The sequence below is a fragment of the Podarcis pityusensis genome, assembly GCF_964106645.2.
Source record: "Podarcis pityusensis genome assembly, chromosome: 12".
NCBI classification, from domain to species: domain Eukaryota; kingdom Metazoa; phylum Chordata; class Lepidosauria; order Squamata; family Lacertidae; genus Podarcis; species Podarcis pityusensis.
This window is the reverse complement of record NC_138037.1, coordinates 56,738,542-56,974,510: the sequence shown is the minus strand read 5'-3', so window position 1 is coordinate 56,974,510 and position 235,969 is coordinate 56,738,542. Positions and strand designations below refer to the sequence as shown.

The 235,969-nt window shown below is 42.6% G+C and overlaps 3 protein-coding genes across 8 annotated transcripts; 2 read left to right on the top strand and 1 right to left on the bottom strand.

The window, feature by feature from the left end:
- Positions 1–5,628: 5,628 nt before the first annotated feature.
- On the bottom strand, positions 5,629–24,747 carry LOC308460008 (uncharacterized protein). 5 transcript variants are annotated; one of them, XR_013978380.1, is made up of 3 exons: positions 23,959–24,747; positions 13,767–14,031; positions 5,629–10,814 (listed from the first exon to the last, which is right to left on the bottom strand). XR_013978380.1 is itself a non-coding variant. In XM_080976027.1 (2 exons), the coding sequence occupies exons 1-2, from the start codon at positions 24,677–24,679 to the stop codon at positions 8,756–8,758; spliced, it is 774 nt and encodes a 257-aa protein (XP_080832153.1). In that variant the 5' UTR covers positions 24,680–24,747; the 3' UTR covers positions 5,629–8,755. The 5 variants fall into 5 exon arrangements, 1 of the variants encoding a protein (XP_080832153.1); XR_013978382.1 differs by lacking the exon at positions 23,959–24,747 and having other exon boundaries at positions 5,629–8,808; positions 10,703–10,814; positions 13,767–15,612; XR_013978381.1 differs by lacking the exons at positions 13,767–14,031; positions 23,959–24,747 and adding an exon at positions 19,617–22,849.
- On the top strand, positions 24,732–171,779 carry EGFR (epidermal growth factor receptor). Of its 2 annotated transcripts, none has more exons than XM_080975747.1 (28): positions 24,732–24,879; positions 118,924–119,075; positions 121,668–121,845; positions 122,609–122,770; positions 125,109–125,177; positions 126,662–126,780; positions 128,467–128,608; positions 129,891–130,007; positions 130,874–131,000; positions 131,092–131,165; positions 133,942–134,032; positions 134,513–134,712; positions 135,639–135,771; positions 139,526–139,625; positions 141,135–141,292; positions 146,483–146,518; positions 147,255–147,396; positions 148,036–148,158; positions 149,247–149,345; positions 152,346–152,531; positions 155,020–155,175; positions 156,250–156,325; positions 159,105–159,251; positions 161,863–161,960; positions 162,845–163,012; positions 163,298–163,348; positions 163,540–163,642; positions 164,892–171,779. In XM_080975747.1, exons 1-28 carry the CDS (start codon positions 24,747–24,749, stop codon positions 165,266–165,268), a joined length of 3,717 nt encoding a protein of 1,238 aa, XP_080831873.1. In that variant the 5' UTR covers positions 24,732–24,746; the 3' UTR covers positions 165,269–171,779. The 2 variants fall into 2 exon arrangements, with proteins under 2 accessions (XP_080831873.1, XP_080831872.1); XM_080975746.1 differs by having other exon boundaries at positions 163,537–163,642.
- Positions 171,780–186,156: 14,377 nt separating this feature from the next.
- LANCL2 (LanC like glutathione S-transferase 2) lies at positions 186,157–210,037 on the top strand. The gene is made up of 9 exons (XM_080975932.1): positions 186,157–186,422; positions 193,174–193,291; positions 197,463–197,670; positions 201,804–201,951; positions 202,973–203,119; positions 204,232–204,414; positions 206,155–206,331; positions 207,619–207,691; positions 209,324–210,037. Exons 1-9 carry the CDS (start codon positions 186,192–186,194, stop codon positions 209,437–209,439), a joined length of 1,401 nt encoding a protein of 466 aa, XP_080832058.1. The 5' UTR covers positions 186,157–186,191; the 3' UTR covers positions 209,440–210,037.
- Positions 210,038–235,969: the final 25,932 nt, after the last annotated feature.

Here is a 235,969-nt window from a genome sequence, read left to right as displayed (position 1 = left end):
AGGCACACTTTGTGGGGATGCGGGAAAGGGCCTTCTCAGTGGTAGCCGCTCTCTATGGAACTCCCTCCCTGGAGAAGCCAGACTGGCTCCCTCCCTGCTGTCCTTCTGGCAACAGGTTCCAACAGGTTCCTTCTTGTTGGGATGTTGGGAACTGACTGCTTTTAATGAAAGGGCTGGTGCTGTGCAGTTTTTATTGTAATTAATTATATGGTTTTAATAACGGTTACAGATAGGTAGCCGTGTTGGTCTGCCATAGTCAAAACAAAAAAATTCCTTCCAGTAGCACCTTAAAGACCAACTAAGTTAGTTCTTGGTATGAGCTTTCGTGTGCAAGCACACTTCTTCAGATGGTTTTAATAGTGTGTGTGTGTTCTAATTCTTTCAGTGTTGAATTGCTTTTTAATTATTTTCCTCCTACATTTTTAGCTGTTTTTGTTTTTGTCTGTAAGCCACCTTGAGACTCTGTGCGTTCTGCCAATCTTCACGGTGTCCTGTTGCACCAGAAGCAGTTTAGTCATGCTGGCCACATGACGTGGAAAGCTGTTCATGGACAAACGCCGGCTCCCTTGGCCTGAAAGCGAGATGAGCGCCACAACCCCATAGTTGTCTTTGACTGGACTGAACCATCCAGGGGTCCTTTTACCTTTTTGTTTTTTACATTTTACAATAACATCCACCACCACCTTGGAGAGTTGCTGGCAGGCAGAGTAGACAGTGCTGGGCTATATTAACTAGTGATCTGATTCAGTGTAAGGCAACCTCCTAAGTACATCAAGCAAATGAGGTGTAAATGATAAAGGTATAAGACATTCCCCTGCTGGGAATGTATAAGTCATAACAGGCAGTAGTTCCTTTTCTCCTGAGTAGGCATATCAAAGGGCTGTTCCCCTTTGTACACCAACACCTATGTTTGTACCAAGTACAGGCAAGCACATGCAGAGTGCTTCTGTGGAAAGTCAAGAGGATGGTTGGCCCCTTAGGCCAAGAAAACAGTGTACCAGGGAGCCTGTGTTCATTGCAGTTTCTGGGAAATTACCAGTCCCTAGCATATAATTTCTGTGTCAAATAAGATGCCATTTAATCTTATATATGTATCCTATTATTTGACTGGTAGTTGGTTCAACTTTAGGTGGAACTTTTAAGAAGTCTTGCACAGCTGTAAAGCAAAACTATTTCTATAGGAATAAATGTTTAAAAGGAGAAAAGTTGTTCCCACTTGTCCTACAGGCATGCCTCTTATAAAATGCCTGCTATTCACCACCTGCTGAATAAAGTGCATCAATAAGGTATAGGAAGGGGGGGGCATTCCTGCTGGTGGGCTGGGAAACAGTTTCCATTGTGCTATCAAACTTTTGTTGCTAAATGGCTACATCTTTAGCTTGCCTTTTCTGAGGCCCATGGCTTGTCATCTTGATGACAACATGAGCTGGATTCCCCATAACTGCTGGAATCTCCTTTGTTTTGTGCAGTATCTCCAGATGTTATGGTTCTGTCTCAACAGAGAAGGGCCCCCACAGGGGCAAATGTACCAGCTCTGTCTTCCTGTTGCTTTTATTTCCATGATGAATTGGAGGGCAAAGGTCTGAAGTGGGGAGGACTTCCTGTGTTCATATATTCTCCTCACGCATATTAGAACCCTGATTTTCCCCTTATAGGGTAAGTGGGCTGCCCATTGTGAAAAGCAAGAAAGGAAAATTAGGTGAGCCCAAGCCCAAGAATAAAGCACATTGAGGCCAAACTAGACCACAATCTGAAGCTAGAATACAAAAACTATGATGGTGTGACTTTGCGTAAACAAGGTAGAAGCCATTAATTCCAGGTCAAGGCTTGTATGTCTGGGAAAGTTCTATACCAGAGAAATTAATAAACACAAAATGGAAGGGCGCTGTCAAAGTATCTTCATTTTTCTGATATTTGGCTTACATTCTTTGCATATTCATAAGAGAGTCACTGGAGTCTCAGCCCTCTTGTGTCTCATTTGACTTTTGGGAGAGACCTTCTCCTGGTTATAACCATTCAAATGCTTCACAAGAACTTTGCTGACAAAGCCAACAGAGGCAGTTAAGCCTTGTTTTTACTTTATTGTGCACTACTTGTCATTTCACTGTTACAGGGTTTTTAGTAATTGAAAACAATAAAATCATATTTTAAAAAGATAAAGAATGGAGGCAGAAGAAATAGCAACAAGAATAGGAAGGACAGAGATCAACCTTCGTTTTAATGTTACTAGGTAAGACCTGTATTATATTTAGAGTTCTGGATTGAACGCATGAGGAAGCATTGTAGATAAGTGGGAAATTGTGCTCGCATCATGAAGTCAGTGGAGCTAGTAATTGCAAACATTTGCTTATCTCTGACAGATATATTGATGACTATTCAAGTTCATGTAAGCTACTGACTTTATTTCACCAGAGGCTAGAGAGAATAACTTAATGGACACATTGTGAACAATGCAATGTCAAAGGGCAAAAGCATTTTGTGTGTGCATGGCTGTGATGAAAACTGAAATCACGCACGCAGAGTGTCAAGGTTACAGATGTGTGTGTGTGTAAATGGATATTCCCCATGGTTTCAACCTGTGTGTCTATGAATCCTGGGATTCCTTGGAGCCTTATAATAGTTTCATCAGTGAGATGTTTTCTAATAGCCTACAAGCTAGTACTCCCCTGAAAAGCACAGCCAGTGGGTAGCACTGTACATATTTTAACAGGACCCAATTCTCACAAGATGACAGCATAGCGAAACAAGCCTAACTAGTACTCTGTATAACCTAAGATCACCCCTAGAATGAGCCCTGGAGCTTTAATTTTTCCCCTGCAACACAATGGATCAGACATAGTCAAACTCGGCCCTCCAGATGTTTTGGGACTACAACTCCCATCATCCCTAGCTAACAGGACCAGTTGTCAGGGATGATGGGAGTTGTAGTCCCAAAACATTTGGAGGGCTGAGTTTGTCTATGCCTGCAATGGATTCTTAATCAGATGTGTGTGAACTTGACAGAAAAAAATGTGCAGGAAGAGTTACTTGAAGAGAGAATGAGGTGGTTACCTTTGATAGGAGTTGTAGTCCTACAGTGCCTGCAAGGCATCATGTTTAGGGTTGCCATATGTCCTCTTTTTCATGGGTAGAGTCATCATAGCAATCCATAGGTAAATGTAGGCAAATGTGTCCTCTTTTTTGGCCTTCAAATGTTGGCTATTCCTGCTGTAAATAACATCTACATCAATCTACATAGTTCTTCCCAGTTGAGTCTTTGGAGGCACTGCATACATATTGGGCAAAAAAATATCTGTGTAACTGACAAACATATATATGTGGAGCTGACATTTTCTAAGTTTCTGATCCCTTGTTATTTCTTTGCTCTGAATATAAACTATCCCCAATACACAAAGTGCTATGAATCTCTCTCTCTCCAGTATGTAGCATATACCGTATACTGTGTGTGTGTATACAGTGGCAATTGAAATTATTCAACCCCCATTGCAAACCAGGTTTATTATCAAAATTTACAGCCTTCAGCTGTTTGCAATGAGCAAATCAAAGAAAAGCAAATCAAATAGCTCAACACAGTGGATGCTTCAAGTGGTCTACTCAAATTGAGCTGAAATTGCAACTTATACTGGCTTCTCCAGTCTCACTATTATCCGACACCTTCATGGCAAGCATATTTAGTACTTAGTAGAGCAGCCTTTTGCTGCTATGACCTGCTGCAAACGAGATGCATAGCCGGACAGCAGCTTCTGGCAGCGTGTTCCTGAAAACTCTTAATCCATTCCTCATGAGCAATGGCCTCCAGTTCAGTAATATTATTGGGTTTGCATGCTGCAACTGCCTTTTTCAAATCCCACCAGAGATTTTTCATGGGGTTCAAGTCAGGTGACCCTGATGGCCACTGTAGAACCTTCCAGAACTACTTCAATCAAGTATTGCTGGAATTTGGGATCATTATGCTGTTGGAAGGTTCAATGACCCCCAATCTTCAGCTTCCTCACAGATGGCGTGACGTTTCCTCCTAGGCTTTCCTGATACTTCAATGAATCCAGCCTGCCTCCCACATCACCAAGCCACCACCATTCTTCGCTGTAGGCCAGAGGTGCCCAAACCTTTTCAAAGAGGGCCAGATTTGATGAAGTGGAGTTTACCCCAGAGTTGTTGAGCTCTTTTAAGGATTTAACCCCAAAGTTGTTGGGCTTTTTCTTGGATTTGGCATCCCAGAGACAGTTGGCTCACCACCGCGGGAAATAGGATCCTGGACTAGATAACACCTTTTGTCTGATCCAGATAATACCTTCTGTCCGTCTTATGAGTTAACGCAGTCTTGAACATATAAGCTCATACTGTCTAGCTGGGAACTGTAATACTATTCTATGCTACAAAATTATATTGCACCAGCTGCCTCTCCTTACATGAATCAAAGGGCAAGGAACAAAGATCAACTCCTTAGTTAATTTTTTTATTATTATTAACATATATTTTACGGGAGAAACATTGTACTGGATCACATACCACTTTTCATCTCCTTCTCTAGCATGCATAAAATTATTTATTTAACTCATGAGGTGTCCAAGGCAGTTAGCATGAAAACCCAAAACATAAAAGTTATAAAAATAAAATGTTTAATAATAATCGTATAAAGCAGAGGAGGCACAAGCTGAAAAGCAACACCAAACTCTGAACTTATTAAAAATCAAGCAAATGTTTAAAGTGAAGATGGAATAATAACCATACTTGCTGTTATTGGAGATTATCTCCAAAACACTCGATTTTTTGCTGTATGCAGGGATGTAAAGGGGCAGCGGATAGATAAAAATTTTGGTAAATACTGAAGGATGTTAACTATAGATATTTGTTGGATGTCAAACTCAGCCAAGAGCATAAGGTCAAACAGATACAGTGGCACTATTACTTCCCTTGATCTAGATGCTATACTCCTATTGATGCAGCCCAGAATTGCATTGGCTTTTTTAGCTGCCGCGTCACACTGTTGGCTCATGTCAAGTTTGTGGTCAACCAAGACTCCTAGATCCTTTTCACATGTACTGCTCTCAAGCCAGGTGTCCCCCATCTTGTATTTGTGCCTCTCATTTTTTTTGCCCAAGTGCAATACTTTACATTTCTCCCTGTTAAAATTCATCTTGTTTGTTTTGGCCCAGTTCTCTAATCTGTCAAGGTCGTTTTGAAGTGTGATCCTGTCCTCTGGGGTGTTAGCCACCCCTCCCAATATGGTGTCATCTGCAAATTTGATCAGGATGCCCTTGAGTCCATCATCCAAGTCATTGATAAAGATGTTGAATAAGACCGGGCCCAAGACAGAACCCTGTGGCACCCCACTAGTCACTCTTCTCCAGGATGAAGAGGAACCATTGATGAGCACCCTTTGGGTTTGGTCAGTCAGCCAGTTACAAATCCACTGAGTGGTAGCATAGTCAAGACCGCATTTTACCAGCTTCTTTACAAGAATATCATGGGGCACCTTGTCAAATGCCTTGCTGAAATCAAGGTAGGCTACATCCACTGCGTTCCCTTCATCTACCAGGCTTGTAATTCTGTCAAAAAATGAGATCAGGTTAGTCTGACATGACTTATTTTTCAGAAATCCATGCTGACTATTGGTGATCACAGCATTCCTTTCCAGGTGCTCACAGACTGTTTGCTTAATGATCTGCTCCAGAATCTTCCCTGGTATTGATGTCAGACTGACTGGGCGGTAATTATTTGGGTCCTCTCTTTTCCCCTTTTTGAAAATAGGGACAACATTTGCCCTCCTCCAGTCTGCCGGGACTTCGCCTGTTCTCCAGGAATTCTCAAAGATGACTGCCAGTGGTTCTGAGATCACATCTGCCAGTTCTTTTAATACTCTTGGATGCAGTTCATCTGGCCCTGGAGACTTGAATACATCTAAACTAGCCAAGTATTCTTGTACTATCTCCTTAGTTATTCTGGGCTGTGTTTCCTCTGCTGAATCATTTGCTCCAAATTCTTCAGGTCGGGCATTGTTTTCTTTATCGGAGAAGACTGAGGCAAAGAAGGCATTGAGGAGTTCAGCCCTTTCTGTGTCCCCTGTTTGCATTTCACCATCTTCTCCTCTGAGTGACCCCACTGTTTCTTTGTTCTTCCTTTTGCTACGAACATACCCATAAAAGCCCTTTTGTTGCTTTTAACCTCTCTAGCAAGCCTGAGTTCATTATGTGCTTTAGCTTTTCTGACTTTGTGTCTACACGTGCTGGCTATTTGTTTGAATTCCTCTTTGGTGGTTTCCCCCCTTTTCCATTTTTTGTACACATCCTTTTTTAATCTTAACTCAGTTAAAAGTTCTTTAGATAGCCACCCTGGCTTCTTTAGGCACCTTCCATTGGTATTGCCTGAAGTTGTGCTTTTACTATCTCCCTCTTAACAAACTCCCAGCCATCATGAACTCCCTTTCCTTTTAGTATTACTGTCCATGGGATCTCACCCAGCACTTCCCTAAGTTTTATGAAGTCGGCTTTCTTAAAGTCAAGAAATTGAGTCCTAGTATGCTTGGCTGCTCCTTTCCGCTGTATAGTAAACTTCAGAAGAGCATGATCACTCGCGCCTAATGATCCTTCCACTTCTGCCCCACTAACCAGGTCATCAACATTGGTTAGGACCAGATCTAAAATGGCTGTTCCTCTTGTTGCTTCTCCCACTTTCTGGACAATGAAGTTGTCTGCAAGGCCAGTGAGGAATCTGTTTGACCTTATGCTCTTGGCTGAGTTTGACATCCAACAAATATCCGGGTAATTGAAGTCCCCCATTACTACTATCTCCCTTCCTTTTGCATGCTTGGCCATCTGTTCCAGGAAGGCATCATCTATGTCCTCCGTTTGGCTTGGGGATCTATAGTAAACTCCCACAATGAGGTCACTGTTATTCTTCTCTCCCTTAATTTTGACCCAAATGCTCTCACTTTGGCTTTGAGGTTCTAAATCTTGGATCTCTTCACAGGTATACACATCCCTGACATATAATGCCACTCCTCCTCCTTTCTTGTCTGGTCTGTTTCTCTGAAATAGATTGTATCCCTCCATTATTACATTCCAATCGTGGGACTTATCCCACCAGGTTTCAGTGATGCCTATTATGTCATATTTAGTTTGCTGTACCAAGAGCTCAAGCTCATCTTGTTTATTTCCCATGCTTTGCGCATTAGTGTACAGACATTGAAGTCCATTAATCATTCCCCCGTGTCTCTTATTTAAGGATTTTTTCCTCCCACCACTAGGTCTGCGTGCTGTTTGCTCCATTTGGTCTATGACATTTGCTGTGTTCACCACCCTCTGTAGAGACTTTCTGTCCGTGGCTGTCAAGCCAATGCACCCCACTGTGATATAATATGAGAGGAAAGAATATGAGAAGGAAGTCATCAACTGTTGTTTAACATTGTTCTTTCGCAAGACCTTGAAGAAATGGAGTCTCTGTTGGGCCTTCCTAACCACCTGAGTTATATTGTTTTTCCAAGTGAGGTCTTCACTAAGGTAAACTCCCAAGGAATTTAAAGGAAGAGACTCTCTCCACACAACATGCCCCCCCCCCAATATACAACAGGGCTAGTTCCCCGCACTTCCTCCGAAAATCCAACACCGTCTCCTTTGTCTTGCTAATATTTAGGTGCAAGTTATTCTCTATGTAGATACTTTTTCAACCTCCCCCCTGTACGCTGATTCATCTCCACCTGTAATTAGACCCATTATGGTAGTATCATCTGCAAACTGAATAATTGCAGTAGATGGATCAGATGAAATGCAGTCAGATGTATACAACTGAGTACAGGTAGGGACTCAGCACACATCCCTGTGGGGTGCCAGTGCTGAGCTTCAGGGAGGTAGATGTAACAGGCCCAATCCTCACTGTTTGTGGGGTTATTAACTCTTTAGGTTATTCTAGTGCTGCAAATCTCTCATGCCTGTCAGGGGCTGGTCTGGGGCTTAATGTTGCAAATGGATTGGTAACAGGTTTTTTAAAATATTTACGTAATTTTTCATGGAAAGGCAAAATCTGTCTTCAAATGAGAAAAGATACTGGCTGGTCTTTTCATATAATTGATGCCATGTGGACTTTGCAACAAAAGGGGGGGGCATGTATGAGGAGTGCCCATACTAGAATAAATACTAGTATTGAAGCACCTACAATTATTAGGCCACTCTTACTGATTTGCGGCCAGTGCTGCAATAGCATCAAGGAATGCTTATATCTAAAGCTGGAGCCCCAGCCTAGTTGAGTGTTTTATTTTGTAGGATATTTAGCTTGCTACACTAGCCCTGAATGTCAGACTAACAGCCCTGCAATATGTCCTGTTTTGAGTTATTTATTTCCTATCATATGTGTTCATTTGATAATGATGTAGTAAATGAATGCTTTAAATTCTTTTTGAGTGAAGACTTTGCAAAAGGATTGATATATAGATTTTATTTTACTGGAGACTGAACACTGATATACTAATAAGCATGAATCCAATAACATTGTAACTTCTTAGGAAGTCCTAATTTGGAAATACATTCAACTTAGCTTGCTCAGTTACATTCTTTAATATTGGCTAAATAGTCAGGAAAAGCCATTGCTATGATTCTTGCAACATGGGACTTTAGTCTATGTTGAGTTGTATTAGAGATTCAATCCCAATTACTTGGTTTCGTCTAGGAGCCTGTGGCTTGGTCTGTGGCTCATGTTCACTGTTGGTGGTCTTGCTGTAAAAGCACATTTTTTGTGGAAACAGATTGCTAACTGCCGACTTTCAGTTTTTTCTTGTGCTGAAGGCAGGTTTGTTTTGAGGGCTGATACAGATCCCTTTGAAGCAAAAAAGGGAAAAAATAGTCTTTTTCCCCCTTTTGTATTTACTTTAATATACATTTGATTGACTCCTTGCTGATACTGTCAGTAAGACTCTCTGTATACAGTTGAAATCAAAATTATTCAATCCCCATTGCAAATGTTTATTATCAATATTTACAGACTTGTTATTTATTATTATTTGAATTTATATACCACCATAGACGCGGGTGGCGCTGTGGGTTAAACCACAGAGCCTAGGACTTGCCGATCAGAAGGTTGGCGGTTCGAATCCCCACGACGGGGTGAGCTCCCGTTTCTTGGTCCCTGCTCCTGCCAACCTAGCAGTTCGAAAGCACATTAAAGTGCAAGTAGATAAATAGGTACCGCTCCAGCGGGAAGGTAAACGGCGTTTCCATGCGCTGCTCTGGTTCGCCAGAAGCGGCTTGGTCATGCTGGCCACATGACCCAGAAGCTGTACGCCGGCTCCCTCGGCCAATAAAGCGAGATGAGCGCCGCAACCCCAGAGTTGGTCATGACTGGACCTAATGGTCAGGGGTCCCTTTACCGTTACCTATATACCCACAGGTCTCAGCTATTTACAATGAGCAAATCAAGCAAAATCACTTGAAATACCTCAATATTTCAAGTGGTTTCACCCAAATTCAGCTGACAATGCAACTTATACTGGCTTCTCCAGTCTCACTATTATCCAACCCCCTGAATAGAATCCCTCACAACAGCACAAATACAACAGGTGTTGTCTCAAGAACACCTGGTGCAAGTAATCAAGGGCTTCATTAGTTGCACCAGGTGTGCTTGAGCTGGAACACATGAAATACCTGAACTGACTAGGGGTTTGCTGAGTGTCAAATTTGGCTGCATGTTAGAAATATGGCTACGTCAAGAGAACGGTCTAAGAAGGTAAGAGAAGAGATCATTGCCCTTCACAAAGAAGGAGCAGGATACAAGAAGATAGTGAAGGCACTGGATGTTCCTAGAGACACTGTTGGAAGCATAGTTCACAAGTACAAAGTTAAAAGAACAGTGATTACACTACCTGAATGGGGCAGAAAAAGGAAGCTATCTGCATGTCAGGGACTGGGCAGAGGAGGAATGGTGGAGACCACCTCCCCAACCTGACCCTTCCAGAGAAGAGGAAGACAGTTTAGAATTACAGCAGGGGTTTGGGTTGAGGGAGGTCACAGCTCAGAGGCAGATGAAGGGAAAAGTTGGGAAATAATGGGAGAGGAGGAGGAAGAGGAAGCACCAGGGTGGCGACAGCTGACGGACACAGTGTCTTCAGAAAGCACTCCAGTCCCCCCCGCCAAATCCTGGCAAGCCTTGAAAGTGGGAGAGCAAAGATCTCAAAGACAGAGGGCACTTGTCAGCACCCATAGAAAGGATGACAAATGAGGAAGTGGGAGAAACAGGGGTGGAGATTCACTTGGGACAATGCCATTATCCAAGAAGCCTCTCTCTGTAAATACTGTGGATGGTAAGAACATTCCTTGTCTTTGTACGTTCCAGGGCAACCAGCCAGGGGAGTTGCTGGCAGCAGCCTGACACTTGAGGCAGAGACCTGATTTCAGAGAAGACAGGCTGGGAAAACCCCTCAAGTGGCTCCAAAAGAGCTGCAGCAAGACTTGGTGGCAGCAGACACTGAGGTTTCAGTGAGCGCAGTAAGGCGCATACTAAATGCAGAAGGTTTCCATGCAAGAACTCCAAGATGTACTGACCCCAAAGTACAAGAAAAGTTGGCTCCAATATGCTCAAATAAATAAGCCACAGAAGTTTGGGATTCTGTTCTGTGGAGCAATGATACAAAATTGGAATTTTTTGGTCTCATGGATCAGCACTATGTCTGCAGGAAGAAGAATGAAGCATATGCTGAAGAGAACACTCCACCTACAGTGAAGCATGGTGGTGGCTCGGTGATGCTCTGGGGCTGCTTTGCATCCTCTGGTACTGGAAACTTGCAGCATGAGGAAGGCAGGCAGGATTCATTGAAGAATCGGAAAAGCCTAGGAGGAAACATCACACCATCTGTGAGAAAGCTGAAGACTGGAGTCATTGGACCTTCCAACAGGACAATGATCCCAAGCATACCTCAAATACCACCAAGACTTGATTGAAGTAGTTCTGGAAGGTTCTACAGTGGCCAATGATAATACAGTCGTACCTTGGAAGTCAAATGGAATACGTTCTAGAAGTCCGTTTGACTTCCAAAATGTTCGGAAACAAAAGTGCAGCTTCTGATTGGCTGCAGGAAGCTCCTGCAGCCAATTGGAAGCCCCGGAAGCCCTGTTGGACGTTTGGCTTCCAAAAATAATTTCAATTTCAACTCTGTGTGTGTAACTATATAATAATAACTACTTTCATATAATTTGTCTACCTTTAAAATCCATTTAAATTAAAGCTATCTAGCTAAAGCTGGCTGGGTGCACATTGCCAGCTTGAGACACAGATGGGTTGCTCTTTTTCTCAGGTTGGATCAATTTTGTGGCACCAGGTTGAAACAGATGAGGTTCTGCTGGCTTCATATTTCAATGTGTGTGCTGTATAAGTCCACCAAAGAACAAATATTGTTTGCTAACAAGAGGCTTCAAAAGCCTTGATGAACTGCACGATAGCCTTGTGTGCGTCACTCTAGAGACCCCGTGCCCCTAGTTTTGCAACAATTCCATGAATCCTTGACCTGTGCTGCTGAAGACCCTAATAAATCTGTTATGATTGGCCTGAGCAGACTAAAGAAAGAAAGAGTTATGTCCATGCAGTGCTGCTCCCTTTCACTGTACATTTTGGAGGTGTTTTATTGTGGAAGACAAATTGCATTTTCCTTATGGAAGGACAACAATTTCTATGGATAATTGTCTTAGACTTGCAACAGAGAAAAATTAAGAATGCCATCCAGTCTAGTTACATATCTATCCTAGAAAGAAGACTGCTGTTGAAATGAAATGCTTCCCCTTGGAATAATAATGAATATTGCAAATAAAATCACTTTAAACCAGCATGTTTAGGTGTAACAAGGAGATGAAATCTATTGGATGATTGGAAGCGTCTCTTGGACAGGATTTACAGCTTAGAGATTACACGGTTAGTCACTCTTTAGAATGGATTCAGATTGCCATTTACCAAATGGTAGCTTACTGTGATGTGCAAGTAGCCACTTGGTAGACCAGGATATCTCTATTTATTCTGCCCAGCAGTAAGGTGTGATAAAATCATTTCCTGGATCTACTCTTAGTCTTCCCATTTCGTATCTGACATTTGGAAATATCATTATTTCCAGTTGCTATATAGTTGCTATATACACCTTAAGAAGAACTAATTGTGCCCTTACAAATGCAACAGCTTGCCATTATAGCCCCAATCAAAATAAATGTAGTTATGATTAACCCAGGACCCATGGTTTTCAACTGGATTCAGTCACAACGTATTTTGTTGCATTCCTGAAGAAAATGAAATATTGATTCTCTCAAAAGAGGTCTTTTCCATTTCTGTAGATTACAGTTGGGATTTTAATTCACAGATTTCAGGATTGTGCGGCTGTTATATATTAGCCATTCAGTATACACTAATTTTATTGAAACACAAAAATGATCTGGTTTTCATTTATGTTTGTTTTGGTAATTTTTGTTCTGGTATCATTTCAACTATGCACAATCAACAAAACAACAGCTCACACTCATAAATCATTTTCAACATTATCTCACTTCTTTGGGCAGGCACAGAGTAGGTTCAGCATAAGGCATAACTAATTTAAAATATATCTAGTTTAAAAATATTAAATTCAGTTTTTGAACTTATAAGGCCACATGCATCCCCTTAAAGGTTAAATATCACCTTTTTGGGAGGAGGATATTTAAACTGGGGACATGGTGCAGATTCAAAATATAAATGCACACACACTGGCACAATTTTCTGTTTTATTTGGGGACTCTGAAACTGCTTTGAAATAACAATAAAAAAAGAAAGTGATGCCACCAAAATGGCCTCTGGGTCTTAGTCAAATTTGCCTATTTGGGAAAATTGATTTGATCAACAGTTTCCAAACAGGTCCACCCTGCTCAGGCCATTTCAGTGAGTACACACAGGAACTCAAATGCTAGAAAAGAACATATTCTTCCAGTCAGGACCAAACTGTTCATTACATTGCTCAAGAGTTTTAAATCACATGCTTAGGACTGGGCACGTTGCTTTCTTAACTGGGAGATTTTTCAGCAGGAAAATGGCACAAAAAGAAGGAGTTAATTCTTCTCTCATCATACAGCAGTCCTGGTCCAGATTAAGGTACCCTGCAACTACTTTTTGTTAATAAGGAGACATGCCCAATCCTAAGCAAGTGTTTAAACATCCTCCTAATGTAACATAATTTGGCCCCCGTTCTAGCTGTTCAAGCACCCAAAGTGAGAATCTCAGACAGACAAATAACTGGACATACCATGAGCAATGGGGCAGACTATTGGTTTGAATAGAGCTGAGCAGAACAACAGTTAATGGTGTGAGATGTGAGCAGGGAAGTCCTGGATCAAATGTCACCTCAGCTGTGAACACATCTGGTGTAGGCACACAGTTCTCTCTGAACCTCAGACCCACCCCACAAAAGAGGGGAAATAATACATGACCCCTCCCCTTGACAAGGTGGTTGGGGATAATAAAGTGCTCAGAAGCACTCCATAAATGCTACATATCACTGTGTGACTTCTGTGGAAAGAGCCCACATCTCATCACTCCAATTGAATGAGATTGTCCCAAGCATATTAGCATCCAACTGGTGTTGGGGGGTGGGGGGTAGGATCTTTTTCTTTTGCCTTCTCAGGCTCCAGCCATCTGCTGTCTCAACTATTGCTCAATACTTAAACTGCCAGAACCATTCTGAATAGTTGTCATTCTGGCCAATATCACTCTAGGAGGCTGTGTGTTGCAATAATTCCTATTCCCACCTAATGACTGAAAAACAAACATCCTACCCCTTCACTGAGTGTGCTGCTTTGAACAGGGTGGCGGTCCTACTGTATCTCCCCATCCCAGGCAGAGTCCAAAACATTTAGAGCCTCTTCACCGGAAGCAAAGTTTAAAAGTTCAGTATGGAGGTCTGAGAGGCTGTAAAGGAAGTGGGTAAGAACAGTGCTGGCTCCTCATTGCGTACCCTCAAACTGGATGATCAGAAGGAAACCTTTCTGATTCCCCCTGTGATCTTTCTGAGTGCTTCATGCAGCCATGCGTCTCTCTCCCCTGTGTAGGAAAAAGGAAGCAAAGAGAATGTGGCTGGCTCAGGAGATCTATGCAGAAGCACACATGGAGCCGACATTGTCCACACTCCCTTAAATGAACATAGCAAGTTAACATTTAACGTTAACTCAAATTCTAAGGAACTAGTCAGTCATAAATCTTTGGATGATTTATCTTTTCCAGGCTTTGCTCGTTGTAGCCACTGCTGGCACACATAATGCAAACTCTAAATCAGTCATTTTAATTGACTCCTTATAGGAGTGGAATAAAAAGACAGAAAACAGGTTTAAAGAGAATTGAAATTGGTTTCAGAAAGGTTTTGCTTCTCATCCATTGTTCTTTTGTTACTCAAGTCAAAAAAGTTATTGAAAAAGAATAAAAACATGTAAAGCCTGTTTACTAAAGGTACAGTATATGGAACAAATGGCCAGACTGTGAGTAGCAAATCCTTTTAAACTGCATTAAAAAATTCTGTGTAAGAAACTGAGAATGCTTCCAGACAGTCACTATTTTGGGGTGAGATCCAATCACATCCTGGCAAATGCAGGTCACACAATTAATGCTGATTCAGTGCTCTTGTGCAACAAACCTGCTCCTCCCTCCCGGCCTTTTGTGATAAGGAAACTGATGAGAAAATATACTGGAAAGCATAGGAGAGCAATTAAATATTCCAAGACAGTCTCAAACCAACAATGAAGGAATTTTAAGTTTACAGAGAAAGTCCATGATGCAGCAAAGTAGATGTATTTATTTTTATCCCTATAAAAAAAATGTAAGGCACCCAAATATAAACAAAACATGTTAAATTGTTTGTGGGTACCATGCATAAGAAATGGAAACAATGCCTTTTTAAAATTGATAAAACATTAGCTTTGATAGTAGGAAAAGCAAGTGCTCTGTCATAAAATGATCTGTCACTTTAGAAGGCAATTACTAGACATACAATATTACTTATAGCTGTTTCTTCATTGATTTCTTCTCCATTGTTCATGTAGAATATATGCGTATCTCATATTGCATGGAGGATTTAAGTACTTAGGTATTAACCTCAACACCACAGACACAAGACAACATATAGGGGCTGTATAAAGGCATTCAACAAGAACTTAGGAAACAGAAGCATCTCAGTCTTAGCTGGCTTGAACGAATAGCCATGGTCAAAATGTCAGTGTTACCTAAGTTCTTTTTTTCTCCTTCAAGTTTTGCCTATCCTTTCAGCTAAAGAGATGGCAAAACAAACTCAATGCATTTGTGTCAGGAGGCAACAAATCTAGGAGAAGCAACAAAACTCTCTACATAGAACAAAAGGAGGAATGGGAATGCCTAACTTAACATTTAAAAAGATGTTAAAATATAGCATTCTTGCTCAGGTTGATGGGAGAAGAGATTACTAAAGTAGACCAAATATTATTTATGTATGCCACCAATGCGGCAAGAATTTTGTTAGCCCAAAGATGGAAATTACAAGAATTACCAATGGTTGAGGAGTGGCAGATGAAGATGATTGAATATGCGGAGTTGGCCAAATTGACTGTGAGGATCCAGAACCAAGGTGACCAGAAATTCCAGAGAGATTGGAATAAATTTACTTTAGCTGAAAGGATAGGATCTTAAAGAGGCTACAGTAGTAAAAAGTTGAAGACACTAGCAGGACTGACATAAATCCTGCAGCACAGTGTAATAATAATATCTGACCATAGAAGGATTTGATACGTATCAAAGGACAGAAACTGACAATAGAAAGGTGTGTACAATTTATGAGGAAGCAGGAAACCAGTTGAAGGGAGGGAGGGAAGTCACGAGCTCAGGGGAGCAAATGCATTTGATTGATTATTGTAATGTTATTATATTTTATTAATGAAAATAATAAAAATTATATTAAAAAAAAATAAACTATGCTGCTTTTCAAATTAAATCCTTGAACCGATTGCTTAGGGGGAGCCCTGGGGTTCAACTCAAGATGGTCTCTTCCACACCTTAATGGGAGCCCGCCCTTTCTTACCTTTGTCCTTGAAGGCGGTAAAGGAAAACAGACAATCCATTTAGTACTGTAGATCAGTACTGTACTTATGTGTGGAGAACATGGAGCAGAACACTGGCCCCAGACCCTGAACCACTGATCCTGGATCATTCAGCTTTCAGACACACAGATAAATATTAACAGTTCAAGGATTTGAAGGACATAAGCATTTCTACAATCCGTGACCTGCTTCCCAGAGGGAAAGCAATTTCCAAAGAGGAACTGCAAGGAAAATTAAAAGGCACTCATATTACCTGGTTTCAGGTAGCCCAGGCTCATTCTTTTGCACCCTCTTTGGAGTGCAGGGGAGACAGCCTAGCATACTTGCTTTGTATGAATCCTTATGAAGTAGGATGACCTGAAGGGTGCTGTTTCCCAAATATTAGATCACAAAGTGGGGGATGCTAGAGGCCTTCAAATTGTATGGGAATCAGACTTAGGTCACCCAGTTGAAGATCACAAATGGGAGGGTATCAGGACCACTATCCCACTCAAAACCATCTCTGCTCGCTTACAGGAGGCCTTGCTCAAGGTCGTTCTCTGATGGCACTGGATGCCAGTTAGGATGGCAAAAATTAATCCCTCCCTTTCCCCTTTATATTGGAAGGGCTGTGGAAAGCTTGGCTAATTTATTCATGTTTGGTGGGAATGTCCTCATATTAACAACTTTTGGAATAGTGTATTCTCCGTTATATCTGCAATTACAGGCCAATCCCTTTTCTCCAAATCCTGTCTTAGTCCTACTGTCTTTGGACTTAGACTTAGGCTCCACCCTGCACCACAGCCAATTAGTAGAGCTCTTACTGACTGCACCATGATTAGCAATAGCTCAGCAATGGAAGAACCAGAACGTAACCCCCCTGAACATATGAGAAAATAATATAAGGGATATAGCAATGTCTGAGTGTCTCACCAGACACAGAAGGGCAATTAAAGGCATAACAAATAGTGACACCTTCCAATAAATGTGGACCCCTTTCTTTAACTATGTTAATGACCAAAATCAAGACCTTCTTATACCAGCTCAATATTCTCAGTGGAGAGATATAATTGCATTTGAATTTGCATCCCCAAATTATGCATCTATAAAGTTGTTAGACTTTAAGTTGCTGCACAGGACTCTATTGGTTTTGCTGCAACATGGCTACTGCTTTGGAAGAATATATAACCAAGGCGTTCTCTCCCCTTTCAAGCAGCACAATTAACAAGGAACTCCAAAAGGCTGGATTTTTGCCTCTACAATAAGGATAAGAATGTTTTTGATTTTGCTGCTTCTTTTACCTGTGCTAAGCAAGTGCACATCAATAAATGTGGATTGAAACATGTTCTCGTCTGCCTTTTATGATGCACTGATTGCTATGTATTGAGTTTATGATGCTTTGTTATGACTTTTGTTCTTGACAAATACATTCATTCAGCCAGTTAAAAGTAAACAACAACCTTTTTTGATGCACGAGGAACTGGGGCAGAATGCAACTGCAGGTAAAGACCTGGGTGAAACTTTACTTGTTATTCCTCAAGTTTCATTGAACTAAAAACCAGTAAAACTAACAACCTACAATGATGTAATGATTGCAAAGCTAGGTAATCATTAACAGCATCAGCAATGTTTGATCATTACATTGCTAACAGCAGTGTGTCTACCACACTGCTGCAGCTGAGGTGGTGGGAGGTGGGGGCATCAAGGCCCTGTGGATAATGTTAATAACTTGTTTGTACCATTTCCATGAACAGGCATAAGAATTCCCCTTTAAGGGTTGTTTCCACACCAGCTGTTTAGTCTGGAATTGAGAAGAGCAATTCACTCATTTATCAAGGAGACAAACTACTGCATTCCAGTGTTTTCTACAGTGTCATCCTGTCCTTTTTTAAAAAAAACACCCAAGTTGTTGCAATTTTTCTGACTTTGAATAGATTTTCAGCAGCAATCTGTTCCATGCAGGATTTACATAGCGTGCATATCCACTGTATACGAGCCCTGCTGGATCAGACCAAAGGCCTTTCTCACCCTGCATATTGCTTCCCACAATAGCCAATCAGATGCCTGCTACTGTATTCAGGGACACTGCCTATGATCTTGGAAACAGCATAGAGCTATTATGACTCATTATTATAAATCAGAGTTGGAATGAATCTAGTCCAACGAATGCTATTTTTCTAGAAAAAGAGGTGCTGGAATTCACCATGAACACCTTTCTTTTTCTCTTAAAATTGCAATGGTGCTGAGCTGAGAGATGCTGGAAATGAGTTCTGGCAAGTTCCTGGCTGAATAAAAGCCTTGAACCCCCTTCAATGCAGGAATATGCAGGTGGCTCATATGGGAACCAAACCCACAACCATGGCATTTTATCAGCACCATGCTCTAACCAAATGAGCTAACAGATGCTATTGATAGCATTATCTTCCATGAATTTAATCCCCTTTTAAAGCCATGAAAGTTATGGTAGTAAATCCCCCCCCCCCCCGTTTACCTTGGTGCTATATGAGGAAGTACTTCCTTTTGCCTTTCCTGAGTCTTCCACCATCCAGCGCCACAGAATTATAGAATTGTAGATTTAGAAGAGACACCAAGGGTCATCCGGTCCAACCCCCTGGATGACTCCAGGTTCCGGTAAGACAAGTGGAAAATTCATTCTCTCTCCACTCCCCCACCCCCACATATGTATAATTGTATACACCTCTATCATGTGCCCCCATCCCTCTCTACTCATCACTTTCCTTAACAAAAAGCATCAAGCATTGCAACCCTTCCTTGTAGACTACTTGCTCCAGTTCCCTGATCGTTACTGCATCTTTTCCACATCTGCAAAGTCATTTTTCAGATGTGATAGCCAGAATTGTACACAGTATTTGAAGAGCAATCATAGAATCATAGTGATAGTAGATTTTGTAGGGTCCACATTTAAAGCAAACTAACACAACACTTCCAGGTCAAATACATGGATGAAATGAGTGTTATGCTTTCATTTCTACACTTCTTCAAAGTTTGCAATAAAACTATTGATTAAAAAATTGAGGAATGGGGGAATTTACCCTCGAATTAGCAGCCACTCCCTGCCCCTTCTGTTTAAGAGACAGCATGCATGGGCTTCTCTTTGCAAACAGTCCTTTCCCCCATTTGAGCAGAAGATGAGCAGGAAAATGCATTGTGATTGAAGAAGAGCTTCCAGAACACACTTTGCAGCCGCTGTGTAGATACAAGAACAGGAACTACAGCTATTGCTAAACTGGCAAAACTAGGCTGCTCCCTGTCTGTTGTTTTCTAATAAATTTTCCTTTTAAAAAGAAAATACCCTTTTGCCTGCTTCCTGACAGAATCTTTGCACTGAGGGAAACTGCATGACATTTGTGAACATTAAGATTGTGGTAGACAACACAAGAGATACAAGAATTCTCTGCCTAGAATTGTCTCCCACAGCTTGTCACAAAGCAAACAGAATGGAGCTTCCCCAATATCTGAGGCACTGATAAAGCTATAGTTGTAGCCTCCAATCCCGTCCCATTTCCAAATGAAGCACTGGGAATGAGACAGCCCCGCAACATGTTCCCCTTCTCATGTTATACTCACAAGGAGAGAGCAGGCGTGAAGCTCAGTTGGACCTAATCCTCTTCCCGATGGGTTTCCAAGAGGATTGGGCATCTGAAAGCAACTCCTCTCTGTTCCTGTTCCAACTTCTATGAGAGACTATGCGCCAAAGGTGCACATTTGCGGAAATACTCATAATATGAAATGTAATACCAGCAGTACATAGGCCTTTTTATTCAGAGCAAGTTCTTGAAACCAGGCAGCATAAACCTGTTTTGTTTCACTCAGCATCTAGAATCAAATGTTGAATTAACACTGAATTTAACTCAGGAAGTATATGTGCATGTGTTTGCTGTCTGCGGTTGTTACAGCTTCTTTCCTTTGCTGGGTTTTTAGTTGGGGGGGGGGAGTTGTGGTATGACTTGATAGATGTTTCTAAAATTGTGATGGATTCCCCTGGGGAAAAATACATTCCTTTACACCAGTAGTGAGGAGGTTTTGGCCTATGTGCTGCTCATAAATTTTGGTCTAATTTCATGCAGTCTGTCAGACACTCTAGCCCACTCTTGCTCTGGACCACTCCTCTGTGAATTGCTTCCTTTTCTACAAATGCATCTTGGGTTTGTGTTGAGTATGTGTGTGTAAGAGAGAGGGAGGAAGACAGTGGGGAGGAGATTGGGATGCTACAGAGAGGGAGAGAGATACAGATACAGAGTGGCATAGGAAGGGTGAGAAAGGTTACCTTTAAGTGACTGTGCTACGCTACACAAAGGATGATCAGAAGGCATAACATGATCTACTGAAAGATCTCTTGAGTGATTTATAGTAGATGGGCAAAGGTTTTTAACTTCCAATTGTGTAATAGCAGCAGCTGCAACAAAAAGGCTTTCCTCCCTAAATCAGACTGATTGTTAATATGGTATAGGGATATTTAAAAGCACTACCACAGCTGGGCGGCAATGCTCACTCCACCACTGCCTTGCTTTTTAATCAGATTGTTTCCTATTCCAGAATTTTATTCAGAAATTTTCTTTAAAGAGATGGCAAATTACGGTAATTTGACCTGAAGGTGCTGCTGTGCAATGCCAGGTCAATGACTGATAAGATCACTGCTATCCACGACCTGATTGTGGATGGAGGATTTGACCTGGCATGTGTGACAGAGACCTGGTTGGATGAAGCAGATGGGCCTGTCCTTGCCGCTGCTTGCCCACCAGGTTTCTCTTACGCACAGCAACCCAGGTCATGTGGACGGGGAGGGGGTTTACAGTGATTTTTAGGAAGTCATTAGCTTGCACCAGGCATCCTATTGGGAAGCCCCCATTTTCTGAGTGCATGTTCTGGAAGTTGGGCAATAGGGGAAGTACAGGATTCCTTTTGGTGTACCGACCTCCCCGCTGCACCAAGGATTCTCTGCCCGAGCTGCTTCAGGTGTGGCGGATGTTCTCCTGGTGACACCTAGTTTGGTTGTCCTGGGGGATTTTAACATCCATGCCGACATGACCTTACAAGGGGCCGCTTGGGACTTCGTGGAAAGCATGGCCTCCATGGGGCTGTCCCTGAATATGTCTGGCCCAACCCATAGCCGCGGACATGCCTTGGACCTGGTGTTTACCTCTACGGATGTAGATCTAACACTAACTAAAAGCGAAACAAAAGAAGTGCCATGGTCAGATCACTTCCTGGTGCAACTGGACTTCTCTGCAACCCTTCCCCTCTGCAGGGAGGTGGGACCAATTCAAATGGTCCGCATCTGCCACTTAATGGTTCCAGAGAGTGGTAGGGGATGTTTTATCCCATGCTGATGGCCTTTCAGCGGATTTCTTGGTGGCCTGCTGGAATGCGGAGTTAACCAGGGCTATCAACAGTCTGGCTCTTAAACGCCCTCTCTGACTCCATGGACTGGACATGGGTTAGAGCTCAGTGTCGAGCCTACCAAGTGGCAACAGTGACGGCGAAGAGGACCTTCTTCACCCCCTCTATTGCACCTGCTGGAAACAGCAGCAGGAGGCGCTTTCAGGTGGTTTGCAATCTAACAGAACAACCTTCACCATTGGGGCCTGGCAAGGACTCCAAGATCTCCTGCAATTATTTTGCAAAGTTTTTTGCAGATAAAGTCGCTGAGATTCGGAAAGAGGAAGACTCCACTGTGCGGGCAGGGCCAGGGCAGAAGAGTGCTAGAGTCCTGTCTAGTCAAGTTGCATGGGATCAATTCCAATCTGTTACCTCCGAGGATGTGGACAGGCTGCTTGGACAATCCTTGCCCATCCTGGCTCATAAAAGCGAGCTGGGAAGGGCTGGGAGATGGGCTCCATGGGGTGGTGAATGCCTCCCTTTGTGAGGGAGCCTTCCCAGACCCACTGAAAGAGGCGGTCATTAAACCGCTTCTTAAAAAAACATCTTGGGATCTGGCCGATATGGCCAACTATCACCCAGTCTCAAATCTTCCATTATTGGGCAAGGTAATTGAGTGGGTGGTTGCTGAACAACTCCAGGCACGCCTGGAGGATGCGGACCATTTGGATCCCTTCCAATCGGGATTCAGGTCTCATCATGGGAGTAAAACTGCTTTGGTCGCGCTGGTTGATGATCTCCCGTGGGCTAGGGACAAAGGTGAAAGCTGTTTCCAAGTTCTAATTGATCTCTCAGTGGCCTTTGATACCATCAGCCACGACAGCCTTCTGGACCATATAGAGGAGCTGGGAGACCATTATACAGTGCTTCCGCTCCTTCCTCCTGGGCTGTGTCCAGAAAGTGGTGTTGGGGGATGAGTGTTCAGACCTCACTTGTGGGGTGCCTCAGGGTTCCATCCTCTCCCCCATGCTTTTTAACATCTATATGAAACTGCTGGGAGAGATCTTCAGGGGTTTGGGCTGGGTGTTCATCAGTATGCAGATGATACCCAGCTCTACTTCTCTTTTAAATCAAAACGATTTCGGTCCCGTATACCTGAAGGAGTGTCTCCACCCCTATTATTCTGCCCGGACACTGAGGTCCAGTGCCGAGGGCCTTCTGGCAGTTCCTCCACTGCAAGAAGCCAAGTTACAGGGAACCAGGCAGAGGGCCTTCTCAGTAGTGGCACCTGCCCTGTGGAATGCCCTCCCACCAGATGTCAAAGAGAAAAACAACTACCAGACTTTTAGAAGACATCTGAAGGCAGCCCTGTTTAGGGAAGTTTTTAATATTTGACAGACTATTGTATTTTGATATTTTGTTGGAAGCCGTCCAGAGTGGCTGGGGAAGCCCAGCCAGATGGTCGGGGTATAAATAATAAATTATTATTATTATTATTATTATTATTATTATTAAACCATTATTATTATTAAACCATTATTATTATTAAAGGCGATGAAGGTCCTGTGTGAGTGCCTGGAGGCGGTTGGAGGATGGAAGGCGGCTAACAGATTGAGGTTGAAGCCTGACAAGACAGAAGGACTGTTTTTGGGGGACAGGGGGCGGGCAGGTGTGGAGGACTCCCTGGTCCTGAAGGGGTCACTGTGCCTCTGAAGGACCAGGTGTGCAGCCTGGGAGTCATTTTGGACTCACAGTTGTTCATGGAAGCACAGGTCAATTCTGTGTCCAGGGCAGCTGTCTACCAGCTCCATCTGGTATGCAAGCTGAGACCCTATCTGCCCACGGACTGCCTCGCCAGAGTTTGCATGCTCTAGTTATCTCCCTCTTGGACTACTGCGCTCTACATGAGGCTACCTTTGAAGATGACCTGGAAACTACAATTAACCCAGAATGCGGCAGCTAGACTGGTGATTGGGAGTGGCTGCCAAGACCACATAACACCAGTCCTGAAAGACCTACATTGGCTCCCAGTACGTTTCTGAGCACAATTCAAAGTGTTGGTGTTAACCTTGAAAGCCCTAAATGGCCTCAGCCTTGTATACCTGAAGGAGTGTCTCCACCCCCATGGTTCAGCCCGGACACTGAGGTCCAGCTCCGAGGGCCTTCTGGTGGTTCCCTCACTGCGAGGTGAGGTTACAGGGAACCAGGCAGAGGGCCTTCTCAGTGGTGGCACCCGCCCTGTGGAACGCCCTCCCACCAGATGTCAAGGAAATGAACAACTACCAGACTTTTAGAAGACATCTGAAGGCAGCCCTGTTTAGGGAAGTTTTAAATGTTTGATGTTTTATTGTGTTTTCAATGTTTTGTTGGAAGCCGCCCAGAGTGGCTGGGGAGGCTTGGCCAGATAAGTAAGTAAGTAAGTAAGTAAGTAATATTATTAATTATTATTATTATAACTGCCCTGTGATCTTTGGATGGTGGTACATAAATTTAATAATAATGATAATGAAAGCATAAATTCTGCTTTCCGGGATGACCATGCCCAGAATGTTTCGGGAGGGAGGGGACAGGACGGTTAGGCCAAACTCACTTCGGGTGGCTTGAAAAGAAGCGGGCCGAAATGCGCCAAGTAGGGGGGCGGGACTGGCCCGCTGCCTTGGCGGCGCCCCCTCGCCTCCCCGCTCTCTGCCTGCGGAGCCCTCGCCGCCTTCGCGTTCCCGGCCCGGCTTCCCACCCGCTTTCCTCCTCTCCCCCATCTCCGGGGCTTGGGCAGTTGCAGCTGCAGGTCGGCGAGGCGGGCGGCAGTTGCAGCGCCCGCAGATAAGGAGGACCACAAGGGGCGGCGGCAGTGCGCGTGCGCGACGCTCAGCCCGGCTCAGCCCGCCCGACGGGAATTTCTCGCCCTTCCCACCAGCGGCTGCGCTGGGCAGGTACGAAGCTCCACCTGAAGGCAGCGCGGAGCGAACCTCCCGGGCCGCCGCCGCCGCCGCCGCCAGCCGCGCTTCGCGTTCTCCCCGAGTCTCCCCCTCCGCCGGAATCCTCCGAGGGAGCCGCTGGAGCGCTGGGAAAGGCGGCGTCGACGGATCCGGGGAAAAGTTTGGCCGGCGAGTTCGGCGCAGAGAAGGGAGGCAGCCAAGCAGGCGCGTCTTCCTCGTCGTCTTCGCCGCGCGCAAAGCCCGGCGCCTCCCGCGCACCTGGAGAAGCGCCCAGTCCGGCGGCCCCAGAGCCCCTTCTCGCTGCTCCTCCTCCTCCTCCTCCTCCTCTCGGCTGCCGGAGAGCAGCGAGCGCGGCAGGCGGCGCTCCCCTGGCATGGTCCTGGGCGGCGCCGGAGAGGCAGCCCGGCGCGCGAGGCTTCGCTGAGGAGCCGCCCGGCGGGAGATGGGGGTCTGCGGGGCTGGCTCGGCTTCGCTCGCCGGCGGAGGAAACTTCGGGGCGAGGCGCGCGGCCGCCGCCCTCCTGGTGGGGCTGCTGGCCGGCAGCTTGTGCGGCGCCGCCGCCGACGAGAAGAAAGGTGAGCGCGGAGCGGGCGAGGCTGGCGGGGAAGGGTCGGCGCTCGGCGCTGGATTCGGGAGGCGCCTTGGCTTGGTCGGGAGGGCGCTTTGCACATGCTCCTTGGCAGCCAGCGCCCCTGATTTTGCCGGCCCTCTGAGTTAGTGCTTATTTTCCCGCGGTGCTGGCCCAGACTTGGATCATTCCACTGTTTTCACCTGTGCTAAAATACTGACTTTTTGGGTTGTGGAATTGTCTTCTGGGGTTGGCCCTTGGTCTGGGCTCTCTACTCCAGACTGGCTCTGTGTGGTGGCGGCTTTGCATCAGATGCCTCCCAGGTTATCATAGAACATTTGCCATAATTGTTTGACAGTAGTAATAATATTTGCTAATAGTAATCCTTTTGTGGGGAGCTGAGACTGTGATGGCGATCAGTTGTTAGGTCTTGGAGGGAAAGCTCAATATGGTGAAAACTAGAGGAGGTACAAGTGCCACAATTTCTTCCAGACTTCCTGGGTAACTTGCTGACGACTTCAGACTTTTCTTAAATAACAGGACAGAGGCAACAGGAACAAGTTAGGCACACATTCCCACTATACCCAGTGACCTCTTTGGAATGACCTGCTAAGAATGAGAGCCAACTTCGTCTGCCATTGAGGTGACACCCACCTTTCATGGTATGCCCCAATACAGAACTTGTCCCAGAATATTTCCCAGTTATTTTTCTTATTTTGTTCATATTCTAAAGTGCTGCCTAGCTTCTGAAAGATTATGTCATAATAAAGTTATTTGCTTTTAAGGTACCACATGATTCTCTGGGGTTTTACAGGAAGAGACTTGGCCAAGACGAGCAAATTGATAGTGGAGAGAAATCTGTTGTTTATGTGTGGACTTTGTCATTTTCACAAGGACCCAAATACCCTGCGAAGTGGTTCCTGCCCAGAGTTCATTATCCTTTTCCTGTAACGTGGGGAAAACCACCAGTGATTCATAGGAATGCCCAAGCCTAGCAACTAGCATTCCAGCCAGACTTGAGGTTTGCAAGTTCAGTGTGTTTGTATGCTTGGTTCCCTGTCCCAACCTTTTAAAATGACCTCTTAACTATCTGGAATAGTTAAGGAATAGCAGAAGGAATAGTTGAGACCAGTGCCTTTTCAACTCTGCTTTTCCTAAAAAGAAAAAGGGTTAGCCGTTATTAATGTAAGTGGTTCCCAATCTATGATTGAAAGCCTTGTCAACCTCATAGGAACTTGCCTGGAGTTTCATCCACTCTCTTCGTCTCCCTTCACTTGGCTTAAGTTTAAGAGCTGTAAAGAAAGTGTTCTGTTGCTGCTGAAAAACCAGTTTGAAAGCTGCAGCAGGGATGGTGGGAGAGAGTTTTGTGGTGGTTGTTTTGATCTGTAAGTGGTTTCCCCTTTCTTCTTCTTCCCTTCACTTTTGTGAAGTTTTTAGAGCAAGGAGCCAGCTTTATTTCCAGGCAAATTTACTTATTTTGGAAATCTGTCAAAAGGGGGGAAATGAAGATTTTCTTCTTTCTTTCCCCTTTTACTGCCTCTTTCCCGAGGGAAAAACCAGCAGCTAAAAAAATCTGATACATGAGCTGAGCAAAAGTAGTTTAAGCATTTCATGACGCTGGACAATAAAACTAACTTTGAAAAGGAGAAACGCCTCTCAGAGGAGCTTATTGCACAATCTTAACATCAAGAAGTTTTTCTCTCTGCTCCAAACAGCAAGTTCATACCTGTTGGTGGTGATGTAATTGGGGCAGGGCTGCCTTTTTCTTTTCAGTAAACTCCCATCTACCTTTGTGTAGTTGTGGCTAGTCTGAGTTGGGTCCTTGTGGAATAAAACTGCAAAAAATGTATACTGAAAACAAAGCATTTAGCATTATATACATATTTGATATAATGCTATTAAGGGATAACTGCAGACAGGTTCTGCTATGGTCTATGGACTAACACATATTTTAATTTTAAAAAACTGGTGGCAGGAATAACTTTCTTGGGTCACCAGTGTAACTGAATTTGGGCTGCCGCTTCAGTTTTTAATGTTATGGTGGGGACGCAAATTGTGTTTGTTTCACCCTCAGTGTTGTATACTGTCAAGGACAAGAGCGGATGTATCTGTTTTGACTTCATCTTGTTCCCATAGTTTGTCTGAAGATTTACAAAGCAATAGTTAGAGGTATTTCACATTGTATTTTTCCAGGGTATCATAAGGGGAAAAGACAAATCCCCGCCCTTAGGAGCTTACAATCTAAATGTCAACAGTGAAGGAATCTGGTGCAGTTACATCTTCAGTTCTGGGGGATTAAGTGATAAACTGGCTTAATAGTGTTATGTTGCTATCATGGTTCCAAATACATTCCACTGAGCACGGTCACTGCTTTCTATTGGCAAATGCTAATAAGGGGGCATGATCTAATATTCATTTGCTGTAGATAACAATAAGTCTGCTTCTATAAGTTTATTGGCTCCCAGTACATTTCCGGGCGCTGGTGGCGCTGTGGGTAAAACCTCAGCGCCTAGGACTTGCCGATTGCATGGTCGGCGGTTCGAATCCCCGCGGCGGGGTGCGCTCCCGTCGTTCGGTCCCAGCGCCTGCCAACCTAGCAGTTCGAAAGCACCCCTAAGTGCAAGTAGATAAATAGGTACCGCTTACCAGCGGGAAGGTAAACGGCGTTCCGTGTGCTGCGCTGGCTCGCCAGATGCAGCTTGTCACGCTGGCCACGTGACCCGGAAGTGTCTGCGGACAGCGCTGGCTCCCGGCCTATAGAGTGAGATGAGCGCACAACCCTAGAGTCTGTCAAGACTGGCCCGTACGGGCAGGGGTACCTTTACCTTTTACATTTCCGGGCACAATTCAAAGTGTTGGTGCTGACCTTTAAACCCCTAAACGACCTCGACCCTGAACACCTTGGCCCCTGTCATTCAGCCCAGACACTACAGACCAGCTCTGAGGGCCTCTGCCAGCTCCCTCACTGCGAGAAAAGCTGTTACAGGGAACCAGGCGGAGGGCTTTCTTGTTAGTGGTGCCCACCCTCTGGAACACCCTTCCCTCAGATGTCAAGGAGTTAAGTAACTATACAACCTTTAGAAGACACCTGAAGGCAGCCCTGCAATAGGGAGGTTTTTAATGTTTGATGTTTTATTATGTTTCTGTATATGCTGGAAGCTGCCCAGAGTGGCTGGGGTATTATTATTATTTTATTTTCTGCTATAAGAGTTGGAAGCATCCGTTGTACCAGGAAAGGCTGTAAGTGCTTGTGTCTTTTAGATTAGAAAACATAATGGAGTTTAATAAGAGTAATCAAAGATGTGTGGCTTCCAGTGGCGTATGGAGCCCTGGTGACACCCAGGGAAGGTGGGCACCAGCATGTGCACATTGTTCTATAGGGTGGGGCATGTGGGGCGGGGCGCACTGCCGGAGCTGAGGGGGACATGGCATGCATGTATGCTGGCAGCAAAAGCAGTTTGGGGCTGAGCCACTTGTCCCTGTTGAAGGGTGGCTGAGGGAGAGGTGACTGGTGGGCGCCAGCCCTGCCCTTTCTTTTCAGGGTGGCTGAGGGGGAGGTAGCAGGCATGGGGCTGGAGGGTGCTGCCCTTTGGGGTCCAGTGTGCCGTCCCCAAGGTAGGTGCTGCCTGGTGTACCCTGCCCCTTCCACCACCCCATTCCTCCACTACTGGTGGTTTCCACTATATAGAGCACATCACCAAAACCTATCAAAATACCATAAAACCAGGAGTCTTTAGTGTGATCCAGTGAATTATTTATGAACGGCAAATTTTCTTATATGCTGGGAAAAGGCACATTAACTGACAATGTCCCATTTAGCAAGAATGCATGCTATACTGGATTCTGTTATCTCTCCCGTTATTCAGGTGTTTTTTTGTATTGTCCTGTTTGAAGTCACTGGTTCCCAGTATCAATATTTTAAAGAACACTAGGTCAAACTCTAGTAAAAGTCAGAAGTAAATGTGCGTCTTTTTAATATAAAATATATATATTTTTTATTAAGTTTTTACATAGTACATCTTTAAAAAATCATGTTACCATTCTTATTTTTCTCTGACTTCCCATATCACCTGATAAGACATTATATCTCCACACTCTGAACTGCCCATTTGTTTCTAATATCACACAAACTGTAAAATATAAACCTAAAAATAACATATTCTTCTTCTGTTGCTCAAGATATAAATCCATCTCATACTGAAAAAGAATTAAAGTATTTTCTTAAGTAATGTGAAAAGGGTTTCCATTCTTCTACAAACACCTCATCATTAGAGTCTCTTAGCCTAGTGGTTAGTTTTGCCATTTTGGCATAACTTGTTAATCCATTCTTCTCTTGTGGGTATTGCCGTTTCTTTTCCACTTCTGCACATATATAATCCTTGCTGCAATTGTTGCATACATAAACAGTTTTATCATTATTTTTGGTATCTCTGGCCTAAGCAAACCTAGCAAAAAAGCTTCTGGTTTTCCCCCTATTGTTGTTTTAAACATCTTACTTAATTTATCATTTCGCAGTAGGCTTTTGCTTTCTTACAAAACCACTATATATGAATAAAAGCACAATCAGCTTGTTTACATTTCTAACATTGTTTATTAGCATTCTTACACATTTTAGCCATTTTCAGGGGTGTTATATACAATCTATATATCATTTTCATATAGTTTTCTTTCAGCCCACTACAGGCAGTAAAATTAAGATCAGTTTTCCACAACTTTTCACACTTAACCATTTCCATATTATGCCCTGGGCCAAGAGCCCAGTGAATCATTGTTGATTTTACCAACTCGTTTCCCATTCAGGCAACACTTTGTACATCTTGTAGATCAATTTCTCGTTGCCACTCAGTAATTCCTTTTCAAAGTCTGACCCTCCACCTCCAAAACCTTTTAATGAGTCTTTTTAAAAATATTCACATGTTTGACGATATTGAATCCAATATGATATCCATTCTTTTGTCTCTTCTTGACTTTTCATTTTACATTCCACCACCTTAAAATGTAATAAATCTCTATATGTGCCCCATTTCTCCCTCATATTATTTTTTCCCCAAGAGCTAGCTTCAATTGGGGACAGTAACAGGTTTTTCCCCTTTTCTAATAGGTCTTTATATTTATCCATACCACATACAGACGACTTCTTATTGGGTGGTTCAGAAAATATTTATTTACTTTCACCTTTTCATACCATAAGTAAGCATGCCAGCTAAAAATGTTACCAAAGTCTAACATTTTTCCATAATAAACAGTCTTTAAACTAAGCCAAACAGGTTGCTTCATAGTATAGTTTTAAGTCCGACAGGGCAAAAACCACTCTTGCCTTCATATCCATTAATATTTTAAATTTTATCCTAGGTTTCCCCCCCTTCCAGATAAATTTGGAAATTTCTATTTTCCATTGTTTGAAGCAGCCCATATTGCTAAGAATTGGTAGTGTCTGCAATAAGAATGAGAGCTTTGGCTCTATATATATTTAATATAAAACACCATTTTAAACATATTAAACAGTAAAATTCAGATTCATTTATAAGAAAATGAAAAACACAATTGTATAGAAAAGAGAAAGGGGAAAAAGAATAGAGAAAGAACAACTAAAAAGACCCTTTATCACATTTATAATGTGCATATCTCATCATTTATCCACACATAGAAAGGCAGATTCTGTCAGCTTTCACCTCTTCTCCTGGTCTCCCACCCTGAGAGATTCTTCCTGCCCTGCTTTTCTCCTGCAAGAGCCTCTCTTGAACCCTGGCACCCGGAGCTGCCTTCAGGCGGACAGTTATTCCTGGCTGCAAATATTCCAGTGCCAGAAACACAGCCTTGCTGCTACTGTGGCTCCCATCCCAGAGAACCACGTGCGCTCTGGTGGCTGCTGTTGCACTTCAGTCCTGGTCTTCAGGGAGCTGGCTGCAACTGGGTGCTGCTGCCCCGTCTGGAGAGAACTTGTTGATCTGGTACACCAACCCTTCAAGGTTGCACGTCACTCTGGATGAGGAGCAAAATGTTCATTTTAACCGTTGAGATCTGTTCCCAGTAGGGATAGATTCATTCTATTCCAGCTTTCCATATCTCATTTTAGACCATCCCATAATTATTTTGAAACAGTTTCATATTATTATTATTTGTAATCCAAATTCCCAGATATTTAACTTTAAAAAAATACTTTGATATGTGTTATTTCTTGCAGTATTTTACTTGTTTGTTCAACTATTTTTTGGGGTCAATATTTTAGTTTTAATTTTGTTCATATAGACCCTGCCAAATCCCCAAATTTTTAAAATCATCTCCAGTATTGTTATCACATTTTTGGTTGCATCTTCTAAAAAAACAAAAACCACATAATCCGCAAATGCCCTCAACTTATAACTTTGAAAGCCTAGTTGTATTCCTTGTATGGCAGAATTTTCTCTTATCTCAATACATAAAATTTCTACAATCAAAATAAACAGTAATGGCGAAAGGGGAAAACTTTGCCTTGTACCTTTCATAACTTGTAACTTTCATAACCTTTCATAACTGCACATTTCTCTGTAGGTATTCCATTTACTATTAAATTTGCAAATTAGCAGTAATGACTCTTAGCAGCCCAGTGATTTTGAACTTTGTTAAATAGTTCATGTAATTATAACATATCAAGCATGTGCAATCAAATTTCACTCCTGATATCAAACGCTTATGAAAATTATTGCAGTATGTTGGGAAAACTGACGTTCAAATCATGCAGTTCTGTTTTCCTCAGACCTTGGTGTTCTATATAATTTCTTTTTAAATGGATGCAACTGCCTACAATCCTTTAATCTACCTGTATAATAGCCAGTTAGTACTCTTATGGTATAACCTTTTAGTGTCTTAAAATATATCCATATATGCATACTGATGTATATCACATATACAGTATTTAGTTCTTTCTCATAAGCAGCTTCCTAAGAGTAAACTAATTTAAAATAGCTTTCCTTCTCAACGTCATTGGCTATGCAGTGTTTCTTCCTAGCAATAGTGCTTTATCACATTCCAGAGGGAGTCAAGGAAAGTTTGCAATTACAAATTTGCACTGGGGACATATGTTAAGAGTAATTGCCTTGCAGGACTTCTGTTGATTCCAATAGGAATTTTATGATGAAGCATCTCTCACTTGTATTATGAAACGCTTGCCCTTCTTGTTACTTTATACACTGCTTTGAATGCTTGAAATGAGAGCGGCTTATAAATGCTATATATAAAAGTTTTAGTCAACAGTACGGGTGATGTTAATTAAAGCTTGGGTTTCAAAACTTTCATTGCCTTTTAAGACTTATTTCTCAGGCATGAGAAGGAGAAGCAGCACTGGAGTGAGAAGCATTGCACAGGATTTTATGATTTTCTTCAGTTCTCTTTACTGTTCCATTCAAGTGTTAGAATCAAAATGAGCCTCCCAGTGGTCTTCAGCCAGTGTGCCATGGCGCCCTGGGGTGCCTTGAAGGATGGTCAGGGGTGCCACGGGCAACACTGGCCTCTGTCCCTCTTTCCTTTCCTCCCTCCTCTGATGCCCTCTTGTGTCTCTGCCTCCCAAAGGCTTCCACAGCTGTTTGTTGCAGCAGCTCTGCAGGCGAATGGTGCCTCTGGGGGTGCTGGTTGCCAGGAGCTGAGGTGGCCTCGGAGTAAGCAAGCAAGCGGGTGAGGGTGCCCAGCCAGTCCACCAGCCCTTGCTGTTGGGAATGGACAGACTAGTGGGAGCCTGGGCGGGCAGGCAGGCAGGCAGGCAGGCGCTGCTCTGGCCTTTCTTGTGCTTGCTGTGTGCAAGGCCTGCCTGGGAGCTGAGGGCCCACTGCTGCCACTGCTGCCTCCCAAGGTAAGGTGCTGGCCATTCTCCATTTGGCCACTAAGGCTGCAGGTATCCTCTTCCCAGGCCCCTGTGGGGAAGTGTGAGGAGGCACCTCTATTTGGAGCAAGGGGAGAGGGCAGCTCAGAGACCAGGGGCAGCAGCAGCGGCTGCCTGGAGGACTCCCAAGTAGAGGGGAGAGGAGAGGAGGCTGAGGCAACACTCCACAATCTGGCAGTCTGAGAATTGGCAGCCACAATTGCCTGGTGCAGAACTGTTGCACGACAGAAAAATTGTGCTGAGATGTATTGTGCAGATGGACATCAGAGACAAACTACTGATGTCTCTTCCAGAGCCCTTTAGCCACTAGCTACATTGGTACAATTAAGTGCTTTTTATATTTGGTAGGAAGCCATAACCTCATAAATTGAGATTACTACAAGCAGGCAACATGGTAGAGAAGGCTTTGTACCATTTACGAAGCTGAGAAGATTGTTATGTTACATTGGCATAAGCTACTTTGTCGTAGCTCCTCTCTATAGATCTTGGGGTGCCAATTATTTATATGTATAGTTGAGCTCTAAAGAGAGGACGTAGAGGAATCCAGAATAATCCAGGTATTTACTAATCTCATTAGAGTGTTTAGAGCTTTAGAAACATCAGAAAACAGGATCCCTGCCTGCCCTGGAGACTTTGCCATATGAGAGAACTTGTTTGGTTCAGGGAGAGTCCTTTAAGGAGTATTGCCTTGCATATACCTGTGATGTCCTGAAATCTGTACCAGTTTAGTCAAGAGTACATCACTCTTATTCAGATTAATCTGCTTCAAAATTTACATTTGTTCTCCTTTTGGTCAAACTGGCTTGAATATCGTACAGAGTTTTTTGATGGTCAGTTAAGAAAGTATTTTAAATAAAGTTGCATTTATTACATTACTTATAATACATTTTTTCAAGACCTAGTAATTTTAACAAGACATTTTAAAGCTATCTAGTCAAGTCTAATTCCAGGGTAATATAGGCTAATAAAGGCTTGGACATTCAGGTTGGGCTAATGAGGTTTAAAGCAGGAAAAGCACAGTGGAGGAATTCTGCATTGAAGTAGAGGATTCTCTAGGGTTCATTAAAATGCTTCAAAATGTGCATGTACTTTTGGCCAAAGTATAGTGCTCCATATTTACATGTCAGCAGCACTTGGAGGAGGTGGTTGGATAAAAGCCTCTGTGGGCTCTCTTGTTAATGTGGTCTTCTCAGAGCCTGTGGTAGAACTGCTTGTATGGAATTTTCTCGTGCCATAACACAGCTATTAAAGGAACGAGGTAGCAAGGCCTCTTGGTAGCAGGCATTGTGTTGATGAATGATTTACCTTCATAACACCTTAAGCAACATCTTTCATTCTTATCTCTTGAGCGTGGTAACACAAAGTGGCTCAAATCAGATGTATGGTTTGTGATTGTGAGAATGAGCTGCACCAAGCTTTGGACTTCCATCCACTGCCTCTGAGGACAGAGTTAAGCAAATTTAAACCCATATGTGCTTTTAATGTCTCCTAATTCTGTGCTGGCCTTCATATACCATGTCCCAATGTATGTATTATAAGTGTTAGATACTCATTCTCCACCCCACCCCCTAGGTAAATGCAAATGTAAAAAGTGTACTAAAATAAAAGGGTGGAGGCAGAGTAATGGTAAATGACTTGTTCTAGCAGTTTGGCCAGATATTTCAACATTGCCTTCAGGAAAGAAATAAGGGATTGCCTAAGTTAGTAACTAGTTTCTTTTAGTCAAGCCGAGGCATATTCCAGTTCATTTTAAATGAAATAATGACTAGTGATAAAGAACATCTAGAAATTTAATGTGACAAACTGCACAACATTTTCTGTTCTGCGACCTTTGTGTGCTTAGGCGTGTCTTTTTGACTGAAACATTGTCTGGCATTTTGAACTTGGATAATGCCAGACAAAGATTTCATTTCAGATAATATTAAGAATAGTAGGAAAACAGTGTTGCATACTGGGTTCGAGTCAAGGCTGGCCCAAGACATTTTGGCACCTAAGGCAAACTGCAAGATGGCGCCTTCCTCCCCACAAGGGAAGACGGGGTGAGTGAAGATCTACATCAGGCACAAGGCCATAAAAATAAAGATCTACATCGGGATCTGCTGTCCCTGTGAATCCTGCTGCCTAAGGCATTCGCCCCACCTTAGGGGCTTCATAAACGTAATCCAGCAATTTAGAAATCCTTAAGCCATTGTGAGTGGAGTGCCCCCACACACCACAAATTCCACCTTTGCTCATAATAGCTCTTTATCAGCGCTCTCATCTGCATTTTCCTTTGTCTAACTCTTTCAGAAACTTGGAAAGAAGGAAAACGGCAACTGAGAATATGTCAAGGGTTGGTACTAAAACTGTTTCTCAGGACTCTGGGAAATATTTTTTATTCTTCTTCATTGACCAGAAAAGAAATCTATAGTTCCCAGAGTTAAGCCAAAGACTGTTTTTAACTAGTTCTTCACATTGTAGCAAAGAAAACTGAGGATAGTTAAATTCTACACTGCCTATTCACGGAGTTGTGTTGTTTAGTTTCCTCAGTCTCCTCTGCAAGGAAGAACAACAAAAGTACAATTCCCAGAATTTTTCAGCGCAATATAAGATTTATTATGAAACTTTGTTGCAGTGAGGTGGAAGCCTAGGCACTGAAGCCCACACACAGTATTAGTTGTCTTTGCGAACAAGTGTGTAAATCATGGTGTTAATTGGTTCCAAATTATGCGTTGGTTCACACATGCATGTTCACTTGATTTATCTGCTCCATGTATGACTTGAATCCATTTGAGTCTGAGCTGATAATTGTATTTTTAAAATGCTGTAGTTCACATAGGGACATAAAATACAAAGTTATCTATCTCTATGTTGTTGCATAAGCAAATAGACCACCATAGATTTACACCTTCACTTGATATTATTGCCAAGGGATGAATGTGCATGGGACAAAGCCTTATTCCACACTCACTAGATCAGTAGCCAGAATTGTTTGATGTAGCAAATCCCACCGCTAAGCACCAATTACTAAAGTAGCGGATTCACCCAGCTAACTGCCCCCAATTAAATATATCAGACCCACCTCATGGTACGCCAATTAAATGAATGTCTACAATATACTACTGGCTAGTGGGGGGTCTTGTGTGAGGGAAAACTTGGCAGGAGCTGGACAAACAAGAAAAGTTTTATTTACAAAAAGAATTGTGAAACAAAGTTGAGTCAGGGGGTGTGTTCTTTCAGGTAGAAGTTAAACTAAATACAAGGATGTCACAGGCTTAAGCACAGTAGTGTATGCACAATGTTTCTTAAAATTCAGTTACTCAGTAATCAGTTGTTACACTTCAAATAGATGTTCAGGTTTCTAGAATAGGTGATAAAATGCTTAACTCAAGTTTCTGTAACTTCACTCTTCTTGACCTAGTTATGACAGGTGTTAAATACTTTGGACACAGCACCACTTCCTTCACAGCTTAATGAGGGAGGGGCACTTTTGATCATTTACCCTCTCACTTAGCAGTATAACAGACCCAGGGGGTCTCCTTTACCTAGAAGAACTCTCCCCTCCTGGCTAGGATGAGGCCCAGGGAGTCCTTCTCCCTCTCCCGCCTCAGACTCCAGGCAACTCCTGTCTCTATACCTTCCTCAGACCCTCAACCCCCTCTTCCTGTCAAAGCTGCAGGGCTCTTGCCTCTTGTTATAGAGAGAGTCTCCTCAGTGCGGATGTTCTACTCAAATCAGAACCAGTTCTCCCTATTTCCCAGTAATCCATAATCCCTATCTCCCAGCTAGTAATCCCTATCTTCCAATCAAATCAAGCCCTATCCCTCAACCTGAAGCCTATCTCTCCGCTCAAATCAGGCCCTATCTAACACTCTCCCTCAGAAACGGCTCTTTTTATTCTCTTGGTAGCCAATCAGAGAGAGGCTCCAGTCCTCTGGTGGAATTTCTGAAGGACTGCTTCACCGGACTCTGCTCTGGCTCTGCTGTCTGTCACATTAAACAATTGATGATGCGTCATAGTAGTACAGTGGCACCTCGGGTTACATACGCTTCAGGTTACAGACTCCGCTAACCCAGAAAGAGTACCTCGGGTTAAGAACTTTGCTTCAGGATGAGAACAGAAATAGTTCTCCAGCGGCGCGGCGGCAGCGGGAGGCCCCATTAGCTAAAGTGGTGCTTCAGGTTAAGAACAGTTTCAGGTTAAGAACGGACCTCCGGGACGAATTAAGTACTTAACCCGATGTACCACTGTAGTATATATTCTTCACACTAACTAATATTGTTATGAATGATTTGTACTGTACTTTCAAGAAACCTGATGCACTCCATCCATAAGCTCACCTCTTCCATTTCCTGTTTCCATTGCCACCTGTCAATTTCCAATTTTAAATGAGCAGAAGGAGCAAAACATGGCCTTACTTTCCCAATTGCTTCTTGTCCTTGCACTAAAACACTGCTGGCTTGCTTGAGGCATCAGAAATTGCCTTATGAACTCTTTCCATGCCTTCTAATACTTCTGGAATGGGTTGCACATGCATTACTCTTGCGTTCTATGTGTAGCACACCATAATCTGAATTATCACAGGTTGTGGTCTTCTGTTATGTGGGTTTATCTGTTTGGAACTTTTGCTTTTAGAGAAAAATGTTGCAATGCAGAGTGTTGCTCTAATTGACATTTGAGCTCCTCCCTGAGATTCTCTGAATTGCTCTGTATAATAAATAAAAATCTGGTGTCTTTCAAAACCAGGTTTGTGAGAAGGGGACTTTTTGCAATAAATGGACATTTTGACATTTTGTCAAAATGGACTAAGACATTTTGAACACATACTCTGTGTTTAAAAGCTATTGATTTAAAACTAGAGGGATTGAGAGAGATTTTGTGACCGAGAATGTACGCAGGGCCAAAACAGACAAGACACAGGAGATCTGTGATTGGTTATCCTAATAATTATGTTTTTCACCTTTACAAAATTGTTATTTTACTTCACCATATCTTAATCTATTACAGTACTTGTAAAAATAGATTCCAAATATCATTGAATTTGTCCATAGCAAGTCTGCGTTTATATGCAAGTTGTTCATATGTTGCGAGTTTGTATAAGTCTTCAATCCAATTGTAGAAGGGATTTTTATTTTTATTTTTCCAATTCATAAGTATCAGTCTTTTTGCTGTGGTAAGGCCACGGAGAAACTACTCAGTTTCTTGGTCTTTTAGCTGTGTTATAATATTTCTAATCCAAACTAATTGCACTGTGATCAGATACGCAACATACATCAATATCACATTCTTGAATTTGATGGTACAAGGACGCTGTTATTAAGAAAAAATCCAACCTAAAACAATTTTTATGTACTTGACTATAGAACGTAAGCTTCCTTTCGGTTGGGTGCCTTAAGCCCCATGGGTCAACCACATTCAACTCTTGCATGTACTTTCTGAGTACTTTTTCTCTAACTAATGAATCTTTTTTTCATGAAGACGTTTTTCTATCAAGGTTAGGATCAATTATTTCATTGAAATTACCTCCTATTATAAGTTTATCATATGTACTTTGACTCAGATGACTAAAACATTGATAAAACATATCTGGGGAATCTACATTTGGTCAATATATATTAATCAACATTATTACCATTTCGGCAATTTTCACACACAAAATTAAATAGTGTCCATTTTCTCCATAATAACTTGTTGCATATCTACCCTCAGTCCTTTTCGTATTAAGATAGTGAGACCTCTAGCATTAGAAGTAGTATATACCTTTTCTACCCAATCCTTCATTAACACATTTTTGTCTTGTTCCAACAAATGTGTATCTTGTAAATAAGCGATACCAGTTTTCAAAGATTTTAAGTATTTCCGAATTACTTGCTGTTTTTTGGAATCTCTCAGCCGTTTTATAATAAAACCAACTAACTTCATATTGTATTATTAATTTCCTTTTGGCCCCTGTTATCTTGGTCATAAATCCAAAATTCATTGTTACAAGGTTTATTGTGTACACACACACACACACACACACACACACATACTGCCATTCATACAGCTCAAATATCTTACACATGTCTCTGTATAATTTGGCTTTGTTTACATGATAATAGCCATAACCAAGCAATTCCTTATTATTAATGTTGGGGGGGGGGAGAATAAAAAATGAAGTAAAAGAAAAAACACAAAAAATTAAGAAGAGACAGAGAAAAATCCCCTACCACATTAGTGTTACGTAACAAAAACAACGAACAGATTATCCAACTTAACCAGTTTTGAAAATACAGTGGTACCTCAGGTTACATACGCTTCAGGTTACAGACTCTGCTAACCCAGAAATATTACCTCAGGTCAAGAATTTTGCTTCAGGATGAGAACAGAAATTGCATGGCGGCAGCCGGAGGCCCCATTAGCTAAAGTGATACCTCAGGTTAAGAACAGACCTCCAGAACGAATTAAGTTCTTAACCCGAGGTACCACTGTATAAGAAAAATAAAAACAGAAAAAAATAATCCAAATGGAAAAATAAAAATCATGACTTGGGTGGAGTGGAGCTTGCAGCTTCCTCCTCCTCCTCCTCTCCTATAAGCTTGCCTCTGACTTGCTCATATTTTTATTCAAAAAGCAGTGGTAACTTTTGCTGCTTCACTGGTCGATAAGCAGGTGATAAGTTCTCTTGTTGATTTTCACCACTGACTGTTTACACTCCAATCTATTGGCGCAACGCCCAGACTGGCAGAACAATATCTTCAGCAGTGTATCCTCTTATTTGTTCGTTAAGGAAATCATTCAAAGCTTCAATTCCAGGGTACTCACCGATTTTAGTGAGGAATGCCTCTGCAAAATCTGGCTGGTCAAATTTGTGAGTTTGACCTGAATATTGAATACAAAACTTTGCCATAACACCGGTCCTGAGAGATCTGCATTGGCTCCCAGTATGTTTGTGAGCACAATTCAAAGTTTTGGTTCTGACCTCGAAAGCCCTAAAGGGCCCAGTAGACCTGAAGGAGCGTCTCCACCCCCATCGTTCAGCCCAGACACTGAGTTCCTGCACTGAGGGCCTTCTGGCGGTTCCCTCCCTGCAAGAAGTGAGGTTATAGGGAACCAGGCAGAGGGCCTTCTCAGTAGTGGCGCCCGCCCTGTGGAACACCCTCCCTTCAGATGTGAAGGAAATAAGCAGCTATCTTCTCTTTAAAAGACATCTGAAGGCAGCCCTGTTCAGGGAAGTTTTTAATATTTAATGCTGTATTGTTTTTAACACTTGATTGGAAGCCGCCCAGAGTGGCTGGGGAAACTCAGCCAGATGGGTGGGGTATAAATAATAAATTATTATTATTATTATTATTATTATTATTTGCCATGAACTGAATGTAGTATTACACATTCTTTGCCCTAGCAAGGGCTTTTGGTTTAACAAATTTAGAGCACACTTGAATCACATCCTTGGAAAAGTCCAGAAAGAGAGAAATTCTTCTGTCCCCACTTCCATTGATTTTTGGCAGAATTAGCATATGAGCTCATCTCTATCTTGAACACACACTTCTAGATCCTTTTAACATGGACTGCTGGTAAGTCATGTGTCCCCCATCTTATATTGGAGCAGCTGGTTATTCTTCTCTAAGTGTAGAACCTTTCAGGCTGAAAGGGACTAGTGGGACTTAAAAGAACAGAAAGAAAAATCCCTTCTCATGGGCTCCAGCATCACTTGCTGCAATTCGGGAATTTCTTAAGGAATTTTGTGAAGCACTTACCTAGACTCAGGAAGGCTTAAGATAGCAGCCCTCATCTGACCACACCACCCACAGGCACCAACTCCTTATGCCTGAGGGGACCTCAGTCCCCCCCCAAAAAAATAACAATTGGGTTGGGCCTGAGCCCCCTCCCAACCTTGAGAGGCCAGGTCTTGCATACCTTTCCTTGCCTGTGACAAGCCCCATCAGGCCTTCCTGCCATGAGAAGGCCCACGGGGCTCGTGGCAGGGGGGCAGGGGTGCTGCTTATGACACCATCTAAATCCACTATCCTTGAGCAGTATTGTGGCTGTTCACAGAAGCAGCATGCAGGTATGAGAGATTACATTCTCCCTTATTGCTCCTGCTTTGTACTATTCTTGGGTGCTTTTGCCAGGCAGGAATGGGTGCTTGAGCTCTGACTGTGGTTGAAGCAATAGAAACAAAGAACATGATGAGGCATTACAGCTAAAGTGCAGAAGAGGGGGAGTCTGGGAACCAAGTTCATGGGAGGGGAAGGAAAGGGCAGTCGGAGGAGAGGGGAGGACTGTGGCAAGCCAGTGGAGGTTCTGCATGAGGAACAGCAAGAGGGGCAGAGAACTCAGTGACCGCCCTGGAGGGCAAAAGCCCCAGCTACACCGCTGGGGCCTGTAAAGGTGGATGCCCTGTTGGCTTGTGTGTCTCCACCATGATAACACACTTGTTCAATAATGGGTACTTTCATTGCCTTCATTCTACATTGGAAATCCATGGTAAGTGGATAATAGTTTTTCTGCCAACTTCCTTGTTCACCTTCTCAGCCCCACATCCCCCTTAGGGTACTCCTTCTTGGTCACTTCATGAATGCCATAATGGTAAATATCTTGACACTGGATTACGTATCTTCCAAGTACAAGTAGAAAGAGAGAGCATTTGAAAGAAATTAAACCATAGCTTTAGAAATTCCACTTAAGAATTAAAAGCACATTAAGTCATTCAAGTTGGAAATTTGAAGGAGGCCATGTGATCAGATGACTTTCATAGAAAAAAAAAAGCTTAGTTTTAATGTGGTGTTAAAAAGCTAAGCTTCTTTATATATTGTATCCTAGTAGAAATTATGTTGTTTTTCCTTCTTAAATGTAAATTCACTGAAAATTATTCTTGATGATCCTTATTCTTATTTTGTTTGTAATGTATATGCTCTAGAATTCTGCATCTTAGCATTTTTTCTAAGTGTCCAGTCTAGTGTTCTTGCACCAGAACATTAAGTTATATTTGCGTCTCTCTTCGCACATCCCCACCCTCTGGTCCTGCTCCACAAGGCTAATCGCTTGGCTGGAATGTGCCATTGAACTGTGGGGATGCCTCTTGTTTGCCTTGATGGAGGATGGAGAGAAGGTGGGGGGAGGGGAGAGAATGTGTGGCTGGAATGCAGCTTCCTATACCAAGGTATGGGACAAATCCGTTGCCCGGCTGACTTTTGGCTCTGGCCACATCCACCACTGATGCAAGGAGAAAAACCAAACTTTTATTGGATTCTTAAAGCCAAACTAGCAGCAAAAGTTAAATTGGCCTCAGTATTGGAAATAGAATGTAACAATTCTACATCACAAAGCTGACCTGCTTGTTGAGACTTTGGGCCTCTTGCACCGTGCAGATCATTGAAGAACTGGAGCCCATCTCAGGAAGCTGCTGAGCAGCTTGCGCTTTAGTTGACGTACTTAAAAATATTCATCCCCTGGCACTGCTGTGTCCTTAAGGAGTTGCCTGCTTGGTTAGAAAGACATTAACTAAATATGTGCATGTGATGTGTGTTTGTATTTGTTTTTTCCTTCTGGCTAAAACAAATTATATTGAAATCATTGTTATGGCTGGATCTGTGCACAGATGCAGCATTTTGTTTTTGTAAACTGTTTGCATAGCTGGCATGATGCATATAATTTGAAAAGGTCCTTGGCTTTTACTGTATTCCTTCATATCGCCTGCAGATTTACAGTGTGTTCCAGCTCTTTGTATCATATTGTGGCTGTTTGATAGCTGTAAGGTGTAAAAACTGAGGCGAGCTGTGTGGGAAAGAACAATAGCAAGTGATAAAACAGATCTGATTGACTTGTATTTCTACAAAACCTTTTATAGCAAGACATTTTACCATATTCATGTTCCATCACATTTCAGTGTGATAAAAAACAGGAAAACAAAATATGAGTTCTTACTGTGCAGATAAAAGTGTAGAGCTGAGCAGATCAAAGCAAGCTTAGTTCTCAGTGACTCAAATAACCACCGGCAAACATTATAAACCTCAGTTTACCGGTATGAAGAGCAGACCATGATGACAGCCTCACTCAGCGGTATGCTGAGGAAAAGCCCTGGATTTGCAGAAATACAAAACCCCTTAAGGGAAAAATCATAAAGGCATAGCCCTTTCCAAATGAATGAATGAATGTTCGTTCGTTCGTTTGTTCGTTCATTCGTTCAGCCCAAACCTCAGATCATCTCAGTAGCTAGCAAACGCTGACTGACTGTTGGGGTGGAAATGGAGGAATATACTGGAGGAGTATACTGGAAGAAGGAACTGGTCCCTTGCTAGAATCCTGAACTCATTGTGGACTCTGCTACCTGCAGTGGCCAGCTGCTTAGTTCTGATTTCTACCCAGTGTTGTCCGCAGGGCCTGTTGTCCTTTTGGCACCCGAGGTGAACCTCAGAATGGGATACCTCCCTCCTTGTCAGAGAAGAAAGGTTGAGTGAAGACCAACACCAGGAACAAGATTTGCAGGGCAAAGGGAAGAGGGGGAGAGAGAGAGAGAGATTAACATTAGCTTCTGCTGCCCATGGGGGCCCTGCCACCCGAGGCAGTCACCTCACCTGGCCTTATAGATGGGGCCGGCTCTGGTTGTCCCAATCTTAATGATGATGATGATAAAGGTGGAACATGGCAAAACAAAAAAGAACTTAAGCATGAGTTTAAAGTCTTGTGAGAAGGTGCCTTGCAGTCTTTTTTGAGGAGTCTACAGTTCTGGTCAGCACTCCTAACAGATCCCAATAATTGCAATATTTTCCCCACTTGAGGAAGCCAGAGGTGCATGCATCTTTTCACTGGCTGTACGATACACACACATTAAAGAGCCTCACGTCCTTGCTAACTGCCCCCATGAGAACTGACTGCTCCAGTTTTATTTGCAGGATCTATTTTGTATTTCAGATGAAGCCTTTTTAAAAGCCAGCCTGTGTATGTTCAGTAACCTGAAAGGCTGTTGTTTAAACAGAAGTTGGTTTACTTTTTCATGGATTTGTGACTGTTGTCGTTTAGCAATTGGTATGCACAAATGGGAGTTCAATGTGTATTTCAAGAGGCAAATAAGCCCATTTATAAGCAGGCCTCTCCTGCCTAATCTTACTCCTCCTGTTTGTTCACTCCTATGTGATATCTGCAGAAAACTGCGTGCTGGGCTCCAAAATGACACAGTCCGTGGCTTGAGCAGTCCAGCCTTATTATAAATTGACTTGTAAGTCTTCTTGTGTTCTGTGAAACTTTCTTTCGGCCAAGAGCCAAACTAGATGTGATGATGACAATGCTTTGTTCAGAAAAAAGTGGGTGGGTAGGTGGGGGACAGAATTGAGCAATAAAAGAAGATCATGGGAGTGAGCACTGCATAGCCTTTCTGATGCCTCAACCTCCCTTGCAGTATGTTGCTCCAACCACTTCTCTCTGCTGCCTGCTAACTTCTATTGTGGGAGCCAGAAGTGAAGTGAAGTGTCTGGAACAACTTCTGCAAATGGGTGGTGGTGGTGGTGGTGGTGGTGGTTCAGTGGCTTCTCCCATATGCTCCTGTTTTATGTAGCAGAAACTTAAACAATAGCCCTGGGTTTGGCCCTTGTTGTGCATATCATCATCATCACCACCCTGCCCATCTGACTGGGTTGCCTCAGCCACTCCGGGCAGCTTCCAACATGATAAAAAACACAGCAAAACAACAAAAGCTTCCCAATACAGGGCTGCCTTCAGATGTCTTCTGGAAGTTGTATAGTTGTTAATCTGTTTGATATCTGATGGGAGGGAATTCAGCCTTCAGGTATATAATATGCAACAAGATACAGTACTAAATAGCAAAGGCAGCAAAGTTGCACTCCCATGCTTGGCGGTTGTTAACAGCAACTTTAATAAAACTAAACAAGTCTAGATCTGGAGAGTGTCTAGATAGAAGACCATTTGGGCATCCTTTGCGTCCCTTTTTAGTTCTGTGAAAGAGAATTAACCAACACTTTTGTTATTCATTGTAGATGGGAATGCAACATGACACATTGGATTACTAACCTCTACAAAGTCTCAGACTTAAGGGAATGTGGCCTGGTGTTATTAAAATGGATTTGTTGTGTTTAGTACATTTAAAGTTTGTTTATTTTATTGATAAAATAAAACATGAGATCAGCAAAAATGCTTTTGTGATCTGTTGATACTCAGTTTTTGTGTAACTTCAAACGGGAGTTATAATGATCACAGAAACTATTTCAGTTTCTTTAAAACAATAAAAAAATTCAGCATCTATTCTCCTCCCTGCCCCCACATGGCCTTTATATATTAGTAAAATAAAATAATGGGTAGTTCAATGAACCAAATCTGCTGGGTAACAGTTTCAAGTGTATCTGAATTAGCTACATTTAGTTTAATAACTGAAAGAGAAGATTGTTTTAACTTCGCTGTCTCCAGAGTATGCATATTGTTTTTTTGAATTTAAGTCTGCTGTCTTGCTTTGTACATTAATGTGCAACATGTACCATACCAGTTATAGAATTCCTTCTAGGCTCTGGACAGTAGTTGAGTTACTTCTCTTTCCTTCTCATTATTGTCACAGCATTTATGATCAGTATGTGTTTCCCTGTGTTTGCAGTTTGTGTTTATTGATTCACAGTTGTAGCATGTTAAGACTTAAACAGGATAGCTAGTTTTCTTACAGCTTTCAAGAGCCAATTAGTGAACAGGGCAGTAGATGATTGGCTTATCTACAGCATTGCCTCATGCTCCCTAGTATTCCACATATCTACAGACAGTACCTCATATAATCTGAAAGCCTTCCAAGAAAAAGTAAGTAGTGTTTAAAAATTCTAAATTATACTATCCCACAAAACCTTTGTTTATTAAGGGGTTCCAAGTTGGCTCCTTTGCATCATTAGAAACGTCATGAATTTACCAGAAGGCAAATTCTTTTTTTACTATGCAATAGCAGTTCAACTATACTTGGAAAGATTTAGCAACAGTTGAACAAATACTTTTCTTTCAAATGGAAAAAATATTCTACTTTATCAAAGTGCTGCCCCATTTTGTTCAAACTCTCAAAAGGTACCTAGATGGAATACACTGTGCAATGGTTTTCATTGTCAGCTTGCGAAGTATGAATAGGTTTCTGCATCGACTCCTTTTTATGTGGTGAAAGTGATCATCTGCATTTGAAGAGAACATGAAAGTCCCAAAGAGTAAACATTGTTTTTCTTAGATTCTCACAAACATTTTAGGTTTGTTTGCACAATTGAGATTAGATTTACATAAATTGGGTAAGCGACCTTCCTGAATAGTCATTTGTTGATCTGAGATCTCAAATGTATACATTGTCTATGAACTACAGTGGAACCAAAAGCATTCAGTTTACTACTGTTTCCATGCAAGTGAGATCAGTACAGTAAGCCTAGAACTTAAAAGCTTTACACACGGCAAAAAAGCAAAAAATTAAAAAGGAGGTGAGGTTCTTGTGAAAATTACTTTGGCAATCCCACCCACCATTGAACTCAATGTGTTTTGACTATACATGATTTGGGCTTTAGGCACAGTCCCTGGAAGGTAACCCTAGCATAAATTGTGGGCTTACTGTATAAACTTCAGAAGCATAATGAATTTCAATGATGATGCTATTAATTTTAACGGGGCACTTTTTTCCATACAGATTTGCCAAAGGCTTTGTAACTTTCATTTTTGTTACTTGTATTCTAGAGTATTTTATAAAGGTGGCAAATGACCCAAGTGTAAAGGAATGCCTTGAGGCCAAATTACAGGTTACGTTAACCTTGTGGTTTGGTAACACAGGACTTTTTTTTTAAAGCAGCTGCAGGGGGCAGGTCCAGTCAGGATCAGCACAATATGAAGGGGGGGAGGGTTAACACCCCCATGTCCGTGTGCCACAAATTTAGGCAGATAGGCTAGTAAAAATGCATGCTAAAGGAAGACAGATATAAAAGCATGGAAAGAAGAAACATTGAATATAAAATAATTATCCTCATATCCAAACATAAAGATACAATAAAGGTATTATAAATAAGACATATAGATGTATATAATCTTGAAATTTATTGTTCTAAAATATGACAAAAGTTGACTCAAGACAAAGGCTAGTACTTTTTTGATGTCTAGAATCCAGTGTAAAAGGTTACCATCTATGTAAATTGTTACATCAAATTGACTTCATATGACATCTGAAGTCATATTTTCACTACGGCTGCATCAGATTAGAACAGAGACTAAGTCCTGATTACTCCTGAAGTTCAAAAATTTAAATAATGATTATTAAGGGTCTCTGTTCCAAAATTGTATCCACTTTAACTTTTGAGTGAAGAGATTTGAATTGGTTCTTAGTTATGTTAGGAGTTATTATTATATTTATACCCAGCCATCATTCTGGGAGGCTTACAGCATATTGTTGCTTGTTGCTAACCAGGAGCCGAAGAGATTCTTAGGAGCAGTAAATTTTATACGTGAATACCCAAATAACACTTAACACCAGTGACCAGAGCATTAGCTAATATGTGAAGAAGTATACATTTTGTTTGGGTCTGTGAAAACTTTGTTCCTTGAAAGTGGTCTGATTTTTTTTTACAAGTCATTGAGCTGACTTCTTACAACAGAATCTTAGGTTCTTATCTGATAATGGAAGTTACAGATAATTTCCCCTGACTTTGTGTATTAGTTTTGGGGGTATTAATGAAGGTGAATTTGGAATACTTTTTTTCCCCCAAAAGGGAATAACTGTTGAGGATCTAGTTATGTTGCCTCCACCCCCAACGTTCAGCCTGGACACTGAGATCCATCTCCGAGGGCCTTCTGATGGTTCCCTCACTGCGAGAAGTGAGGTTGCAGGGAACCAGACAGAGGGCCTTCTTGGTAGTGGTGCCTGCCCTGTGGAATGCCCCCCTTAAGATGCCAAGGCAATAAGCAACTATCTTACTTTTAAAAGATATCTGAAGGCAGCCCTGTTTAGAGAAGTTTTCAATGTTTAGTGCTGTGTTGCGTTTTTAATATTCTGTTGGGAGCCGCCCAGAGTGGCTGGGGAAACCCAGCCAGATGGGCGAGGTATCAATAAATAAAAATAAAAATAAAAATAATTGTTGTTGTTGTTGGTTTTTAGATTGCATAGAAGTAAACTGGAATATATATATATATGATTTCTTAGTTTACAAAAATATGTGCATTTCAAAAATACATGCAAGGTTTATAAGCAATGTTGTCAGTGTTGTTAACAATATTATTGGTTTGCTAGGGTGTTGTGTAGTGTTACAGGTATTGGCATGCTCTAGCGCCACTATTGTGCTGGTTTTGTGTCAGATTTTAGCCTCTTGATTGTTTTATTGAGGCTGGGGATATTGTTTTAGTTGATATGGGTTTCTTTCTTTCTTTCTATTCCTTTTCTTTTACCTACTGATTTTGTTTGTTGCTTTTGTGGGGTGAAGGAAGAGATGGAGAGATGGGGGTGGATCTCTTTTTCTTTGTGTGGTGGTTCTTTTGTGCTATGGGTAGAGTCCTTGGGGCGGGGGGCTGAGAATGTGCATTGTGTGTTGTTGTGGTGATTGGGGAGTGGAGAGGGTGAATTGTCGTTTGGGTGGGAATGGGATTGGAGGATCTCTATGGAGGGGCAGAGTAGGGGGGATAGTGGTGGTGCTGGCAATATTAATGGCATAGGGAGGGGGGGTCACCAGTCCGTCAATTCGAAGTGATTTCCAGATGCTTCATTTGGCTGTGGTTGTTAGTCTATGGTATGTGGGTTTAGCTGAGGTTGGTTTGTTGTTCAAGTAAATAAATGTGACCTAAATGGAATCGGATCATTGCTTGGTCTGACCCAGTAGTGTGTACTCTGACTAGCAGCAGATGTCTAAGGTCTTGGAAGAGATTCTTCCCAACCCTGACAAACTGGAATGTGTCCAGAGGACACTGACAAACTGGAACGTGTCCAGAGGAGGGCAACCAAAATGGTCAAAGGCCTGGAAACGATGCCTTATGAGGAACGGCTAAGGGAGCTGGGCATGTTTAGCCTGGAGAAGAGGAGGTTAAGGGGTGATATGATAGCCATGTTCAAATATATAAAAGGATGTCACATAGAGGAGGGAGAAAGGTTGTTTTCTGCTGCTCCAGAGAAGCGGACACGGAGCAATGGATCCAAACTGCAAGAAAGAAGATTCCACCTAAACATTAGGAAGAACTTCCTGACAGTAAGAGCTGTTTGACAGTGGAATTTGCTGCCAAGGAGTGTGGTGGAGTCTCCTTCTTTGGAGGTCTTTAAGCAGAGGCTTGACAACCATATGTCAGGAGTGCTCTGATGGTGTTTCCTGCTTGGCAGGGGGTTGGACTCGATGGCCCTTGTGGTCTCTTCCAACTCTATGATTCTATGATTCTAACCCTGCTACCTGTTATAATTTTAGTTGTAGGTTTCAGGGATTAAACCTGGATTCTTATGTATCACTTCACATTTCCAAAAGCACTTCACAGGGACAATGGTTTACAAATTTTGATGTGCAATAAAATCTATTAAAAGGAAACACATAGACTAAAAGTAAAGGTAAAGGGACCCCTGACCATTAGATCCAATCACGGACGACTCTGGGGTTGCGGCGCTCACCTCGCTTTACTGGCCGAGGGAGCCTGTGTACAGCTTCCAGGTCATGTGGCCAGCATGACTAAGCCGCTTCTGGTGAACCAGAGCAGCGCACGGAAACGCTGTTTACCTTCCCACTGGAGCGGTACCTATTTATCTGCTTGCACTTTGACATGCTTTCAAACTGCTAGGTGGGCAGGAGCAGGGACCGAGCAACGGGAGCTCACCCCATCGCGGGGATTCGAACTGCCAACCTTCTGATCGGCAAGCCCTAGGCTCTGTCGTTTAGACCACAGCGCCACCCGCGTCCCGATATACTAAAAGTATTCACCCACAAAAATTGCCCAGTAACATAAAATACCCACCCCACTTACATAAGAATGAACACCAAAATATAAACAACCAAAAGCCAGGCCGTTAGCTCTGTCCAAATGCCTGGGAGAATAAAAATGTCTTTGCCTGAGGCTAAAAGGTTGACTAAGTGCCAGGCAAGCCACACTGGGGAGGACATTCCACTGTCTGGGGAACAACCATAATTGGAAGTGGCATATTCAAAGTGTGTGGCCTTTCATTGAGTTATGGTGGGGGGGTTTTAATTCTACAATCCAAAACCTTCCTAGATTGCATAATTTCCAGTATAGACTAAAGAGGTGAATGACTGAAAAGATGATTAGAAAAAAGGAGCTCTAAATCTCTCTCTCTTTCAATTAATAACATTTATGATGAGCTGCCACTCCAGCTGCACTCCCTTACGAGAGCTGGATGTTTGCAGCTGTATATGTTGGCATGCTTTCCCCCCAGAGGCAGATGGCACTTGCTGAAGTATCAGATAATGCAGTTGAAAGGCTGCCCTAGCCAGATGTTGAGATGTCTCCAAACCCTTGGTGATTTTTTTTCTTAATTCCATTCCATTCTTTCTAAATTGTCCCAGAGACTTATTTTTGCATTGATAATTGCTTGCTGGTATGTTGGACAAGCTGCTGCAAGTGTCATTGAAGAGTATATTGGTGAACATACTTGTCTGCTGCTTCCCTTGCCTTCTTTTTTAGAACCATAAAATTGTAGAGTTGGAAGAGACTGCTTTTACTGCTTTTGATGTCGAGTAAAGGTGGTGTGTTGGATCTGCCCAAATACAGTGGTACCTCAGGTTAAGTACTTAATTCGTTCTGGAGGTCTGTTCTTAACCTGAAGCACCACTTTAGCTAATGGGGCCTCCTGCTGCTGCCGCACCGCCGAAGCACGATTTCTGTTCTCATCCTGAAGCAAAGTTCTTAACCCGAGGTACTATTTCTGGGTTAGTGGAGTCTGTAACCTGAAGCGTATGTAACCTGAAGCGTATGTAACCTGAGGTACCACTGTAGTCTTCATAGTCTTTCATTGGGCTATCCCTGCTGTCTATTGAATGGTATGAACAGTCCCCTGACTTGGGAGCATCAGCTCTGAAGTTGAAAACCCCTCTCAATCTAGTAAAACTTTTGTTTTTAATGAGTGGAAGAAAAGGGAATTCCAGGAGAGAGAAACTGTTCTCTCAGGCATTCTATTCCATTGGGATAGTGTTTTTCAAACGTTGCCATACTGAACCTTTCTCCAAGTTAATTATTTGAAAAGGCTGCTCAAACAGAAGGCCTGGCAATGCTCACTCGCATTGTCACCCTGAGGGGAAGAGTTTGGTTTTTTGGAAGTACGTAATTACTTGAATGTTCCCAAAGGGAAAAACCTCCAGGAAGCAATTGTTGTTGTTGTTGTTGTTGTTATATTTATTTATATAGCACCCTTTCCGCTGACAGGACTCAAGGCAGCTAAAATAGAAACAGCTAAAAACATATTAAAAAAAATAAACAACTATTATGCACAGAATTTCACTCTAAAACATTATTTTAGACATGGGAAGTAATAGCCAAAATTTGAGTTCTGCCCACTGAAAGTAAATCATAGAATCATAGAGTTGGAAGGAACCCTGAGGATCATCTAGTCCAGGCTTCCTCAACCTCGGCCCTCCAGATGTTTTGGCCTACAACTCCCATGATCCCTAGCTAGCAGGACCAGTGGTCAGAGATGATGGGAATTGTAGTCTCAAAACACCTGGAGGGCTGAGTTTGAGGATGCCTGATCTAGTCCAACACCCTGCAATGCAGGAACATGCAGCTGTCCCATATAGGAACCATGCCTGCAGTCTTGGTGTTATCAGCACCACGCTCTAGTCAACTGAGTCATCCAGTGGAATATGTATTGTATTCCTCCCAACCAGTGCAATTTAGGAATGAGTGAAGGGGGGAGTTAGCAGTCTGCTAGTCCAGTCAACATGCTTGGAAAAGTCAAGAAGGATGATTGATAACAGGGAATATACAAATCTTGCAACAGTTTTGCCTACTTTGCTTTCAGAGCCATCTTGGGTGTCCTCGGAGTTACATATATATGCAGAACTGCAGAACAGTTGGGAGAAGTTAGAGAGGATATAAACATTTTGGTAGCATGTAGGCTCCGAGGTGAATTACCGGTTATCAGAACTATAGCCTTTCATGACTTAATGCTCTGGACCCTTTTTGCCTTTCTGGTATGTTGCACAAATAGCTTTTGATCACTTGCACTAGACATCTTTAGATGCCTCATTAACATTGTGCTTCAGAAAAAGATACATATATTTAGAGGTGAAATAGATGTGTCTAGTTTCTGCACAGGGGTCGCTGTACAGGACACTTTTTAATAACCAGCAGTTAACAACATAGCTTTTTGATGTTTCCAGCAGTTGGAGCCAATTGCAGCTATAGAGGCTGACCTGGTTTGCATGCCATGCTGACCCAAACCGTGACTTAGCACAAACCTGCTCAAAGTGTGTGGGCTCCTGGAGAGGGACCTTGCTGGTCCCGAGCACTTGGTTACAGCTCATACTTAGTCTGGAATGAGTTTAACGATGTGTCCAGGTTTGGATGTCACACTAAACCAAAACCGTCACTTTGCTTTGTGTGGCACAGCAGCAAAAAGTTCCTCGCAGGAGCCAAGTTGCTTCAAGGGGAGCTGTGCTGGCTTAGTGCAGGGGCCACCAACTTTGGGGCACCCTTTTTGGACTTTGCAGAGTTTCATTTAAAAAACAAAATGTTTGATTCTATGGCACTCTGGTAACCTGGAAAATAAGAATTATGTAACTAAGTAATACGTGGAAGGCGTGGACCCAATTCCAGGTTTCTCTTCAAGCATGTGGCTTGGGAGAGGCGTTATGAGCCTGAATCCAGAAGCACTAGCAGCATAAGGGCTGTGCCTGCTTTCATCTCCCCTGGCCTCTTTAATTATAGACCAGAATTTTCCTGTGTTACAAAGGACAGAATTTCCATGGAAACATCACCTTGCCCCTGAAGAGATTCATCTTCAGGAATGCATTGGCAACCTAGTTTAGCTAGGTAATAAGCACATGTTGGGACTCATTTCACCTCAGTGGAGCTTCTCAAGCTTGAGGTTGCGCAAGTACTGAACTCAAGTTTCTTGTTGAGCAGGAGCACCAGATACTTACCTCTGTATGAGATATGTATCTGAGTGTGTCTGGGAAAGAATGATATTGCATGCCTTAAAGTAAGGGGAATGCAAAACCCTGAATGTGACGTGTGAGATCAAGTTGGTGGTTAAACTAAAGCTTCTATTTTGTCTCTGCAGTCATTCTACTTCTTTCATTTCATAATGGCTCTCAGTCTAAAATCATACTGTTTGGGGAGAGAGAGCCAATATTATCAAGCACCACTCGGTTTTTCATCTGGGGATAGAAGCTTATTTTGTTTTACAGCTTTACATTTTATCTCATTTGTGTGGATATGCGGCAAACTAAATTGTTGTAATAAAAAATGGTGGGCGGTCAAGCACGTGATAAAATTGCCTGGGTGGCCATATCTGCTCTGAACTCCACCCATTCTTGCTGTACTGATACATATGTATTTTGTTTAAACTTTGAGAATTAATTTCTATTTGTTATACAGTGTGAGACAGAGGGATTCTCTGTTCAGTTTCATTAACACTCATGAGCTAGGCCTAGTTTTTCAAGAAACTAATTCAACTATGTTACATACACTGTGTGATTAGCAGACCACACCTCACAATGAAAATGAAATTTGTCTTTTTGTGAGAAGGATAGCATGTCAGTTACACAGAATGAAATTCCAAAAATGGTAAACTAGCAAGAGAGAGAGAAAATATTTTTAAAATCTTGGTTTGAAATGTGTGCAGAAGTGAGAGATGATGATTTACACCTGTGCTTTATCTCGTGGATGTGTAAAGGTCCTCCAAAAGCAATAGTTTTTAATTGGGAAATATTTATGGGGGATTTGAAATTACCATGTATGTTTTGAAGTGGAGATTAGGGATTAAGTGGGAATGAAAATGATGTGTAAGATGCGCTGAAGCTAATTTAATTTATTAATAAATAAATATGCACTACTATTACTACTCTTTAAAAATAATAGAATCAGATAACATTGTTTATTATTTATTTATTTGTTTGTTTGTTTGTTTGTTTTATTGAATTTATATATTGCCCTATACCTGGAGGTCTCAGTGTGGTTCATAGAATAAAATCAAAATAAAACCACAAAATACATACAGTGGTACCTCGGGTTACAGACGCTTCAGGTTACATGCACTTCAGGTTACAGACTCTGCTAACCCAGAAATAGTACCTTGGGTTAAGAACTTTGCTTCAGCATGAAAACAGAAATCGTGCTCCTGCGGCGCGGCGGCAGCAGGAGGCCCCATTAGCTAAAGTGGTGCTTCAGGTTAAGAACAGTTTCAGGTTAAGAACGGAACTCCAGAACGAATTAAGTACTTAAACCGAGGTACCACTGTAATCAAAATAAAAACAACAACCCATTAAAGTAAGGCTGCAATCCCAAATATACTGAAGTCTAATTGAATAGAACTTCTGAGTAGATATGCATAAGATTGCATTGTCAGTTATATAAAGCAACATAACACATGTGTTGTAGTGGTGCTTAGAGTAGCTGTGCAAAATCGCTAAAGAGAGTCTGAGTCTCCATGAAGCTGATAAAATCATACATATCTATTACCACCATTGCAGACAGCTGCTTTGATTGCTATAGCAAATGCTTTATTACTATCAAGCATTGCTCTATCAGCTTGCAGAGTCTGAACTCATATAAATCCTGAAGACAAAAAATTCTACTGCTGTCCTAAATCATATCATAATTGCAGTCTCAAATGCAGGTCAGCCACGTTCTCTAATCAACTGCATTCCTAGCTCATGCTCTGTCCTCGTGGAGCATTATGTGTCAAATAGGAAATAGGCACCAAATGACTGAAACAAGTGTATAATATAAATACTGGATTCTTAGTTCTTTTTGAACTTGCATGATTTTTTATTTATTTAAGAAGAACTTGCTTCAACTCTTTAAAAAATGTTTAGTTTATGCTGAAAACAAGCACATTGATTTAGCTGTGGGTAGCCAACTGAAAGCAAGATGGTTCAGGTTTGACATATTATTGCAAGACCAATTAATTTCATGAAAAATAAACACCTGGATCCAGAGTGTCATCTGCTTTCTCTGTTTGACCTGTGCCACATTATGGAAGTGTAATATTTCTGGACAACAGCCTGAGGCTTCAGATTGGTTGGAGCTGGTGTATCCATTGAAACCACATGGTGAAGAACACCCCCCCCACACACACACAAACACCTGTACCACCACAACCCTTTTTTGGTGGTAAGTTTAAGGTTTCGTGGAAAAAGCAGTTGATAACATAATAAGGCAGCTGGCTCCCCATGTAGATACAGTAACCAAATACATCTGGTTTGGGTTCTGGTAGCATTATCTATCTCAAAATGTCTACTTGGTTGCCTCTGATAATTAGATGGGGAGGAGGAGGTGGTATAAATAACTAAAAGAGAGTAAGCTTCCAAAATGTGGGATAGATTCCTAATCCAGAGTAGAATGTAAGCACATGATGTAGTGTCCCTGTCATCCATGTAATGTGCTTCTTCGCTTGTAGGTTGGCAAACAATGTTAAGACTTAATTGCATGGGTAGGCATCTGCGGATGACCTTGTTTTCATTAGACGTGCATGGAAGGAGAACGATGCATTCCAAACACTGTGCACCTTGGGGCAATGTACATGCAGTATACATATCTTATTATTTACTAAATTCTGCATTTTCAGGATACAGTACATGTAAAAGCCAAATCACTTGGTGGTGATTCCAGAGCTACTGTAAGAGATCTAATTAGAGGAATAAGTAGCAAAACCTCTAACTTGGAATAAAGTGTCACCATCCCCATTACTTGCACACTCACCATGTAAAGGACCAGGGCTGTCCATGTAAGACATATTAATTACATAGTGCTAATTGCCTGAGAGATATAGGGCATAATATGGAACTGAATACATGGGAAAAACTGGTAGAAAATTTAAAGTTTACAGCATGTTAAACACTAAAAGAGAATTTTATGAAAATGGTTTATAGATGGTACCTGACACTTTGTAAATTAGCAAAGATGTATAAATCTAAATGAGATATCTGCTAGGAATATAAAGAGAAGGTAGGTACCTTTACCGAATTTGGTGGACATGCAAAATGGCTAAAAACTTCTGGAAAATGGTATATAATGAATTGAAAAAAAAATGTTTAAAAAATTTATCAAAAGCACAGAAGCTTTTAATTTAGGCATAATCAATGCAGAAGAAAAATCTCTTCATGTATGCAACTACTGCAGCACATATGGTGCATGCACAAAAATGTAAGGAGGACACAATACCAACAAAGGAAGAATGGTAGATGAAATTGACTTGAGTATATAGAATTGGCTAATTTGGTGAAGTCAGAATGAAAAAATGTATAAGAAAGATTGAAAAAAACACATAGAATATTTGAAGAATCATTGTAAACACATTAAAATGTTGACAGCATTAGAATAAATTCACCAGTAAGAAATATTTTGATAGAAAACTGGGAGAATGAGAATGGGGGGGGGGGACAGAATATGTAGTAGAAAAGAGTTCATAAAACGAATTATGGACGGGGGGGGGGAGTCAATGGCCAATGTATGTTTTGTATTTGGAATTAAAACTATCTGTTTGAATTTGTAAAAATTTAAAATGAAAAACAATGTCTTGCCACAATTGCCTTGGAGTTCCTCTGCCTCCCTTGCTCCAGCTGCTGAGTCACAATAGTCTAGCACAGATTTCTGGACTAAATGGAGTCTTGAGCACTTTACCTTCAAGGGTAGTAATCTATGTATGTTCTATGCATTATATTCAAGGGTAGCCTTACACAGAGTGCATTACAGTAATCTATGTAATACAATGTTACTGGAGCATGTATTATCGTGGCAAGTCTATCCCATTTCATGAATGATCGTAGCTGGCAGACCAGCTAGGGTTGGAAATCGGTACTCCTTTGCCACTGAAGTATCTTAGAAAAACAATTGAGAGTACTTTATTGCAGTAAATTCTCATTTAATCTCTCTGAAGCTAATCTGTTGGGATGAGAAGGTAAGAATGAGAATATTCTCCTATTAATACAGTTGTACCTTGGAAGTCGAAGTGAATCGGTTCTGGAAGTCTGTTTGAAACCATGTTTTGGTTTCTGATTGGCTGCAGGAAGCTCCTGCAGCCAGTCAGTAGCTGTGGAAGCCCCATTGGACGTTCGGGTTCCAAAGAACGTTTGCAAACCAGAACACTCATTTCTGGGTTTGCGGCGTTCGGTAGCCAAAACATCTGAGTACCAAGGTGTGACTGTATTATTAAATCCAGAGGTTAAAGGGTAGTCCATTTAGAATACTGGGCACTTTAACCTTGCCTTTTGAAAGTTGGTTCTTAACATCATTAGGTGTTTTAAGCACCTCTAAACCAGTATGCAAAGTGTTTTGCTGAGGTCTATTTAGGGCAAGTTACTTGAACTATTCAAGCAAGGTTACAGTGTTTCACTAAAACAATAAATAATAGTCTTTTTGTTTTGTTTTGGCAATATACAGCAAATGGTGCTGTCAAAATTATAATTGCTTAAAGGGAGAATCAATAACATGTACCCACACTTAATAGGCCATTCACTAATGTTTCCTTAAATCTATACATACAGTTATGGCATGGATGATCATTGTGCATTTTTCCGGTCAATAAATTGCCTGTAACAGGCAATATAGATCAAAACCATAATGAAAAGGTCATGAGGATTTGAAGGAAATGACAGCTGTGACAAAAACAAATACATTTTAATCGATCTTGCCTTACTTGTCTTCCTTGATAGAATATATTCTATCTCTCTCTGTTTCTGTTATGTTGTTACATGACTCATAATTTTCATTTCAGTTAGTGCAAAATCTGGGAAGTTACTTTAGGGAAACCCAAAGGCCTTGCATATTTCCCCCTGCATGTATATGAGGACACCACTCTATACTTCTCTGTTGCCCTTCTTTATCCTCCCAAACTCATCTCCAACTTTGGGTCTGTCTTCAAAACAGGCTGACTCTAGGAAGCTCTGTTGGTTTGGCTAGGGATTTTTCCAGGTTTCAAAATAGTAAGCACCATAGCTGTAGCCTCCAACCAAACTGAGTGTTTAAGCGCATCTTGTTCCTTGCCGGCGTCTGCATGCCACGCTCCAAACACATTTCCCTTCCAGTGGTCAAGTTATCAGGGGAGGAGTTGAAGGGAGTTTTTCCCTCCTCCCTGTCACAGTGGCTTTGGAAGATGTAGTTCTCCCTCCTGTGCTGTGCACCCATTCCTGATCAGCCACCTGATCCAGACACTGGCAGGTAGCAACCTTGGGCACGTTGTAACTCAGCCGGTGGCATCCAGAGACTTTCCTCTCTACCCAGTCCTTCTGTGACACACAGGCAACTCAGCCAACCTTTGCCATTGTTATCTCATTGTATATCTGATAAAATTTGTAAAACAACTTTTATTGTATTTAAAGTTTGTTGAAATTATTTATTTGTTTTTCGAACTTGAGTTTTTTGTTTTGTTCTGTTTTTATCTTGTACTTCTTTGAAGTGTTACATAAATTTGTTAAATTACAACCTAGATTGCAGCTAAGTAGTTTGGCCTTTTCATGTAGTGTGTATGTGTTCATGTCTTGATTATTTCCTTGTTGGGGATGAAGTAAATGCATCCCATTTGTGCATGTTTGCCTGTTGATACCAATGAAGAAGTGATCTCCTTGAGTGGCAGCATAGAAATGAATATGCAGCGCAGAGAATGCCACCACATCCATTATTTTCTTAGTATTTAGGCATACCACCAAACAGATATTGGAAAGAGATTTCTGGGTTACTTTTTAAATACCGCTCAGCAAGTTAATAGTTCTCATTACTATCTTAAGTCACTATCTTAAGACATTAAAGTATTATATATAGATGTTAAAAGAAAACAACTTAATTAACAGTAGACAAAATAACTTTGTATTGCCCTACCAATAATATCTTTCAAAAGCAAATTTTATTTCAGGTCTTCTTTGCCCTCACCCAGCAGGGCCTGCTTTGAGTTACATCTGGTCTGTCTTCACTTTGAATAGTCAGTTAACTTTTTCCCTAATTCTTTTCTGAAACAGCTGTAGTTTGTCTCATGACAGTGTTGTAATGGTACTCCAATTATGTGTTGTGCTTTCTTCCTCCGCACTGTGCAAAGTTTTAACTTCTCTCTGTGCTTAATTCTTATGGGAATGTTGCTGTTTAAAACTGTAGCATAGAGGCTCCAGCCAAGGAGTAGATGTTAAAAACAGATGGCATCGAGTTTCACATGAGTAAAAAAATTAAGAAATATATCAACAGGAAACAACCAGAGAGTTCAATATATCTGAGATTTTTGCTATTCTCATTTCCGCCCCCTCCCTCTGCTTTTCACTCCCACATACCTTGTGTTCTTCTTCTTGAAAGTGTGTCCTTGTACGTGTGTTTTTGCCACTGAACAGTACTTTAAAAATTATTGTATGCAAATACAATAGTGACTTTTTGAAGTCCAAATTGTAAAATAATTTGGAAGGGGAAGAAGGGTGTGTGAGACAACTCAAATGCCAGAACACTTTATTGGCTTTTTCTATCAAGATGGGGTTCCCACAACTGAAATGTGAGTACCTCTTGAGTCAAGTGCGGTATCTCTTCTACCAACTGGTGGTTGGAAGTGAAGCTGTAAAATAAATTATACCATATAAATGAAGTAGAAATATGGCAGGCAAAATACAGCTTTTCAGTAATGCAGAATGTTCTAGTAGTTCTGTAAAAATAATTATAATGTCTTGAAATGTTTTAACTTGCTTTTGGAGTTATCCCAATGTAACGCTAAATGCTGTACTTTCGTAAATCTACACATACACACACTGGGTACATGCAAGCTACTTCCTCAGTATTTTAAAGTTTGCTTGTTTGCTTGTTTTTAAAAAAGCTGAATTTAAGAAGCTTATACTGTGTCTGCAAGGGGGTGGGGAACCTGTCATCTGCCAGATGTTGTTGGACCCCTGACTCCCATAAATCCCATCCAGAATGGCCAGTGCCAGGGGGATGGGTTTCCCTCCGGATGTTGCTGGACTGCTATAGGCTTCCCATTTCTGGTCTGTAATCTGATAACATCAGTTGATCTTGTGCAGCTGAAGTGAGACTTTGTTACCTTCCGCAGAAGAAATTGGCAGAGGAAATAAGTGAAGAGGCAATATGCTTCTGAATGCCTGCTACTTTTTTAAAAAAGCAGAATATTTTTTGGGTGCAGCATTAATACAGCCCACCATCTTTACTTTATTCTTTGTTGTTTCTAGGGGCTTAGCAGCAGTTTCACATCCGTTCAAGGCATTGTCAGGGCATAAATGCCCTTTAATTGTCCGCTGCTCCAGCTTTTTCAAGTCCACTGCCCTATGTCAGACTTCTGTTGCCAGACATATAACGGCTGAAGAATTGCTTCCTTCTGTTAAGAAATGTGCATTCCTGTTTTGAAGAAATGATTTCAATGGGTAGAGGCAGAGTACTCCCAAGTTTGCATTGACTGTGCTTAATATCTGCCTTGATAAAGGGAGCCAGAAGAATTGCGGGACCTGTTTGCGGTGGAGGGGGAGTCCCATAGCCTACTTCCCTTCTGTTAAAACCTAAGGGCAAATTACTTCTGTCCTGTCCTTTTATCTGTTACATGACTAACATTAATAATGATAATGATAATCATCAAAGGACAGTGTTGGCTTGGGGCAGCATACCAGGCAACCTCCCAGGGCCCCACACTTTAGAGGCCTCCAGAATCTTGTACCTCCAGAACCCTGCCTGCCTCCTTTGTAGTTGGTCAGGCTGCATTCCCACAGTGGTTTATTCCATTTCTCTGATGTTTCCCTAACTGCTACCGTATTTTTCGCTCTATAGGACGCACTTTTTCCCTCCAAAAATGAAGGGGAAATGTGTGTGCGTCCTATGGAGCGAATGCAGGCTCCTTGGCTTCGCGGCGATGCGCCTGTCCTGGAAGGGTCTCCTTCTGTTCCTTCTCCAGCTTCGCTGAAGGGCGCTGCGCCCCTTGAGCAACGCGCCTATCAAGCGAAGCCGGAGGAGAAACAGAAGGGTCTCCTGTTCCTCCTCCCGCTTCGCAGCGACGCGCCTGTCCAGCGAAGCCGGAGGAGGAACAGAAGGGTCTCCTTCTGTTCCTTCTCCAGCTTCGCTGAAGGGTGCTGCGCCTTTTCCCTCTCTGCGCAGTGCCTCTCCTGTGAAGGAGAGGCGCTGCGCAGAGAGAGAGAGAAGGCGCAGCGCCCCTTGAGCAACGCGCCTGTCATGCGAAGCCGGAGGAGGAACAGAAGGGTCTCCTGTTCCTCCTCCCGCTTCGCAGCGACGCGCCTGTCCAGCGAAGCCGGAGGAGAAACAGAAGGGTCTCCTGTTCCTCCTCCCGCTTCGCAGCGACGCGCCTGTCCAGCGAAGCCGGAGGAGGAACAGAAGGGTCTCCTTCTGTTCCTTCTCCAGCTTCGCTGAAGGGTGCTGCGCCTTTTCCCTCTCTGCGCAGTGCCTCTCCTGTGAAGGAGAGGCGCTGCGCAGAGAGAGAGAGAAGGCGCAGCGCCCCTTGAGCAACGCGCCTGTCATGCGAAGCCGGAGGAGGAACAGAATGGACTCCTTCTGTTCCTCCTCCCGCATCGCAGCGACGCGCCTGTCCAGCGAAGCCCAAGGAGGAACATAAGGGTCTCCTTCTGTTCCTTCTCCAGCTTCGCTGAAGGGCGCTGCGCCTTCTCCCTCTCTGCGTAGCACCTTTCCTGTGAAGGAGGGGCGCTGCACAGAGAGAGAGAAGGTGCAGTGCCCCTTCAGCGACGCGTCTGTCCTGGCTTCTGCTTTAGCCCTGCGCAACCTCTTTGGGCAGGGGGAGCCTTCATCCCGCTGCCCTGAAGAGGCTTGGCACGGTTACCACAGAAGCCAGAATAGCCACACGGTATCCCAGAAGCCAGATCGCTCTTGCTGTTCTGGCTTCTGGGGTTCAGAATAATTTTTTCTTGTTTTCCGCCTCCCAAAACTAGGTGCGCCCTATGGTCCGGTGCGCCCTATGGTGTGAAAAATACGGTAATTTCCACATTACATTTGAGTTTTCACGTGACATAAAAGCCACTTCTGGAAAATTAGCTCTCTTTTGGGTGTTATATGATTCCAGGGGGGAAATCCATTTGCATTCTCCTTTACTCAGAAAATCATGGGAGTAGAGTGACAAAATTTGGGGCAATAATGGCATATAGTTCCTTTCTGCTTCATATTATTCCTATTGTTCCTGCTACTGTTGCATCTGGTGAGACTTCATTTTCAAAGTTGAAATTGATAAAACATTTACTGTGCTCTACTGTTTGCAAGAACATCATAGAACAGAGGGTTTCAACCTTTTTGAGTCCACGGCTCCCTTGACCAACTACATTCTTTTTGTGGCTGCCGTGTGGGGAAATGCACTCCAAGTTTCAGAGCCCAGTTACGTCACCCCTTGCTTGCAGAGCCGGCAGCCCCTCACCCCTTTCTGAACCCCCTCCCTTGTGGCATGTTCCCCCCCAGTCTCCTTTCCTCTCCTCTCTCCTTGGGGGTCCTCTGTCATCTCTAAGCTGCCGCAAAGAGAGGTGCCTCCTTACACTGGCCCCCAGGAGCCTGATAAGAGGATGCCCCGTGCCTTAGCAGTCCAGTGGAGACTGGCCAAAGGTGAACATGAGGTCAGCACCTTATTCACCTTGGGAGGCAGCAGTGGGTGCTGCTGGGCCTGCATGGTGGAAAGGCTCCCCTTTGGTGTTGGGCACTCAGCTCCCAGGCAGGCATTGCACACAGCAAGCACAAGAAAGGCCAGCACAGGGCCTGCCTGCTTGGCTAGCTGGCCTCCCACTTGTCTGTCCATTCCCAACAGCAAGGGCTGGTGGACTGGCTGGCTGGGCTCCCTCATCCACTTGCTTGCGTACTCGGAGGCCACCTCAGCTCCTGGCAACCAGCACCCCCTGGCCAGCCCCAGAAGTGCCATTTGCCCACAGAGCTTGTAACCAGGGCTGCTGCAATAAACAGCCACATGAGTATTTGGGGGACTGGGATGTGAGAGGGCATCAGAGGAGGGAGGAAAGGAAAGAGGGACAGAGGTCAGAGTTGCCTGCGGCCCCCTGATCATCATTCAAGGCACCCCAGGGAGCCATGGCACACTGCTTGAAGACCACTGTCCTGGTAGGATTATGCACCATTTTCACATGAACATAAAATTGGGTTAGGTTTGGATTACTGTAGTTATTTTATTGAGGACTTTGCTAAGAAGGCTCAGAAGAGGTCTGTTTCATTAAATACGCTTGTAGAGAATTGACTCTTTAAACTATTCATCGTTACTTACTGATGAACTGGCTTTTACCAATTCATTACATGTTCTTTCAACCACAACATCATACAGTATGCTTTTAAAGGGATTTTTGATAGGTTGCTGCTTCTGTTTATGTAAGAGCACCAGATATGGAAGTAATGGCTTATTTCTTTTTCTTTGTTGCTTGCATTCATTCATTTATTTATTTACAGTGTAGCATTAACATCATGCATTAAGTGATGTTCTCCACTCCAGCTGTAATCAGAATTGACCACAATTAATGTATTACAATACATTTATCTATCCTCCCATTGCAGATTCATATATAGAACCAAGTTAAATTTCATGCCTGACTTGCTTTCATACCTTTAAAGGGCCCCAAATGACTCTTTTGCCCGGGGCCCCCAAAACCCTAGGGCCACCATTGAAAACAGTATAGTAGTTACTTACATTTAAAAATCAAACCTCTCTTGTACCTGCGATACATTGACGGTATTTTTATCATCTGGACACATGGTCAACAGACCCTGGACACCTTTCACCAGAAATTTAATGATTTTCACCCCACAATCAACCTTACAATGAATCTATGCAAGAAATACATTTTTTGGACACTACTATAAAAATACAGGATGGGCGCATAGACACCACTTTATACCGTAAACCAACTGACCGACAAACATATCTACATGCCTCTAGCTACCATCCCAAACATACCAAACAGTCCATTGTATATAGCCAGGCACTACGTTACAGCCGCATCTGTTCCAATTCTACAGACAGAGACTCTCACCTAAGAGATCTACAGCAAACCTTTTCAGAACTAAAATACCCAGCAGATGAAGTTAGACAACAGATCAACAGAGCCAGACTTATACCCAGAGAGAACTTGCTGCAAGACAGACCCAAAAAAGAAAATAACAGAACACCTCTAGTCATCACATACAGCTCCAAAGTTAAAACAGTACAACGCATCATCAGAGATCTACAACCTCTCCTGAACAATGACAGTTCTCTTTCTCAAGCTCTGGGAGGAAGACCTTTCATTGCCTACAGACAGCCACCCAATCTTAAACAACTCCTAACCCACAATAATACTACAACCAGACTTAACACGGACACTGGCACCAGAGCCTGCAATAAACCCAGATGCCAACTTTGCTGCCACATACACCCGGACAACACCATTACTGGCCCCAACAACATCACACATACCATCTCGGGACTATTCAATTGCTCATCATCTAACATTGTGTATGGCATCAAATGCCAACAGTGTCCTTCAGCTCTCTATATTGGACAAACAGGCCAAACCTTACGCCAAAGAATAAATGGACATAAATCTGACATCAAGAATCACAAAACAGAGAAACCAGTAGGAGAACACTTCAATCTCCCAGGACATTCTATACAAGATCTCAAAGTAGCTGTTTTACTACAAAGGAATTTCAGAAATAGACTGGAAAGAGAAGCTGCTGAATTGCAACTCATTACCAAACTTAAAACCATGGAGAGACCTGGTTTGAACAAAGACATTGGATTCTTATCCCATTATACATGACTAAGCCATTTCTCACCTTCTCACCCCTTGCCTTTTCCTGTAAGACCTATTACAGTCGTTAAGAGTCGTCAGCAGGCTCATCTCAGCTATCTGCCAATCTCCCATTCCCACCACCCTTCTGAGTAATACCCCTCCCCACCTTCTCACCATATAGAAGGATCTGGCAACTTCTGTTTCAGTGTATCTGAAGAAGTGTGCTTGCACACGAAAGCTCATACCAAGAACTAACTTAGTTGGTCTTAAAGGTGCTACTGGAAGGATTTTTTTTACATTTAAAACAACAGGGAATTGTGCTTCCTTGAATAGTTATGTTTTAAAGGAGTTGTTCTCAGTTGCTAAAATAAAAAGTCAACTATTTCCAAGAAAAGCTAAGGTATGTAAAAAATGTAGTTGACTGATTCTTCCCCTTTTAACCCTTCCATTGTCACTCATGTTTTTTGTCTTCAAAATGTAGCTGGCTGCTTTGTTTAGGCTAAATAAAACATAGAGCTAAAGTGTATTGGCTTGCAGTGCTTAACAGGCCACTTCTGTAATGCTTATATGGCAAATATAAATATTCCATCAAGTGAGCAGCTGCTACATTTTTTACTTCACACTCCTTATATTGTACTATTTTTGAAGGAGGGGGAAGGATTTAAGAGATGGAGGAACTAAAATGTACTGAAATGACACATCTTGAGAACATCTCTGTTTTATTCTCATGAATTGCAAAGTTTTTCTGTTTCATGGCAACCTGAGTGCACAAATTAAACATGCCATTCAAGTTGCACAGGGCAGGTAAATTCTGTGCCAAAAACACAAGAGGGAGAGAGCGGGAAACAAGGCAGAAAGGAGTTTAGCAAACCAGAAGGAGGATTAGCAGCAGGCATAGCTGTTGAGCAAACTGGGAATTTGGCCGGGTTGTTGATTTTCCATTCACTATGTTTTGGAGAGCACTTATTTCTCTCTCCTTTTTCCTGCCTTTACTTCCCAAAGCCAAAAGCACATTTATAAAGGGCTTACGCTGATGGATTAAGCCACAGACATTTCACCATTTTCTGCATGGCATCTATATGCAGTTAGAAGCTTGCTGTATTCTGCTGCTCTGAAGCTTGTTAGTTTAGTATATTGGAGTCTCAGGCAACATCAAGCCTGCATGTGTGAAGCTCCATGAATCATCAGGGTATATCCCTTGTGCTGGAAACCTTGGCTTTGACTTCAAGCAGACATCAACACAGTGACTGCAGGAGCAGTCAGATGTGCCAGTTGCACATTTGCGCATAGCTGATGTGAAAAAGACCTGGAGAACCATACAGGCTGTGTAAGTTAGCTGCCTGCCACGTCATGTCTGATGTGAGGTAGGCATATAGCTATGCATCATGTAGTCACAACTTGGTTTAGTGAGCTTTTGAAAGCCTGTATGGTATAGTTGTTAAAGCAGAGGTGTCTAACTTCTGGTTCTTCAGATGTTGATGATGATGTTGCTGTAGTTTATTAATTTTATATACCACCCTTCATCTGAAGATCGCAGGGCAGTTTACAGCATAAAAACATAATAGCGAAAAACAACAACACACACACACACACACACACACACACACACACATACACATTTAAAAGGCCACGACGGATTGTTTAAGCAGCTGAAGGCCTGGTTGAAGACTGCAGCTCCCAATTGTCAAGGAGTTGCAGGACCACAGGTCAGCCACTTCTGGGTTAAAGCATCAGACTAGGATCTCATGCACTCACATTCACTTCCCTATTCAGCCATAAAGCTTACTGAGTGACCTTGGCTCAGTAGCTCTTCCAGCCTAACATACCTCATCTGGTACTTTCATTCATTTGATGCTCTTCGTCCCCTTCATTCCCCAGCTTCTTCACTTCTGTGACCCTGTCCCCATGGCTGAGTAACTTGTGCTGATGGGAGTTGTAGTTCAGTGACACCTGGAGAGCCAAAGGCTCTCATTTCCTTTAAAAACCTAATTGCTGTAGCTGTTGATCTTTGTGCAGCAATCCTTTCCCTGAGCAGCCCTTCATCCCTGTTCCTTGGCCTGCCTCTGCCTACTTCTGCTATGCTTCCTTGACTCGAAAAGCTTTTTCCTGGTTCTGTGACTGCACCAGTTCCATTTCCCATTCCTCTGTCCGCACCTGCCTTTCCTGTGCAAACTGCTTCTTGGGAATAGACGCTGCCTGCTTTTGTAGCTATCAATTTTTACCTTGTCTTTTAGTTAGGCATGTCAACCTGAACCTGCAGGAAGTGGTTTCATTCCACGACAGTCCTGACAGAGTTTACTCTAATTGTATTGTACACTTCGTTAGTCTTTAGAGGCCGTTTACCTTTATTTTATTTTATATTTTATGACTGTTGTATGCTGTCTTGTAAGCTGCCCTGATCTGGAGGAAGGAAAGAGTATAACAACTCTGAAACAATAAACAAATTTGTGATTAAATATAGGCCCCACCCTTCCTCCCACAACACTTGTCTCTCTCCTATAATTAGAGCCTTAAATTCTACTAATCTTGATTTAAATTCTTAAATTATAGGGGTTTGGAGCATTGAAAGTGTCACTTATCAGATCCAGTGAGGAAGGGACTTGATAGACAAGGATCCTAAAATAGAAAGAAGTGCAATTATAAGTGTAGTGGGAAAAAGATAAATTGCATTGGTTATATTTATTTTATATTTAATAAAGATTATTTACAGCCAAGCTGCAACACAGATCTCAAGAATTTAAAATACTTTGTGATGGGACAGGCTTTTCTCTAAACATGTTACAGCATGAGAATCTCACCAGGAGACTTCTCTTTTTCTCATGGCAGTTCAGTTAATTCGTTTCTCAGCATAATTGTACTGCCTGTACCACTTATGAGTAAATGCTATCATCATAGCCCAGTGAATCCATTTACATTAGATTAATGACAGATTGCCTGTTATTTGTTCAGTTTTGTGGTTAAGTTAGTGTGGGAACAAAAAATAAGTAAATTAACTGTCATTTTCTCTTCAAAATAGTTTGATAGAAAGGCAAAAAGAGAGTATTTTAATGTTCCTCAAATACTACTGTTGGTTGGCTTTGGAAAGACATAGGAAGATAATTTAACATGACAAATTTAAGTATCTTAAATGAGAAGGATGCATTTGAAATTTTTACTATCTGTTACTGCATGAATCTGTTGTTAGTCAGAATGGGGACTAATGTTCAAGTAGTTCCTTGTACATCCTAAAGCGTCAAACAATGAAAGATCTGTACTGTTGACATGCACAGAATTTCTTACTGGAGGTATAGGTAAAATTTAGCCTATGAGCTGCTGCTCACAGATTATTCTTTTTAAAAGTAAGTTCCTTGTAGCCCTCATGACTGATGAAATTCTTGAACATAAGTTTGTCATCTTCTTTCTTTGGTGATCACTCATAGCCGAGTAAGATTGTCTTCCATTAGCACGGTCTTAACAGTGAGTCCATAAGTGACTATGGAGACCAATTCTGTATCCACACGTCCTTCCACAGTGGGGACATAGGTTTCCGGGTAGGAGTTTATCATGGTGAGGGTTTACCAAACGTGTCTTCCTCTTAGCACATTGCTCCCTTTCGTCCTGAGTTCGAGTGCCTTCAAAGTCCATGACACCTTTGGTAAAGGTTGCTCTTCAGTTGGAACGCTCGCAGACCAATGTTTCCCAATCGTCGGTGTTTATACTACATTTTTTAAGATTTGCCCTGAGAAAGTCTTTAAACCTCTTCAGTTGACCACCCGCATCACGCTTTCCATTTTTACGTTCAGAATAGAGTAGTTGCTTTGGAAGATGATACAACTTGACCAGTCCAACAAAGTTGACGTTGAAGAATCATTGCTTCAACAGTGGTGATCTTTGCTTCTTCCAGTACACTGACATTAGTTTGCCTGCCTTCCCAAGTTATATGTGAATTTTTTCAGAGACATCATTGATGGAATCTTTCGAGGAGTTGGAGATGGCATTTATAAGTGGTCCATGTTTCACAAGCGTACAGTAAGGTTGGTAGTACAATAGCTTTGTAAACAAGCATTTTTGTTTCCCTGCAAATGTCCTGGTCCTCAAACACTCTGCGCCTCAGTCAGGAGAAAGCTGTACTCGCTGAGCTCAGGCGATGCTGGATTTCGGCATCATTGTCAGCCCTTGTGGAAAGATAACTGCCCAGGTAGGAGAAGTGATCGACACTTTCCAACGTTACAGTTTGAGTTGGATTTGTGATGCTTCAGAGGGGTTGTTTTGTGCTTGTTGGTATAGCACTTTGGTTTTTTGGATGTTGAGCTTTCATAGGCTTCTGCGAAGATATTTAGGATGGTTTGGAGGTCATCCTCTGAGTGTGCACACACTACAGCAGTGTCCCTTTATAAAAGGTCAGACTAAAACTGACAACTGTACAGTGAAGCCTGACAATTGGATACAGTGGTACCTCCGGTTGCGAACGGGATCCGTTCCAGAGGTCCAGCCGGATCCCGAGGTTTCCGAAACCCAAGGATCACTGTTCTGTGCATGCGCGCGGCAGTAGACTGCCTCTGCACATGCACAAAGGGCAGTAGACTGCTTCTGTGCATGCGCATGCGGCGAAACCCGGTCCGATACTTCCGGGTTTGCCACTTTCGTAACATGAAGTTTACGTAACCAGAGGGTTAGATAAGCCAAGATGCTTCTGTATTTTGATGTTTTCATATTCAGCATATTGAAGCTCTATGATGGAAGTTATGGTAACCTTACTCTTTGCTTTCAGCCTACTCAAGTTAAAGAGCTTTCCATTTGTTTGATATATGATTTCTGCCCCGGTGGGGAGTTTCCCTTCGACAATGTGTAGAATCATGGCAATGAAAATAATAGAGTTGGGGTCATAGCACAACCCTGTTTAACACCTGATCCCACTGGTTCACTTTGAGAGCCATTGCTGTCTGTGATTGTTGCTGTCATGTTATCATGGAGGAGCTGAAGGATGTTCACAAATTTATCTGGGCAGCTGATTATTTTTTAAAGTAAGTTGCTTGTAGCCTTCATGACTGATGAAATCCTTGAACTCATGGTAACACTGTGTGTTCAGAGTGCTGAAATTTCACATGGTCACTTCAAGCAGCTGAAAGATTCAAACTGTAAGCAAGGCATTCTGATGTTTCCTCACCATTTACAACTTTTAGAAAATGTGTTTGTTTGGACTATTGTACATTATTCAACATTTTCTCCAGGAAAGACAGGTGGTTCCAGCTGATATCCAGAAAACATAATGTAATCCACCATAACGCTGTTTCTTTATCTTAAGGATTGTCTGTATGTGATGTTCCTCAGCCAGCTTTGGGGGACGGTGGGCACAGCTACATGACAAAGCTGGGAACCAGTGATCAGAAGGTTCCACATACCAAAAATCATATTGAACATCACAAACTTGATCTCTTATATGATGTTCATTGTGGGGGCTCAATGCACTTTGAGCACCATAAAATGTGTAATGTTGAGATCAAATGTTCATTTGAAATGCATTCCAGCCATTTTGAAATCTTAGCGCAGACACTGCCCTAGGATTAAAAAGAAATCAGGGAAAGGGAGAAGGCAATTGCTGAAATCTCTTGAAATTTCCATTGTGTACATGCTAACTTATTGTGGTCAAAACGAGTGCATTCCCTTTGACCACAAATGAGGAACAGGAAATAGAAAAATGGCAGTCAGTCAGATTCTGGGCTAGAGCTGTGAGTATTAATGCTGGCTTGGTCACTACATTTAAGCTTTAGTTAGGGGAGTAGCCAAAGTAACATATATGCCATTTGTAATGTTTCATCTCTGATATTGCGATATTGTATGAGATTGAAGTGAAAGATGTAATCAGAATTTCTGTAATGAGTTGTTTGTTCTACTTTGTTTTATTATTTGATAGCAAACTTTAAAAAAATAATAATAATCATGCTGCATATCTCATGGGAAGTATAGGGCTCAGGTCCACCTAAGAAAATATTGCAGTCATTTTAAGAGTTTGATTTGCAACAACACATTGTGCACATAAATACTACTACTACTACTGCTACTACTACTACTTATTATTATTATTATTATTATTATTATTATTATTTAAACCACACCCATCTGGTTGGGTTTCCTCAGCCACTCTGGGCAGCTTCCAACAGTTATTTCTGTGTTATGTTATTAGAGAAGATGAAGTAATTGAATCTGATGTCTGATTTACCATTCAAGAACTCCTGGTTTTGAGAGATGCAAGGAAATGCGTGTGTCATTGATCACAAATTGAACAGAAGGAATTTTGAAAGCTGCTCAATTGTTTTTCTTTCTGTTAAAACCATTTATTCAAGCCACACCAAGAGTTGACCACTTTTGACCACCTTATAGTCAATGTTTATGTCCCAGTCGCAAACGACTCAGGGGTTGTGGCACTCATCTCGCTTTACAGGCCGAGGAAGCCAGCATTTGTCCGCTTCTGCAGACAGTTTTTCTGGGTCATGTGGCCAGCATGACTAAGCCGCTTCTGGCAAAACCAGAGTAGCGCATGGAAACACGGTTTACCTTCCTGCCGGGGCGGTACCTACAATATTTATGTACTTGCACTTTGATGTGCTGTCGAACTGCTTGGTTGGCAGGAGCTGGGACCGAACAATGGGAGCTCACCCCGTCACAGGGATTCGAACCACGGACCTTCTGATCAGCAAGCCCCAGCAGCACAGTGGTTTAAACCATAGCGCCACCCGCGTCCCTATATAATAGGGTAGAATTTGTCTATCTTGTGGCCACAAAAATGAACCTTCAAGTAATAATCTCTAATGAGAAATGGAATATGCTTCGATGGGTAGGGGGAATCTTTTAAAATGCTTTTAAGGGAATCCTCTCTGAAACTCTTACATAGAAGGTAAGAGTTTCCCACGATACCAGGGGCATCAGCCTGTTGGAGGGAATGTGGGGAGACTGGATCTTACATACTTATGTGGTGGTTTTGCACATCTGTTTACCCATTTTAGGTTGTGGTATTTAAAGTATTGAGTTCAACGTACAAAATGGACTTGCAACTTTCCCCTCAACTTGTTTTACTTGGAGTAAAGGACATGTCTACTCCACCAATTGCTCATAAAGAACTTTTAACATTCCTTTTTGCATTACATTCCTCCTCCTTGCATTTCTTACATGTAAGGAAATAGCCGTGCAATAGCACACCTCCTTGGACTTGAACATTGAAGCATGGTACACCAGAGCATGGACAGCAGCCCTGAAAGGTGATTTATGTGACCAAAAGGAATTCTTATCCTATCTTTTCAATAATGTGTGGCATCCAGTTTCGGATTATATGTGTCAAAAACATTATAACCCCCCAAGATATCATGGTAATAGGTGGAAAGATTTTTTTGAATGAACTGTAACAATTTGATTTGATATGTCTAATCAAAGTAGTTGATGTATTGTGAGTTATTTTGTGTGATGTGAAAAAAGAATTTATTTATTTTTTAAAAAACTTTTTTTTAAAGAAAGCCACTCCAGCATATTGGCATTGTTAGTCAAATGCTGTAAATGTTCATTTGATGCATGAGGCTAGTGAATGTTCTTGGAATATCTTTAAATATCTTTGAAATTTAAGCTACAGTTCATTTAACTGTATTATAGATAAGAACAGATACTGTGAGTGATAATAGAGCAAAGATTTCTAAAATCTTAGTGGAGCATCTACATTGTATGCAGAAGATTCCGGGTTAAATTCTCCGTATCTCCAGATAGAGTTGGGAATTATATTTGAGCAGTAATTGTTCGCTTTAAGCAACTAATCTTCATTGTAAACTTAGATTTCTCTCACCTTTCCTGCCCGGAGCTTAGGGTTCCATTGCTATCCATTTTATCTTCCCAACAATCCTGTGTTACAGGTTAGACTGATAAATAGTGATTGGCACTGGGCCACATGGTGAGCTTTCAAAGGAATGTGGTTGTTTGCACATGATAGCATGCTGTAAATTCATTTAGGCACAGTGGGAACAAATGCCCTTCTTTTATGCCTTTATGGCTAATCTGATTTTCTTTTTAATGTTTCTAATTCTCATGTGTACTGGAGTTGCAGCAACATTGCTGGAATATGTTCATATCCCAGTGCACCTCAACTTTGGGGAGTGATTTAGAACGTCAGTGGAGAATTGTGTGAATTAAGCAACTGAGCCACCCCAGGAGAGTTTGACTGTTTAACGAGGGCTGATGAACCAGAGTCTGTGTTCCTGTGTGTTGCCAGTTACAAACAATGGTGGAGTGTTCCTAGCTGGTGCTGGGGGCAGGCATGTATGCGCCAGGGCACAGGGGTGTGCTGTGGCGGCAAGGCGTGCTGCCAGAGTGACCCCCACCCACAGGAGCCAAGCGGGGCCAGGCAGTGCTGCCTGCCTGGCCAACCTGACGGATGCCAGCCTGCAGCCTTGCAAATGGGCGTGGAGCAGGGCAGCAGCAGCTGCAGTGTGAGTGCGCCCTTCACGTGCCCTGCAATCACAGCACCATTTTGTGAGAATTGCAAAAGTGTTGCGGGGCTGGCAGGGCGCATGCTTGTTGCGTCTCTCAAACCGCCCTCCAGCTAGAGGGAAGCTTGAGAAGGATGCAATAGCTCATGATGGCCTGCCAGTCCCACATTGTCGTGAGGAATGCACCCAAAAAACCCTGCACCTGGGCCTACAGCCCCCCCCCCCCAGCTCTGCCCACGCTATGCCTCTGGTTACAAAGTCAGCTTTTAAAACCCTTTTGTTTTTTTACTGATTTCAGAAATGTGTTTCCCACCACTAGTGACTTTCCTTCTACAGCTTATTTGTACAAATTGGGAACAGCCTAGCTGGTAACGTCATACAATCTCATGCAGTGTGGGAACCACTAAATGATTTCCAGGTTGATGAAACTCTGATTTCAGTTTTCTTATGAAGCATGCTTTTCTCTTTCTGTTTGCTTTGTGGAATCCCTGCAGTGTTTAAACTAAATAGATGATTCTTTATAGAGCTGCCTACATAATTATAACATAATATAAAACAGCTAGAGGCAGAGAGATACACAAAGAGACACTCACCATTTATAATGTTTAATCTCTTTTTTTAACAGTCTCCAAATCAATTAGCAAAGTCAAATTCTTCTCCTTCTGAAGACAGTGCAACCCCAGTAATATTTACTTTGGTTATTAGAATTCACTAGTTCAAATAGCATTAAAGTGTTGCAATATCTTGAACAAGGAGTAATAATAGTCTTCTTACTCTTCTGTTTGTCCCAGCTGTTTTCCCACTCAGCTTTCACATCCTTGCCACTTCCAGGCCATTTTCCTGCAGCTCTTGAATACAGCTGGCATGTGTACCTCTCTTCCATTATTCAGCTTGCTCCCAGTTTCTCATCTTTCTGGCTCTTGGCACAGCTGCCTAGCCTTTCTCCTTTGAAGTTGCCAAACTGCAATCCTACACACAAACACACCAATTTCCGCTATTCCTGTTCCTGCTCTCTTCAGTGTTTGTCTCCTTATGTCTCTGCAACTCTTTCCTTTTTTTCATCTCTTTCGGCTGTGATACCCGTGTGCCTGCATTTTTTCTTTTTCTTTTTGTCCAGTTCCGTCCTCATTTTTGGCTGGCTGTCCTACTTGATTTCTGTGTCGCACACACAGGGTTGTGTTTCATCATAGCTAAATGATGAATCTGGAATCCAGCTTTCTGGAAACAGTAAATGGTCTCATCTTTTCCTCATAAGGTCTCTCCAGATATCAGTTTAAAGTTCAGTCTTTAAAAAAAAACATGTTGGTGTTTAAGCTGATGCTGAAACTCTTGAATTCCTCCTTCTTCTGTATATACATCCCCATGTGAACATGGGAATTGTTTTTCAAAGATTACTGAATAAATGAGTTATGCGTGTATAATAATGCGTCTGAATAGTTTTCGTGGTTATAAGAAATACACTATTTCAATGGAACCAACTAAACTAGACTGAGTAATGAAGAAATGGTATTAAGTCAGGGGTCAGCAAACTTTTTCAGCAGGGGGCCGGTCCACTGTCTCTCAGACCTTGTGGGGGGCCGGACTATATGTTGCCATGTTTATGACCCACATTTTTGGCAAAAACCATTATTGGGAACAACCCCAACGTTGCCCAAATGTGATTTGGGGAAGGGGGTGTTCCCTCATACACCCACGCTGCTTCCTTTGCATTTTACACATTGACAGTTATTATTTCTCTTGTAAGGTGGGGGGGGGCTGAGGAAAGTGTGCCATTCCTGCCAGCCCTGGAGAGCGTGTGCGCATGTGGGGGTGAAGGGAAAAGCCATTGGCCACGCTAAGTCAGGCCAGCGTTGCTCAAGCAAAAACATTCTTTTCCCCGCGTGAGGGAAGACGAGGTGGCGGCTATTTACCTTTCCATGAGTCGCACTGTGTAGCTAATGAGCAGCCTCCCCAGCAGAGCGCAGGACTGCGTCAGAGTGCAGCCGCCCAGGTGCTCCCTGCTTCCTCTGATGGGGAGCACCACCGCCACCGGCGGGCATCACTCCCAAGGCACCTCTGAGCCCCTGCCGCTGCAACTGCCCTTCCTGAGGTCAGTCGCTGGCAACTCCATGGTGGAAATCCGAACTGTGGCTCCTTTTCCCTCTTCCCCACCCCCACCCCGGAAGAAAAGATTGCTGCGCGAGACGGACAAAGAAGGGGCTTGTCTCAAGCAGCCGCCCACCTCTCTTTTGACCCTCAAGCCTGGCTGAGTTGTAAAAACCATTGCATGCGCTATGCCGGCTGCCTGAATTCCTGGACTGTCTGTGGGCCGGATCTAGAAGGCAATTGAGCCTGACCTGGCCCGAGGACCTTCGTTTACCAACCCATGCATTAAGTGAACCATTTACAGTAACTGTACAACATGTCAATATGGCCCTTATTCAGACTGCTTTATCTGGGACTCTCATCAAGCCACTTTCCCTCCTCAGGCCACGCTAACCAGCCCAGCACCTATATATCTATATAGAGAGAGATCTCTCTCTCTCTATATATATATATGCATACACATACACATACACATACACACATATCCAGTCATCATATGGTGACTGGGTTGCCCCAGCCACTCTGGATGGCTTCCAATTAAAATATCAAACACAGTAAAACATACATTAAATACTTCCCTATACAGTGCCATGCCCTCTTTGAGCATCTTTTGCCTTGCTTGAATTTGTCGAACTGTGATAACGCCTTTTGCTTGCCTGGACGGAGGTGAGGTCCCTGTGTGTACCTGGTCTTTGCATGGCCAGAATGTAGCCTCCCATAGAAAAGTGAGAGTCACACCCGCCTCATCCAACTGCCTCATCCGCCACTGCCGTGTGGTCCCATGAAGAACCCTGATCCTTTGGCACAAAATGGTTCTCAACTCCTTGATGTGTAAAGCTTTGAAAAGTTTGTGGTTTCGGTAGCTGGTAGTTTTGCCATATGAGATGAAGTGTTAATGATTCTAAATTATTTAGTCATAAACATGCTTAGCCACAAGCATATAAAAATTTTTATTGATGTGTCATTGAGAGAATGGATAGAGATTAAGATGGTTAGGATGATCACCTAAATGATGGTTGCATGATGGTCTGAAATAGGTCACTCTGATCAAGCAAGGCTTTCACTATGTTCTTCTGTTTTATATTGTGTGTGAGGGCATTTAAATCCTCTTTGTATCATAGATAATGTGGTAGATTTAAATCAGTATCTGAAGTAAAAAAAAATTTTTTTTAAATTGTCCTAGAAGCTGTCTGCTAATGTTAGGACCTACTAAACCTGGCCTTCCTCAGTTTATTAGCTTTTAGTTGGATGCAAACTGTATCTGGGTGTCAATGTTCTGTTTGCAATGGCTGCATCCACACACCAAGAAGGGTCAAATTAGAACAAACGATGACCCAAAGCAGATATGAAGAAAGACATCAAATATGGATAGGGAAACACTTCCAATGTTTTGCAAGTTTACTTGTTCTTTGCAAAGTTGTGAGTAAGCAGCTGCATTGTGCAGAGAGATGAACAAATCACAGGTATTAATGGACTGCTTTTTTGTATTTTATTACTATCCTGAGAAAACAGTGAAACAAGCTGTGCTTCACTCTTTCTTGATGGGTTAAAGAAATCCCTGCTTGGACAAACCACAAATAAGCAGGTACTTATTTTTCAAGAAAAGAAGATATCCAGAGCAATGTTCTGTAGTTAATGAACAGCAAAAGACTCTGCACACCCAGATATATACATTTTAATTGGGACTAGTTTGTATTGTAATATGCTTGCCAAATTTCTGAAGGAAGACTATGCAGAGGCTTATTAAAAGTACTGCTGTTTGAAAGTAGCAGCGCCTAGTTCAGTAGTTTTTGCAGATTAGCAAGTGGGAGACTGAAGTGTCAAGATCCCTGATCCCTGATTCCTTCTTTCTAGGAAAAATAATGACCAAGCGATAGGCGCTGCATGGGCGGGATCTATTCAGAAATCTCCCTTCTATCCTCCCCAGAATTTGCCTGGGTTCAGTGACCTGAGCTTAGTGGTCTGTTATGGGTACCCTTAAGACATTTCACCCCTTTTCACTCCCACTATTTCCATTCTCAAGCTTGCTGCTTATTTAGAAGGGGATAAAGCAGGTACAACTAAAGAAATGGTACAACTATACTCCTAAAGTTGGAGTGATCTGTGACTGAGCAGAATAAAGAAAAGATTAGGCATTTGTTTTCATTGGCTCGGCACTGGGCCTTTAACGGCAGTCTGACACACAGAAATAAAGCAGGCAAAGTTTCCCCCCATTACTTGTCTCCATGCCAAGGAAAAAAATTGCTGGTTTAATAGCAGCCTGACAAGCAGAAAAGTAAGGTACAGGAGAAGGGCCTGTTAAAAATGTGAACAAAGTGAGCAAGAACTGGGTTCCTCCCCTTTTCCACTGCTAATTTTTGGATCTCGTTGCTCAACCAGGGTTTGTTAGGTGTTCTTATTTTAAGAGAACATCGCTAATTTGAAAACATCAATATTCCATAGAATTCTACTCATAAGTCGCATCCTTATAGAATATCACTGATCCCAAATGTCTTTTAGTGTTGTGTATGTGGAAATTTTGGTCTATCAACCTATATCCCTTCTATTTACCCCAGATGTGTGCATACACTTGATTTTCCCCCACCTCATTGTTGTTTTTCATATGTTTTCATAAGTGAGGACAGTGTCGGCTTACAAAGCTGAACAAACCAATGAAACAAGTGTAGCAGGATGTAAGGAATTATTTTCTTTTTCTCCCTCAGTGCTTTCTTTGGCAAAATGGCTGTACTTACACGCCTGCCTAGATGGGGAGATTTGAAATTCCTGGTATTCCGTGACCTACTTAGGGGGCAAGAAATGGTTTTATAATATTGCCAGTCATTTTATAAAGAGATTTAACCTTCCCCAGACAATGATAACATACTATAGAGTAATGATTGCAGCAGTGGAATTATGAAATAGCAGATGGTTCTGCCTGCACTACTGCGTGATCAAATTTGATAGTGAATGCTGAAGTTTGATTTTCTGTAGCAACAATATGCCTTTAACATATCCTTGTAATTTTGGATCTACATTTAATCTTGAACACACGTATTTCTCTTCAAATCTAAAGAAGTCTAAAAAAATTCAAGAAGAAACGAAAGGACAAGACCTTCTTAAACTCTTCATTTCATCCGAAGAAGAGTCCTACGTATGAGTTAAGAGCTGACTCTTAAAGGACTTCTGGAGGGATTCATTCCACTAGTTATAGAACTTAGACACCATCCAAACTGAATGCTCTCTGAATTAGGTAGAACCACTTTTTAGGGATATGCTTTCAGTTCAGTCCACTTCAGAGAGATTCAATGTTTATCTTAGTTGAAGTGGGGTGCCCTCAGAGCAGCCTGAACCAAATGGGGCTCTTTCCAAGCATTCAGGACCTATCTGGAGCGGGGAAATCAGTGTGTGTGGGGGGGGGGAGAAATATTTCCTCCCAAGCTTTCCACATAAGGAAAATGTGAGGAATTTAGGAGAGGGGGGGACCTAGTTTTGTGACTGACAGCTCTGCCTCCCACCCTACCTGACCATTGACCATGCTGGTGGGCCCAGTAGGACCCTTAATCCCACAACATCCGGAGAGCAGCATGTTAGCCACAATTTCCTAAACACAACAGTTGCTCTGAAAACATTTAGATTTAGGATAGAGACACAAACATTCTGCAATTCAGTTAAAGTACCCTGAACACACATTATCTGGCATGGAGATAAATTCCTAAGCATGCAGCAAATGAGAGTCTGTTTCCATGCTTCTGAGTACGGATGTCTTCACCCTTAGTTGCAGTTCCGAACAGTATCAGATAGGTTTGTTAGCATGGGCCAGCTTTTGTGAAGTAAGTGCATCCTCTTCTAGTGCATCTTTTGAGGTTCATTTCAGAATTCACCGTTAAAATACTTTCCAGTGTGTTTAAAAAAAAGCAAGAAGGAGTAGGGGGAAGGGAAGGACAAATAGTTAGAATGACGCAAGAGATTCCTCCCCCTGCCCCACTTCTCTGTGCTTTTAATTCACGCTTCTCATATCGTGGAGTTCTGTCTGTTTCTACTAGAGTCTTGGTGGTTTGCACAGCTTTTGGTACTAAATTTTCCTGCTTTGTGCAGCATAGTCACTCCAAAGGTAGTACAGGCGAAAGTAGCAGCCCAACTGGTATTTTGTAGCCAGAAATTAAGAGACAGGATAGGCAACCTGTGGGAACAAATCACATTGTCTTCAAATGTCTGGTAAGTATTGGACATTTACCACAAGTGACAGATCCTTAGAAGAAATGTGTCGTGCATTGATAAAAAGGAAACCTTGTAAGCCTGAAAACAATGAAATCACTTTTTTTTAAAAAAGAAATGTAAGTTCTATTTTTCTTACATAAATTCTGCCATTTTGGTGTAGCATTTGGTGACGTTTAATGCCACTGATGTGTGAGCCCCAATGGTGAAATGTCCACGCTTGAAGCGGAATGGAAACAGTAAAGACCAGCTACACAAAGTTTTATTCAGAGACTTTACATGCACACAGCACTTCCTCAACCATTTATGAGCCTACACAGAGTGTTTTCTTCATGGTAGTGCCTTGTACTGCATAAAAATTAATGGAGCTAAAGTCACAGGAACACCATATAAACCCAGGCACTTAAGTTAGCGCTCCTTTTTCTACTGAATACACACATGTTTCATTGGGCCTAATGATTGCTCATGCATTTTTAAAGCGAACATTTGTTAGGGGGAAGGTTGGTGTTCTGTCAGCAGCTTTTCCTCTCTCAACATTTTCCTATTGCAGCTGCACTTAAAATGCTGGAACCCCACTAACTTCTGCACATGTACACACTAACCTGGCCACGTGCCCCATTTTTATTTTTATTTTGTAGAGAAATGCAACAGTGAACATTATGAAAATGATTTTTAAAAAATAAAGAAAAATCAATATCCAAACCCATATCCATTAACTTGGAACTGAATGCCTAAGGATATCCTGGCTCCTAGAAACTCAGATAAGGACGAAACACTACCAAGGACTAAACAAAGCAAACTTGACGTATACTTTGCTCCAAAAAAGCTGCAGCCTGCTTTAAAGGGTTTCTATACCTCTTCAGAATTATTTTGACTCTCTGGGTACAGAGGTGAGTGACCCAGGACAGGAGGAACGTGAGGAGAGCGTGGGCCAGGCGGATGGCGCTCTGCCCTTTTCCCCAGGCTCTGATGAGAAAATGCTGGCTGGGAAGCTGGCAAAGCGCATCTGCTGGGGGACCAAGGTTTGTCGGATGGACAGTACAGCTGATCTGCATTCTGTTGCATAGCATTGATAAGAAACTGGACTGCATGATCGGTAGGCACTTGCATACCATTGTGGACCATGGAAAATGGTCACTGGAAAATGCAAGGAGAGAGTTGCAGATCAACAAAAGCCTTGTAATGTGCCTTACTGGGGTTCTGTATTCTGGGGGAAACAACACCTGAGGCGGCTGTTATGTTCTTCTGCAGGCAATACAGACTTAAAGATAGCCTCTTAATTTATTTTGAATCTATCTAGTAAAAGCCAGCCCATGAGATTTCTTCTAACTCTCAATTGCCAAAGAATACCAACATTAATAATGAGAAAGAACAATTACCTGAAGGAGCGTCTCCACCCCCATTGTTCTGCCCAGACGCTGAGATCCAGCGCCGAGGGCCTTCTGGCGGTTCCCTCATTGCGAGAAGCAAAGCTACAGGGAACCAGGCAGAGGGCCTTCTCGGTAGTGGCGCCTGCCCTGTGAAACGCCCTCCCATCAGATGTCAAAGTGATAAACAACTACCTGACATTCAGAAGACATCTTAAGGCAGCCCTGTTCAGGGAAGTTTTTAATGTGTGATATTTTAGTGTATTTTTTAAAAAAATAATTTTTATTGATTTACAACACAGATATACAATTTTATCCAAATTTTAACAAATAAATTCTCTCTTTTTGGACTTCCTTCAGCTTCTCTGATAATCATCCATCTTTACCTCTCAATTACGCATTCCTTCTCCTTAGTATTGTCATTAATCTTCCCTCCCACTTCTATTGTTTTTTATAACAATACATCTCAAATTTCACAGTGCTTCTTGAAATCTCATTAACGTTGTTTGCACCTCACATGTATTTTTCAGATATTCTACAAATTTCCGCCAGTCTTCGATGAACTTTTGGTCCTTAAGATATATAATTTTCCCTGTTAACTTGTCCAATTCTGCATAGTCTGTCAGATTCAATCTCCAATCTTCAATCGTCGGCATTTCCTCTTGTTTCCATTTCTGGGCCAATAAAATCCTTGCAGCTGTAACTGCATATTGGAAAAGTTTACTGTCTTTTCTTCTTATCTTGTTTCCTGTAATCCCTAAAAGAAAAGCCTCTGATTTCTTTACAAATGTGTATTTTAACATCTTTTTCAACTCATTATATATCATCTCCCAGAAACTTTTCACTCTCTTGCAATCCCACCACATATGATAAAACGTTCCTTCTTTTTCTTTACATTTCCAACACTTATTACACGTCTTGAACATTTTTGCTAATTTTACCGGTCTAATGTACCATCTATAAAACATTTTCATCACATTTTCCTTTAACGCCGTGCATGCAGTAAATTTTAAGTTTTCTTTCCATAGTTTTTCCCAGTCATCAAATTGTATATTATAACCAAAATCTCTGGCCCATTGTATCATTACCGATTTAACTTCTTCATCTTTTGTATGCCATTCCAACAATATCTTATACATTTTTGACAGAATTTCACAATCATTGTTTATTATATCGATTTGAAACTTAGAAACTTTTTCTGCATAACCACTTTCTTTAAAATCTTTTTTAAACATTTCATTCACCTGAAAATAATGCAACCAGTCATAAACATATTCTTTAACTTGTTCATATGGTTTTAATTTCCATTTTCCTCCTTCTTTAATTATCAATTCACCATATGTAATCCATTTACCTCTCATATTAATTTTCTTTACACTCAATACGTCTAATAGAGATAGCCAGTGTGGAACTCTTGGTTCTAATAGGTTTTTATACCTATCCCATATTTCTATTAACGCACTCCGGAAGATGTGGTTCCCAAAGCCTTTATGAATTTTCTTCTTCCACACCATAAATACGTGTGCCATCCAAATCTGTTATCATAACCTATTTTAGTGTATTTTTGGTTTCTATGGAAGCTGCCCAGAGTGGCTGGGGAAACCCAGCCAGATGGGCGGGGTACAAATAATAAATTATTATTATTATTATTATTATTATTATTATTATTATGAAAGGCGTGATACCCCACCAGCACTTCAGAAATGCTGTCGTAAGACCTTTGCTATCCTTCCAAAAGATGGGATATCCTGGCAGGACATTGAAACAGCAATCAAAAAAACAATTTTAAACAAAATCAAGTATTTGTCAATCATGTTAGTACCTTTTGCACTTGTTGGTGTGGTTTTAATGTTTGATTTAGTGTGTTGAATACAGCCTCCATATTTTCCCATAACTTTGTACAGTAATGTGTTGGGGACTGACATGGTTTGCATTTTTTTGGTACAGAAAGTATTGGTTTAAAGTGTAGAGATCTTTCCTATTCTATTCAAGAAGCTTTTGGAAACTTCTCTGAGTGATACAAGTTTGTGGAAGCTGGAAGTTTCTAGCTGACAAGTAAATTTCCTTTGTGCTGAGAGCAGGTGTTGTTTTGGTTTAAGGTGGTTTGAACTGGTCCTGTTATCTTTCTCTCAAGGCCATGCAGCCTATAAGAACAGGCCAGAAGGAGCCCAGTTTCACTTTCTGTCTCTCTTTTCTTCTTGGTTCTCTCTACACACATGTAAAAACCATTCTGAAAATGCTTTTTTTAAAAGTGTTTTAAAAAATACATTGAATTTTCCATAAGGCTCACCATCGCCATCTAGTGTCACATTGTATATTGCACTTAAAGGTAAAGGGACCCCTGACCATTAGGTCCAGTCGCAGACGACTCTGGGGTTGCGGCGCTCATCTCACTTTACTGGCCGAGGGAGCCAGCTTACAGCTTCCGGGTCATGTGGCCAGCATGACTAAGCCGCTTCTGGCGAACCAGAGCAGCACATGGAAATGCCGTTTACCTTCCCCCCGGAGCGGTACCTATTTATCTACTTGCACTTTGACGTGCTTTTGAACTGCTAGGTTGGCAGCAGCAGGGACTGAGCAACAGGAGCTCACCCCGTCACAGGGATTCGAACTGCCAACCTTCTGATCGGCAAGTCCTAGGCTCTGTGGTTTAACCCACAGCGCCACTCGCATCCCATATATTGCACTTAGAACACACTTAAAACTGTCTATTTGCAGCTGTATAGTGGTAATCTGTATATAGTATTTTTTAGTTTTTAGTCTTATTGTAAGTTTAAGAGTGGGATTTGAACTGTTATGCTCATTTGCCTTCAGTAAATAATTCCTGGATGAAGCTGATTGCCTCTGGTCTATTTTATGGAAAGCTGCCTCATGTTTACGCTGCTAAACTATGTGTTGAGGTCTGCTCTGGAGGAAAACCACAACCGAGACTGTCTTTATTTAATCAATGACAGCTAAAAATGTATGGAAGGAACTTAAAACATCTCTGGAAGTACAGGACCCTTAATTCTGTGGCTTGTTGTGTTAACTTGTGGCATTACTCTGGGCGCAAATAATGTTAATTCGTAATTTCATAATAAAATAGTGGTCAAGAATCTTCTGTTGCTCTCAGAATATTTTAGTTTTTAATTTTAGGGTTCCCTTAATAACTTCATCAAAGTGAAGTTGATGCATATTGAATATTAACTAATTGGTGAAATTGACTGCTAATAACCCTGGGTCAGCATAATGAGATATTCTGGGGTTCAGAAGCTTTTTGACTCCTAATGTTAAAGGCATCTCAGTCATATGGGAGGGGTACAAATAATAAAATTATTATAACTATTATTAGAAATGGAAAATATTTTATTTAGGTTTAGATTTTACTTGTCAATTAAACTTTTGATCTTTCCTGCATGCAAATGAAGCAATTTATTGCTCTTGCAGCAGTTGTAGCAGCTTCTTGATTGGGTAACTTCGATGGAATATTGAAAGCACTGACACATCCCTCTGTGTGTGTGAGAGAGAGAGAGCATGAGAGAGAGAGCATATGAGAGAGAAAGAGAGAGAGAATTTATCTATCCTTCCCCTGTTGGATCAAGGGAAACATAAAGTGCACTCATGGAATCTATGCAGCTGCTTGTCGCTATGAGTTACATGTTTGTCTGCAAAATAGCTGGAATACATTGAAAAAGTAATAAATATTTTAGACGAAATGCATTATCAAATAGTGAGGCGAGATGCCTCGGTATTTTGTCTCACACATGTATTTTAGTTTTAAGTTGTGTTCCTCCTGCCACCGGGGATTTGTTTTCTTTCGATACAGCCCCTTTAGTGGAGTCCATCTTTTTTCAAAATAGATATGTGGTATAGAAGACATAAAATAAAATCTTGCTAGCAGAAATGAGCAGGTATTGTTGCAAGGAGGAATCATGGTTGATATCGCTTTCTATTATTTTGTTGTTGGCCAACGAAGCTGTAGAGGCAGCCTACAAATATTGTTCTCCCTATGCAGTTGCACACACTGTGGATATTATTTGGGATAAAATAGTTTCTCTGCTCCCTCACCCCATTCTAGCTCTGTGATATTAGGAAAAACACAAAAGTGTCTGAACAAGCACTGCTGTTGTGGTATGCAAGCAGAAAGTCCTGAGCAAAACATAACCACAGTGCAAGTAATCTGCTAACTTTGTTATGTATGTTGAAGAGAGTGTGGGAAAACAGATGCAATGCAGCTTTATAAAATCAGTTTTGAAAAGCATGTCCACATATTAGGCTAAGCAATATTACAGAGTATTAATGTTTTAAACTCCTTTTTGTGCTAGTAAAATTCAACAGAACATTTGTATGATATCATCTATTATACCATGGCTGATTTGGAGAACAAAGCACTCCCGAGAAAGAGCAGTGCTGTTTTCAGAAGAATTTATGGTTTGTTAATTGTTAGGCCAATTTGGTCCTGCTTTAATGTATGTGGACTTGGGTGTAGGATTGTAGCACAACAGTTTTCGCTTCATAGGAAGAGTTATTTATATTGCATTATAATTTCTAAGTATTATTTGTACAAACTGTTGCTTAATATAACAGAGAGGGGGGAATTCTTCCTTGTGTCTGAATTCAGTTGATGAAAACATAGTATGTTGTGTCGGTTTCTCCACAAAACTGGGTATGTCTTCAGTTGTCTTCATGGACAAGGATTCCAATAAATGCAGCATGGACTAGATTAATAAGCATAACTACAACCAAATTTTAAATGTGATGATCTGTGTGCAGAAAGAAAATTATGCTGCATGTTACTTGCAGGTAAATTGAGACACTAGCTCCTGAGCATGTCAGCATGAGCATTCCAATATGGCCTTGAACTCATGGGATGGTAATGCTTCAAATGTAGGCAAGCTAATCTGACTGAGATGTAATGGTGCCTATCTGGTGCCATGCTTAAATCAGGCTTATGTCTGTGAATGGCACCAGTCGTGCCCAACTCCATATATGGCTTTGGTTGTACAGTGTACCCTTCTCCTTCTCCTGACATGTACACATGCCTATATTCTTCCAACATCACCAGTTTTTAGACAAGAGAATAACTTGCAAAAGCCATAAATATTATCAAAGAAACTATTAAAAGGTAATAATAAGCAAATCTAACTTACTCTTCTGAATATATTGTGAGATTCTTTAGATTCTAAAGAAAGTATATTTTAACAAGAGAGAGAGAAAACAGGCACACAAGCTACAATGTGCGTACCTTCTCTACTCGAGCTATATTTAGGCATTCACTACCTTCTGATTAACGGTCACATAGAGTCACATTGGCTCTGTCCCCAACTGCCATGCATTTGAGGACAGGTGTCCCATGGACTGCAAGAAGATCAAACCTATCCATTCTGAAGGAAATCAGCCCTGAGTGCTCACTGGAAGGACAGATCCTGAAGCTGAGGCTCCAATACTTTGACCACCTCATGAGAAGATAAGACTCCCTGGAAAAGACCCTGATGTTGGGAAAGATTGAGGGCACAAAGAGAAGGGGACGACAAAGGACGAGATGGTTGGACAGTGTTCTCAAAGCATGAGTTTGACCAAACTGGGGGAGGCAGTGGAAGACAGGAGTGCCTGGCGTGCTCTGGTCCATGGAGTCACGAAGAGGCGGACACGACTAAACGACTAAACAACAACAGTGCCTGTAGAGGGCAGCCAGCTGTATGTGCATAGTCCTGTGATTTGGAAACCTGACCGTCCAGTGTTCTAAATCACAGGGGATCCTATGTGTGTATAGCAAATTCCTCTTCGCAGGCAATATCCCCAAATATGCTGATGAGAAGATGCTGTGGTGGCAGTGGTGAGGCATGCAGGTGTGCAGCAGTGCTCTTCATTCCACATGATATTTAGCTGTGTGGAATGAACTCCCAAATACTGTACTCATATACGAATATTCACAGACTCACATGTTTGTTGTGTATGATATAAGCATATGCATTCAGCAAAACACTGTGCTAAATTCTAGGCCATTCATGAGTAAGCGGTGGTCAAAGCAATTTTTATTTACAGTGTTAGTATCCCACTTTTCCTTCATGGTGCTCAGGGTAGGGAACATGGGGCTATTTCATTTTGCAAGTGGCTCAGAAAAACAAAACATTACCTTTTTTTGAAGAGTATAAAAATGTAGTGGAAATTTAGATTAAAATGTTTATTTTCCCCATCCCCCTTTAATTGCTCAAAAGAATCGGATTTGCGCTCATTCCATCAGATTGTCTTCATGGCATGTTGGCTTTAGCGTAACTGTTTTGTGCAGCAGTTCATGCCTTTTTTATCCTGTAGAGACAATACTCTCTGGGACATTTCTGAAAGAGAGGTTAAAATGGGTTGAGAAGCAGTGCTGCGGGGCATCCCTTGAGGTTTTGAGCTGTATGTAGGGGCAGAAACCTGTATAGATCTACTGCCAATTTTGTGATGTGAACAGACATCTAGAAAGAGTGCCTGACCTTGAATCCACTCTCCTTTCATTTATTTCATATGAAGTTGAACTATGAGACACAAATGGGCGCTTTAGCATCTCTGACGGTGTTGCCATATATGAGATGAATGTTGTAGGCTCTTAAGGTACTATGCCCTGACTTATGTAAAAATAGTGGGGAAGATTTATCTCTTTTCAGCTGAGGGGCCCAAAAGTGTTGCTGAGACAAATTCATTTTAAAATTGGCACAGCTTGTCATAAACTCGTATTTCACAGGGTTTGCTTTCTCCGTGCCCAATAGCGGGTTGGGTGCCTTTTTAGTGGGCAAAACAATGAATGTGAACTTTATCTTTTGTACAGCAGGATAGTTTCTGCCCACATTCACACACTCCTCTCTCTGTTATCCGTCTAGACAAGCAAAAGTCATTATCAGATTTCTAAGCCACACTCCAGCCAGGCAAAAGCACTCTAGGAGGCTGTGAAGCAAGACTGCTGGGCCAAAGGTTCCCCATCGCTGTCCGATAGTGTGCAAAGACACAAATGGGGACCTTGGAAAGAGGAAAGGATAAGCAGAATTAAGCAAGTAGAGAAGTGAGGCTTGCAACAAAATGTTGCAGTGTGCTGCAATGTTGCTCCTGTTTAGGAATATTCCATTTTCCCTCCCACCCAGTTTCCCACTTTCCCTTCCCCCACAGTAGTTTTAGTAGATAGCAGGGGGGAAATTGATTCAGTTCACATTTAAAGGAGAACCTTTCTAACCAGCACTTGCCATCCTTTGAAATTTGCACTGCTTTGAAATTTGCACTGCTTTGAAATTTGCATTTTGCATTGTCGTTCTCCATCCACACAAAATGTATATACAAGGCTATGAATGCTTAAAAGCTCATACATTAGTGAAAATCATATACAACATGTTAAGGAAAATTGCTGTGTAAAAATGTGTATAGTAGGAAGAATTCACACTAAAATTCTGGTGAATTTTCATGGGGACTTTAAAAAAAAATCACAAACTGATGTGGAAACATGGATAACTGAAGACTGGAAAAAGAAGGAACTACGGGAAACTGAAAATGACAAATTCACCCATCCCTAGAAGTCATCATTCTGTGATCACTGAGCATGTTCAGTCAGTGTTGTGCTGTTTTTGGTGGTCCCCACCCCACCCAGATTTAAATTTGTTTCCTAAAAAATGCTTTGTACTTGTGCAAACCTTGGGGCTCTCCTGAGTCTGCTGATACCTATTTTTGTTTGTGAATCAAAATTCAGTGATTCCATATCAGGCAATGAGACAGATCTCTCACTGTGCCAGGCAGAGTAGACAACAGTGGGTAGATGGACCGATACCCTGAACTAAAACAGCCTGCTATGCAAGAGCATGTATCATGACATGGACAGAAATTGTACTGTAGAGTCTTCTTAGTGAGCAGAATCGTCAGTGGAGTTTCATCTTTGGGAGTGATCTACCATTTCCAGATTTGGAAGTAATTTGCACATACTTCCTTACACAAAATTACCCTAAAGAATCTTTATTGCATTTTAACATAATTTACATTTTAAAATGATTTAATCCTCTCATTTCCTGTGAAACATGTACATAGAAGGGAAGATTAGGTAAAGGATATAATGAGATAATAGGGACGCGGGTGGCGCTGTGGAGAAAAGCACAACCTTAGAAAAATTAGTATAAGGTTAAACTGACTGAATTCAGAAACTGAAAACATAAATGCTAATGAACCTTGCATTAAATAAAGTACAGTTGCAATTGAAATTATTCAGCCCCCATTCAGCTGTTTACAATGAGCAAATCAAACAAAAGCATGTGGCATAGAATAGCGTTTCCCAAACTTGTGATATCTTAGCCAGATGGAGGCACGACTCCTTCCTGCACTCTCACATAGAGACACAATAGCCATCTCCTCAAAGGGCCTTCTGCTGCGCGCTCAGACCTGATGCCGGAAGAGGGCAGATTGTTTTTCCCCCTCACCGATGGCTCATCTATGGATGGTCCATTGGACTCACAGCAGCTTCTAATTTATTTCTCACACAGTCCCTTAGCAGTCCTCTCACAGCATACTGGTGTGACCTGGTTTAGCGTTTTGAAATTACTAGTGTAAATTTCATTTAGTACCAGAAAAAAATAGTAGAGATACAGGCAAAGTGTCTCGAATTATCTGCCAGTTTTTTTAATAAAGGCCTTTAGCTTTAAACCATGAGCGTCAAGCTTTTTGGGGTCTTTACTTAGTTCTTGGTGTGATGTATTGCAGATGTGCTTGAGTAATTATTTTCACATACACCCGCTTTCTCTTGCCAGTTTATTTCATAAACAGATACATTTTCATGGAACTTTTCTGCTGCTGTTTCCTCCATCTTCAACCCACCCCCTGACTGGTTCCTTTCCTCTCACCTTTACAGCATCCCTATGTTTCGCTGCCAGCGTCATTAGTGAAATGCAGTGCAGCTTAGGAACTTTGAAAGCAGCTGGTGCAGTGACTAAGAGTGGAGTGTGAAAAATGTGGGTCTCATCAGCCCCATAGTACACTTGCATCTTCTCCCTTCCCTTCAGCTGCACAAAATGCATCTCTTTTTAAAAGCCTATTGAAACAACACAGTCAAAGGTCTCTCAGCTGCCTGCATACATCGTCTTTGGCTTATGCTTCCTTTCCTGCAGGCTGGAACAAGGCTGTCTCTGTTTTCCTTTGCTGTTCAGGAAGTTGTACAGTGCAATAATCCCGTTATCTCATGGTCATAGTTTACTTAGCCTTCTACCACTTCCACTGTCCAAAAGAAACAATAAGGACCACCCCCACCCACTACTGCTGGAGACCACCTGGAATTGATGGCAAACTGGTGGAGAAAGCCGAAACGTTCATGTTCAGCTTTTACTGAACTGACGCTAATATCCCTCACAAAAACTAACAAATAAGCAACTGCCAAGGCTGGTTGTTCCATGCAGTAGAATGAGAGTGGATTCCATATCCTTCCCATCCACTGCCCATAGGGCTGGCCACTCCTGCGGCAATTAATAGGTCAGCTACAATCTGCAGTTAGTCAGTCAGCTGATGCAGCTGCCCACCACTCTTCCTCCTGCCCACCCACTGCGGCTACATCTCCCTCCTCCCTACCCATCCACACACTTGCGCTGGCTGTGTCAGTGTGGGCTGTCTTGACCTTCCTCAGGAGAGAGGCATTGTGGGCAGGGTCACCTAGAGAGCAGCTGTGCTGCCACTGCTTTGTGGTCTTACAAAATACAGCTTAAAAATACAATTTTAAAAATTTCTTCAAACTTTAAAACTTAAATTTCTGCACAGGTTCTTCTAAATATTACTGGAAGTTCATGGATTTAGCATTGGATAAGCAGCAGATATACTATGGTATCATATGAATGAGAATTTTAAAAATTCATTTGGAGGTGATGTTGCATTTTCTTTATTTAAATTAAATATGAAAAGGCACAGTTCCTTGACTCTAAAGGCTTGCAAATCCTATATAAGCAGATGAAAGCACCAGGATAAAGAGAGAAGGCAGATTTTATAAATAGGAATCTAACCAATCCCACCCAGTTTCACTACTTTGGATGTTCCCACAGCAACAGTAGAATTCTTTATGCTTGCATGCAATTCTTTATCAAACCAATTCAAAATCAGTCACCATGGTTTATTTTAGAAGAGCAAAAATTAAATGCATATTTTGGCTAAAGTTGCTGCAGGGAGAAGAAGGGTAATCAAACAATGAGGAAATATATATTTCATTGCCATGTTTTATTTCATGCTGCTTGTTTAGATTATCCTGCAGACTTTGAATCGCCAGAGCAGAAATTGATGGTGATTTTCTAAAGATGGATACCCATTGCATTGGAGTTGGTCCCACAGGCATTTTTAGAAGCTACAGTGAACAATGACAATAGCATCTTGAGAGAAAATTCATCTGCTTAACAACTGTTTGACACAGCAAAGAGATTCAGCAAGTATAGTAGAATTGGAAACCCGAGAGGCCCGAGCTGTAGAATATTTGCACCCACTTATGCAAAGCTGTTCAGTAGTTTCTATTGTTATGGCCCATATTGTTTTTAGGACGCGGGTGGCGCTGTGGTCTAAACCACAGAGCCTAGGGCTTGCCGATCAGAAGGTTGGCAGTTGAGCTCCCATTGTTCGGTCCCTGCTCCTGACCACCTAGCAGTTCAAAAGCATGTCAAGTGCAAGTAGATAAATAGGTACCACTCCGGCGGGAAGGTAAACGGCGTTTCCGTGCGCTGCTCTAGTTCACCAGAAGCAGCTTAGTCATGCTGGCCACATGACCCGGAAGCTGTATGCCGGCTCCCTCAGCCAATAAAGAGAGATGAGCACCGCAACCTCAGTCGTCCACGACGGGACCTAATGGTCAGGGGTGCCTTTACCTTTACCTTTATGCAAAGCTATTCAGTAGTTTCTATTGTTATGGCCCATATTGTTTATAGTATAGCTCCTTCCAGCCGCTAAAGGATTGGAAAGAGTTGGAGACAAGTCCCTGCTAATTAGTAGGGCTGTGCAACCAATTTGTCTGAATCACACACCCCATCAGGCCAATTTGTGCCAAATTGGGATTGGGTCAAGGTAGCTACAGGTTGCTGTAGAATGGATGGGGTTTACCCAAATCTCTTTCTAGCAATGTTTGCGGATCTAAAACTAAAAAATACTGTCTCTAAAGTGTTGAAATCATCCATTATAGCACCATATAAAAAGAATACCAGGGAAGGGGGAAGAGGGGAGTTAGACTTCTATCTTTAAACCCAGGGCTAGAATCTTAGCCCTCACTTGCCAGTCAGAGTGCTTGGGGTGGGGAATGATGAAGTCCTAAAATGTAAGTTCTGATTCTAAGAAAGAATTTGTTGGCATTTGTTCAGCTTATGTTTGTTTCCTTCGCAGGACCCTACCCTAGGGTCTAGTTATATGAATCTGCCCGGACGCTGAGGTCCAGCGCCGAGGGCCTTCTGGCGGTTCCCTCATTGCGAGAAGCAAAGCTACAGGGAACCAGGCAGAGGGCCTTCTCGGTAGTGGCGCCCGCCCTGTGGAACGCCCTCCCATCAGATGTCAAAGCGATAAATAACTACCTGACATTTAGAAGGCATCTTAAGGCAGCCCTGTTCAGGGAAGCTTTTAATCTGTGATATTTTACTGTATTTTTTGTTTCTATGGAAGCCGCCCAGAGTGGCTGGGGAAACCCAGCCAGATGGGCGGGGTACAAATAATAAATTATTATTATTATTATTATTATTATTACCCAGTCTTATACATGTTTGTTTTCCAACCTTACTTGATCAGTCCCAGTCCCACCTTTGTAAAATAATAATAGTTTGTTTTCTTTCTCTTAGTTGCTTTGACCTTATGCCCTGCAGGCTTGAACCTAGTTTTTAGCTCGTTTGCAGTTTATTTACAATGGTGTTTTCTGTGTCTCTGTACATAATATATACATGTGTGTATGCACACACACATTCTTCCATTTGTATTGTTGATTTTGTGTGGAAATTTTAAATTGCTATTAAAAAAAAAATGTAAACAGGACATTGGGATGATAGTGGGTAGAGAATTGATCATGGATCTTCGGAGACTGTTGCCCATGCTTCATTTCTGCCTTGGACTGAATTGATTAGCCTCCTCTCTTAGCTTCCTTTTCCTTTACAACCACAAAATTTTGAGAATTCTTAATATGATTGTCACCTGTGTGTTTGCTGCAATATGCTAAACCAGTCAATGAATTCAGTGGATGCTTGGATTAAAGAGGCTTGTGAGCCCTTTCCTCTGCCACACTAAATGTGTGGAAAGCGAAGATTAAAAAACTGGTTTCCCCAATATCTCCTCATATCCCTCTTCACTTTCATCCCTCTTTTAAAGAAGCGGGACCATACTTAGATTGGAATGATTGGGAACGGTGGGCTTTTATAGATTAAAAAGATTTCTACAAAAAGGATCGATCATAGCTGCCATACCAAACCTTAAATGGCCATGGTACAACTTCAACCAGCTGTTAAGAGTGTTAAACCCAGACATTTCCGCTCAAGCAAACAGGAAACTAACAGCAACGTAGCACATATTTCTTAATTTCTCTCCACTTTCTAAGGGTATAACTTCCTCAATTTACAAAGCTCTAATAACACTTGAGTATGGCAATCTATTTTACACAAAAATGCCAATGGGAAATGGACCTAGATGTGCAAATACCAAATGAAAAATGGATGGCTTTGTGATCTGAGAGATTGTTGAAATCAGTTTCTGCAAAAATAAAGCAAGCCTTATTAAAACTTCTGCATAGGTGGCGTTATACACTGGTGAGGCTATCCCGAATATGTAAGGAATCAATCCCAATTGTTGGAGGGGATGCACGGTCAAAGTACATATTTCCACATGTCGTGGTGTTGTGACATCATCAAACCCTTCTGGAATGCTGTCTTTAAAGAAATAAGTTTGATATACAACAAAACAGTTGAAATGTCCCCTGCACTAACTCTACTTGGGCTTAGGATCCCATCTACTCCTGATTTATCCCCAAGATTTCCTCTTAGCCTTTCTGTTGACTTCCACCTGTATGGAGATAGCCAGATGTTGGAAAACCGGTGTTGGGCTGAACATTGATTCTTGGTATAACAGAAGCTAACATGCCAGGTGAGAGCAGCAAAGTGCAAACACAATCCATATTCCTTTTACAACACATGGCAAATGTTTATTGAAATACATAAATTGTTCAGACTGGCAGGAATCCACCCAGCCCTCATGGGAAAATGTGGCGTGATCTCTTAGACTAATCAAATGAAACTTTAACACATGACATGATAAAAGTCTGTAATTTTGTCATGACAAGTTATTTGTTTTTTACTGTTGTAACAATTGTTTTCTCAAAATGTATCTTAAAATCATAAAAACATGATTAAAAAAAGAAGAAAAATTGTGGTCATCTGCACTCCATGATCATTCAGGGGCATTTTAAATTCAGTAGCTAAACTGCTGTTAATTCAGATTAAAAGGCTCATGTGCATTTTGTTATGTTAAGAGTAGTAGTACATCTTTACAGTACAAATTACAATATAGTGGAACACTTTGGACTTTGACATGTGGATAAATAGCACACACTGTCCTCGAGGGCTGTTGTATCCCTGTGGTTACTGAACAAACTGGCACTTAAAATATATCCTCTGTAGTCTCTTGACAGCCAAAATAAAAGATCCAGGATTTCTTCTAAATAAGGGTCTTTATAATGCTAAAATCTAGCTCATTTTCTTGACAATTGGAAGTTCTTTTTGGGGTTTAGCCCTTCAAATTACTCTTTGGCACTTCAGGTGGCAGGCATTGAAAAGGTGCCTCTTTCCTTCTCCCCAACCCTGTGGGGTCATTATTTCAAACTGTAAGCTACATCTTAAGAGGCTTTTCTTTTTATTTTGGAACAATAGGAATAGTAGCACAAGAACTTGGTATAGGTATTCCTAAATGTTGGGATTACTAGTGTGCAATACACAAAGAGTGAAATATTTTATCCTAAGGCTTAATAATAATTCCAGAAATACAGTGCCTTTTATACCCATGCTGTTAATTTGAAATTAATGGAGATAATATTTGCACGTCTAGACTATGTAAGGGAATAACGTGCTTGATCTGTCTTCATTGCTGTGTTAAAATATCAGGCAACATGCCTAGCAACAAATTTATCAAGATGTAATCCCTATAATACATTAATCAATTGGGAAGAGGGAGATAAAATTTGATGAGTTGTCAAACTAAAGTTATCATTTGAAAAACACCAGTATGATTCTTGCAAAAAACAACAACAACAAACTTTTGGGAATTGTGCAGCAATTAACTTTATTGCTAATGATTTCTTTTGGTGAGAGCATAGAGACTTCAGGTAAAGTGTGAAATATTCAAAATCTTCGCTATTTGGGTTTCTCATTAGCTGAGATTATAAAATTTCTAGTTACCTATGTTGGAGACTTGCAGTCATCCAAACAATTTCAATCTCAAGAAAATTCAGTTAAAAGCAAGCTTAGCTCATTATCATCATCATTAGATATCTCTGCAAGCAATATTGAAAATGCTGGAAAGCATAGTCTTCTGATAAAACACAGGGTTTTGAAAGAAGCAAACCACCACTTTGTTATGCTCAGCAGAGAAAAAAATGCAATACAGATGCTATGTCATTTGCAGGTGTGATATTCTAAAACTTTTGTGTTTCTGTGCCTGAGAGCCAGTGTGGTGTAGTGGTTAAGAGCGGTAGTCACGTAATCTGGGGAACCGGGTTCGCGTCTCCGCTCCTCCACCTGCAGCTGCTGGGTGACCTTGGGCCAGTCACACTTCTCTGAAGTCTCTCAGCCCCACTCACCTCAAAGAGTGTTTGTTGGGGGGGGAGGATGGGAAAAGGAGATTGTGAGCCGCTTTGAGACTCCTTAAAAGGGAGTGAAAGGCGGGATATCAAATCCAAACTCTTCTTCTTCTTCTGAGAATGACAACCCAACATTTTAAAAAGATTTGAAATCCTCTAAATTGGAAATACATTAAGAAGATCCATAAACAAATAGCTCTTTTTCATATTTGCTCAGCAACTTTGATTTCCTTTAGCTTTTTTGTGTGCTTACCTTTGCAAACTACAACCGAAAGAACATCCAATATTTGTTAAATATGATAAATAAAAGGCACTCTGTCAATATTTGTTAGATCATCCATGTCATGATCATTGCTGGTGACAGTCGGGTTCACTGACTTTTCACAGAAATCTGCAATACAAAATTTAAGCTAAAATACTGAGACATTTGAGTGGATTACAGTGGTGCCTCGCAAGACGAAAAGAATCCGTTCCGCGAGTCTCTTCGTCTTGCGGATTTTTTCGTCTTGCGAAGCAAGCCCATTAGAGGTTTAGCGCTTAGCGCTACAGTATTAGCTGATAAGCGGCTTAGTATCAGCTGTTAAGCGGCTTAAAGATCAGCTGATAAGCGGCTTAGCATCAGCTGTTAAGCGGCTTAAAGATCAGCTGATAAGCGGCTTAGCATCAGCTGTTAAGCGGCTTAAAGATCAGCTGATAAGCGGCTTAGCATCAGCTGTTAAGCGGCTTAAAGATCAGCTGATAAGCGGCTTAGCCATCAGCTGATAAGCGGTTTAGCAGCTTGGGAAAAAGGGGGGGGGGAGGAAAAAAACCCTGCAGGAACTCGCAAGACATTTTCGTCTTGCAAAGCAAGCACATAGGAAATTCGTTTTGCGAAGCACCTCCAAAACGGAAAACCCTTTCGTCTAGCGGGTTTTCCGTCTTGCGAGGCATTCGTCTTGCGGGGCACCACTGTAATTAAAATATGCTTTCAGAATCTTCCATCACACTGAAGGTTTTGCTACAAATTACTGTTGGTCTTAAGGCCTTATGCCGATATTATGCTCTAATTATCAGAGCCTGATAATTACCACATGCCTGTGAAGTACAAAGGTTCTTGCCTGTGGAGAGATGTTTGAAAATGAACATGGGTCTGATCATGGATGAGATGTGTCACTGCTGTTAGATGATGGGGTTACTCTAGATGCATTTTTTGATGCATTCTAGATGCATTCTTTGTTTTTTAATTGCTTTGGTTTCATGTTGGGAAAGTAGATCTGAGGGAGGAAAAGTGATTCTTGCATTCATAACGCAGATTTTAGGGAAACATCTGACTTACATTTAATTATGACTTGCCATGACAATATATGGATGCAGTCATGCTTCAGTGGATGGCCTTTCCTGAAACATTTTCTCATGGTAGATTATTATTAGATGTTGTGGTGGGAGTGCAATCCAGATGTAACAAACCCAAGGATCAAGTTCATTATGCAGGGATACTGGCGCCTTTGCACTTTTGATCAAGTAGCTTCTTCTGTTAATGGAAGATGAGGCAAGCCAGATTTTGCTCATTTCCCCCTCTACAAGATGACCCTTCAGAACAGGATGGAAGGTATGGGAAGGGTTGCGGGGGGAGGTGTATCAACAAGAATAGTCTCTGGAACACTTCACAGTACCAGGTTTTCAGCATCGTGGTGTATCACCAGCCAAACATCGTCTGGTAGTATACCGCAGTGTTGAAAAAACAAGCTGCATTGGCCTCATCCTGTGAGGCGCCGGGTGTAATTGCCCCAGCCCTCACCATGGAAGCTGAGGCACTTTCACTCCAGTGCCTAGTGGGCTCCGGCAATGAAATATACTTTGAGTCGAGAGTAGATTTCATGCTCTTTATTCAGCTCATAGTGGTGAGGAGGAATGGAAGTTCCCCCAGAATGTCTGCTTTATATACATTATTTACACAATGGGCCCCACGTGATTGGCTAATTCCAGGATTCTCCTGTAGGCCAATCAGGTTGCGGATTCACTTCCACCTGGAGCTGGATTGGGTGGCTCCTGTGGACCAATCAGACTGCTGCATTCTGAATTCTGTTGTTCTAGGACCAATCAGACTGCTGCATTTTGGATCCTATTCAACTCAGTACAACCTCGCTTGTTTGTATGGCTCAGCTGGGGGGTAGGAGGGCTCCCGATCCCACACTGGGGCTCCTTTGCCTTGCTCTGCTGGGGGTCAGGAGCCCTCCCCATCTCCAGCAGAGCCACGCCACTTGCGTGGGAGCCAGTGCTAGGCTGAGGGGAGTGGCAACCACACACTCCGAAGCAGTTGAAAGATGGTGGTTTCATTCAGAGATATATCGCTGGTGAGTCTGCCCCTGCTGCCGAGTCCCTCTGCTAGCAGCACTTGCTAGAGGAAGGGACTAGCAGAGGGACTCAGGAGCGGGGGCAGTTTCACCAGCGATATACTGCTGAGTGAAGCTGACATTGCAGCCTGTTCCTCATACCGGTCCTGGATGATATATTGATATATCGCCCAGGCCTATTTGCAAGCTCTTCCATGAGCACAAGGGCATCCCAATAAAAGAGTAAAAGGCATTGGTGGAAGCTAAAAACCAAGACCAGCCACTCTGTGGATGGGCTCAGCATTAAGCACAGACACCAGCTTCTCGCTTCAAAGTGTCCTCTCCCAATACTGTTTTGCAGGAAGAAAGCAGGCAAGTTTTGCATATACTGAACCCTCTAAGGCTAAATTAAACTAAGGCAACCGTACACCATACAAATACGTGACTATCTCAAACCAGTACCGAGTGGCATTCTCAGAATCCAGGCAAAACCCAACAAATAGAGCCATATGCTGTTTTTAGTCCCAGAGGATTATTGGCTGTGTTTTACTCCCAGTGCGTGTGGAATGGTATGAACTGGCTTTGGTTGTGTCTAGCATGAACTGAGTGTTTGCCTTAGGCCATGATTCAGAGGCCTTTGCAGGCTTTCTATAGGAGGCCAGTAAATGTGGAAAGTGTACACAGGAGGTGTAAGGTTTGAAAAGCATTGCTCTTCACATGTGATAATTTTCAGGCAAGTTCCATAGCATATTTCTACAAGTTCCGTTTTCATATTTATATTGCCTGCCTGACCAGTATAGTAGAACTAAGCAAGTGTTTGTACATGGAGATCAGAAGTGGGAAATGTTTATCACTTGAGGGTTTAAATCTTGCCATTTAATGTTTTGTTTTTCACATTAATAAGAGAGAACATACTGTTCACTGAGCCTACCACGCACTTGAACAACGTTCTGCATTACAAGGGAAAACCTGATTCCTAATGTGTGTCCCAAAGGATGACATCTGGTGATAACATTTATTCATTTGGAACTACAATTTCCATTGACAGAGAGGGGGGAAACCCACGGTAGAGGATCAACTAAACACCCACCTCACTCCTGCATTTACTTTTATATTATATCCGATATTCTACTTGAATGGGGCAGGTTGCTACCAAGCGAGTCTTCTGGTTATTTTAATTAAAACAGATGCCACAACAAGTAACTGTGAAATACTCTTGTTTTAGTAAATAGTCTTTCTAATCTGGTGGGTTTCCTGTTCGTTCTTACAGATGAATTATAAACTTGCTGTTTAAAAAGGTTATGAGTGAATTTTGAAATGAAGCAAAAAAAATTTTTTTTAATTTTTTAATGTAGCAGGTATCAACATACAGCCATTTCTATCTAGTTTTAAAAGGCCAGTGCCCAACCAGTTCTGTGCTAGCATGAGCTGGTTTTTAAAAAGCCATTTCTCATAACATTTAGGAGACGTGTAAATTCTTTGTTCCTGCCTTTACAGTGTTTGCCCTTTGAGTTCACTTCAGTTGATTAAGTACAAAAAGCTTTGGCAAATGTTTGCCTATTGCATATCTCTTCATTGCACATGAAAAAGGTCTGTTTACTTGTTTCTTTAATTAAAAGATTTGAGAATATGGCATGTAAAATGGCCATCAGGTTATTTGTATAACTGTATAATGCACAAATTTTAATAGCTTGTGGGAGGGATGTTATTGTTTTGTTTTTGTTCTTGTTTTTATTATATATTTTGTGTTTTTCTGCTGTGAACCACCCTGAGATCTTTGGATGAATTACAAATTTAATTAAAAACAGATCTATGAAATTTCCAGAAATCTTAAAATCATACAAAAATAAAAACCATTTTGGAGGGAGATTGAATAATTTAAATATATGCAGATGTAGTATTATCTAAAATTGGGGTGTTCAGTTACTTTATACTACTATTAAAGATTACAATAATTCACCAAGATAATTCTTTATACTACTATTAAAGATTACAATAATTCACCAAGATAATTCTTTATACTACTATTAAAGATTACAATAATTCACCAAGATATGTAGCAAGTGCCATAGTAACTGCAGATACACAAAATTAACCACCCTTATTTATTTTGATTTATATTCTTCCTCATTCTAGTAGTTAACATATCCTTGAAAATAAATTTTAGCCCAACATTAATTTTAAATTTTAAATGTTTTGTGGACTTCAGAAAATTGGAGGCACATGTTCTCAGCACATGGAAAGTGATTGTTCCTTGATTTTGCATGTGTCTTTAAAACTATTATTCAGCTTCCTTCTCTTGTTGGAGGTATCGGAGGCAAATGAAAATTAAAGAAGCCACAGGCTGTGTTGCCAGAAGCAATTTATTTGACCGCCTCCAAGACACACCCTGTTAGTCCAGCCACCTAAAAAAGGTTCTGTCTTGTGCAACACTTGATGAAATCACTATTCCAACATCAAGCCATTGTTGCTTGTTTAGTAATCCCATCAAGTACACCAGAAATACAATCAAACTAACACAGGTAGAAGAGAAAACGGCGTTTAAGGCCAGCTGTGCAGAGCCTCAGAGTTGAGACCTTTTGTGACTATTGGTCTGCACATCTAGGGAGGGTGTCCATGAAGATGACTGACCCAGATCAGCCAGAGTGCAAAATGGCTTGATTACCCTCTTATCAATGTGGAACTGATGTAACCCAGTTGTTTACAAGGCTAGAATTTGCACTGATTATATTTAAACACAAGAGTGTGAAGCAGGGTGGGGAATCTTTTCAGTTCAGCAGACCAAATACTTATCTGTCTCCACCCACTCAGACTGACTTTGACGGGTTGGTGGGACAATGCAGCTGTTAGTCACCTGACATCATTCTGCCTTCAAATGATTGACAGGTGGATTGTCCCACCCATCTTCCAGCATTTTCCAAGCACCCAATGGTTTTCTGGTTGTCTAATACTGAAAAACCACAGCACAAGGGGCTTTGCCACATATCTACATGCCCCACACCTGATGTCACATAAGATGTCAGATGTTGGGTAGGTGGGTATGGATTGGGAAGCATGACCTCACAGGCTAAATTGGTACTTGGGCTGCAACAAATTTGACCCAGAAGCCAGAGGTTTCCCACCCCACCCCACTGAAGGATGGCAACTGTGGAAACAATGGGCTGACTCACTCCCAAGACTCTGAGCTATTGGTCCCAGGATATTTTGAATGATCACTCTGAACCCAGTCTGGTATGAAAGTAATCCAGAAGCTACAAACATTTTTGCACAACTACATTATTACTTTGGTGAGTGTCCTCATTCCTGACGCTTGAATGAAATGCAGATAAGCAGCTTTTAGTGTGGTGTTCCTGTGCAGAGTTGAACTAATTCATTAGAAATGGTGGTAACTTCCTTTTAGTACATTTTTGAACTGATTTCCCATAAACCTTATGCTGACCTTTTAAAATGTATTGGATCAGAAAATGTTCTCTCAAAGACCAGAGCTACAAAAACAGTTGATTAAATTTTGATGATGAATTATCTGCATCATTTTGGCATCCGCTCATAAAGAACCTAAGGCTAGTGAGCTGGTAGGTGGCAATGAGGACTGTTAGATGTAGCAAGCTGTGTGGGGTTCAAGATGGAGCCAGCTGCAAGATTCATGTTGAGAATCCAGTGGGAGAGCTTGATAGATCAATGCTGCCTTAGGCTATCTTTATCCAATGTTGTACCAACACTGCAAATCTCTCCCCTATCTCCTCTATATGGGTACGGGATAGATACATTTGGGAGGATAAGGACTGGAGTATCCTTTGCCTAGGAAGGTGCTGTGTAAATTCCATTGGTTCAGATCAGAAGAACTATACAAACCACTGGAACTGAGTAGTTGATGGCCTATTTTTCCCAGCACGTTGAATATTACAAGAAATCAGACTAATAGCAAAATAATATAATACATATTTATCTGGAGGAAAACGGGATTTACAGTCATCTGTATTTGTATTTGATTTAACTTTTTTTACATATGCATTTTTAGAAATATATATATTGTGTTCTAATTGTTTTTATTCTTGAAGTTTTTATTGTGAAATTGCTTCAAGATACTTTAGCTGAAGCTATTCATAAATGGAATCAAATAAATAAAATGGTTCTGATGAAATGTGTATATGAATAGGTTTCAAACATTTGTATGATTTCTTCTCTGCCTGGAAAAAAGTATGAGGTAATGATTGTAGTTTATAAGATATCCTTTAAGAATTTATTCTACTCATGAATTGTCTAGAAAAAGTAATGTGTTTTTCAGGAAATTGATTCAAGATGAGTGAAATTGGCAGAATAGTCCATCTTATTCTTGGTTTGTGGTTTCATAGACTGGGCGTAAGAATGTGTAAGAATCACAGATGCATGTGACTAATTTGTTGTTTTGTGAGCAATTAGTTTGAATAACAACTTCCTTTCATTTACGATTTAATGTGGGTGGTACCTGACTAGGCATGTAGGTCACACTGGAATGGTTATAATCAGTGATGGGTGATTTAACAGAGCAATGGGTTTAACAGTGCATATTTCTGTATTCACATTTAGAGTAGTTTTGTGGTGACAGTTTAACCATATCTGATAGCAACGCTTTGGAGTGGTGTTAGAGCTTATTCTTAACATTGAACTTTCATTTATTTGGTACACCTATTTATTTGGTACACCTATATTCAAGATAAGTAGAACTGCCATTTTAAGATGGCTTTATTGCATTTCTGTTTCTCTGTGACACAAATCTCCCAATATATTTTTTTATTAGCCACAGGGAACTCCCACTTTGTGGCAATGGTGCTGGGAAAAGGGCGTTTCCCTTCCTCCTCTCCTCTCCTCTTACCCGCCATTTTAATTGCCCCCAAAAGTGTTATTGGCAGTTCTGCAGTAGAAATACAATAGGGGATACAATTATCTCCTCTCTTCTTCTTTTGCATTTTCAACATAAGCAGGTGAAACATATGGCCATATAGATTTAGCACTTATTACTGCTGAATTCTCCTCTTGAAGGAGCTTATTCCTAAACTTATCCACTACTCCTAGATTTAGTGTTTAGAGCCTCTTGCCTTCTAAGTAGTGCAGAACAGTGAACCGTGGAATTTGCTGTGCATATTGGCATGATTCTGGAGGATCCTGTATATATCCATCTGTGGAGCAATATTCTTCATCATTATTTATAGGCCCTCATTTTGAGCTATCTGTATATAGCCATAGGTAGGAAGTTGTCTTCAAGTTGACCACTTCTAGGTTCAGTATGCAACCAGCATTTGTATTTCTTCCCTTCCAATTCACCCATGGCGCTCTGGAAGTATATTATGTCTCACAACACTATAAAGCCTAAGACTTGTTACCTTCTGGTCAGTGACTCTCTCCCATAATTTCTGTTACTGATATCTATGGAAATGTGTGAATTCATGACAAGTTGGCAGAGAAACACGTTTTTAGAGTGCTGTGGGCTATTTTCACAAATATCCAGTGACATGGATATGTAACATCTGAATGAATCCTAACTCATTTTTTTAATTCCTCAGGAAATTCTTTCACTTAGAAACAGTCGCGTTAGACCCAGTATTTTTTTACTTGTGAGGCCAGCTGCCAGACAGCCAGTGTCATTCCAACTTAGCTGTTAGAAGTAGTCATCTTCGGTAAAATACTGCAATATTTTTTCCTTGTCTACTTCCTGGTAGCATGTAAGATTTTTACTTGTACTGACCAGATTTTGAAACCAAGCTCAAAGACTGGAGGCAAGCAACTAGTAGAACACAGAGATTTGAACGTGCTATTGCTTCATGGCCCTCATTTAATTGTGCAACACATTTTTTCTGTCCTACTGTTATTTCTGATCAACAGGTTTTGAACGCTTGACGTTGCACTATGCAATTGGTTCCTCTAGTCCAATACTCTCACTGGCAACATTTCTCCTAGGTTTTTGCAAGCTCTGTTATTTGGGGCTGTTTTTCTTAGAGATGCCAAGAATTAAACCCATCAATCGTTATACTGCCTAGAAAAGTTCCATGTTCATGAAGCGCTGTGGTATAGATGGTCTTTGTTTCCCCTACAGATCAATTGCATTTGTTTGGTTTTCAAGCTTCTAAAATAAAAGTTTATATATTTAATCAGAGCCGGCCCAGTCAGATGAGACAGGTGAGGCTGCTGCTACTTCAGGGGCAGAAGCTGCCCAGGTGGCATGCCCATCGGTGCCTTGCCTGCCCCCCCACCTCCACCATTGGCAGTGAAGCACCACCAGCGCTGATTTTGGGTAAGATCACAGCCATTTTAGGCAAGATCCCACATTATTTTGTCGGCATGATCTTGCCCAAAATCGGCAACAATGGCAGCCGCTTCTCCAGCAGCAGTGGATGGGGCAGCGTGCGCAGCAGCAGAGCAGATGGCAGCAGGAGCAGGTTGGTGGGGGAGGGAGCAGCAGCAGGGCAAAGTGGCACTTTTTCACCTCAAGTGACGAAACAGGGTGCGCCACTCCTGCATTTAATGTGCCAACGGGAGTGGCAGCCATTTTGTTTAAGGGTACTTTCAAAACGGCATGATTTTTTAAATAGTAGAATTGGCAATATAGCAAGAAAATCCATAAGCAAATAGACACAGCCCTTTCCACTAACTTTGATTTTCTGCAGTCTTTTAGTATACAGTATTTACATTTGCAAAGAGATGGTAAAAGAACAACCAGTGTTTATTCTCTTTTGACAGAAACACAAATAGAATTCAAACAGGCTTAGTCAGAACACCTGCATTTTGGTCAGTGCTGACGTTGGAGGAGACAAGAGTCCAGTTCACTGACATATGCAACGCAATGGTTCCTCTTCATCATGGAGAAGAGTGACTAGTGGGGTGCCACAGGGTTCTGTCTTGGGCCCGGTCTTATTCAACATCTTTATCAACGACTTGGATGATGAACTCAAGGGCATCCTGATCAAATTTGCAGATGACACCAAACTGGGAGGGGTGGCTAACACCCCAGAGGACAGGATCACACTTCAAAACGACCTTGAGAGATTAGAGAACTGGGCAAAAACAAACAAGATGAATTTTAACAGGGAGAAATGTAAAGTATTGCATTTGGGCAAAAAAAAAATGAGAGGCACAAATACAAGATGGGTGACACCTGGCTTGAGAGCAGTACATGTGAAAAGGATCTAGGAGTCTTGGTTGACCACAAACTTGACATGAGCCAACAGTGTGACGCGGCAGCTAAAAAAGCCAATGCAATTCTGGGCTGCATCAATAGGAGTATAGCATCTAGATCAAGGGAAGTAATAGTGCCACTGTATTCTGCTCTGGTCAGACCTCACCTGGAGTACTGTGTCCAGTTCTGGGCACCACAGTTCAAGAAGGACACTGACAAACTGGAACATGTCCAGAGGAGGGCAACCAAAATGGTCAAAGGCCTGGAAACGATGCCTTATGAGGAACGGCTAAGGGAGCTGGGCATGTTTAGCCTGGAGAAGAGGAGGTTAAGGGGTGATATGATAGCCATGTTCAACTATATAAAAGGATGTCACATAGAGGAGGGAGAAAGGTTGTTTTCTGCTGCTCCAGAGAAGCGGACACGGAGCAATGGATCCAAACTACAAGAAAGAAGATTCCACCTAAACATTAGGAAGAACTTCCTGACAGTAAGAGCTGTTCGACAGTGGAATTTGCTGCCAAGGAGTGTGGTGGAGTCTCCTTCTTTGGAGGTCTTTAAGCAGAGGCTTGACAACCATATGTCAGGAGTGCTCTGATGGTGTTTCCTGCTTGGCAGGGGGTTGGACTCGATGGCCCTTGTGGTCTCTTCCAACTCTATGATTCTATGAATCTAAGTCATCAACACTTATACTGAGAGGTCCTGGTTGCTTAATTGTAAAATATGTTCAAAATTCTCCGTATGGTAACAGAATTTGGTACAAGTGAGCTAACAAAACTAGAACCAGGGTACACAGTCAGAAGAGTCATGTGGTATAGCTCTTCTTAGAGAGTACCACTTCAGGTTGCAAATGTGTCCTTATTTAAAAATAAGAACTTTGCACATAGGAAAGTAGCATGTTGGGAAAATGATACGCTAGCTTCCTCATCACCCTGTCGAGCTTTTGTTTTATGTGCATATTTTTTCTGTGTATGAGACAGCAGTATTCAAACTTGCAATCTCCCATCTGCAATGAAATGCTACAACCCTGCAAAAGCTGTCACAGCTGCAAAACCTTCTGTCTCTCTTCGCCCTCAAGCTCATCAGGGTAAAGTATTAATTAGCTAAGGAATTCTGGAATGATTTGCTCATTGTAGTAATTAATGACTTTGGTCTGCTGAAGCTAGTTAGTGGAACTGGCAATAGGATAAAAGGACATTCTGGATCCCTGCCACCAAAGGGATGGCAGAAGGATTTGTGTGTGTGTGCCACCTTTTTTATTGTGCTAGGCTGCCTAAGATATCCTTATTATGCACAGTTTTGATGAAATGCCTTTCACTTTAAGTCTATTACTCTTCTAGAATCTGGCTAGTAACCTGCAAAAGAAGATAAGCCTCATTTATTGTTGAAACTGTTTGTCTGTGTACCTTAACTGAAGGAGGAGCAGTGCAATTCTGAGTTCTGTAGACATTGTTATAATGTTATCCACTACAGTATCTTGTTTAAATAAAAAAAATCCTTCCAGTAGCACCTTTAAGACCAACTAAGTTAGTTCTTGGTATGAGCTTTCGTGTGCAAGCACACTTCTTCAGATACACTGAAACAGAAGTTGCCAGATCCTTCTGTTTCAGTGTATCTGAAGAAGTGTGCTTGCACACGAAAGCTCATACCAAGAACTAACTTAGTTGGTCTTAAAGGTGCTACTGGAAGGAATTTTTTTGTTTTGACTATGGCAGACCAACACGGCTACCCATCTGTAACTAGTATCTTGTTTGTTGGCTAAGTAAGAAAGTGTATTTGGCATGTCACAGTGAGTTCTAGCATAGTGTTCATCCAGATTTGGTGGTTTGTTTCTTCCACACACTAGTGGGGAGAAGCTGGGAGAAGCAAACTGGGCTTAATTTACTCATGCATTGCTAGCTATTGTCTGCAGCTTATTGTGACAGGCAAACACAGCCAGCTTACAAGGCGCAGGATTCAGCTTTTCTTAGTGCAGTTTTTGGATTTCTTAAGCACTTTTAAAAAAAGGCAGCATAGCTTATACATCCCCCGTTATCAGTACTGATGGTAGGTAAATGCTTGGTCTTTTGATTTATAGCAACAGCATAGCAACTTGTGGGGGAGAGTTGGGAAATAGAGTAAACCCTAAGTATATGTGCAAAGCTTTCAGTCTGCACTCTGATACGTGTTGGGGGCATTCTGAGCACTGTGCAGATAGCTTTAGTTGATATTACTAGAACAAGGTTTGTTCATACCTGTGTGAAGTACACTCTGGTTAGAGCGCTCTTATAGCTGGAAAATAACTTGATGAGCTAATAAAATACCACCTGACTTAATAACTTTTTTTCTCATCAAAGTTAATGAATACACAAGCTTTGAAGCAGTTTCTTTGGCAATAGTTTGAAAAGGGTGTGATATAGAGGCATAGGACAGAAGAGAGCACTGTGACTGTTAGTGACCGTAGGTACACACTGCTCAAGGAGCCATGTAGTTAAAGATCACTGATTAACCTTTTAAATGAAAAAAATCAATCTGCCTACTACTCACTCCAGTGAACTGCTGGTGGATTATTTTTCGTGTATTGACGACCCAAGATATCTTATATACAGCCTGCTGAGATATCGGCTTTTAAGCTTATGTATAATAACATGAGCTCTGAACCAGTTCCCAGTTCTTTGCTAGAGACTCTAGAATTTAAACTGGAACCTCATGGCCTGAAGGGAGGACCAGTACTAGTGGGCACTGCAAAAAGGCCTTCCCACTTCAAATTCAGGAGGAACCATGAGCTGCAATTTTTTGTCTATGTCCCATCACCACAAAACTCTGTATACTTGTATGCATTTTGTAACTAGTCCAAAATCAGAAAGTCAAAGAAAGTTATCACTTTCCTGTTTCCTATACAGTATCTTCATTACATGAAACAGCAGGTCTCCCAAGCAGTGAATCTCACACAGTACACACTTTAGCCTACTTCCAAATAAATAACACCCGGATTTTATAACTATAAATCAGACCTCAACACTTCAAGAACTTTCTGTGGACAGAATCTTGAGATCAGAATCTTGAGGAAACTCAGCTGCGCCTCCTCTGGCCACAGAGTGTGACTGTGCAAGTCCTTTGAGCCATCACTTTAATCAGTGACCTCATTTTAAAGTGTGATGCTTTTGTAATAGACCTTCATTTCACAGCATGGAGAACTATCTAATGACGATAAAGATAAAAGTAAAGGGACCCCTGACCATTAGGTCCAGTCGTGGCCGACTCTGGGGTTGCGGCGCTCATCTCGCTTTATTGGCCGAGGGAGCCGAAGTACAGCTTCCGGGTCATGTGGCCAGCATGGCTAAGCCACTTCTGGCGAACCAGAGCAGCGCACGGAAACACCGTATGGGGCACATTAAATACAATAGGCAGTTTCTTTACCTCTTTGTAGTGAAAACTGTCACAGAAAGGAAGGTTTCTGTTTACCAATCCACAAACCCTGTCTTCTGTTCTTTGGGTTTGACAATTTATGTTACTTTAAATTTTCTGTATATTTAACTCGTAACCCATTAGAGCAGGTCAGTAGCCATCTCATCAGAATGCAAGGTCAAATTGATAGTCATAGTTGAAAAACCTACTTTAAGTGTGTTCAGTGGTTTTGGCATGCCCAGTTGAACTTTCACCACCTGGTGATGCCTTGTAGCTTTTGAAAGTCCCCTCAGTTTCAAAATCAGTTTGCAGTGTGGTACGGAGTGTGTGTGAGTCTAGCCTTCTGAGAAAAACAAGTCAAAGTCCTCCTGGGCACTCAGAACTAGTTATACTATTATTTTAGCTTCAGTATATCTCATATTTATTTTCATATATGGAATCCTTTCTACAGATATTTCTAGGCACCATTTCGAAATTCTTATTCAGTGGTGCATTTTTTCAACAAAAACCTGTAGAGTGATCCGTCTCTCTCTCTGTATGCATTTTCACATTTGCACTGCACTTTTTGAAATACTATAATGTTGCTTGCCCAATTGTAATCAGTCATATAATGATTCATAATCTGTATCTTTTCTAGGAAGTTAGGGTCTTTAGGTAGATTAAGAATAAAATATAGCCTATCTCCTCAACATTAGGGCAGTGACTTCTCTGAATATTTGTTTGCTCATTGCAGGTTTATCTGGTAATGTTATTATTAGTTTTGTTTTGTTTTGTGTTTTGTTTTGTTTTTTGCCTTCTGTGTTTTTCATTAAGGGATTAGTGGCAGAAATAATAACTGAAGTTGGCAAGTATGCAGAGAAAGAAAATGTCATTTGCTTCATCCAAGTGTTCCTCTTCGTTTTCATTATACAAGTATGTTCTTAGGCTTTGTGCTGCCCAGAGTGGCTGGGGCCACCCACTCATGTGCAGCATACAAACAAACAAACAAACAAACAAACAAACAAACAGTCTCCTTGGGTGCTTTGAATAGTGTAAAGGTGATTAATAAACTTTTTAAAATGTGATAAGGAGAAAACAAAACCAGGTGGTATAGTAGTAGGCAAACTACTTGCCCATTATCTCCTAACTGCATTGGGAGAGTGGAAAATGCCTCATCACCTTTAATACTGCAAGGAAAGCATAGGGTGGGGGTTGTTTTTTAAAATATGTTCATTTATAATTTTCAGTTATAACAAATAAACATTTCAATAAAGAAATTAAAAAATTCTCACATATCAAACTTCGACTTCCCTCCCCCTCTTTCAGCGGTTCAATGAATTTACCCTCTTCCCCCCTTCTGCATATCCCAGTTAACTCTATTTATTTTTTTACTCATCTATTTCATATATGTTTTAAAAACTGCAATAATCCTGCTAATGTCTTGATTTGTTTACAATTTGTAAATATTCAGTAAATGATTTCCATTCCTTGATAAAAAGTCTGTTGTCTTGATTTCTTATTCTTCCAGTAAGTTTCGCCATTTCTGCATAGTGGATTAATTTCTCTAACCATTCTTCTTTCACCAGGACTTTTTCTTCTTCTTTACATTTTTGGGCAAATATCATTTTTGTGGCAGTGGTTGCATGCATAAATAAAATATTAGGGTCATTTTTTAAATGTTATCTATTTTTTTCAGAACTGCCATTAGTTATTCCTTCCAGTAGCACTTTAGAGACCAACTATGTTTGTTCTTCGTATGAGCTTTCGTGTGCATGCACACTTCTTCATGAAAGCTCATACCAATAACAAACTTAGTTGGTCTCTAAGGTGCTACTGGAAAGATTTTTTTTTATTTTGTTTCGACTACAGCAGACCAACACGGCCACCTACCAGTAACTGCCGTTAGTTACCGGTATGTGTCTCAAACAAACACTAATAAAACTGCAGACTATACCAAAACTATTCGCCAGAGCTCAGCAGAATGCATTCCAGGACTCAGAGGATGGGAGGAAATAAATGAAAATTGCTTTATTTCATCCTTAATTTAATAGCAAACATGGTTTACCATTAAATATGAACTATAGGTAAAGGTAAAGGTACCCCTGCCCATACGGGCCAGTCGTGTCCGACTCTAGGGTTGCGTGCTCATCTCGCTCTAGAGGCCGTGAGCTGGCGCCGTCCGAAAACACTTCCAGGTCACGTGGCCAGCGTGACGAAGCTGCAGCTGGCGAGCCAGCACCAGCGCAGCACACGGAAACGCCGTTTACCTTCCCACTATAAAGCGGTCCCTATTTATCTACTTGCATTTAAGAGTGCTTTCGAACTGCTAGGTGGGCAGGAGCTGGGACCGAACGACGGGAGCTCACCCCGCCGCGGGGATTCGAACCGCCGACCATACGATCGGCAAGTCCTAGGCACTGAGGTTTTACCCACAGCGCCAACCACGTCCCTTAAATATGAACTATATAGGCTGTGATTTGGAATTTCATTTGAACTGTCACCCTACAGTTATCAACTGAGACTGTTTACTGACAACTCTGGAAGAAAACCAGGACTGCTCGCCCCACCTATTATGCTAGCCCTGGTTCTACATTGGCATAGTCTCTGGCACCTTGTAGATTGAAAGAAGTACCTTCTTGTGTGCTTGTAATAATGTGGACAATGCCCCATCCCTTCTCCAAATTGCTGGTGGCAATGCTGTGCAATGTGTTCTTTTGCTGTGCTGTGGCTTGTTCTGCGTTTGATCTGGAGCAAGCTGTATTAGTAAACCAATCATAACATTTCAGGTGCTTTTAAATGAATAAAAAGTTTAATTTTGTAATTGATCCGATTGTAGTTAGAGTAGCAGAAATGTATAAAAACCCTTCAGCAATGTTTACTCTTTGGTTAGGCTGTGAAGGAGAGGAAGGATGTCTAGAAACTAGAATTTCTAGTTTCTTTGCGTGTAAGTCCCATTGCAAAGAAGTCAAGGTTCATCCCCAAAGGAGAGAAATGATTTATTAGGTTTGGATAATAAGTTCAGCTTGTAAAAATGCATGCACAATTCAAAATAACAGTTCTCTCTGTGAGCTATGGAATACTCTGCCTTTTAATCTCCATCAAAGCTGGAAGGGAGACAATAATATTTCTGGCATAAAATCAAAGGGGTTTGATAGCTGCAGCTCCTATTGAAGGAGTGCTAATAAGGAAATGACCCAGAGACAGCATATAAGGAAGCAAAACAGAAGGTTGCACAGCTTGAATAAAGCAGCATCTTTTAATATTTGAAGTGTGTTGTTTTTTGCAAGCAAGTCATGACCTTTTTGGACTAAAGACAATTTAAAACTACTGTTGTTTCAGGTGTAAGCATGCTTTGCTTAGGTGCAATTTTCTCACTGTGCAATGATGTTGTGATACAGAGAGGCAGAAGAAAACCTGATGGGTTTATAAAAAATATTTTCTTACAGACTCTTTATTTTTGCCTCTGATTATTATATCATAGCATACATAAGCCTTATCTGTCAAGGGCTAGCCCAAATATAAACAACAGTACTGCAATGGGGATGTGTATATGGTGTGGGGGGGTGGATATAGAAATACTAAAATTAAAAGTTGAAATGTGTGTGAGAAAGTTGCATTTGCAAGTGAACCATGAGAGAAAGAATGAAATGTGTACAGGAGCTATTGCTATAACTGATAAGGACAAAGGGAGAGGGAGAAAGCTGCTATGCCTCAGGATTAAACTATCCATCATCATCATCATCATCATCATCATCATTTTTGTATGCCGCCTTTCCATAGTTAAAACCTTGCTGAAGACAACTTACAACATTACAGTCTTGTCCCACTATAAAACCAAGAGCCCAGGTGCTTGCAGACCACTTTTCAAACGGATTCTCTTTCAAAGATGACTCATCATTCTCCTTGCCATGTGTGCAGATAATCTGCAAACCACAGTAAAACTTGAGGGGACATGTTCGTGCTTTTTGAGTCTGTGAAGTGATGGACTGTACTTCGAAGTCATAACTCTTTCCCCAACAATCGGTGTAGTGGAAAATACAAGGACCATGTATCCATTCTGTTCAAATGATTTGTTCCGTTAGGAGGAAGGGAGGAGGAATCTTCTGTATGTTTTTATATTATAACATGATCTGAAGCAGGCAGGTGTTGTCCAACGAAGCTTTTCTGGACAAATAACAGTTCATGCAAATGCTTAACTTGTACAATCAGTGCAGTTTCAAAAGATTCTTCCTCCTCTCAGAAGAGACAGTTTTCTGTGAGTTCTCACCTACAGTGTTTGAAGTAGCACTTGACATTTCCCAGTTGCTACCATTAGCTGCTGGATCCATACATGAAACCTAAACTTCTAGAGGAAGCCATGATCCACCCTGGCTGTGGAGACAAAATGAAAGTTGTACACACGAGAGAAAATTAGCCTACAAGCCCCTGTATGAATAACAATAGAAAATACCAGCCTCCTCAGCTGAGGAATTCTATTCCCAGTGAAGGCTTGCCAAAGTCAAATTCAAGTGAAAGAGCAGCTGTTATTGTCATAGACATGTTCCAGGCAATAATTGCAAACCTCATGGTTCACTGCTTACAAATTGTGATTCACATGCAAGCAGTTTTTGGTGTCTGTTGGTTTGCTCCATGACAATCTTATTTGAACTGTACTCACGGTCTTCTGGAAGAAACATAAAACTATGGCTCTACACGGCAAGGAATAAGCTGGCACTGACATAGGTTTTTAGGTATCTTGTGTGGAGGGGTTTTGTTTTCAGTATGTTATCTGCTTCTTAGGGATGGGAGAGGCTGGAGATTGAACTTTATAGATGTACAAGGATGAAGGCACTTTAGGGATTTTGCTGCTTATAGAAGAACACAAGCTGTGTTCTTTTTCATTTAGCTTTATGAAACTTGTTATTAAATGTGAATAGCAAATCACTGACCATAGAAAATACACTTCCTCTTCCACTTCTCCCTACTTTTGCCAAGCCAATGTTTGCATTTGGCTTGGTAAACACTGTTTTTGCTTATAAATATAATATTAAGTCTGTCAGGTTAGCTGTGATTAATTATTAGCCAAAGAGTGACGGAAAAGAAAGCAGAGGCTCGGGACCAAGATGAGTAGAGTTCTGAATAGTTTGAGATAGTAAACCCAGAAGGAAGATTATGCCTCTACATGTTGCTCACAGAGCAAGCTCTGACGCAGATATGGGTGGTTTGATGTCCTGCTGTGTTTGCATTTTGAATTGAGAGCCTCCCATAACTTTGCACAAGAGTGTGCTTAGGTGATGTTTGAACAGGAAATTGTAATGTACAGAACACCTCAATTCTGAATAAAAAGGAAATGAATCACAGGTTCATCGTCATTCTTGTGTTACCAGCTCAATCGCGTGTCAAGCCCCCAGGCCCTGCAGTTCCCTTTGACACACAGAGTCAAATTTTAAGGTTTATGGGATAAAATAGGCCACAACTTTATCAGTTACAGATGTGAGCAGTTTGGCTTCGGCATTCATAGAATCATAGAGTTGGAAGAGACCACAAGGGCCATCGAGTCCAACCCCCTGCCAAGCAGGAAACACCATCCGAGCACTCCTGACATGTGGTTGTCAAGCCTCTGCTTAAAGACCTCCAAAGAAGGAGACTCCACCACACTCCTTGGCAGCAAATTCCACTGTCAAACAGCTCTTACTGTCAGGAAGTTCTTCCTAATGTTTAGGTGGAATCTTCTTTCTTGTAGTTTGGATCCATTGCTCCGTGTCCGCTTCTCTGGAGCAGCAGAAAACAACCTTTCTCCCTCCTCTATGTGACATCCTTTTATATATTTGAACATGGCTATCATATCACCCCTTAACCTCCTCTTCTCCAGGCTAAACATGCCCAGCTCCCTTAGCCGTTCCTCATAAGGCATCGTTTCCAGGCCTTTGACCATTTTGGTTGCCCTCCTCTGGACACGTTCCAGTTTGTCAGTGTCCTTCTTGAACTGTGGTGCCCAGAACTGGACACAGTACTCCAGGTGAGGTCTGACCAGAGCAGAATACAGTGGCACTATTACTTCCCTTGATCTAGATGCTATACTCCTATTGATGCAGCCCAGAATTGCATTGGCTTTTTTAGCTGCCGCGTCACACTGTTGGCTCATGTCAAGTTTGTGGTCAACCAAGACTCCTAGATCCTTTTCACATGTACTTTTCACATTGGGTGAAGCCAGACTATATCTCAACTCCCGCCTGTCTGCAGGGAGTCCAGCTAAGGGTAAACCACCAGTAGGAGGAGCCCTGTGACTTACATCAGATGAGGGGTCCCTGTTGGGGTTGTGGCATGGCCCTAGCCCACATCCAGGCATCGGACAGGATCCACACCCACACACCCCACATCCCTTTAACAGGATGCCCTTATTGAGGAGGGGCAGGCGGAGGCTACAACCTCCCCACCATTAAACAAAGGCTTACCCAATGCCTAACCACCACTCAAGCCCAAATGGCTTGCTGCCAACACCCTCATGCCTGCAGCCAATCTCTGATGCCATCTCCAGTATCATTCACCTGGGTATTATTTCCAACATCAGAGAGATGAATGCCATTGGAACAAAGCCTCCTGGTTGAAAGTGGTGGCAGGGTGTCGTATCACATGGCCATTCAAATGCTGCATCTTCTGTGCGACTGCACGGTTAGCTTTCTAGCACTATTGATTGCTACCAGGTATGGACAGTCACACCAACAATGCCTCTCCAAAACCTGGGACCAGAATAAGGTTAAGTCTGGGTATAGGGCAGCAAGCTTGTCAAAGTCCTCTTTGAAGTTCCAGCTGAACAACCAATGCATCAGGGGGCCCATGCAGTGCGGCTCTGGCCATCACAATGGGCATGAATTCATGTCATATCACATCAACCTTCTTTGGGAGCCCCAGGCTGTTTCCCCTGCCAGTAGCGATGGCAAACATGCCGGACCAATGGGCTATGCTGTGTCCCACTAACCAGATATTGATCGCAGGGGTGCCTGAAAATGAAAGAGCGACAGGGTGTGGTTATTGAGGTTTTCTTCCAGATGTATCTTCTGTTGGCATTAGATCTCCAACAGCCTATATCCTTAATCCTGTCTGTGGGGAGGTCCAAATCCTAAAGGAATTGTTTATGCTGTAGTAGTTCTTTTAATCCGACTGATCATTCTTGTGCTGTGCGCCAACGTCAAAAACATCTTTGTGACCTTGTATGTGAAAGTGATCACACAAAATGAAACATCAAAAACATTTTGTTACTTTTGCCCTAGTCAATTAAAGGTTACGTGTGAAAATTCATTTGAAAGAATCAACACTGTATTCTCACCTTAGTTAAAGATTGAAAAGAGTTCTGAATGTTGAAAATGTGGTAAGAGTTGATAAATAACTACTACACCAAGCCTTCACTTCAGAGAAGAAACACATTTTATTAGTTTTGCTATTAGCAACATTCCTTTAAAATGTGTAAAAAAATGCTTTGCTGGATCAGACCAAAGTCCTGTTCTAGTCCAGCATCCTTTTTTAAAAAAACCACACACAATCTTTTTACTGATTTTCAATTTTTAACGAATTATACCAAATTAATACAATTTAAACCATTTCCCCCATAAAACTGGCTCCCATGTCCATTCTTTGATGTGTCCATAAATTCATCTTATGGCTGCTTCAGAATCCCATTCTCTCTTTAAAACTCCACATTCCCAATAATTCTCTTATTTTTACAATGGTTTTTAATTTTTATTATTATTTTTTATTATTAATTTTTATTACTTTATTCACCAACTATCCATTTTTCAATTCCTGCATGTATATTAGTTAAACATATTTTCTTTATGTGTGCATGCATATTGCTTTCAATCCATGATTATATCAAATTTAATTATTAATCATCCAGTCCACTTTGTCAAACTCCTTCCATTCACATGCCGCTTTCAATAACTGTCCATGTTTTGATTTTTGCCATAAACACGCCTTCTCCAACTTGTCTCAGAAGATCTGCTGCCAGCCAGAGCCTCAGGAATCTCAAGGTCACACATGTGACTCCACTTCACAAAGGAGGAGATCATATTTCCTTAGATAGCTATTACACTCTCTTCCTCTCCTCCTTACAATCCGAATCACAGTCGGAGATTTCCCCACTAGACCATTTGCAGTTTTTCCTGAGAGCTCCTCCTGCTCTCAACAGACCTGATAATCCTCCAACAGCATTGAAAATTGTAATCTGCACCTTTAGGTATTTATAACATCGTCATTTACATTGCATCTTTAGATGTTATAGTCTTTCAAAGTCCCATGAAGTCAATTAGAGGTGGGCTGTTCTTCTCCCCACAACTCCAACACCAACCCCCTTCTTCACCGTCTCAAAGCAATTACCAAAGTAGCTCAAATCTTCACACACCCAGTTTTAGCTCACAAACATCCAGCCTCATAAATCTCTTTTAATGTACCTTAATTAAAGTGTGTGTTTTTTTAAGCCAGAGAAGGTAGATTTTAACCCTCATATATAGTAGTAGTAAAAAATAAGAATAACACTACCTCTCTTTTATCCATTCTCTGCTATGGCAGGAATTGTAAATCAGACCTTATTCCTTCCATTTGATAGTTGAATTAAAATGGCATCTTGTTAGTAACATCTTGAATGGACCACTCCTTCTGGTTTTAATCCAATATTCTGAATTGTAAAGGTGCCTGGCCATTATAGGAGATGGACATGGAGACTGCCTTATCTCGTCAAAGAGTTTGAGGCCCAGCATCCCCTTCCCCTTCCACCTGACACTTGGCAGAGGAGTTCTCCAGGACGTCCACGGGTACCCCAGCCTTCTGAATACCCTCGGGAGTTACAGGGAGCATTCCACCCTCGGGAAGCCCTCCTCCGCCTGCCTGAGTCTCTCCCGCTAGTGGGAGAGCTGCACACCAGAGATCTTGCAGACTGGAACACGAAGCCACTAGTCTAGCATCCTGTTCCCACAATGGCAAGCCCATAAGGGTGATATGAGGGCAATAGCTTTCTCCCAGCATGATGCCTCTGCTCCTTGAGGCAGCATATAGCCATCATGAATAATAGCCATTGACACCTTTAAACTTTGTGAATTTTATCTAGTCCCTTTTAAAGTTAAGTTGGCCACCACCAAAACGTGTTTAACTCTCCCCATCAGCCACTCAGACAATCCCCTCTGATGCATTGTTAGATCATGGTCTCTTTCTCTGCAGTTGGTTACATGTGCATCAAGAGCTTGAAACAGGACCTTTGTGTCAGGCAATGACCCACCACTCTGTGGGTCTCTAAACCTGTTGGTTGATACAGAAGTGATCCTAGCCAGCCAGGTCTGCCAGAAGGCACTTAGATGCTCTGCATTCAATTGGTCTGGGTGACTGGCTGCTGAGGCAAGCAAATGGGGTCTCTGTCTGCCATGGCTGACTTCTTGCCAGCAATATTGCAGATAATGTGCCCCTTCCCAAGTAAAGAAAAAATAGACTTTGCACCACTGGGCACCTGGCAGTGATTATACACAGGTCTATTTCCACCATTGTGGTTGACATGAAGTGGAGCACTGTTTTAATTTTAGATATATTAAAATAGCCTTCTACCTGATTGGAGAATTGAGTCCCCCACCCCTGGCAAAGTAAGTGCTTTGATGAGTTAAGCAGGTGATATACAAAATTACAATTTGCATTTCCCATAGATGAACTTAAGTGCTATTCTTCTTAAATAAGTTTAAAATAGCTCTCTGTGTGTGGCGTTCTGCCTTTGCCGTATAGGTAATAATAGAATGTGAGAGACACACTAATCCCCCCCCTTACCCATAATAACCTTAATTGTTAACGTGTAGAGCTATTAGTCATTCTACACTGAAAATGAGTAATTAGATCTCTTGGAATAAATTTGGGTTCCCAGCCAAAACCATGTCAGTGCAATAAACCTTACACATTGGGCACCTTGAAGTTTATGTTGAAGATTGAAACACAAAGCAGTAAAGACTTTTGGTGGGCTTTCTGGTTTTACTTTCCTTGTTGCTATATTGATACTGCTATTGATCCTATATATTCGTTTCATTACTTCACTCCCGTTTAATATGTAAATGATTATATTGTTTTGCTGCTGCTTTTTATTGCTTTAGGGTATGATTTGTAAGTCATTTGAATACTGTTCCATAGAAAACAAGCTTTAAAATATTTTAAGCAAAGGCAGCTAGATACAGTACAGTTGACTAAAATGTGTTATCCCACTTCATTACAACTGGGCGTTTTTCTTCAGGTTGGTGCTTCAGTTTGTAAATGCCCCCAAATCCATTCTGTTTATCTCAAGTGGTTGGCCACTGTGAAAACAAGAGCGTAGAAGTTGGTGGGCCTTTGGTCTGATCCAGCAGCTTCAGGGCTCTTCTTGTGTCACGTAGGCAATAATTTACACATCTTCAGTAGGAGAACCAGATAAAGTTCCCCAACTACAAAAATACTAACAATTTTACTTTAAGGAAGCATGCTTTCTACTATTAGAATGCACAAAACCACAAAGCGTGGTATTGTATTGTCACGTTGTTGGATACTCAAATGATTTCTAAGGCAGCAGTCATAAACTCTGCATGTAATAATAATAATAATAATAATAATAATAATAATATGTTTATACCCCACCCACCCGGCTGGGTTTCCCCAGCCACTCTGGGTGGCTCTGCCATTCTGCTGGCAGTAAGTCCTGACTTCTTTCTTCTTCTCTCCTCTACAGTTTGCCAAGGAACCAGCAACAAGCTGACACAGCTTTCAAGTGTGGATGAGCACTACAATAGTCTGAAGAGAATGTATGAAGGCTGCGAGGTGGTGCTTGGCAATCTAGAAATCACACACGTGAATCACACCTATAACCTTACTTTCTTGAGGGTAAGTGCAATGAGTCGTATTTCTCTGGTTCAGATGAAGTTGAGAAAAATGAATGCATGTTGTAACCTAAGGAAGCAGCAACGTCCACCTTAGTCAGCAACTAGGTTTGGTTTGCTTTTTTTGAGGAGGCACTTTGTCAAAGACCAAATTCCTCCTCCTAAAATATCATCCTGCCACATCCTGTTGTCATACGAACTGCTTGTTCACACCACTCTCTTGCTTTTGGAATAAGCAGCTGGAGTCTCTGAGTAATAGAGCAAAGGCAGGTTGGAGGGTCTTTCTAGGAGTGAGCCCCAAACACACACATTTTTGCTGCGCGTGCCAAGGATTCCAGCTATTGGGAATTGTTGTACTTCAAACAAACTAATACTTTACACAGAAGGCCTAGAAACTCCTGGGCTGATGTGTACATACACGTATGTTTTCTATTTGCTGTTGGCAAAATAAGCTCCCCTGGAATAATTTGGCTTGTTCCAACTCGTGCATTTAGCACTAAACCGTAATCTGCTTTACAATGCTATGTGAGTACAGAAGACATTTTATAGTCTTCAGTTGTACTGTTGAATAACATCAAAATACTTTTATAGACAACCCACAAAACACAAATGAAATAAAGCTACAAATTGTAAGATGCGTAAAAGCCCCCTGATAAAAACTGCATTAAAAAGGAACATGTAAAGCTGACTCCTCCTTAATTATTATAATCTATTACTTTCTGGATCTACCCTCTGAAAGCTTGAAGCATGCAAAGTTTTCATATATGTATTTATATCATGTTTATTATGATTACTTGACTCACCACTGAGTGGCAAGAAAAATCGGATATAAATTTGGATAAGATGGATGAAAGATTTCTTTCACTTCTGGTACACAGAGTGTTCTTCCCAAGAAGAGCCTATATTAGCATAACTTAGCCACAAAGTTAGGGCTCTTCTTTTAGTGATATGCCAAGGTGTTGTAATGATTAGCTGTGACCAGATGTTTTTATTAGTTGTGGCCATATCTGGGTTTGTAGAATCATTAATCCCTGTTCTGGTGACTGCTTTATTGCTTACTGACTTCAGTCAGCATTTTGTTGGTTCTGTCATTCATTGTGTGTCAAGGCTTCGTGACCACCCCGTTCTCTGAGGGTTAAAAACTATACAGTACACAGTATGTTTGTTTTATGGGATCAAATAAGGCCACAACTTTATTGGTTACAGATGTCTAGGTTTGGCCATAGGCATTGAGGTAAGCCACTGTGAATATCACTCCAGCCTGTCTGCTGGCAGTGTCTCTAAGGGTGAAGCCAGCCGACAGGGAACGCCCTATGACCTACGTCAAATCTGGCCATCCCCCAAGTGGTTTCCGTTGGTGGAGTGGAATGGCCCTGGCCCCCGTCTGGGTATTGGACAGGAGCTATTCCTCCCAGATCCTTTTAACAGGATACCCTTACCCGTGGAGGGGCGGGTGGAGGCTGCAGCCTACCCTCCATTAAAGATCTAAGCTTACCCAATGCCTGTCTGCCAATCGAGCTATTATCGGTTTGCTGCTAATCCTCCTGATCGAATGTGATGGTAGGCTGATGGATCACCCGACCCCCAGAGTGATCAACCCTGCATCTGATCACAACATTGGCCTGCTTTCTGGCCCGATTGAAGCTAGCAGGGTTGAGACTACCACATCAACACTGCCTTTCCAACCAGTGTGACCAAAGAATGGTTATGATAGGGAACGATGTCAAGAATCTTTCTAAGTCCTCAATTACATACCAAGTGACGTCTATGGTCTTCCAAGGGCCCAAGTCATTCTCCCCCAGTTGGATGACAATTGCATCCAGGGGTGGGGGGTAGCAAGATCTTAGATGTAGGCATGAATTCCTGCCACTTCATTCCACACCTCATAAACCAGGAAATCTGGACACCAGGTGCCAATCCAAGGTTGCTGCCTTTTCCAGTGGAAACTACCTGTGGAAGTACCTGGGGCAAGTACCTATGGAATGATAAAAAGTGGAAAGAGGCATCCAAAATATATTATATAAATGCATCTTTATGAATCAAGTGCTGTAAGAATCTAGAAACGTGTTTAGAAGCCCTATCTCAAGTATAGGGCCAGTATGCTGGCTAGTAGTCTATTACTAAAAAATAAAATGCCCCTATGTTGCAGCCATAGAACACATCCACCAGGAAAAAAAGCATACTAGGGATATTGTGCCTCCATCAATTTACTGAAGAGGTTTTGAAATAATTTTGTTTCTGCTAGAAGACACCACCTTTCTTAATTTGTCTTCAGAAGTAACCATGTATCATTTGAAATAAGTACAGGCAGTGACCATTTTTTGTGTGTCCGATTGACGTGCAATCACACACATGCTTGTCACTGCTGACCTGGAAGTGGCCAAAAAAAAGGGGGCGGGCTTATGCACACTCCATCAGTGTGTGCAGGGATCAGGAATGGAACCTCCATGCAAAATGATCACCACCTGTACAGAATTTAATTTCTTTCTCGTTTGCTTGTTTTCTTAAATATTATTAGCTAACATAAAATGAGTAATGGGAAAAACCTCAAGATTAATGACTAATAATATCTGCCTTCCTGTTGTCTATCCTCCAGAGTATACAAGAGGTGGCTGGTTACGTGCTTATAGCAATAAACACAGTGAAAAGTATTCCTTTGGAGAATCTCCAGATAATCCGAGGGAACACCCTTTATGAAAATGCTGCGTTGGCAGTTTTACTAAATTACAACGATGTCAGGGGGCTTGAGGAGCTGCCAATGAGACGCTTAGCAGGTGAGTTATTCAGGATGGAAGGGGGCAAACAAAAATTAACCCCCCCCCCAAATAATGCTTCAATCTTTAGCAGAACATGGGTTTGTAATCTGTCATTTAAATAATTTGGAATTGACTCGGCACTTGGTATATTAATTCAACTTTCTGTTAATTTGTTGGTGAGATATGAAATGAGGAGAATCCCTGTCATGATGCGCGAATCTTTGAAGGATTATGCATTTCCCAACAACAGCTTTGATATAGTACATAAGAGTCCTCAGCATCTCACAGCAGTAGCTCAGCCAACCATTTAACAGCTCTGTAAGAGAAACCAATATTATTGTCCCCATATTACAAACAGTAATACTCTGTCCGAAAAACCAGTTTATTTTAAGACACTCTGTGACCTAGTTCTTAATCATATCCATCTTTTACTAACTGTGCTACAGTACCTCTGTGTTCTCACTGCTAATCAATGAAACCTTCCCAGGACCCCTAAGAGGAAACACATATTACTCCCATTTTACAGATGGGGGAAATGGGCTGGAAAGTCCAGTGCCTTAGCCGCACAGGGATATGAAAATAATAATGGGGTCTGAACCTGCTTTCCAGACCCAAATGCAGTACTGTCAGTAGGCTCATGGAGACTCACCACTACCTGTCTACACACACACACACACACACACACACACACACACGTATTTCCTCCTCCTCCTCTTCCCCATTTAGATTGAAAAGGAAACCATATCATTTTTTATGTCTTTGCCGTAATTTCTTTTGGCAGAAATTCTAAATGGAGGAGTAAAATTCAGCAATAATCCTTATCTTTGCAACATGGATAATGTTCTTTGGGATGACATTGTCGATAAAACAAGCAGCAAAGGTTTCGTACAGTTTGATCCTACTGAAAGAACAGAAATATTGCCAAGAACTGACAATAAAACATGTAAGTATAAACTGAAAAACCATATATTTATATATTCTTGACATTATACAAACCTATTGAAGTAGCGCCAGCCCACTGGATGTTGAATCCATAGCTGTCAACTTTTCCCTTTTCTTGCGAGGAATCCTATTTGGAATAAGGGCATTCCCCTTTTAAAAAAGGGAAATGTTGACAGCTATGGTTGAATCTGTTTCTTAAACGAGTGCAGTCTCAAATTAAAAATGAAGATATAATAACTGCAGGAGTTTGCCACAATAGCAGCGTGATACTAAGGCACTTTTTAAATAAAATGACAAATTCATAGTTACTAATGGTATTTGCCTTGTTTCAAACTACAGTGTGTGTATATCATGTCGTATTTGCCTTGAATACAAATCAACATGAGAGTCTTACTCTCAGGGTTGTGGGTTTGAGCCCTGCGTTGGGCAAAGGACTCCTGCCTTGCAGGGGGTTGGACTAGATGTCCCTCGTGGTCCCTTCCAACTCTCCAATTCTATGATTCTATGAAATGAAGGGCTGCCTTGCTGACAGTTCCCAAAAATGTATGACAGGAAAACTCCAAGCAATTATAATAACTAGGGACCTGCTTTGTGCTCTTTTGGTGGTAGGAACCCTCTGTGAGCTTTCTAGTTGCTATTTAATACATAGTGGGTGCTGTCCCATTATTTTGAGCCTTGTCCCACATTCTGACATCGTTACAGACATTTCGATTGAGGGTCAAGGCACAAAACTCAGTTGTTGAAATAACAAGTTTGGATCAGATCTTGAGTCATGTACACTTGACTAAGAATCAGTGAAAATGATTTTATATAGTAAACGTGAATAAAAATATGTAATTAACATATACTAAATAAATTTTAAACAATGCTGTAACTCAATAAATAATAAATAAAAGTCTCCTTCTTTGGAGGTCTTTAAGCAGAGGCTTGACAACCATATGTCAGGAGTGCTCTGATGGGGTTTCCTGCTTGGCAGGGGGTTGGACTCGATGGCCCTTGTGGTCTCTTCCAACTCTATGATTCTATGATTCTATGAAACTTATTAAAACCACCTTTAGATAAAACTTTATCAAAACCACCTTTTGACTTCCAAGTTATCTTCAGTAGTCCTAATTGCATGTATGTATATACATCTATGGTTCAACATAAATACCAAATATAAAAAAAGATCTCTAGAACATAGGCAACTAAAAAGAAAGGTAGATGAGAAAAGGTATGTGAAGTAACAACACCAATCATGGCTGATAATAATGATAATCATCCATCCAATGTGTGCCCCCCCCCCCAAACTTGAGAATAGGCCTTCTAAAATGTGGATTCCACTGCCAATAAAAACATTGTAAGTTTACCCAAAATTAGCCCAACTGGTCAGCTATGTGTATTCTGCAAATGTCCTTCCCAACAAAAATCATTCTGGAGAGAGTTGTTCCTTTACAGGTCTTCTACCCCAGGAGATCCAGATGTTGGTTTATTTACTATGCTATGGCTACATAAACCTACAGAGAATCTAGTTCCCAGTCAGCTGAAAAACCCTCTTTTATATATGTTTTCATAGTTCACTCGGAAAAGGGACTGTGGAATCAGTTCTTTTTAGATATCTTTTGCTTTCTTCATGCTTGCACATCTGTATAGTTAAAAGTCGGAGCTCAAACAACAGAACTAAGCTTCTGGTAAACTTTGACAAGTTTAAGTGAGGATACAAATTATCCAGCAGATAGAATAAACATGTTGGAAGTGATTGTGGCCTACTGATTAATTACATTTTTTAATTATTGCTCAAAATACCTTTTTACCAATTTCTTCTCTTCAGCAGAAGGAATGCATGTATCCAACTGTCCCTCTTATATTTTGCTTAGATGATGGTTAAGCGACACCCATCCTTTGGGGCCATTTCTGAGGCTATGTTTTCAGCATCCTAAAGCCTGTTAATGTCTTCAGACATATGGGAATGAATGGCTTTATCTTTGATTCTCCATTTTCTGTTGCTCCCTGCATTAAAGTTGTTCTTCAAGCCAAATGCCCATTCCTACCAGCCCCCTTAGGTATAATCTTTGCTCTGACCATCTCAAGCCTTGACCGCTGCATCTTTCACAGCTTAGTCCCAAACTCTACTGGCAAAGTATTCACCTCTCCCATTAAGCAAAATAACACTTTTCCTCAAGGTCCTTCACTGCTTTCCCAACCAATTCTCTGCACCAAGCTCCTTGTACTTGCTATTAAAGCTTGCCACAACCTTGCCTAAACTACATTTCAGTCTATCCCAAAGTACAAAAAGATTCCCATGGAATAAAATTTGTCCACTTGATGTTTTCTCTAATATATATTCCCCACTTTCTTAGGCCAACAGTGTCATCCCAATTGTACAAGAGCACATTGCTGGGCTGCTGGACTAGAGAACTGCCAAACAAGTAAGTATAAACATTTATTTTTCTTTTAATTTTAAAATATACTTACGTTTTAATGAGGAATATTTCCATTAGCAAGAGTTTCTTTTTGCCATTCTGCTCTATATCATCTGAAATGATGCTTATTTTAAATCTTGACTGCATTATCTTCCATGCAGCTGGTACATAGTATAGACCCACCTCAACTGGGTCTGACTGATGCAGACGTAATGCTGGCTCCCTCTGAACCAGGTGCAATCCTCCACCTAATTTTTTGCAGCCCTTGATGCCACCGTTGTTTGCAACTCCAGTTGTGTACAATGAATTGCCTTCCCATACTTTGTGGGATTAGTTTCTTTTTGGCAGCTTTTCTTCTTGGCAGCTTTTAGTATAATTAGCCATGGTAGCCTTCTAGACTGGCTTTGTAAGATGGGCATTGGGGACACTGTTGCACAGTGGTTCTGCTCCTACTTACAGGGTTGTGTCCAGGGAATAGCACCAAGAGACTGTTGCATGGCCTTTGCATTATGGTGTGTACTGCAGCGGACTATCTTGTTCCCCGGGCTGCTTAATGTCTACATGAAGCTGCTAGGTGTGGTCATTCAGAGTTTGGGGGCAAAGTGTCATCAAGATGCTGATGAAACACAGCTCTACTTCTCTATAACATCAGGAGAGAGAGTGCATTATTTAGGCCATTGTCTGGGTGGAGTGGATGAGGACCAATAAACTGAGCTCAAACGCTGGAAAGACTGAGGCACTGTAGATCAGCCACTTGCCTGTTCTGGATGCAGCTGAACTCCCTCTCAAATAGCAGGGTCAGAGTTTGAGGGTACTCCTGAATCTATCTTTGTTGCTCGAAACTCAAGTAGCCTCTGGAGCTAGGAGTAACTTACAGCTGGTACCCTACAGCCATTCTTTGACAGGAATGATCTGGCTAAAGTGATTCATGCATTGGTAACCTCAAGACTTAGTCATTTTAATGCACTCTATGTGGGGCTACCCTTGAGGCTGGTCCAATAGCCACGCCTGGTGCAAAACCTTATAGCTAGACTGTTGGTGTGGACAAAGTATTACCAGAGCATAATTTGTGTGCTCAAAGTCTTGCAGTGGTGACCCATTTGCTCCTGGGCCAGGTTCAGAGTTCTTGAATTAATTAACAAGGCCCTTAACAACTTGACTCCAAGTTACCTGAGAGACCATCTGATCACTTAGGTCCCTTCCCAATCACTGAGGTCTTTGGGGGATTCAGTGTTAATGGTCCCCAATGGCTCATATCCACCAGGAGCCATGTGTATTGGGGGTCCACTCTCACAGAGCTCCCTTACAGTCAGAATATTCTTTTTGAATATTTTATTTATTGCAACAGGCAATAGAAGTCTGGTATTATAGCTTTTAGCTTTTCTGTATTGTATTTCTTGCACGCTACGTAGAGAGGAGTATGCGGTATATATAATTATTTGAATAAAATAACAGATAAATGAATAAATGTTGGCATTTTTGTCTTTCAGTAACCAAGGTTGACTGTGCAGCGCAATGTTCAGGCAGATGCAAGGGGAGGCTGCCAAGTGACTGCTGTCATACGCAATGTGCAGCAGGATGTACAGGTCCTAGAGAGAGCGATTGCTTGGTAAGAAGGCTAGACAAACCTACACAAATTTATGTCACTATTATGTAACCCAACCTGCAAACAATTAAGCTGAAATGCCTGGTTTTTGCAAAGTGTTTATTGCAATTCACCAATAGAAAAACAATGAAGAGAAACACAGCAACATTTGCTAGATTTACAAAAAATAAAATTGAACCTTATATGTTTGTGGCTTGTCTCCACATTATCCAGAAAATGAAAAAAGGAAGCCAAACATCTATCAAAGTTTATATTGCTGTTTTTCTGATACCTTTCAGATTAAATTATGCATGTACATGATGCCCCTTGTTTTAATAAACCATTTGAATTGACGTAGAATATGTATTGAGCTCGATTTTTTTTAGACACCATTATCCTAGCTACTATCAGACGATTCCATGATAAACTATATTGTTCCTTATTTGCATAATTGTTTCACTGATGCTGCATAATTAATTCTAGAAGCAAAAGAAGGTTGAAGCGTATGGTATCGACCACTTTACTCAATAACACTGCATTTTAATGCATATTTACTAGATATGTAGACTAAATAGTGAACCTCTTCAGCAAGTATCTGAAGAATGATAATACATGCCAACTAGATGAATCAAAATGCATGGTTTTTACAGTGATATATTTTAATTTAACACATACCAAAACATAATATACTATCTTGCAAAATAACACCAATATTTAATAGAGATGGCAAATTATGCACTTAATTTTAGGGGGTTTTGCCTCCTTGCCTAATTCCATCAATATCTTAATATTGTAACTAAGTATTAGTTAGTTTTAGGGACACGGGTGGCGCTGTGGGTAAAACCTCAGCGCCTAGGACTTGCCGATCGCATGGTCGGCGGTTCGAATCCCCGCGGCGGGATGCGCTACCGTCGTTCAGTCCCAGCTCCTGCCCACCTAGCAGTTCGAAAGCACCCCCGGGTGCAAGTAGATAAATAGGTACCGCTTTATAGCGGGAAGGTAAATGGCGTTCCGTGTGCTGCTCTGGTGCCGGTTCGCCGGAGCAGCTTCATCACGCTGGCCACGTGACCCGGAAGTGTCTGCGGACAGCGCTGGCTCCCGGCCTCTAGAGTGAGATGAGCGCACAACCCTAGAGTCTGTCAAGACTGGCCCGTACGGGCAGGGGTACCTTTACCTTTACTATTAGTTAGCTTTAATTTGACCTTTTAAAAAATCTGTTCAAAAGCGTTCCCAAGTACCTTATTATTATGGTGGGCCAAGATTTGTTTGTTAGAAAAGGGTTTTAACTGCAGATGTTACAAAATAGAATATATTGTGTATGTGCCCTTATTAAACATCTTAAAATGAAATCCTGTTATCTAAGTCAGACAATCTTGAAACCTCCTTTCTACCCCAATATGTGATTTCACTGAAACATGTTTCCAAGCAAATGTGCTTAGGAATCCAACCATATGTTTAGGTCTCAGTCCCAGTTCAGCATTAGTCCGCCTTCTTAATGTACATGGAATCTAAAATGGCCCATATTACAGATATGTTATAAGGCTGACAAAGTTTGCACAGCAACAGTGCTATATAAATCACATATAATAATGAGCTTTCAGATTGAGAAATAATAAAAGTCTAGGCTTAAAAATTGTAAATTTTGTCATTTTCTACTGTATTAAAACAAAATATTTGCTCTTGTACTATTGTTGCATTATTTATTGACAGGCATGTCGCAAGTTTTGGGATGATGCAACATGCAAGGAGTCTTGCCCTAGTTTGCAAAAGTATAATATTATCACCTATCAGTTGGAAGACAACCCAGATGGAAAATACAGCTTTGGAGCAACTTGTGTAAAGAATTGTCCACGTAAGTTTTAGCTTTGGAACAACTTGTGCAAAGAATTGTCCACAGAAGTCAGTCTGTGGAGAACAAAGTTCACTTTCTGCCTTCTCTCAAGGATGCTTCAAATTAATTTCTGGTGTGCATCTCATGCACATGTTCTCGAACCCTCAGCTGTTCATTCTAGAGTGCTAATTTCCAAACGGCTGTGAGAAAGAACTTCAATAATGATGGATTTGATGGATTAAATTAAATCCACTAATTTACTAGTCTAACTTCATCTCCCTCCAGCCAACCTCCATTTGCAGCTAGTGAACTTGAAATCACTCCTGATGCCGCGATGCAGCATCATTAGCAAGCCTGGAGTCAGGGCGCCCACTGGACCTCTGTACAAATCACTAATCCAGGACTTTCCTCCTTTCAGTATGCTGCCAATTTTAATTCAGCTACCCTCAGATTAGTTCTATAATCTAGAGGAAACTGTAAGAAGCACTACTATTTTCACATTATGCACCCATCATAAAAATGTGTGATGAATTTTATTGTACTCACATAATGTACCTCAAACATGTAGACTTGGGAGCATCTCTGCTAGCCCTATTTGCTCAAGACAGCTGGTGAGGCTCATCTCAACATTCCTCCTCTCTGGGTTTTATATGTACACATAGGAACATAGGAAACTGCCTTATACCCACTATTGGTCCATCTGACTCAAAGCTCAGGGTTTCAGATGGGACATTCTCAGCCTCTTTTTAAAACACAATATTTATCTTGGTTCATTTTTAATTTTTAGCATTTTTGTTGCGCGTTTGAATAACTTTTTTGTACATTTTTATTGAAATGGCAAATTAGATCAGTCAAATTCCACTCTGCCTTTCCTCTTTTCCCAGTGCCTAAGTGCTGTTTTTGACCCTCCCTTCCTACTAATGCTTCTTCAGGAATTCTGTTTCTGCGAGTTGCAGTATGAAGTGACCTGATCCACACCACCAAAACTAATATGTGGATTAGAACATAATTATCCTTCATATTTTGCAATACAGTTCTTGGCTTAAGAAATTATTTAAATGCATGTAAAGTGTGCATTTTAGGGTAAAAAGAATTTAGAAATACATATATTGAGATAAATTGTGTATTAAAATATGCATTGTGATAAAATACATAAAACATCCTTAAATACATTGTTTTGTGTGGTGTTTTTTTTTAACAATTCACAGATTAAGGCAGAGACAGGATGGAATGGTCTTGGGAACAAACGCATGCAAAACTGACACAGACTGATCCATCCATTCTTACTCCCTGTCTTTTCTAGATAACTACGTTGTAACAGACCATGGTTCATGCGTCCGGTCGTGTCCTCCAGACTCTACAGAAGTGGAACAGAATGGCATTCGGAAGTGTAAAAAATGTGATGGCCCCTGTAGCAAAGGTATGAAACTAGAAAATCACTGTGTGTGATGCAGGTGAATATAAAGCCCTAATGTTGACTGACTTTTGTAGTACTACAGTAGTAATCTCAAACAGTAATAATGATGAAGTAAGTCTTGGATGAGATTACAGTTCAACAAATGCAGTAGAAATTCTTATCAAAACTGAAAAGTGCCATTTATCAAATCCTGGTCACAGCACAAGGTTTTTCGGGGGAAGGTAAATCATGAATCCGAACAACATGCTAGGTCAAACCATGGCTTAGCTCAGCGCCACACACTAAAATGACTGGGGAGGAGGAAAACAGCCACAATCTCATCTCCAGGAGCTCACATGTTTGCTCATTCATGGTTTGAGCTTAGAGTGGTAGGTAAATCCTTAAAAAGTATAGCATAAGAGGCAGTGGTGAATGGAGTTCTGAAATGCTTAACCAAAGGATAATTGTTATTCTGTTATTTAAAGCTCACAATTTGGCTTGGAGAGTTAAACAATGAGTCTGGGTTCAGACACATGCGAAACCAAACAATGAAACACAAACAGCAGAATGAGCAGGGGAAATAAAGAGACTGTTGTCTCCTGCCTGTACATTTGTGCTAAGCCACGGTTTGGCTTAAATATATTTCTGTTCTATATTGTTTCTGTGTGTCTGGTTCTTCTTATGCTTTTATGTTGTACAGATATGATTGATGTATTAAATAAAGCAAAAACAAAATGACTTGAGACCAAGTTCATTTGTTACATATCTATTTATTCCCCTTTGCCCTCCACGACTGACAAGCGCAGAAGCTTGTTGCTGGTGTGTATACGAGCATCTTGGATACCTGAAGCCCCCATTGAGCCCTAACATTTATTTTTCCTTTTTAACAGTGTGCAACGGGATTGGAACAGGAGATTTTAAAGGTGTTATTGCCGTTAATGCATCCAATATTGACTATTTCACAAATTGCACTACAATCAATGGAGACCTTGTATTTCTGAAAGTATCATTTTCAGGGTAAGGAGTTGTTGTGTCTAATGTGGAGCAGAGAAATGTGGCTTATCTATTAGCTCAGTCACCGAAGGTTCTGTTATTCTCTGTCTTCTAGTGATTCATACACAAGGACACCCCCTTTGGACCCAAAGAAGCTGGATATCTTTAAAACTGTTAAAGAAATCACAGGTTAGTGATATCAAGTTGTTTAAAAGCCTCATCTCTCAGATTAGAAAAGGACTGAGATTGTAGGAGACCAGCATCTACTGTTAAGAAGTAGACTTTTTTATTCCAACATATACAAATAAAACCAATTGTGCATAGACTACAGACCATGTTTTGCATTTACATTCATATAAGTTGGAATAGCACTTGGTCCCAAAGGAGCCATTTCATGCTGTTTGACACCGGAAGCAATAGACCCAAAACATTTTTACACCTGGAGTTCTCACACTTTGTAGCAATGCTTCTCCCTAAGTGAACAGAAAACATTTTGAGCTTCTGCAGATGCAATGTCAAGATGGGAGTCGGAAGCAAGTCAGCAATAACTCACAAAAAGTCAGTGAAGTTAACTCTTTATTCATAGAAACCAAAACAGCTCAGGCCTAGTGAGCACAGCAACTCTTCCCTGGAGGTCTTGCCCCAATGAGGCAGTTGCAAAGGCTGAAGGTTCCCTGCCTTTCTAAGACTCCTCCTTCCCTGGGTCCTTCCGAAGCAAGCTAAGGCTCCATGTCTTATCTCTCTTGCTCCACCCTCTTCCTTCATCTCTGTTCTGGGAGACCAGAGGAGAGGGGAGCTGCTCACAGCAGGAGGGGGAGACTTCTTCAGCAGCCTGCCTGATCTCTGCTTCTTGGCCCTGCTCCTCTCCAGCCTTCACTTCTGCCTCTAACTCTGGACTGTTCTCTGCCACAGTACTTGTAGTAACAAAAAAACCCTGCCTAACACCGCTTTCATATTTCTTTCAACACCTCCCCTGCTCCATCCCCTCAGAGGAGGAAGGCCTCTCTTTCCTTCCCCGCTTCTCCCCCTTGAAATCCTCTGTCTCTCAGCCAGCCTTACTCAGCGTGCAAGGAGTTACTGATGCCAGCACTGGTCCAGCCGAAAGGCTTAGAGCACGGCTGAGGCGAGGGTGGGGAGGCAAGTGAGGAGGCTGTGGCACTGAGCCCACCTGAAAGTGACCCAAGGCTCACTGATGGGGCCCAACCCCCTGTTTTAGAAACATCAAGCTACCAGTCACTTGTTCTGATCATAGAGGTTGAGTGTGAATTGTGTGTGAGAGTGCAGGCAAGGACTCCCCCACAGTCTCATGATTAGGACATGTTCTGGTATGCTGTTTCTGTGGTGTGACAACATACTTTCCTTGCTTTCATGTTAGCCTCAATCTTTTGTGGGTGAATAATGCAAAGACAGCCAAGATGTTTGTAACAGTTCTTGTTTATTGTACATTTCAAAATGAAATAAAAACATTACAGAAACAGGAAGGCCAAATCACTTTTGTGACTGATGGGGAGAATACATCTGGCACACTTGTTACCCCTGGAGGGGCTTTTGATCGGGTGGAGAAGAGGAGTGGGTTTCCCTGCTGCAGCCCTTCTGGTTTCCACTCTGTTGTGAATGACCCCCCAACTCTCTGGAGCTGATTTGTAGGGGACACTGGGGGCTGCAGAAGGGAGGGGGAGTTAGAAAAAAAACCCTTCTCCTTCTCTTCCATTAGTAGATGCATCTGCTGGATCAAAAGCCCTTCTGTAAGCGCAGGAACACCAACTGGATTCTACCCAGTGATGATCATGATTATTTAAAACAAATATTCTCTGGATAATGATGACGTTGACGATGATTTATTTGTACCCCCACCCAACTGACTGGGTTCCCTCAGCCACTCTGGGTGGCTTCCAACAGAATATAAAAATACAATGAAACATCTCAATAGAAGGCTGCCTTCAGATGTCTCCAGAAAGCTGTGTAGTTGTTTATCTCTTTGACATCTATAGAATGGTAGTTGTTCACACAACAGCCTCGTAGCAACTCAGAACACAAGTCCCTCTTACTGTATTATGGTCATACCTGACATTTTTTGAAAATTCAGAAAAGGATTACTTATTCCATCCCTTTCACTACTTGCCCTAGGATGCAAGTTAAAAGCAAAGGAAATCAGGAAATCTGTCTAACAAGTTGCCTCAAGAGTTTGCTGCATTGCTCTAGCAAGCTTAGTTATTGGAGGCCCAATTGTCAGTAATATGGTCCTGGTTCATACACTCACAGTGTTCTCATTTGCATGGAGAAGGAAAGTCATGACCCCTGTGCACAGCATCTATTATGGAGTGCATGGTCCATATTTGGCCAAAATGTTTGATGGCCTGATCCTGCTCATGGCATGGGGGGAGTAACTAATGCATTTCATTTCAATGTTTTAGGTCTGTGTGCCCCCGCATTCTTTCTGGGCACAGCTCAATATTACAAGTTGTCCAGATTAATGTGTTAACAGGCCTGCTTCATTTGTCACTTTCTCGTTTGTCAGGTGGACTGAAAGACAGTTCAAAATGCTTGATGTTTTGAGAGCTCTTTCCAGAACACAATGCCTGGGCAGCTGGGAAGCCTAATAGAGTATTAGCTGCATTAAGCATTACTGTAGTGCACTTTCTGCATTTTTGAAAAGGCATTCACTAGCCTATCTTTATGCCACCAACAAAAGTTACAAGTTTCCAACAGAATTTGCTAAGGGAAGTAAAATTTCTGTGGTGTCTAACACAGCTCAGGTTTATAGACTCCAGCTTTTGTGATATTTAGCTGCCTTGGTGGCCTGCATGTAAACTGTTTACAAAGCAGTGTTAAAAATAGCTCCATGCTGAAGCTCCTTGAAATGTTCTTCGTTTTGATGTCCACATAAAAGTATGAAAGGAGCAAAGTCATTCTTGGTTGACAAAAATACTTTGTAAATGTGTTTATGCTATTGGTCTTCTTTCAGGATTCTTGTTGATCCAGGTTTGGCCACAAAATTTCAAAGATTTGAGTGCTTTTGAAAATCTGGAGGTTATACGAGGCAGAACAAAACAATTGTAAGTACAGCCATGTGCCAAAAATGCTTGTGTACTTGGGCTTATTTGTAAAAAAAATGGCTAGAGGACTGGTCATGACCGACAGCCAGATTGCAGGCTGCAATTAATGTGGGATAGGTACCAACCACACTGCCACTGTTTTCTTCTATTTGCTTAAGGTCCCACTGGGGAGGGGGACATTATCTTTGTTTAATTAACACATCTATGTTTCTTTTCCCTCTGGCCTTGCCCACCTGACCCAAGGTTCCCCAGAAGGGAATGTGGATGATCTCAGGCTGGAAAAGCCTCCTTATTCAGATTATTTTTTATACTAGAGAACTTAAATTAAAACATATTAAACAGCATATTTTTGTTTATTTGATTTATTTCAAAGCTTGTTTCTAGCACCAGAAAATCAAAAGAATAATGAGTTTAGAAAAGCTGCATTTTTCTTTTCTCCCCTCCTTTTTTTTGAAACCATACTTTTTTTTTCAATTTTAGGGGCCAATATGCTCTTGCTATCACTGGCCTGAACATAACATCTCTGGGATTGCGCAGTCTGAAGGAAGTAAGCGATGGAGATGTTGCCATTTTAAGAAACAACCACCTCTGCTTCGGTAACACAGTGGACTGGAATAAACTTTTTGTAACAAAAGATCAGAGCACAAAAATAATTAGAAACAGAGATGAAAGTGAATGTGGTAAGTTACTAGGGGCCACTTACCCAGTTCAAATCACCTGTAAATTTCAGAGAGACTTCTGCACATGGTTGCAGTTAATCACATTTTTAAAACTTTGTTGGTTTTGCATTTGTCTATATCCCCATAAGCATGCATTATTGGAGGCCTCAATCCCTAAGCTGCATATCAGGCACACTTGCGCATAAGGACTGCCTGTGTGAACCTTCCTGTATCCTTCAGAGGCCCTATTTGATGCTCCTACTTTCAAAGTTTAGGAGGGTTACAACCAGGGCTGGGGGGAGAGTGCCAGCAGTCAGCAGCTCAGGCACCGGCTGAGGGTTCCAGGGTTGAGAAGGTCCCTTCCCGCACACCTTAGGAGCCAAACTCTGTTCCCATTTGCAGTGGTTGCCTAGAAGCCCATTTCCTTGTTGCTCTGCTCTGAGAAACAGTTGAGGGGTCCCTCTTCCCAGACACCCTGGCCAAAGCAGCAGGGCATGTTAAATTTTTCAACTTTCAAATTCCAAAATGAGGGGTGCTAAAAAGTTGTAAATAAATAATGACGTAGTGTAATATGTCAGGTGTTGTAATATGTTGAAGTGGTATTTACCTAATTTTAAGACCTGCAGATTATTGTTGTTCTCTCTTGATAACAACATAACATACCACGGAATTCAAAGAGGGTGTACTTTCTTTTTCCCATGACTGTACATGTAAAAGGGGAGGGTGTTGTGGAGATCAGGTGCCTGAGAAGGCTTCTGGGTACCACAATCTAGGATGGAGGCAATGCAAATAGATCCTAACCTGAATTGTAGCAATTCATTTAACTGAGTATCAGTGGAAACTGAATCATGTCCTTGATGCTTATACTCTCCTGTGACTTTGACACCATCTTTTGAGATTTATTTAATGTATGGATGTTTTAATTTTTAATTTATTTTGTCTGTTAGCCGCTGCAACAGAAATTTGCCATCCCCTCTGCTCAGATGAAGGCTGCTGGGGCCCGGGGCCCTTGCAGTGCTTTTCTTGCCGTTACTTTATTCGCCAACGGGAGTGTGTAAAAGAGTGCAACATTGTGCAAGGGTAAGCTAAGCGTTTCCTCCATTCTATTTAAATAAGATAGTCAAATCTTAATCCTGTATATGTTAGCTTTCATGTGTCCCTGGACTCTGCATTTTGCTGAACCACAGAGAAGGATGGAGACAGGGAGTTACTCTGCAGGAGTTGCATATAACTTAGCAATCAACACAGGTAACTAAGAATAACAGAAGTTATAAGGACTATGGATCAAATACACTAGTGCCAATTATTTTGCTGGCACTGGCTGCGGAGAAAAACAGGAAAATCAGTTATATCTAGTCTGTCAGGTGCAAAGGTCCCATGGATGCATAGAAATTGAATCCCAGCTAATGATTGTGATCCTGAGGCAAGAAGAACATGTTGTTCTTCTCTGATGTCAACTATGCAATATTGACTCCTCCACATGCTTCCCATAGAAAATACTTTTCTTGCTTTTCCTTCTACTATGTCTTTCCAAAATTCTTTGGCTAGTTTAAAACAAAATGAAACAAAAACCCAGCATATACATAATGTAAACTTTTTGAAATACTTCATCTTTCAGCAGATGTTACCTTTTTATAAGTAAAATTCCTCCAGGTAATGCTTTGACCCACAGGGCAAATTTGGTCTTTTCACATCAAATTATGATCAGACACAGTTTAATTAGTGGTAAAGTTACCTAGCATGTAATAGTTGAACCATCTGTTCTCAATTTTTATATTTTAATGATTCACTGGAAATTTCAGAGAAGCTTTGAATTTAAGTTTCCTGCTTGGCAGGGGGTTGGACTCGATGGCCCTTGTGGTCTCTTCCAACTCTATGATTCTATGATTCTAAGTATCAGCTGATTAACCAATGTAATTCAGTCCCTTTTTAAAAATTGCATTGTGATTCCTCTGGGTTTGCCTGCATCTCCAGCCCACAGGATGTAATTGTGTCAAGGTATGAGGTGCACGTTACACTCATGTGCCCCCATGTGTAGAATCTTCAAATGTTAACTGAAAATGATGCTTATAAATAACTGTGTGACTAGAGTCCACTCAGATACAACAAGCCATACTTGCACAGGCATTTAATAGATGAAGGACTTCTGTGAAAGACTGAAAAGCTTTACATGTTGTAGGTGTAGAGCATGACTGAAGCTCACGTCTGCACCTCTTTGCATACACAACTGGCCTGCAGGACCTGAGCGACAGAAGCATAGCTCTGTGGTGGAGCTTGCTTGGTTGGGAGACAACGTTGAGAGCGCCTGTGGGGCTGAAGTCGAACTAGAACATATAGTAGAGCAACAGGGTCCAGGTTCAGCCCATGGCATCATCCCGTTAAAGGTATAGCAGGTGGTAGGAATGGCCTCTCCCTCTGGAGAGCTGCTGCCAGCTGCAGTCGACAGGACTGGGCAGCGTGGACAAATGGCCTGCTGCAGCAGAAGGCATCTTTCTTTGCCTCACCAAGCCAAACTCAACCAAGCAGCCCTCTCTTGCAACCTGCCAGGTGCCTATTTCTCCAGCCCAAGAGAAGTAACATAAATGGGGATGAATGACTCCATGCTGCTGTTCATCTTTTCCCTAAGCTTAATAGCAGCATGTGGGGCCATTTCTCCCCCTGAGATCTGCTTATGCTGCTCAGTTGAGTGTGGAGTACTTGAGAGTGTTGAGAAGGAGGCTGGACTACAGAGCATAGACATTGTGCCTTATCCTCCATTGGTGGCTATCACAACCTCTTGCGGGAGCAAGTTTCATCATTTAACTATGTACTACATGAAGAAGTGCTATGCTCTAGCCCAGGGGTTGTCCACCTGGTCCCTGCCGCCCACTAGTGGGCGTTTCAGGATTCTAGGTGGGCGGTAGGGGGTTCTACGGCACAAGCTGAATCCTCCTCCCATCGAGCACTGGTGGGCGGTAAGGAAATTTTACCATCAAGAAAGATGCATTAGTGGGCGGTAGGTATAAAAAGGTTGACTACCCCTGGTCTAGTGTTAGGTTTCTTTGTCTATGTTCTCCAAGCCATGCATAATTTTATAAACTTCTGTCATCATACTTGCCTTTTCTCTTACTAAAAAGTCCCAAATGCTGCAACCCCTTGGTCCTTTTGTTTACCATTTTCTGAACCTTTTCCAGCTCCACAATATCCTTTTTTTCAGGTGTGACAACCTAAATGTATCCAGCATTCCAAATGCAGTTGCACCCTAGATATTGGCAGTTTTATTTTCTGTTCTTCTAATGATCTCTAGCATAGAATCTGCCTTTTTCACTGCTGCCCTACACTGGGTTGGCATCTTGATTGAGCTGTCTACTATGACCCCAAGGTCCTATTCCTGGTCAGTCACCAGCATTTCAGATCTCCTGAGCATACATATGAAATTAAGGGGTTTTTGCACCAACATGTAGCTCACATTGAAATGCATTTGCCATTTTACCAAACATTCGCTCAGTTAGAAGAGGTCCTTTTGGAGCTCTTCACAATCTCTTTTTATTTTAAGAACCCTTAACAATTTAGTATCATCTGCAAACTGCATCCCCTCACTGCTCACCCCTGTGTGTTGTGGACCATGTGAGATTAGCCACATGCATATGGCACACTTCTAAACAGGTGTAGGAAAAAGCCATGTTTCTTGGATCCTATGCATACTAACTGGAGAATGTGCCCAAACAATGTAGAAAATGCCACTGTGATATTCATATTCCCCAAGGCCTGTTGTGCATGATGTTGGAACCATGGGATGGAAAGCCAGCTGGAGAGGCACCAGCCGGAGCACCTCCCTTCTCAGCCTTGCCGCTGCGGAGATCCATCAGTCGTCATCCTCTGACGTGCGTCCGCGACTCATGCTGCAATGCAAGAGCACACATTACTCAGCAGAGTAAACGCACAACAGATCTGGCTCGAGGCCTGGATACTACACTACATTTATTGTACATAAATCAGGACAAAGAAAACATGGCTTCTCTCGGAGAGAGAGAACACAAAAGCAATACAGAGTGGATGTTCCGCTCATGAAACTCCAACAATCTGTGCTGGAATGTAAACAGACATATGACATGTAACAATCCTGCACATCTGCAGCAAGGGAGGAATGGAATTCCCAACACATAATGGTTAGAGAATGTCCACAATTGGGATATCATGCATATTAACCAGGAAATTTGCACATTCTCCATGAGGCCTGTACACAATGCCCATTTGTTATGCAAATTGACCACTAAACTTAAATTCCCCCTAACATGGGGGGGGGGGGATACACCTTGGTATCTTGCTGTCACACACAGCTGGAGGGGTTGGCTGCAGCACAGAACTCCAGGATTGCCAGAAAGAAACTGCAGAGTGCTGGATAAATGTGCAGCTGGCACATCACTGGAAGGAGGCTTTGTCAGTGGGGGGGTGTGGTGCTCACTGCTACTATGATGCTTTTGGGCATCATAGGTATTTCACAGCCACTCCTCAGTCTGACAGGGTGACATGACTGGAATTTCCTCTCAGGTATTAAACTTGAATAATCCACTACCTTAGCACTGTCACCTCCCTGGTCTTTGAAGCTAATGGGATTGTCTGTTTGGGTCTGGGTTGTTAATGTTGGAGTGATGGAGTGTCTTAGCAAGATTTTGGAAGTGACAGAACAGGCTTGTTATAGTGTTGCTTCTTCCAGTGCTATAATATAGTCCTTCTGCCCTCCTTTCCTTATGTGCATCAACCCCGACAAAATACTACATTAATGTTTCAGCACTCGGAAACTTGGAGTAATATCTTGCTGTTAAAGTTATATTCACTTTTCTATCCATTTCAGGAATCCTCGGGAGTTTGTAAGAGAGCTTGAGTGTCTTCAGTGCCATCCAGAATGCCTGGTGCAAAATTCAACTGAATTCAACGCAACTTGCACAGGACCTGTAAGTGCATATTATCTTGCATTCTTATTCCCAACAAAACTTTAATGTTCAGTTGCCCCAATTCCTAAACCATGGTGGACTCAGATCTGTGCAATGCAACAGAGGGTGCAGGTAAATCTGCTTGGTGGGTGGAGGGACTGAGAGCTCATGTAGGTAGGAGAAACCTATTCCTAGCCAAGCCCAGGGTATATTTGCCTAAGTGATGCATAAGTCATTTGCACATAAGGGCTCCCCTGTCCATGTGCAGAGCAGTTCCCTCCACTGAAATAAAAGCAGAATCATTTTCATGTTGGATCTCCTACATCCATAAGCAATTGCTAGTTTGGGTGAAGGGAAGTATGGAAGTTTTGTATTGGGGGGAGGACAATAGCTGTGATAATGATGGGCAATTTATCACTGCAAAATAGGGGGGGAACCACAATTTTAATCTTTAGTGAGAATTCAGTTTTTGGCACCATAGTGTTACATCAGTGTTACGTTTTACATAAAATATCCCAACTCTGCTCCTGCATATCCGAAAAGGTACATGCAGCGTAACTCCCCACAGCTAACATTCCTGAAGGACACTCAGCTTGCCTCTTAAGGGGAATGTTCCAGGGCCAGCAGAAATCTAGAGATGTGGGGCTTGGTTGTCTCCAACAGTTTTTGAAATTTTAAACATCTCGCCTGCAACACTATTTACCAGCTACTGCCAGAAAGAAGGCCATCATATGGGTGGCATAACACAGTTGGGGGAAAGGCTGGGAACAAATCAGGGAGCAATCAAGGAGGCTGGGTGGAATTTAAGAGGGCACAGTAGCAAGCAAAATGGAATGGTTCTGAGGAGGAGCTGTTGACCAGCCTGCCAGCTAGGAGGCAGTTCATGCGTTTGGTAGCCATGGGTATCAGCTGTATGAAGGGCTTCTCAAGAACCTGCTGGGTTGCCCTATCTCCAGCACTGATGTGTGCCATTGGTGTCCCCACTCAATGCGCAGTCAGCATCAGTCTAAAGGAAGCATGGCTCTTTCCACAGGAATGGGAATCCTGATCACTCAGGGTTCCTGTCCCCATGAAGGAAGCCCTATGAAAGTACATCCCTACGTTTGTATGCCCCCCTCCCCCGCTTTCTGGCTGACGTCATATGTGCTTTGGCTGGGTAGGGCTGGTGCATGCATCTTAACATCAAGACCAACTGACTCATTCTTGAGAGCCCCTTCACATTCACATGGCCCTAAGTGGTAGCCGTCAGGTGGGTGGTGCTGTTGACGAAGGAGGAAGGAGCAGAGAAGGTGGGTGGAGATTTATTCGGAGCAACTCCAAGAGGCTGTGTTTCTTAGCCTCTATCTCTGAATATTGAATAAACAACATTGGCAAGAACTTTCCTTGTCTTATCCATTCCTGGCAACCTACCGTGGGGGGGTTGGATCCTCTGAAGCCTGACATTTACTAACCTTTATGCCATTCCATTAGTGCACTTCTCAGCTCATGGACAAAAGTATTTTATATCCCAATGTCTTATTTCTTACGCAGGGCCCAGGCAATTGTCTGAAGTGTGCCCATGTAAAAGATGGTCCTCATTGCGTTAAGTCATGCCCCGCTGGTATTTTGGGTGAAAATGATACCATTGTCTGGAAATATGCAGATGAAAATTCAGTGTGTCAACTATGTCATCCAAACTGTGTTCGCGGGTGAGTAGAAACACTTTATTTTAAAGCAAATTGAAGTGATAAGCATTTTAATTTGTGAATCTTAACTGTGTAAACAAAAATACTAAAAAATTAACATAACAAGCATGAAAGCAAGCAAGATACAATCAAAACTAAACAGAACTGGAGGAGGTTAAGGGTTGATATGATAGCCATGTTCAAATATATAAAAGGATGTCACATAGAGGAGGGAGAAAGGTTGTTTTCTGCTGCTCCAGAGAAGCGGACACGGAGCAATGGATCCAAACTACAAGAAAGAAGATTCCACCTAAACATTAGGAAGAACTTCCTGACAGTAAGAGCTGTTTGACAGTGGAATTTGCTGCCAAGGAGTGTGGTGGAGTCTCCTTCTTTGGAGGTCTTTAAGCAGAGGCTTGACAACCATATGTCAGGAGTGCTCTGATGGTGTTTCCTGCTTGGCAGGGGGTTGGACTCGATGGCCCTTGTGGTCTCTTCCAACTCTATGATTCTATGATTCTATGATTCTATGATTCTATGCTACATTCTAAAGATTTGGAAGTGATTTTGGTGTTTTAGGTTTTAAAAAATTGATTTAATACATGGGGGCATATAAAATCTTTTAAAAGATTAGTAGTTGAAAGTGGAACTGCTGAAGCTGTTGTGTCTGGTATACAGGAAAATATGTAATGTTGTCATGTTGAAATCCAATTATTTTAACTGATGTCATCAAGGTTCAACTTGCATATTTTCCCCCATGAGCCAAGTTTCAGCTTGGGGGATGAGATTATAATCAAGATATGAAGGGAAAGGTGTTTTTTTTAAAAAAAAGAACAACCTTTCCCAGTGCCATAGCCTTGTTTGATTTGGGTCCCACCCTGAGTGCTCACTGGAAGGACAGATCCTGAAGCTGAGGCTCCAATCCTTTGGCCACCTCATGAGAAGAGAAGACTCCCTGGAAAAGACCCTGATGTTGGGAAAGATGGAGGGCACAAGGAGAAGGGGACGGCAGAGGACGAGATGGTGGGACAGTGTTCTTGAAGCTACTAGCATGAGTTTGACCAAACTGCGGGAGGCAGTGGAAGACAGGAGGACCTGGCGTGCTCTGGTCCAGGGGATCACAAAGAGGCAGACTTGACTAAACGACTAAACAACAACTTACAGCTTGTTAACACTTCTAAAAGACTGAGACATCATAATGGTTCACACCTAGTTTTATGTGGGCAGCCCCAAAGAAGGCCCAGTTTTAAGAACCTCTTGGATTAGAACCATACTGACACCTGGTGGATAATTAAAATATTGTGTTTAGGGACTTCCTTATGGTACAACAGGATTGTCTAGACCAGGGGTCAGCAAACCTTTTCAGCAGGGGGCCGGTCCACTGTCCCTCAGACCTTGTTGGGGGCCAGACTATATTGTGGGGGAGAGAACAAATTCCTATGCCCCACAAATAACCCAGAAATGCATTTTAAATAAAAGGACACATTCTACTCATGTAAAAACATGCTGATTCCCGGACCATCCGCGGGTCAGATTTAGAAGACGATTGGGCCGGATGCAGCCCCCAGACCTTAGTTTGCCTACCCATGGCCTAAACAGATCTTTAAAAGGGATACATGCACTCAGTGCTTTTTTGGTTGAAAAATAAATGTGGTGCCAGTACCCGTGTAATGATAGAAGTGCTGTGGGTGCCAGCACAAAATGGCTGCCATGGGCAACAAAAAAGGAGGGGCTGGTACTCGGTACCCGTGAGTACTGCCACAAAAAGTCCTGAGTGCACTGAAGCCACAGCCTCATGTAAGGGATATTCTATTTTGTTTTAGAGAATACTTCTGGCAGAAAACTTCTGTCAGTTTAAGTCTTGTGACTTCCAACTAAAGAACTGGAGGGCTGAGAAAGACGCAGCCGGCGTGCGCCTTGCCCCTGCGACCCAGAGCTGCTTTCCCCCTGCTTGCAGAGAGGGCACCGTGGGCTGTGGCATCCTTCTCACAGCAGCCTCCTCCCATTGGGGCAGCTGAGAAGGAGGGAACAGGCCTGCACCCTGGCTCCTGCAAGCAGCGTCATAGCGCTGGGTTCACAGGGGCCAGGGCGCAGGCCTGTTGCATCCATCTCAGCTGCCCCCAACTGTAGAGTGCCGTGAGAAGGATGCAGCAGCCCATAGTGCCCTCCCAGTGAACTCTGCTCACAAAAGCAGTACTGGGCTTGTGGGGCCAGGGTGCAGGCCTGCTCACAGCACCCCGTGAGCCCCACTTTGCTTTTGCAAGTCTTGCAAAGTGGTGCTGGGCTTGCCATGAGCGTGTCCTGCTTTGCAGACATGGGTAGGGGTTGCTCTTGTGGCCTCGCCCCCATGGTGTGCCCTGCATGTGCGCCCTCCCTGGGCCCAGGCCAGGAAGGCTCCATCGCTGCATCTGTGCACATATTCCAGGCAGTACAGCATTACCAAAATCAACATTTTTCTTCAGTGAAAATAATACACAATGTCACTTTTAGGTGTTATCTGCGCAGGAGTGAATTTTCTGCAAGCAGCTCTCGTGTGACCCAGCTACTGATTGGGCCTGATCACAAGGACTACAAAATGGGTAGCCTACTAGGAATGGGTGCTGATTCCATGGGAAAGTTCTATGGATTTGGTCCCACATGGGTGGGTCATGCAAAGGTTATTACTGCTCTCTGAGAGCCTTTCACAGAAAAATGACTCTCTCAGATGGCAAAGATAACATTTTAAAGGGGCCCCACTTTTACCTTACAAGTTCAGACTCTATCACACATGATAAAGCAAGAGACAGTCTGATTTAATGAGTTTATATTCTAAAGTGACTCCTTGTTGAATGGGAATAGGAAGGTGTTCAAAACTTTTGGGTCATGGAAGGCCAGAGTAAAATAACAGATTCCATCTTACTGATGAAAGTGTGATTAGTAGATTGCAGAAATATCCAAACCTACCATACTTCTGTTTGGTTCTAAAACCTACATAGGAACATAGAACAGGCTCCTGGATCCGGCCAATGGCTCATCTAGTCCAGCATCCTGTTCCCGCACTGGCCAGCCAGATGCCTATGGGAAGGTAAAGGTAAAGGGACCCCTGACCATTAGGTCCAGTCGCGACCGACTCTGGGGTTGCGACGCTCATCTCACTTTATTGGCCAAGGGATCCGGCGTGTGTCCGCAGACAGCTTCCAGGTCATGTGGCCAGCATGACTAAGCCGCTTCTGGCAAACCAGAGCAGCGCACGGAAACGCTGTTTACATTCCCGCTGGAGCGATACCTATTTATCTACTTGCACTTTGTGCTTTCAAACTGCTAGGTTGGCAGGAGCTGGGACCGAGCAACGGGAGCTCACGCCGTTGCAGGGATTCGAACTGCCGACCTTCTGATCGGCAAGTCCTAGGCTCTGTGGTTTAACCCACAGCGCCACCTGCGTCCCTGCCTGTGGGAAACCTGCAAGCTAAACATGGACACAAGAGCATCTCTCCCCTTCTGTGGTTTCCAGCAGCTGGTATTCGGAAGCCTTGCTGCCTCCAGTTGTGGAGGCAGAGCAGAGCCATCCTGGCTGGTAGCCACTGACAGCCTTCTCTTTCATGAATTTCTTCTTCCACAATGCGGTGGCGGCTGTTGTCTTCTAGTATCAAATGTCCACAGGTTAACTGAATAGCCATCTTCATTGGCACTGTAGCGTGTGCTGGTGCTTCTTCCACCTCTCCCTCGTGGTGAGGACACAAGACTCCCTCCAGTTCCATTGTTGGCTTCTTCTGGCTCTTCTAGGCACGTCAAAGTTGGTACAACGGTAATAGTCGGGTAATAGATCTATATTATCAGGAAGACAGTGGGATCAGATTGCCCACAAGGGTGTGAGGAGTGTGGTTTTGTTAACTGAGGTTGCATACCCACCATACATTTAAAACACACGCAAACAAATCCTGAGAACTGTAGTTTACCAGAGAATTGTTTTTTCTTGTTAAATTCTTGTCCCAAAGTTTTTACATTAAGTATCCTGTGAGAGGCCATAAATCTAAGCAACCTGGCTGTAGATTAACTTGGAAATAGTGGGCTCAGGATAAACATTGTTCGAATTGTTTTGGAAAATTGGCCCAAACTTACTGTGACTGTACCAAGTGAATTAAAATGGTTGTATGTGCAGATGAAAACCCGTGTTCATGGTGACAGTGGATGGACTGCATAGTTTCAAGGATTTTTATGCAGGCCTCACTTTTACAGTAAATGAGGAGAGCATAAGAGATGTATTTCAAAGTTTCAAAGATTCAGTTTAATATTTAGCATTTCTTATCTTAGTTTCTGAATGAGCACTATAAAACTGTTCAAGAATGTTAAGAGGGGATATTTCTGGTTCTTTAAAATATGCACAACTTCTGTGGACTGTTGTCACAAAATCCCACATGTGATATATAGACTAAAGGAGAAGCTAATTTATATAAACAGCTTCTAAATCTTGAGAAGCTCTGGTATACCCATACCTCTGCTATCCATGAAACAGAACTGCATTAGCCTTTTGTGGGCAAATCCATGTTTTTTGCTCCTCCATTATAAAATCACCTTGCACGTCATAAGTCAAGTCATTAAGATTAAAGATTTTCCCTTAAACAAAAAATTATTCTGTTACACAGGGTGCACTGAATAGCCTGAGGTCTGGAATTGAGAGAGATCCCTTTGTGTTAGTTCTGTCCCCAGATATTTTAAACCAATACTTTTCTACTAGCAAGAATGTTAAAAGTGAGCATTTTGTCCACTCACAGCAAAATTGCTGGTTCCTTTCATGTAGTCCAGCAAACAGTTGTTTCTTTGTGATAGGATGCTTTGTGTGGTCTTTTTGAAGTCTGAATAAGGCACTGCTTTTTAAGAGATTGAATTTGTACTTTGGGAGGGGGGCGGGAATTGGAGGTTCTGTGCACCGTTTGAATAATGGACTCGAATAATGTTCTGGCAGGCTCTCTTCCCAGTATGCTTAAAACACTGAGTTAGAAGCTGTTCCTTTAGTACAATGCACCCTGCTCTTTTAACAAATGCATCTGGTTCAAGGATCTTGACATTTTCCCAGGTCCTGTATTTCCTTAGCAAGCTTGTTGTCTTTATATATTAAAAAAATGTGTGCAGGGCGAAAAAGTTGAAATGTCCATTGAAGAATCTAGCAGTAAACGTATTAATTCTGCTGCCTCTTCTCCATCTCTCTCTGTGTTTGTGTGTGTGGTTTTTTTACAGGTGCAAAGGACCAGGGCTTGAAGGTTGTCCTAATGGGTAACTATTGATAACTATTGCTAATTAATTACATGTCTATACTGAACATAACATGTATACACATACCCATATTTCATGGTTAAAATATGTTTTGCTTATGGCTAAAATATAATATTGAAACACTAGAAATCTAATGACCCTCTGAATATACAACATGGATTTCCAATGTGTATATATTATAGTCCCTGGAAAGGTCCCTGGAAAGCACAGCAAGTTAATATAATTTTGACTGTTCTGTAGTTTGCATTTTTTTTCTTATTCCTCTTCCTATTTCTGTTTGTTAATCAAGGCTAATATGTAATAGTCAATTGATTTTTATGTTGATTTAGGCTGACAAAGCATACATGCTGGCTGTCACAGCTCTGCATTAATGTTTATTTATTATTAAATTTATATACTAACCTTCATCACAAAATCTCAGGGTGGTTTACAACATAAGAACAAGATTAAAACACAAGTAAATCATTAAAACACCCCCCCCCCAAAAAAAAGAATCCCCCACCACATTACAAGGCTGTAGAATATTAATCTGCCCAAGGCTTGGTTGAAGAGAAACGTTTTCACTTGGCGCATAAAGATATATGATGAAGGCAGCAGGTGAGCCGCCCTGGAGCAGAACTAGAAGAATGATCTGGTTTTATCAAGGTTCTCAGCTCTGGATACTCAGTAGATAGTGAGTTGGCTTCCTCACCCTCATATGAGATTAAAGATAATTTCTTCTGTTTTTGCCTTCTAGTTCTAAGATCCCCTCCATTGCAGCTGGAGTTGTTGGAGGCATTCTCTGCTTTGTCGTTATCGCATTGGGCATTGGCCTTTACCTTCGTAGGCGTCGCATTGTTAGAAAACGTACTTTGCGCAGATTGCTGCAAGAAAGAGAGGTAGGTGCAGCACATTGTTTTGTAATGTACTGCCCAAAACTGACACAAACTATGTATTCCAGGGTCTTGGAGTCTTTTGCAAATTATCCGTGCAAATAAGCAATTATTTCCTATTCATTGCATGGAATCCAGGTGTCTTCCCTCAAAGAAGCACATCGGGGGTGGGGGGAGATAACACTCTTTTAGCAGGACCCAAACAATAGTCTATTCTTCCTAGGTAAATATGACTCTACACATGCTACTCAAGGCCATTGTGCAATCAGTCATGGCCATGATACTATGCCATACTGTGACCCTGTTGTCCATGTAAATTCTGGGCAGAACCTCGCTCATGTTAGAGCAAAACACTGGAGCCTCCATTTCTCCGCGACACTGAGATTTCATACCTGACCTTGAAACTGTAATGATGGATTTGCTTACCTTGAGCTTTAAAAACAAGGCTCGCAATCTTGTGAGTTCCTTGCCTTGTACTACATTATGTTATTCAGGAAAATCAGGTGAAATGTAAGTTTGTCACCTGTTTTGCTTTTCTCAAAAAAAAAAAAAAAAGAGGTAATCCTATCTGGGTTTTGTTTTTGCTTTTAATATAAAAAGTAGGAAGCCTGTCACTTTAAACCATATTCTTTTGGTATTTGACAGCTTGTTGAACCCCTGACTCCCAGTGGGGAGGCACCAAACCAGGCACTGCTAAGGATTCTAAAGGAAACCGAATTTAAAAAAATCAAAGTTCTTGGCTCTGGAGCGTTTGGTACCGTCTTTAAGGTAAGGTCAGAAAAGGATTGAATGGTTCAGATTAATCAGTGTTCTCTCATTGTATGTTGGTAAAACATTTGCTTGTTTGGCTCAGGAGTAACGCTTCTTCACTGCACTTGCCCCTCCCTTAGTATAGCATTAAACTTTCACTGGCATAAATACAGTTTTTAAGCCAGAAACTGAAAATAGGATTAGAAACCATCTTTAAACTTTGGTTTAAAAGCTAATTTTGGTTACTAGTAATTGTGGTTACAACAGTGGTACAGATTTCAATTCTGCACCTAGTTAACATTAAGTAAAAAGGCCTTCTCGGTAGTGGCACCCGTCCTGTGGAATGCCCTTCCACCAGATGTCAAAGAGAACAACAACTACCAGACTTTTAGAATGCATCTGAAGGCAGCCCTGTTTAGGGAAGTTTTTAATGTTTGATGCATTACTGTATTTTTATATTTTGTTGGAAGCTGCCCAGAGTGGCTGGGGAAGCCCAGCCAGATGGGCGGGGTATAAATAAATTATTATTATTATTATTATTATTATTATTATTATTGAGGGGGAGGAGCCTGAAAGCCCATATTACATTCCCCTTTCCCTAGCCAGGAGATGGGGCCGTTTTACATCTGATCTGGGCCATTGCTGCTGCTACTTCCCACTTTTGAGCAAGATGTTAATTAAAGCCTTTGCAAAAATCTCTACAAAAAGAGGACGTTTTGAGCAATTTTTTAGGAAATTCACCAAAATCTACACTTCTGACAGATTTTCCCAGACATTTCAGTGATTAGTGATTTCTGCCCAGATGCTGTTTACGAGGGCCGTATCCTAGCTATGTCTATGAAATTCCAGGAATATGGCGGCCCTAAATCGAACTAGTGCATTATTCAAACCCCAGTCAGAGCATGAGAGGGTTGAGGTCGAGGTCTCTTCCTGCTGTATGATTCTATGATCATTTCTAGAAATTTTGTGGTATATACTTAACCCTGAGGGGTTACCTAGCTCATTGTTGGCTTCTGCGTTCACATCCCTGTTGAAGTCTCCATATACTTTTCATGCAAACTTTTGCTCTTTAGCTCTATGCTAAATTTAACCTTTTTATTTTACAGGGGCTTTGGATTCCAGAAGGCGAGAGAGTTAAAATTCCTGTAGCAATTAAGGAATTGAGAGAGGCCACATCACCTAAAGCCAACAAAGAAATTCTTGACGTGAGTCCTCCCCCCCCCACACACTTTTGAAGCATTGAAATATTGGTTACTGCGATTTTATAGCATGAAGACAAATGTAAATTTATGTTCATCCTTAATTGGGTTTGGAGAGGAGACACTTTACATTTTTCATCAACTGCTTTTAGGAAGTAATTCTAAAGTAAAGTTGCCATATTTCAAAAGGTTTTTGGGCTAAAGTTGTTGAGCTTCCAACATGGCTTGCCTTATGTCTAGATTTCCCCGGACATTTCAGCAATTTCCGCCCGGACACTGCTTCTGTTTGCCATATTCCAACTATGTCCGGGGAATTCTGGGCGTATGGCAACCCTATTCTAAAGAGAACTGTTGCAGGCAGAGAAGGAGGTTCATGGCTAGAGATGCCCCAAGAGCTCCACCATTGTTCTACGGGAAGAGATTTGGCCCATGGTGGGGGCCAAAATGAGAAAGGCCGAGGGACTACAGGATTGTGGGGTGGGAAGAACTGGGGGAATTGAAGATGCTGGGAATCTCAGGTGAGCTACCCACATAGTGGAAGTTGCTTCCAGTACCAATCACTACATGGAAGCAGGAAAAGGTTCAGATAGTCTACTGTTGCAGAAGATAAGGCTCAGCAAAACAATTCTGGACATAGATATATACAGCTTGTAGGCAGTGATGTGGCACAGGGCGTGGCTGAGGGGGCCATCACCCTGGGTGCATTTTTGGTGGGTGCATCAAGGCCTCGTCGTGAGCAGCTGTGTCCTTCTCAGTGCTCTCCAGATTTTATATTTGGTGTTGGGTTCTTTTTTGAAAAATGTAAGTCGGTTTGAATAATAATAATAATAATAGTAATAGTAATAATAGTAATAATTTTTATTTGTATCCCTCCCTCCCCTGCTGGAGCTGGGCTCAGAGCGGCTAACATTATGAGACAAATCAATTGTAGTAATCCATAAATAAATGCAATAAATAATATAAACATAGATAAAACACACAGTGCTTATTTTGCTGTTGCTTCTGAAGTCCCACCTGCATGGGCCACTGTAGGAGCATTTCTGGAATGTTCCAATCCAACTAAGAAGTCCCCTTTCTGTGTTGTGTTCTAGCATGCAGCAATCCTGTTGGGCAGTGGGGATAACACCCTTCCTCGCATTTTTCCTTTTCCACTGTTACTTAAACTAGCAGGATCTTCCATTAGTTATGCTGCTTCCGAACTTTTCTGCAAGTATTAAAATCCAGTTCATTCTCCAGCCACAGCTCGTAATGACTTTATTAGGATAAGAGCTAATTCAGGAGATTTACCATCAAATACCACACATACTTGCAGCAGGTCATGGCGTACCTCAGAGATTTCCAAGATAAAGTGTAAAAACAAGAGCTTTGCTGTAATTTCTCAAAGCATTTTAAAGAACAGATGACTGCACAATGGCTTCATTATTCTTTCTTTGAGGGTTGGCGCCTGTTTCACTTGGCGGTATCAAATTTAATAGGCTCTGTCAAATTCTGGAACAGCTCCATATTCTGTGTGGCCAACATATACACACATCCCATACAATTAAATTCCCAGTTTAGTAGACTTCAGGTCAACTTTTGCAGGAGGGTGAGTTGGACTTTAGCACAGTTTGGGGAATATTGACTTAACTAAAAAATTAATACAGTATGTATCTGACATAACAGGAAGCAGAGGAAGAAGCAAATTTGGTTCACCATTCTGATTCAGCTACAGTAAATGGCAGTATCACAAGTCTTTAAACTTTCCTCGAAATAACTTTTTACAAAGTTTTGTTAATATAAGTATGTGTTACACACACGCGCGTGTGCGCACACACACACACTACATTTTACACACATATCTACACCAATGTTTATATTCCCAGTCCCCAGAACTCAGGGTGTAGTGTGTACCATCAAGGAAGGAAGGAATTAAATAACAGCAACCACAACAACAACCACATAGGAAAAGTTGGAGCTGCAGCAGATACTACAATTGCCAAGAGAAGCTTCTGAAAACTGACTCCACATAGTGAATAATCTGTGCCACATGCAGAGGATGAGTGCTGGATTAAACCCTGTGGAGCCCCCCCCCCCGCCCCGGCAGTCAAAATCTCAGGGGGGGCTTGAGTATTATTTTGATTCATTGTTGTGGGGCCTGTAAAAGGTGTAGGGCCCGTAGGCTGGTGCCTACTCTGCCTATTTGGTAATCTAGCACTGCAGAGAATGATTATCCAATGTTAGTTAAGCTGAGTGCATTTTTTCCTAAAAAATATTTAGGGGAACTACTACTGCTACTACTACTACTACTACTACTAATAATAATAATAATAATAATAATAATTTATTATTTATACCCTGCCCATCGGGCTGGGTTTCCCCAGCCACTTTGGTCGGCTTCCAACAAAATATTAAAAATACAACAAAACACCAGATATTAAAAACTTCCCTAAACTCCCATTTTCCTACTCATATTGAAATACTGCCCTTCAATGAGGCCAAACTTAGATTCGCAAAATGTTTAGGGGTATGTGTACCCCTGCGTCCCCCCAGAAAAAAGCACTGATTAAGCTTAAAGACATTGGTTTCATTGGATCTACTCTGCATATGACTTGGACTAGTTCACCATGTTCCATGATGGGGAACCTCAGTCCCAGGGGGGCAGGAAGCAGTTAGAAACCTCTGACTTTTGGATGACTGGAATGTATCCTACTGAGTTAGATCAGTTGCTCTGACCCCTTTTTCTCCTAGCCCTGACCCCCCTGGCATGTGGCCCCCAGAAGGTTCCCCAATAAAGAATGTGGCCCTCGGGCTCAAAAAGGTTCTTCTCCACCCCTCTGTCTGCAGGAAACTTTTAACTCTGAAATGTGGGGCTTTCCACTTGCACTTCATATTTATGCAGCAGTTCTACCGCCTCATTCTTTATAACAATATTTATATTTATTAAAATATAGAGTCATGTACAAAGCATGATGAACACAGCCTAATTACTTAACAATATAATTTCATGAGCTTCTTTTTCCTGATCAGGAAGCCTATGTCATGGCGAGTGTTGACAACCCCCATGTCTGCCGTTTGCTGGGAATCTGCCTCACCTCCACTGTTCAGCTCATCACGCAGCTTATGCCGTATGGCTGCCTTCTTGATTATGTTCGAGAGCACAAGGATAACATTGGATCCCAGCACCTTCTCAACTGGTGTGTGCAGATTGCAAAGGTAAATTAAGGAATTAAGTTCAACTTGCTGCTCAACTGGGACGCAGGTGGCGCTGTGGGTTAAACCACAGAGCCTAGGACTTGCCGATCAGAACGTCGGCGGTTTGAATCCCCGGGATGGGGTGAGCTCCCGTTGCTCGGTCGCTGCTCCTGCCAACCTAGCAGTTCGAAAGCATGTCCAAGTGCAAGTAGATAAATAGGTACTGCTCCTGCGGGAAGGTAAACGGTGTTTCCGTGCGCTGCTCTGGTTTGCCAGAAGTGGCTTAGTCATGCTGGCCACATGACTTGGAAGCTGTACGCCGGCTCCCTCGGCCAATAAAGTGAGATGAGCCCCACAACCCCATAGTCAGCCACGACTGGACCTAATGGTCAGGGGTCCCTTTACCTTTACCTTAGCTGCTCAACTAGCTGATATTATACAATTTAAAGAGCTAGCTGAAGCAGACATAAGGGAATGTATACATCCACCAGGAATTCTGGATTTTTGGGAAGCTGTTTTTGAAAACTCAGCTGAATTTTAAACTATCTAGCACACAGTGAGGATTGGTGCAGCATATTTGTTTTATTATTATTATTATTATTCAAAGTTAAAACACACACTGGGTAAGTAGTGTTAGTCTTGAAGCCAAATCTGCTTGTCTAGAAATCGTAGCAAATCCATCACCCGGGCAGGAAACCAGATCCCAAAGGTGCTCTTCCACAGAGTTCATTCCTTTATTTCTTCCTATGGCTTTGAAATAACATTTTCTGAAGGACGTTATCTTTAATTATCTGAAGCATAGAATTTTTCTCAGCACAAAAGTGTCTCAAGAGGCAGTTCATAACCTTTCTAATAAAAAAGGGAGGGGATTTTGAAGTGGAATATCAGAGTACTATGAGAGATGCAGTTACTATTTATAAATCTAGAAACTAGTATATAATAAAATTATGCTGTAAATCACCTCTTTTTCTAGGATTAGATCAAATAGAATATTACCTAATACATGGCATTCCAGTTATATTATAGCATAATACAGGCATATACTCAATTGTGGAAGGAATAGCTGATTTAATAAACTGGAACTATTTAAGTCCTTGACTGAGGTTACTCTTGATAGGATTTTGTTGGGGTTGTTGATTTGATTTGATTTGATTTGATTTGATTGAGAATAACAGCTCATTAAAGCTACATTTATTTCATGAAAACAGCTTTTCTTGTGGCCTTCTGCCAGTTTGTTAGGGTAAGTTGTTTGGCAACATTGGGAGCCCTTAGCACATTGTGGGAGTTCATCTGAAAATGTTTAGTAGATACTATGATGTTGGTCCAAGGTTAATGGATAAAGGATGGGGGTGGACACTTGGGAGAAAAACATTTTCCTATTACTGTGTCATCATCACATTTCTGTTTGGGGGGATTTCACCCCCGCCCCAAGCATTAATGGGCTTTTTCTCTGTTGGCCTCTTTCAAAAATGAGTTGATTGTAGTTCTTTCAAAGGCTCCATTTTCACAAGCATATAAGAATGCCAGTGTTTCATAATGTGTAAAGGTTCTGGTTACAGTTATTAACAGTCATGTACCAACAATGACAACTACAAAACAAGGGAAGTATTCGTTAGTACTATAGAATATCACAAATACAGTTTATTATTTTAGCATGAAAACATAAATTCTGCTATTTGTTAATGGTGTAGAGAATAGAGGATTTCTGCCTTCACAGTTTTTAGTCAGCCCAAAGATGCAGCATTTTCCACCACCCACAAGACAAATAAATTTGCTCCTGCTGCTGCTCTGAATTCCTCTGTTTCCTCTGTGAAGTTCTGAATTGAAAGAGGCTGTATATGGAGATCCTTTGGATTAATATGGTGGCATATATTTGTGTCTTTATGACCATTTAAGATGAGTTGATATCTTAGTTGACTTGTTGAAAGCAGTGATTTGAATGTATCTGCGTAGATTTCAGCACATGGAGAAACATTCCTATGATTCCTTTCCCATACATCCAACATTTAATACTATGTATATTTACCGATCTACACTCAAACCTCAGTTGTCAAACCTAATCTGTTCCAGAAACCTGTTCAGCTTCTGAAATGTTTGACAACTGAGTCTGGTCACCAGGGAAGATAGAGCAGCTCTGCCCAGCCGTTATTGGACTGCACATCTTTGGCCAGTGACCATGGAGGTGTTGGAGGCTGTGTAGTCCAAAACATGAGAATCCAGAGTTAGGAACTGCTGTAAAACACAAGATCCAAAGTTGGCACCTAAACCTGGCAGTGGACTCTTACCTTCCTAGGTATTGGAAGGATCTTTGTGACAATATATACTTAGGCAGTATAAGCCTAAAAACATCTAATCACTTCTCTAGCTTTGCAACCATTTCCCACAATGGTGAAATCTCGTTGGAACTGGCCATTTATTGTATGGAGCGATAGTCCTTTAATATTCTACGTAGCATGGCTATTGGTGTGGGGCGATAAAAAAGATTTTTACAACTATTTATTGGATGCAGGGAATGAATTACCTGGAGGAACGTCGTTTGGTACACCGTGATTTAGCCGCCCGGAATGTCCTGGTTAAGACTCCTCAGCATGTGAGGATCACTGACTTTGGATTGGCCAAACTGCTTGGTGCAGAAGAAAAGGAATACCATGCAGAAGGAGGAAAAGTAAGAAAGATGATGATGATAATTTTTAAAAAATTCATTCCTCTTGGTTTGTTTGATAGAATTCTGGTGCATTTCTGTCTCAAGAGTTTTTGAATCACTCCCATACAGTCCCTGAAGAAATCTCTTGCCCACATAAGAAAACAAAAAGAGCCTGATCCAGCGACCAGGCCCATCTAGTCCAGCATCCTGCACTCACAGTGGCCAGCCTGATACATGTGAGAAGGTCACACACAGGAGCTGAGCGCAAGAGCCCTCTCCCCTCCTGCCTTTTCCAGCAACTGGTATTCAGAAGCATCCCTGCCATTGTGGCAAGTAGCCATTGATAGCCTTATCCTCCATTAATTTGTCCAGTTTTCTTTCGGAGCCATCTAAGCGGGTGGCTATCACTGCCTCCTGAGAGGGAGTTCCATAGCTGAATTACATGCTGAGTTAGTAATTACTTTGTTTTATCTGTCCTGATTCTTCCAACATTCAGCTTCATTGAATGTCCATAAATTCTAGTGTTATAGGAGAAAGCAAAAAAACACCTCTCCGCTTTCTTCAAGCCAAGCATAGCTTTATAAACTTACAGCATGTCACCTCTTACTCACCTGTTCTCTAAACTAAAAAGTCTCAGATGCTGCAACCATTTCTCAAAGGGGAATTGCTCCAGCCCCTTGATCGTGTTGTTTGCCCTTTTCTGAACATTTTCCTAATATGCAATATCTTAGATGACAAAAATGCATTGAAATTTAAACTGATAAACAAAGCACTGGCATTACTATGTTACCTATCTATGCTAGCAGCCATCTGTTAAACTCTTCTCAATAGAAGCAGCTATGCATAGTAATAATATGTGTTATAAATGGAAAGTGTTTTATTGGTGGCAAACTTCTAGTTTACATATTCTGAACAACAGTTTTATGCACCATAAATATTATTACCAGGCCCAAATTGCATTCTGTTCTTCTGTTTAATTGGCTGTCTTCTTACATCCAGTTTTTCAAAATAACTTACCCTTGCGCTCATCCCAATTGTTTCTCAGTGCTTACTATTTAGCATTCAGATTTAGCAATTACATTGCTATCTTCCTAGGTTCCTATTAAATGGATGGCGCTGGAGTCTATTCTGCATCGCATTTACACCCACCAAAGTGATGTTTGGAGTTATGGTAAGTGCTATGCTGATTCTTGATAGGCAGCTGAGCAGATTTTATGATCTTCTGAAAGAGTTCATTTCCCCCCATGATGTTTATAAGAATATATTTAATAGGGAAAGTTATTGAACATTATGATTATAAACACACAAAACATTTCACTAATATGTATGTGGAGAAAGGGAGTAAGGGATTTTTCTCAGGTGTTTATCATAATTTTACGCTTCAGTTCCTAAACAGTTTCTTAAAAGAAGTGTAGATTAGTGCAGGTTAAGGCTTTGTTCCTCTGAGGCAGTAAAGCTGTGTCTAGGCTGTACCACTTCAGACTACGGGGGGGGGGGGGCCTCAGATGATGGATTGCACCTCCCATACAAAAAAACCTCCAAATCACTTGTGTAGGTATCTAATGTATCAACAACAATGCAGGGATAGGACCCCTTTGAGAACACCTAGCTTCTGATGTGGCGATAACTAGCACATGCACCATTCTGATGAGACAGCAGGCAGGCAGGTAGAGTCCAGAAAGGCTCCCTCACAGAGAGAGTCATTCACCACCCCATGGAGCCCATTGCCCACCCCTTCCCTGGCTCGCTTTTATGAGCCAGGATGGGCAAGGATCAAGGAGACAGGTGGTTGGTTTCATTCATCCAAGCAGCCTTTCCACATCCTCAGAAGTAACAGGTTGAAACTGATCCCATGCAACTTGACTAGACAGATCTCTGGCACTCTCCCACTCTTCCTACCACAGTGGAGTCTACTTCTTTTCGAATTTAATACAGTGGTACCTCGGGTTAAGTACTTAATTTGTTCCGGAGGTCTGTTCTTAACCTGAAACTGTTCTTAACCTGAAGCACCACTTTAGCTAATGGGGCCTCCTGCTGCTGCCGCGCCGCCAGAGCATGATTTCTGTTCTCATCCTGAAGCAAAGTTCTTAACCCGAGGTACTATTTCTGGGTTAGCGGAGTCTGTAACCTGAAGCGTATGTAACCCAAGGTACCACTGTAAATTTTATCTGCAAAATCATTGCAGGTCCTTATCAGGCCCCAGTGGTGAAGGTGGTTGCGTTAGATGACGAACCACCTGAAAGAGTCTTCTGGAACTGTTTTCCACAGATGCAATAGTTGAGAAGTTTCTCTTCGCCATCACTCGGTAGACTGGACTTTGAGCACTAACCCATGTTCAGTCTGATTTGGAATGAATTCTTCGCCCTTGGTGCTGTAGCTGTCTTTGAGATTGTTTCATTGCCCTCAGCTCCAGGAAAAACCACAGAACCATCTGAGCTCCATGCAATCGATGAGGGTGCTTTGGAACCAGACATTTGATAGCCCTGGTTAACTCCACCTTTCAGCAGGCCACCAGGGAATCAGCTGAAAGGGCATCAACCTGGGATAATACATCCCCTACCATTCTCTGGAAGCTGTTTGGATCCACTAAGTGTTGGGGGCAGACCATTCAAATTGGTCCTACCTCCATGCAGAGAGTAAAGGTTGTGGAGAAGTCTAGTTGCATCAGGAAGTGATCTAATCGTGGCACTTCTTTTGTTCCACTGGAACTTAATGTCACATAACCAATATCCATAGAAGTAAACACCAGATCTAAGGCTTGTCCACGGCTATGAGTACAGCCAGAGTTATTCAGGGACAGCCCTATGGAGGCCATGCTTTCTACAAAGTCCCAAATGGCCCCTTGTAAGGTTGTGTTGGTATGGATGCTAAAATCACATAGGATCACCAAACTAGGTGTCTCCAGGAGAACATCCACCACGGCCTGAAGCAGCTCTGGCAGGGAATCCTTGGTGCAGCTGGGAAGTCGGTACATCAATATGAATCCTTTACTGCCCCTATCGCCCCTGTGCCTGATGAAAACTAGTGACTTCCTAAAAATCACTGCAACCCCCCCCTCCCCACCCATAGGATCTGGGTTGCTGTGTGTAAGAGAAACCTGGCAGACAAGCAGCAGCAAGAACAAGCCCAGCTGCCATGTCCTGTCAAGTCTCTGTTATGCATGGCAGGTCACAACCTCCATCCACCAGCATGTCATGAATGGCAGTGGTCTTGACCTGGCATTACACAGTGTCACTTTAAGGTCATGTGGGATACCCTTATTGATACCAGAGAGCAACAAAACTTGCCTGCTTAGTAATGACATGATCCAACCCTCAAGCAACTCCTCCTCCCACCCGTGATCACTGAGACTGGGTGTCTCAGAGCATCCTCCCTAGTGGAATGTGCCCCAGCAATTCTGTTGACTAGGGCCCACTCCCAGGGCAGGCCTTTCCCTCTCCCCTGAAAACAAATTAATTCAGCCTGGCTGTGCCCTTCCTGGCATAAGCCCCCTCCGCCTATCAGGAACCAGATCCTATGCCTGCCCCCTGCTTTGGCAAATGGGGATGCAGGCTGGGACTTGGGCTGTGCAGGGGCGGAGCCAATGGAGTCGAGGGTGGGCTTCCCTTGGATCCGCCCCTCACACATTTAAGCAGCCAGCACAAATTAAAACAACTCTCAAATAAAACCTTTAAAACACCCAAGTTAAAAACCACATTCCCATTAAAACAATTTTACCATGGGGGCTGACCATGCCCTCATTCTGCCCCCGAAGTGCTGCCCCAGCAGCTGGTGTAGGCCTAGCTGGGGCAGCAGATGTTTTCAGTGCTGCCTGCCTGCCCAGGGTCCCTGCAGGCCTCTCTGCAGTCCTTTTACGCCCCCAGACAGCAACTGCGCATCTGCAGGCGAACTAGGAGTATTCCTCCCTATAGGATGAGTCTTTAACATGCTGGTTTGCTATGACATTTCAGGTGTCACAGTTTGGGAATTGATGACATTTGGATCAAAACCGTATGATTGTATCCCAGCCAGTGAAATTTCCTCTGTCCTGGAGAAAGGAGAGCGGTTGCCTCAGCCTCCCATTTGTACAATAGATGTCTACATGATCATGGTCAAATGTAAGTCAATTCCTTGATTAAATGTCTATATAAACACTGTGCTGAAAGTGTGTTGCTCTACAAATGGGCAGCTCACAGGATCTGTACCAGCCACAAAGGGAGTTAAGCAAGGTTGTATCCTAGCACCTGCACTGTTTATATATAAATGATATTGTCCAGAATTTAACATCCCCAGAATATCATTCCCCTAAATTGGCCACAAAAGCCATTTCTATATTATTATACACAGATGATGCGGTACTTCTATCTCAAACGAAAGTGGGCCTAAAAAGATTGATGAGGGCATTCTCAGGATACTGACAAAGAGAACAGCTGGCTGTGAATTAGAAGAAAACCAAAGTCATGCTGTTTTCAAGAAACTATAGGGCCCATAGATGGTATATGGATAATCAGTTGATCAAACAAGTAAAAGTAATTAAATACCTCGGCCTTACTTTTCAGTCAACAGGGTCATGGGGCGCACATCAGAAATATGCAAAGGAAAAAGTGTCTCAAAGTACCAAAATTCTGACATGCTTTTCCATACAAAAGGTGGCAATCACATACCATCAGCACTTGAAGCGTTTAAAGCTAAACCCCAGCACAGTTATTATATGGGGCTCAGATTTGGACAGGCGCTCACCTTGGATCTACAGAAGCTGTTCAATCTAAGTTCCTAAGGCATTTTTTTCCTGTTCCATCCTGTGTTCCAAATGCTTCATTGGTCTTGGAGACTAATCTCCCCTCTGTTGAATTAGATTTGGTGTAGGGCATTTAATTATTGGCTTAGGCAATAATTAATTAAATTGCCTAAGCCAAGGCCTCGGCATGCCTCCGCCCATCGCCCTCTCCCATGGCCGCTGGGTGCCCTCAGTGCGCACTCAGCAGCGGCCGGTCGAGGCTCCGCTTAGCCAGGCTGCCACAGCAAGCGCTCTGACTGGCACTGATCCTGCCTCATCCTCGCGGCTTCCTCAAGCACCCCTCTTTGGCCACCGGCTTTGCCCGATGCCCAGTCAGCTGGCCAGCCCAGAAAGGCACAAAGCAGCTGCCTCTGCCCCCTGCAAGCCCCTCCCGCCAGTTCCCATGGAAAGAAAATGCCCTCTCCCTCCTAGTTCTGCGTGGATGCTGAACTTTCCCCACCTTTCCAGCTCCAGCCTAGCTGCTTTTACTCGAAAGTAAGCTGCTGCCCCTCCTCCCCAAGGAGCTCCTCATCCGGTAAAGGGGGAATTGGACATTTGGGAGTGTGTTGGCTTCCTGTGCGCACCAAGGGCCCTGGGAAGGGGCTGGTGTGGGGGTAATAATTTGTTGTTTTTATCATCATCATCATAATTTATTATTTATACCCCACCCATCCAGCTGGGTTTCCCCAGCCAAATGTAATATGTTTAAGTTGAAGAATGACAATGAGATAGTGTGGTAGGTCACTGCCAGTTTTTTATATTGGTTAGTAGCCACAGCCTACTGGAAGTTGGACATGTCTGTTCTAGCAGATCAAGATACCCAGGTGACAGCAAAAACCGCAAAAAAGAATTAGCAGGGGCAATTAGAATAAGATCTATTATTTGATTATTGATGTAAACCTCCAAAACATATTTTGTATAGTTAAGTTTCTACTTCTGTTTCAGTACATTGTATTTTATTGCTATGGCTAGTGGCCGATGCAAATAAGGATTCTTCTGATTCTGATTCCTTGTATGTGTTAGCATGGTTCATTGAACCATGCAGTATACCTTTTTAAAACAATATGCTTAAGATTGCCAATCATTGGGAAATATGACCCCAGTTACAATTCACAAGGCAGTGTTGTGAAATAGCCCCATATACAGGTGAAACTCGAAAAATTTGAATATCATGGAAAAGTTCATTTATTTCAGTAATTCAACTTAAAAGTTGAAACTAACAACTAGCAAAGCGAGATATGTCAAGCCTTTATTTGTTGTGATGATTATGGCATACAGCTGCGATGGATTATGCTGGCTGGGGCTTACCTGGGCCCCCACAATATTTTATTCAAGTTGGCACCCCTGATCCTACTTAAGTATGAATCTTTTCTCCCTCCTTAAACGGTATATAAGGAACCTGGCAGAAGTGTTCTTTTTCAGTTTAAGAAAAGGTACATAAAATCATCCACTAGGTGGCATTAAATACTTCATTTTGAATTTATGACAGATCTGCTGTAAATTACAAAGCTAAAGCTAAATTCACATTAGGAAAGTACATTTACTGAAACCAACCCCCAAGTGTTCACAAAGGTATGGCAGACCTCTAAGTTCTCCAGGACTCTTAATCAGACAAGATAATAAACAAAGTAGGCATACCAAAAAACAAAAACAGAAATTATGACAGTATTGTGCTTGTGGATTCTGTTTTCAGATGGAGATTGCAGACAAAATACCCCCCACCCCGTGTTACAGATATCAGGTTATAGACCTAGGATTTTTTGGAGTAAAGAAGCAGTGGTGGTTTCCCAATTCTAGGGATCGTTTACTGTTCAGTGCTATGCAAGGGAATCAGAAGTTGCTGGTTCCTTTTATAGTTTACGTTTTTACTAGCAGATGTTCCTGGTTTTTCAAGTGTCACTTTGAACTCTGTCCCCTTCCTCCCTCCCTCTCTCTCTCTTTTCTATCTTAAGGTTGGATGATTGATGCAGAGAGTCGCCCCAAATTCCGGGAGCTGATAGCAGAATTCTCCAAAATGGCTCGGGACCCCCAGCGCTACCTGGTTATACAGGTATTGACCATCAGTAATGTGGTGACTACTTTTTTAAGGAAAGCAATAAGAAAGAAATGTATGTTAAGATTATTTTAACATAATAAAATTATTTTATTTTAAAGTGGCTGAAGTGGTGCAAAACAGTTGTTGCTGTTTTCTATAAAGCTAAAAAAAAAATTCAGTGTCTCAGTTGGTAAATTAAACACAAGTTATATAATCTGGTAACATGATTTTGATGTATTTGTAATCCATATTAGCTCTTGAACTATTCATCAATCAGACCGAATGCTTTTGTGATTTTCCATTAGCAGTGATCCTGTGGACATCTCTGCTAACAGAAGGCAGGAGGCAGTTTTTGCAGCTCTTCCAATAATGGAAGGACGTGCTAAGCAGCACCCCACCTCTGAAGGGGGCTGTGTTGTGTAGCAAAAATTATGACTGTCCTCACTCAGCACCAAATTTTGCATGAACCCAAATTTCAGTGTAAATTTAGAGGTTTCAGCTCCGGCAAAATCTCTGAAGTATTTCAAGGGAAGCATAAAGAAGTCTAGTAAGACTAGTGAAACTTCCTAAGGTGGCTTCTACACAACCCAACGTCAGAGACCTGGACTGATGTTGGCACACTGAAAAAGAGCTTCCTGGGGAAGAACAAGGGCAAAGGCCCACAAGCGTCATCATTAAGACTTGTGCGAGGTGAACCGCTTTGGAAGCAGGATGCTGGACTAGCTAGATCTAGTGCTATAGTGAAGCAGCTGCCATGAATACAGAACTTTGCCATTCTTGGTCTCAGTTTGAATTTGTATTTTATGGCATGAGCTGTTGGGAGGAATGATAAATGTCTACCTGTGATTAATGGTGCAACCCAAAATCACAAATTCTCATTGTGATTTGCCTCCTGACAGGGTGATGAAAGAATGCACTTACCAAGCCCAACAGACTCAAAATTTTACCGAAGCCTGATGGAAGAGGAAGACATGGAGGACATCGTGGATGCAGATGAATACCTCATTCCACACCAGGGATTTTTCAGCAGCCCATCAAACTCACGGACACCTCTCTTAAGTTCATTGGTATGGAATTATTTCCAAAAAGCTTCCATATTGAGAAAAGTCCAGGATGGTAGCCATGCTAGCCTGTTGCTGTTGTTGTTGCAGCAGCAGCAACAAAACCAACAAATGCAGTAACACTTTAAATGCATTATGGCATCAGTTTTCCTGGTTCAGTTCTTTTGCCAAAATAAACGTTAATGTTTTCAAAACAGTTTTTTATAAGTATGAAATGCACTCAGGTAATCTAGTGTGTTTCTTCTGTTAAATCAAAAACAATGAAACTTTTTCCCTCTTCTTCTGTTTTAGAGTGCTACCAGCAATAATTCTACAACTGTAACCTGTATTGATAGAAATGGGGTAAGTCTGAATAATTCAGGGCCACAGGCAGAAACTGTGAAACTGTTCCACAGCTTTTTTTATATCATTGAGTGCTTAAAACAAACACAGGTCATCGAGATTTATCTTTAGATTTGGAATGGCTGTGTTGTGCTATTAGAAGCAGTGTGCCATACACCTTGTTTTAATCATTGCTTTCCGCTAACCAGCAGGGCTTTCCAGTGAGAGAAGACAGCTTTATCCAGCGATATAGTTCAGACCCAACTGAGACATGCCTGAACGACAGCCTGGACGATAGCTTCCTACCTGCTCCTGGTGAGTACACAGAGATCACCAATTCTTTGTGTTAATTCTCAGGCGAGCAGATTTAGTCTTTAGAGAGGGCATCTGTTTTCCTGTTATATATCGGAGAATCATGACAAAATTCACACAACTTTTCTCGTGCCTCTTTTTGCCATTCCCCAAATAGTTATTTCTGTGATTTTCTTGCTTTGAACTGTAAATCAGTGAATAGGCCGTTATGAGGAGTAGTAATCTTGGTCACTGAATCAACATGTTATGTTCCAACACACAGCATCTGAGCAAGTTGCCTTTGAGATGAGAGAGGGAGATTTCTTAAATGTTATTTTACTTTGTCAATTTATAAGCAACGGTAACTCTCAGGGCACTTGCATTAAAATAAGAAAAACAAAGAAATAAAGGTTCAGAAGCCTTGGCAAAAAAACTCAAAAAAACAAAGACCTGCCAAACCTATTGGCAAGCAAGCGGGGGGTAGATATATCTGCTATTACAGGCATGTTGCTTCTGACTGCCCAGCAATGCCTAGAATTGGTCTTTGACATCATAAGTTCATGTGCCTAACGGGAATTTTGATGTGCACACAGTTGTATGCTAAAAAGGCATATTAAATGTGCACAGCTTATATGGAAGGGGGGAAAACTAATGTGAATAAAATAAAGGAACCAAAAGCTGCAATGAGAGTACATTGTACATATGAAACAAAACCCAAAAAGCATATTGCTGTTGTTGTTTAGTCGTTTAGTCGTGTCCGACTCTTCGCGACCCCCTGGAGCAGAGCATGCCAGGCACTCCTGTTTTCCACTGCCTCCCGCAGTTGGGTCAAACTCATGTTGGTACCTTCGAGAACACTGTCCAAAAAAGTATATTAAAAAGCATATTAAAAGTATCTTATTAAGTTCAAAGTGAGAGGATTTTAGGAGTATCCAAAGAGCTCACAACTCAGTTATATGCAAAGTGATTTAGGTCAATCCTGCCAGTCCCATATGTTGAATCACAATTTGGCCACAGAATCATTTGTTCCCTAAAATGCTTTTTCATGAGAACAGCAATACCCACAGGAAAATTTTGTTTTCTTGTCCCTGGATTAATTTCCCCTCATGCTCCTATATGAACATGATTAGCTCTGGTTACGCTCCAGAATGTTCTGTCAGCCTTTCACCTACTGAAGGGCATATCTGGTTCTTTGAAATTGTTTCCTTATTTGACTGAAGATAATGTTAAGTCATGCATTTGCCGATCTTAATTCTCTTGCAACCATTTTCAGAATATGTGAACCAGCTAGTGACCAAAACACCACCTGCTTCTGTTGTGCAAAATCCAGTCTACAACAATCTCTCTCTTACCATTGAGCCTAAGTCTGTGGCTGATTCAAACCATCAGAATTCCCGCAGCACGGGACTGGACAACCCTGAATATCTCAACACAAGCCTCTCTCCGTTTGCTAACACAGTTTTCAACAGCTTGCCCTACTGGGATCAGACAACAAACCACCAAATAAATCTGGACAATCCCGATTATCAGCAAGACTTCTTGCCCAAGGAGAATAAAGCCAATGGCATCTCTAAGCTTCCTGCAGCTGAGAATCCAGAATATCTCAGGGTAGCAGCACCAAAAGTTGAATACATTCAGGCCTCAGCATGACTACCAAAAGAGACCTCTTGTGGCACCAGAAATGCAGGTGACATTGCTGGCCGCTATAGAAACAGATGAGAGCAGCTGCAACATGCGCATTTTTCCTTCTGTATGTGCGAGTTGATTTCATCCAGTTTGCTTAGGACTTCTTCTGTCTTTATCAAAGACATGATATGGAAAGAAAAGACAACATCCAGCAAGCAAGAAATTGTTGTTGCATTCATTTATTTTCTTTACAAACTATATTGGATTACAGCCTATATTTTGTAAACATTTGTGATATTTTTAAGAGCTTTTGTGAGATCAAGAAGACCAGATATTGAACTACTTCATGTCACATGGATCATTTGAGATGGAGAGAGGTGACACAAGATACTTTGCTGTCTCCTAAGCTTGTCTGTCATAAGATTTAAAGAAAAACTGGTCTGGGTTTTCTTATACAAATGAGAAGAAAAAGGCACTTGGGGAAAATGTGGAGATTCTGCTTAAGATATTTCTCAGACAATAAAACAGGTTGCAGAGAATGTGATCAGCCCTGGTCAGCTTAGCAAAAGAACATTCCCTCAGCACACACTGCCAACTGACCACTACTGTTGGGAACTCACTAGACTGTCTCTAAAATGCTCACCAAAGGCGTGGATGACATTCGGGGGAGGGGCGGTTCTTGTCCTCTGGCTCCAATATTTTCTCTAGAGTTATAAAAAATGAGTTTTAAAGGTTTGACTAAAAAGCTTTAAATGAGGAGGGATGCTTTTTAAAAACAAAACACATTCCCGGTTCACTGCCTTGATGGCATTTAGACAATTAGTATAAATTTAAACAGTGAGGAAATGCAAAGGTTGCAATATGGCTGAAGTAGTCTGAATATGGGCACACTGTTCTCCTGCACAAGCCCTGTAGGAATTAATACTTTCACTAAGCTCCCATTTACCTTAATAAATGAAGTGTGTGCAGGAGAAGTTCCTATTGAGTTCTAATTTACTGGTGTGAGTAGTGGAGAGAGAATCAGTTACAGCCCTACAATGATTTTTTTCTTGAATAAAACACCAGTTAGTGCACAGCAGTTATATTAGGAAAGCAGGGGCTTAGGATTAATCACCTGTACTTGATCACCAAAATTTTACTCACAAATGCACTGATAATGCAAGAATTTCAGACCAATCCACTGATTATATGTGAAAGTACTATTAGTCTTATAAACTTGTGGATTCATTTTCACCTTCTGCAGTGCAGCCGCAAATCAGCAGCCAAGCTGATTTTGAAACTGAAATTACCTTTTTCCTGTTACACATGGAAGGTGTTTCAACAGGTAGCTTTCATTGTTCTGCTATCCCTCATCAAGCCCCAAACTCATATATTATCATGACAACAAATTTTCATTGAAAGTGAGAGGGAAATTAACAAACTATTGATAGTTTTTCTTTAGCCACCTGGCCCTTGTAGGACCCATTCAATGCAAAATAACTTACGTGGCTCATGTTGTGATGCAATACAGTCCATAAATGAGAACACTTCATGTACAGTAGCTTAAAATTGTCTCTCTGTTATTAAAAGTAGAACAACCATCATAATAGTAAGCAGACTCAAGCCATTTTCTTTGAACTTACGTTACTGTAATGCTGTTCAAAAATATGCACTGATTCTGACCCACCTACCTTCATTCCATCATACAATTCCTCAGACCGCGTTTCAATTAAATTTACTTTGGCTTCTGATTTGATTAGATCCACTGAGGTATCTCATGTTTATATTTAAAAATCCACCTAAACTCACAGCCTTTAAAATCATTTATCATAGAATCATATAATTCTAGAGTTGGAAGGGACCCCAAGGGTCATCTAGTCCAACCCCCTGTGATGCAGAAATCTCAGCTAAAGCATCCACGACAGATGGTCACCCAACCTCTCCTTAAAAACCTCCAAGGAAGGAGAATCCACAACTTCCCGGAGTAGACCATTCCACTGCTGAACTGGAACACACACACACACACAAAACAGATATATAATTTAATTCCTGACTACTTCTGTTTTATCAAATTGTGGATTTATTTCCTAAAAAGATTAAATACATGAAGAAATCACATTTGTTCTGCATAGTAGTTGGTTAGGCCCTGGGCCTTGAGATTACTCTTCCATGCTAAACTAAAGTCCAGGTTATTGGACAAAGTTATTGTTCACAACAGTTCATTTGCAATGTGCCATCCTCCTTCCACTCTCATTGGGGTTTTGGAGCTATAATGGCTCTTCCATACCCCTCCCCCGGCTGCACCAGCGTTTATCCTTCAGGGAACCTAGGCCAGTGCCATTGTATAAATAGCTGACCTGTCTTCTGTTCCCATGTTAGTTTGGGCTTCTATGTCAGTGGCATTTAGGGGCGCCACTCCCCACTTTCTCCCACACCACTGGAGCAAGGCTCTGCTTATTGCAATAAGGATGAATTGATACAGTGCCTTTCTCCCGCTTGTGATTTACATTACAAACCTCTTATATAAAGTTGGTACAGAACTCAGTCTATACCAACAAACCTGAGGCAAAAATCACAACACACAATGATCTAATAGTTGTGTGTGGAGACCAGTTCCTCTTCAAGAGGGGTTGTTTACACACAGGTACTAAAACATAAATAACATGTGCATGTTATATGAATTATTGTCGGGGGGGTGGGGAGACCATAGCTTCCTTGCCATACCTCTATACATTGCACATTAGACTGTCCCACATGCATGTTTCCAGGTGGACGGAGTATAAATAATAAAATTATTAGTAGCAGTATTTCTTTCTCAACTTCCATAGCACACATGCACCAACTGTACCAGTTGAATGAAAGCAGTTAAGTTTTGCAGGTAGTTGCGATGTCTTCCATGTGTGCACCAGAACATTATGCAGCATAAAAAAACCACATATATGCTGGTCATGTGCAATGATTCCTACACTGGAATCTCGTATTAATTCCTGCACCAAAGGTGTTTTTAGATACACAGTACATGGTGACGGCAGCAGTGCAAGACCCTTTGCATTTCCTGACAAGCATTTCATTTTTGAGACCTAGAAGTTCCGTACAGGCAATAGCACAAAAACTGCTACCTACCTCTTCAATGTCAGCTGTTGTTAACATTGCTCTAATTTTTCTATGATTTACATTTCTCTGTGAGAAAATATTTTAGGTGGGACAAGTGAGCATTGTCTTTTCTTCTTGCACCTCCTCATTCTTGTCAAAATGTGTAGTAAAAATTTTGTGAACTTTATAAAAATTTCACTGTTGGGGTAGCACTTAAAAAGTTGTATAATAATCTTAAATCACCATGAATTTGTGATTTTTTTTTCCTACTGAAAACTCATTTCATATTTTATTTCCCCAGTATTTTTCACTTCCTTTGCTTTTTGGGGTTTTGTTGTTGTTGTTGTTCCAGCACCTGACTTTCTAGGATATAGAATTCTTAGGACCAAAGATAATGTCTAATTTTCTTGTTTTAAATAAAATAACATTCATCACTATTTTCATAGGTTCTTACTTAATAGTGAATCCAGGTGTTCTTGGGACAAAACAAACTCTCATTAAAACGAGTATTTTTAATATCTAAGGACTGGCTGAATATATATTTTAGCATTAAAATATGACCAGGCTGCAGATAACCAGGGGGATGCTATAGGCCTCAATGCTATATTCATTTTCCTGAGAACAGATCCCATTGAATTCAATAGAGGACTGACTTTTGAGTAGACATGCATAGGATTGCAGGCATATTCAAGTAACAAGGCCCATTTCTTTCAGCTGTTGTTGTTAGATTTACTTTTAAATATTTTGATAATGGATGGCATAGTGAAATATGACTGCTCATATACCTGTTTCTGCATTATATACCACATCTAGTTTGGATTCTACATATATGCACGCATACACTTTCACTTTTTTGTCGTTAATTTGTGTCCCACAAGTTCTATTTGGGATTTCCCATTTGAGCAATAAGAATTTCTCTATGACACAGCATAATTTGCTAACGTGTGTAAGACTCTCTTGCAAAACTAAATGTTAGTACAAATAAAGGGTTTGATAAGCACTGTTCCGTTTCAGTTGGAATTGTACGGGAGTAAGACAGACTGAACTCTTCTGTCTTTTCAGTATCCAGGATCCAAAACTGGTGGCAAAACTCCATTAAAATGCATAGATTGTTTGTCTCCACTGATGTTAAGCTATAAATTGATTTTGATGCCTTGCCAGGGGGCAGTTTCCTTTATGCACAGAAAAGTAGAGAAAAATGTAATGAATACATGTCTTACACCTAGGTAGTTTCTATAAAAAAGAATGAAACACAGCTATTTTTAAAAAAACAAACAAACACCAATTTGATACATGGTTTGGCTAATTTTGTGTTGTTTTTGCTACAAACAATGAATCTTGAAAGCTTCTAGAATCAGATTTCTACCTATCCCCAGTCCCTGGATCTAGAATTGTGCAATTATAGTATATCATCTAGTACACAAACGACCAATGTATCTTCCATTCAAGCCCCATTTGAAGCACATGAGAAATGCTTTGTGCATCATCGCTTACAGCATCTTAGTAGTCAGGAAATACCTAATTTTCATCTCGCTGCATCCATTGAGTCTTGAATTGATTTACTGTGAACAATACAAGGTCAAAGCTGTGTATCACTTTGAGAAAAAGGAGAGGTGCATACATAATAGAGCTGGGCCTGCCATTAGGCAGAGTGAGGTGGCACCTCAGGCAGCAGATGGCGAGAAAATGGAACATTTGTTAGTTATTCAGAGGACAGATCTGTCAGTGCCATATGGCTTGTCATGTGGCCACTGACTAGCCTTTGGCCTCTCACGCAGCAGAGGGTGCTCTCCTGACACCCGTGTTCAAGTAAGGGTCAGCTGCTTGTCTGGTCAGCTTCTGTACATGGGATGGGTAGAGCAACACCTTGTCCTTCACCTCAGGCAGCAAAATTTATGGGGCCAGCCCTGGCACAGAAGCAGATTTGGGTGAGTGTCTGCATGGTGATGCTCATCTAAGCCCCATACATGTCTCTATGAGCATAGGGGCCACATCCTCATCCAGAGTCTCTACTTACAGGGCTGGCCCAAAACATTTTGGCACCTGAGGTGAACCACAAAATGGTGCCCCACACACCAGGGAATGAGGGATGAGTGAACCTCTACTTTGGGTACAGAGGGAGGTCAAATCAACCTTACCTGATGGTTGAAGAGGAGTGCACTGCAGAGGCAGCGGGTGAGGCATTCCTTGGAGGCTGAATCTGCTGCCCCGGTGGATCCTGCTGCCCGAGCCGGTCGCCTCACCTTGCCTCATGGATGGGCCAGTCCTGTCTCCTCATGATAAAGAGGCAAACTGGGGCATGGGTGTATTAAAAATCCTGTGGAACTAGTCCCATATTTGTATTAGTTCAGTGAAGTTGCGATCAGCTTTATGTAGGGAATAATATAGATTATATTCAGTAGTGTATCTTTAGGTATAGGGTTCAAACCACCAATAACTATTCCACTGAAATACATGGAGGTAATGCAGGATTACTGGGGCACATGTCTACATGAGCATTGTAAAGGTACTCACTTATGAAAGCACAGTTGTAAAAATAAAAGCCACATTTTGTATTGCTAAATTGTTTTTAGTGTTGATTTTAAAACTTTGTATATTCAGTGAAATAAGATGTACATAATTATTTTCCATAGTTTTTAATTTTTCTTGTTTTTTGTTTTTTGAGGATGTATGGTGATATCACTCACTGTAATATAGTGTATTGTGTTCAATGGGAAAGGAATATTCTGACTGGCTTGTAAGCGGAAGTTTTAATGGAATTACTCAGTGCTTTTTTCCCTAGAAAAATAGTGTTGGTACTCACCATGAAGTTGTTACAGTATGTGCCACACTTTTTAACAGCAAAAAGAGATGCCAGGACTGCATACCCTTGAGAACCCCCTGGAAAAAAGGACTGGAATTGCAGATTATAAGAGGTCTTTGACTTCCCTTTTGACTCTTGAAAATGGATCTGCATGGGAGCTAACTAGAAATTTTGAAAAAATTGACTTAGGTCAAATTATAAAACATATTCCATCAAAAATGGTTAAAAAAATTTCTTAGTTAAATAATTAGGAGCAGAGTCTCCCCAGCCCAAAGAATGGTGAGGGGTCCAGCATTTCCCAGCTTTCCTGGCACAGAACTGCAATCCCAAGGGTTCTCTGGGAAGAGGGAATGACTGTTAAACCAAATAATCTAGAAATGCATTCATGAAGTGAATGTGCTCTCTGGGTAAGTCCCTGCCATGTAGAACTGGTCTATTTTTGAAAATTCTTTGATAGGTGAACTTTGTACAAAGATAAATAGGCACTTTATAAAGTTTTCTTTTAGACCCTCCTTTCCAAGATGGAGGCAGCATAAGCTATCATGATTGTTTTTATGTAATACACAATGTAGTCTTAAATCATATTCCTTCTTTTCAAACATGACTGTAATGTATTTTTGAAGCATGGCCATTTTACTTAAATAAAGCCTTGAAATAATCCTCCTGCATATTGTTTATTTTATATTTAGATGTATGAATGAAGAGCACTGTTGGAGATTGGGCCAGTAGTCATTTATGTTACTGATGCCCCCAGAGTAATCACCACCCTGTTGCTCTGGTTGTTTTATTTATTTATTTATTTATTTATTTTATTATTATTATTATTATTATTATTATTATTATTATTTTAAGTCTTTGCATGGTATACATATGTGCTGACAAGGGAGCAGCCTGCACCATGAGGTGGAAGGGAGATGAACAAATGAAACTAACCTCTCCTTGTTGCCACAGCAGCAACCAAGTGGATAATGTTTTCTCCTCCGGCTTCTTTCACTCAACAACCCTTTGGCCTTCTGGACTAGATGGCCAATCCTACTCCCTAGAGTTAGTAGAGTTTTTAAAGAGCTCGTAGCCCCAGAGAATCTCTTACGCCCTGCTGAGCCTCCGGGATGAGTCTCAGTCTTTGGGATGCCAGAGGCCTTCTTCAGCTGCAGTGTATCAGTCACTCCTGCTTTAGCTATTAACAGTACTAGATCTTTTCTGTAATGAATTTTATTTTTCATTTTCACAATTTACAAATATTTTAACATGAAAAACAAAGTCTCTACAACTTCAATTTTCATTTCCTTCGACTTCCTTTCTGCGGTTACTTAATTTGTATCTTTTTATTACTGCATATCATTTTGTTTGCCTGGGCAAGGACTGTGTGTACCAAAACTAGTACAAAGATGAAATGTGTGTTATTGTTCCAACCACTTTGCACCACTGGGATTTGGCTTCTAGAAGGTGGCCTGGAAAGGACTGAATTTTTTAAGAGGCCACAAGGTTTTATAACAGCCTTCCCCAACCTGGTGGCTTCCAGATGTTTCAGACCACAACTCCCAACAGCCACAGCCAGAACACCCAGAGCTGATGGGAGGTGTAGTTCAGATGGAGACCAGGTTGCAGGATGCTGGTTTAGAATATTGTTCCAGAAAGGGGCCACTAGGGGCGCATTGGAAGATGGCTGACAATAACATCTCTCCGACCCACAGGGGGTAATTAGGAGGCTGTGATGGGAGTAAATAGCCTCCCTACCCCCCCCCCAGGATTGGGGGGGCTGCCCTTGCCTGCTGTGCCCTATACCACACCCGAATTTGAGAGGATGGGGGCACTAGGCAGAATGCCCTCCTGTGGATCTCGGCGCTCCTGGACGCTGTCTATGATCCGCGCCACTAGCTGCAAGAACTTCAAAAGGAACAATTAGGAAGAAGCGAATGCACATATTTCAAGGAAGGAGGGGGAGTAAAGACTGCTAACTGAAGAGTTCTCTGATAAACAAGACGAGTCGGAAGAACAAGAATCAATCTTGAGAAGACAGCCAAGACTCGGTATGGCAAAGGGACTGGATGGGGGAGGGGGAAAAAACCTTTCTTTCTTTCCTCTATGTGATTAAACAAGAACCCCCGCCCCCAAGTCAGAAATGCCGCTTTAATGACTTAAGCTGTGGATTTACGACTGTGTGGAGATAAAGTTTCTAACCAAAGCATGTTTTAAGAAAAGCGTGGAAAGTTTAAGAGCTCTGGAATGACGCAGTTAAAAATACCGTCGCCATATTGGTAAGCTCTGTTGGAGGACTTGAGTCTGGGAGGAGGAAAGAGCTGTTTTTATACTGTGGGTGAGACTCCTCAGTGGGACTTAAGAACGACAGACCCTGAGATTAATGATGGAAAGAGCAATGTTATTTATGAAAGTGATGATATATGGAAACCATCACGATATGAGGATTGGTCGAACGGAAAAATCCACACAGGATATAATTGGTGTTTATCTGCTTAAGAAGATTATCAGAAGAGAGCATAAAGGAAAAAGAAAAAGTGTACAAACAAGATGAGACGTGGAAACAGCAAGATAAGACTGGATAGAATTATGAACTTTATCTGGACTGATTTGGATATGAACGCAGTAGCAAGAAGATGATCAGAATCCCCCTTCGGATCTTGAAATATGGGTCCCCTCAACAAAATTTAAAATTTGGCTTTGTAATTCGGAATTTATGTGATTTGATTTGATTTGATTTGATTGGTCGGTTAATAAAAATTATATTTTTTAAAAAAAATAGAATATTGTTCCAGAAATGGAAGGAAGATACAGTTCCAACCAAGGAAGAGTGGCTGATAAAACTGGTGGACTATGCTGAAATGGCAAAACTCACTGGGAGAATCAGAAACCAAGAAGAAACAACTTTTAACAAAGAATGGGGAAATATGCAAATTATTTGAAAAGTTATTGTAAACAATTAAATTCATTAGCAAGATTATCTTAAAACTCGTAGTTAAAACTATTGACTAAGAAAGAGTCAGTGCTTTTTTCCCCCTAAAATTTTTTAAGGGTACTCTCAGTTTCCTACTCATATTGAAATACTGCCCCTCAATGAGGCCAAACTTAGATTCACAAAATATTTAGGGGTATGTGTACCCCTGCATCCCCCCAGAAAAAAAGCACTGGAAAAAGTGATAAGAGTAAATGAAAATGGTCTGTTGAGGAGAAGCAGGAAGAAAATTATAACTGAAGGAATCATTAAAGGGGGGAGGGAAGTCAAATGAGATATTTGTATTGAATGTCTTATAAAAATTAAAAACTGGAAAATAAAATATTAAAAAAGAATATTGCTTTAGCAATACTATCTTATTAGAGCTACTCTTCAGGTGAAATAAAATGGGTAACTGTATTTAATGTGTCTAGGGTTGCTGGTTGTTGTTTTTAAAAGCAGCTTGTGTGAGTGATCCAGGATTGGAACTAAGACATGTGGGAAGTGGGATTTAACCCTTTCCCCACCCCACCCCAAAATCCCATCTTGAGGTTTCTATTTGCTAATAGCAACTTTTTACCTGCAGCAAATAGCAGCTTTAAGGGGGCAAATGTATCGGAACAAGGGTTAAAAGTCTTTCCCACATGCCACATTCCTAATTCTGATAGTGTCTGCCCCCCTGTCCTCCTGCCTCCCCCCCCCCCAGGCCTGTAGTTCGTCCCTTAGGTTAGTATTCTGTCACAAGGTTTTGTGCAGCTTGATTTCCAACAATGGTCAGAGTGGCTCATTAAGCTGCCAGTGACATGCCCCCGTGTGTTTGCTATTTGCTGAACCTGTATTGTCACACAAAGGGCATGGGAACCAGGAAACAAAAAAGTCAGTGCTTCCTATTGCCTATTTTATCTGACTTTTACAAATGTTAAACTGCTCAAAGCTCTATCCCAAGTCCAAATACGTAGAGGTGCAAGAAAGAGAGCTTGTGCACAGAAATCTAGCTTCCTATAAACTCAAGCAATTTAGTTCAGTCTGGTCTTGAACACAAAATCTATTTCCAGTGGATGTTTCTATGATCCCCCTACCCTGAGGCTTCCAGCAAAAAATCCTGACAAGCAAGGTTAAGTTCAAAGCCCATAAAAACAAAAACCCTATTAAGCCAGCAGGTTTCCAAAATAAATGTTTCTTGATGATCAAGTAGATTACAACAGATCTGTCATGTGAACTGGCAGCCTCAGAAGGCATACAGAAGACACTGTGACTCTGGCTGTGCTACAAGCATTTTGGTAGATCTCTGTGGTACATCTCTAGACTACAAAGACCACATAATCAGTCATTAAGTCTTCTGAAAGTTGGTTCTCATCAGATATACATTGGTGGCTAAAGGCCTGTCTAGCAAGCACAAATTTGTTATCGGTGAGAGTCAAAAGATGTAAGCAGATACTATGAAAGCTTTCTGGAATTTGAACCAAGGTGCAGAAATTAATATTAGCACAATGTTTTCAAATCAGGTGTCACAGAGATAATCATATGTAATCCATATCAAAAACAACCCCTTCTGGTTTGGTTTACTCAAAAGCCCTGCAATCCCTGGGGGGCAGGAGGAGGGTGAGGGGAGGCTTGCACCCAGTTGCACGCAGTGGAGGAAGGTACGCTCCACAGAAGTGCAGGGAGACTCAAGGATCCACTCGCCTTAAGATGATTCACGTCCCTGGAGCCTTGTATCCCTGCCCTGCTTACTCTGAAGGGGAGCTAATTGCACTGGAGTCAAAGAGACACTGTTCTCTCCCCCCAGGATCTGGGGATATCTCCCTCTTCTAAAGTATTGCTTATCCCAGAGATGTTCAACCGTTTTGGGTCCACAGCTCCCTTGACCAACTACATCATTTCTGTCTTACAGTAACTGCTATTTATCAAAATAAAAAAAATCCTTCCAGTAGCACCTTTAAGACCAACTAAGTTAGTTCTTGGTATGAGCTTTCGTGTGCAAGCACACTTCTTCAGATACACTGAAACAGAAGTATGCTATTTATCAGAATAAGCAACCAGTTCAATACTAAATCTTTGATTTCATTATTATGTAGCAAAACAAGAGGCAGCATACTATAAATCCCTGAGAACTTAATATCTCATTTATCCAAAATAAAGCTTTTTTAGAAGCGCAGATTTTCAACCAGCCTGTACTTTTAATAGAAGTACCGTTAATGCGCACACATTAACATGAGATCAGGTTTGTCTCAGTGCTGTGAAAAGCTTCCCCAGCTGATTTCTGCCCATTAGTTGTTGGCATCCGTCAGTCTGTCTCAGGAATCAGTGGAGGAACGCTCCTTTGAGGATGAAGTCAAACCATTGCTGTAAAGACCAATACAGGAGAGAGATGTTTTATTGCAGCGGGGGCAAATGAAGACAGTTGTGCTGCTTAAGATGAGTGTTTCTTCTCTCTGTGCTCCTCCCAGCCGTCATTCCTTCTCTGGTCACTGCTATTAATGCATGACCTGACTGACTGACTGTCCCCAGGCAAGGGTTGGTGCTACCAGCCTTCGTGTCATGTTTGCAGACATCTTTGTAACACAGAGAGTGGGTCTGCCAGTGGGCCTCGTGCCTGAAGCCAGCTTCCTGTGGAGCACATCCTTGGGGATCCTGCCATCTTCCATTCTGTGCACATGACCAAGCCAGCGGAGATGGTGGACATACTGCCCATTAAGATGACTCCAGGCCAGATTCTCCCCCCCCCCATAAGCACCATTGCTTACAGATATAATCTGAATTGATCTTATTAAGACTACAATCCTAACTACACTAATCTGGAAGTAAACCCTGTTGAACATAGGAAGATGCAAACATTTGTGGGATCAGACTGCACTTCTACCATCCTGTGAATGAAGGCGTATTAAACTCAGCAAGGTACACGTCTCAGTTGATATGAACGGGATCAAACTGCATGTATGTTCCTGGCTCTACAGGTTGGTACCCTCTGGGTTTGGCATGGGCAAACCATATAATCCTGATCAAAGGCTTCTATTTTCCTGTTGTCATTACTTGGGCATATATGTTTAATGACCTTACTGCCCAGGTACATGCTCAGAAATGTCATATGGTATAGCCATTATAGGACTGTAACACTTCAAAATGTAGTTTCAGCATTTGCAGTTATCTCTCATGCTTACCATATTAGGGAGAAGGCTTAGCTAGCATATTTCCCTGTGATATGCTAGCTTTCTAGATGCAGAGCATTTACTTGGGAAAAGATCAAACTTGTCATTCCCCCATCTGCACATAGGAGCCACCTCCTAGGGGTCAGGGTCCTTTCAGGCCACCAGTAATATATTTGAAACCAACCCCCCCCCCAGTTGATGGGCATAGCATTCAAATGGTATGTGTATGCCATGTTTTGCAGGGCGGGGTTTACTTGACCCACCAATATCTTATTCAAGTTGGCACTCCTGCACCTGCATTCTGTACTATGGGCTGTACTACGTAATCTTTCTGAATACAGTGGTACCTCGGGTTACATACGCTTCAGGTTACAGACTCCGCTAACCCAGAAATAGTACCTCGGGTTAAGAACTTTGCTTCAGGATGAGAACAGATATTGCACAGTGGTGGCACGGTGGCAGCAGGAGGCCCCATTAGCTAAAGTGGGGCTTCAGGTTAAGAATAGTTTCAGGTTAAGAACGGACCTCCAGAATGAATCACCGGTAAGTACTTAACCCGAGGTACCACTGTATGCATTTAGCTTTAACAGTGCAATCCTATACATACCTATTAAGAAGTCAATCGCCTTGACTTCAATGAGAATTACTCTCAAAAAAGTGTACACTGGATTGCAGCCCAAGTGTTTGTGACCTTAGGCAACCTCAAGATTCCTTCCAGTTCTGCAGTTTCATGAGAAGATGACTCAAAACAGCTTCCAGCACAGCGTTATTTACACATTTTCTGCTGTTTGTTTTAAAATCCTTTGTTCAAGCCTGGGAGCTCAGCTGAGGATGACGGAAGCATTTATACAAGCCAAATAACCTGCAGAGTAAGAATAAAGCATTTCAGAAAGCTGTCAGCAGGCTGTGTGAGTGTGTGTGCAAATGAAGAACCGAGAGAGTTTTTGCTTCAAACATAAATCTCCTTAGTCTAGTACATTTTTTAGCTGAATGCTATTTTTAAAAAAACTATCCAAGGTAATAAAAGTGCTGTGCCAGGGAAGGGCTTACGTATAGGGCTCCAGGAAAGGGTGTCTTCCCACCAGCCAGTCATGTTTATATAATGTTATGTTTGCAGACAGTTCATGGGCGTGGGCAGAGGGTGGGGGGGCAGCTGCCCCCCTCCAAATCAAGTAAAATAATCAGAATATTTGAAATTGATATGCTTGCTGAGGTCACTTTGGATGACGTTGTGACTCATTTTGCTCATCTCTCTTGCTCAGCCAGGCACCACTTGTACCATAGAGTGGTCACTCAGCGCCTTGTGGAGAGTAAAGACCTAGTTAAGGTTGACGATGACCGGGGAGCATCTCAATGGGCTTTGCTTACTGAGAGTGCACAGAAAAACTGCATTGGGAAAAAGGAGGGATTTGAGAAGGAAGTGCTGCCTCTTATTTTGCTCCATAATAATGAAACCAAAATTTAGTAGTGAACTGATTGCTTATTCTGATAAAGTTACTGTAAGAGTGCACAGAAATCATCATCATCATCATCATCATCATCATCTAAACAAATCTGATTTGCATCTTCATGACAATTTGGCTAGGCAGCTGAATGTGCTTTAAGACTTCAACCTTTTAAAAACATATCTATTTGTATTTTCTTCTCTAGTAAGCAATAGGCCTTGTTACCAGAATGTTCCTTTCTGCAGTACAGGCAAACTGAAATTTTCCATTTAGAGAAGTCCTGGAGAGGACAAGCCTATGATAAATTGGTTTTTAAGAGAGAGAATTACTGGGTTGCGGGCACGCACCTCTGCCCACAGGGGTGCTCCTGGGGGAGCAGTTGTTGTAATTAGCAATAATCAATGAAGATGTGAAAGGTTTGTGTTTTACTTCAACTGCATGAAGAATACAGGCTCTCTCTTTGTCTGCTGCAGTTTTCCCCAGAAAACGCATGATCTATTTAAGTTTTTTCTTCCGTTTTGTATCATTTTCACAAAAGTCTCACACAGCTTCAAACTAGCTAAAATAAAGGCCTCTCAGATCTTAAACCACTCTGGACCCCCAAACCTCTGGACAGCTTCATGTAAACTTGGACTTTACATGAAAGTACAGGGGACAAAGACCCCATTGCATAGATTGAAAAGACTGTCGTATCCCTTATATGTGTAAATGAGCACTTTCCTCTGCAGATATCATCTCATCAAGAGGTCTGCTCTGTACAGTACAGGAATTGGAACCCCAGTTCCAAGGAGCTTGTTGCCATTACGTATCAGACAGGCACTTTGCCTTTAGCATCTTTTCCATGCCTGTTGGTGCCCTTTCTCTTCCAAAAAACCTCTTAAGTGGAGATTTTTATTCCTGTTTTTACCCACACTCGGTTTAAATTGTATTTATATGTGTGTTTCCATTTTTAATTTTTTTTTTACTGTTTCTACTTTTAAATTGCTTAAAGGTATTTTACGGGAAGCAAATAATAAATTAAACAAAGAAATAGACCCACAGCCCCAGCTTCTGAATTCAGTTATCCAAGTAGGAATAGAGCCACCTAAATGCACTGCCTCTGTCAAGATCTTGTATATACCAGGCCTGTTCTCAAAACTTTGGTTTAGTAAGGAGCTTACACTTCTAGCTAAAGTGCCAAAATCAGGAGAGAGCAGCTTCTCTTTCTTTCTGCTAGCGGCTAGCTTTTGCCAATTCATTGCACCTGCAAGATCTAGTGCCTAGTCTGCTAATTGGCCAAACATTTCTCAGCCAGGAAGTCACAGGTTCATCTCCAGACTCAAGAGTTTTGGAAAGTTATAGCATAAATTCCTGTATTGCAGGGGGTTGGACTAGATGACCCTTGGGGTCCCTTCCAACTCTCTAACTCTATGAAACATCTTCTGATCGGCAGGAAAGAATCAAGGCAGCTGCTGTGCAAAAGGGTGTAAGTCACTTCTTCATCCCACTTTCAGCCCCATTGTTTGCATTGCTTTCCTGATGAGACACCTGATCAACATCTCCTTGAAAGTTGGACAAGTATTGGTAATGTATTAGGCTTGTTAAACAGTTAGCTTTAATATTTTCTGTGGGGTTGGTTTTTTTATTTTCTAAATGTTCTTAAATTCTTAACCAGTATTTTCCTTATTCCTTTATTCATGTTTTGTAGCAAGTTGTCATGCTGTGTTGCTATATTAATTATTAGTTATATTCTTCAAGTTGGTGTATTTATTTTGAGTAAAGCCTCGATTCTATAAACCAGTGTCACGTCTTTCTCTGTTCACATTGGCTGCTGTGTAATTTGGCTTATTCTGCCTGAGGCTTCAAATAGCAGAGAGGGGTACTTTTAGCTTTGCATCTTGTAGGTGTCTGGCATGCAAGCTGAATCTCCTGGCTTAGGCTGCTTGGACAGAAACTGAAGTGGTGGCAGCTACTACCCTTGAGGGTTGGTTTAACCCTGGGTTTAACTTCTGAATCCAACAGAAACCAGTGCTGACCTAGGTCTTGGGTCAAGATGGGCTTCCTTAGCAGCCCCCAGTTGTCAGTCTATTCACCCTATTCAGAAGCATAAAATGTCTGTAGTATCAAAAGCTGCCAAGAAGTCCATGAGAATCAACAGCATTGCACTCTCCCCCAGTGTAGGTAATGCATTAAGGTGACCAATGAGGTTTCAGAACCAAATCCAAATCTTTAAATCCGACTGAAAGGCATCTTGAAACCTTCTCATCCAAAATGTCTGAATTTATATAGCAACGGGTCTTGCCCAGAAGGAAACGTTGGCAACCAGCTGATTATTATTGAGATTGTCATGGGCATTAGTGTCACTGCCTCTTTTAATGGAGCTGAGAGCATCCCTCTGGCTCAAGGGGGTATTTACCAAGTACTCCATGAGGAACAAGTGCACATGTGGTAGGCCTTCCTCGTCCAAGCATCTTGTCCACATTATCAGGCTGCAACAACTGGAAGTCATTCACCACTTCTGGATCTGTGAGTGATCAGGACACTTCCATAGACTTATCAGAAGCAACAGCTGAATGGTGGTGTGATGTGTGTGTTGCAATGGATGTGAGCAATGTGAGCCTCAAAATGTTTAATAAACAAAAACAATTTTATTAGTTATATGCTGCCCATTTGACTGAGTTGCCCCAGCCACTCTGGGTGGCTCACAACAAAATATAAAACACAATAAAACATCAACCATTAAAAAACTTCCCTGAACATGGCTGCCCTGAGATGCCTTCTAAAAGTCAAAATAGTTGTTTGTGTTGGGATACTGCCAGGGAGATAAAGTCCATCATGGCCCCCAAGCCGGCTGCCGGACGATCCATCGATCTCCCGTAGTCACGCAGTATCAACAATTAGTGACATGAGTTTCTAGAAATAGCTTGCCACATTCCAGAGCTCATGCACACTCTATCAGCAGATAATGCACAGCCAAAGTCGCACTCAGGAGAGCATTATTTACAAGTTTATTCAGCGTTGATCAGAACACAGAAAAACATGACTGCCTGCTTTAGTGTCTACGGCAGAGAGAGAGAAAACGAAAGCAATAGCAAACATAAACATCCTGTGAACAGGACATGCGCAGACTCTGACTCACAAAGCCTGCTCCCTTTTAAGGTGGAACGGAAATATCCTAACAGTTTGTTAGAAATCTGACAGGAGGGCATTCCAAGAAGGCCCTCTGCCTGGTCCCCTGTAACGTCACTTCTCGCAGTGAGGACACAACCAGAAGGTCCTCGGATCACTTTGAATTATGCTTGGAAACATACTGGAATCCAATGTAGATACTTTAGGACTGGTGGTATATGGACCTGACAGCTGCTCTCAGTCATCAATCTAGCTGCTGCATTCTGTATTAGCTGTAGTTTCTGAGTAACCTTCAAAGGTGGCCCCACATAGAGCATATTGCAGTAATCCAAGTGGCAGATTACCACTCTGGTGAGACAGACTGTGGGAAGTAGGGTCTCAGCCAATGTACCAGATGGAGCTGATAGACAGCTGCCCTGGATACAGAATTGACCTGTGCCTCCATAGACAGCTGTGAGTCCAAAATGACCCCTTAGGCTGCACACCTGGTCCTTTAGGGGCACAGTTACCCCATTCAGGACCCACTGTCCCCCAGAAAAGTACTACTGTCTTGTCAGGATTCAACCTCAATCCATTAACCACCATCCATCCTGTAACAATGTGCTTCTCCGAGAGTAACTTAACATCTGCAGATGGGCAAGATTGCAAAAGACCCCAAACCACCTGGAAAAGCTCTACTGGATGTCACTTAGAGGATGTGATAGTGCCAGAGAATGATTTATCATTTTAAGTCTTCCCACTCCCAGCCAAAAACCTTCTTTGCTATCACTGCTGTCATTAAGCAAGCCCAATATCTTCTTACTAATGTTCAGACTCAGAGTGAGTTCCAGCCATCTTTCCCAGCTGCTTCATTGCCCTCAGCTTGCCAGCTTTTCCAACATTGTACAAAATGCAAAAATGATAAAATTTAAAAGCCTCATTGGATGTTGTTATTATTTGTGCTATTCCTAATTATGGTGAACTTGAAACCCAAGTTGACTGAAATAGCAAGGGCAGAAAGCTGTCATGAAGTTCAGCAAGCGCAACTCAGGCTTATCATTTCCTATTAGCATGCCGAGATAAGGCCAGCAGCTGCTCCTTCTCTCCCAAGTCTAGAGGAATGCCAGAAAAAAAGCAATTAACTTCCCGGACATCAGCAGGACTCTTGACAGAATGATCATTCTTGATTATGACAGGCAATTATAGCACAAGAATTTCTCTGGACTTTACAAAGCCAAGTCAGGGTCTTGGAAAGAAAGACAGAAACCTATAAAAATATATATTATGCTCATAAGACATAGGGAAATCATAGAATTGGAAGGGACCCTGAAAGCCATCTAGTCCAACCCCTGCAATTCAGTAATCTTAACTGGCTCATACATGACAGATGGCCATCATGACAATCATAGCCTCAATATGAATATGACTGGAATTGTGTTTATTGGTGGTGGAGTCCTTCTTGTCCTTCAAGACTAGGACATTTTGGAGCATCCTGAGAACTGGTGGCAGTGTAAAGATAAGAGAAACAGGCACACATGGATTTGCAGTGTAGTCAAGTGAGTCTGGGGATTCCTGATAAAGGTGGAGATTTGAATGATAGGAATATTTATTCTGGCAGAATTGGGAAGCAATCTCTTCCAATACGTCGAAGTCCTTTGGGGCCATGGGATGGACAAAGGGGGTGAGCCCCATGAACCAGGAGCAGCAAGGAGGGACTCTGACCTGGTGTGCTGGAGCTGGCCGTAGGATCTGGAGAGTCAGAATAGGGAAAGGTGGCACCCTGCAACGGGACAGGGAGAATTATTTTTTATAACATAATAACTGCCACTATCTCTGCTACATTTTAAAACTGATGGTTATTTTCAGCAAAAGTGTTTGGGCTCTTGGGAATCAGCTGGATGGGTTTGTCCCTCAAAGCCATTCGCATTTGACATCCCGGCTTTACAGAGGAGCATTGTCTGTTTCTTTGCTGCTCTGTACATATTACCACAAATCTCCAGAGCTCCCCCTTCACAAGGGAGCTCACCATGGGCAACATGAAGCAATATATTTGATCATGACTATATGCCTCTGTACATCTTGAAGTTATTTCTTAAAAAATGAAATGAAGGTTGCAGTGCCATACACTTACTTGGAATTAAATCCTGAGTAGATTGCATTGTGAATTCATTACACCATTGCTAAAAGTACTTCTATGGAAGACATTAGCATTAATTCCTTTCCATGCTTGCAGCATTTTCTGAAGCCTGCTAAAACACACTTGAAGATTCTGCTTTTCTGGCTTTCTGCTGTGACCACAAAACTACTGGAATAAAATCTAAAATATTGTCATAAATGGGGGGGGGGCCTCCTAAACCTGAGAAATTAATAAATGGTAGGATTTTGATTATTTGGAGTATTGAAGGGAAGACTGCAGTCAGTGGAAAAATACAGGCCAAGCTTCCTTTCCAAGCCAGGGCTTCACCTGGGATAAAGGTGATAATACATATGTGAATAAATCATAGCTCTTAAAGCTACTTCAATTCTCCAAAGGAGCACAGTGGGATGGCACCACACTTTTGTAACCATATTGTAAAACACAACCCTAATTTGAGCAGAAATACTCCAGGGCTGCCAGTGCCTTCTGAGAGTCAGTGGAGGCTTTAGGATATATGGTTTTATTTACACATATATACAAGCCAAACATAGGATGGAGAGGCTCATAGCATTAGCACCCCAGAAGATATTACTTCTCCATTAGTCACAGCTTTGAATTTAGCACAAAGCAAGCATGTCTCTGTGTATTCAACTTCCAGCTCAGCTCACACCCAAAGCTCAGGCTATTCTTCTCCTACCTAGCAGCTAGGGGAGTGGGGAGGGCACAGAGCGACTTCTCTGGTTAAGCTAATTGTGGTGCTTAGTCAGCCAAAGCCAAAGGGACTGGTTTGGAAAGCTTGTCATTATAAAGTCTACCCATCCACAGGATCACAGATTTGGAAGGGGTACAGGATATAATCCAAACTGACCCCCCAAATTCATAACAATATTCTGACATCAAAACCCCAGCAGAGGTCCCATAACCTGCAACAAGTCAGGAGCAAAACAAGGGACACATGGAGTTTATATGTTGTATTTTTCTATGTGTGGGGTTTTATGGGGAAGGGGATTGCAAACAGTGACTTCAGAAAAGCACAGGCTGATATTTACCTTAACAGTGGACCTTTAAAAAACCAAAAGTAGTTATTAAAAATACATTTTGGTATTGGACATTTTTCATACATAATGTGAAAAAAGCCTTTTGTATCAATTCACTGCACAAGTGAAAGCCACAAGCCTCTGGTGCAGACCAGCAGTTTCAAATTGCAGCCCCCCCCCTTTGTTCCAGCAAAGCCACCTGAAGGGCAGTTGTTCAATCCAGAAAGAACCAAGAGATTGATTATTATATATTGAAAATAAAAGATAAAAACAGCCAGGTAACTTCTAAGAAGGACGAGTTGTTGGACTGAACCTGTTTGCTGGCTGTGGGCCTGGCACACTACTGGGGGGGGGATGTGCGCTTTGTGCAGGCTTCGCATCTATGCAGCGAGCTGGCCAGGCCCTCCCTCCGGAGCCGGTGTCACTCATTCGCCGGCGCTGGGCGGGCTGCCCGCCGGCCAACCCCATCATCTCACAGCCCCCGAAGGGAGCGCGGAAGCGGCAAGGAAAAGAGTGCAGCCAGGGGGGCTGCTTCTCCCGCCAGCTCTTCCTGGCCCCTGTTCGGGGCGCCGGCTGGAGAGAGGCGCGCTGCTGCTGCTGCTGCTGCTGCTGCTGCTGCTGGAAAGCAGCTCCGGGGAAGGCGGCTCCGGCTCGCCCCTGGATGAAGAGCAGCCGGGCGCCGCGCAGGTGCGCAGCGTGGGGCGGCCCCCCGGCGCCCCCTTTCCGAGCCCTCCCTCTCCTCGCCCCGCTCTCCCGATGACGCCGAGGGGCCGGAGGGGCCGCCGCTCGCTCCCCCCGGAGCTGCTGGTCTACTGCCTGGTCTTCGGCTTCTCCTTCCCCCTGATGGTCCTGGTGCTGCTGCTCTGAGGAGGATGCAGCTGGAGCCCCCCGGACCCCTCGGCGGCGGCGGCGGCAGGCGGGAAACGCTCGGCTTGGCCGCCCCGGGGCTGCGTGGCGGCGGCGGCGGCGGCAAAGGCGGCCTGATCGCTCTCGCGGGTGGGGAGAGGGGCGAGATGAGCAGGCGGGCTCTGGGGCTGCCCTCCGGCCTTCTCCGCCCGGCCCGTTCCTGAAGGACTGATCCGGAGGGGGAGCTTGCGGCCCTCGCCCTCCTTCGACGGGACTCGCAGCCCGGGGAGGAGGCGGCGGCGGGGGCGGGGGCGCCCCTGCCCTGAGACCCCCGGGCCCGGCCGAGCCCCCGCCTCTGCCCCTCTGGCGCCTCCCCCCTCGGGGCCGCGCGCGGGTGCGGCGGGGCGGGCGCGTCCCCGCGATGGGCGAGGGCATGTCCAAGAGGCTGAAGGTGCAGCTGGGCGGCGAGGCGGAGATGGAGGAGCGGGCCTTCGCCAACCCTTTCCCGGACTTCCAGCCCCACGGCGCCGCCGCCTCCTCCTCGGCCAGCGGAGCCCCGCCGTCGCCCAGCGGCTCCGAGGAGGGGAAGCGCGCCCGCCCGCCCTCGCCCGGCGGAGACGGAGACCCCCCGCTCTTCGAGGCCGACGGCAAGGTGAGAGCGGGGGGGGGCTGGGGCGGAGCTGGGGCGCGACACCCCCGGCTGCCAGGGGGCGCGGGGGGGGGCAGCGTCGTCTTCCCGGAAGGCTGCGCGAGGGAAACGGCCACGTGTAAATACAGAGAAGGGTCCAGAGTGAGAGCAAAAGAATTGCCGCCTAACCTATTATTATTATTATTATTATTATTATTATTATTATTATTATTTGTGCCCGCCCCCAACTCCTCGCCTCGCCTTCCCGCTTCCCTTTCCCCTCCCCCCCCCCGCCCGGCTCCCCGGGGCCTCGGAGCCTTTTTCCCTCGCGGAAGTTGCGACGAGTCGGCCGGAGGGAAGTGGCGGAGCTGTCGGGGTCGCTGCGCTCCGTCCTGAGGAGTTTCACGCGAGGCTGCCGAGTTGGTGGGTCTTTCGTGCCCCTTTGGCGGCCGCCTCGCGAAGAAGCAGCAGGCCGGCTTAGTCCGGACTTGGGGGGCTGCGCCCGCCGCCTCTGCTGGGCCTCCGCCGGCCTCGTGGAAAGCAGCGGCCTCACGCAGAAAACTAGCCCAACTGGGTGCTTGGGGGTGTTATTGATTTGCTCTGCTTCGTTCTTGTTTGTATTTTGTGGTTTTTATTCCGTGTTTGTATACTGTGAATAGCACTGAGATCTTTGATTTAATACATAGAAAATAATAAATTTGTATGGAGGAGCAGCCTATCAAGTGAGGCTCTTGCCCACAGCCTGAATTGTCTCCACCCTGTCACAGGCTTGTTAAATTTGAGACTCGAAGGAAGAATATGGTGACATGTAGAATTGGGAAAGGTTGCAACAATATGGTAATAAGGCGATAGTATTCATTCTGTAGTATTTCAGGAGCTGGGTGCAAATATAACTGCTCCCTCGCTGTGTGATTCCCTACACATGTCTGCTCAGAAGCAATTCCTGCTGGGTTGACAAAGTTAGGCAGCGAGGCTGTTCCCCCACAGTGCTGTGTTTTAGGTTGTGTTTCAACACATGGTGTGATGGTGATAGGTAGCATATATGCACCCAATGTGTGTTACGTGTTGGGTTTTTCTACTATGATTACCAGTGCTAAGAGACTGAGATAGAAAATCTATTCACCACATGGCTCCTGGAACCTGGGTTGCAGGTGCTAAAACAGAATGGCTAATTGCCATGGGGGGGGGCCCAATGCAACAGCACTTTCTACTCATTTTTTCGAAACTCATGAACTAATACACAATTCATATCAGTGACACATTGTTAATATCACATTTTTAATAGCAATTCTTAATTGGACACCACAAACCTCAACCTCAGCAATAGTGGGCAACCATAAGTATTTATAAATACTGGTATATATCACTGAAACTATGATCACACAATATTGATATTACATACACACATGCAGTGATGCTGTTGCATCTGGAACATGAGACTCTTAAACCTCAGGGTTGTGGGTTTGAGCCCCACGTTGGGCAAAAGATTCCTGCATTGCAGGGCGTTTGACTAGGTGACCCTCAGGGTCCTTCCAACTCTACAATTCTATGATTCTAAGAGGGAGCATTCCTCAATAGAAAGGAAAATGTACAAGATAGCACACACTCTCATTTCACAGAAATCACTTAGAAGTTAACAGCATGGCTTGTCCACTGTTCCTTGTCTCCCGTCTTCCGCTCCTCCTCATTTCCAGTCTTCCTCCAGCTGCCGTTCACTCTCAGGATGGCACAGGCTGCACAGAAGCTGGTGATGCTGTCACCACCAAAGGGCCCAAGCTCATTTTTGCTGCTACCACTTACTCAAAGCTTCACCTGGCCACATTTTGGTACTATGCTAAAGTTGAATTGGTTCCCCCAACTCCTGCTGAAATTTCTAAGGCTATGGATGGCATGAAAGGATTGCTGACGACCTGGCAGTCTGGCCGCTAACCATCAAGGAAGCTGTAAGGAACAGCTTGGTGGCTACTGAAGTGGTAATGTGGTTTTACATCTGCAAAATCATAGGCAAACGTGGCCTGGTTGGCTGTAGTGTTTAAAAGTCTTTTTAGCCCTAATTCAGTGTCTTAATACCAAGATGAAATTGTGGTGGTCTCTACAAATATCGTTCAATTTGAGGCAAAATCAGATGATGGTGATGTGAACGGCAACAAGGGTTGCTAAATTACTATTCAAATAAACGCTATACAAAGAAAAAAAGTTACCAGCACATTTTGCCCCATAACTTCCTTTCTAGGAAGGCTGAGATGGACTTCTTTTTTTAAAAAGAAAGCTCAGTCTGGAGCACCTCCCCAGGGTCACTGGCAAAAGCTTTAGCGACCATGGGCAGAGCCAGGATTTTTGTTAAGCGGGAGGGGGAGCTTTTTTTAAGGAAATCAAAGTTGTTCAGCTTTTCTTGGGAAATCATAGGTAAAAATACCTGTCCCTTGAATAGGACATTGGGGGGGAGGTTTCTGCTGAGGGGGAAAGCTTCAGATAATTGAGTACTTTCGATACCCCCCCCCCCAGCTACACCCATGCAAGCAACCCCTGGAGCATGGGGTTGTAGCCAAATAGTTATGAAAGTGACCTCAGGTGGTGTAAGTTGCTCAAAGCCAGCTAAATTTTTCAATGGTGCTATATTCTTTTCCCCAAACAATAGCTAAAAGTGCCGCATGGCGGTGCTGTAGAACAGAGGCTCCCAAACTTACCATATTTGGCCTACCAAATAAAAAAGTACTCTGTGTCCCCCTGGAAATAAGACACCTTGAAACTTGAAATTACAACATTTTTTATTAAAATCAACAATGGTAACATTTGCATTACACACAGAAAATTAAGATAAAGAAGGATATTAGAATAAAAATTAAGAATAACATTAAAAATAATCATAATGAGATCATAATGAGCAGGATGAACCTTTAACTTTATGCTTTGTGTAAGCATCATTGCATGTTTCATTGGTGAAGTGCTCCTTAGTGGGTGCAGCACACACATTTTAAAAACCTGCTGTTCTGTGCAAGTCTGGTATATATCAGAATTTTTTTAAAAAAAAAATACTGGTCTCACGCACAGGTAAACAAATACCTGCGCAGATCACTGCAGTGAACCTCTGGGTTCTTGAAGTAGTAATAGAATTGGAAGGGACAGCAACACACTGCAAATACATCCCATCAAGCACTGCCCACGTTGTGGTTGGGAAACACTTGAGAGAGAGAGGCAGTTTGTCTGAAAGTGCTTGTGTGTGCAAAAAAGTGTACAAATTAAATTCTGTGCTGTGTATGTGCCCATTTATACGCTGGTGTGTACAGGGCCTTAGTCCTTCTCATTTATAGTAAGGAAGAATGTTTTAGAAGAAAAACTCTTGCCAACTGTTTCTAGTTCTGGAAGGCAGAACTCTGGGCTTGCAGAACCTGTAACCTGCCAGCCCAAACACAGCCCTCTGGCCACACCAGCCACCAAGGCCTCTAAACCTCCAGATTATGGCTGCCACCTTGGGATTTTTAAACAGACCGCAGTACCTGCTTGGACTCCCTGGTTGGATGACAAATTCTGCAGGTCTTAATCTGAAACTAACTTTGGGGTGGCAGAAGAAAAGAAAAGAAAACTAAATACTTGAATAACAACTAACCCCCCTAACAGCTTCTCGGGTGTAGGTGGGGAAGCTGTTGGGGCCCTGGCCTCTTGGCAGGACCCACCACTGTGCTGACACCTTTCCTGAGCCATTTAAATTGTCTCTTGCATGCGGTGTTACTATAGTGGAGCAAGGAAACAGTGCAGCTGCTGCCACCTGTCACTGCACCAGTTGAGGCAACTGGGACTCAGTGGAGGTCACTTGGGAAAAGGCTCCCTTGAAACTTGCAGCCACCCTTGCCTAGGTTCTTGAAGTTACTGTTCAAGGTCAGTGCTTGGAGTGGTTTTGGAAGGGATATGACAAGCATTTTCGCCCACAGGGAGGTGTGCAGGTTTTTGTTGAAGGAGATATCAATGCTCCATTTTGAATGCTACTGGTGAGCTTAAGAGACACAAAGAACACAATGCATTTGTCACAGTGCCATACATTTTGGCTCAGCTGTGAGGCCATTGCCTATGACAGCCTTTCTCAACCTTGGGTCCCCAGATGTTGTTGGCTTGGCACTCAGTCTGTCATTGCCTTACTCCAGCTGCCCATAGTTGGATAAGCAAGCCAGTCATCCAATGGCTGGATGAGAAATGCTGCTCTTCCCTGTATCTGAAGCCATTGCTTGACTTAATCACATCACTAGAGCAGCACAGGATCATAATGTTTTGACAGCCTCAAATTGAGTCACAATGTTATGATAGGTGACTGAAGAGCATAATCAAGAGCTGCCTTCAAACCCTGATGATTCCGCCCCCCCCCCAAAAAAAACCCCAAACAAGCAACAGAATGGACTTCGCAGACTTAGGTCTAATTAATTAATGAACCCTAACTAATTGTTTGTATGTGTCATGTTTGTGGGTTGCATTGCACACTCCATGTAATTAAGGTTTATTCTAGACTTTGATTCCCTGGAGCCAACTGAAGCCTAATGATATTTAATGGCAAGCATTGCCAGTTAGTGGGAATAGTTAATGAGGGCATCTTCAGATGATTTAGTGATGTTTGGCTGCTTTGTGGCCACTTGAGACTTGCTTGTAGTTCACATTTACGGGAAACGTATTTAGAGTTACCTTTTTGATAAATCACGTGGTGTGGTTTAAATGGCATCATACTTTAGGCATAACAGATTATAAACTTTCACAACAGGAACTCTTCACTGTCTTGTGGAACATCTTTATGCCATTGATTGGCAGATCAGATCAATAATTTTGTGTATTGTTTCCAGCAGTATTTATTTATGTATTGTGTCTGTGTACAGTACTATCCTTGCGCTATGAAGTTCAGGCGGTGTTATTTAGGGTTACCCCATCCTGTCCATACAAGCCAGTGGGGTAGATTGAACTGAGAAACGGTAACTGGCTGAAAAGCATCCGTGGTGCTTCATGGCTATGCATGGATTCCTCTTGCAACAGTGACACACTGACTCTCCACTCTGGTGTCATCAGGACTATCTGTTGATGGTCAAAATGGATGAATCCTGCAACTCATTGGTGATGGCCCCAATAATATCCCTGCAGAACTGCATCTAGAGCCACTTCCTTGCAGTTTCTGGAAACAGTTGAAGATAAATTTGTTCTGATAGGCATTCCCAGCTGGAGAAACGGGTCTTTCCCAAAAATGTCCACTTGTTGGGGTTTTATCCTTGTCGTGTGTGTGTGTGTGTGTGTGTGTGTGTTTGTATGTGTGTGTTTTGATTATCTTAAGTGTAAATTTAGAAGGTGAATAATAAATCAGTTGTGCTTGTGATGATGACAATAATTCTATTGGTTGCGGAACACATGCCTCTTGAACCTGGGCTTTTAAAACTGATGCATTCATTTTTGGTGTCCTCTCAGTAATGCGTTATATGGAATTACTGTTTTTTGGGTTATGGGTGGGGTTGTTGTTTGTTGATTTGCTTGTTTTTATGTGCTGTAACAACAAGTTAGGTGTAGCTCATAGAATAGTCCATTTTCTGATAATGGGCTTCTTGATCAGGGAAGCTCTTCCAAAATGGAACATAGTTTGTTCTTTGTCTCTTGAGTCCATAGATGACTTAACAAATATATAGCAGTAGTCTGGCTAGTAAAACTTCTCATGGCTAGAACATCTGTGGGCCCATATTCATAACTGAGACAACTGTACAGTGTGAATTAACCTGGTTAATTGTGTTTTGTTAAAAAGAAGGCTTTTAATTTTCTGCATCATTCCATACCTAACTTCCTTATTAGACATCTTGCCAACGTCCACCCTAATGACATAATTATGCAAGTGAAGTTATGATTAGTTCTGTATGAATGAAAATGGGTTCTTTGTGAGCTTCCCCAGTCTTGTGATGGAATTTCATTTCAGTCACTCTTTACTCTTCTTGCTGATTGAATGATCTTCTATTAAAACCTGATATATAACCAAATGAAGCTAGTATTTGGTGAAATTTTAGAACTTGACTCCACACAAACCAGAATATTTCTGCTTGATTTTAATTAATCTGCAGCTGACCCAACTCACTTGCCTACATCAGTAGCATTTTACAGGCACCTGGCTTACATTTAGGGAGAGCAATGGTTAACAGCTTTGGGACAGCATGGCCTATGATTGTGTGGAGGCAACTGTGCCTTCCCCTGTCTTCCCAACTGCAGCCCTGTTACCTCCTCATTTTGCAGGAGAGAGGTAAACAATTGGTTCAGGGGACCTGCACTCTCTCTTCACCTCCCCATAACCAAAGTAGACCCAGCACTAGGATGGGTGGAAAGGCTGATGGGATTTAAATTATTAAATTGCCCTTCCACAATCAAATCATTTCATGGGTGGGGAGTAGGGGCAGATCTGAGGTGGGAGATGGGGGTGGTGGTGGCCACACCCATGCGTGGCCTGTAACTACCAGAGGGTTGGCCAGGGCAAATGAGGCTCTCAGGCCAAAAATGGTTGGCCCCACTGCTCTAGAGAAGTGAATGGAGTTAGTCCTTTCCCAATGGAAGAAGGGAAATAGGCACCAGTCAGGATAGCTCTTAAAGAGGAAACACGTGCATACCTACATGCACACTATGCTCAGCATCTAGGAAGAGTTGTATTTTCCTGTAGGTGAGCAAAATAGCTTGAGGTGGCCCTGTTTATGCACAAACGTGTGTTGAACAGCCTTAATTAGCTGTTTAGGAGTTTTGTTGGTTTTTAAATGATCTTTCCCCCCCATCCCTACAGATCTGCCCTTATTTCAGTAAAAGGATCACAACTAAAATTAAGGATCTGCTGCAGCAAATGGAAGAAGGGCTGAAGACTGCAGATCCTCATGACTGCTCTGCGTATACTGGCTGGACAGGTGAGGTACCCAAACTTCTTGACAAAGTTCATGGAATTACTTTTGGAGTTGAATTGTTAAGATCCTTGCAGATACAACAGCTTACTTTGTGATCTAGTGCTGGGTTCTAGGTTCAGGCTTCGTTTCCATTGATATTCCATTGATAAGTATATTCACATCATTTTAGTCTGCTTTTCCATGAAACCACATTCAGAATGTTTGACAGCATTATAGGGCTGGCATGTACTCCCACTGTCAACCCAGTTGCTCTCTGGAGGTAGAAAGTGAAGACCATCTTGCTACAGGTTTCTTCCTGCTTACTTTCCCACTTAGAGCCATTCACAATTGGCCAGGAAAGCTCTTCCTTGGTCACCTAAGAAAACTATTAATCCTGTTTTCCAAATTCTTAAAATAAAAAAACGCACCACCACCAATTACTACTGTTTTGAGCACAGCCTGGCCTGCTTTTTTGAAGTGTGTGGTCTGGTCTGGTGCCACTTGTAGTTTTCAATTTACCCAACACTTTCTACCATTATTTGTATGCTTATGGGGGTGGTTTGAAAAGGTTAACTGGTGGATTGACCCATTTGGATGAAATGATTGGTGGATTGAGCCTTTTAATTAGGCAGTGTGTATGTCACTATTTTGTAATCTAAAGAACAGAATGCTATATTGGGCATAGAATTCAATCTCCTATTAATTCTTGCTTTCGTATTTTTATTTTTTGAAAATGCAAGTTTGTAGTCCATAAGGCAGCAACAATTTTTTTTTATTTATTGAATGTGTTAGTCGCTTTATCTTGCCCAGAGCAACCCAATGTGACTTACAGCCAACCATACAAACAGGCAAAAAAATCACATATAGATACATTAAAACCAAGAGGAGAAAGAAATATGTTAAACAAACATGCTGCCCACTTGTAAAAGGACACACAAAGCTAAAGACCAAAGACCTGGTTATAGAGGAAAGTTTTTGCCTGCCAGGTAAACCCTCTCTGGGTAGAGTATGTGGCTACTAAAATCTCAGGAGCCAGATGGTGGTTGAGTAAGATGTACAGTGGTCCAGGATTTTTGTGCTCTGCATAGCTCATTATTCCTCCCCATGATGTACAAACTGGAATAAATAACTCAGAATTGTAAAAATAGCCATCATGAAATATGTAAAGTAGATGATGCAGATTTGCTTAATTTGTATAGTTATTCAGGTTGCAGAACACAGCTTTTTGGGGGGTGGGTCAGTGAATTTGTACTGCCTGTGTGCAAAATTTGTTAATTTGCACTAAGTGTACATAGATGTGGATACTTCTTCATTCCAATTCTGTGCTTATGGCATATTGCAATCAAGGTGGACTTCAACTGATACATGCATTATCCTATTCTATAATAGATGTTTGCACCGCATGCTCCCCAGGTTCCTTCCAGCTTTGTTGCTAAGAAGAATTAAATATGAAAGAGGATTATTGGCCCACATTCAGTTCTGGAAATGGGAGTTCAGTATTTTTCCTCTTTTCTTCTTAATGGCTCTTGGAAGGATTCAGAATGTTCTGGGCAGATGGTTCTGTAGGAGGAGAAATAACAAAAAGGTGACATTTGTGATTGGTTTGTTTTAAAAACCTAAAAATGGGGGCAGCTGTGTGGCGCTAAAGGTTGTTTTTTTTTTAATGCCGCCTCTCACTTGCTGTTTCTTTAGAAGCAGAACAGAATTCTGACACTGGGATTGACAGAATTAATTGCTAATTCACACTAGGGCAATTAAAACAAATCAACCTTCCACTTAAAATAGCAATACAGATGGATGAGTAATATCAGTTCCATGGAGAATGGCTTGGGCTTTATTCAGGAATGCTCAAATATGACAGAAAAATAAGTTTTAGAACTGTTTTTGTGTTTGTTAAATATAAAAACAGCTGTATATGTTTTATTTTTTCCACACATTTCTTTCCTGCCTTTCCTTGAAGAAGTTCATAGTGACATATATGCTTATCCAATGTATAGTCACAACCATCTTATAAGATTGTATAAGATAAGAGGGAGACTACGCTAGTGAGCTTCATAGCAGAATGAGGATTTGAACCCGTTCCTCTGGTCAAGATCCAACACTCAGGCTCATATCACGCAACCCTCTAATTTAATCCTAAGAAAAAAGTTTTCATTTTCCCCCAACAGAGACAATGTAATTCAGCAAGATTCAGTATTCACCTCTGCTGCATTTCTTCTATTATACAAGATGCAAAACAATTATTATTGAAGTACAGTGGTACCTTGGTTCCCAAACTTAATCCATCCCGGAAGTCCATTCCAAAACCAAAGCATTCCAAAACCGAGGTGCGCTTTCCCATAAAAAGTAATGCAAAATGGATTAATCCGTTCCAGACTTTTAAAAACAAGCCCTAAAACAGGAATTTAACAGGAATTTTACTAACGAGACCATTGATCCATAAAATGAAATCAATAAACAATGTACTTCAGTCATACAATCAATCAGTAGCTGAACTGGGTTCCACACAGTTACAAAAAAAGAGTCACAAAAACGCAAAATAAATAGCAAAAACAGACAGACCTCAGCGTAACACTCAAAACAGAAGTGTGGCACTCAAAATGGAGTACATTCGGCTTCCAAAAAATGTTCGCAAACCAGAACACTTACTAGCAGGTTTGCAGTTGTTTGAGTACCAAGGTGTTTGAGAAGCAGGGTACCACTGTAATCTTCAAAGGGTGAGAAAGAGGGATGGACATTGAGATTGTTATATAAATCATTCAAAGTTCACAATGTCATACAATATATTTTGCCTATTAGACTCTGTCTTACCAGGCTGGGGGCGAAAGATGTGGGCAGGGGCAGAAATCCCTCACTGTATCTGTGTCTGGCCCCCTGAACTTTTTCTCCCTCACTGGCTCTCCTTCACATACAAAGTGTTTTTGCCTGGCTGGAATCTGTCTTGCTTGAGCTCTGATAATGCCTCTTGCTTGTCTAGACTCTAGATGGAGGATGGAGGGGCAGGGCTTATTTCTAGAAGCTAGCCTACTGTATAATTGTAAAATTTACATTGTTGCTCTACCCACTTTTGCCTCTGGCTCCACCAACTACTGGCAAATGGCTCTTGGAAGGTAGACTGGAAGGAAAAATGACTCTCTGACTAAAAAAGGGAATGATGTATCTCAACCAAGGAAGAGGAGAGGCAAGGAGGGGAGACGAAGAGCTAAATCAAAGCCCTTGTTCCTTCTGCTCCACCTGCTATATTCCAGAATCTGGGGTTGATGGTCAGCCAACCATCGGGGGTGTGTGTGTTGAAATGCCAGGTCTGGCCAGAAAAAAATATTTTCCATGATTTGATTGTAGATGAGGGAGGCAACTTTGCGTGTAAAACTGAGACCTGAGCAGATGAGCGCAGTGGTCTGTGCTAACCCAGCTGTGTCTGCCCAGGTGCAGCACCAATTCAGGTCAGAGGAGCAGGTGGTGGTTGGTTGCCATCCATCTCCCTTGCCAGGAGACCAGTCTGCACTGTCTGGGTTTGAGGGGTTGTCGGCCTTTGTAGTTGGGATTGACAGAATTGTGATTTGATCAAGTGTATTAGTTGAACACTCTGAACTATTTGATTCTCTAATATATTGTACTGATGGTTTTCATGTAGTATTTTAACAATTGTGACTCTTGCTGATATCACTCTGTGATTAGGGGCAGAATACAAAACGTAGAAATAAATAAATGGTCAGACCTGGTTGGCACCCTCCCTCCTGACACCCACCTCATTTAAGTTACTTATCTGAATTCAGTGGCACTTGCATCTCACTGCTCAGGATGATCCCATGTGTCTTTAATGGGAGTTATGCAGTATTATTTCATCCCATAATTAAGGTTTGTTTAGTGGCCAGCATAAGTCGGATCAGGTTAGTCTTTCCCTGGTGAATCAAGACCACAAGTAGCAGGCTGTGCTCAAGGTGGGCTGTAGAAGCATCATTTTCTATTTCTCTGGGCTTTGATTTAAGAAGAGAAGGGTGGGAAGAGAAAAGAAAAGGCAAAAAAGGAGAGTGAGACCCATCTTGTACTTGGTGGCTAAGTGAGTCCTGGTTTCAAAAAGGTATAAAAAGTCCTGTCATCATTTATTTATTTTTAAAGGACTATTGTGACTCTATGGGTCAGCAAAGGAGAGGGAATAAGTCCATTTAATTTTTCTTCTTTCTGGTGATTCCAGGGATAGCCCTTTTGTACCTTCAGCTGTACCGTGTGACGCAAGAACAAAGTCATCTACAGCGATCCCTGGATTATGTGAAGAGGATCCTACGCAATCTGAATGGAAGAAGGGTTACTTTCCTCTGTGGTGATGCTGGACCCCTGGCAGTGGGAGCAGTGGTGTACCACAAGCTGAAGAATGACACTGAATCCAAGGAATGTGTGACCAAGTGAGTACCTGCGATGGGCTGGGGACAAACGCTTAGAGATAGGCTAAGCATTCTTCAATGGGTCAGTAACAGCAGAGCAAAACCCCTCCTTGGGAGACCAGACGAAGGAGCTGGAGAGGATTAAGTTGGGTTTTCTTATGGATATCTCAGCCTCCAAAGAAAGACTCTTAATGTGCTGCTGCCAGTTAGCCGCCCTAGCAATATAGTAAAATCAGAGAATTAACATAGTAGCTATCAAACCAGCATAAAAGCATTCCAGGTGTTAAAAGTTTAAAAGCCAAAGGAAATAAAAGGTATTTGCCTGGTGCTGAAATAATGAATCAGTCTATTCATTCTATGATACTTTTCCTCATCAAGTGTTATTATTATTAGTAGCAGTAGTAGTAAAAGGTAAAGGGACTGCTGACCATTAGGTCCAGTCATAGCCGACTCTGGGGTTGCGGCGCTTATCTCGCTTTATTTACAGCTTCTGGGTCATGTGGCCAGCATGACTAAGCCGCTTCTGGCAAACCAGATCAGCGCACGGAAACGCCATTTACCTTCCCGCCGGAGCAGTACCTATTTATCTACTTGCACTTTGACGTGCTTTCGAACTGTTGGTTGGGAGGAGCTGGGACCAAGCAACAGGAGCTCACCCCATCACGGGGATTCGAACCTTCTGATCGGCAAGTCCTAGGCTCTGTGGTTTAACCCACAGTGCCACCCGCATCCCGCCTTAGCTATAGTAGAAGTCTCTGAAATCAGGAATTGGTGTGAAAATGAGGAATCAGCCAATAGTGTTTATCCCTATCCCTGATACATCTACAGTTGCAATTGAAATTATTCCACCCCCATTGCAAATCGGGTTTATTATCAAAATTTACGGACTTTTAGCTGTTTGCAATGAGCAAATCAAACAAAAACAATTGAAATAGCTCGGTAAAATGAATGCTTCAAGTCATTTCCCCAAATTCAGCTGTGAAATGCAAGTTATACTGGTTTCTCCAGTCTCACTATTGTTCAACCCCTTCATGGCAAGCATCTTTTTGCACTTTCAGTTGCAGCTGTATAGGAGAGAGAAGGTTCACTTTTGTTCGCAGAAGGCAAAGCACCTGCAAAGTAGCAAGTTGCCATGCTAGGGTTATATGTAGGGACTCAGTCAGTTCCCTGCAGCTAGGAGAACTTACTACTGGGCAAGCAGGTGGAGGATCTTTACAAAAAGAAGATGCCATCTCCACCCCACCCACCCCCCACCCCCCATAGCATGAGAAAGGATCCGTCTTGCTTATTTTGGTTTGGTTTCCTCTGATACTTCCATCCCTAGAAAGAATAACATTTGATCCAGAGGCTTCTGGGATACTTCTCTGCCTTTCTCCTCCCGTTTTGGACAAGGCTCTAGTGACCTTTGGCAGGTTATAATCACACAAGTGGTTTCTTTTAGCATTCTTTGCCCTGGCCCTACCTGTTCGCTTTTCCCCAGCATCCCTTGCTATACCCAGAGCTCTTGGGGGCTCTGCCCTGCCTACAGCCATTGCACTGCAGTTTATATTTAGAAGTTGCATCACTCTCCTCCTAATCCACAGTCTCTGAAAGATTAATCTCCGTCAGGGCTTTTTGATATGACTGTTTGCATTTTAAATGGAACTTTCTTTCCCTGCTGAGAATAAAAGGCAGGGCGCTGCTTTTTTCACATTTTGTTTCAACCAGGCTGCTTTGTGGAGTGGGAAGCAGAGTATAAAAATGAGATTAAGGCTAAGATTCTCGTTTGCTTAATTGAAAATAAATGTCATTGGAAACAGTTGGGCTTACTTCCTGGGAAGTGGCTGCCATCCAGAAAGCTGTTGGGGGGGGGCAGATCTCTCTCTCCTTTTTCTGAGCAGCTCCCTTCCCCCTTCTAGGTTGGTGTATCTTAAGCCACTTTTGAAATGGAAGTGATTTGGAGCAGTTTACACTGTGCCTAAGGGATAGGTGCTGCTAATTTGAAAGACAGATAGATGGCTTCATTTCTACATATTCCTAACTTGATTTACTCTTACCTTGATGACTGAAGGCTGAAATTTGCTTAACAGCATGGGGGTGGGCGGAGTTCATTAATTCCATTTGACGGCCTGGAAATAACTTGTTTCCAGTGCTCAGCGTTAGCTCAGGTAGACAATCTAGGTGCCACATGAGGCCTGAAAACTAGGTTATGGGTGCAATAACAGAATGCCTAGGCGCTGCTGTTTTTTGTATTACAAGATTACAAAGCTGAAAATGAATGAACTCCAGCTAAAACCTTATCTTCATTTTTCATATGGTCTCGTCCTCATCAATATTCTTTTGTGGGCCCCTTCTTCAGTCTTCAGAGAATGGCTGGAAGTGGGGAGGCAGAAAAAGGTTCTCCTTTCTTTCCACGCTGCAAACAAGCTCTGGATTCTCCCTACACCCCCTATATAACTTTCTAGCACAACAACTAACACATATTACAGGCCTACACAAGTGATGGAAGAGACACACACTTTGAGTGTACAGTTCGCACTTAAACATCTTACTTCAGTGCCATCATGTGGGGCAAGATAGCGCCAAGGTAAGACGTGCTTATCAGAGCTCTGCATATTCCCTTTCACTTACATGACGGGGGTTTGCTTTCCTGGCTCCCCCCACCCCTTTTGTTCTTTTTTAAATTCCTTTTATTGCCCAGTCTCAAATCTTCCATTCTTGGGTAAAGTGATTGAGCGGGTGGAGGTTGCGGTCCATTTAGATCCCTTCCAGTCAAGATTCAGTCCTCACCATGGGACTGAAACTGCCTTGGTCGTGCTGGTTGATGATCTCTGGTGGGCTAGGGACAAAGGTGAGAGCTGTTTCCTAGTTCTGCTGGGTCTCTCAGCGGCCTTTGATACCATTGACCATAACATCCTTCTGGACCGTCTAGAGGGAGCTGGGGGCACTGTTATACAGTGGTTCCACTCCTTCCTTCTGGGCCATGTCCAGAAAGTGGTGTTCAGGCCCCTGGGCTCTCACTTATGGGGTGCCACTGGGTTCTGGCCTCTCCTCCGTTAAAACACTTTCTATAATGTTTGTAGTACTGGTTTCCACCATGGCATCCCTCCCCCCAACAGCCTTAAAAGCTATGATGAAGGTAGAATTTCACAGATTGGCTGGTTAGAGGACAAGGCAGGCTGTAAGGATATGGTTGTGCTCTCTGACTGATTTGTGTGAAGCATTTGAGAAGGCAAAAAGTAGGAAATATGCCACTTCCCCGGGGGGGGGGGGGGGCCTGTTCACAGAGTTGTCTCAGGATAAGCAGCAGGAATCGCACATGAGTATGTTTAACTCACGTTAAATCATCTTACCACTTCAGATGTTTCTTGAGCTTCACAGTGGGTTAAAAGTGATGGGGTCTTTATCTGCTATAGGGTATCGACTGCTGGGTGGGGGCTTGCCTCCGGGGGTGGGGAGCGCTGAGTGGGGGCGGGGCTTGCAGCCCTCACTGCCCTCACCGCCAATGGATAGGAGAGCACTTGCACCCTGAGTGCGGATGGGGATTGGAGGAGAGCACTCGTGCTGAGTGGGGGCGGGGCCTAGGTGCAAGACATCATGCCCATACATCTAAAACTGGTTGCAATTGGACCATGGCAAGTTGCAAAACTTGCCTAGTCCTTAGGGAGTTTCAAATGCTGCTACTGCTGTATACAAAGAATGAGAGGATAATAGTCGGGAGCAGGTTGGAAGCATGTGTGATGTTGAGTGGCTAGAGGTTGATACGCCTCATTGAATCTTACGCAGCTGATTTTTTATTTCACCAGTCCAGATAAGACTGGACAAAAAAATCTGTTTCAAATATTGGAGAGACACTACTGAACTAGATGAACCAATGACTTCTTGTGTTCTGGTGGAATTATTTTGGCCTCTTTCTCAAATTATTTGACCTAGAAAAGCCTAAATTACCTCAGCTTTAGTTAGCTTTGCAAGCTCACAGTGGTTTTTGCCAGCTCACCTGGCTACATCAACCTGCTGTGTTAGTTGCAAAAAAGGAGAGCAGACTCTTTTCTGTGTACAGAAAGCTTACTTGCCTGATCACCTGGAGGCAGTTCCTATTCACTGTGGCAACCTATTTACAGGTTTCCCATACTTGGGAACCCTTCAGTTTTCCCTCCAATTCTTTCTCATTCCAGACTTTTGCAGCTCCAGAGAATGGTCCTTGCCACAGATTCTGACCTTCCAGATGAGCTGCTTTATGGAAGAGCTGGTTACTTGTATGCCTTGCTTTATCTGAATACTGAAATTGGACCTGAGGCTGTGCCACAGTCTGCTATCAAGGAGGTAAGAGAGAAGCGCTGTTTTCCAGGCATTGGTTGTGTACAGAGTTGGTTGTTTGGTGCCTTTTGTAATGGTTCCCACCTTTTGCCTGCACTTAGCTATCTCCATACACATCCCATTTGTTGTTTCAATCTTGCAGAACTGTCTCCTGCCTTCTTTGGGGCTTTCCACATAATGCTTTTCTAAAAGCCTACATTTTCTTCTTAGTGCTATACAGGCAGTGCTCGATTTGCATGGAGGTTACATTCTGGACCCACGTGCGTATCAGCAGGGTCCGCATAAGGCCACCCCATTCCGCACCTTTTTGTGACATTTTTGGGTCACTTCTGGGTTTGGCACAATGTGCATGGTTGCAGTCACAAACATATCGGACACACCTGAAACGGTTGCTGTCTGTACTTGTGCCTGTACTTATCCATGACTAGTGGTCCTATATCCACGCTTAATGGAATGCAGAAGCCCTCTTGAAAGATAACTGAGTGCCCCTGCATTTCAGTTGCACAGCAGAGAAGGCATGCTTGGTCTCTAATGAAGTAATAGTATTTAAGCAGTAGAAAAAACACACCTCTGACACTTTTGCAAGCAGCTCCCACTAATGCAGTTGCTCCATGCTGGGGTCCCTTTCACTAGCAATAAAGCATTGCTCTTTGAAATGTAGAAACAGAAATTCTACCTGGAGGAAGTCTTGAATACCCTTTGCAACCTATGCATTTATTGCAGGTTTGGGTGACTTTTGGACCTCCAGTGGCCAGGGAGGATGGGAGTTGTAGTTTAGGAATATTTGGAGGACCAAAGGTTCTCCACACCTGATTTCTTTCATTTTTCTGGCTGGAACAAGAAGTTCAGAGTAGTCTCTGAAAAGGTTATTGCAAGACCAACTCCCACTGGTCACATAAAGAAATTTGTGAAATTTTTAGGCTTGCATAACTACACTGTTACGGCTTTGGCTACAGAGTGTACCGGCCAGATGTGAGATGTTCTCTCAGAATAATGGAATGCCTGTTATTCTATCTGTCTGCATCAGGTGGTGGATTCCATCATTGAATCAGGTAAAAACTTTTCCAGAGAGGAACGAAAGACAGAACGGTGCCCATTATTGTATCAGTGGCACAGAAAACAATATGTTGGTGCAGCCCATGGCATGTCTGGGATCTACTATATGCTTATGCAGGTAATGATAGGAGCCAGCTTGGAAAAGGGGGGTGGGGGTTGGGTGGGTGGGGAGAGAAGGAGACTCTCCTGAGGGCAACAGTGAGAGAAGGGAACTTGTCTTAAGAAGATAAGAAGCGGCTGCTGGATCAGGCCAGTGGCCCATCTAGTCCTGGATCCTGTTCTCACAGTGGCCAACAGGCATCAATTTACACTTATTTACATTGTTGATGTTGAATTGCACTTGCCATTTTATTGCCCATTCACTCTGGTTGGAGAGCTTGTTTTCACAATCTCTTCTTGTTTGAATGACCCTGAACAATTTAGCATCATCGGCAAACTTCACTGCTCACCCCTAATTCTCAATTGTTTTTGAACAAGTTAAATAGCAGAGGTCTCAGTGTTGATCTTTTTTAAATAAAAAATAAAATAAGGTGTTGTTAAAGTTTTTTCATAATACAATAAGATAAAAGAAACTAAATAAAAACAAAAACAGAGAAAACACCAAAGGAAAACAAAAAAAGGAGAAGAAAAATAAATAGAATTTCCTTTTTTTTTGTCAGTTTCATAAAAGAAATTAATAAAAATATTCACTTTAGAATATTTTCATGCAACTGATCTACTCTCTGTTAGGCGATATTTCCCCAGTCTTCCTGACCCAGATGTCTCATATTAATCTATTTTCCTTTTTACACAAAAGTCCAAAAGGCATTCTCTAACTATTGTCAGCAATAGTTTTTCTCTAATCAACATATCAACTTTCTCTCCGATAACTTCAACAACCATTTCCCATTGTGAGATGTACAAGTTCCCTGTCAGTGGGAAAGCTCACGTATCTCTTGGTATGGGACATGCACAAATGGGCACTTCAGAAGACTTAGTGGCAGGGTAAAAAGAGGATGCCTGAGTGAGTGTTACTCTCTATTGGCAACTCCTTGTAACATGTGATGCCAACTTCTAAATATATAACAGCCACAGTTGTCTCCCACCTTCACTGCATCCAGTTAAACAAGGGTAAAATTATTTTCCAGATACATCAATGTGAATGCACATCAGCATGGATTTGTAGTAATATGAAAAAAATTCCTGCTTTTTATTTTGAAAAAAATACTGTGTGTTTGTTGTATATTTTAGCCAGTGTGCAATGTGGATCAAGAGACTTTGAGAGAACTGGTGAAACCAAGCATTGACTATGTGCGCCATAAAAAATTTCGATCTGGGAATTATCCATCATCTTTAAGTAATGAAACTGACAGGCTGGTGCATTGGTGCCATGGTTCCCCAGGAGTCATCCATATGCTCATGCAAGCATATAAGGTATGTCCTTGTTTAGCTCACTCATGAGGCATGGAAGAATGCATACAGTGGTACCTTGGTTCTCAAACTTAATCCGTTCCGGAAGTCCATTCCAAAACCAAATTCTTCCAAAGCCAAGGTGCGCTTTCCTATGGAAAGTAATCCAAAACAGTGGTACCTCAGGTTACATACACTTCAGGTAAAGACTCCACTAACTCAGAAATAGTACCTCGGGTTAAGAACTTTGCTTCAGGATGAGAACAGAAATCACGCGGTGGTGACATGGCAGCAGCGGGAGGCCCCATTAACTAAAGTGGTGCTTCATGTTAAGAACAGTTTCAGATTAAGAACGTACCTCCGGAACGAATTAAGTACGTAACCAGAGGTACCACTGTAATCCGTTCCAGACTTTTAAAAACAACCCCTAAAACAGCAATTTAACATGAATTTTACTATCTAATAAGACCATTGATCCATAAAATGAAAGCAATAATCAATGTACTGTACTATAAAATAAATAAGACCGTATCGTAGATGATAAAAAATAATTTATTTATTTTTCTTACCTGCACTGATTATAGTCATTGTTTGGATGGGGGGCTTTTATCAATTTCCACAATCACACAATCATTCAGTATCTGAACTGGGTTCCACACAGTCACAAAAACAAATTAACTGAAAAAGCTTAAAAAACGCAAAATAAATCGCAAATACAAAAGCGCCAAACTTAATCCTTTCTGGAAGTCTGACTTCCGAAAAGTTCGAAAACCAAGGCACAGCTTCTGATTGGTGCAGGCGCCCTGGAAACAATAGCTGACAGCCACATCAGATGTTTGGATTCCGAAAAACATCTGAAAACCGGAATGCTTACTTCTGGGGTTTCGGCGTTTGCGAACCAAGGTACTACTGTACTTCAAAATTGAAAGTTAGGTTTCCAACGGGAACCCATAGTATGGGTTGCATGTTGTCTACACTGCTTCTTAAGACAGAATTTCTGTACTGCGTGCATTAAGAAAATTGTTAGTTCTGTAAGTCCAAGGGGATTTCTAAGGAGAAAAAATATTAATAGCAACACAAGGTACTTTCCTGATGCCATATGGCAAACTGCTTTTGAAGTTGTGGAAGTTTCAAAATTACCGTATTTTTCTGTCTATAAGATGTATAAGGACACCCCCTCCCATTTTTAGCTACTCAATTTTAAGAAAATGAACGGAGATGGCCCAAAGTTGTTGAGCTTCTCCCCCCATGCAACTGTGGGTAGGAAACACTCCCTATATCATTTCCCACACACAGCGGCATCGGGGGAAGTTGCGCAACCAGCGGGCAGGTGGGCATGCCATTCTCCCCCCGCCATGCCACTATCCGTGTACTGGATGACCTCAGTTTTTTGACATGATTTTTGAATCAAAAAACCTCGTCTAATACATGGAAAAATACGGTAGTATGTGGTGTGTCACCTGTTCAGATTTAAAAGTATGTGTTGCTTGACCCTAAGCAGCTCTTAGGATCCTTTTGCTTGCCCAGGAGCCCAGAAACAACATGGCAGGCACCAGCCCTTTTATTAAAAATAGTCAGTTCCCAACAGCCTGCTGAAACAAAAAGGTCTTTATTTGCTGACTGAAGGACAAGGAGGGAGCCAGTCCATCTTCTCTAGGGAGGGAGGTTCAAAGTTTGGGAGCAGCCACCAAGAAGGCCGTCATTAAAAATAGTGAGTATTTTTAGTTCATTGCTGTGGCTAAACTTGTGTTCACATTTCTGCAGGTTTTCAAAGAGGATAAATATTTGAAGGACGCAATAGAATGTAGTGATGTCATTTGGCAGAGAGGATTGTTGAGGAAAGGCTATGGCATCTGCCACGGGACAGCTGGCAATGGCTACTCCTTCTTATCCCTCTATCATCTCACTCAGGATAAAAAGTACCTCTATCGAGCTTGCAAGGTACTCCTTAATTTTATTTTCTGATGCACATACTGGGTGATACTCAACGCTAGTTATACTTAGAAAAAACCCATTGATTTCACTGGACCTGCTCCAGAGTATGACTTAGTTCAGGAGCATCCGATTTAGGGTTCCAGCCGTGCTTTTTCCCAGTTACTTTGGCATTTTATGCCCACTGAACGAGTTTGCTTCTCAGTGACCTATGATTGTTGATGGGGGGTTTTATTTTCTAAGGACGTTCTGCATTTCTGAAAATTCTCACACACACACACACCCCGGTTTGCTGATACCTCCCTTTTGTGCATGGATGCTGCCATTCTGGCAACATAAGTATGCAGGCTTGAGTTTGCTGTTACGGGAGAGTTATGAGATAGGGTAGTGAAGCTGACTTCCAGGGTTGAGGCGGCCTCTGCCCAGATGAGCTGGCATTCATGGACAGAGCCCATCCCTGGACCAAGACCTAGTGGCTGTTAAGTGGAGGAGCCATCAGTGAGGTGGGTTTTGTTGGAGCAGTGACAGCACTTCTGTAGAAAACCGTGAAAATGTTGTTGCTACCAATGTGACACAGCCTCTTGAACAAAGATGGTGAATACATTAGTTGCTAGGGGATTTGTTTACCATCTTTATCCAAAGCACCATGGTGCATCTGCAGCAGCACAACCAGACACCTTCGCCTGCCCCAGCTGCAACAAAACATTTCTCTTCTGTATCAGTTTGACTCCACACACACACACCCCAGTGCACTCCTCCATTATCTCCCAAGACAAGAAGGAACAAGAAGCTGCTTCAACATTAAGCACAGTCATTTATTTACAAGACAAGCTACTTCTTTTCAAGGTGCTATCAGTCTTTGTTGAACTGGTTCTGAACAGGTATTTCTCTCTCTCTTGAGAGTTTCACGTAGGAAAGGGCTGCTGGTGGGATTCATTCCGTGCTCAGGGCTGCTGAGTGCACTATGCTCCCGTCTAATGTAAGCACATGACTTACATTGCTACTTAGTAGATACTATCTCTTCATTTCACTGTGTCCAATGAGAGAGAGAGAGGTCAGTTCTTTGTAAACCTTAATCACTGCAGATTGGATTTTGGATAATCTGCACTTGCAATTTCCTGAAATTTCATCAGAAACTTTATTAGGGCTGAAGTTAGATTTCTTAATCAGCTGACTTTGAGCTGACTTCTTGCACACCACAGTATTTCATATCTATTAGATATACATCTTTATTTACTTTGGTTTTCAATATTTTAGTCATTATTTCTTCATCCCTATTTGCTGCCTTTCCCCCAGTTTGCAGAGTGGTGTCTGGATTATGGTGCACACGGCTGTCGTATTCCTGACCGACCCTACTCACTGTTTGAAGGCAAGACATTTTTTATTGTTGAATTCTGTATTCAGTAACATGTATATTATAAAATTGTTATATGATTGAATTCAAGGCTACATGGTTTAGTTGGACTGTAAATTCACTTAAGATGATACTGGCCTGGTTCACATGTTTTGCCAAGCCAATCCGTGTCTGAGCGCATGAGCCTGTGGACTCCAGGAAAGAAAATGTTTCTGCCGCTGTGTTAAGTCAGGGTTTGGCTTAGTGTGCCATCTGAACCTGGGCTTGTGCTTTGGCTCTCCCAGACAAGCCATGAACAGTAATCCATAGGGCAAACCCTGCAGGGAGCACATACATGAGCTGAACCACAAAGTTCAGACCACATGCTACACCCAGCTGTGGTTTAGCTCAGTGTAGCAGCAGAACTGGGAAGAGCAAAGTGTTTGAAATCTCTTCTTCTGGAGTCCACATGCTCACATGTCCATGTGTGAACCAGGTCCGGGTCTGCAGTCCTCAACATGCTTACATGGGAGTAAAGCCCAGTGAACACTGTGGGACTTACTCATGAGTAGATATGTATAGGGCTGCACAACAAGCCTGCTTAATGAAATGTGCATGGTTCCTGCTTAATATTCACGGCCACCTTTTGAGTTCTACAGCCCTGTTCACTTTTCCTGTTGAAATACGTTGCCAGAGCAACTGAATTACTATTGCTGGAAGATCTGATTTGTTCTATGCTGTAATCTGTTTGAGGGTCGAATTTGGCAGATAGGATTATAGATCTCAGCAATGTATAGTCTCTGGGTGTTTAACTTTCTCATAGACATCTTACCATGGAAACTCAAAAATAGACCATTGATGCTCAGCACTGAAGGTTGTTTTCAGAAATGACTCATTTGCCATCTGTTGTTAACGCATGGAACTGCAGAATTATTCAAGAGGATCCAAAGTTGTGCTGACATTATCACTGCATTTCACACATAAGAAACCTGCATTTTCATCCATGGAAATATTCTTCATGTCACAAAATTATAATACAGAGTGCTGCATTTCATTAAGATGACCAACTTTTCTTACCCAACAGTCATTTGTGAAAAATGGGGACTTGAGGGGTATGTTCAATGCCCTGTTTTTCATACTTGGCTAAATTAGGATAGTTTGGTTTTACCCTAATGCTACAGGAACACACCAAAGCCAAACGTGCTTTACAAATGCAAATACAGCTTTTCTCTCCAGGATATAAGATGTCTCTTCTGAATCAGTCCTGGTGAAACAGCTTGGCTGTGTGTGATCCTCTGGCTTTCTCCTGCAGCCATCTGAATGTTCCCCTTGCCACCACTAAAAGCCAGTCTCCTCCCCATTTCCTGGAGCTCACGTCCCCTGTGGCAGCCTTCTGAGAGTAGATGCCAGTAGTGCGTCTTGTAGCAGATACCCTGGTAGCTGTGCTCAGAGACCAACCATAAAGCGTGCCAGGTGCAATCCCTTTGGAGGCACTGTGAAAGTAATAAACAGGCAGATCCTGCCTTCCCTTATGGACTGGTAACTTCTGTTTTATGTGTATTTAATATGCAAGGCTGTTCCAGGGGATCCCTTGCAGCTCTCTCATGGCCAAAGGATCCAGGCTTTCTGTCTTTGTGCTTTTTTGAACTTGGGATTTGTCCGCTTCAGGTATGGCAGGAGCTATCCACTTCCTCTCCGACATAATTGACCCCCAGAACTCCCGCTTCCCAGCATTTGAACTCGGCCCTCAAAGGAAAGAAAGCAAAGAGGAGCAGAACAGCTAAATGGAAACTGGAGATAATGCCCAAAGCAACATGACTGCTTAGTGCCTCAAGTGAAACTGAACCAACGTTGGGAGTCTGGAGGAAAAACTCTTTCTCGCCTGTTCTCCAAAGAACCACGCTTGTCGTTACTGCATGAGCGAGAGAATTCCACATTTCAGTGTTTCATTCTAAGAGATGCCTTGAGCTGTGGCAGTGATCAGGCTTAAGTTCATTGGGACTCTTGCTTTTTCAGTTTTCACAGTTGTCCTTCCAGGTCTTTCTGGGTGTGTTTGCATGTTCCTTGGTGTTGTCCGTAACTGTAAAGTTTTTTCCGTTCATTGTGAAGCTGAAAACTGGTCAGTGACATCTTGTCCTGCTTATTTTTCTGTGCATGGCTGTAATGACAGCACACACCTCTCCACCGCTGAAACAGGACCTCACATTTGGAACACTCTCTCTGCCTATTAGCTACCATGAATGAATGAGGGAGGCAAGCCCAGCCAAACGCACAGCTTGGCTGACCCTTTTCTGGACTCACAACTTCAAAGTCATTGAACATTCCTTCCACCCCACCCCAAGACATCAAGAGCATGGTCCAGTCAGAGTTAAGAACCTTTTTTTTTAAAAAAATCTCCTATTGATTTTCTTGAAGAGGTTAACCGTATGATTAAAATTCTGCCGTTGAAATCAGTTACCCGACATCTGGCCAAATTATTCCCCAAATCTATCTCCCCCTGCCCACCATGGGGACTTTTTAAGGCTTTCAATATACCTAAAGTGAATCACGAATGTTGCACTGGTTTCCATGGGAAAAAATTAAACAATTACTACACTCTCCTGTCGAGATGCGTGGGGCTGGATTGTGCCTCCAAGAGCGAAGCTCACTTCAAATTAAATAGGTGAGCATTACATCTTCTGTGCCTCCCACCCTTGAAATAAGTCTACAATGCACATTTTCAAAAGTACTTCTATGAGATTTTCAGATTTGAAAACTCTCTTAAGTGCTTTCTGAAACAAGATCCTTTCAATGTAGGGAGGGGGCCATAGACGTGACCTAAGTAGCCCACATAATTCCACCAATTTTGTAGAGGAACATCATCCCTTCAGTTCTTGTGCATCATGGAAAGTTTTCTGACAAAACTAGGCAGAGCCACACAAAAGCAGTATTGGGTTCAGCCCCACAGTTTAGGGAAGGACTCTGCGAAATGAAATGGCTTACTACTGCTGTTGAAGTTTCTGAGAAGGGGCCAAGGTATCCAGTTCTAATTAATAGTAAGACTGTCAATCTCCCTGCTAGGTGACATAGACAGTCCCATTTTTGTTGCTTCACCCTCTGAAAGGTTGCTTTGTTGTTGTTCCTCTGTCTGAAGAGCTACATAGTGAGTGTGTCACTCAGGCCCTGAGTCACAACTTTGTTTTGTTTACATTTTGCTCTTCCACATCTTCTAAAAGAAATTTTTGACAATTTGCATTGCTGGGTGTACTTTTTATATGAGAGAAATTTGGCTTCTTGAATAGCTTCCAGTCACCGTTGCTGAGAAGTGAACCCCACTTCCTAGATAGGATGTTTAAAGGTTGTTGTATCAAATTGTTCTGAGTTTTGTTTCACTGCTTTATTCTAACAGAAAAAGGACAGCCTCTCAACATAAATGAGAGTGTTTTGGAAGAAGGGGTCGTGGATTAGGGGGAAAGTCAGTTATCACAATGTTTTGCTGTTAAAGTTGTTTTCAAAAAAAATAAATTTAGCAAAATACAGATGTGTTCTGAACAATTTTTTCTTACGTACCTGCCTATGTGCTCTGACAACAGACAGCATTAGTTGAAACTACATGTTACAGATGACATAGGTCTACTACTAGTGCCACCAAAACTGGCAGCACTGCGCAAGCTCCCCTCCATCCACTGGGATTTCTTACAGTGTTATGTGGCATCATCACACTGAGTTTATCACCACTTTCATGGCTGACAAAGACATGGAAACTTCCAACATGATGCTACTGTAGTGCAACGTATGATATTTACCGTATTTTTCGCTCCATAAGACGCACTTTTTTCCACTTAAAATCTAAGGGGAAATGTCTGTGCTTCTTATGGAGCGAATGTTTGGTCCCTGGTGCTGGGGGGTAACCCAGGCTTCCCCTGCCAGCCCCGACAAGCTCTGGGAGCAGCGGGAAGGCGGCGCAGCCTTCCCGCTGCTCCCTGAAAGGAACCCGAAGCCTCTGGAGCGCAGCGGGAACTCCCGGATTGCCTTCACTGAAGCCTGGAGAGCGAGATGGGTCGGTGCACACTCTCCAGGCTTCCAAGGTAGCTGCCTGAAGCCTCCAGAGCGCAGCGGGAAATCCTGCTGCGCTCCAGAGGCTTTGGGTTGCCTTCACTGAAGGCGACTGAGCGCACTGAACGCACCTTGTTTTAGAGGGGGAGAACAAGAAAAAAAATTCTCCCCCTCTGCGCAGCGCCCGTTCAGCGAAGCAACAGGAGAAATGGAAGGGGCTCCGTTTCTCCTGCCGCTTCACTGAAGGGGTGCTGCACTGAGGGGGAGAATTTTTTTTCTTGTTCTCCCCCTCTAAAACAAGGTGCGTCCTATGGTCAGGTGCGTCCTATAGAGCAAAAAATATGGTTGCATATTATGGTTGACTGTGGGAGATCCCAGCACTATCATTTGGGAGAGCAGCCTTGTTTCATTCTTATGTAACTACAGCTGTGTAACTTGATCCCCTCCATGTTTTAAGTCCCACTGGGTTGGGTGAGACTTGCTCCCAAGGAACTCTGCACAGAATTGCAGCCTTTTCCCACTAAGTGATTTGTGTGAAAGGTATTTGCTATTGGTGAGATTGAAATGGATGAGCCTCCCTTTTGGAAATGCCTCCAGGCTTTACCTGCAGCCTGTTGTCTTTGCTCAATTTTGCTTGTCACTTTAATTTATTCACTTGTTTTAAAATACTTGGTGTGTTTTGTAGTGGGCCCTAAGCGAGTCAGCCCCTGAATTGAATAGGCTTTCTTGCTCCCAATAAGAAAATTATTCAGACAGTTCATTTTCGTGACAAAAAGCCTCTCACTTCAGATGATTTGCCTTAGAGCTGCTCCATACTTGTCACTCATTTATAGCACAGTCAGTAGAGCATGAGACCCTCATTCACAGGGTTGTGGGTTCAAGCCCCACGTTGGGCAAATTCCCCCCATTCCAATGTATTGGACTAGAGGACCTTCGTGGTCCCATCCAACTCTTATTCTCTATGAAGGAGGGATTCACTAGGGCATGCTCATAAATCTTAAAATTGCTTATCTTCAGTCACACAGGATAATTCTCTTGAATCAACATGGATTTTGTTGCCTTCCACTCTGCTTCCCCATAGATAGCTGATCAGTGGCATTCAGCATATCTAGCCAGGTCTAGTATGCATGCACAGCCCCAGCTGGCAGATCAGGCATATACATGTTTCCCCAAATGGTTAGGAAGACAGGAGAATTGCTAAGCACCCCGTTAATGGGTTGTGGCTGAGAAGTTGCACACAGCTTACATGTTTATCTGTGCCACACTACATTTTGATAATTCCAGCCACATAAGATACTATACACAGGGACTTACATTAGTCTTCCAGATCGTGGGGGGGGGACGGGACCGCAGGCCCTTGGGACTCTACTCAGGCCACACCTCTCACTGGTCCTGCCCTCCTCCCCACCCTCCGCCATCCATTTTTCTGTCTGGCTGGATATGTCTTTGAATTGTAATAATGCCTCTTGTGTACCTGCATGGTGAGATGTCCATGTAGAACCCTTGGCGTTTTACGTAGCAAGACGGCAGCCTACTGTGCAAAGGTAGGAGAGGGATCTGTTGCCCTAACCAACCAACCAACCAACAGCACCTGGTCTACAGAAGGCTGCCCCCCTAGAAAATGCAGCTCAAGTTGAAAAACAGTTCCCCACTTCTTGTTGTAGATTTAGACCCTGAGAAAACAATTACATTATAAAGTAATAGAATGTGGTGTATTATTAGGCAGGCTAAGTTAACATCTAAGGATGTGTGCAAGAGAGATGCATATATTCTCTTTCAATTTCATTTGTGGTGGCAGAGAGTGAAAAACACCAGGATTCCAGAGTCTCCATTAAAACAAATGACAGGCAGTGAGTTTGTAAGATATAATTAAACACTTGGCAAAATGGGAAACTGCATGACATGAATGGCTGTATGGCCAAGAGGAATTTTTCCTGTTTTTTCCGCAGCAGCCCTTGCCATATCGAAGTCCCACAGCCAGCTCCTCTCATTGCTTTATTATTGGAAATAACATCATTTTTCAGTCCACAACTGAATTATGGATTACGTGCTTTAATTCTCGTGGAGGGCATTGGCTGATATTAATGAGGCCTATTGCCTCAGGAGGGATATGTGAATACAGTGACTCATGAGGCCCACTCTACTCTCCTGATTCTCTGATAATGGAAGCTGGATATCATAATTCTGAAGGGAGAAAGAAACCAAGACAAAGAGACCTGCACTGTGGCAGGTCTCATTAGCAATCAGAGCCACATCCCTGGCAGCTGGTTTGCAAGCTCCTATTAGCATACTTGCCCTAAAGGGGCTCTCCTCTTCTTTGGCAAAGGTGCATTAATTATCATGGGCTTGACAGTAAATCCAACGGGATGCACTGCTGTCTATGAAGCTGAGATGGAGACAAAATAACAATGCCTCTTTGTGATGAACCTTTGGCACCTGGCAAGCAGGCTGTAGTTACCTGGACTGCCAGATATCTTGATTAGAATGTGGTTAACTGGCATGAGATGGGCTCTGCGAGGGCTGAAGCCATTATTGAAAGAGCATAGCTCAAGGCAAGGGCATTGATGCCCATCTGGTCATTCAGATTAGCACAGCAAGGTATATGATGGGCCATAGGTGGAGCTTCTGGTCAATTGTGGGTCAAGCTTCACAGAAACATTGTCTTACCTCAGACAACATTACTATACACAGGTGAAAATTAGCAAAGATGTATAGAACTGCCTCAAATGTTTGTTGGAAATGCAAGGAGAAAGAAGGCACATTCTACCACATGTGGTGGATGTGCAAGATAACAAAAGTATTATGGGAAATGATGTACAATGAGTTGAAAAAATGTTTAAAATAACGTTTGTTACAGAGGCTTTTTTGCTAGGTGTTCTAGGTACAGAGATTCCAAAGGAGCAGAAACAATTATTCATGTTTGCGATGACAGCAGCATGGATACTATTGACCCAGAGATGGAAAGAAGATAAAGTTCCAACCAGAGACAAATGGCTGATGATGGTGGACTATGCCGAAATGGCAAAATTGACTGGGAAAATCAGAAACTAGGAAGAGAAGAATTTTAAGAAGGAATGGGGAAAAAATATAATGTTTTTAAGAGAACACTGTAAACAACTAAAAACTATGGCAGGATTTGAGTAATGCTTGTAATGTACGAAAAACTATGGTAAAAATGGATTATTTTTCTTAAAGAAAATAAGAGAAGCAGTTGGGGCAAAATAGATTGATAATGGTAACCATGGAAGGGCAGGGGGGAGTCAAAGGATTCAGGGAATCCTAAATGGTGATGTGGATGTTTTATTTGAATTTGAATTTGTTATGTAAAACTTAATAAAAATATATATATTTTAAAAAACTATACTAATAATAATAATAATAATAATTAATAATGTGTAATAAAACTATACACAGGCGAAATGCTGACTAGCTGAGAAGCTTCCCTTTGCTGCTTTTTGTGACCCATCACTGCACATCTCATCCAGCAAAATAGTCAGGCCACAGGGAAGGGATATAATTAAGCACATCGTGGTTGCTAAGCTACAACATTGCTTGAGCCTAAGTGCTTCTGTTTTGACCTGTAAGGCGAATGCACAACAATTTCTACCACCTTTTCCTGAGTGCAGCAACAATACATTCAAATGGAGATTTTTTAATCACAGTTGGTATCTGTATTGGATGCTGTCAGGGACCGGGCTGAGAAGGGCTGCTCTGAGGAAGAATGGTGGGAGCCACCCCCGCCTCCTGATCCTGAATCTTCCCAGGAGCAGGAGGACAGTATAGATTTGGAACAGTGGTTTGCAGAGGGGCATAGCTCAGAAGGCAGAAGCTGGGAAATACTGAATGGGGAACAGCTAGGAGAAGAAACACTGGGGGAGAGAGGGTTAACAGATTCACAGTCTCTGGACAGCATTCACCCCACCCTTCCCCAAAGACACGGAGAGCTCAGAAAGTGTAAGAACGGAAAGCCCTGAGGCTACAAACTCAGATTACAGGATGTAGGAGTGACGTAGATTAACAGGGATGGAACACTGCCATTTCTAGGAGACGTGTTCTTTTTTATCTCACTGTGATTATTAAAGGACTAACTGGTAATATGTTCCTTTCGTTTGATCTTTTTTATTTACTGCCATGGAGAGAGGAAGCCAATTCCCTGAAGCCTAACAGATGCATAGGAGCCAACTGTTGTTGTTGATTTATATACCGCCCTATAACCGCAGGTCTCGGGGGCCGAGGGGTCTTTGCACCCCCACTAAAATATTTGAGGGGGCTGCCCCCCCAGTTGATGGGCATTGCCATTCAGTGTGGGTGTGCGCACCTCATCATGTGACCAGTTATGTGGGGCGGGGATTACCTGCCCCATCCCTAATATTTTATTCAAGCTGGCACACCTGAGGGGATGTGAATTGTTCTCATGTATCTCCTACTGATGTTGTTTTAAATGGCTCATGTCTATATATAATGGGTTTTTCAAACTGTTTTATATATGCAGCTGTTTAACTGTTCTAGATATAGATATAACTGTTTTATACATGCTTTTATTATAGTGTAAATTGCTTCAGGATGCCTCAAGGGAAGCAATTCATGAATGAAATGAAAGACAACAACATGGTCAAACAAAATTGAAATTTGCTTGGGGGGGAGTAATATTGGGGTAAACTTAGAACATCTCTCCACCAATCTGGGGACACAATATCCAACTTTCAGATTGGGAAAGGTTATGAAAAACCAATTTGAAACTCATGGCATGTTGTACACTGAAAGAAAACTATATGAAAGTGACGTACCGATGGTATCTGACTCCCAGTAAGTTAGCAAAAATGTATAAGTCATCTACAAATATCTGTTGGAAATGTAAAGAAAAGGAAGGCACCTTTTATCATATGTGGTGGTCTTGTAAGGTAATAAAAGCATTCTGGGAAATGATATATAATGAGATAAAAAAAATGTTTAAATTAACATTTGTTTAAAAAAACAATAGAGGCTTTTTAATTAGGAATTATAGTTGCTGATATTCCAAGGGAGCAGAAAAGACTTTTGATGTATGTGATGACAGCCGCTCAGATGCTATTAGCCCAGAGATGGAAAGAAGATAAAGTCCCTACCAGAGAAGAATGGTAAATTAAACTATTGGATTATGCCCAAATAGCAAAGTTGACTGGGAAGCTCACGAACCAAGAAGACCAAAACTTTAACAAAGAATGGGGGAAATTCATAATTTATCTTGGAGACCACTGTAAGCAGATGGCAAAAAAGCAGGATTTCAATAAGACTTGTAATGTAGCAAGTATTGTGGAGACAATGGAGTTATATAAAACATAGATTATTTGAAAAGATGCAGTAGAAAAGGTTTAATAATTCTTTGGAGGAAGCCAGGGTTGTTTAAAGTGGTATGATACTGCTTTCAAGGTAGCATGGCCTCCAACATGCTGAGTCCCCAAACCGGGACACGTGTCTTGCCGTCCATGCTCCCCCATGAGTCACGTGACTTGCATGAGATCATGGAGCCCAAAAGCATTGCTTTTGGGGTGCCGAACAAGATCGTGATCCCAAAAAAGTGCTTTTCCAGGAATACGCAGAAATGGTGAAACTTACCAGAAAATCAAGATAACAAACTTTTTTTATAAAAGAATGGAAATGGTTTATTGGATATTTACAGATAAATTGTAAACAGATAAAAACATTGGCAGGATTAATGTAATAACCTGCAGTTCTATAAGAAATTGGCATGTCCAAGCTGACATGTTTAATCAGAGAGAAGTCATGGTCAAGATTGGAAAATTTTGCGTGAAAGAGAAAATGAGCTGGTCTGTAGAAAGTGGATTTGTTGCTCAGGAGCTGCCGGCCTCTGCAAGGGCTCGAAAGGTGTCTGAAGGAGCTCCCCCTGAGCTCGCCCAGCCAGTCCCCTTCACCAGCCATCAGCGGCTCCCCAGATGGGCTCAAAGGGTGGACCCCGGAGGCAAGGAGGTGGATGAGGAGGGAGGAAGGTGAGTGGCGAGCATCAAGGTTGGGGGCTGGAGGGAATTTCAGGAGCTTATTTGTCAGTTATCCGGAGCTGCTTGGCAAAATCATTTGGACAGCATTTGAGCTTAGGTCCCCTGTCTTGAGGCTGCCCTGTTGTGGTCTCTCAGACCTAAGCTCAAATTGCGTCCAAATGAAAACCAAAATACAGTCATACCTTGGGATGAATACGCTTTGGGCTAGGCATTTTCAGGTTGCGCTCCGCAGCGACCCGGAAGTAACGGAGCGTGTTACTTTCTGGTTTCGCCATGCGCGCATGCGCAGACTGTCAAAATGAGGGCAGAAGCGCCAAAACATGACCCGCAGATGTGCGGACATGGGTTACGTTCGCCTCGGTATGCAAACGGGGCTCCGGATACAGAGATAATTCAAACGCTGCCATAGTTGCAACACCATGGTTATAATTCTGTAAATATTTTTAAATGTGTCACATTTCTGAATAAAGCATTGATTTGCATTGCCTCTCAATCTGTTTGTCATCTGAACCATCTCTACATATTCTAGAAGTTTATTTAACCACTCTGTTTTAGAAGGAACCCTGTCCTGCTTCCAATTCATTGCAATCAGGGTCCTTGCTGCCGCAGTGGCATACAAAAAGATTTCTTTTAGGCCTTTTGGTATTTTGTTATCTAAGATGCCAAGAAGGAAGGCCTCTGGTTTCTTTGGGAAATATACTTTCAACATTTTTTAAAATTCATCATAAATGATATTCCAGAATTCTTTAATTTTTTTACAGAGCCACCACATGTGATACATATTACCTTCCGACTCTCCGCACCGCCAGCATGTACTCAGAATATTTTTATACATCTTAGATAGCTTTGACAGTGTTAAATACCACCTAAACTGCATCTTCATGAGATTTTCCTTGATATTATATTTGTTTTCCACAGGTTTTCCCAATCGCTCATTGGAATAGAGTGACCAACATCCTGGGCCCACCTAATCATTACTGATTTAACCTCCTCCTCCTTGACTTCCCAGTCGAGGAGTTGGTACATTTTTGAAAGTATCTTGATTTTACTATTTAACAAATCTCCAATTTGGAGGGCTCTTTGGCAAAGCCCTTCTTTTTATCTTGTTTGAAAGTCTCATTTAGTTGGAAATACTGTAGCTATCCTGAAAAATGTTCTTTCATATCATCATACTGTTTTAACTTTAATTGGTTGCTTCCTCCATTAGTAATGACTTAGACGTGAGCCAGCCCTCCTGTATATTCTTTTCTTTACTGCGTTGGCCTCCAAGGGGGAAATCCACCATGGTGTTTTGGGTTCAATCAAGTCCTTATATTTTGTCCAGACCATGTATAGCGCTTTTCTAATAATATGATTCAACAATCCCTTACACGCCTTCGTCTTGTCATAATTGAGGTAGGCATGCCAACCGAAGCAGTTGTCATGCCATTCCAGATCAAACAAGTTCGTATTTTGAAGTAGACACCAATCTCTTATCCAGACAAGACGGTGCCTCACAGTAAAGCTTCAGATTGGGGAGGCCAAATCCTCCCCTCTCTTTAACGTCAATTAGCAATTTGTGCTTTATTCTAGGTCTCCGACCTTCCCAACTGAATTTAGATATGTCCTTCTGCCAGGTTGTTAAGCAGCCTGTTCCCCCCAAGATTGGAATATTTTGAAAAAGAAAAAGCATTCTTGGGAGGATATTCATTTTAATTATCAATATCTGTCCCCCAAAAGATAATTTCAGTCTATTCCATATCTCCATATTTCTTTTAATTTCTGACCAAGCCTTAACGTAGTTATCATGGTAGAGATTTATATTTTTTGGTGTTATCAGTATTCCGAGATATTTTGTTCCGAGATATTTCCCATCACAGCCGAAGATTTCACCTCCATCAGCATTTTATAATTTTTGGCCCCCAAACCATTGTTTGTTATTAGGCAGGTTGTCAGCTGCCTGCAATACCATACAGGGCCCAGGATGTCAGACAAAAGGATTTTTTTGTGAAAATAATGAAACCATGGAAGTTTCCAGCCACAACTTTATTGGACCATTAAACCCTGAGATTAAGAGTCTCATGCTTTGCTGGCTGAGCTACCCCAGCTGCTTGCACATAATGGGAGAGTGCAGCAGAACAGCCCCTCTCTAGAGAGGTGGCAACCTTACAGCCCATTATGCAGGAAAATGTAGATTGATGTCAATGAAAGCTTCTGCTCAAAGAAAGCCTTCTTGGTTTTTTAACAGCAGTGAATCAAAGGATGTCGTGGGAGTCTACCCCCACCTACCAGGATACTGACGTGGGTGATTTTTGAAAACGGGGACACTCAGGTGGGGTCTTCCATGCCAGGTGTTGGGGAGTCTATCCAAGAGTTGGATCTGAGCACAGAGCACAGGCTTCCCGTCTCCTCAAAGCCAGTAGCAATTTGTGCTGGCTACCCACCAACAAAAATCAGAGACAGAAGAGAACCTGGAGTTCTTCATCCGCCTCTGCTCCTTAGAATGTTCTGTGAAAGACAAAGTTGTGTACACTCCCCCTCCCCACATCATACCAGTGCTAGGTATGTGCGGAGGTTGCATTCGGATACCATCTGTGCTTGCCTCTCTGCAGTCAGAATCTCCCATTCCAATGGAAAAATTAACTCCCTCACTATTGCTGCTGTAAACAGTTACTGATGCTGCATAAAGGGATAACTGAAGAGAAGCAAGATAACTGTTATTTATTATTTTTATTTATACAATTTATACAAATTCGCTAACTTACTGGGAGTTAAATACCAACGGTACATCATCTTCATATAATTTTATTTCAGTGTATAACAGCGCTTTGTGACACTTTCATTCTGGCAGGTGCTTGAGCTGAAAGCCCTGATGCAAACTGCCCATAAACCTTAAGAAAACCTCTATGGCTCCATAAGCCTCAGGTTTGGAGAATGCAGGGATCGTCCCCCCGACCTCACCCCTAATGCCATGGGCCCAAACTGCTGTTTGGTTGCGCTTGTTCAATGTGATTTTTGTTCTGGCAGACGCTTTCATTGCTAAGGAGAAGAGATGATAAGAACATAGGAAGAGCCAATGGCCTCTCCATTCCAGCATCCTTGTTCTCTTCCTGGGAGAGAAGTCATAGTGTTCCTTGCCTCTCAAAGCCAAACCAGGCAATATCCAGGTAAACCAGGCTAGAGATCCGTCTGTGATTGGATCCCTTTCATAGCTTCTTTAAAGCAGACACTGGGGAAGAGGAGAGATTTGGACTGAGTCCATGGCACTGGGGGAGGAGGAGGGAGCGGAATCATTCTCTTTCTCCTGCTTTTCCAATGCAAATCTTCCCCCTCACTACCATTTGCCCTGATGCAGGGAGATGAGGCTGTGGCTCGGGACAGATCACCTGCTTTGCATGCAGAAGATCTTGGACTCAATCCCCTAGGTAGGGCTAGTAAGAGACTCCTGCCAGAAAACTTGGACAGCCACGGCCAGTCAGTGTAGTGTAATGGTTAAGAGCGGTGGACTCGTAATCTGGTGAACCAGGTTCACATACCCACTCTTCCACCTGCAGCTGCTGGGTGACCTTGGGCCAGTCACACTTCTCTGAAGTCTCTCAGCCCCACTCACCTCACAGAGTGTTTGTTGTGGGGGAGGAAGGGAAAGGAGAATGTTAGTTGCTTTGAGACTCCTTAAAGCAGTGGTGTCCAAACTTTTTTCAAAGAGGGCCAGATTTGATGAAGTGAAGGGCCATGGGGGCCAACCCCTTCGCTGGATGGACTTGTGGGAAATTGCAGTCAAATATAACTAGCAAACATAGGGCTAGGTAATGCATGAAGGGGGGAAAGACCACAGAGCTGTGTTCCTAGACTCAGTTAGGTCACGCCCCTCACCTGGAAGGAAGGAAGGAAGTCAAGTTTCCTCCTTTGTTCATTCTGTTTTTCACCATGTGAACTGCAAGCTCAGACCATATGTTTAGAGCTATTTCACCATATTTTTGTATCCCAAAATTTCTGCCTGTTTACTAGCTGCTGCATGGATAAATGCATGAGCCCATGGGCTTAACCAAGGGAGGGATAGCTGCCCCCCCCCAAATCAATAAAATCAATAAAAATACATAGTGAACTGAGGTTCTGCTCCTACCCCTAACAAAAATCCTGGCTACGTCCGTGGATGAACCTGCCTTTTGGAATTTTGAAAGTAAAAAATTTTAAACTTACTAAAGTGTGTGGTCTGTTTAATGCTAAGAGGGGTAGAAATGGAGACGCTCTGGTAGCATACTGTGACTTTAAAACTCTGCTGGGGGCTCTTTCTCTTATGGGAGAGCATGTGTAGTCCCACTCTTTGGATCTATGATCCAGCCAAGTCTTTGATTACATGGGTGATCTATATCTATTTTCTTCCGCAGGACCCAGGCTCAGGATCAGTATAAGGTAGCGTGCTATGTTCCTATGTGTTTGCTGCAAACAATGCAGAAATCATAGGGAAAATATTCTGTAACTCCAGGAAAGCCCTGTTTAATGAGAAGGCTGACATGTTTATTCATTTAGGCTTAACTAGTTCCTGTTTTAACCAAGAAAATGTGGAAGGCAGCTGCAATATGTCAAGCAGCTGGAAACTACCCAACCAGAAGTATTTCGACTGAGAGAACGTTATGAATTCCCAAACAAAACAACAGCGCTTATTTTTTCTTTGTTTATTAGATCATCATATATGTTTTTGGCAAGAAAGAGCCATTTTACAATCCTGAAAGGAGAAGAAAATATATAGATACACACACACACACACACAGTACATTTGTTCAGAAGGCAAGCTTTTGATGAATTCCAGTCCTTTTGCCACCTACTGTCACATCTTAAATTATGTAACAAAACTAATTTTACTGATAAATTACCAAGGTATTAACATGTGCAGAAGCAATTCAAATGCCTGCTCAGAAACCCTCTTTGGAGACTTCCCCAACCCTTTTCAGTCTTCCAACATGTACAGTCGAAGCCTGATAATTAACCAAAGTGCCTCCAAATATCAGAACACTGCACCAAATAGATGCACAAAGCTTGAGTAATTCATCCTTAGCTGTGATCTTTGTTTCCTTTTGATGTTTTGATTCCCACCCCTACTAGTGTCACTCATTTTTTAAAAAAGCTGATAATAACTGGGACCCTCAACCTGCTCCCGCGGTGATGCTTCTGCCAAGCAGGAGAGGGGAGGTACCATTAGTGATTCCCCCACCCACCTACAGTTCCTTGTGCTCCCCCTCAAATCTGGTCTGGAGGATAGTAGATTCCTCCTGGGCCACTTGAGAGTTGGCCTAAAGTGCTGTAGGAGGGAGAACTGGTGATAAATCTCTCCCCTTTCTGCCATCTGGACTGTCAGGTCCCCCCGGATCTTGGTTCTGCCTGTGAATCCAGGGAATCTAGTTAGCATCAAAACCATTGTGCTCAGAATCACTACCATTAAGGATCTGTTTCCATGCGGCTTCTTCCCATGTGGTCATAGCCCACAGCATACATTTAAAGCAGTATGATAGCACTTTAAACTGCCATGGCTTCCCCCAAAGAATTATGGGAGCTGTAGTCTATTAAGGGTACTGACAGTCAGGGGTGGCCCAATACATTTTGGTGCCCAAGGCAAAAATGCCCCCTCTGCCTACATCATGATAGAAGGCATGAAGCTCTCGCAAAGCCTTGATATCCTGCCAGGATGGATGAGAAAGCTTCAGAAAGCACTTCTCATGGAGGAGAACCACTTTCTGAAGCTTCCTGCCTGCCTGGCGGCAAAACTGGGTGGTAGAACATTTCCACTCTCAACTCTTTAATTTCCGCCGCCTGAGGCAGCTGCTTCATCTTGCCTCACGCTTGAGCTGGCTCTATTGGGAGTCGTTAGGAGACACCGTCTTCCCCTCACAGTCCTACAATTTCTCTCTCTCTTTTTAAATATTCTTTATCGATTTTACATTGATTAATTATATACATTTTCCATTCGTTCTTCAAATTATGTTAACTTATACACGAATGTGAACCAAAATAAATCAATACTTCTTCACACGTGACGTCCCTCCACCTTATTGCGGCTTCTTACTTCTTCCTTATCTTTTAAACTGTGTTGGTTTCCTTATTTCACTTCTCTTGCATAATATATGTGTCAGAGCTGGCTCCAGGTCCCAGCTCACAGAGGACCAACGCTAGCCGGCAGTAATGTACAAAAGTCTTTATTGAAGTACAGTTTCCATTTTCAAGCCGCAGCGCCCCAGCTCTACGTCTAGGGGTTAGATCGGCGAAGGTCCATCTGAGTCTCCGCCCCCTGTACACCAGTTTAAGATTCTAGCCTTACTCCACCTCTTCCGTCTCTCCTTTCTCCTCTGGGTCCTGCTACCCCCCGGGGTCCCTTCCTTCCTGGATTCTTCTGACGCTGACGTTGACCCCCCTGACTTCTCCCCCTCTTTTCGGCGGGCTTTGGAACCTGGCTCCCTATCCGGGCTGCCAACTGCGCCGCCCTCCTGTACATTTGAACTTGGCGCGCGCGCCCAGCCTTCAACCTTCCTCTCGACCGTTTCCTCGTTCCCCGATGGAGGCGTGGCCAATCCTGACTCATGTCCTCCCACTGGCAGTGCGCCGCCTGATCCCGATGCCTGGGACTCCTCCCCCCTACTGCACTCTGGTGTGGACGCTGGTCCTGATTTCCAACTGCTGCTCTCTGAGTCCCCTCTGGCCCCTTCTTCCTGGGGTGTCCCCCTCGGCACCCCCCTTGCTCTGACCATGGGAGCCCCTTTCTGTGAATCTTCCGATTCGCTGGAAAGACTCAGAGACCTCGGACCGCTGTCATCGCTAACATTTCCTTCGGACTCCTCCCCCTCGCTCTCTATTTCCTCCCTTTCCTGTGCCTCTGCTCCTGAACCCCTGACATCCATCCCCCCCTCGAAGCCCCCCCTTCCCCCTCCCCTCCTTCAGGTGTGGGTACTGGGTGCTCCGTCGTTGTGGGGGTGAGTGCCGGATACAGTTCGTCCCCCGTGGCGTGCATCCAGCCGGATAAGTCCGGCTCGTCCTCCGTGCTCTCGCCGACCTCAATTTCCTCTGCTTCCATCTCTTTGCTGCCGTGCTCGAACCCAAGGTCCTCCCCCAACACGTCCATGTCCGTCTCTCCCCCGGTCTCCTCCGGGGACGTTGCCTGCCAAGGACCCCCCAGCCACTTCCTGCGCCACTGCTCCTCTGGTCGATCGTCCCACCAATAGGAACGGTCTGAGGCAGACCCCGAGTGTGATCCCTCCGGGGAACGTGTTTCTAGTGCCGGTTCCTCGTCCGAGGTGAACCCCTGGAATGTGCTGGCTGAAAATGTGGGTGTGAAAAGCCAGTCGTCGAAATACTTGGCTGGCATGGGCCTGTGTGGGAAAAGGGCATGAAACTCGTCCTTGAGAAGAGGTTCGTCCAAGGCATAGTCTGGCACCCAACTGTTGGCGCTGGCCGGGGTACCTTCTCTGGCGAGAAGATATTCTACTCCCTCTTCCCCCCATCTCGAGTCTAAAATCTCTGTGACTTCGTTGACGGGTTCCCGCCTTGGCGACCCCCCCCCTTGTGGGCGTTTCCCTGAACGGGTCTGGTGCCGTGCCTGGCTCCTGAAATCTATGAGGTGCTTTGTAGGGCGTGAGCACTGATCTATGGAAAACTGGGTGCATTCTGGATCCCTCCGGCAGTGTCAACCGGAAGGCCACTGGATTGACCTGTGCCTCGACTTGGTAAGGGCCTAGCTGCTTATGCCCTAGCTTCTTCTTCGCTAACGATCTGGCCGGCACTGCCTGGGCTGCTAACCAAACCCAGTCTCCCACCTGTATGTCTTCCCCAACCCTTCTGTGCTTGTCAGCCTGCAGTTTGTATGCGTGCTTTGCTAGTTCTAACTGCCTCCGAAGCTGTTCGTGAACCTCCTGCAACTCTGATGCTAAGGCTTCCGCTGCCTGTGGCTCCCCCTCCCCCGCTCTCGCTAATCCCGGGAAGGTTCTGGGATGCCTCCCGTTGTTGGCGAAGAACGGTGTCACCCCCGTGGACACGTGCTTCGTGTTGTTGTAGGCGAACTCAGCGAGCGGCAGGTAGTCCACCCATGTTGCCGGCTGCTGATTTGCGTAGCATCGCAGGTACTGCTGCATGATGGCGTTGACTCGCTCCGCTTGTCCGTTCGTCTGCGGGTGTCTCGCCGACGCTAGGTTGATCTTGACGTTCAGGAAACCCATCAGCTTCTGCCAGAAGTTCGAGATGAACTGTCGCCCCCGGTCGGACAGGATAGACCGTGGCAGACCGTGAACCCTGAACACGTGGTCTATGAACAGTTTGGCGGTCTGTTCCGCCGTGGCCACCTTCGCGCACGGAATGAAGTGGGCCATTTTGGTGAACATGTCCACCACCACTAGCACTGCCGTCTTGCCCCTCGAGCTGGGTAGATCCGTGACAAAGTCCAGGGCCACCCTTTCCCACGGTTCGAGCGGTGTCTGCAGCGGTTCGAGCAGTCCCGCCGGCGGTTTGTGCACTGACTTGGCCCTTTGGCAGGTGTCGCACCTCGAGACGTAATCCGCGACTTCCCCCCGCATCTTGGGCCACCAAAAATCTCTGGCTACTAATTCTACCGTCTTCTCTTTGCCAAAGTGCCCGGCGGTGGGTGCGTCGTGCAACTGCTGCAGTACTTTCGCGCGGAGGTCGTCTCCCGGTACGTAGAGGGCCCCTCTGCGGATGAGCAATCCGTCGCGTATCTGGAACTCGTCGTCCTCCGCCGTGCCCCTTTGCACCTCCTCCATCTTGGCTTGTGCGAAGGGGTCCTCCTGCAGTGCTCGACGTACAGCATCCAGGTCCACGGTTGCTGAAGCGCACGCCCACACTTTCAGTGCGAAAATGTGCTTGGCCGCTGCTGGTGCCGCCTCCTCGAGGTATTGCGGCTTTCTGGTCAGTGCATCCGCCATGATGTTGTTGTCGCCTGGGATGTACTCTATCCTGAAGTCGAAATCCGCAAAGAACTCCGCCCATCGTATGTGCCTCTGGTTCAGGAACCTTGCCGTGCGCCAGTACTCCAGGTTTTTATGGTCCGTGCGGACCTGCACTGTGTGTTTGGCTCCAATGAGGAAGTGCCGCCACGCCTTGAATGCTGCATGAATGGCCAGCAACTCCCTGTCCCAGATGGTGTAGTTCTGCTCTGACTTGCTGAGCTTCCTGGAGTAGAAGGCACACGGTCTCCAGTCCCCATGCGGGTCTTGCTGCAACAGTACTGCTCCCATGGCTCTGTCTGAGGCGTCCGTTTCAACCCTCATCGGTCTGCTGGGATTCACATGCAGTAGCTGCTCTTCGGACGAGAAGAGACGCTTGAGTTTCTGAAAGGACTGCTCCGCTTGCTCCGTCCAGATGAACTTCTTCTTCTTGGAGCTGAGCGTGTCGGTAATGGCCGCCGTCTGCATCGCGAACCCCTTGATGAACTTGCGGTAAAAGTTGGCGAAACCGACAAACCGCTGGACCTCCTTCCGATTGCGCGGGCTCTTCCAGTCCAACACTGAGCGAACCTTGGCGCTGTCCATGGCGAGCCCCTTGTCCGACAACTTGTAGCCCAGGAAATCTACCTCCTTCATGTCGAACTGGCACTTCTCCAGCTTGGCGTACAGCCTGTGCTCCTGCAGTCTCTGCAGAACTTCCTTGACGTCTCCCTCGTGGGTCTCCTCTGATTCTGAAAATATCAGGATGTCGTCCAGGAAGCAGACGCATTTCTTGTAGAGGAGACCCGCCAATACGTGATGCATGAAGGCTTGAAAACAGTGGGAGCCATTTTGTAATCCAAAGGGCATAACTCTGTATTCATAGGTGCCCAGGGGCGTGAACATGGCAGTCTTCCATTCGTCGCCCTCCCGTATGCGAATCAGGTTGTACGCCCCTCGCAGATCCAACTTTGTGAAAACGCGTCCTTTCCTCACCGTTGCGAGCAGGTCATCTATCTTGGGCATGGGAAAGGCTGTGGGCTTGGTTTTCGAGTTCAAAATTCTATAGTCCACCACAAGCCTTTTTTGGGGCGTGTCCTTCTTCACAAAGAATACAGGACTGCCCCCCACTGCCTTCGACTCCTGGATGAAACCGCGCTTCAAGTTGAGGTCTATGAACTCCCTGAGTTCCTGCAGCTCGTCTTCAGACATGGAATACAGTTTCCCGGTTGGCAGCGTCGCCCCTGGCAGGAGGTCAATCTTGCAGTCATAGGACCTGTGGGGAGGCAGCTTGTCCGCTTCCTTCTCGCAGAAAACCTCCAAAAACGCTGCGTACTTGAGTGGCACTGCTTGCAGCGTGCCTAATTGTAGCTGCGGGTCATCCTCTTCCCCTTCCGGGCTAGGCAGAATGCAATGTTCCGCACAGTATGAGGAGCCGAAGGTCAGTTGTCGCTGGTACCACGCCAATGCTGGGCTGTGCCTGTGCAGCCAACTCATGCCTAATACTATAGGCGTGTCCGACAGTTGGGTGACATTGAAGCTGATGACTTCTCGGTGATTCCCAATTTGCATCACCATCGGAGGCGTTTGCTGCACCACCTGCCCCCCCAGCAATTCCCTGCCATCCACCGTGACAACCTTCAGAGGCAGCGTGGCTGGCAGGAGTGCTATGTTGTGCTCTTGAATGAAATCCAGTCCTATGAAGTCTGCGTTACTACCAGAGTCAATGGTAATCGGCACTTCCATAGTGAGTCCATTGGGTAGTTGGAGCGATGCTGTGAGCTGCACCACTGGTTTGGGCGGGAGGGGGTCTGTGGGCTGCAAAATCTCTGGGGACGGCTTCATTGACTTGTCTGGCTGGGCCCCAGTGCCTCTTCCTCCAACCAGACTCTGTCGTTTCCCTGCTGTGGTTCTCTCTGCTGAGTTGCGTCTGTTACTGTTGCTGAGGCTGCAGTGTGCTTGTGGAGCCTCTGGGGACACTCTTTCGCCATGTGCTGAGCACTGTCGCAGATGTAGCACTTCCTGTTCCCTCTAGGAGGCTTCGCTTTGACTGCTCCCGGTGTTAGGGCTCTGGTTGCTGACTGAGCCCTGGCGCCTCCAATCTCCATCGGTTCCTCTCCCCCTCCCTGCGGAGGTGTGGATTGCGCACGCGCTGCATCCTTGGGAAAGAGGGGAGGTGCTCTCACTGGCGTACGTCCCCAACGTCCTTCTTCTCTGTTCCATGGACGTTCTTCCAGACGCACCCCAATTTGCAGCGCCCGCCGGACAACCTCCTGAGTGCTCTTTGGTCTCTCCCCCCTTGCAATCTCATCTTTCACATTTGCATTCAAGCCTTCCCAAAAAAGGTCTCTGGCTGGGGCAGAATCCTTCTCCCATCCCAGCGCATGGACTAATGCAAAAAAGCGGGAATGGTACTGCCTTACACTGGCTCTGCCTTGTTTGAGCCCATGTATGTCTTTTCTGGCGATATCAATGTCTATATTTGATAAAAAACACGAATCCATCGCTTTAATGAATGCATCCGCATTTTGGAGCGCCGGATCCTTATCTCTCCACAGATTGCGCAGCCACGCTTTAGCTTCCCCATGCAAATGGGACAAGATAAACCCCACCTTCTCTTGCTCATCTCTAAAGTCTTTATCCAGCAGTTCCAGCGCAAACAGCACGTCTGCTCGGAAGTTAGGGTACTGCTGCAAATTCCCATCGAAATGAGATACCAGGCTGCCTCCTCTTTTCCCCAGCCCAATCCCCTCTGATTTGGGTCCCGGTTGCCCCTGCTTAGCAAGCACTTCCAACCTGGCTTGGAGATCCCTGCAGGCGGCAGCCGCTTCCTCTTCCCTTTTCCTGGATGCGAGTACCTCCGCGTTGAGTTGTGTCACTGCATCTTGCAGGGCTGCTAGTTGCTGTTCTGTAGTCATCTTGCCTGACTTTTGTGAGCTCGCGAAGCACCAATCTTCTTCCCTCGCTGCGTCCACTCATGTTACGAGGTTTTTGGTGCAAAACTTTTTGAGATGGAGCTTACTGTCAGAGCTGGCTCCAGGTCCCAGCTCACAGAGGACCAACGCTAGCCGGCAGTAATGTACAAAAGTCTTTATTGAAGTACAGTTTCCATTTTCAAGCCGCAGCGCCCCAGCTCTACGTCTAGGGGTTAGATCGGCGAAGCTCCATCTGAGTCTCCGCCCCCTGTACACCAGTTTAAGATTCTAGCCTTACTCCACCTCTTCCGTCTCTCCTTTCTCCTCTGGGTCCTGCTACCCCCCGGGATCCCTTCCTTCCTGGATTCTTCTGACGCTGACGTTGACCCCCCTGACTCCTCCCCCTCTTTTCGGCGGGCTTTGGGACCTGGCTCCCTATCCGGGCTGCCAACTGCGCCGCCCTCCTGTACATTTGAACTTGGCGCGCGCGCCCAGCCTTCAACCTTCCTCTCGACCGTTTCCTCGCTCCCCGATGGAGGCGTGGCCAATCCTGACTCATGTCCTCCCACTGGCAGTGCGCCGCCTGATCCCGATGCCTGGGACTCCTCCCCCCTACTGCACTCTGGTGTGGACGCTGGTCCTGATTTCCAACTGCTGCTCTCTGAGTCCCCTCTGGCCCCTTCTTCCTGGGGTGTCCCCCTCGGCACCCCCCTTGCTCTGACCATGGGAGCCCCTTTCTGTGAATCTTCCGATTCGCTGGAAAGACTCAGAGACCTCGGACCGCTGTCATCGCTAACATTTCCTTCGGACTCCTCCCCCTCGCTCTCTATTTCCTCCCTTTCCTGTGCCTCTGCTCCTGAACCCCTGACAATATGTTATCTATCTATCTATCTGTTATTTACTTTGCAAACTTTAGTCAAAACACATTAAAGGTTTTGTTTGACAACAATGTTCTTCCAGGTACTCTTTAAAACAGGCCCACTCCTTTTTAAACTTTTGGTTTGGTTGATTTCTAATTACTTCTGTCATTTTTGCTAATTCCAAATATTCACACAATTTGATTTGCCATTCTTCCTTCGTGGCTGTCCTATCCCCTTTCTAATTTTTAGCAATCAGCATTCTTGCTGCAGCTGTAGCCAGGGCCGGATTTCGATGAAGAGCGGCCCTAGGCTACTCCACTTGTGAGGCCCCTCCCCACCCCCCACCCTCACGACTAGAAGAAAATGGAAGAGTGTTATAAACAAAATTCAGTGAAGCCAAGGATGATGACGGGTATTTAAAATTCTGCAATTCTCAATTTCTCCTCTAAAGGACATAAGATTTTATTGTTAAATAGACTTCCGGGGTGGCGCCATTGGCAATGGCGGACTCCCTCTGATCTGGAGGGACTAGCTCTGCGTGAAACGGGTCTTTTCCGCTACGGCGAAGCGGGGACCCTTTTAAAAATCACAGGCGGATGAAGCCTGTGACCATGGGACTCGGTGGGCACCCTTAGCGCCCCCCCAACCCGCAAAGGAACCCACTAACGGGCTCCAAAGCGAAGAGGGGGAAGTGGCGCGGTGCTGAGAGTCAACTGCTTTTTCGGTGGAGCAAAGCCGCATAGCCGTTGCCGGAGAGCGCTGCCTTTTTCCTGGGACAATTTGGCTTCTAAAATAATCATCCGTGAGTACTTAAATTTCGGACAATTGGACTTTAAATAAGGACTTGCGAGCAGAAAGGAAATGGACTTAAAAATTTATTTCAATTTGGCACTGAAACGGGAAGGTCTAAACAGGAAGTCAGCCTTCCGTTTCTTTGTAGACAGAATAAAGCAAAGACAACGTAAACTAGAGCTCAGAAAATCGCTTCTAAAAGATTAACTTTCATCATTTAAAATTGTTGAACCCCCCTTCGGAAGCAGGAGAAGAAGGGGGATGTTTTTCGGACTGTTTAAACCTGCAGAAGTGAGTTTAAAGTAAAGTAACTTTCCACCGTCCTGATCCTGGAGCGGGGTGTCAGGACTGACGTTTGAAGCTCATTGACCAGAGACAAACGCTTTTGACAGATAGCTGAAAGAAGAGAAACATAGTGATTCCACTGTTCCCTTTCGCATTTTAAAGGAACAAATATTGACAAAATATCTCAAAAAGGAGACTTTGTTGCTAGATTTGTCCTTAAAAGAAAGAACAAATAGAAGTTTTCCCCCTAGAGGGAGACTGTGAAACTGTAACTGTAACTAACTCCAGGGAGCTTGCAGCTGTTACAGATTACAATCGTGGGAAATAGATTTGTGACCTTGTAGGACAATGTATTCAGAAGCTCTGTTGTGTGCTCTCTGTAAAACAAATGCCCTACTGGAACAGTTAAATGAGAATACGGATTTGAGGACTAATGCGGTCAGAATTTTTGAACAGGCAGTGGGAAACTATGTGGAGCCCACCCAGGAATTAAACCAGGAGTGTGCCCTGACAGAACAGATGAGAGAAGAGGATGTTGCTTAATCTTGGGTGCCAGAGATGGAGGGAGCTGTGGCCCTGCAGGAACATGAGCTTTTGAATTTGACAAATGAACTTGGAAAAAGCCAGATTTGGAAAGATAAGGTTTGGACTGGTTTGGAAATGGGGGGTTGGATAGACCCCCCTATGCAGGGATGTTTGGACTTTCCAAGTCTGGCAATGGGCCGTGAGATGTTTGGGGCTGTGGGGGCTCTTAATCTTGGAGAGATTCTGAAACATGTTTTTAAATACCACATGGAGTTTAGTCTGGACTTTGGAAAAGGGGCTGATTTGTTGAAAAGGGTCAAAAACATTACCAAGCTGGAGTTCCCATGTGTGAAAGGAGAATATGAAGAAGAGCTGCGGAAGGGACATGGAAGAGACTTAAGGGCCTCGGATATAAGGTTACCAGGTTAATGCGCTAGATCAATGGGATAAAGAGGACTGACAAAACCCGGGACCAGGAGGAAGGGACGCTGGATGAAGATTGGATTGTTTTTATTTTTTTATTTTTATTACTAGGATTGTTTTATAAAATTGATGAATGTTAGAAAAATGTTGGAATGAAATTACTTGGCTCTAGCAAAAATGTCTAAAGAATTAGGTAAGAATATTACGGCTATGAGAAGTTGGTAAAAATAAGAGTTAAGTTTTAAGTTTTAAGGTTTTCTATAAGATAAGATGAAAATAGATTAAGGTAATGTAATGACAGAATATTATGAAATATGGAAAGGATTTGCTGCGATAATTAATAACTAGGATACAAAAAAAGGGAGGAGGAGGAGGTCAAAGAAAGAAGGTAATGAAAGTTGAGGATTTGAGAATGATGGATTTGTTTTTATCTGTTTGTGGTGTATTTTTGTTTTTTCTGAATTTACATTGTTTGATGTGGTTTGTTTTTTCTTTGTTTCCTTTTTTCTCTTTTTCTGCTGTGTTTTTTTTTTTGTAATTCTAAAATTTTTTTCAATAAATATCATTAAAAAAAAAAGATTTTATTGTTAAATACCGTGGTGATTTTTAAAAATGCATAAAATTAACACTGAAAAACTTTTGCAATACCTGAACTTTGTAAACCTTTTGTGTAATAAGCATTAATTTTTAGGAAAATGAAGTTGTAATGTTATTCTTAAAAAACACACACCTTGAGTTTACAAATTATATTGCCAGGGAAATGTAAATAATATGACCATGATTACCTGACAGTGTGGCACTTTTAGAATCTACTTTATGTTGTCATTAAAAAGTCAGTTTTAAAATACATATTAAGAAGTAAACTACAACCATCAAATACAGGAAGGCTAAAATGTTTTTTTCCTAGCCTTCCTCATAGCAAAATCATCCAAAACTTCATCAAAATTTGTTTGTCTAAGTTTGTCACTTTCAATGTGACATCATGGCCCTTAATTCATTTTTAATTCTTTTGAGTCTTGAAAAACTCCTCCCTCCTGAGCAGTTAGTGGCCATAAGGCTAAGAAATAGCTGGAAGATTCCTAATGCTTCCACATTAGGAAAGGCCATATGAATTTTGTCCTTATATATAATTTGATAAAGTTCTGTATGAGACAGAGAATGCGGAGCTGTAGGCCTATGGCTTTGTGTCACGTACAGGTGAAAGGGCAAAAGTTCATCAATGGGTTTCAGGTCAATATCTTCTGGGTATGCTTCCATCAACTGTTCAACACCTTGCTGAATTTCTTGCTTAGATGCTGTCAAATTAGCAAGAATGGCAAACAATTCTGCAACATCACTGTGCACAGTACCTCTTTTTAAATTGGCTTCAAGTGCATCTAATAATTGATAAAGGATTTTATCCTAAACCTATCTCTTGAAGAAAGTGCATCTTAGGCATCAGGTGCACTTGTCATTTCTTTGTCGTTCCCTCACTCTTTGTCTCCTTGTTTTGTAGTTGACATTTGGCAAGGTGGCTTTTGCTTGTTTCTCAAGCTCATCAAAATCATCTCTAATTTTCCTTTAAAAATCCAGAAGTGAACTGTACAAACTTGTACAAGAACTCAGGTCTGATTTTTGAAAGGCTTTGCTGACCTTGTGAAAATGACCTAGCACACAGGTCCAAAAATGCAGCATAAACGGAGATTCCAGTTCTTCCATTTTCTGCAAAAGATTGTTAGCTTGGAGCCTGGTCTCCCCCTTCCCATTAACATCAGTCAGGATGAGGTCCAGTTACCAACCTGCAGCCTGGCCTCCTGCCTTCTACAGGTAGTTCTGGATCCCTCCGAGGATCCCTTCCCACTGCTGCCTTCCCTGATCCCCAAGGCCTCTCTCTCTCTCTGCCTGTGGGCAATCTGCAGTGCATGCTGCAGGCACCAACAGGGCTCTGCGAAGTGTGAAAGATAGACTTCTCTGCCTGGGAGGGGTGAGGCCAGTGCAGTCACATGTGCTTGCCTTGCTCTGTTCAAGCCAAGAAGGAGGGAAGGAATGGAAGAGACTTGGGAGAGCTTGCTTGCGTAGTCTTATCTGCTCCATGCGGCCTCCCACTCACACGCTCCCACTGATTAAAGTGCAGCACGTACCACTACTGACCTGACCCTTGAGCTGAGGAAGGCTGTACAGCTGGTTGTTGACTCTCTGGGTCTGCTGGTTCTGGATTCTGAGATGGAAAATTTTGGGGGTGTGAGGATGCTCAGCAGCCCAGCTTGTCAGGGCGAAAGTCCCAGCAGGTCTCTGTGGTTAGCAGAAGAAGGAAGTTCCAGCCAAATACAGAAGCAAAACAGCGGTCAGTAGACCACAATCTTTATTGTGGCACAACAGGTCTCCACACAGAGTAAGAACCCCAAACATGGGTTACAAGCTCTTTGAAGACCTTCCCTCCCTACCCAGAATACATTTCCAGACCATCATTGATACATCGCTGATACATCATCATGTCACGAGGAGGGAGGGGAGTCGTGAGGTTACCCAAGTTCATCAACTTGCCCCAGTTATCAGATCAAGTTCCTAACACCTTAAGTACCCGCCAACTAAAAAACAATACAGTGGTACCTCGGGTTACATATGCTTCAGGTTACAGACTCCGCTAACCCAGAAACAGTACCTCGGGTTAAGAACTTTGCTTCAGAATGGGAACAGAAATCGTGTTCTGGCAGCGCGGCAGCAGCAGGAGGCCCCATTAGCTAAAGTGGTGCTTCAGGTTAAGAACAGTTTCAGGTTAAGAACGGACCTCCGGAACAAATTAAGTATGTAACCAGAGGTACTACTGTAAAAGTATCTGTGCATATATTTGCCTTCTGGCCTTCCCGAGGATGGGCTGTGGGAACATCTGGCCTCAGGAAACCCATCAACGGATGTTCATTGTTCCCCTCAAGGGAGGGATGCTCTGTAATTGACTGTATATCCTAAGGATTATGGGGGGGGGGTATCCAAGTTGAGTAAGTGACTTCACTTAGAGGACTATGGAGGAAGGCGATGTCCAAGTCCGCCTTTCCTTTTGAAGCAAAATGTCATTGAAATGGAAGAATTGGTTTTGGCATTGATTTTATGTGATTTTCAAAGGTCCATCAGCATGGTCAAGTACAAGGCGATACAATTTTGACACTTTTTTGCAACAATGCAACAAGTTTTGCCAACAGAAACCAGATGGGATACAATTTGTGAGCTTTCTCCATGAACAGTGCAAAGGCTCATTGTCCTGGGGTTTTGAGGGAGGAGAGATGTTGAGAAGTGACAAAAATGATTTCCAATAAGTGCCCCCCTTTATTTCCATAACAAGTCCTTGAGTCTGTACTCTGAATAGTGAGACCAGGTACCTAGAAGTGGCAGCGCATGTCAGCCCAACCCCTGCAGAGTCTCATCAGGGCTGGCCTTAAGGCAATTGGAGCAATTTGGACCCCGCAGGCCACTCCTAAGGGGGTCCCTGCACCAGGGCAATCTAGATGGATTGTATTTCTATCTCTAAGATTCCAAGTTGGGCACCACTGGCTAGCCCTGAGTCTTATAGTTGCAGAGCCCAAGTTGCCCTGCCCTTGCATGAAGTCTT

Coding starts and splice junctions, on each gene's coding strand:
- LOC308460008 (XM_080976027.1), bottom strand. CDS start 24,679: ATGCCAGGGGAGCGCCGCCTGCCGCGCTCGCTGCTCTCCGGCAGCCGA. Junction 8,809..23,958: donor TTCTTTTCAAGCCACCCGAA/GTGAGTTTGGCC, acceptor TTTGCTTCAAAG/GGATCTGTATCAGCCCTCAA.
- EGFR (XM_080975746.1), top strand. CDS start 24,747: ATGGGGGTCTGCGGGGCTGGCTCGGCTTCGCTCGCCGGCGGAGGAAAC. Junction 139,626..141,134: donor ACGCAACTTGCACAGGACCT/GTAAGTGCATAT, acceptor TTTCTTACGCAG/GGCCCAGGCAATTGTCTGAA. Junction 163,349..163,536: donor CCTGTATTGATAGAAATGGG/GTAAGTCTGAAT, acceptor TCCGCTAACCAG/CAGGGCTTTCCAGTGAGAGA.
- LANCL2 (XM_080975932.1), top strand. CDS start 186,192: ATGGGCGAGGGCATGTCCAAGAGGCTGAAGGTGCAGCTGGGCGGCGAG. Junction 203,120..204,231: donor TCTACTATATGCTTATGCAG/GTAATGATAGGA, acceptor TGTATATTTTAG/CCAGTGTGCAATGTGGATCA. Junction 206,332..207,618: donor ACCTCTATCGAGCTTGCAAG/GTACTCCTTAAT, acceptor CCTTTCCCCCAG/TTTGCAGAGTGGTGTCTGGA.